Source organism: Gastrolobium bilobum, unplaced genomic scaffold (assembly GCF_033153095.1).
Source record: "Gastrolobium bilobum isolate Gb01-03AN ecotype WA unplaced genomic scaffold, APGP_CSIRO_Gbil_v1 utg19911, whole genome shotgun sequence".
Classification (NCBI taxonomy): Eukaryota; Viridiplantae; Streptophyta; class Magnoliopsida; order Fabales; family Fabaceae; genus Gastrolobium; species Gastrolobium bilobum.
The window spans coordinates 283,650-497,340 of record NW_026898798.1 but is presented as its reverse complement, the minus strand read 5'-3'; the positions used below and the strand labels follow the sequence as shown (position 1 = coordinate 497,340).

Sequence of the window (213,691 nt, the reverse complement as noted above, 5' to 3'; positions counted from 1 at the left end):
TTTGTATCTATTTCTGATACATAATTTTGTCATATTGTGCCCATTTGTGTTTTGATAATCTTTGAATATATCAGTTATTTTTGCCACGTTTTAAAATTTTGAATCTAAAAAAAACAATTATTTAATGAATGATTCTTTGAAAACATAAATCTTAACATAAAAATTATTCGGTTATCGTACTTAGGTAAGTTATTTGAGAGATTTCAAAACTCCTTTATATACTCTCCTTTCATATTTTTATAAAAGATAAATAGATCACGTGCATGTCAAAACATTTGTGTATAAAGTAGTAGTCTTTAGATTATACATTAGTCTTATTTAATTAAGTACTCAAAGTGAAATAAAAAACATAAAAAATGCTTAATATTTATTGTGATTATGTATAAGAGAAATGTTAAAAACATACTTTTTGACATTCGAAATTTTATGCGGGTCCAAATTAATTAATGTGGTCAGCATGAAATTTCACACAATAATAAAAAAGTATATCGAAAAAAATGTATTGTTAGCATTCCTTTTATATATTATACTGTGAATAGTGATTAGTTATTTAGTTAAAAGGATAATAAGGCATTAATTAATCAAGCAGTCAAATAATAATTCTCTATAAACTTTCTCTTATGTTTGTGACGCTTTTGTGTACTGCACTACTGTATACTTTATCCAAGCTAACCTCTTTGTATGACTATATACAAAATTTTTTAACGAAGTATAGATTACAGGAAATTGCTAAAACAGGTTTCTTTTCCTAAAAAGATTTTTATCAATTTAAGCCACTAGGGTTATGGTGACTGGTGAGGAATGTGGGTAGTGATGAAGTTGTGTGTTCAATTTCTCAATGTATCAAAATAAAAGCATTTCACAACTAGGGCCGAGCCAAAAAACAAACCAATGTAATTTTTATTTTTTTTAAGTTGATCAGGAAAGGAGTAAAGTTTATAACAGAATAATTAATAATATTTCAAGTCTATTTAGTGCCTGTTTGGTGTTATGGATAAGGCATGATAATATAAGTTTATATTATATGTTATGACATTTTAATCGTTTGTTGCAATCATTGTATAGTATAAATATATATGACAGAATTCCTTAATCGGCCTGGGGGTGGATTAGACCTGATAAGAGGTCGATATATAATATTAACCCCTTCCCATCTTTTGTTTTCTCATTCTAACCCTTTCCCATTGCACGACAGTCCCTAGCATTTTCCAAGCCTATCAACGGAATAAACTTCTCTCCCGTTTGGTTACTGAACAAATGAAGAAAAATATCCTACTATTAAAAAACATAAAAATAGAAGAAAAAAAAGACACGACCCAAATTCAAAAAAATTCTCTTTTTTTCATTTTCCCACTAAATAATGAATAAAAATTAGAATTGGGTCAAGTGGTGTGAGCCTTTAAATAGAGGATCAATAAGAGTGCACACGGGGATACTAATTTTCTCATAAACCAAACAACAATTCCTCATAAGAAGATGATCGCAGTGAGGTGATTATGACATTCTAAAGATGAAAGAAGCCGAGAAAAATAATTGAAAGAGTTCGATTAAAGAAAAAAGGGATCAAAGAACACAGTATGCTACAAGGAATGTGTAAAATGGAAGAGAAGAAGAGCGCATTTATAAGCTCATGTGTTTTCAAGAATTTATATATTTATATATATTTTATTTTTCAAATGATATAGTGTAATTAGTAATATTTAAAAAAATGATTAATAAACTGCATATTGTAAAGAGCAGGAAGTTTGAAATAAAACATTTTAGTGTGATAGTAACGGTGAACTTTTAAAAAAAAAAAAATATTGAAGATTTTTATTTCTAAGTAAATTAAAATATTTTTTGAATATATTGATCTATAAATTTTCATAAAAATTAATAATATATAATATATTTGGAAGGATTATATAAATTCTTCATTAAAGGATATTTTTATTAAAAATATTTGTTTTTATCCTATCTAAATCCAATAATAACAAAAATAATCGATCATTAGATTATAAGAAAAATTGATTGTAAATATAACTGCTGCACTCATAATAGTTCAAAACTTTTCTCTAGTGTGTGACCGCGTTGATTGAACTAACATGTTGGGTCGGCTAATAATACATAAAAATTAAAACATAATTAGATCCTTAACGTTTCTTATTTGTCTCTTCGAAACTAAAGAACACAATTAATTGTCAAATAGAAAGGAATATCCAGCTATTTAAAAACACTATTTAAGGATTGACCCAGGTTTTATTTTTACATAAGTAATATTTGATGTGAAAATAGAATTAAACAGAAATTAATTTAATGATTCAATTCAGTTCAGTTTTTTTTAAATTTCATCCTTTTAATAAATTTGAATATATCACTTTTTAATTTTATTTAGTTTAAAAATACAATAAATTTTAAGGGCATGTTATGTATCAAAAAAAAGAAAGACATGTTTGATGTACAAGATATAATAAGATCTATAATATAAGACCTGATTGTATAAGGTTTTATTAAATTTTAATATTATCCAGTGTTTGGCATAATATTATATAAGATAATGTATTATATAAGATAATACTATATAATATTTGATAATGCACTGTATAATATTATATCAAAATTAAATTAACTATTACAAAATAGCATTAAATGAAATCGTTGATTTAATTTTGATACAATAATAACAAAAATGGTTATAATAGGTTGTGTTTAATGTTTCTTATATTGTAGGAGATAAATTTAATTCTTGCACACGTAAAAGTGTGTAGAGCCCATGTGAGAAGAAGAGAGAGAAAAAAAAAATATGAATCTTACGTATTTTTTTATATGTGTAGAAGATAAATTTATCTCCTATAAAATGAGAACCATTAACCCCTAAGAGATTATAAGAGAAAAATGATTACAAATATAATAATCGTTTTTTTTTTTAAACTTGTGCACTTTCCTACAATTTTCGTATGATATACTACCAATAACTTCACATGACAATAATATGCTACAGAAGTCGACTGATTTATTATGTATCATGCATGCGCTTAGCTTAACAAAATAAAAATCCAAAACCCAAAGACAATGAACTGCAATGCTTTTTAGAGTTGATCATCCATTTAGAACCTCCTCTTTTGTCTAACGTTCTAACTTACATTGAAATTTTTTTTTTTTATTCCATTGCTTAGATAAGTCACATGTCAGTTTAGATATTCATTTAAGAATTCTTTTATATTATATTCATTTTGTTACAATTGCTAAGGACAAGATCTTGATGGAGCTGGTCTATAAAACAATAACTGAGGTTCCCTTGCTAAGTTTGAAGCACTTTAATCTTCAACGCTGATGTACATAAACAAGTTGTTATACTCATGGATTGAATTACATGCCAAATTAAATTAAGAAACCAAAGATAAGTGTGAGCGGCCAATTTGCCACTTGTGAAAAAAAAAAAAAAGATAACTTGAATTCTTCTATTTTATTGTCACAAACATTTTATGTGCAAAGTAGAAACATGAATGTTGAATGTATGTGGATAAGAGCTTTTGATGTGCTATATTTAATTGATTATGACGATCAAAATGTATTTTGCTATTAATTAAGATGACACTGATGTATGAATAACACTTAAAAAAGGATAGAACATGAGAGATAATTAAAGTGATGGTGATCATGACAATGAAGAACATAGTGTACATAAACCACCCTAATTGCGGTAAACATGATCATGATCATGCCATATCATGAGATTTTAATGCCTTTATGCACATAAAATGTATATTCTTTATCATGAAATTTTGATGTCCTATGCATATAAAAGAGACATTATGTATCTTGAATGATGGCAGTCTCTGTCCTTATGCACAATTGCTATTAGTATTGCACTAGTTAACAAAAGTAGTGAAATTTTATATAATTAACAAACAATTTTTAATTTTTTTTTATTAAATTTTTGTTATCTTTACTTTAAAAATAGTTTTTAGCTTAAAAAAAAATGTGTCAATTGAGTTCTAAGTAAAATAGCCTTAGATATCTTGTAGCTACTGTATGGTTCACCCGGGTAGACAATTGACCAGAAAACCAACAAGTACTAAAAGAATATTAGTACTCTACTTTCAATCTCATCTGCAGAAAAGTAATGCGGAGAACTAGCCAAAAGTGTGTCTGTCTTCTAATTCGGTGACGCATGGCGGGACTCCTCTGCCACTCTATAAATGGAGGCTAGATAAATGTCTTCATTTAATAAAATTCAAACAAAAGAAATTTTGTAATAGGATATATAAGTGTGGATGTTGCAAATAGGGTTCTGGTATTTTTTTCATCCTTGCATTGACCATTACTGCAATCCTTGGATGAAGTTGTATCAACTCCAACATCGCAATGTATTCCTTTCTCAGAAAGTGGAGGCAACTTGTCAGTCAGACTTCCATTACCACTGCAAGCCAGAGTCTTTTGAGAATTGACTTTGTCCAGTGTGTTGTTGCTTTTAGACACTCCTGCTTTATTGCTATGCCATTTTGACAGCTTTTGAAACGCATTTGGATGTCTCCAGGCATTTGAACTAGAATTTTGGCTTGTGTTCACACTGGAGTCACCAGATAGTTCAGAATTACGTTGAGTGTTGGCTACATTCCAATTCCAGACGGTTTACACACACTTCTCAACTCTGGAAAAGGATCGTTACTCTCATCCGCCATGATTCAATTTTCACCACTAAGCAATGTTCACTTCCAAGAAAAGATGGTGATGGTTAAATAGAAAATAAAACAAAAATCTAGCATAAGAAGATGTATAACTTGTTTCATAAACATCTGAAAAAAAAACTGATTTGAAGCAATGAAAAAGATTGTTGGCCTTATTCTAAATCAAGTTAATTCTGAAATTCATTAGTTCCATTCCAACAAATAACACATGTATTAACGGTTAGTACAAAGTAAATTAGGAATTGAATACAGTCAAAGGAAACAGTATAAAAATTCTATATTTATATCAATAAAACCTATTCATATAATTCATAAATAGAAAGCCAAAACATTATATCACTTCAAAGATAAAATAAAAACTTTGCAGCAACTCAGACGGGGTGAAAGTCCAGAGACCATCAGATGGAGCAACCAAGGAATTGATTTGCCTAAAAGAACCCAAATAAGAAACAGATTATACATTTTTCTATACTGGTAACTATACTATAGTAGGGAACAAGACAATTGCATTTGAAGAGTTTTACTCGTAATTGAAATGTAAAAAGATTTTAAAAAAAAATATATGTGAAATTTAAGAGAAAAAGTTGAAAGAAGAGATGCAATGCAGCAGCACCTGATGCCCTGTTCCACAAGCGAACTGAGAAGTTTTTTGAAAAGTTTGAGAAATAACAAAATACTAAATCCTTTTATAGTGAATAGAAAATTTTCAACAGGAAACAAATCATTAATAAAAAAAATAGAGAAATTAAAATTTAAAATATCATTAGATAATTTGTTTTGATAAGGGGCTGTTTGGTATCGAGTATTTTTGAAGATTACTAGTAAACATTAATTGCCATGTTTGGTTTAAGTTAACAAAATCATTTTCCCATTAACCTTCGTTTGCTAGTAATCTGATTTACAAAGAAAATGAGGATTTCAGATTACCACAAATAATATGGTATTTGTGAATCCAACATCAAGGGAAAGCAACAAAAGAAAATGTGAGACAAAAATACCCCAGCTCACATCAAAACCTAGGTTTACCATTAATATATTTGAAAAGTTAAGGTTACTTTTGTAAAATCATAATATATTATGTAATATTTTAAATAATAATAATAAATAAAATAGAAAATATCTTAGATATTTAGATAAAATATCTTAGATATTTATAAAAGTAATGATTAGATTCCTTAAATTTTTATAAACGTAATGATTAAAATTCCTTAGATATTTATAAAAGTAATGATTAGATTCCTCAGATTTTATAAACGTAATGATTAAGATTCTTTAGATTTTTATAAAAGTAATGATTAAATCTCATAGATATTTATAAACATAATGATTAAGATTCATTAGATATTTATAAAGGTAATAATTAAATTCTTTAAATTTTTCTAAAAAGTAATGATTACGTTCCTTTTTTGAAAAACTATATAAACCCCGAGACATAAGCGTAAGAAGAAGAAGAAGAGAGAGAGAAGGAAAGAAAGAAAGAGAGAGAAAGAGAAAGAGGAAGAGGAAGAGGAAAAGAAAGAAGGAAAAAGAAAAGAAAAGCTAACATTGGGAGTAAGCAACTCATTCTCTCTTTTATTTTTAAAGTTAATTTTTAGATATTTTACAAAGCTATGTTGGTTCTGTTTTTATCTGTCATGTTGAAAGTTGGTATTTTAAAGTTGTTTCTTTAAAAGTTGTGAATATGTCGTTACTCTACCAAAATTATTTTATGAATTCTTTCTACTCTTTTACTTTATTTTATATATTTGGCTTTGTGAATTTGATGAATTTACTTATATTAGATATGAGAATAATCTTGAATCAAGATTTTAGAAATTAAAGAATTTCTTTGGTACCAAATGAATACTAATAGAATATGTAATCTTTTACTGAATGATTCTGATGTGATTGATCCACAATGGGATCAGAATGGTTATAAGGTAAGGGACGTCTTATCATGGCTTGAGCTCTACCATATAGAACCTTTCACATACAGAACCCACAGAATTTGGGCGCTCACAGAATTGAGCATTAGTCATTTCAGTTAAAGATTACACGTTCCTATATATGTTTGTATACAAAAACCCACAAAGTTTGAGTAGAACCCACAAAGGTTTGGGTATGACTAAATGAAGAACCCACAAAGGTCTGGGCTTATATTTATTGTTTATGATATTATTTTCTTATTATAAATTTTATTCTGTGAGAATGGTATTTTTCACTAAAGTGGCTGGATCGGTTATAGTTCGAAAACTCCAATATTACTGAGATTTATTTCACGTGTGTTTGTTTTTATGCTAACCTTTCCAGAGTAAACAGGCTGGTATATATAGCTTTGGAGTAGGATAAAGCACTATGATTAAAGACTTTGAAGATTACATGGAGCCCAGTGGAGCAATTATTAGAAAATAAAAATATTTCTTTTCAGTTTAGATTATGATATAATTCTGATGTAATAATGAATTTGACTTTTGTATAATTATATTTTAAGGGTATTTTATCATATGCTTTAATTCATATCCGCTGCATTAGAATTTCAATTAAGAATTTATGTGATATTCTCTATGCTAGTGAGTTGTAGAGGATGTTACATATTACCAGTGACATTTTACTATCAACCAAATATATACTCAGTAAAATTATTAAATATTCACAATAATATTTAAGTCTATCAAATATCTTTTTTATACTATTCCCGGTAAACTGAATTTCTCATTATATTACTCAAAATCATGATTCTCAGACATAACAAAAATTTCTCTTATACCAAATACGCTTGTGTCTCGTTTGAGTATAATTAGGATTCCAGTTCTTTCAAATTTGAAATTATACTCATGTAATTATCTATAGAATTCGTTATTTTTTGTATCTCTCTCCTACAGGCAGACTCAAAAGACAGGACACGAGCAGCAGTAGTAGTTGATCATGATGGGCCCCGCAAGATAAGGTCCACAACAATTGCTTTAAATTCATTTTATATTTTCCTTTTTCTTTCCAAGAAATCAAGATGAATAGATGAAATTTTAAAGAGAAAAATATTTTTAAAAAATTTATGATAAAATTATTATTATTTGTGTATAATTTACTGAACTTATTCAGGTTGAGCGTCTGGTGATGTACCTTCTTTCATGTATGATTATCAAAACATGTGTCATAAAAATATCAATATATTTTTTTTATGAAGATAATTTATTCGAATAAAACTAAACCACTTTATTATTTTTAAACCTATTGTCATAAATTATTTAAATATTAATTTGAAATAAAGATGTGAACTAAACCGAAATATGGCGTACCGTTAGATATTCATCCTGCAATTATCTTGATTTGGATTCATTTTCTCTACCAAAAGAATGTAGTTTGATATAGGAAAAGAAAATTGGATTTTTTTAATGTTTCTAACTTTTTATGATGACCATGGACCTGACGTTTATAATGGCATATCTTTGTCATAAATGTAAAAACAAATTTGAAATTCAAATTTTGGTTTATACAGGTTGTTGTTAAAATTGAATTTGTACGTATAAACGAAATAGAGTAATAGAAATATGAATAGTAAAATAGCACAAAACGTGAAGTTTCTACTTCTTAAAATTAAGATACAGAATTATATATACATGCATATAAAACAAAAATCACATAAGCCACTACTCAAAATTTAATGAATAACTTCATATTTAAAATTTATAAGTCATATGATTATACAAGACATAAGTCTAAAATACAAAAAAAGAAAATTGAGTTTAGAAAAAATGAAAAATAGGCTTTTTTTTAAATAAAATAAAAATGAGTTTCTACCTTTTTTATGGTTCTACGTGGTGTTTCTATCCATTTTTACTAAAGATTATTTTTACTTACGTTTTTACACCGTGATTCTACCGTTTCTATATTTTTTTTTTGTTTTTAGATTAATTTTTGACAATAATATATGCGACATTCTCCATATTTTTTTTTTTAGAGTTACCCAAATCTAATTATCTTTTTGAGGCGAGTTGGCTTCCTCCGGTATCCCCACAAGCTTCGACTCTTTGAGTTGGCTACGAGACTAATCCGGAGTGCGGGGGTCAGTGATGGCTAAAGGTTCAGCCCCTTCTCCAAGAATGCATTCAGCGAAAATCAAACACATGTCCAACTCCACACGGGAATCGAATAAATGGGGTAGAATTGATCTATTTTATTCTGCGATGGATCATGGATCCACATAGTGAATGGGGAGGGCACAAACCAAAATTTGCACATAAATGGTCATTCCAAATCAAACACTCGGCTTATACCGTTTGTAATTAACTATTATTTTTAAGCATGAATCAAAGATTTGACTGTAGATGTCTGCGCTGCATGTGGGTTAAGGTGGGAATTTTTTTTTGATACTCCAGCTCTCATATTTGTCCTTTTATTCAAGATGAAATATTTAGACAAAAAAATATTTTTTATTTCTTCTCACTCATTTCTCCTCATGAATTGTAAGATTTTGATTGGTCCAGATCATTAAATGAAAGATTTTGATTGGTCCAGATCATTAAATGAATGGTGGTTCAAGCAGTGGCAGAGTCGGGCTTCAATCTGAGCCGGGTCAAAAAATTATATGTGTATTTATTTTTCTTAATTTTAATTAGTTAATATCATAATATATTTAAATTATATTAAATACATAGCACCTGAGCAGACAACACTAAGAAGAATTATAATTTTATTAAATATTTTTTAATTTTACTAAATATATATATATATATAGGTAGGATCCTTTGACACCGATGTCAAATTTCAATTTTGACACCTCATATGAGAGTCGTTAGATCAAAAAAGATCAATGGTGTCACGTGCTTGCAATCAGAGTCGTTGATCTTTTTTGATCTAACAGCTCTCAGATGAGGTGTCAAAATTGAAATTTAACACCGGTGTCAAAAGATCCTACCTCATATATATATATATATATATATATATATATATATATATATATAAAAAAGTGAAAATTGAACATATAAACTAATACAACCTACTCAAATTTTTTACTAAAAATATTTTAAGTTTTAGATAGGGTCAAACTACATATTGTAGCCCGAGCCAAATTACAATTTTAACCCGGCCAAATTATAATTAATTATATAATTATACATAATAAATATAATTTGTTAAAATTTAGCCCGAACCAAACCCACACACAAATAACACATGGGTTCGGGACCACTGAAATTCTACTTGTTAAGGTGAGGCTTCTTTAACTCAACATTTATTTATTATTTATTATTATTATTATTAGTTTGTAGAAAACTACATCTTTGGTCCTTGTTCTTTGTCTTGGTCCGGCACTAACAGCCAATAGGCGTGTCATTGTAAAATATAAATACTTGAAAGATAATTTTGTTTTGTTGTATTAGTTCAATATTATTAGAATCGATTTAAGTGTATGCGAATTTTATTTCAAATTCAAACATATGACACTGACAAGTTGTTACAATATTTCAATTTTAATGTTGCAAGCATCTTAGTAATTTAATATAACAAGTTGGTACAACTTTCAAAATAAAGAGAATGATGCATAAGAGTTATCAATTCAAAGCCAATGATGGGATTCATATTCAACCGTATACTCACTTTTCACACACACACACAAAAGCTACTCGTATCACGATTCTTTACAGTTTTTTTTTTTTTTAATTACAAAAGATTCTCATCTTTTATTATTATTTTTTTGTTGTATGACAAAAATATCAAACATAATCGTGAGTGTTCGAAATAAAACAGACTAAATTTAATCATTTAATTTTACATAAATAATTAAAATTGATTTTATTTGATTTATTTCAAAAAACGGAGAAATCAATCCAGTATTATTGTTAGATGACATTTGGACACCTTGATTGATCAAGTAAAAATCAAATAATCTGTATGACAATTAAAAAATATTAAAAAAAAACTATTTACAGTCTCATCTAGTGACGGAACTAGCATGACATGTTATCAAGTGCCAAAAAATTCAGTCAGTGTCCAAATAGCTAAGGTTCTTTGGCTATGACCAAAACGTGGTTAATTTTCAAAAAAATTAAAACAGAATTTTCTACGTTTCAAGTGTAGTTAAACGAACGTGGCTAAATAAGCCAGTGCCAAGCCAACTGCAAGCCACAACGTGGCTCCGCCACTGGTCTCATCAAATAATTGACATAACTAAAATTAAAATACAGATTACATGTTTATTTATCACTAAATAAATTCTTTAAATTTTTTACACATGTAATATGTATATATATATATATACACACAGTTACACACACACATTTACAAAACAATTATTTATAATTTTTATTATACATTAAAAATAACATATACACTACACATAAAAGGAAATTTACAAAAGTATCATCACGTAAAGAGAAGTGAGAATAAAAGTTTTCAAGTGGTGTTAGACATTTATAAATGAAATCTTTTCAGCCTGTTAATTATTCTTCTTCAACTCGGGTTAATATTTATGAAACAATTGTTAACAATAAATTTATGAAATTCTTTACGTACATATATCACTTTTCAAAAAAAGGAAATAAAAAATAGTTTGGGCATGACATTATTGAATCGTCTTGAATTCCGCGCCTTACGCCACGTGGCATGACGAGGTTTCTCCTCATCTTTGGTAGCATTATAGCATGAGTAGAATAAGTTGGTAACTATTAACATTAAATTATTAATTAGGAAAAAGTACACATACGTTGTATTGTGCCGTCTCTCTCTCTCTCTCTTTCTCTCTGTCTCTCTGTTTATGTGAAGAAGTTGTCAGAGCTTGGAAGAGGACATCAATGGAGGGTGATCGGAAGCGGTTGAAGCCACGCCTCGAGCGGCGGAACGCCATGAAGAAGATCGATTACGAACCGGACGATGAGATTGAAACAACTTTTTTGGAGAACCAAACCAGCTTCCGAATCGATGGTGAATTCGACCATATATTCAGAAGTTTAGGACTCTCTGGACCCGAAGACTTTGCAATCCCAACAGCAGCTTGGGAACAAGCACAAAAGGCTCGCTTTTTTTCTTCTTCTTCTTCTTCTTCTTCTCCTCCTCCTAAACTTGAAAGTGGTGATGCTGTTGTTGTGCTGAAAAAGCAAGAGAATGAGATTAATAGAGATGGGGGAATCAAAGGTGTCAGGCCTCCCCTTCTGGAACAGCCGCCACCGCCACTTGTTGACAAGGTCACCTCTGCTTGGCATTTGACCAAGTCTCTTCCTCTTCCTCCCCAACATGATGATGTTGTTGTTGTTGTTGGGGAAGAACATGGAATTAGTGATTCTACTTCATCTATGTCCCATGATGATGACGATGATGATGATGATGATAGTGATGTTGGTGATGAAACTGAAAAAGCTGACATGTCCATTCATAATGTCTCGCCAAATGGGTCATTTACACGAACTTTCAAGTCTTGGCAAAAGGGCGAGGTTTTAGGAAAGGGGTCATTCGGAACGGTCTATGAAGGCTTCACTGAGTCAGTATATATTCTCTTTCATTGTTTCTTTTTTATTGCTTTTTTTTTTAACAGAGGTAAGTGGTAACTGGTAACACATATATATCTATTTTTTCTTTTTCTTTTTTTCTGGCAGTGATGGGGACTTTTTTGCGGTAAAGGAGGTGTCTTTGCTGGATGAAGGAAGCCAGGGCAAACAGAGCATTTTCCAACTTCAGCAGGTGGGATGACTTTGTCTTCCTCTTCTTCTCATCAAACCTTATATATAACATATTTCTTTATATGTTTGTTCCATCTTATACGGCACCATTTGATTATGTGAATATTTGTTTGTGGCTTTTATTTCAGGAAATATCTCTTTTGAGTCAGTTTAAACACGAGAACATAGTTCGATATATTGGCACAGACAAGGTATGTTACTTCTGGTTGGCAAGTCCTTTTTATTAATATGGCGCTCTGGAATGAATAATTACATTTTCAGCAATGAGGCAATTTAAATAAGGATTTTTTTAAATCACAAAGCATTTGCATATGGATATGGGTGAAATTTCTTTGTTCATTATTGAGTATCTTTAACCTTGTACCAATCCTATTGAAGTGTACACTAATTGTTATTTATTGTGATGGATATGGGTGTGGAGCAATATGTCTTTATGTTATAAATAGGAGGGAGGGAATGAGATACCATAGGGCTGATGGAAAGAGATAGGTGCCTCCTTGTCAACCAGTTTCTTATTTGATGGGTCAAATATTTACTACTTATAATTCATGAACTGTGAAAGTCCATGATGATACAATAGCAAAACAATATCCCAAAATAAGGTTTAATGTGTATTTATCGAAATTTCGGCATAATTTTTCCTACAATATTAACATCTCAAAAATATAAACACCTACTACAATATATATGATCTAGATAAATAAAAAAGGTATAATAAATACATTGAGGGAGAAATCAAATATAACGCATGAATAATTTATTCTTATTTAGATATTAACTTATAAACATTCTAATGCAATGAAAGTAAATCATATAAATGAATTATATAACAATATTATAATAATAATAATAATAATAATAATAACATAATTATGTAATCATAATTAATCATCACTATTCACTTAATACTACAAGAGCCAATTACATTACTTTCTATGACTCGAGGCAGAGCAAGCGATGTTAGTATCAACCAATATGACAACTGAGGATATATCAAACGAATTAAAACTCAACCAGAAGGCCTCTGACAATCTTTTAGAAAATATCTTCCACTACTAATTTGTTGTCGTTCCCTCAAAATATTGGGTTACTCAACGAATATTAATAATTAAAATTACAAGTCCTATAAATCACTATACCTCAAATGAAAAATTTCAAAATTTATATCTTATACTTAAAACCTTCAAAAGTTATACTATAAATAATGGGATCTATTTATCTCATATTGTATGAGATAATTATCTCCAGTAACAGAGACAAAATAGTAGGGTCAACTACTTTTTAAAAAAAAAAGAAAATATAATGGATCTCACTATCTTATCTTTGCTGCATGAGATAATTATTTCTCATAAATAATAAGGAGGTAAGATAAAAATTATAAATTTATATCTTATACTTAAAACCTTCAAAATACACCCGCACAAAATGAAACTGCAATCAAAAATAATTTTTCAAATTTTTTGATTATGGGTATATTTCAAACAACCAAATACACAAGTAGCGTCCCCTATTGTCCTGAGATCTGCTTACAAGAAAAAAGGAACCGGTAAGACTTTATTTCATCAAAATTTAAAAAGGATACTTAAAGTTTTGACAAAATGAAGCAAATAAAGGACAAAAAAGAAAAACAAAAGAAAGAAACCAGAACGGGAAAGGGGAAACGAAGAACATGGATGAAGCCACAAAAAAAAAAAACCTGTTATTAATGGATTTCTCTCCTTTTCATTGTTATTTGTATTAATATCTTTTTATTTCTCAGGACAATGACAAGCTGTATATCTTCCTTGAGCTTGTGACAAAAGGATCATTGGCAAGTCTCTATCAAAAGTATAGTTTGAGGGACTCTCAAGTTTCTGCATACACAAGGCAGATTTTAAGTGGCTTGAAGTATCTTCATGATCGTAATGTGGTTCACAGGTAATTTTAGTGAACTTTCTATCCTGATGCAATGCAATGATTATACCTGTAATAACAGCAATTAATCTTATTTAGGTAAGGAAAGTAAATCTGGTTCGGTTAATGATGATATATTGTTTCATGCTAAAGGTTTAAGAAAAATATGTTTCATGCCTAATGTCTTACGGGAAAAAATGTTTGGCATCGAATCATTGCAAAAAGTACAGTTCATTTTGAATTTTGATTTCTTTTTTTGTGTTCTGAAGATTCTATATTCAGCCACTTTCTATGATTGTGGAAAACACTTGGTAATTAAAGTTGGATGCAGTGGTGGGAAGTTGATTGCTTAAATATCTTGAGTTTACATGGACTTGCCACATTCTAATTCTCTTTTTCATCGAAAATTTTAATTTTTAGGGACATCAAGTGTGCCAATATATTGGTTGATGCAGATGGGTTCGTCAAGCTTGCAGATTTTGGGTTGGCAAAGGTTCCTTTCTTCAGCTAAATGAATTTTCTAAAATCAGCATTTTATCATTGCAAATTCCAAATGCTAACTGCTTGAAATTGAAATTATACTGTTGGTTCTTTTCCCTTTACAGGCAACCAAATTGAATGATGTTAAATCAAGCAAAGGCTCTCCATACTGGATGGCCCCTGAGGTTTGTCTATGCTTGTAGCATATGTTTGATATAATTTCTTTAAATGGATGAACTAGAATGAGATGGATCATGTGGGACTGTCTAATTTAGTTTAGCACATATGCCAAATATTCTTACTTACTGTATGAACATAAATCTCAATTATGTAAATTATTCTATAGACTTATTTGCTTCCCTTGAGTTTTTATACCAGACTGCATATCACCATCTTTAAATTGTAGTTTGTTCGTTCATTTGTAATTTAAGCAAACTAAAAAAACTGAAAAATTCATTTTACATGAGCTTTCTTAAAGTGACTAGATTAACTTTGAATTGTTTGGATCATAGGTTGTTAACCTAAGGAATCGTGGTTATGGATTAGCAGCTGATATATGGAGCTTAGGATGTACAGTTCTAGAGATGTTGACACGGCAACCTCCTTACTCTCATTTGGAAGGAGTATGTCCAACATTTCTTAATATAATCTTCTCTTTACATTTCAATTAAGGATTTTAATTTACTCGGTTTCTTACTTCTCAGACATCAAGTAATACGGACTGTTATCATATTTGAAATTAGAAAACCGATGATTAATACAGTATTTTTCTTTGTTACAACAGATGCAAGCGTTATTTAGGATTGGAAGGGGTCAACCTCCACCTATTCCCGAATCTTTATCAGAAGATGCAGGAGATTTCATTCTTAAATGCTTACAAGTCAACCCAAATAAACGGCCAACTGCTGCTCAGTTATTGGATCATCCATTCGTAAAGAGACCACTTCTATCTCCCATAAGTCTTGTTTCTCCACGTACTAGTCTTTTACTGTCTTAAGAGTTCTCAATCACCTCTAGCATTGCCACAAGGAAGTCACATTCATCATCTATTTTTGAGTGTTTATCCTAGCAGAGTGATGCAGAACTCGGGTTTAGACTGGTGGATTATATAGGAAAAGGTCAATAGGTTTGCAGATGTCTACTGGAGTTGGACCTTAAAATCTAAAACTGGTTTCATTGTAATCACAATAGCCCACCATGCTGGTCCTTGGTGAGGGATTTCTTATGACTGCAGATGTGAAGTGGAGAATAACGATGGACCTCTGCATTTTCAACAGAGGTTCTTATGCTGTCAAGGAATAATATAAAATAATATATGTCTTCCGCCAATTTAAGATTTTGAGGAGAATTGATTTCTTGACATATGCAAGTGTACACCCACCAGGAAAGGCCTATGGTCATATAGTTGGCCATCTGGAGCTGTTGTTGGTTCTTCTGGTTACATTGCTTTTACTGCAGCCTTTGGAAGTTGTTCTTGTCAGGTAATGTGGTTAATGCATTATCGGCCTTTATGCTCACTGGATCATATAACAGCTCATGTTTTTGTAATTGTTTTTGCGTGGACATTCTGTAGTCTCAGGTGTGGCCTGGCTAGTAGTTGCTAGTTCTTATAGGCATGCCTCCTTGACATGTAAATACTAATAGCTATCCAAGAAAGGGAAGTAGGTATCTGACAAAGCAGCAATTTTTATTGTATTGATTTTTTTGGACTTTCTCTTCGATTAGAGCAACAGTGACCACTCACGCTTTGATTAATTGCAGCACTTCCGTTGTAGGAAGCCACGACAGTTTATCGATTTCTCAAGCATGACGTTTCTACCCGAAAATATGGACCTGTGGGGTCCTGAAAATTACTGGTGTAATCCTACTTTCACTCATGATATTGATGACCTTTAAATCATGCAAATTGCAGCCACGATTTTTAAGTTTCGCTCATAATATGTTATGGATCTCTTGCATGAATCGAAACTATTATGCTCGGTCTAAAACAAATCTTTGACATACTAAAATGCTATCTACGTAACACCTAACTGTCGTAGCCAAATGTCGACTCATGACAAGTGCACATATTAAGGTATTCAAGACATGCTTTAACCTGCAAGCCTATATGGAACAATAATTATATTAAGCAAAATAAAATTCCAAACAATTCCCCCCATATTTCGGCAGAATTACGCCTATATTTCTAACATCCCTAAATATCACAAACATTTATCATATAATATATACAGAAACACAAAATATATGTTTCAAACATTAGAAGATAATACAACACAAAATTAAGGAGGACTTCCAAACAAAGCTACGGGATGAACTGCAAGTTCTAGCAATCTTCTACTTAGCTGCCCAGTGATCTAGATAGAAAAATAAAAGAGCATAATAACTACAATGAATAAGAGGGGAACAATAGTATGAGCCATTTACTCTTTTAACAACAGAGCTATGAACATGCAAAGACCATGAAAGTAAATAATATAACAAAATCAATAAAATAGGTGAGCAGTCAAGAAATCAAGAAAAATAAAAATGGTTTGTCTATTTCTTACCTATCAGACTTCTGCCTGTCGTGGCCTAAATATAACACTGTATATTGCAGAATTTCATTTTACTTTGGCTGAAATCAAGGTATATTAATACAACAATTATTGTTGTCTTCTAAATTCATGCTTTAAGAAAAAATAGAAAAATCCTTACTACCCATTACTTTTACTCACAAATCCCTCGTATTTTTTATAATGGCAGAATTAGAGTATCAAGAAAACCAGATCGGTTGAGCAGTAATCAAGTGGTGAAAATTATATAAATGTAAAGAGAGGTGAGGTGATGTGTTTGTGTGTGGCGATCAGTGAAGTATGAAAAAGAAAAAGACGCTATAGAGATTGTACATACACAATGCTGCACTTAATTTGTTTTCTTGAATTGACGGGTTGCATTGAATATATTACCAAATTGAGATGGGAGAGAACCCCGGTATGCCTCGGAGACAGCAGTTGCAGTTTCCGATAGATCCCTCTTCATCTCTGAAATTTTGGACGCTACATGTACTTTGTACTTCGAGATTGAATCCACCGCCTTCAGGAGTTTGTGAGCATGCATTTGAATTTCTTCTTCACTTTGTTTAATCGTTTCCTGCAACTTCAATTCCGAGGCCTTGACAAAAACAAAGAGGTTCATTGGATACAAAATGATCCAGTAAATCAGGTTAGTTTTAACCAAAAGGTATCATCCCAGTTACTAAAAAAAAAAGGAAAAACTCTCATGACTTCATTCAAAACATATTTACTTTGTAATTATGCTGATTAAGCAGAGAAAAGGGTGGTATATGTTTCACGTTGAATTATTCCCTGTTACTAAGCTTGGCGATAGTTAGTTTGGCTTATGAAATTGATATAATTAACCTTTTGTGTGCTTTATTCCCAGTTTCCGTGTTTGATTACCAGATATGCCAAAGTTTATGCTGAAAAGGAATGGATTCAACACGGTGTGCAAGCTAAGAACATATCGGCCATTTTCCTCACAAGCACTTGCACAAAGACATGAACACGAATTAGGTAAAGGACAACACATAAGCAAAAAAAATAAAGGACTATAGCAACTACTTTTGTGCTTAAAATGCTCGCAAACAATTGCTCATCCGTGCACTGCATGCAATATGAACCCCAAAATATAAAAAATGATTGAAATATGAGAAACTAGCATGTTAGATAAGATTTAACTCAAAAAACTTAACGTGCAGAAAATAGGCTGATCAATGTGGAGTTTGCAGTGAATTTTATTCGCCTCTCCAAATTGATTCAAACACAACAGAGAGGACAGCAACAGACACACGTTCCACATCTTCAAGAATTCTTAGCATATCAAATTGATTATTGAAGAAATGAATAACAACCAAGGAATTACCTTTAGAACCTCAGCTGCCTCTCTTTCCCTAATGTCCAGGTCATGATCTGCCTGCCGGACATCCTCCAACATTTTCTCAGCTTCAGCAAAACATCTGCTTGTGTAGTCATCTGTTTCCTTCTTTATCATGTTCCTTTGAGCTTCAATCTGGTGGATAAATCAACAAGCAGCAGAAAAGAAAGTCAAACAACAGTCTTCAAAAGGCAATGATTTCTGTTTCCAATACCCATCTAACTCCAACAAAGAGTGTCACATAAATGCCAGAAAAAGGCATGAAAGTAGAAATGTGTTTTTTTTCTTTTTTTGTCACATACTATAATATTTTCCACTAGTGTAAAGATGGCAACTAAAAGATGTTTGTCATTTAAACCAAATTTTTGGACTCTACCATCGTCCTGTTAAATAGCAGCAGACATGGAGTCATACTCAGGTCAGAGTGCAAGTTTGATGAGTGATTTCAAAAAAAAAAAAAATAAGAATTAAGTCTGACAAGTAATTACTACCTAAAAAAAGTAAAACATATTGGCGTGTACACAAGTTACAACTTCGGGAACACAGCCATCAATGACACAATATTGCCCCTGTAGCAGCTTCCACAATCCAATTCTTGCAAGCCAGCACCACCTCTGGCCCACTCATAGGCCTATGTGCAAATATTTTTAACTTTCTAGTAGAAGAACAGTTCTCTCTCCCTCTTTCTGTACATCAAATTCATTATTATCATGGCCTGACCATTCATCTATCCAAACTAAAATTTTCATCACTATTCCACTTACAACAAAAAGTTGAAGTCAAGACTTGCACACTGTATAGTAGGCATCGCTACAGACTAAGCATTAACATCAGCGTATAAAGCACTAAACACGATGCACTTACTTCATCAATGCGTGATTGCACTGCTGCAAGCTGATTTCTTTTCCCCTCAAGCCTAACAGCATTTTCACTGGACTTTTGCTGATGGGAAATCAACTCTTCCAATTTTTCCATAGAACTCTTCTTGATGTCATCAGCAAAAGAGTTAAGTGCAGGCTTCAGTGTCAATTTGTGATCAATACCCATTATCTCAGCAGGCGTAGTTCCCTTGGAATTCAACTGATACTCAATACCATTACCAATCTTCAACCTAGAAGCACAGGAAAGGAAGGGTGAGTTGGTGAGATATACAGTACAATTAAATACTATATTAGTAGAATTGATTCAAGAGACACCAACATCTTAACATTAACAAGATTGTATAGTTGTTGCATATGATATGACAATGAGAAGAAGAAAAGAACCTTTTAAGGGCCTGGTTGCAATCCATTGCGAGTGCCTGAAGGTCCTTGAACTTGTGATCAAGATTAGTGTCAAGTTCCCAGCACTTGTCCTCCCAAGCATTCCTAGCAAGCTCAGCTTCCCCAATATCTCTCTCCACAGCCTGCAACTCCCTCTTCATCCTCTCCACATCCCTCGCATTGAAAGTCTGAAGCTCCACCCTCCTCTTCAGCTCCTCATTCTCCTCGCAAATCCTCGCATTCTCCTCCATCTTAACCTCCAACTGCTTCTCCTTCTCCACCAAAACCTTCTCGCCTTGCTGAATCCTTGACCCTAACTCCTCAATAATCATATGGAACTTGTTCACATCATCTTCTAGCAAACCATTTTCCTTCTCGAGAACCTCCTTCTGAGAAGGAGCAGACCTGAGCCTCTCGAGTTCCGCCTCCAAATTCGAAGTGGTTTCCTTAGCAGCCTTGAGCTTCACCTCAGCAAGAGCCTTCTCCTGTTGGATCTTCTCCCTGATCTTGCGGTCGAGTTCCTCGATGGCGTCATCGTCGCCTCTGATATAATGCATGTAGCTACTGAGTGTGTACTGATGGAGGACGTTGGAGTGAACGAGAGTGTTGGTGGAAGAAGAGAGGTGGTGATGGAACTTTGCAATCTGGACCATCCAGTGGATAAGGGCAAGGAATGTGGGCCATTGATGAGGGGCTGCGGGGGTTTTAAGGATCGATTTGTTGATTTTGAAAGGGTAACCTAATCGCTTTAGGAGGAGAGGGAGATCGTCTTCGAGCTTGGACGAGGGCATTGGCATTTCGATGAGTGAGAGAAGGAATTTCAGGGTTTCGTGGATGTCCTTCGCGGAAGGGAAAGTGGATTTGAAGGAGATTGGGAAGTTGTGAGAGGAAAGGAACGAGTTGATGCTTGAAACCGCCGATTGCTGGAACGAACGATCTTTGTAGAGGTCTAAGGTGGGGCGGCCGCCGATTCCGACGGAGGAAGGGCGGCTGCTGGCGTCGGAGTCGCGGGGGCGGTGCTGGAAGTCCATAGGAGTCGGCGACTCTTTCGGTTGCCGACGGCCGGTGGGTCTCATCTCCGCTCAGTATTTGGTTTGCTTTTGAGTTTTCACTATTTTCAGTTTCCCGCTCGCGCTGGTTCGGTTTATCAGAATCCTCATTGTCATTTCTCACTTTGCCACTGTTGCGGTCCGTTATGTAAAAATTATAAGGATTAATTCTTTCTACAATTTTATGTTATTTTTTAATGAAATTATATATCTTTGATATTTTTTTATATATTTTTTTATAAAATTAGGAAGAAGAAAAAATAGACGAGAGAGAATCTAATAACACACTAATTGGTTGTATGGTAATTGAGGGAAGAATGAGTCAAATATGATCAATTTGTATTGTAATTGAGAGTATAGGTCAAATAAAATCAACAAATTCAGAATATGGAATATTCAGATTCTTAAGTAAATATCCCTTACCATATTTAAAAACTGATATGTAAATATGTCCCTTTGATGATGGGTACATTACTAATTTAACTAATTTTTTTAAAATAATCAATGTGTATATTTGGAAAAGTCGGAATCGGAAACTTTCTAAATTGATTTTAACAGTATGACGTGGGCAAAACTCTAATGAGTTTTTTTTAAAAAATATTATTGGTTTAACGTGATTTTAATTCCATGCAATTAAATTCGTATGAGAGGCTTCGGTCTCGTCACCACCCCATGTGAGTTTAATAGAATAGTGTCATGGTATTTGTCTCAAATTTCATTACATCTTATATTTTTATAATCTCATTTTATGTAAATATTAATTAACTTAACAAATAGTTATGCTATTTATTACATAATATTATGTATGATGCTAATTGCTAATTAATATCTTTGTAAATTAAGGGTTAAACTTAAAAGTATGAGAAATGGTGAAATTCGGAACGAACGGTCAAATTGTGTCACATGGCATAGTCGCATGGAATAAACAGATTGATATCCGTAAAGAGAGATATAAGTTTGATGCTTTGTGCCATGTGGTGAACTTGTATCCCCATGTAACATCGATCTCGCGTGCCCCTCTGAATTTGATGATAACATAGACAATCTTAAGCGTTTTTAATGTTGAATTCCAAACGAATACCAGTTGGTCCTCCATAAGAATTTCTATGAAGAATAAGCACTACCATGCATGAGCACAAAAAATGTTGTCTGTGATTTAATTTAAAAAAAAAATTATTGACAGATTGTAGGGAGCAATTAATAATTCCAGCTGAGCTTTTCAAGTGATCACATATTACCTTCTTGGACTATATGCATATCCCAATGTGGGCGAGCATTACATTAACAACTGACTTCTATTATAGCTGTTTCTGAAGAATGAAATTAAGTTGCACAAGAAAAAATCAACTAAATGGACGGGTAAATTAATATTGTAGGGGTTAGAAAATAGTGTTGTAGGGTTCTTCTTTAGTGAGTTGACCAAGTGAATTAGGATTCTAGCTTTTATTTCTTCCAATTAGGAATAGAGCTGTCAAAACGAGCCACCTCATCCCATTAGGCCCTAGCCCACGCAGGCCAGAGCTAAAAAGCCCACAAGGCCAAATAGCCTGCATATTAAGCAGTCTGCACAGGCCAAAAAATCACATAACCCAACGGGTTAGGGCCAACCCGCGGGCCAAAAATAATATAATTTTTTTATTTTATAATTTTTTTTAGTTTTCTCAGAAACTAAAAATAAAAAAGTTTCTATAAAAAATATTAGAAAAAGTTATATCATAAATAAGTTTTTTTAAAAATTAAAAAAATGATTACAATAGAATCCACCATTATTTGTATAGAGCTTATTAAACTTGTTTTTATGTCTTTCTCTTTTCTCTTTGATAACATGAAATCAAACATGAACCAAATACAAATCCAAATTCACCCCTCCATACTTAGAATTAGAACCATTAACCACTGTCATTAAATTAGTCAAAATAAAAAAACTTAAACAGTGCAGAAACATTCAGTCTCTTCCTAGCACTGTCCAAATAATTTTAACAAAATACTGAGTCATCAATTCAATTTTCTTCTGTATATTATTGTAAAGATCCATCACTAACAAACAATTCACCGAGTAATATTTAATGCATTTTCCCTGCCTCTATGAAGGACACCAAAAATTCTCATCTACGAGGAAAATCTATAATGGTATAAAAAATAAACAATCATAAAAAAGGTAACATAGTAACTGCAAATTATGTCCTTCAAGAGTCAAGACAAGCTCAGCAGTTTTGTCAAGCCCCATCCAAGAAAATTGTTTCAAAGAATCAGCTTGTGTCTTTTTCCTATAGAATTTTATCCAGTTTCCTTTGGATTGTGGCACTTCGCAAAACCAAATGTTATGTGCAAGAGCGAAGGTGTGCCTCTGGATTGTTGATTTTCAAAGAATGATAATGAACATGAGATATTTTAAAATACAGTAGAATTAGAGAAAAGTAGCATCAATTTATCCAAGGTTTCAGGGTAAAACTTCCTGGCAAATAAATAACAAGGTCGTTTTGAACCATTCCACATGCAAGGTGTAATCAACACTGTTCTCTGCGAATTGAAAAGTGAAAACCCAATAATAATTCATTCCTTCAATAGAAACAGAAATAATGTCACAATATGGAGGACCCTTTGAAGTTTGAACCATTTATACCTGTGCATCACTTGTAATACGTGAACTTTCATCAATGGACTGCAGTTAATAAAATTGGCATAAAGTGAATCTACTGGTACTTTCCAAAAATAACTTGAATGAAGTTTTTATAGCACCAACAAACTTGGAATATTTCATGGTTTATTTTATAGGACCAACATGCATGACATAACATCAATAATGGTCAGCATCAGCAACAATGAACAATAATAGTCCAATGTAAATCAAAACAAAATAAATGGCAGAAGATTCCGAATTCATTTTGTCTAAAACAAATTGGCAATTTTTTTGCATGAAAACCAAGTACCTTGCAATTGATATATCAACTGCTATTCTAACTCTATCTAAGAATGGTGAACTTCAAAGGATCCATGAAAATTGGCTTTCAAAAAAGGCTTGTGATTTACATAGCACTGAGAATGAGCAGCTTCAATTAAATAGCTTTCGGGGCCTGTTTCTAATATGAGGGATAGCATGTTTCCTGGCCCTACTTATCTACTTTATTTCAATGGTACACCAATTTTGTCAAAACCAATAGTAAGAATCACTTCATAAGAAAGATAAAAAAAAAATATTTCAAAGGCTAAACACCAATTTCTATCCAAAGTTTGGATCAGACAGCTCTATGTTTGTTGACCACAAATCTCTTGGCCAGCATCAACTCCTTCCTTCATAGTTCACACTTAATTCCCACTTGCCCTCACGCCGCAATTAAAAGGTCTATATGGCACTAGGAGTAGTGCTGCCTTAACCGTAAGATCAAGTGGGGAAGTGAGCTTTTATGAGCTTTATCTCGAAAACAGCATGTGGAAGGAGCATGTTATCAATTTCCATATCCGAAAGTTGAAGAAAACATATAGGACTATACAGAGCTATCTCGGATGAAGTAGCCGAGGCAAAAGCAATAACAAATTGCTAGTTTTCCTATGCTTAGTTAATGTATTCCATGATTTATATGTGAGGAGGGATCAATATCAATTGATCCTTCTCTTCATATTTATATACTTGATAAGATATGCTATCTATGAGCACGACTCGATGAGTGCTCGTGTATGAAGATTTAATAAGGAAACAAACTTAATGATTAATAACATATAAAATTGTACCAGCCAAAATATCAGTGTACACAATCAATTATTCTTTCTATTAGTCTTTTGTTATTATTATTTTAACAGGGGATACTTTTAGCTGAAAACAGATCAATTGATCAGCCCGAAAATAAAAGACCAGACATTTAAGACGTATAATGCTAACAAGAAAACAAATATGACAAAGTAATTCTAAGTGTGAATATTTAACTGTAAAGCCTCATGTCGATTAGAAATGAAACAAGCGAGTATTATTTAACTGTAATAGACCACAACCAATGTGTAGCGATTGAACAAACTAAACGGATGTGCACGACTTCAAACTTTTCATATTATATCTTCACAATTTTGTAGGCTTAAGTTCCTATTCTTTTCGTTCTCCAGGATATTGTAACAAGGGTTCTAGCTAATGCATAATATTAGCTTCGTAAAAATGCCGTGATCCAACATTTTTTTTACACTATCCTGGCTGCTAAAGAAATCTTCTATAGCCCCAAACCTTTAAGAGCAGTAGGCTACGACGAGCCAAACCAGTAAATATTTAACTTTAAGAAATTAAGATACCTACTCTACCCTCTAATCACAATCCATGGTATTTCAGAACATGTATTCCTTAACTGGGAATGGGGTATAGCACCAAAGTAATATCCAATTAAATGTCTTGAAACACATAGAAGATGGTGAAGATGCAAAACTTCCGAAGAAGGTAGATGCATTGGAGAAGGATTTACAAGAAAAGGAACATACTAAATGGTAAGTATTGCATTTTTATGTTAATACATTATGTTCATGTAATGAAAATACTCATCACCCAGTACCATCGTTAAAATTTTTAGAACCAAGGCAACAAGAGCATATCAGTTTGAACAAAAAAAATACCAAATAGTTGATGAGAATACAAAAATCTCATTGGTCCTTCAAAACAACAAATACCTGTGCAAGATTCGATGATAGTGGCAGAAAACACACCCTTGCAAAGCTGGTATATCAACCTCTGCAAACAAATCCACAAAATCGGGAGGGCTGAAAATGAGGGCCCAAGGGGTGGCCCACGGGGTTAGGGCCTTTTTGACAGCTCTAGTTAGGAGCAACTCCCTAGTCAAAGATGAACACTATAATTCTTGGGATCGAGCCACTCAGCGTAGAACTTCTTGACTGCAATTTAACACCAACAGTGGTTGTGGAGACGACTTTTGTATGGTTTGCAAGTCTAAATATTCTTTCTCCTCAAAATTCCAGTAGGAACACCATAACATACTGGAGATGCCCCTGTCAAGAAAGGAAGGGTGCAGACTTCACGCGCCTGACCCATGAAAGCTCCAATTTTGCGTCTATGACCACAGTTGTTCTTAGGTAAATCACTTTCAGCCAACTCTCGTGATTTCTTCCTTGGAACTTTACTCTTTGCTCTACCCTTGCAGCCCTTCAAGTTCATGGCCTCAAATTCTTCTGATAATAAGTTGCATTGGAAGCATTCTCTTGTAAGATCTGATCTTTCTTTCAACCACGCATCAAGCATTGCCTTACCAAATCGATCTATGTCCTTGTCTGTCACTTCCCACAGATTGGCAATGATGGCTGGAGAACCAGCCAGCAGATATGACAGGGGAATACCTTGAGGCGCATAGTTCCCATGTAAGGTCAACGAACCACTACTGCATCCCATCAGAAGCGTAGCAGCACATTTCTCTAGTTTCTGAATCTCATGCCTTGGAATGTACTGTGCTCCTGTGAAGACACATTCAGACACCCTTATAAAAATAGGAGTGACAGGGAATGAAAATTATATTATATGTTTTATTTAAGATATTTCCTCAAGTTTTACCACTTCCATGCCCAAAATATATAAAAAGGTCATGACTCTCCAACGCTGAAGCCAATTCTTTGACGGTGGGTTTAGAACCTGCCTTTCCCTGTAAAGTAAGATATAATTATTCAGTAGGCGTATAGATAAAGCAATTAGCAGGAATACAAAAAATCTGCAACATTTCTTCCCCTGTTTATCCTTATCAAATTCAAACAACTTAAATACCTCCAGGCTTTGAACTCTAAAATAATTCTCAAACTCATTTTGAGTGCCACCGAGATCACCATCAGGATTTAATAAATAAAAAGCATCCAGTGGATCTATCGAAGGAAAGGGTGCTAAAGTCCTTCCCACTAGCTCTTGATGGTTGCCGACTTTATCAAGAACAGCAGAGATGCTACTAACTGAAGGCATGCGATAAACCTCCTGGTTCCTTAATATGGGCAAATTTTCCCAAGGAAGCATCTGTCATAGTATAGAGCTTGTTATTGAAGTCGGTATTACAACGGTTCAAAACACTTAAAACAAAAACACATAAATAAGCACGTTCTGAAAACATTGGCTAAAAGACATTTCCTTGCAGTCATCTTTTCCTTAAAAGTGAGAACCACAAATTTAGCTTAGCAGATGTGTTAAAGGATTACCAATCAAGGAATTATGGAAAATATACAGTCTTATTATATCTTTTGAAATTTGAAAATACTGCTGCTTTGAATGTCGGTTATAGATCACATATATCAAATCATAGAATCTGAAAGAAATAAAAACCAGAACTGATTTTTACATAGAAGGATGCAATGAATTTTAAAAAGTAGAAGCATTTTATTAATTTCCTTTACCATATTACTAAATGATGCATTCCAAGACATCCAAACAGTAGAACATTATGGTTAAAACCAATTCATAACTACATCAGAACCACTTCACTTACCTGCACCTCATTATCCAACACAAGAATTATTGCCTCTCTATTTATGGAGTCATCCACTTCCAGGGCATTTAATGCTTCATTTAATAGTTGAAAAGCAACATCAGATGACTTTCCAAATCCATTGGCCGCATTTAACAATATCCCATTCCTTGCTTCATTACAATAGCCTACTTTAGCAATGTAGCAGTCTTTCTTTAAACATAGCTGTGAAACCAATGTTTTTCCTTCACAAACATATTTGGAGCCTCCAAGAATAATTTTAAGAAGTCCCTCATTAACATCCAATTTGCATTTAGATCTTAGATCATTCACAAGACTATTCTGCACTGACTCAAAATTCTTGCAATTCAACAATTCTCCAAGAAGCAAGCATTTCCATGAACCAAACCATAAATCTTCAAGGTTCCTGGTAAGGTACGACAATTGTACAGGAGACATAATTATTAGCTTCTTAAAATTTAAAACTACTTCTACCCATGTCAATGATATCATTGTGCAAGCTCTATTTTAAAATTTGAGTCCCGTAAAAAAAAAATAGATAAAGTGAGTGTGATGTTGAGTACAAGTTGTTCAACTATGAAGAAAGGATGCAAATTATGCATGGTAGTGACAGAATCCATTCTTAAATCAAACTTTATGCAAATCAACTCATAAACTCATATAGAGGTAATGCACCTCAGCAATATGTCAAGACGGTGATCAAGGTTCTTTCTCCGCTTCCACCATAACATCCTATTCTGTGGTGTATCTTCAAAAGGAGATATTGTTGACAAGTAATTTTCTTCCAAAATTGTTTTGAATGCAGGAGCCACGTCATCAACTACAGTAAAACCCCATGGACAATGCCAATCTTCACTAGGTTTCTTACACTCAGGAAATGTGACTGAACCAATACTCTGATTGCCCTCATCTGAAACTGATGATGAAAAGTTACAAATTACCTTGTTAAACTACATAAGGCTAATACTGATATGAGATGCTGTATGTATGTACCGACAAGAGTTATATACCTTGTAAAATGGAATCCAGTGGCAGTAACATTACAATAGGTTCAGTCTTAAAACTCAGTCGTGACACCAGTAGCCATGCTTGAACACATGTACGATAAGGCAACAATTCCTGTAGTAAACTAGTATAATCACATCCAAGCAAACTTATACTGATTATTGTTGTAGATGGAAGACCAGCCAAAAACTTTTTCACATATTCTGCAAGATCTACAGCGGTATCAGGCACGAGCCTGCAACGGGAAGCATCAGACACCGAGAACATTGCCCTGTGTTGTACGCCAATTGATTATTTGCTTTACTATGGAATAAGAACAACTGTTACCTGAGTAAGTCGAACGCGCCTTCTCTGACGGAAGAAGATCCAGGAACATATGAACCCTGAAACTGAACTTAGGTCTATTTAACAAGAGTTCAACCTTGGTTGACCAATAGCAATCCCTCTTTGGGTTCACTAAATGCTTAGCTTTCCAAAAAACTGAGTTCTTGTGCTATTTATATGGGCTGGACCATTAATTAACCATCTAATGAAATGTGAAAAACGTAGATGCAAGCCCTACAATGCATTACTCATGCCAGCAAATTATACTAAGGAACATCCTATAACATCGAAGTCAAAAGCTACTTAGACGAGGAAATAACAAAAAACCAAAAAGGTACTAATTTACTGAAAAGTATGCATAATAATGAGTGCACAAATTCACAAGAGAAATTTCCCAATTGCCAAATCAACAATCAGTATTTATTTTCCAAAGTCAACGTTTATAATAGAAGCCATAGATGAAATTCCACATATTGATAAACATGTGGATATGCCTAAACATCAACAAGTAGTTGTACCTTGCATCTTCCAGTTAGATGTGATAGAAACTGGTAAGTAAGATGAGTTCCAATAGAAGCTTGGTGGAAATACGAAGACCAATAATTTTCACCCAAAGCTTTGCTAAAAGATGACAGAGAAAACTGCTCACTAGAGGCAGAAACCACATACATCACAGCAAGTAATTTAGACACCTGTTGCAGTATTATTAGAAAAATAAGGTCATAACCAGCTCAATTGATAAAAGAAGACTAAGAAAGGAAGAGATAAAAGAGCTAATAGTCAGGATTAAGCCGCTCTAGATGTCTTTGCACTCCACAAAACACTGCAAGTGCATTACAGATAATAACCTCAGTATATCAAAATCTGTTATATCAAATTTCTGCTGTTCTTTAGTTTATTCATCAGGACGAACATTCCTAGAAGATTGAAGACATTCTGAATTCAGAATTATATGATTCTTAAATTTTGTCTTTCTCTAAATTATGTAAACTGGGTATTGTGTACAACCCATGCGGGTTTCAATAATCAACATGAAAAAGGATTAGATAGTAGAATCTTGCATATATGGAACACGGATTTCAGCTACCAACAGTATAAAAGGCAGAGTATTCTAGAAGTCCAAGATATTCATATTCTTCAGATTCAATGTTGTTTAATGCTTTGAAAACAGTCAGGACAAATAATCTGCACTACTATATATCTACTGTCAAGAAAAGGCTTTCATAATTATGAAATTATACCCAATAAAAATATTAAACTACTTAATCAAAAATTGTCACAGAATAATAACAGGAAGATAGAGAAGTTTGACCTTTTGAAAAATTACAGGAACCTCACGAGAGAGTACAAAGGCTACCATCAGCCAAGAAGCCAGGCCCTCGAACTTGATGGAAGACAGATTACAGAAAATGTTACTGTAAGGCAAAACAAAAAGTTCGAAAATCTATGTTAGCCCCAAGGGAGACATTGTTGCAAGCGTACAAGCAAACAACAACAATCTAATAAAGAGTTCCATAAGAGCAGAAAGGATCTGGCTGATCAGAAAATTAAGTAAATTCTCTAAAATCAACATCTTTTATACAATATTCAGGTTCTTGCATTTTATCAAAATCAGGTCCATGGATTTTCTATCAACATTCAACAACTCTGCACTTTATAAAGTGCACACAATAAAATGTCAGAGGCAATCAACAGTGAATATGCATGAAAAGTGATAAAAATGAAGAACATTTCATAAATATCTCAGACCATATCATGGGAAGGAAGCTCTTGTTAGGCGGTCATGGGTAGCCCAAATAAGTGAAAAAACCCATAAGCTCATTGTTTTAGGGAATTGGGTCTTGATGTAGTGTCAAGCTCACTTTTGCTTGGCCCCTACTTTTGGGCCCTCATAAAGCACATCATAAAGTACTGTCATATACATTTCTAATCACAACTAAATTATTGCTTATCTGAGAGGTAAGTTAATACACGCACATTTTGGTGCCAATGTCTACCTATAAATTTGTTTTCTCGTTAAAAAGGGAAAGTAGGTCACAATGTATCAAACATACTAGTTAGTCCACGTACCTCATAAACTTGGAATGAAAGCTCTTCAAAGAAAACCAACATATGTCATAAACTATTTCTGCACGTTCGATAGCAAATACATCTCCCGGGATCTCCTTTGCAACCAAATGCTGAAAATAATCTTGAGGAATAGAAGTAAATGTGTGGCAGAATGGGTTTCTGCTGACCAGAACTGATATGCTTCTTAGAAGAATTTTACGTGTTTCTTCAATTTGACCAGGATATGCAAAGCATTTCACTGTGAATAAATAGTCATATTAGAAAAAGAAAGAAGCAAATAACTATATGCCATAAATAAATACATTACCCAAACCTCACACATATATATATATAGAGAGAGAGAGAGATTATAGAGAGGGAGAGAAATTTACTATATGTAATATAAAGCAAGTTACAAGCAAACTTGTGTGCGCTTTATCATTATTGTATGCCCAATTTTTGTGGCAAGCTAATTACTAAAGCAATCTGATATCTAGTATAGTTATGTTTTGTGCTTGGAAATTGTTCCTGTCTGTTGTCATTCAGCTCACAATGATTTCTAATCAATCTTACCTTCTTTTCAAAGAATCCTAACCCTGATAAGCACAATGACAGACTTGGTGATTAACCCAACACCCTGCTTTTCACAGTAACAATATATCTGATGAACAATGATGATAATGACCCCATGTTTTGCTTGAAACAAACAAGAAACCGTTATCAAGCTCTCAATAACTACTCTCTAACAAGCAACGCTAGATTCCACTCATATTGCAGACTTGTAGACAGAAGAACTTTCTATTATGAAACTTTTACTGCTAAATGCGCTCATACAATTAAAGAGCAAATATAAACTCCCCGGCTGACCAATGCATACAGACTAAATAAGAAAAGCTCATGGTATTATACACATTGATTTTTTTTTAACAATAAAATATGTCGCATGTATACAGAAGAAATTTATGCCTCTGGATATAAAACTCCAACAACATCACGAGCCTTTTAAAAACTTCCTTGCAGCTTTAGATTCTAACTACATGAGATGAAGATGTTACATGCTGTTTTTTTGGTATCCAGCACAATTGCTACAGCCATAAGCACCGCTATTGTCATGAAAAGTAATACTCCTCCCAACAAAATACAGATTAAAAAGTTGACTGCTAAGAGTCTAAGACCACTTAAGAATTCAATCTAGTAATAAAATTCCAAAGAGTGTTGGAACGAAGAAATAATACCAACAAGCTCGAATACACTATAAAAGCACATGTCCAGGCTTTGAAGGATGCAACGGCAATAAATAGTCAATAATTTAAGCAATTCTTTTGGGTGAACATTCCAAAACACATTTGGGGAACATTCCCAAACATAAATAAAATAGTCAATAATTCAATAATTTTTGAAGACCTTATCCAGATATTACTTTTGGGTGAACATTCCCAAACATAAAACCAATTCTTTCAAACTCAATTCTTCCAAAATACATTTTACTCATTTTAGTGGGTAGATTAGATTATACTTTAGCTTGTCTGATCGCTACTGTACTTCTGGTTGTATAAGAGTATATCTCTTTCTGTCACTATCTAGTCTGTTAGTTGTTAGTGGATCAGTTAGTTGTTGACTCAGATTTGAGTCAGGCCAATGTATCAGTTTACTTATCTCAGAAACAGAATAACAGAAATGACATTCTCTCACTTTTTCTCCTATTCTCTCTCTCTCTCTCCTCAACCTCTGATATGGTATCAGAGCTCTCTTCTTGAGGGCCTAATCCATTTCTTTTCCACTCATGTCTTCCGCTACAACTTCTTCGCAAGAAACTCGCATCAGCAACTAACAACTCAAAAGTAACTCTACACCAATCACTCAAACTTGCACACTCTCATTCCATGCATGAATCATATTATCCCTCTTGCCATAGCAGCTATTTAATGATTTTAGGGAGGACAAATAATAAAACCACTCCATGATTTATCAATGTAACATGGTTATAAGGTTATAAGCAGCAGTAGCCATTACCACAGTGCCTATAACAACCATAATTGTCCTCATCTTCAATAAATTATTATTATGTTAACAGCCAGTAATGGCCTTTCTGCACCAGCCACATCATCCTAATTTGATTTCGCTAACAATTTTGAATTCAATAATTATCACAACCATTAAAATTGTCTAGAGCTTCTAATCAGTTTCAGTTTCACTATTTGAAAATGTATAATTCTTATTTATCAACATCAACATGTAATCCAATATTAGTTCATGTGTCTTTAATCTTACATTAGTTAAAAGCTAGGACTGTTTGTCAAGCACAAAGGAAGATAAATTAATGTAACAGCCTTTGGTCTTAGATGCTTGACTGTGAGCAACATTGTCCATCAACTATATTGAAAAAAGTTCACAGATGCAATAGCAAATAAAACAAGCAATTAATATCATATTCATTTCCAAGGAATGCAATTATATATCTCTTAAATGGGTAACTTTAACATAGGAATGAGTACATCGTCAAAATTTGTTAAAACCAATCTCAAGACATTTACCTTACTCAAAAAACAATGCCATGTAAATGCAAAATATCTTGAAGAAAAAAATTGGCAATCACCAGCTGTAGAAGTCCATTAAACAATGCTTGCATTTACACAAGAGTAGAGTGAAAAACAAAAAATATGAAATGGCACTCATACCTACTCTAGTGAGTAGCTTCATTGAAAGTTTCCTCCGGACGAATTCCCATTTCAGATTAATAAAATCATTTAGTAACCCAGATTTCAAAACTTCGGATGGAAGACAGTGCCAACACCCCATTTTGGAGAAAGCACAAGTTATTGTGCTCCTTGAAGCATTGGTGCAACCTATCATGTTCAAATCTGACTCCTGACTGTGCATATCAGATGGATCAGAAACAGGATTCCCCTCCAGACTTTCACTGATTTCTGACTCGCACGAAATGCTTATATGTTGGTTCTGTAAAGATCGGTATCTAGAACGAGTTAACCTTGTTTTATTCTCAGCTACTAAATTTGGTTCCTTTGGTAAACCCTTTGCTGCTTTTTTATTCTTTCTATTTTGCTTTGCTCCAATCTTGGTTTCTGGCCCATCTATCATGGATTTCATTACATTTTCACCCGCTTCATTTATTATAAAGCAAGAACAAGTCTTACCAGCAGCATCAGTTGCAGATTCATCACCACTATCTCCAGGACAGCTGAGAGGATTTTTCCAATCAGAAAGATTTAATTTATTCAGAGCTGATGTATACCAATTCTTTGAAGTCTTTTCAGAAATTACCCCTTCACAAGTATCATATTTACTTTGACATAAATCTCCAAGATACTCATGCAGATTAACTTCGAGTATCAATTTACACTTTGAGCAACAAAATGTAGTGCTACTGTCTTTTAAAATACGCTCAGCACTTTGAAGTTCCTTTTCTGCTAAATCCCAAGCTCTTTTCTTAACATAAAGTTTTCCTAGTAAATCACACCACAAAAATGGCAAATCAATTTCATATCAATCAGAAATGAGAATTATCAATCCAAGGGGGAGAAAAGTTTACAAGTAACATTCATACCTAGGAGGGAAGAGAAAGCAACTATAAACAAAGGCAATTGTAGTGAACAGGATATGGCTTTCCCCTGCCGGAGATAGGCTTCAGCCTCATCTCCATCTCCAATCATTTCATGGATGACTCCTACCTGCATGCGTATATGAAATTGAAATCCGGTGTATAACATGCCTACCCCAAATACATTTAATTCTGTAAAAGAGAAGTATAACGAGATACAAGTCAAACCTGAAGAGTGCTCTCAAGATAACATTGCATAATTTTCCACGGACTAAGGTAACTGTCTTTTAAGTCCCTTGATATAGAATCAAATAGAAAAACTTCCCTAGCAACTGATGTGTTCACTCCAATTTTGTTAATACCATCCATAAGATTCTTTGAGAAGTCAGCCATTACACTGTGCTCTTCATTCTGCTGCTGAACATTATGTATAAATTTTCCTTGGAAGAGTCGGGCATGTAATCTAAGAGCTTTTTTTGCAAATGAAAGAGCCTAATAAGTAAAAAAGAAAAAGCTATTATAAATTGCGAAATGAAGTAAGGCCAAAGAAATATAGACCAAAAAAATAATACCAAAATATGTCTTTGATTAGCCAAATAGCTTTAGCCCTTGGCAGGGCTAGTGGCATGTCTTGACCTTAGAATGGGATCTCTCAACTCAATATTTTTCTTTACCAAAAATATGAAAAATAAAACAAGAACCCGGTAGCTTATAATGCAAGTAAATTTTTAGTCAAAGGACTCACTTACCTTTTTATTTTCAATTACTAGCTTAACATTCATTTAGTTGACAATTAATCCTATTACAAACAAAACAAACCAACAAATAAGGAATGAAATAAGCTTGACTTGTAGTGACAATAAAATTCCTTTCATGATGGAAAAGTCAATTTGAATGGAAACTGGAATGAAGCTATGACATATGCTCGCAGCCAATAGATAAATAATTTTGAAGTTTAAAAATTTTAAAACGTTGTTTTTAAAGAATTAAGGTCTTTTTGGTTAAATGGGTAGAAATCATGGAGGAAATTGAAAAAATAATTGTACATAATCAAGTCGAGATACATTATATTTTTACATTATTATTTTTCATGTAGACTTTATTGTTCCCAATTACATTTTCAACATTCACCTACTCAATCAAGTAGACCCTTACAAAAAAAGCACTCATAAGTTATCACAAAAGGAAAAAGCTTAAACCTTTTCTGATTAAACATTAATTATGCAATCTCTCACACAAACAGTAACCCTTAAGACAAATAGGAAACATGTTCAAATAGCACTAATCTTGAGTTTAAAAGTTAAGAGAGCTGAATATCAGTAATATAAGAATTTAAATTTAAACCAGTCCTATTTACCTCCAGTAACTGTCCATTTGCAACGAGTCTTGGGCACAAGTCATAGTAAAGACACCCAGCAAGAAAAACAGAATGACTCGGGACGGAGACCTAGGAGAAGATTAACACATAACATAGTGATGATTTTGGATAAAAAGAGAGTATGATGATTTCTGTCTCAAAAAGACCTTACATTTGAAATCAGTTCAAGTGCAGCATTTTGAACTTCATCAACTGTGATGTGTGTTTGAAAAGAGCTCCCACGACCGCAAGAATCCCTATGAGAGCTAGCAAACAAAAAAGAGAAATTCTGCTGAAACCCTATTAATGATGTTTGGTTTCCTTGAAGATAACATATCCAGAAATCAATATTCAAAAGTTCACTGAACTCGTCCGATGAATTCAGGATGAATGCCTCATTTACAGGCGAATCACAAAGGGCATGATTTAGCCTTCTATTTTGCCACAGTAAGGTCAACCACTTCTCAATTGAGACATTCTTCAATTTAAAAATTCTAATCACCAGCCGATATGCATCATTGGAGAGTACCATGAAACCCTGAAGATACACCATTGAAACTAAACAACTATTACTATAAATCTTAAGAATCTACAGAAACTAAAGTGATTAAAGGAGAAAAACAGACCTTCAATTGTAATAAATCAAATATGTTATAGAGTAGAATCATCATACTGTCAGACAATGCAGAACACTCTCCCTCTTCAAAGGGATCAAGATTAGAAATGCTCAACCATAGATCCAAAGCAGCCTTGACATCTTCAAAGATTTGCTGCTTAATGTACAAAAACCAAGATAAGCTTTTTTTTCCGATAGAAGAATAAATTTATTATGAAAAAAGAGAAGATGCTTACAAAGAGTTAGTAGGATAAGAGATCCTCCTTAAAATTGGGAAAAAATATAGAGAAAAGAGAAAAAAGAATGCATCAAAGCAAAGCTGGCCAATTAGTCAAACTATCTTTAGGGAAACCAAGCTAAGATTTAACAAGGAAACTGTTGATTTCCCCTTACAACTGAGCCACTGCACTGTTTTTTTCAAACTAACAAATCCCAATCTCGCTCTACCCTCTCTTACTATTTAAACTACTTCTCTTGCTCTAACAACTTTAACCGCCCAAACGTAGTTATTCTAACTAATTACTCCTCTCTGGCTCTATCAGATGATGACATTGTCAATGACAATCCCCCCCCCCCACACACGCAAAAAAAGAAAAAATATAAAGATAGAGAAACAACTGAAATCAGAATAGTTTACGAAATAGTGGAAATTATCAACATATGTTTCAGTACCTTCGAATTAGGTTCAGCTTCCTGGGTACATAGTGCACGCAGGCAATATGCCACACACAACTGATGATCAATGGGGTTCTTATTGGTACACATCTCACCAGAAATCTGCTTCTGTTAAAGAGGAATTACCTCATATTAATGGCACATACATCGTCGATATAAAATGTTTTACATACAATAGAGGTTGGATATTTGAGGGAGACACAAGAAGAACCAAACAGTTTACCATAATAGTTATTGCTTCTGACAGACACTGAATGCAGTCCCCCAGACCACCCATGCCACAAATCCTTAATGCCTTTCCCTTTCTCACAAGAGTTTGTGCCTTTTGAAAACAACTATATGGAGTGATATATATATCTTGCAGGAGGATACCTGTGATTTTCATTTGCATTTTCTGACATAATTCTGGGTATTTAAGACTCATTTCCTCATATGCTGTAAGTTCCTAAGCAGGCATCAAGAAAAAAGAAAAGATACACATTGACAAACAGGTCCAATATACATTAAATACATAGCAGTGTAAATGTGATGAAATTTCTATGCAAAGGAAATATCCACTACGAGGCACAACCTGCTCCAAGATCGTGCCGATGTTCCTCTTTGACAATTCTGTAGAAGATGGCAGCAGAGAGCACAGGGTAAGAGAATCAACTCTCCCATCCACATGTATAGCACGTTTACATTCTATCTGAAAACCATACCATATTACAAATTAACATCAGTGGGAAGAAGTAAACTTAAACAGAAATCTGCAAAATACTAAAACGAAAATGTTTTGAAATGTTACCTTTACCCACTGCTTCACTACAGGTATAGGAGGTGGAAGCTTCTCAAACAGATCGTTAGCAGTGGACCAGTTTTTAAGGACCTCGATCATTTTCTTTCTTATTTTATGAAGACTATTGATGTGATATTCATATAGAATATCTAAAAGTAGAGCATTTCTTGTGCAAGCCTCCATTACAAACTCTTTCAAAGCACCTTCCACCTGATTGCCACAATGGCATTGAATACGGAGCCATGACGCTTTACAACACATGTTTAGAACCTTTGAAGCCTGTTATGATGTCAGACAAAAACAAAAGTAAAGTACTTAAGCAAAAAATATGACTTCTTTAAGTTCTTATTATTTACTTTCAGATACAACTCTTTCACATTCTCAATGTTCATCAATGATATAAATATTTTCATTTCTTTACTTTTGCAGAGTCAAGAATATAGCAGTCTTACATGATTGGAGTTCCTTATGCTCTTAGTTTACGCATGTTTACTTGTAAGATAAAAAACTTTCAACCATGTAGTTATTTGATACAGTCCAAAGTTTGGTTGGTTAAGTGATCTAGAATTAGATTCTTACCACCCATTTTTTTATAAATGAAGTAACCCTAGTAGCCTTTCACTGGAGGCATGGTAGAGTTAAAATAATCCCATTTGTGGGCCCTTGCTAAATACCTGAAGGCTGAAGCTTTCAGGCTAAACATGTTCTTTAACAATATGTATCAAATAAGATTTATTGAAAGGATCTATCTAGATTCCACAGCATATTTCAGCTTTGGCATGAAATCCAATTTTCTTACTGACAGCTAATGGCTTCCATCAAGTGATACAGCTTCAAGTACTAAAACCAGAAGAATAATATTGGTTTTCCATGACCATGAGCTCATGAACTGCTGGTGGAAATATCTCAAGAAGAAAGTATATGATGTTTTTCCATGAGATATTATCATTACATTACAGATTTCAATTAAAAATTGGGAATGGAATACCTTCTTCAGTTGCTTGTTTCTGTACAAAAATACAGTAATATTGTAGAGACAATCAATAATGTATTTTAATCCATCTGTTTTTATCCATTCGCTAGCAATGATCTGCTTAATTAATTGTGTGCTCTCCTGAAATAAGGACAAAAACTTAGTTTTTCAAAACAAAAGATCTAATAACATTCCACTAAAAATTCAGAAATTCAAGAACGTACTTTTTTAGGGAAAAACATAATAGTAGAAATGATAACACTTAAGAGCATTCAATGATAACAAAGAGAACCTTGAGTTTAAGATTGGTTCTGATGGAAAGGGTGAAGGCTGCTAAAGTTACTTCGAGCACTGTACTACTCTTTTCAGAAAATCCATCTCTATTCTTATCAGATATAAAACTGCAGCCAGGACAAAGTGAAATTTAGAGATTTATCATCCCAAGTAGCACAAGATGAAATAGACAGAACAGAAGGTCTAACCTTTCAAACCGGTGAGATATCTTATATAAACAATATGGCAAAATATAAACTCTTAGAAACTACTCTTCTATATTAATGCGACAAGTGAAAATTCTAGTTTAAAAGAGAACAGATCCACATACAAGACAAGTGACACAAGAGGAACAAAAACCCTTTCTTCCATAAATTTGAATAGCTGACACTGAGCAAAATAAAAAGATATATACACCACGAATGCAGAACTTTACTCAACCTAAATAAATTTGGATATTCACAGGATGTACCTTGGACTAGATAGCATAAGATGACAAAGGATATGGAATGCATCTTGGACAGTGGACAGTATACTCCCAGCAGAAGCATTGTCCTCTTCAGTGACTAACCGTTTCCTTTCTGAATTAACTGATTTAGCAAGCAGTTGGCATAGAAATTTCAATGCCTCTAAGTAAAATGATAGGTAAGTCATAGAAGCTTCACAATCAGAACTTGACTTTCTGCATGAGTGACCATAAAAACGTTGGTTTTCAACATTGGATGACATACAATTACTTTTGCTGCAAATATGTACAGAAGTGAGCAAAGATGGTGAACTCTGTAGTATTTTCTCATTTTCAAGTAAAATTCCAAGCAAACATTCAAATTTTGCACTGCCAGAGGATGCATGATCTTCAGCTCTGGACCTCAAATTACAACTAAGAAGAAGCAACCCAGCTGCATAAATCCTCAGTATTGAATTAATGGGTGTCATAACCTGCCAAACTACTTCAATCAGAGTGGAATACAAAATGTTGACAATAGCTGCATAGAGGAAAAGTGCACACGAGAAAACCTTGGCAGAAAAATACCTGTTTAAAATGCTCTGCTTTTTCGTTCAGATATGCTGCAAATGTACTACAAAAACCTGAATTTGCAGTCTGACAATTATTGACACAATAATATACAAGTTCAAGATACTCTGTTACAGTATTTCCCTCTTCAACCTGAAAGGATAAATATATTTGTTGAATATAAGAATCAAGCACTCCAGCAAGAAAAATAACGACTTCAATATTAGATGGAAAACAAACTAAACTAGAAACTAAAAAACATGGTCTTACCCAAAAACTCATCAAATGAACAAAAAAAGCCTGTAGGTCTTCTAAATCTGTCTAATCTAGAAATGATAGAATCTGGGCAGCTTAAATGGTGATATGAACATAGGCCAAACTGGCCAGGCTAAGCAGCTTTGTAAGGTTACTTGTAGTTATGTTCTTACAACTTAATGAAATTCCGTCAAAGGAGGAATATGGGGTATAGCAACAAAAGTAAAAAATGGCATCATGTCAGATTCAAATTATGATCCAGAATCAGTGAATTCAAGCCATAGAATTTTGCAAAAATTACCTTGCACTCCCGAGCAATGCAATCCAGTGTATCCATGATATACAGGTATTTATTTCCCTGAAGCGTAAACATTAAGGAGCACATCCTGCGGGCAATCTTCATTTAAAATTTTATCAGGATGGCAAGTGAAAGATTTATTGATGCATATATTCAAGAGTTGAGAGCTGGTTTACCTTGAAGACCTGATCTTTAATTGGAGATTTCATACACTCTGACAATGTCATACAGCAGAACGTGATTACCAAATCTCCATCAAAAAATGTTGTTGTCCCCAATAAATTTGTAGCACATTTACCCAAATGAATCACTAACTTCCCATGAAACTTCTCATACGACTTGGCATCTAATCCCCTGAAACAATAAGTTGTATAAACAGGCGGTTTGATAGCTTACATCAATCCAGGGCATACCAAAAAAAAAAAAAAAAAGAGGAAAAAAAAGGCAATTGTGGACCAAAACAAACCTAATAACCAAATGAAGGTTCTCTTAAAAATCGTTCAAAATACAAATTAAGACAAGTGACAGATGAAACCAATGCTTAAAACAAGCAGTAGCTTCTTCAAGCAAGAGATTATACTCCCTTTGGTAATTGGGATCGTCTTTGGGCACTCTATGAAACTACTATTATTAACACTAGAACCAAGAAACAAAATATAAAAAACAGTGCCAGCAACAACTAACTTTGACCTACCTGAGCCATGGCCTTACTTCGTCAACCAAATGAAGCACCCTCCTAAAATGCCCATCCTCTTTACCAAGGCCCGTGGCTGCACACTTCACTAGGTTCACAACAATCTCTACTACCAACGAGCACAAATTTTTATCATCTACACTGCCCTTGTCTGTTTCGGGAAGAATCTTACCCTTCCCCTTCCTCTTCACCGTTCCAAGCTTCTGTAAAATACCAAATCCTTCGGCTTCGGCATCCTCGACCCGTCCACAAGACTCAAAGCAATGCATCAACTGAACTCTCTGAAATTCCACCATGAAGGGCTTGCAGTCCAACTGAGAAACCACGGTGTCCAAGCAATCCAAACAGAGCCTATAAATCTTGAACAACTCATCCACTAGAACGGCGTTGTTGGATTTGGAAACTTCCAGGACACGTTTTGGTAGAATGGAGAAGGAGGTGCTGAGAAATGGGAGAAAACGCTTAGCGAGTGATCGAATTAGGGTTTGGTCATTGTTGGTTTTCTTTGTTGGGTTCAGATCTGCGAAGGGACGGAGGTAATCGTAGACTAAGGCGTAAATGCCAGTGGAATCGGAGGATTGGAGCTTCGAGATGAGAGATGATGATTCGGTGGGGGAAGCCATAGCAACTAGCAAGAGAAACAGTGAGAGTGAGAAACCCTTCAATGCCTCAATGGATTAAGAAAAACAAAGCACTGTAAATGCGAATGCGATTCAAGTTCAACACTTCAACATCAACAACCAAAGTGGGAGCTTGATTTCGAAGGCGCCAAAACCCTTGGATTTTAATTTCAAACTTGCGGGAATGGAACAGGGGCTCGTGGTAATATTTACAATCAAATGGTTTATAAACTGACGAGACCAAATTTTGACAGTTAATTTTTATCAATCAAAATGGTTATAATTTATTTAAAATTAATAATTAATTTATAAATATCATTAATAAATTATAATTGTTAAATTGGTGGAAATTGTAATGCTTGGATGCTTTAAGAATTAATGACTGTACCCACAAACTGACTCGAGACTTTTTAGTATGCTTTGTCCTTAAAAACACATTTTCTCAGAAAACTTTCCAGGAGGTATCTCATAATTGCTCCAAGTTAAACACGTTTAACTAGTGGCGGACCTATAAAATTTAATTCATGTCTTCACATTTAATGGTGGAGTTGCACCTGAATTTTTTTTCAAAAAGTAAATTTAAATGCATATTAAAGACAATCAAGAAACATGAAATTGGAGTCATTTAACTTTAGGCTACGTAACACCCCCTACTAACACGATAACACATTAATAAGAGAAGGTATTTACAAAAAAAAAAAATAAGAGAAGGTATTTCTACTCAGTGAAGGTTGTCCCATTAAACATCTTTAAGGAAAAAAGGGAGAAAAGTGAGAAAAAATTGCATTTTAAAAAAGTAAGTCATATCTATTTCTAAGTTTATGCATCAGTTGCGTTTAAAGAAAACAAAAAAGGAATACATTAAACGATTTAAGCATTGAAAGAAAAGAGTGTGGCAAAAAATTAGATAGAAAACTCATTTGGTACATCGGTTTATTTTTTTGTTCCCGGAATAAACCGGTTTCATTTTTGTGCTGGGAATGGAAAAATAAATAAAAATATCTGTTTTTTTGTTCTCAAGCACAAGATTATATACACTTGTCTCTCTCAATCACTCTTCACCGCCACCAGGATCATCCCGACACGACCACTACTACCATCGTCGTCGTCGTCGTACCACCACTGTCGTCGTCCCCACCACTACCACGATGATGTCACCGCCACCATCATCACCACCTCTACCCATCACCATCATCAACACCATTGTTATCACCACCATCACTACCACCGCTACCACAACTATTATCACCACCATTGTCACAAACTACCACCATTATCATCGCAGCCACTGCCGTCACCACCAACACCATGTCACCACCACTATTATCATCACGCCACCACCACCACCACCATTATCATCACCACGCCACCACTGCCACCACTACCATCACCACACCACCATCGTCACCATTATCACCACGATGACGCCACCGTCACCAACCACCACTACCAATGATGCCACCGCCACCACTATCATGTCATCTCCACCGCCACCATTACCACCACTGACACCAACCACCACCACCATCGTCGTAGCCACTGCTGTCACCACCATCATGCCATCACCACGACCACTACCACTTCCATCACCACCACCGTCACCGCCGCTACTACCACCACACCATATGAAAGGAAAATGATGATTAGAAAAAAAAATTATGCTTAATAAGAATGATTTCTTATTATATTATTTGTTGTATTATCGAACGCAATTCTTATTCTCGAAAAAAAATGTAACATATTATCAAACACATTTTTCTTATAAATTGTTTCAAGGCACAGGAATATAAAAGAATTATTTCTTTTTAGAAACAGAGCTAAGAAATATAATGGTTGTCATACACACCCGAAATCTAAATAAACTAGATAATTTATAGAGTACAAAGGCCTAGAGATTGTCATACTTTATATTCAACCTAATCTAATCAGTAAAATAAAACAATATTGCGAACAAAAACACTTAACAACTATAGCACGAACTTATTTTGAAAAGTATAATCCTAAAACCTACAAAAGACTTATTTTAAATAATATGTGATTTCTCGAGATAAATTTATCTTTCATTATCATTGATAAATGTTTTGAATAAATTAATTGATAGTTGTAAGAGTTAATTTGTATTATAATTTATTAATCAACTCATTATTTATTTTTTACAATTAAAATTAGGAAAATATTCAAATACCCCTCTATGTTTTGCCTTTAAATCAATTACACTACTATGCCTTTTTTTTTAAAGAATAACTTAAAAAATTACATGTAAGTTTTCTCATAATCACTTGCACCCCTCCCCGAATATTTTAAGAATTTACACCATAACTTAAAGTTTCTTTATTACTTACCCCTAAACTTAATTTTTCATCAAAACTAAATTTAACAGTGTTAATTTTTTTAAAAAAATATATAAAATACACTTAAAACAAAAAGAAGAGAGAGAAAAACTAACTTTGTGGGTGTTTGTCTAAAAGATTTCCAACCTACACATGTAAAAGTGTCATAATTTATTTTCACTCAAAAATTTCATTCCATTAACTATTATCTAGTAGATAATATATCTACTATTATTCCAGGCATAAGGATCTTTTGCATCTCACAGTATTCGAAAAATTTCATTCCATCAACAAACTTCAATGAAAAACTTAAAATGTGTGTTATACATCATCAAATTAACCAAGAGATGGCATGTCTCTTGCTCCTATCAAAACTACTACATAAGCTTAAACTATCCCAATATGAAAAACAATTGTTGGACATTCCATGATGAGCAAAATAAAATCATTGTCTCCATTCTCGTGCCAAAAAAGTGTGTTTCCAAAAAATATAGACAACAATCTCAAAAAAAAAATGGACAACAACAACAAGCTTCTAATCAATAAACCTTCATCATGTGCTAAAGGGGCATCAATATGTTTTCCTTCGTCAATATGTTTTCATTTGTATTTTCATTCTTTTTGTCCTCAATCGATGCCTCATCATCAAATATATCATCTCCAAAGCCAGCCTTATCAACATCTGCACACAAATCCTTTCCACCATCTCCAAACTCAGCACCATCTTCATATCCAAATTCAGCTCCATCAATATCTCCAAAATGAACTCCATCATCATCCATGCCATCAAACTATGTATCGTCAAAGAAAAAGTAGTTTTAACCCAAAATATAATAACATGTAAGAAATGAATTAGATATAGGGGATGACGGGAGTTCAATACCATGGATAAAATCCCTTCATCCGTAAGAGGCGATGATGGAAGACCTACGTCATAGTCATCCATTGCAACCTGTGTAAAACTATTTGTGTCTCATGTGTAACGTGTGTCAATCGGTTTAATTAAATAATAAAAGAGGCTTTATGGTAATTGACGTTTCGCATTAATGGTAATTGACGTTTTGACGTTTTGCATTATGGCAACGTTTCACATTAATGATAATTAACGTTTTAACGTTTTGCATTATGGTAACGTTTCGCATTAATGGTAATTGACGTTTTGACGTTTCGCATTAATGGGAAGTTACACGGAGTTAATTGAAATTCTGTAACTGGTGACATGGTTCAGTTATATAAAGTGAAAAGTGGTGAGTCTCTGAGCATGATAATCTCTCAGAATTCTCTCCTTCATGGTCTGCCCATAAAAGTTGTATCAGATCCCTGTCATAGACGATACAAGGAAAGCAGAGGGTAAAGACTCTGAGAAACAATCTTCCATCATCAAAGTTCTTCATCAGAGTTCTTCCGCACTAATGGAGAAAGGTACGCTCTTATGTGAAAATCATGAATTCTAAAGATCCTGTATCATGTTCTTGAATGATCATTGTTGAACATGTATTAATGAATTACTGATTAAATTGCTTACATGTGGTATCAGAGCCTGGTTTAAGAGTTTGTGATTTTCCGTAAACAATTATGCATGATCTCTTGATTCATAAAAAGTTAGGGTTTTTTTTTTTTTTAGAAAATTGACGATCATCATTGAAAATAAAATAAAAGTCGATCGATATAAATTATTTGGTTTTCGCGATCATCATTTGAATTTTGCGTTCATATTACGGTTTGCATATTGATTTGAAATGCATATTTCAAATACTGCATTTTATGATGTCGTGATCGTGAGTTCTGAAGAAAACAATTTCGGATTGACTTTGTATTTCACAAAAGGACAAAAAAAAAACGAATGCATATTCAATATATTCTGAATGGATACTGTACGAAATGCATCGTCCAATTTATATAATGAATATAATATGAAATTGCCATTCTCGGTTTTCACATTCATTGATATTGCTTTTCCAATTCATTGATATTGTAAAAGCATGATAACCTTTATGTCACTGTCACGGTTTTCTTATTACAATTCATTGTATTTTATGGATTGATAGCTATATATATAAAGAACTTTCGTGTTACGATTGGATATTGATAGCTATTTTCAAGAGGTATACATAAAAGCCAGAAATCATTTTTTTTTTTTTTCAGTGTTAATTGCACTTGAATTTTGGGTATACCCTTACGGTTTTCATATTGATTTAAATGATTATGTGATGTGGTTGGATTAAAATTAAATGTGAAAATGTAATCCTATTATTGTTTATGAAATATTAAAGTTTTGAAATTAATTATGGTAGATTTGTTAGTCACCAAAGTGGCCAAATCTTGAAGAGTTATTTTAATTCCAAATATTATGAATTTTATTTCAATTACCATGACTGTGATGCTGTGAATAGTATGATATAATTATTCAAGTTGTGGTATATTGAAGTTCATTATTATAGAACAGTTAGGGATCAACCCAAAGGTTGATTATTTGTTTTATAAAATGAACATGGATGTTGGTATTGTTGACATATTTCCTCACATTTGGACATCCAAAGATGACAAATAATTATGATAGGGGTATGCATCATTGCCAAATTATATGAAATTTATATAGCATCATTATAGTTAATGTTGTATGTTAATGGATCCCCAAAGGCGAACATTAATATGCATTGAAGTTAGTATAGTTGAATCTATGCATTGAAGTTAGTATAGTTGAATCTGTGAAGTATGTCAGTATGTGACATGTATGACTCAAAGCATTAAGTCAGCTCTTCCACAAACTGAAAGTATCATCGAAATGATGAACTTGTGGAAGAGCGCTCCCAAACCGCTGATAAGTCTCTTGTTGGGACACTTATGAGTACACTGACCACCATGAAGTTTGATGGTTCGCGTACTATGCATGAGCATGTTATTGAAATGACAAGCATTGCGGCAAAATTAAAATCATTGAGCATGTTATTAAAATCATTCTGTCAATTATGTAAAGCATCAAGAAGCTGAAAAGTATAAAGGTAAGATGCATGAGAAGAAAGGAGGAGGAGGAGGACCCCTTAAAGTGAATGAGGCCTCTTCTTCTAAAATCCACAAGGCCAAATGAAAAGTTTGTCTTTATGGGCAATAGAGTGAAAGTTCCGGTGGAAGCTGTTGGGACGTATCTTTTAATTCTCGACAGTGGATATCATTTGGACTTATGTGAAACTTTGTATGTCCCTAGTATATCTAGGAATTGAGTTTCAATTTCAAACTTGATGTTGCTGGATACTCTTTTAAATTTGGTAGTGGTAGTTTCAGTTTGTACAAGCACAATCATTTGATTGGTAATGGTACTTTATGTGATGGATTATTTAAATTATGTCTTGATAATCTTTATGCTGAAACACTTATGGCTCTGCATCATAATGTTGGTACTAAACGTACCTTAATTAATGAGTGTTCCGCTTACTTGTGGCACAAACGTTTGGGACATATTTCCAAAGAAAGGATGAAAAGATTGGTAAATAATGAAATCCTTCCGGATTTAGACTTTACTGATTTAAATGTTTGTGTGGATTGTATTAAAGGAAAACAAACAAAACACACAAAGAAAGGAGCCACAAGGAGCACTCAGCTTCTTGAAATTATACACACTGATGTATGTGGTCCGTTTGATGTTAATGCCTTCAATAAAGAAAAATATTTTATCACTTTCATTGATGATTATTCACATTATGGTTATGTCTATTTGTTGCATGATAAGTCTCAAGCTGCAAATGCTTTGGAGATTTATATTAATCAAGTTGAAAGGCAATTAGACAGAAAGGTGAAGATTGTCAGGTCTGATAGGGGTGGTGAATATTATGGAAGGTATGATGAAAGTGGACAACATCCGGGCCCATTTGCTAAATTTCTGGAAAAGCGTGGTATTTGTGCTCAATACACAATGCCCGGTACACCGCAACAGAATGGTGTATCAGAAAGGCGTAATAGGACCTTACTGGATATGGTTAGGAGTATGTTAAGTAATTCTTCTTTACCTGTTTCATTGTGGACTTATGCTCTAAAAACTGCCATGTACGTATTGAATAGGGCTCCTAGTAAGTCAGTTCCAAAGACTCCTTTTGAACTTTGGACTGGAAGGAAACCTAGTATAAGACACCTGCATGTTTGGGGTTGTCAGGCAGAGATTAGATACTACAATCCGCAAGAAAAGAAACTGGATGCAAGGACAATCAGTGGTTATTTCATTGGTTATCCAGAAAAATCGAAAGGGTATAGATTTTACTGTCCTTATCATACCACAAGGATTATTGAATCTGGAAATGCAAGGTTCATTGAGAATGGTGAAGTTAGTGGGAGTGAAACACCACGTAAAGTGGATATTCATGAAGTGAGAGTACAAGTTCCATTACCTTGTAGCTCTAGTAAAGTTATTGTTCCTTATGCTATTGAACCAATCAATAATAATGAAGGACAAGTTAATGATCCCACTACTCATGAAGAGATATAGTTGATGAACCGAGTGAACCTATAGTAGAACCACAACAAATAGCATTAAGAAGATCTCAAAGAGAAAGAAGACTTGCTATTTCTAATGATTATGTGGTATATCTACAAGAATCTGATTTTGACATGGGTATTCAGGATGATCCAGTAACGTTTTCACAAGCCATGAATGGAGAAAATGGTGATAAATGGTTAGATGCTATGAAAGATGAGTTGAAATCTATGGAACAGAATAAGGTCTGGGATCTTGTTGAGTTACCAGAAGGGTGCAAGAGAGTTGGTTGTAAATGGGTCTTTAAGACCAAACGTGACTCTCATGGTAACTTGAAACGTTACAAGGCCAGACTAGTTGCAAAGGGATTCACTCAGAAAGATGGCATTGACTATAAAAAAAAAAAAAACTTTTTCACCAGATGGATGTGAAAACTGCCTTTCTAAATGGAAATTTAGATGAAGATGTGTACATGGACCAACCAATGGGGTTCATAGAAAAGGGTAAAGAGCACATGGTGTGCAAACTTAAGAAGTCAATATACGGACTTAAACAAGCTTCACGGCAATGGTACCTTAAGTTCAATGATACCGTTGTTTCCTTTGGATTTAAAGAAAACATCGTTGATCGATGTATATATCTGAAGATCAGTGGGAGCAAGTTCATCTTATTGGTTCTGTATGTTGATGATATTTTGCTTGCAACTAACGATCTTGGTCTTTTAACTGAGACTAAGAAGTTTCTCTCTAGTAACTTTGAAATGAAAGATATGGGTGAGGCAGGTTATGTGATAGGAATAGAAATATTCCGTGATAGATCACAAGGACTGTTAGGTTTGTCTCAGAAAGCATATATTAATAAAGTTCTAGAGAGATTCAGAATGGAAAACTGCTCATCATCTTCAGTCCCAATTCAGAAAGGAGATAATTTTAGTCTCATGCAATGTCCTAAAAGTGAATTGGAACAAAAAGAAATGGAAGGAACTAAAGGTCACATGCTTACTTATAGAAGGTCTAGCAACCTTGAAGTTATTGGATACACAGATTCGGATTTTGCAGGATGCGTAGACACAAGAAAGTCTACATGTGGTTACCTATATTTTTAGCTGAATGAGCTATATCATGGAAAAGTGCAAAGCAGACTGTAATAGCTGCGTCCACTATGAAAGCTGAATTTGTGGCATGCTTTGAAGCCGCGATTCAGGCTAAATGGCTACGGAACTTTATTTCAGGGCTTGGATTGGTCGACAATATTGAAAAGCCGCTGAAAATTTATTGTGATAATTCCACAGCAGTCTTCTTTTCTAAAAACGACAAGTATTCCAAAGGTGCTGAACATATGGAATTAAAGTACTTTGCCGTTAAAAAGGATGTTCAGAAACATAGAGTGTCAATAGAGCATATTAGCACCGATCTTATGTTAGCTGATCCCTTGACGAAGGGACTATCGCCCAAGACATTTACTACGTAAAATGGGCATTATGTCAGCTAGTGAATGATGAAAAATTATAGTTATGCATTAAGTGTTGACACTCTGAGCTCATTGATGAATATATGTTTCTGATATTGTCTTATTTTCAATTTATGAATGCATGCAAGTATATGTGATGATATTGAAAATAATTATGGTCCGTTATGAAGACATTATTGTTGGACATAATGTACATTTCCTATTAAAGTATCATGTTAGGAAGAAGAGTCAATATAGTAGTACATGGAAGGGACTATGCCGACTTGATAGCATACAACCGCTATGACTCATGTTGATTTTATTTCTAATAATGAATTATGATGACGTCAATGTATGGAACCTTTAGCCTAGTAAATGCGCATTAAAGTTAATGTTAATTAAATCATGAAGGGACACCTTATGACATGAGCCAAGTGGGAGAATGTAAAACTATTTGTGTCTCATGTGTAACGTGTGTCAATCGGTTTAATTAAATAATAAAAGAGGCTTTATGGTAATTGACGTTTCGCATTAATGGTAATTGACGTTTTGACGTTTTGCATTATGGCAACGTTTCACATTAATGATAATTAACGTTTTAACGTTTTGCATTATGGTAACGTTTCGCATTAATGGTAATTGACGTTTTGACGTTTCGCATTAATGGGAAGTTACACGGAGTTAATTGAAATTCTGTAACTGGTGACATGGTTCAGTTATATAAAGTGAAAAGTGGTGAGTCTCTGAGCATGATAATCTCTCAGAATTCTCTCCTTCATGGTCTGCCCATAAAAGTTGTATCAGATCCCTGTCATAGACGATACAAGGAAAGCAGAGGGTAAAGACTCTGAGAAACAATCTTCCATCATCAAAGTTCTTCATCAGAGTTCTTCCGCACTAATGGAGAAAGGTACGCTCTTATGTGAAAATCATGAATTCTAAAGATCCTGTATCATGTTCTTGAATGATCATTGTTGAACATGTATTAATGAATTACTGATTAAATTGCTTACAACCTGCATACAAAGTAATATGTATTTCTCAATTAACAGTTATCAACTTTATACTTCACTATCTAAATTGCATCGCGAACACCACAATATCCAAACCCTTCTTAGGTGTAACCATTTAGTAATTATGGTTGGAACCAACATCCAGCTACCAAAAATTTAGTCTTGAAACAACCAAACAATATCCAAACCCTTCTTAGGTGTAACCGTTCAATCCCCACCTTACTATTTTCTACTCAAACCACATATCCAACAATATGAAATATCCTCTTCTGATCACATGCCAGAGGAGCAACAAAAGAACCATAAAAAGGAGCCACACAAAAAAAACTAAAGGAAAGATAAATAAATATGCCATTCATATGAGTAAAACAGACTAAGATAAATGTAACATCCCCATCTCGAGCCGATTCAATTAACATACATATGATACTTAACATAAACAACGGAAGAAAAAAAGTTAGCTCGTATTTTCGTAAGTTAAGTCTTCTGTTGTTTCTGTTAAGTATCATATGTATGTTAATTGAACCGGCTCGAGATGAGGATGTTACAATAAAAAAATTTCAAATTGAGTTGTCATCTCCATCAAAGGGCACCAAGAAAAAATCACAAAAAATTGACAAATAAAATATATCAAAAGTAACCTTCAAAAATTCTAACTTAGAAATAACCATTGATTCAACACACAGACAAAAATACCCAAAATCCAAAACAAGCGTTGACCACGAAAAAGATCCAGTTCACCATAAAAGGGTGGGTTATGTTGTGCGAGAGTTGGAGTTTGGAGGGAAAGAAGGTAAGAGGGTCATAAAAAATATAAACACAAAGGACATAAATCACAGAACCACAAGCTTCAAACAAAAAGATATACGCACTCATATCTACAAAATACAACACAACAACGCTTACAAAATTTATCCTCCTCTTATTTTGGAGCTGTGTAGCGCATTACTTTGCATTCTCTCTCTTCCTCTACAAGTGATAAAGAAAAGGCTACGACGCACCATATGATGACAAGGCGACACAAATCGCAGTCACAGGACATCAAGGGTTCCTTTACGTTTTTTTTTCTGCTTTATTTTAAGGTTAATAAAGGTATTTTTCAAAAATATTAACTCCATTAACTTTATTTTTGGATGAAAAATTAAGTTCGGGGAAAAGTGATAAAGAAACTTTAAGTAAAGATGTAAATGATTCAAAATTTTGGGGAGTGGGTAAGTGATTCTAGAGGAAACTTATAGGATTTTTTTTGAAATTTTTATTTTTTATTATCATTTATACCCTTATGCTTTTTCCTATCCAATTTTGTCTTTAAGGGTGTGTTTGGTTGGAGGATTTTGATGAGATAGATAAGAAAATGGAGAAGTGGGATTGTATGATCACCTTGTTTGGTCGAAGGGTTTCATAAATTTGTCTACCTAAATGATTGTTCTAGCCAACCCATTTGCATATGATTCTGATCAATATAGCAGGCCAAATAATCCCAATTGATAGGTGGTATTACAGGTTATCTAGATAAATGATATTCCAAGATGACAAGCGTACCCTTCAAAAATCTGATATAATAACATATCCATCAGCTTGCACAACTGTGTACGAGAAAGCTAAAGTCAAGGACAAGAAACTCTGCATCTATAAATAAGGATGCGTTCCACACACTACTTGAGGGTGAACCTAATGAAACTATATTTCACGTGCTTGGTGATATTATATCTTGGCTTTACGAGCATAGCATCAGAAAACATAAATATTAAGCACCTTGTTATATGAGTTTGCTACAAAACAAATATTAATGTTCAATAAGACACTTAAGTTTACATGTTTTATCGGAGGAACTGGTATGGTATATGAAGTCAGGACAATCAATCAAATTTCCACTTTAATGTTCAATGCTTGAATAACAATTTAGAGGTGTATGACTGCCAGTATTTAAAAATACAAACTTAAGTTTACATGTTTTAAAACAGGGTTATTTTTGTAATATCAACTTTTTTTTCTATCTATATTTTATCTACAGCCAAACATAGACTTTATAAATGTTACCTAATTTTTCCGGTAAATTTTTTTCCAACCAAACATTTTTTTTTTACATTTTCCTACCAAACTCATTTTCTTCCTATTTCCGTACCAATAACATTTTCCTATCATTCATAAAATTTCTCCTCAACCAAACGCTCCCCGAGAGCGTTAGGAACTTAATCAATGTATTTAGTTTACCCTTCTTATAAAAAAGAGTCAAATGCGAAAGCTGTAAATTTACATGATGAATTTATTCCATATTTTTGTCCTAAAAATAGTCAAATGGTTAAGGCCAAAGGCCCAAAACTACAGATTTGCAAAAAAGAGCCAAATACAAAATGGTTATGGCATCAAATATTATTTTATAATAATTCTTAATAAATCCCTTTTTCTTAAGGAGAAAATAAGTTGGAAAATTACTCATCAAATAAGTATACACAGTTTTTTTTTTTTTCTTAACTCACCTATTTAATTATTAAGGTTGTTTTACCTTCTACAAAAAAAAGAGATTGTTTTACCATTCAGAATTATTAGATAAAAAAACTCGAGTTTGAGATTTTTCAAAATCTAACTACCATTGAGATGGTCAATGTCACCCTCATGCGGCACTGTTTTTTTTTTTTTTTTTTTTTTTTTTCTTTTTTGCGTTTTTCATGTACAAAAAAAAGCACAAGCCAATTGAATCGCGCAAATTTTTTATCTATAAAAAATAAAAAAAATTCATTATCCTTTTTATAAACATTCATATTCCCCTCTCACTTACTTTATATACCAAATAATTTAAAATATAAATTAATATATAATTACAATTATTAATTATTATATTAATACTGGTAATTTTTTGTTAATGGAAAATTTGTATAAAGTCATTAATTGATTCTGTTTATGTTTAAATGTGTATTCTTATAATCAATTAATGGGTAAATTTTTTGTGCAAATTAATAATAATCAATTAATAAATTTTAAAAAATTACCAAATTATCAATTAATTGATTATAATTCACAAATAAATTTGTTGATGACATATGCTATATGCCACTATTTGTTGTTGCATTTTTTTTAAAACATTATATAAAACTAATAAAAAGGAAAAATTCAATGTTGGGTTAAAAAATTAGTAAGAACTGTTTACCAAAAGAAGAAGAAGTAAGAATCCATAAACATTAAATATTTGTTTGGGTTAAATTATAAAACAATTATAAGAATATTCTTATAATCATTAAAATGACATTTGATGCCTTTATCATTTTGTATTTGGCACTTCTTTGTAAATCTATAGTTTTTGCCTTTCTTTGTAAATCTATAAATTTTGCCTTGGCCATTTGGCTCTTTTCGATACAAAAATGTGGGATAAATTCATCATGTAAATCTATAGCTTTGACCTTTGGTATTGGACTATTTTTTGTAAGAAGGATAAAAAAAATATACGCGTGCAAATGATAAAAAAATATAGAGGCGTAAATGATAAAAAAAAACACATGGATATAAATGATTCCAAGGAAAAACACATATTTGAACCTTTCCCTTAAAATTATTATAGACTTGATGGACTAATCTAAACATTTTTATTTTTAAAATATTCTCCATAAGTTAACAAGTCATATTGGACTTAAAATATTATACACAATTTTAATCCAACCCAATGTAACCTATTTATGGTATCACTAATTCAATGTGCTATTAACATATTTTTCGTGTGATTTGTTATCTTTATAAATTTTTATAATAAATAAATAGAATAAATTAAATATTTTCCTCATTTTCATAATTTTTTTTCAATATTTTAAATTGTATAATCATCTATTACTGGTGTTAGTAAATAGCTCAAAGAAATTTAATTATAACTCAACTCAACCGCGGTAACGATTATAAGCCAAAGGTTTATGTTTTCAGAATGATTAATTAGTAGAATAGTCATGATTTTGAATCTAAATATATATATTTTTGTAAAATGGTTATATGATTTTTTAATTGTACTCTTCTTCTTTTTTTTGGTGGGCTTAATTGTACTTTTTTTGTGTTGGTAAACTAATTGTACTCTTCTTAACTTGTGATAATAATGCTCAATTTGAATAAATTAAACATTTGGTATTTTTCTAATTATTCCTAAGAAATATAAAAAACAGGATTGGGTAAATCACTATTGTCATTCATGTATTATATATTATTTACTACATGTACTACATCTTATTACGATTTATGCAAAACTATATTGTACTTTAATTAAGAAAAATATACGAAACCCACTTATGAGAAAGCCCAATTTGAAGACGGATATGGGTACGCAAAGCCCATTGTTGAAAACGGAGTCCAACCCGAATAGCCGTGACAGACCCGAGTCTCTTATATAAACGGTTATGTAAAACCCTATTAAACAGAGAAGCTGCAATTCCAAAAGGGTTCAGAGACAGAGCAAGCGAAAGAGCATCAAAATGCCAAAGTCAAAGCGTAATAGACAAGGTTTGTGTTTCGTTGCTCTGTAATTTCCTTTTCTTTTTCTTTTTTGTGCATGTAATCAAAATTTTGAAGTGAAGAAGATGATGGTTTTGTTGACGTAACAAAAAAACGCAGTTACTCTGTCGAAGACAAAGAAAAAGGGAAGGAATCACAAAGAGGCGATAGTGAACGCAATAAAAGATGCAGCTGATAAGTACGGTTCTGTGTACGTGTTCTCTTTCGAGAACATGAGGAATCAGAAATTCAAGGAGTTTAGGGAACAACTCAAATCGAATAGCAGGTTCTTTCTTGGCTCAAACAAAGTAATGCAGATCTCACTAGGTCGTTCTGCTGCTGATGAAATCAGACCAGGCCTTCATAAAGTTTCGAAGGTTGCAATTATCCCTTTCTATCAACCAACAAATTTTTATTTATTTATTTATTTATCAATTTTCTTATTGTATTCCATTTGTTATGTTTCTTGTAGCTATTGCGTGGAGATGCTGGGATGTGTTTTACCAATTTGCCTAAAGAAGAAGTTGAAAGGTAATCTTGGCAAAAATAATGTTTTTTTAGTTTTACCGGGTATAAAGATTATGCCGTTAGTATTAACTTTTTAATATATCTTTTCCTTAAGACCTTAGTGATTTAATGAAGAATATTAAATATTCCTGTATTGGCAAAAAAAAAAAAAAACTGTGTAAAAGATTAAAAATTATGTTAAGTGATAGGATATGATTCCTTGCTTGTGCCATAACATAAATATGAAGCTATGTAGTCATATATATATATATATATATATATAATATTTTCATCAAGGTTTTTCTTCTTCTCATTAGAAATTGAGATTACATTATGTGAGTGTCTATTGAAGGATTGTAGAAAATGTTGATTCAAGACTAAACTGTTAGTTTCATGTTTTGTAATAGCTACTAATTCTATGAAGATTAGAAGTTTAGGTGTGAATAGTAACGAGCAAATTCATTATTGGTCCGTGCAGCATGTTCCTGTGTTCTTTGTCAATATTATCTCACTGTCTTAAAGATGATATTCAATTTGGTATTCAGAATATTTTTAATGTAACATTGTACGACCCAGTCATTCTAGATGCCTCATTTTCTTTTCTAGACTCTAACCTGATTTTTGTTTATGCCATTATTTGCAGGTTGTTTAATGAATTTGAGGAATATGACTTTGCAAGAACAGGAAGCATTGCCACTGAAAAGGTGTTCAGAGTCTTGTTTATTTTTAACATATAAACTTAATCATGCAAATACCTGGTAACGAAAGTCATAGGGTAATTTGGCGAAACAGCTACAGAAACTTTTGATTGCTAATTGCAAGATTTTCATTCTTATGGGTGAAATGTTGTGACTTATTTATGAGCACTGAATTATCTTCCAGATCAACAGAAACCATTTGCTTGTCATATCCTTTACGTTCTCAAGCATATTGCATGTATTATAATCTGTAATAAATCTCACTTTCATGATCTGATTGTCTCAGGTGGATCTCAAAGAGGGTCCTTTAGAGCAGTTCACACATGAGATGGAACCTTTTCTTCGGAAGCAAGGCATGCCTGTTCGGTTAACAAAAGGTGCACTAGTGCATTGTTTTGTGATTATGATTTGAATTCACCTGCCAACCGTGTACATGCATAGTTGATGTTTCCAAAATTTGCAGGTGTTGTGGAGCTCATTTCCGATTTTGTTGTTTGTGAGGAGGGGAAGCCCTTGTCACCTGAGGCAGCTCGTATACTGGTTAGTTATTTTGTATTATTGCCTAAACCATCCATGCCAAGTGTGGTTGCATATTCACTATTGGAGTAGGAAGACTTTTTCCTTCTCCGGTCATCATTTTTCTGTAGTGAATGACAATGCGATTGATTGATTTGTGCTTTTTTGGAAAGTGTTGCCTGTGGTTTTGTTTTCGCTTTGAATTTCCAATATTATCGATAACGTGGGTTAATAATACGCACACATGTCATCCACACTTATATCTTACGTGCCTGTGGCAATCTACTACTATATGGTCGAAGTGTTAGTAGTTGACACTACAATGATGGTATCTGCATTATTAATGTGTATAGTATAGCGAGACTGATATGCTGACTTAGTGAGTGCTCTTCTTGACAGCGTTTGCTTGGAATCAAGATGGCTACATTTCGACTTCATCTGATCTGCAGATGGACTCCTGATGATTTTGAACTTTACATTGATGGGCCTGATGATTCAGATGTTGAATGCTCATAGTACCTCGGTTTAAAGATGTTAAAGATACAAGATATCATAGGAGGAGGCTACCTTGGTCTACTCAATAGTCATACTCTGCTAAAGTATTGGCGTTTTTGGGATAATGTATTTTAGGAAGAGTTGATTTTTAGGAATGTGAGGTTTTTGTGAACTAGGCCTAGTGATTAACAGTGAAGTGGTTTTCAGCCATTGTCTGTAACTTTATGAAAAGATTCAAATCATTTGGATTACTGTTTTAATTGGTCTATATATTTGTTGACTGCTGATAAATTAATTTCTATTAAATTGGAAGACTTGCGTATAATATAAGCATCTCTTGCAATGATCTTTTTCGAAACTCAATTTTTCAGTCAATCAAGAAAGTTATTATGTTATCTGCGAACTCGAGATTCCCCACTTGCTTTTTTAGCCAAATTTTGGAGATGACACTCAGCAATTTCAGTCAATCCTTTAGTAAACGAGTAGAGATAGCCTTGATAATTCTTCTTCTGATGTCTTCACATCAGTAAGACTAGAACCTCATGTTTGATCTACGCTTTCCTTTATTGTTTATTTTCGGTACAAGGGCCTTGAATAATAAGCTCTGTAAAACAAACTTTCTGATGAATAGTCCTACAGAAAGGCATAAGTATTCAAAATTTTGAAGTAATCATAAAGCTCAGTTATCAACTTTTTCTTCAGTACAATAGGATATTTACTAAAATATTCCGACGAAATGCATGCAAAAATGAGATTATGAAAAGAAAATTTTCGGTAGATTTACTGGTTGAGTCCATATCCTGTCAACAAAGCATCATCAAGAACTAGACATTCTTATCATGCTAATTCTAAAGCTTTATTCATGCTGCCGGTGCTTCAGCCTTTTTATCCTCCAATAGTTTTAGCTCCTTACGCCAATCTTCCAGTTTTGCTAGCTTCTCTAACTGCTCTGGCTTCATATCTTGCCCTGCGGTTTTCTGCTGTAGGGCTTCTGTAAGTCGAATCTGCACCCAACAATCAAATGTTAAGTGAAAAGCAATATTTGAACCCTTGATAGTTCTTTAGCAATATGGAGAAAATTAAAATTTAAAAACATGTAGTGTGTCATAATAGTCATCCATCCAAATAATCTAGATTATCACCTAAACACAATATTTTCCAATAACAAAAACAAGGTTAAAAAAGACACCCTTGAAAATATGGGCAATCCTCTCCAACCAAATACTCCCTTGAAAACAACTCAGATTTTGGCCCAAGTTTAGAGCCACTTAACAAATTGAATCTGGACGACACATTTTTATTTGGACTTCTTGCTAAACATAGACACAGTTGTTCCCCACTTGCTATGGTATCCATGTATTCATACCAGCCTGAACTCTCATTTGTTAAGTTCTTGTGAAAATGGTGATGTTAAAAAGTAAACCAGCATAAATAAAGAAACAGAAGAAAGACAAAGAATGAACAAGGGATCCTTGTTGGCTCAATGAATGATTAATAGCCATATATTTTAATGAAGCCAAGAAGTTGATTAATCAGAAGTAAATCAATGAGATCAAGCTGAATTGACGAGAGATTAGAGTTAATACATGCTTAGACTGAAATATACATTTGGAAGTAAGAGTTTTCATTTTTTATTTTTTCTTTTGATTCCCGGGGGTGTTCCCACCCATTTGGACGAGACAAATCCCCTTCGTGGCATAGAGCGCAAAAGTGATCAATGGAATTGTTCATAAGATAACCTATACTAAAAGGAGCAAATTAAGTCCATGACCCACACTAGCAAAATTGCTAATCTCTAAATTTATTATTTTAAATATCACCAGAGAGTTTTGTTTAGTTCACTGGCCTTACTCTCCATTACCCACTATTAATCAGCACAATTCAATTTCAGGAATAAAAATGTATGCACACATTAGATCTTAGCAGCATTAGGGGTATAAAAAGTTGTATGAAGAACACAGAACATTCAAGGTATCCGAACATGCAGAACAAATGGCCTTTCTTATTTACTAGAAGTAACTTCAGCAGACACTATTATTGTTAGCTCAGAAATAATTGATGTTTATAGAAGCAATACTAGATGCGTGTTGGGAAAAAAGATTTCAGGCTAATCTCCACTAAAGCAGAAAGTCCGAAAACATAGTTGGCATACCTTCTTTTTCAGTGCTCGAATTCTTTTTTCTATATCTTGACCTGACCCAATTGGCTCTGAACCTTCGACAGAGTCGGCATCAGGAGTAACAATGGAGGAATTTCCAGAAACAGCCAGTTCATTCATTTGAGAGGCTAATGAATGGACAGATTCTGATGTGTGATCTGAACTCTCGACTATTTCTGCTTCTTGGCTTTGACTATCTTCAGCTACACTTGGTTCTGAGCTCTTTTCCTTTTCAAGAGAAGCCTATAAAATGCCATACAAGCTCGAATATATAAGCAACTCTGGTAACTAACTACCTCATTTCTTTATTCCCACAACAATGCAATGCAATCTACATAATATACACTTTATAATAACTTAAATCATATTTAACTTCAACCTCTTCTTTGAGTAAGATAGGCTTGGAGGCTATTTTAACTTTATAAGCTTAAGGAGTAACATAGAGAAACAATGAAACAAACCTGAAGCCGCTTCTCCTTCTTTCTTTCATTCCTCTTAACCGCTTTGGTTTTTGGTTTTGGATCCAATTCAGGGTCATAACCTGGAGGACCAGCGTGTGAAGCCAACTCCTTTCTCAACTGCATCATCCAAAACCAAAAAATAAAAAATAAAAAAATGAATGTATAAAAAGAAAACCCAAAGGGAAGTAATATGCATTATGCAACATTATATTATTTCTCCATTCCCAAGTTAATTAAATCAACCCAACACATTGTAAAAAGACCCATTTCATTGGGTGATCGAAAGATTGAATCTTTATAAAGTCAAAGGGGTTAGGAAGTAAAAGGGGTGCATAGAAAGAAAAAGAAAAGAAGAAAGAATGAAAGTAAAGAAGGGTACTAACGAGGGCAGGTTTGGGTTGATAAATAGCGACTTCTTCTTGAGGGACATAGCCGGCTCTGATGCGAATAGGCTTTCGGAGGGTCCCATCGGGTCGTCGGGTCGGGGCGAGAATCCTTTCTCCTTCTTTTAGGGTTTTGCTGAGATCTGCTACGTTCTGCTTCTCTTCATCTTCACTAGTCGCCATCACTCAGCTTCTTCGGACAAGACTACCAGAAAATCACCCTCTAATTCTAGGCTCTATTAGTGTTTTGGTTATTTATTGCATGCTTTTGCTTCCTCACATCTTTCATATTTCCAATAAATTATAACTCACGGAAATCAGTGATTAGATTTGGTGGTATATATAAATGAGCTCAATTCTAATTTGAAAATAAAAAAATAGAATTTGATTTTTATTTTAAAAAATAAATTACGAAGATATGTATACATAATAAATTTTAAAATTATCATGATTTATTTATTTAATTGTTTAATAAATGATTGTGATTTCATACTTTATTTAATTGTATATGAAGATATCTTATTATTAATGGAGCGCATTGGTAATAATTGTTTTGGATAGTATTGAGTCCAAGAATTTTTTCTCATTTTTTGATTTTTTTTTGGTAGGACAATTTATATTTCATCACTTTTGCTACTGTATACATTGCTGTATATGAAAATAATTAATTATAGAGTACATAACTATTTTTGATATGTATTATAATTGATGTTTTTTAATTGTAAAGTTTTGTTTATGGTGGATAGTTATAAAATTCTATGTGAGTGTGGTAACTCCCAAAATAACACAAAATATTGACACGGTTCTTTTTTTTAATAATTAACCAACAATAATTGCCAAAAAAAAATTTAATTTTTTTTCTTCCATGCATCGCATGGATAATGCATTAATTTTTTGTTAAACAAAAGACAGATCATATGTGTATTAAAAAAAAAAGACAAATCATATAAATTTATATGAACGCGAAACTGTGTGCAAACGAATGTATATCATAATTTGTTATATTTTATGCGCTGTGATAAATAAATTTCAACTTAATAACTATATTGTATTTAACAACAATTTACTTTCTTCTAATATTGTAATCCCACAGAGGACACCAAAACAACCCAACCGGATATATATTTTATGAGCTGGGATAAATAAATTTCAACTTAATAACTATATTGTATATTACCTTGTATTTAACAACAATTTATTTTCTTCTAATAATTTGTAATCCCACAAAGGACACCAAAACAACCCAACCGGATATATATATTTATATATATATATATATATATATATATATATATATATATATATTTTTAACGAATATGCTATTCATTAAAAAAATAAATTTAATATGTTCATATTTCAGTATGTTTTGATTAACATTAAAATAAAAAATTAATAGATTTCTGATTATAAAATATTTTAAATATAAAATAAACTAATCTAAACACTTACTTTTAGGTGGGAGAGTTTCACCTTAAGTTGAAGTGTGACAAAATATCACACTGCTCACATTGTATGCAAAAAATTATTGTTATATGCTAATTACTAAAAAGGTGCTTATAATGAGGGTTATGTTAATTTCCAGGAGGTTAAAGTTATAAACCTCTCTCTGTAGCCCTTGTGTCGAGTAAATTTTCGGTCATGTAGTATTTGCTCAAATTAGAAGATATGGATTCAGGTGATACTAAAAATGAAGCGAATGAAATAAATGCAATTAAGTGAATCAAGTGTTTCTAATTTGAGTGGGAGGAGTACGTACTACATTAGTAACTACTGAAAATTTTTCCCATTGTATCACTAAAAAACAGTGACTAGTAAAAAATAACCAAAAATAACAAATAAAAAATTTGACCATGATATTATCGTGACTCATGATACATTATAGCCTTATTTCTCTGTTCTTCTAATTATACGGACATACTTGATCCAAAAATCAAGGAGATTTTCAAGTCCAAAAGTGTTAGGGTAAGAAAGGCCAATTTTAATCATGAGCATGTGCAATACTTGTTATACACTAATTAAATACATGATAAAACATATAGTATTCTAAAACAAAGAATATGAAGCTGTGTATTCCGGTACAAATGAACAAAATTTTACAACACCTCTTGAGAAGGGTTGTGGCACAAGTCTAAGACTTCAAACCCAGTTGCGAAAACAGCATTAGTGTAGCAAAAGAAAACTGCTAAGAGCTTATTCCCTTTTATCCTCTTCTGACTCGTCTTCTTGATCAAAAGATGCATCAGTTCCGGTATTCTTCTCTTGCCTGACTAAACTTACTTCACCTTGACCTTCGTGCTTTCCCTTAGTTAAAGACATAGCTTCTTCATCATCAGATTCTTCTCCAACTTCCCCCGAATATGCATACCTGTGCATAGTTTGCAGAGGTAAATCAAAGACAAGAAGCGAGAATCTTTTCTAAGCTATTTGAATCAGACATTGCAACATGAAATGGCATGCTATTTTTTTTTCACTGTCTCACTACTACAATTAGTCACCCTACATTACAGCAACATTAGTATGGCATAAATATAAATAAATAGTTCTTAACAGATGAAGCTAGCAAAAAGTTCAACTGGTAGCCAGTTGCCAGACACGTCATATATTGCAACTAAACACCATAATATACCTAACCCATCCAACCCTAAAGAATAAACTCGAAATATTGCAAAGTTGATGCAATTTTTCTTTATAATAAAGGTTTCCTCACAGGACAAGACAATCCCATCAGAGGAATCGTAATTTTAAGCTCGTAGCCTACTTATCAACGAGATTCATTTCAAAATAGTAATATAACCAATGATAAATGTTCGGAAGGAAAAGTCATGTTAATATTTACTAAAATAGAGAGTCAAGTTAACGACTTAAAAAATATAATTCACCTTTGAGAGGTTTGGGATGGGGCCCAGAGATAGCATATAACGCAGAGTAATGCAAATGCAAGAATGTCCCAGAAAGCGGTGATGATCCAAGCACTCTGCCAGCGCTCATTGAAAGGATCTGTAGCTTTGAAGTATACCTGTAGATGCAGAATTAGCAGTCGTGATTGCAACCCAGATAACAAATTGAAAGATGAATGCTACGTGGCAGTAGATTTCCATAAAGAAAACAATTCACAACAATATATCGCTAAATAGAGATAAGAAAATTCTGTAACAAAAAATGGAAAACATATTAATAAATTGAAGCCAAACACAATTACAACCAAGGATAGATACACCCCTAGAATGTTCCTTTCAACTGTGTTCAAAAAGCGAAGAATGTCACCGCTGAATTTGTTAGACCATTAGATTGATTTTACTTCTAATGAATGTGCTCTTCTAGTGGTCAGTCTCCCTTCATCATGCATTTTTCTCTTGTTTAGTTGGTTGATTAGTGCAAATTTAGTTTGTGACGCGTTAGTGATCCTTAAATATTGATCTTTACACTGCTTCTTCTCTACTAAGGATTGGTTTTCTTGATATTTCAACGACAACAACAATAACAAGCCTCATTCCCTTAGGTGGGAGGTCAGCTACATGTATCAATGCCATTGGGCTCTATCAAACACCAAAATTTAGTAAAACCATTTATAGAAAGTTCTTGTTGATTATTTCTCCTAATGTTTTCTTAGATTTTTCTCTCCCTTTTATAATCAAACAAACTAATCTTCCACTGAATCCATTTTCCCATTGACTGTTTCTCACATGACCAAACCTCTATTGGTCTAGATAATTACCCAAAGAAAAAGTAATCGATGATAACAGTGCTATTTTATAAGGAGATTTCTTATTAAAAATTGGTTTAGTCCCAAATGCTAGCAGTTCTACAATGCAAGCAAAACATGTATAGATACGCATAAGCTCTAAAGAGATATTAATCTATTGAAAAGAAGTTTTTGTATATTGATATTGAATAAATTACATGAGTGAGTATTTATACAAGAAAGAATCGCTAAGAATGACTAAGCGATGACTAATCAATCCTATCACAATCCTAATCACAATCAATTCTAATCAATCACAATTAATCCTAATCAATCATAATCAATCCTAATCAATCATAATCAATCCTAATTAATAGGAAATAAAAACGGAAACATGTTTGAATTCTAATTTTCTACACTCCCCCTCAAGTTGGGAGGTAAATATTGATCATTCCCAACTTGCCAATCAAGTCTTCGAATGCTGGACGGTGTAGGCCCTTGGTAAGGACATCTGCCGTTTGCTCTTTGGTTGGAACATATATCAAATGCACACTTCCATCATCTAATTTTTCTTTGATGAAGTGACGATCAACTTCCACGTGCTTTGTTCGATCATGATGCACAGGATTTTGAGCAATGCTAACAGCTGCCTTGTTGTCACAATATAGTTTTATTGGTAGGGAATATGAAATCTTCAACTCTTGAAGAAGTCTTCTCAACCAGATTCCTTCACAAACTCCATGAGCTAAAGCTCGAAATTCTGCTTCAGCACTACTTCTTGCAACCACTGTTTGCTTTTTGCTTCTCCAAGTAACAAGATTTCCCCACACATAGGTGCAATAGCCTGAGGTAGATCTTCTGTCTACTGATGAGCCTGCCCAATCTGCATCAGTGTAGATTTCAATTGTCCTTTTATACCCCTTTTTAAAGAATAATCCTCTTCCTGGAGTATTCTTGAGGTATCTAAGCACCCTATAGACTGCACTAAGATGCTTCTCCTTGGGTGAGTGCATGAATTGACTAATCATACTCACCGCAAAGGCAATGTCAGGACGCGTATGAGATAAGTAGATTAGTTTACCAACCAATCGCTGATATTGTTCTTTATCCACCTCATTCCCATCTTCAATACCTAACTTGGTATTAGGTTCCACAGGTGTCTCAGCAGGTTTACACCCTAACATTCCTGTTTCCAACAAAAGATCTAGAACATATTTCTTTTGTGTTAGAGTGATGCCTGTTTTGCTCCTAGCAACTTCCATACCAAGGAAATATTTGAGAGTGCCAAGGTCTTTGAGTTCAAATTGAGCTGCTAGAAATTTCTTCAAGGTGTTCAATTCCTCAATATCATCACCTGTAAGAATTATATCATCTACATATACAATAAGAATAGCAATTTTACCATCCTTAGAGTGTTTGTGGAAGAGAGTATGATCAGTCTGTGCTTGAATGAAGCCTCTTCTTTTGACTGCTTGTGTGAATTTGTCGAACCATTCTCTGGGAGACTGTTTCAATCCATATAGAGACTTTTTTAGTTTACACACTGATTCATTTCCCCTTTCAAAACCAGGTGGAGGATCCATATAGACTTCTTCATGTAAGTCACCATTTAGGAATGCATTCTTCACATCTAACTGTTGCAGAGGCCAATCTAGATTGGCAGCAAGAGATAAGAGAACTCGGATGGTATTGACTTTAGCAACCGGAGCAAAAGTCTCATGATAATCTATCCCATGAGTCTGAGTGAAACCCTTTGCAACCAATCTTGCCTTGTATCTGTTGATGCTATTATCTGCATTGAATTTTATTGTAAACACCCATTTGCATCCTACTGCCTTTTTTCCTTTGGGTAGGGTCACTATCTCCCAAGTTCCATTTCTTTCTAAAGCATTCATTTCTTCAAAGACAGCATCCCTCCATTTTTTATCATTGAGAGCCTCATGTATATTTCTCGGTATCTTTGTACTATCCAACATAGTATTGAAAGCACGAAACCCTGGGGACAACTTTCCATATGAAATATGATTAGAAATAGGATGAGTAGTACAAGATCGAGTACCTTTTCTGAGAGCAATGGGCAAGTGTAGATCATTTTCACCATGACACTCAAGTATTGGGGTGCTGGAACTAGAACATGGTTCAGAATCCTGGCAGTGTAGAGGCTCTGGGTTATTCACACTTTGAGGAGGCTTTCGCCTGCTATAAACTTGTCCCCATTTTGAGGAGGCTCCTGATGGTGAGGATTCTGTAGCTCCCCCTGTTTCCAAAAGTAGAGGTAATACTGTGGCATTAATAGGTTCCCATGACTGATCTTCATCTACTCCTATAGACTCCCCCTGAAGAGAAGTCGAGGGGAAGAAAGGGTCATTCTCAGAAAAAGTGACATCCATAGAGACAAAGACCTTACGAAGAGAGGGTGAATAACACTTATAGCCACGTTGAGTAGGAGAATAACCAATAAAGACACACTGGAGAGACTTAGGATCAAGCTTAGACCGTTGATGGGAGGGAATATGGACAAATACAACACAACCAAATAACTTGAGAGGTAAGGAGGAGACACCTCGGAAGGAAGGGAAGATACGAACAAGACTAGAAAGAGGAGACTGAAATTTCAGAATGCGAGATGGCATTCGATTTATCAGATACGAGGCAGTGAGAACTGCCTCTCCCCAAAGATATTTAGGAACACTCGTGGTAAACATAAGAGCCCGAGCAACTTCAAGGAGATGTCGGTTTTTTCTTTCCGCAACTCCGTTTTGTTGGGGTGTGTCAGGACACGAGCTTTGGTGAAAGATGCCATGTTGGGAAAGATATTCTCCAAGAATAGAGTTAAAATACTCTTTGCCATTATCTGTACGAAGAATTTGTATAGCAACTTGGAATTGGGTTTGAACCATGGCATGAAATTTTTTAAACACGGATGCAGCATCGGACTTATCCTTTAGAAGATACACCCAACAAACTCGAGAATGGTCATCAATGAAAGTAATGAACCATCGAGTACCTGAAATATTTTTAACACGGGCTGGACCCCATATGTCGCTATGAATTAAGGAAAATGGGGAAGAGTCATGGTGAACTTTAGAAGGATAATGAGCACGAGTATGCTTGGCAAGTTGACAAATATCACAAGAAAACAAACTTGGACTTTTATTAATAAATAAGTTTGGCAACAACTTCTGAAGATAAATAAAATTTGGATGGCCTAGCCTACGATGCCACAGCATAACATCATTACATGAATCAAAAGGAAACATAGAGTTTTTTTCTACGAAAACAGCTTCATGAGTCACATCCTCCTCAAAGTAGTAAAGTCCACCATCCTCTCTAGCACTGCCAATCATCCTCTCCGAGTCCTGTTCCTGAAAAACACAACCATGTGGAAAGAATTTAGCAAAGCAATGCAACTCAGAGGTGAGCTTGCTAATGGAAATGAGATTACAAGTCAGAGAAGGAACATAAAGAACTGATGTCAAAGTAATCAGCTCAGAAAGTTTAATGGTTCCGTGTCCCGCAATCTGGGAAAAACTGCCATCGGCGATCTTGACCCGAGAAGGTTCAGAATATGGAGTGTATGAACAAAACAAGCCAAGATTACCTGTCATATGATCAGAGGCTCCAGAATCAAGGATCCAATGATTTTGACTATCAACATGGAAAGTTGTACCTTGCTGGACCACATGACTAGTGGCCTTAGGAGGTTGCTCGTGGTAATAAAAAGAGTGTTTTGAGGAAGCCATGAATAAAAAGAGAAGGGTTGACCGTTGATGAAAAATCAAGTTTTGTAAACTTTTGATCTGACCTCTGGAACAGGAAGGGGAGAAGCCGGCGAGAAGGTCTGTGCAAGTCGCGACGGAAAAAAAACGTCTGGAAGGCGGCGCGTGGTGGCGCGTGCAGCGGCTGACGGCGATGGGTCCAGCGGCGGTCGACTCGTCGGATCCTTCTGAGTCGAATGGTCACCTCACTTTTTTGATCGAAGGTCAGTAAACTAGGTTTCTGTGTTGGACAGATTCAAGGCGGTGTTTAGGAGGTGTTTGACGGTGATGGAAGTGTTTGGATGGTTATTTCAGATTTGAATTAGGGTAGGAACGAACCCGCTTTGATACCATATTGAAAAGAAGTTTTTGTATATTGATATTGAATAAATTACATGAGTGAGTATTTATACAAGAAAGAATCGCTAAGAATGACTAAGCGATGACTAATCAATCCTATCACAATCCTAATCACAATCAATTCTAATCAATCACAATTAATCCTAATCAATCATAATCAATCCTAATCAATCATAATCAATCCTAATTAATAGGAAATAAAAACGGAAACATGTTTGAATTCTAATTTTCTACATAATCAAAATGCTATACAGACAGGACACAAAACGTAAGAACCTATTTCTCTCTTGCAATTTGCAAATATATAGATGAAATGTATGCTATGGTCATCAAGAAAAGCACCGCAAAAATTCCTGTATACATAGGGATCAGCATTATCTAAAGCATTTCAGGCATCCACCAAGATGCTGAGTTGAGGCCTTGCATGCACCAAGGCGGAACGCCTTAATGATGCTTTACAAATGCTCCCACCTCTGGTTGATGTGGGATGAAGTACAGGCAGGATGAATTACCAGTCTCTTTGATTTTCAGATAAAAAGACAGCCACAACTGTTTGAACAAACTTACAACCAGTGGGAATGGAATTAAAAGGAATATTAAAATCTACCAAGCTTAATTTTAAACTTAGGAAACAGAAGAAACACACACACAAAGCCATTCCATCAAGTCTGTAGGAGTTTCCAATTGCCAAGCATGAGGGGAGCTAGGACAAAAGACATGCTGATTTCAGAGGATTAAGAGCTCTTAACTGGGACATACACGGCCAACAGAGTGTGTTTTGTGGTATTTCAGCTCCTTCGTGTAAGCTATTCTGAGTATTCTCCCTCGTTTCTCTCTTCTCCAGCTGAATCACACTACTACTTTCTTTTCCCGGTCACCTCATACCGGACCCAGACTCAGTACTTCACTACTTGTTAGGAATAGGAAATACAAATGGATAGGTCCAGTACCTAAATGCAAAGGCGAGGGATAGAAAATAAAGAAAGCTTGAAAAGGGCTTGTAAATTAAAGTCAGGATCAGACACTTTTTTTTGTTTTCTTCTCTTCATTTGCAACTATGCAATATCCAAACAATGAAACATGAAAACCATATTGGGCTTTGTGTGGATAAAACATTAATTTCAGTTATTAATTACTAGAAGTCCATGTTATTTTGTACACGATAAAATAAATTGATAATAAGCCTTACCTCATATCCTATCCAAGCAACTGATGCAATCACCGTTACTGCTAATGCATTTGAGAATTTCCTATATATATCCAGCTTAACAGAACTCCGTTTGGCCTGACAAGGAAGATCCAAAAAATAAATAAATAAAATCAAACATTTTGAAAAAACAAGATAGTAAGAAAGTCAAAACAGAGAAGTATAGAGGTAGGTTGCTGCAAAATAAACGGAACTTGAGGCAAGGATACCTGTAACTGTTCCAGGGTTCTTGAAAGAGATGTAAAAATCCATAATATCAAAAATGCATCCAAGAAAGCATCAGGAAGAACTAGAAGGAGCCTTGCCCTTCCTGATACATCATTGATGGTCCCCACATATTCAGTAATATTCAGCAACTCTGATGCTAGAAAGTAAGTTATTCCAAGCAAAAGAACCTTTGATGTAAGACCTCCAAGAGTGGGTCGCACAACACCATAACCCATTGAAACAGAGAGAATAAGAAGTCGTGATATCGTTTTTCTTATAGTCCCAACAGTGACAACCCATGTTGTGACCACAACGGGCCTCATACCAGTATCGTTGAAATTCACATACTCAAAATACCAGAGAATCATCTCAAACAATCCAAGGGCAATGACAGCTGTGATACAGTGCTGAAGTTGCAGTACATCATTCCAAAACCTCACATACTGAAGAAACCAAACGATGCTTAGGCAGACATAAGCCAGTGCCATAAATACATAGAACTTCTTCAACGGGGCCATCCTACCAGGTAAGTATCCATCGGGGTTTTTCCAGATCGTCTTCCCGCTCATTACCATTTCCTTGAGCTTGGGGTCACAAGCTACAAAAAACAAGTTATACATTCCAGTCTTTGAGATGGCAACATCCTTAGAATTTAGAGTTGTAGTTAGGTATTTCCCCTTGAAATATACATCTAAAATGACCGGCCAATTAATGTCTGTTGCAGAAGGTCTCCTAATAACCTCTCCTTGCTTACAACCTTCCATTTTGGCTAAATCAGGGGTGCAACAGATTGCCCGTTGTCCACCATAAGCAGAACCACCTATATCATTACGATCAGCAGCCTCAAAAATTATAATGTGTATTGGTGCGGTACTGCGTTCCTTGGCTGCAGCTTTGCTTCTCCAAAAGGTAATATTCTCAAATCTATCCCCCAAAAGAAAAAGTCAGTGTTTTCTGTTATTTTTGGCACATAACTCAGATGAGTTAAGAGATATAAACGATTAAAGAATACTAAAGACACACTTATTTTTCATGCTTCAATTTTGGATTTCCTCACCAATGCTTATCTTTCATGCTTTATTAGTCCCTTAACCTAACTACCAGCACAAATCTTATCTTGGCAGCGTCATTCATAAATGATGCATCTAAGATTCTAACTTCTCAGAGATTAATTAGCTAGTCCGGAAGCTAGAGGATGAAAAAATGAGTAAGACTATTTTGCCTTAGCCCTCAATTTAGCTATAGCCTCTAGTCCATCAATTTGCGTAGTTTCAAAAAGAGAAATTCATAGAAATTCACGAAATCAGGCATAAGTAAGCCACGGATTTACATTTACGGTACTAATCTCAATCAAAATAAAACAATTGCAAAGAATCTAACACTCGTTGTAGCTCGAATCTAACTTACATTACACTGTCAGTTCAACTTCAACCAAATCGCGAACATAGAGATAGAGAGATTACCTGATGTAAGAACGGCCAAGGCCGATGGAGTTAGGTTCGGGAGCGACAATGCCTTCGCTTCCACCGGAGAGCAGGTAAGCATTGCCGACTTCTTTGAAAGGTTCATGATCGTAGATGTGGACGGAAGCAGAGGTAGTAACTACGATGGAAGATAATATCAACAGGTACAGGTATACCACTGTAGATGCGAATAACATGGATCTTGCAAATGCTGAATCCATGCCGATACACACGCTCAGATCAGATCAGATTGGATCACCGAAAAAAACTGCGCAGAGAAAAAAGGCATGTTGGTGTGATATCGTTGCAACGTCACTCTCCGCGGGATGGGGATGAGTGTAGAGAGTAGCTTCACGCGCGGACCAAATACGTGATCCTATGCCTGCAAATCACTGAACACTATACATATATACGGTTAGTTATTTAAATTTTGAAATGTTTTAATTTGTTAATAGCTCCAATTCAATGACAATTAATAAGGTATTAAGACCGCTGGTCCTCTCCTACTGGTTTAGAAGGTGTGGATTTATGAGAAGAACTGAATAATTTTAAATGTCATTAAATTCTGATTTGAAAATAGTCTCCTAGCATGTTTAATAAGTTGAAATTTGTGAGATTATATTGGAGAGAGTGACTCATCTCAAAAAAATAATTAAGATTGATATATTAAAAAAAATAGTGTATTTTTCATATCGACACCCAGTAAATAGAATCATACATTCTTGTAAAATAATTAATTTGTGAATGATTAATTCTTTTATAAATAAAAAATATTTTAAAAATAAGGAAATAAATTACATTAATCAAAATTTATTATCAACTTTAGGCACAAATTACCGTAAGGCTAAGAAAACGTAGGAACCTTTCAAACGCTAGTTGTAAGGCAATATATTCATAATCATTATAAATCTTTATTACTCTTTACATGAGCATTCGATACCCACGTATTACAGTTATTGGTTCATATATGAGTACTGATTATACTCACACTTTACAGATCATAACAACACCAAAAGGACAGCTTGTGCAAGACCCATCCAAAGGCTCAAATTCAATAAGACCGATAAAATTATTAATAAAATTTTTATAGTTCTTATTTTTTTTATATTTATATGAACTATTATATTATTTAAATTTACGTATATAAATTTACATTTATTATATTATTTATGGGGGTTGTGAATTTCATGTTAGAAGATCAAATTCCTGCTGACACAATTTTAGGTGAGACCATGAATTTAAAGAGAAAAAATAGAGTTAAGAACAGGAAACACTCTTTCTCTTCCAATAACATTATAATTATATTTTCCATTATTATAATGTTATTTTTTTATATGATTTATATGTTATATATATATATATATATATATATATATATATATATATATGATATTTTACTTACTTTTTTTATGCCTACTTTATTTACTCATCCCTAATATCATTAGATTAGAATCTTGACTAATTTTCACTTTTTCTCTTGAGATTTTAATTCAATGGTGTTAGAGATGAGTAAGTATAAAAAAAGGTAGATATAATAACTTATCCTATATTTATATAATAGTATATGTTATACTTAATATTAATATATTATTATTGTTTAACACACTGTTTTATTCCAATAATATTAAAAAATTATTTATATTATATTTCTATTTTTTTTTTTTTTTGATAACAATATTTCTATTTCTGTTATACTAAAAAAAAAAAAAAAAAAAAAAATAGAAATATATTTTTTTGGTAGCCTCCAGATAAAGAATTTAATTGTGACAAGAGCATTTCATTTAGGGTTCATTTTTTCTGCAGCAAGCCTGTTATGACTTTGTTTTGAGGTGAAAATTATGGTATTTTTATAATTTTAATTTATTTTAGGATTATTATAGTCTTTATAATTATAATTTTTTAATATTTCAATCCCAAAATCACGTAATTTTGTGAATAAATACAAATAACTTATCTGCAGTAAATACAGAAAATATTTTTTTGTTTCATTTATCTAGAAGTAAGTAACAATATCAACTCATTCGAACAAAATTTGTGACAATAATTATTAATGACTCGTAATCATATTATTTTAGGAAATCATATTTATTGATAATTTTAATTAATCTCATTATGCCAAATCATTAATAATTTGATTTTGTATTAATTGATGTCTCTTTTTATTTTTGTTCTTCTTATAAATAGTTTATATTCCCTATATAATTTTTTTTCATTATGCCAGTAAAAGTGTAAAACGCCTTTATCAAAGGCACCAATTCATGTTGAGCGAATTCATAAATTTATTCTTTCGTGTTAATTTTATTATATCATTTTTAATAAATATAAATTTAATATCTTTAAGATAGAATGCAACAATATATTGAGCCAATTCACTTTATTTGATTAGTAAACTGACAATGTTTTGAAGCAAAAGTTATAAAATAAATCAAACCAAATTCCCAAAAAGCAAGAAGAAGAGAGGACTTACAATTAACTTCGCAAAGCAAACATAACATGGACCGTCCTTCACCATGGGTTACCAGTTCCGCAAATCCAGTAATTATCGAAATTTGAGTTATTAGAAGACCATCAATCATCATGACCCAAAAGTTGAAAGCAACAGCTAAAACTACAAAAAATTACCCGACAGAGCTGAATGCGAACGGCAAATAATGGGATGGAGAAAGGAAAAGTCCACACTTATAATTACATGAATACATAAATTCCAAAATTTTCATACCTCAGTGTGTTTGTCCTGGTGAACCTTCCTCTGTTTACTTACACAACTTCTCTTGCTCTTTTTCTTCTCTCTCTTTCTTCCCTATCTAGCTTTTTTTTTTTTTTTTAATACAACCCTATCTAGCTTCTCTACAAATGTTAATTAATTTGTATCCAACTTACTGCATGGCTATTTATGTTTTCGAAAATGACAATTTTCAAAAAGCTACCTTATTTGAATGGTATTTTCATCTCCTAGGGAAGTTTGGTGAGTAGCCTTACAAGCGTTACAATTTCGTACACATAAAAAAATGTTTTTCTTTATTAAGGTGGTTAAAAAAATATAATATAAAATTATTAATATGACATTTACACATCAACCTGAATTATTGGATTGAATTAATTCTTTACATAATAAAGTGTCTTTGTAACTAAGTTGTTAGCCCGTTATAAACTTAATTATCACTGTCCCTTCTTTTATTGATAATTAATTAAGAGAAAACACTTTTCATATTATATGAGAAATATTTTTTCATATAGTGACTCTTCGATTTGTGTACAAAATTTATTTTTTAAATAAGTTTTAGATCCACCATTAATTGAGTCAAAAAAATAATTCTCATGCAATATAAAAAAATCAAAATGCATTAATTAATATTGTAGAGTTTCTTAAAACTAAACATCACAATTCTTCTGTTATGAACTTAACTCTCACCGCCCCTCCTTTTATTGATGAATAATTAATATCATTTAAGTTGTATGAGGATACCATGCATAATTTATAATTGCTTAAATGGTAAAGTTATCTATGAAACATTACAATTCTTCCGTTATGATTCTGATTTTTTTTTTCTGTTAATCAATATATCTTTCTATGCTTTATTTTCAATATATTCAAAGAGAAAAAAATTCATTCAATTGTATTGTTTTATCAAATATTTTAATTTTTTGGACAATAGAAAAAAATTAAATTATTATTATTATTATTATTATTATTATTAAATATGATACTTTTAAATTTATAGGATTCCAAATGTGAGATAAACAAAAATTATTTATGGTGTTATTATTTAAATAAATAAATTCAATGTTAATAAAAATAGTAATTATCATCTTATTATGCTAATTAAATACTAATTATCATTTATTATGCTAATTATTAAATACCTCTATCGGTCACCAATACAATTACCACTTATTATCGCCAACGTTGTCGCCACTAGTCACCTTCACGTGTCACCACCGCACCAACCATCACCATTGCTGCCATTGCCATTGGCCACTACAACTAGCCATAGCCACCCTCAACCATCAGACACCAATCATCATTGCCACAATTAACCATCATCGCCACCATTAATCATCATTGTTGTCACCATCAGTCAGCTACCATAGTTGTCACCGGCCTTTTACCGGTGCCATCACCATCGAGCCCTACAACCACAACCACCATCATTTAACTGTCACCCCTACTTGTCACCTACCGTACCAACCGCCACCACTAACCATCAATATTAACAATTAATTTAAAACTTAATTTTTAAAAATTTATTTGGTGAGGATATAATTAATTTATTTTGAAAAAGTTTGGAAGTTATTTATATGCTGTAATATGTTTTATTTTAAATTATGACATCCAATTTTTTTTTTTTAATATTTTAAAATAAGAACTAATGTGTATATAATTAAAAAAAGTTTAAAAAATAAATTTTAAAAATTATATGAAATTATGTTTAAAATGACATTTTTGTTTATTTATATCATATATCAACACCATGTGATACGACTTAAATACCAAATATGATAATATTGTCATATTTACTGTAAATCAAACACAAAATATGATATAAGCTTATCATGTTCATATTTTTTTCTACTCTAATCCGGTTTTATCTCTTATTCATTCCTACTCTATCATGTTGATCAAAGTGATCTAAAGGAGAGAGGGAGTGAAATTCGAACAGGACAGCTAAAGTATTACTACTATATGGCACTACATGGTGATCACGCAAGGTCTAACATGATTGAGTGAGTCATGTGATCATAGTAATTGAGTCATGTGATCATAGTAATTAAAATCGAGATTAGATTACCAAAAATAAAAAATAAAAAAAATCGAGATTTTACCTAAAATCGAAAGGAGGATAAAAAATCATAAAATATAAAATTTTAACATAAAATAAATCATAAAAAATCGTAGAAACGTAAAAACGTTTTGAATTTTGATGAAATTATTTTGATTAAAAAAAATCATAAAATCATAAAATTATAGATTTAAATTGAAATTTTAACTAACATGCATATGATAATCCGATTATATTAAGCCATAATGTGGTACACTTTAATAAATGGATAAATAATTCCATTCCTCTAATATTCCAAAAAAATAAAATCATCCCTCTTAATTTTTTTAACAAAAAATATTTCTGCAGATAAATTATCTGTATTTACTCTCAAAATGACGTCGTTTTGATATTGAAATATTAAAAAATTATAATTATAAAAACTATAATAACCTTGAAATAAATTAAAATTACAAAAACACCATGATATCCGTCCTAAAACGACATCGTATTGGACTTCCTGCAGATAATTGTAAAAAAAAACGAACTTTTTTTTTAATTATTACTATTATTGTTATTATTATGGTCAAAAATCCTTTTAAATGTCATTAAATAACACATTTTCTAGACTCTTTCTTAGAGAAGAATGCTAACAAAGTTTCTATGATACATTCCACGTGTACGAGCTTCTGACAGTCAGAAGAAAAAGAGAGAACAAGTGCCCCGATAACTGATGCAAGCCTGTAAAATTTTATTTTTTATACATATATAAAAGTATATTGTATTTATTATTATCTTTTTTACTTTTTTTTATATAAATCTCGCTTATTTTATATATATAAAAAATAAAATTATTTCTTACAATATAAAAAACACTAATCAACATGGCTTCGCAGCATTTTGCACTGCCAAGTGGCATATCAATGACATATTTAAGTATTGAATTTCATTATATTTCTTATAAATTAAAATTGAATTTGTAATTAATTACAACCGTCTAAAGGAATTTAATTATTTTCATAATACCATTTAACTATGATGAATAACTTCTAATTATGTACACACCAAATTTTAATTTTTAAATTACAAATTCAACTTCCTAAAATAATTTTTAACTGTGGAGAATAATGTATAAACCAAAATTAATATTTCAAATTTCAAATTTGATTTTACATTTTGCACTGTCTTACCAGGTTGCATATTAAATGACATATTTAGGTATTGGATGGCATATCTTTATCATAAATATAAAATTGAATTTGTAATTACAACCGTGTAAAAGAACTTAATTATTTTCATAATAACTTTTAATTATGATGAATAACTCCTAATCATCTACACACCAAATTTTAAATTACAAATTCAACTTCCCAAAATAATTTTTTAATTATGGAGAATAATGTATAAACCAAAATTTGAAATTCAAATCACAAATTTAATTTCACATTTATGACAAAGATATGCCATTATAAAAATCTAGGTCCATGGTCATCATCATAAAAAAGAAACATTATAAAGAAGGAAAAAACACTTCTTATGTAACATGAAATATATTTTCTCAGGTCGTGACCCTTCGATTTATTTATAATTTTTTTAATAAGTATATAACCCATTACTAGTTGAGTTACAACATAAAAAAATAATTCTCATAATCAAAGCCCTAAAAAAAAATCCAAGTACATTCTTTTGGTACAGAAAATGAATCCAAACCAAGATAATTATAAGATGAATGTCTAACAGTATGCCACATTTCGGTTTAGTTCACATTTTTATTTGAAATTAATATTTAAATAATTCATCACAATAGGTTTAAAAATAATAAAATAGTTTAGTTTTATTCAAATAAATTATCTCCGTAAAAAATATATTGATGTTTCTAAATACATGTTTTGATAATCATATCTGAAATAAGCTGCATCACCACACCAGACGCTCAACCTGAAACAGGATGAATAAGTTTAGTAAATTATACACAAATAATAATAAATCAGATCATCATTTTTTTTTTCTATTTAAAATTTCATCAGTTTACTCGGATATTCATCTTGATTTCTTGGAAAGAAAAAAGAAAAATTAAAATGAATTTAAAGTATTTGTTGTGGACCTTATCTCGTGGGGCCCATTATGATCAACCACTGTAGCTGCTCATGGCCTGTGTTTCGAGTCTGCTGTAGGCGACAGAAACGGAAAATAAAATAACAAATTATATAGATAATGATACGATTATAATTTCAAATTTTAAAAAACTGGAATCCTAAATGTACTTAAATGGGATATCTAATGAAACAAACCATCTAATGATATTTTTAAATTTTAATTTCTCTATTTTTTTTATTAATGATTTGTTTCCTTATGTTAACACAATTTTCTATTCACTATAAAAAGGATTGAGTATTTTTGTTATTCTCATTGTCTTCTTCCTCAAACTTTTCAAGAAAAATTCCAGTTCCCTTGTGGAACAGGGCATCAAGTGCTCCTACTGCATTGCATGTCTTTTTTCAACTCTTTCTCGTTTAAATTACACGTAGATTTTTAAGTCTTTTTGCGTTTCAATTACAAGCAAAACTCTTCAAATGCAATTGTCTTGTTCTCTATTATAGTGTGGTTATAGTATAGATATTTATACAAATAAATGACTCTGTTTCTCATTTGGGTTCTTTCAGGCAAATCAATTCCTTGGTTGCGCCATCTGATTTCACCCCATCTGAGTTGCTTCAAAGGTTTTTATTTTATCACTGAATTGATATGATGTTTTTCCTTTCTATTTATGAATTATATGAATATAGAATTTTTATACTGTTTCCTATTACTGTTTTCAATTTTTATTTCAATTTATACTTCAAGAGTTAATATCTGTGTTACTGGTTGCAATGGAACTAATGAATTTCAGAATTAACTTGATTTAGAATAAGGCAGCCAACAATCTTTTTCATTGCTACAAATCAGTTTTTACCATCACCATCTTTTGTTGGAAGTAATTTTTCTGAACATTGCTTAGGTGTTGAAAATTAAATCATGTCGGATGAGAGTACCAATCCTTTTCCAGAGTTGAGAAGTGTGTGTAAACCCTCTGGTCCTAAGTTCAATCATTTGAACTGGAATTGGAATGTAGCCAACACCCAACAGAATTCTGAACTATCTGGTGGCCAAAATTCTAGTTCAAATGCCTGGAGACATCCAAATAAGCTGTCAAAATGGCATAGAGTGGGTAAAAGCAACAACACACTAGACAAAGTCAATTCTCAAAAGACTTTGGCTTGCAGTGGTAATGGAATTCCAACTGACAGCAAGTTGCCTACTCTGGCTAGAAGTGGTAATGAAATTCTGAATGAAACTCCGACTCTGGCTAGCCGTAGTGGAAAAGGAATTTTGAATGATAGCAAGTTGCCTCCACAAGAGCAAGGAATACATTCTTCTGTTGGAGTTCATATAACTTCATCCAATGATTACAAAAATGGTCAATGCAAGGATGAAAGAATCCCAGAACCCCATTGTGAAAACAATGATGTTAAAGTTGATATAACTTCTTCAGAGAACTGCAAAAATGACCAATGCAAGGATGAAAGAAACCCAGAGCCTCATTGTGAAAGCAATGGTGATGAAATTGGAGACAGCGAATCTAATATTGTGTTTGATAGTGAAGATGATTTTTCATTAGATGACACTGACTCAGATACTGGAGAGCAAAGCCATGAAGGGTGCAAGAAGAGCAAGTGGTTTAACCAATTCTTTGATAATTTAAATAAACTGACCATTGAGGAGATCAATTCACAAGAGAGGCAGTGGCATTGCCCAGCATGCCAAGGGGGTCCTGGTGCTATTGATTGGTACCAAGGGTTGCAGCCACTTTTGAATCATTCCAAGACAATAAAAGCAAGGAGGGTAAGGCTGCATCGACTGTTTGCTGAGACTTTGGGGGAAGAATGTTTCAGGAGAAGAGCTCCATTGACAATGGATGCTGAAGTCTATGGTAAATGGGAAGGTCTTGATAAGAAAGTCAAGGATCATGAAATAGTTTGGCCCCCAATGGTTGTCATCATGAATACAAGATATGAGCAGGATGAAAGCAATAAGGTACAAGAATATTATCTTTGTTTCTTAATTTGGAGAAATATAAATATATAGTCTTAGTCTATTTGTTTATAAAATCGCATCTGCAGCTACTTGCTGAGTTTTATTTATTTAGTTATTTTTCCAATTTTTATATGTCGTGGAAGAGTTGTTTTAAGTATTTTGTTATCTTCTTTTATTCTATATTCTTATGTAGTTTCACGTCACTGAATTGAATTGTAGTGGAATGGAATGGGCAATCAAGAGCTCCTTGATTGCTTCAGTGATTATGCTGCGTTGAAGGCTCGACACTCATATGGTCCTCAAGGGCACCGTGGGATGAGCGTTTTGATTTTCGAGGCATCCACAGCAGGTTATTTAGAATCCAAGCGGCTCCACGAGCAATTTGAAGAGCAGGGAAGAGGTAGGGAGGCTTGGAATCGTGCTTGGAATCGTTGTCGGCATCCATTTGTACCAGGAGTGAACCGCAAACTATATGGCTGCTTGGCTTCTAGAGAAGATTTGGATAATTTCAACAGGCACTCCGGAGGTTTTTTTTTTTTTCTCACTTAGCCTCTTTCTATATTCTATGTCCACCAGTTCATCTTTTGTGGAAAGATTGTGGATTGAAATAATTCATGATTAACTAAGATGACAATTCTAAATTTCTTTTCTAGCTGGGTAGTCTAATGATTCTAAGATGGCGTACTTTTCTTTCTCCTCTTTCTAACATAGGGATAAATTTAGCACCATTGAGTACTCAATGCTGCAACAACTAAAATTTAAAAAAATATGATTTATCTACGTGTATTTACTTTACACACTTGTTTATTTTTAATGTTATAAGTTCAGTTTTTTAACATTTTAGTAGGGTAGTATGCACTACATGAATACAAAAAATTTATTCCTAAAAGAGAGGGTACTGTGTTATTTTATTTTATTTTTTGCAATTGTTATTCTCCTTATAATTTTACTTAATATTTTGTATGGATGTTGCTGATACTTCTGTAATTTAGGAAAGTCGAACTTTTTGAAGTTTGAAATGAGATCATATCAAGAGACGGTTGAGAGCATGATAAAGGTCATCAATAATGACAGTAAACAGATTGAGTATCTTAAGAACAAAATAGCTAAGGAACAAATCAAATCCGAAGTCTTAGCGGACACCTTACGTATAAAATTGGTGAGCATGCTTTCTTTTTCAAGGGCAATCATTTATGCTTGTAAATAGTGGCTGTCTTTATGAGAAGTATGATAAGTACAATAGTTAATTCCAGTTCTTGAGTTATCTTCTGTTTGATATTGGTTGATTGTATCAATTTGCAACTCAGTTCAGTTGTCTTTCTTGATTCTGGTGATAGCTTTCTAAATCACGATGCATAAAATCCTTGTACGACTGACTGATCATTTATATATCTTGTTTTCTAGATGAATGCACTAGAGAAATTTGTCCAGGAACAGATCCAAAACATTCAACAAGCTATAGATGCTAAGGAAGATGAGTTTGAGAAATTGCAGCAGGCAGAGAAAGAAAAGTTGAAACACTTTTGTGGAGATTCTTCCGAGGAAGAGGAAGACAAGCATAGGTAATTAATATTTCCCTTACTTTGCATTATTTTAAGCATGTCTCAGAATTTGTTTCATATTATCATTCTCATGGCTTTCGGCATTCTCAAATATTTCTTTTATTTATCTTCGTAAGGTCCCGAGATGAGGACATGATGCAATTCGATGAAGAAAGATATGGTATCATGAAAGTTTATGGAGAGAAAAAGTTGGATCTGAAGAAGAAGCTGTGGAAGGAGCAGGTTGAACTTGAGAAGGAGTTAGAAAATGAACTGATGCAGCTCATGGATAAGTACACTTCAGCCAATCTTAAGAACAAAGCTGTATGAAATGAATGGTGACTATGTCATATTAACAAGGGAAAACATGCCTGATAAGTGGAAAAGTGAGAGTACATGTTCTTCATCCTGCCAAATTCTTCCTGATTTTGAAGTTTTGGTCTCATTTTACTGTTGATAGTACTTTTTTGCTCTCATTTTAATTGATCGTATACTTGCAAATAAATTAGAGTAAGTGTCTTTTAAAAATTCAAAGGTTTTCAACGGAGCTCAACCCAATAAAAATTGGAACGCAAGTCATTTTTAGCATGTTGATATCCTGATGAGTTATAATATTGAAATTTCCTGTATTCGTTACAACAGTAAATGGAGGAACCGAAACCACAAACCCTTGCTTTTTTTTTTTTTTTTTTTTTGAAATCCAAACCCTTGCTTTCTTAATTTCCAATATACTGTCAATGCACTAAGATTAGTAAGGTGGTGCAATTGAAAATCTAAAAGCTAATGAAGGATTTCTATTTGGCTTTTTGTATTCTACTCAACTAAAATATTAAAGAATTTCTAAATCAATTTATTTTCTGTTTTATAACTTTTAAAATTTATATTAGAATTAAATTATGGGATATGTTATTCTACGTACTATTTTTTTTGTCTATTTTGCCTACTATTTTCTAATATCGTTATATCAGAATCTACAGAGGAGAAGAGAAAGATAAATATTAATTAAGATTCTAATCTAATGGTCTTTAAGTACCCTCTGCTTTCCTTGCATCGTCTATGACAGGGATCTGATACAACTTTTATGGGCAGACTATGAAGGAGAGAATTCTGAGAGATTAGCGTTATCAGAGACTCACCATTTTTCTCTTTATATAACTGAACCATGTCACCAGTTTCAGAGTTTCAAATAACTCCCTATAACTTTTCATTAATGCGAAACGTCAAACCGTCAATTACCATTAATGCAAAACGTTACCATAATGCAAAACGTCAAAACGTCAATTACCATTAATGCGAAACGTCAATTACTATAAAGCCTCTTTTATATCAATTAAATCAATTGATACACATTACACATGAGATACAAATAATTTTACAGACAAAAGTAGACAGAAAAAATGGTAGATTATATTTAATATTTGTCATTTATGATCTTTAAAATATGTAATCCTCAATATATTCTTCATGATTTTCGATTATTAATATTTGTCTCTGATCTTTATATTGTTTTTTTTTTGAAAAACCAAAGCCCAATACTAACAAGGATTGTGTAGGAATGAATAAACCGACCTTTCCATTCCTTTGAAGGAAAAATAAAAAACCGCATTTGTTTTAAATTAAAAAAATAATATTATTGGAAGGCCAGCAATAGCAAAAAATTATTATTTTTTCTTTTTAAGAAAAAAAAGAAAGGAATGCTTAATGCTCATGCCATGCGCCTCTTTTCTCTCTTGGGCTCTGATTGATGTATTACGGATACTAATTAAACTTTTCTGTACATTTCCCAAAATATTAAATCTATAAAATTAAAAAATTTAACATCAAACCTTAACTATTTATTTTTGTCAATTTAACAATTATAATTTATTAAGAATTAAGAATTAGTTAATAAGTATGATCAATAGATTATAATTATTAGATTCACATAAATTAACGATTAAAATTTAGTGTCAATTTTTTTAATTTAATATCAATATCAAAAGATCTTATCTCAAATATAAATAAATAAAGTTATCAAAATTATTTATAATTAATAATGTATTTGAATTTATTGTGATACTTAAACCACATTCCGCTAATGTGTCATTTAATATAATAATATTAAAAACAAATCAAATCTTATTCTTTGGTAACCTTTTAGTCTAATAATTTTTTCCTCATCCCTATTCGCCATTCATCGCAGGCAGATGATCTGAGATAATTCATTTTTGAGGCCTCAATCCTTCTGATTTTTATTGTATATTTATTTTTTGGTTGAACAAGAGTAATGTTTTGTAAAACTTATTATAAATCATATTTTATAAGATGTAGGATATTGTTATATCAATTAATTTCATTATCAATGTCACTCAGTTTATTTTATCATTAAATCGATTATTTTGATCTAACGATTATATTTATTTTATCTTTGTATAATTAAGATTATCCATTTTAGATTAAATATAAAAAGAATTTTTTTTTAAAAAAGTTAAATCAAAATCGTTAGATCAACATAATCAATATAACTTTAATAACATTATTGATAATAACAATATCCTATCTTATTTTATAATAGGGAAAATTTCATTTTCTTCCATTGTGATTTTGTGATTTATCATTTGACCTCTTGTGGTTTTAAACTTATTACTTAGACTCATTATGCTTAAAAAATTTATCATTTAATCTCTCATGGTTTCAAATTTTCACTTAGATACTTTGTGGTTAGAAAGATTTTCACTTAAATTTCTTGTGGTTACGAAAATAAAAAATTTAAAAATAAAATTTAAAATAAATATTCTCTTTTTTTATTTTATTTTATATACTCACCTAATGTATTTAGGGTTTAAAAAATAGTTTTTTTTATTTAAAAAAATCACTTATTTTTATCAAAAAAATAAATTCAAATCAAATATTATTTTATTTTATCTATTTTTTATCCGACATCGCTATAAAATTATCTAAAGAAAGTAAATATCTTATTTTGATAATACATATTTAATTTGTCTTAAATAATATTTTTTAATTTCAAATATATTTTAAAAAATTAAGATAATTTATAAACTAATTTCAGAATAAATAACATGAAATATTTTTTAAACCATAAATGCATTCATTACATAAGGATATAAAATAAAAAAGAGAGAAAATTTATTTTAAATATTTATTTTTTAAACCACAAGGTATTTAAGTAAAATTTTTTGTAACGGATCTAAGCGAAAATTTGAAACCATAGAAAGTTGAATGACAAAATATCTTAACATAATGAGTCTAATTAATAAGTTTAAAATCACGTGTGCTCAAATGATAAATCACAAATGAGGTTTTCCCTTTATAATAAGAAGTTATTTATCCCGTAAAAAATAGAGAAGCTATTTATTATCAAATAAAAAATTGAAAAATTCAATAATGCTGCAACATAGAGAGGAAAATGGAGAGAAGGAAACCGAAAGCAGTGTTCATGGCCTTCGGCACTAAAGGCGATGTCTACCCTCTTGCTGTCAGTGCTTCTTCTTCTTCTTCTTATTCTTCGTTACTTCTCTCTGTGTTTTTGGTTGCCAAAAAGGGAATAAAATAAATAAACTCACTGCTTGCTGTTTTGTGATTTCTTGGGAATTATCAAGAGCAAAAATTTAAGGCCTTTTGTTCAACTATCTCCTCACCAAGTCAAAATTTGACATGGGTTGTTTACCAAAGTGGCTTCTGTTACGTTATAAGCAATCAAAAGTAGTAAAATTTTGTACTGCTTAATTTTAACTAAACTTTTTTTTTTAACTAATTATATATATTAAATGTATGCACTTTTTGATATCTGGTAAATTTTTGGACTAGTATTCCTCGATATATTTGTTTATGAAATTCACGAGTACATAAACAATCATGTTAACAGCTTGTATATACAATTAATGTGGTATGAGAATGCTGAATGCCCTTATTTTGTAGTTTAGTTTGGTTTGCATTATTGTTGATTGCAGGCCATTGCTGCAGCTTTTGCTTTTGACCAGAAACAATACGATGTGATTCTAATGACTCATTCCGCACACGAGGTTTGCATTAGAAACATTTACATCAAGTCAATAAGAGCATCATATTAGTTTTTTGTCACTATAGATACCCTTCATCGCCTTTAGTGTTATATCGAGCTTCGTTTGTCACAATACTTGAAAAGAGTAATGAATTCTTGTGGTTGTGAGAACTTATTCACCTATCATCATTCTCCTTTTACTTGGAAGACATGATGGTTTGCTTAACTGTTCTGCCAAAAGTTATACATAAGATTTCAAGTGACACAAAGAAATGACTTTATATTGGTATACAATCATTTTAAAATTCAATGTTTCTACTTTGTTTTGTTTAAATTTCTTGTTAATACTTCCTTGCAGAGCTTAAGTCCTCACTTGGCTGAAAAACATGTTGAGTATTGCCCAATTTCATCACCCCCAGTTCTTTCTGCTGATCAGAATAATGATATTGAAGGTTTAAAATATCTACTTGGTTCTACTTATAAAATGCGGAGTGCTATTATAAGGGGAGAAACTATAGTTCTGATCGATCTTCTATTTTATCAGGGAAAGCAGAGTCATCCTTTTTAATGCAGAAAAGGAAAATTGCCAGATATCATAGACGAGAATGCTATTCTTTAATTGAAAGGATATTTGGAGATGGCCCAAGCTTGGACAGTGATCTTATTTTGATAAATTTTTTTGCTTTGGTATTCGAGATGAACTTTTTTGACAAGTTTCTGACATGACTAGGGGATAGTAGTTTGATTCAAGCTAAGAATTGTTAAAGGCAATTGATTTATTAAAATTTTAAAATCACTGCATGGGGAATTGCAGAATAATTTGTATAAAACTTTGTATGTGTTCAAGGAGACAATGACACACCTAAAACCACTCGAATAGAAAGTAGAATCATCAGTCTTCTGAAAGCAAATATGATGTGGCAGAGTTTGCAGTAGACGTTCCGATAGAACACTAATGTAATATATTTCCAAGAAATAACTTAAAGTTGAGTAGTCTTGTGAACTTATGAAATTTCTGAACTACTATGCATATACGCGTTCCACTTGCTTCTGTACATACATAAACAATCCCAAATTCCTCCAAGTGGTTCATTGATCTGGCAACTGAGGAGCTTTTCATGATGGTTCAGGAAGGATGGAGCCTTGCAGAAAGTTTTTGTGTCCGTTGCATTGTAGCTGCACCTTATGTTGTTCCATACAGGTACTTAAGTTCATCCACGTGTATTATCAAACATTCTGGAATTTGGATACAGCTATGCTTATTTTTGTAGTGGGCAATTACACTCTTACAAGAGCATCAATTTTCATGAAAATCTCCTAAAACTCATATAGTTGAGTTTTCCTTGATAATGGAACATGTAAATTTTGAAAATTAGAAAATGTACCCAATAGCTGTCAGTTGGGAAAGTTATCTTGAATAATTTATTAGTTTCACTTGTGAACTTTTAGCTAGAGTGCTTGCGTAAGCACAAAATATACAATTCTAATTTGTCGGTAAAGACAACTGAATCCACATGTTCAAGAGAAAAGCACTTGCCGGTATGTAAGTTGCTTGCATTTGGCTGGCATATGAGCTGCTTTTTATGTCTTCCATTTTTCGCCTCTAAAATAAAGCATGTTTTCCATAAAAAAATGATTCTCTCAAGATATTTCAATGTAAAATGTAAAATCCAGTTGATGACTACAGCTGTCAAAGCTACGTTCTGAACATATTTTGATCATTGATTTACTGTGTAGCGCACCTGCAACATTTGAAAGCCAATTCCAAAGAGAACTTCCTCTTTTGTATAAATACCTCATTGAAGCTCCTTCTGGTAAGGTATTTCTTCATTTTTTATATTCTAATGTTTTCAGTTTGGAAAGATGCTGCTTCATGTGGTTCTGTATCTTTTCTTACTTAACATTTTTTATTTTCCTTTATAAAAGAGGAACCATGGTGATGGTGTAAAATAAAAATAAAAAAGTTCTATTCTCACCTGCTTCTGTCAAAGTAAGGTGGGAACTGTTGAAACTTTAGGGTTTAGAGTATTATGAGATTGATAATAAGATGCTAAACATAAATTCAACTACATAATGGACCTATTTATACTACTTTTTAGGTCAAGCACTATTACTATCGTACAAGCTCAAGCTCACTATTAACAACCCTAATATCTTCTAGTACTATTGTACAAGCTCAAGCACTAGTACTATCTTCTAACAGGAACTAGAGCTTGTATATAAATTTTCATTTTCTCATCTTGATTCCCTGTAGGTCTGCTGGAAGGATGTGATTCATTGGATGTGGCCTCTTTTCACAGAAAAATGGGGATCATGGAGAAATGATGACTTGCATCTGAGTCCATGTCCATTTACTGTTAATGTTTCCTATACTTGTCACTGCATTTAATAAAACTAATTTATATGGCTATAAGTCTGTGCTACCTGAGTTAGGTTGCTGTAGACATATATACCCTCGCACAGAAGTATAGGGCACCTTCATTCTTTTAAACTCACAGAGGCACTTTTTTTTTGTGATTTTAGGATCCAGTAACAGGCATTCCTACTTGGCATGATAGGCCACAATCTCCTCTTGTGATGTAAGTAGTGAATTCTGAATGCAAAAGTTGTTTTCAATGAAATTAGTTTCAATGAAGATCTCTTACATTACTTACCAGATCAGCTTCATATTAATATTTTTGTGGCCTTGTTACTTAAATATTCCATGTCTTTTATTTGCTAAGCTAGATTCAAGTTGTGTGGAATTTCGAAATGATGTATTTTAAGGCCTACAAGTTACTGAGGCTCCAAGGCTTTATTTGTTTATTTAAAAATAAAAACTTGTGTTTCTTGTTGTATGTGACTTGTAAAATTTGTGTAAAGCCAACAAAATTGCTACTGAACAATTTTTCTGTTAATATCATACACATTAAAGTTCCTGATAAAGAATTCTTTCCTTTTGATACAACTTGATGATAGAACCTTTTGATTCCAACATTTGCGTGATAGATAAATTTACATAATCTTTTCAATTATGCAATATTATTTCTGATTTTTATCACTGATTATGTGCATTGTTGAACAGGTATGGTTTTAGTAAAGAAGTTGTTGAATGGCCTGGTATGTTTTTTATCTTTGATAAAAACTTTTCTTTCACCTCGTGCCATAAATATCTATCTCCACGATGTTGCCTGTTTGGGGTCGGAATTACTTGCGTTGTCTTAATCTCTTTTGTTTCATCTATGCCCTTTTCTTTTATTTCTCCATTGGAGAAACTGTCCTGATATCAAACCATGAATTTGAGTGTCATATGATTGCCGCTGTAACATGCTAAGAGAGGGAAGAGTAGTGCTCCAATTAAATGCTTCTCAAATTATGTATGTTATCCCATTCAAGTGTCTCTTGGCACCAAATTTGTTCCACACTGAGCAATGGCTTTCTGTAATCTTTGTATCTGGTATCTCTTTGGGTTTGCTAGATTGGTGTCAAATTGATGAAAATGAGGGATGTGTCAAGAATCAAGACATGTACTGTGTCTAAATAAACAATATACTGTCAATTTATGTTCTAACCAAGCATTCATTTGGTAAAATATTAAGCAGAAATTTCTTCGAAATCAAATTCTGTGACCTGTCTTTTTGATAGGAAAAGTATTGTGATTAATTAGTCATGTTAAATTTCCATTGCTTTCAATTTTATAATTGAGAAAATTTTCAAATTCATGATTAGTGGGGATGTACCAAAGTCTGTTTCCCTATCGGGAATGATGACATAGATGTTATGTTGCCATGTTTTTAGTAAAATTTGATTTCTTGGTGCATGATTCCTCTGGTACACTTGTTTTTAGATTTTCAGTTTCATCACCTGATTAATTTTAGTGCATTGACAGCATATTGGCCATCAAAAGTGCGGGTCTGTGGTTTTTGGTTCCTCCCTACTGAATGGCAGTTTACATGTAAGAAATGCAGAGAAATTTCAGTATATAATTTATCAGAACATCAATATGCTAATGATGAGTTATGTCCCAGTCATTTAGAGTTGCAAAACTTTATAAAGACTACACCAATTTTTATTGGGTTGAGTTCTATTGGAAGGTATAACTTTCTTCAATTTTGTCTTCAACCTTGTAACACAGTATAGTTGTTGATTTCGTCATTGAAGACTCGTAGTTATATATATATATATTTTCTTACCTTATTTTTCTCTTGCAGCATGGGTTTTTTAAAAGACCCTCATGCATTTATTTGTGTTCTTCAGACTGTCCTGAACACCACAAATTACAGATTTATTCTCTTTACATCTGGATATGAACCTTTAGAATCAGTGGTTCGTATGATTGCTGCTGAAGAAGCATCATTTGACTGGAAAAATTGGGGCGAAGATTGTGTTCCGCTATTCAATGGGCGACTCTTGTGCTTTTCTGGGTGAGTTTTCTTTAGCTACTTTACTACAACAAACTTAAAGCTAGGCTGGAAAGGGCGTTCCTTTTAATAGAATAACTGGGATTTCCACAAAACCCAGCTTTTAGGGTTTAAATAATTTGAGTTTCAATTAAATTTGAATTTCTGATATAGTTTAGTGTTACTTACGGTTGAAGTTATGGTTTCTTATGATCTTATCTCCTCTTATATAGAAGAAAAGTCAACATTCTTTTCTGAAATTCTATGAAACGAAAGAAAATGCTAATTAACCACCCATTTCTTTTAATCTTAAAGAATAACATGTTTTTATGCAATGTGAATAGTTCCATACCGTATGGTTGGCTTTTCCCAAAATGTGCTGCTGTGATTCACCATGGAGGCAGGTAGGAGAATTTGTATTCTGATCCCCTGGCTGTTTTTTGATATTATCATTGAATTGAAGCTTTCAAGAGGGATGCTTACTAATGGATATTTTTGCATGGAATGTCTATCTGTAATTAGTGGAACTACTGCTGCTGCATTACAGGCAGGCACACCACAGGTTAGTAGTGAATCAAATCCATGCTACAACTATACATGCATTATTAGATACAGGATTCTCAGTTGCATGATTTTTAACATCCTTGGGACAATGAACTAGACAGAGCAGAAGACGTGCTTTGTACTAAAATTTGTCTTATACTTGAATATTTTATAGTGAAGGATGGCATCGTGTTGAATTAGCTGCATGAATATTCTCTAAGGTTGTGGATTTGGCATTTTTACGGTAATATACTCCTTCATGAATGGTAGTGGAGTTGTACACTTAGACACCCAGTAATCAGTGGCGGAGCGAGGCTCAAATTTGAGCCTGGGTCAAAAAATTATATGTGTATTTATTTTTCTTAATTTTATTTAGTTCATATCATAATACATTTAAATTATATTAAATATAGAACACCTGAGCAAGCATCATTAAGAAAAGTAATAATTTTACTAAAAATAATTTATTTATTTTTATACAAATAAAAATTAGACACGTAACCTAATACAACTTATCCAAATCTTTCACCAAAAATATTTTAAGTTTTACATAGGGCTAAATTATAGCCCGGGCCAAATTACAATTTTAATCCGGGCCAAATTATAATTAATTATATAATTATATATAATAAATACAATTTGTTAAAATTTAACTCGAGCCGAGGCCACACCCAGACTATACGTGGCTCCGCCACTGTCAGTAATTGATCAATTTATGTACACTTGGATATCTAGTAACTGATCAATTATTTAGGAGGGTGATATGAAATTTGCAGCATTCTTGATTGGTGTCTATTGACTTATGATTGTAATGTATTTTTAGTGAAAGGTTAAAGAGTTGAAGATTGATTCTTCATCGCCATGATTCCTATTACACAAAATTACTCTTATATCGTGTATGGGTAAAACAATTGGTTGGGGCTTAATGGTACATGTCTTCTGAGTGTATCTCAGGTGTTGCCAGCATAAGATTGTTAGATTAAACTAAGTTTTCCAACTCAACAAAATTGTCTTTGAAGCCTTCTATCATTTATTGCCAGATATACTTGACTTAGTTGAACCAACTTGCAGGTAGTGTGCCCTTTTATACTAGATCAGTTTTATTGGGCTGAGAGAATGTATTGGCTTGGTGTTTCGCCTGAACCGCTCAGTAGAAACCATTTGCTTCCTGATAAAAATGATGACGGTAGTGTCCAGGAAGCTGCACGTGTACTATCACCGGCAATACATGATGCATTATCATCAAGAGTCAAAGCACATGCTGCAGAAATTGCTGAAAGAATATTACTTGAGGTAATAACTATTCTTAAAGTAGGTGATTTTATTTATGCTTTTATTTTAATTGTCTTGATCACTATTAAGAGCTAAATTGCTATATGAATAATGAAATGTTTATTTTTATTGCTGCTGTGCTGTGACTTTTTCTTTTTTGAGCAATAGAGTTATTAATTTAATAATGTACAGTGTATAATTTACTATTTAAAACGTTTTATATAGTTTGCCTCATATTTGATCTGAAAAATTTATGCCTAAAGGTGCTATAGCTATAGTTAAATTTTGTCATTCATACTTGGTTCTTCAACTTCCAGGACGGTGTATCTGAGGCAATTAAGTACCTCAAGGAAGAGCTGGGTTTAAATTGAGATATTGGGGACAATTTAAATGTTCCAAGAATTCTCTCGTGCTTTTCTTCGCCATTAATTAAAATTCATGGTGTTATGTTGCCAACTCAGCTCAGGAGCTGACAGCATTGGAGACGTTGGGATATTTTGATAGACAGAGAGTTTGGTCGGCCAAATTTAATTATCTCTTTGAGACTTTCTCGATATTTTCACAAACTGTAACAAAAAGTCAAATTCTGATCAGAATCAGTACAAGTAAACGTACTTTTGTCAAATTCTAGGTCCACATAAGGAGTTACTTACTTTTGTCAATTGGTTCGTTACATTCTCAGAACTTTTTTTTTTTTAATATACTTTCTCAGAACTTTGTTCTCATACGAAGAATCAGTACCAAAAAAAAAAATATATATATATTGACAATTTTTTTTATAGTATGTACTATTTTTAATATATAATATAGTTTGTAAAAATTTATAAATAAAAAATTTGTAAATATAATAAGCAGTACAAATTTTTAGAAACTTTAATTTATAAATGTAACTGGTAATAAAAAATAAAAAAGAACAACATTATTTTACCAAATAAAAATAAGATATGGAGAAGAGTCGTTTAAAATAAAAAGATAGGTGGACCCAACAAGGATTCAAACATCCATTAAAAGTGACAGCTTCCTCGGTTATAAAACCCTTCGCCAACTCTCTCTTTCAATCATTCTGAATCTGTGTTAGAGCAAATAAAGGATATGGCTCAGGAAAGAGACGGTGCAATGTTTGCTCTAGTATTAATATTCTGCGTGTTGGTGCTTCACTCTGAGATGGTTCATGCAGACACCCATATAGTTGGAGATGGAGGTGGTTGGTCCTTTAATGTTGGTATCTGGCCTAAAGGAAAGAGTTTCAAGGCTGGTGATATCCTTGGTTAGTGTTATCATATTTTGTGATAAATGATTTTACTTTGATTAGACACCGTTTCAGATGACCACTTATATTTCTAACAAATATATATATATATATATATATATATATATATATATATATATATATATATATATATATATATATGGGATATGATCCGTTTACAAACTTTTTTTTGCAAATTACACTAAGTACAACCGGTCGTACACTGCATGATTAAAGTATGACCAGTCGTACTTAGTGTAGTTTGTAAGAATTTATAAACAAAAAAGTTTGTAAATATAACCTATCCCTATATATGTATAAGGTTAGGATCATTTTACACCAGTGTAAGTTACACTCTTAATCTTGTCCGTTAATACTACTTATATCTAAGGGCTCAAATTTTTTAATAATGTGAGCCATAGGATACAAGTGGATCAATGGTCAAGATTGAGTGTAAGACTTCTAATTCTTACACCGGTGTAAGAATATCCTGCCCCGTATATATATATATATATATATATATATATATATATATATAGACATGATCCTTTGACACCTCATCTGAGAGCCATTAGATCAAAAAAGATCAATGACTCTGATTTGTAAGCATGTGACACCGTTGATTTTTCTTGATCTAATGACTCTTAGATGAGGTGTCAAATTTCAAATTTGACACCGATGTCAAAGGATCCTACCTCATATATATATATATATATATATATATATATATATATAAAGAATCGATTCAATCCAAATTAAGTTATTGGATGAGGTTACATTAATGATTTTATATATTTTTAACACGTCCCATGACAAGAGAGTTCGTTGGGTTTGAAAAGTGGATGATGCATCAGGTTTAGTCTACTTATATTAATAAATTCCACAAAGAAAATGGAGGCGACGATGAGTGAACTCGGGACACCGAAGCTTTGATGCGCTTTGAATTGGTTCTTTACAGGATATCAGAGCTTCAGTGACCACAAGGTCACGTGTTCGATCCTTACAGCCTCCCCCTTGTGGAATTAAATATGCATAAAGTAAAAAAAAAATTGGCCTATGTAATATCCACACTTTAAGCCCAAAGAGCTCTTGCGTGAGAGAGGGTGCGTTAGAAAATAATACAAACTATTAAAAAAGTCATTATCCAACGTCTTAAGATTTTGGGTTTAGTTGTCATGTTCTAAATTCACTTAATATCGTTGCTACTTGGCCTATGATTGGCAGTCTCTCCCATTAAAAAGGTTATCATTGAACAACGATATTAAGTGGGCTTGAAACACCATAATCAAGTCTAAAACCTCAAGGCGTTGAGTAATGACATTTTTAATGGTTTATATTATTCTCTAAAAAAAATTATAATTGATTACTACCTCTATACCATCTATTAGTCTACAGTTTGATTCTTTTGTTAAATTGAAATGCCTTATTTTTATGGGAAAAATGTTTATCTTTTTAAATGACATAACTTATATCTTTTCACTCTCACAAAGAAGTGGGGCCCACACCTTTATTTTTTTATCAACTCTCTTTCCTCCTTTATCTATCACTTTCTCTCTCTTAAAATGACACAACTTTACATCCTTTAAAATGACACACACTTTACCCTATTTTTATTTATTCTTGTTTTATATGTGCAGTTTTCAAATATAATCCTTTTGCTCACGACGTGCTGGTAGTGAACGAGGCTGGTTACAATACATGCGATCCTTTTTTTGGAGAAAGATTGTTTTTTTCAGGAAATGATCAAATACAGCTTGCCCGGGGAATGAACTACTTCATCTGCGGTTTTCCTGGTCATTGCCTGCGTGGGATGAAATTTGCAATCAATGCTGCATGACTTTCGCAATTGATTTTGGGTTTAATAAAAGCTTAGTTAATTATCTATGTACTTTGTTAATTTTAATGTATTTGCACACCTTTTTTCATGGTATGTAAAAGATATCATCCATTTTGGATGCAAAGAGAAATGGGTGCCAAAAAAGAGTGTGCCAAGATATCATTAAGGACAAATTAAGGGAGAATGGACATATATGTATGAAAGGCAGCTAAATCAAAATTAAGGTCAAATTTTATTCTCATCACCTATTTCTTCCTTTCCCATTTTTTTTATTATAAAAACTTTTCGTAAATTTTATTTTAAATGATAAGGAGTTAGATTTTTATTAAGGTCTTAGATTCGGTTCTAGTGAATTAAAAAAAAAAAAAGGGTGCTATAATAGTTTTGTCTCCCAAGTGGGTTCATCTCACTACCGTTGAATTAGTGAGGACTGAAAACGACTTTTGGATAAGTAATAGAACAAGAGAAATGGTATATGTATATGCTAACTCTTGTGATTGATTGATCATTTACTAAATGAGTTTGACTAAGTTATACGTTTGTCATTCTCATAATTAATGTATTATATTAACATTGAATATAAATTACTCAATGGAAATGTTTTAAACTAATAAGAAAAAATATTATAATATTTATTTATCATTTATTTATGTACGTAGTTTGACTCTTAATATCGGCTCATTAATACCATAACTCATCGAGATAATTATAATTGATTTAGGTTTTAAAATATTTTCCTAGGCCATAAAATGTAAATAATAAAAAGTATTAAGAAATGTGGGCTTTAATGTGAAAATATTTTAAATTAATAAGAAATACTTATCATTTATCAATTATTAATTTATGTAGCTTGATTTATAACTCATTGAACTAAGTATAGTTTACCTTTAAAACATTGTCCTAGCTAGGCCATAAAATGTAATGAATAAAAAAATGATTACGATTAACTAAGTTTTTATCTTCAAAAAAAAAAAAAAAAAATCTTAAGTTTTAAAGCGTTAGGTTTATGATTTTTATTTTATTTTACTTCACAAGATCATCATTTTATTTATTCATTTTCAAATTTATTTATGCACGTCACAATTCATATTTAAAATTTTAACCTTATTTATTTTTTCTCTGTAAATCTTAATAAAGACATGACTATTCAATATATACTTGAAATTCACTTATTAATCTATTTCTTCCTTCACAAAAAAAGAGTGATGGTAGAATCTCATTTACTCCAGCAAACAAAAATGGGGGAGGGAAGCAGCCTTGAAGGTTGCTAATTTGGTTATTATATATAGGTCACACTATACATGAGGATTAGAAGGGGAAGATGCATTCAATCATGAATTGATCACCATGTGGAGGGAGAAGGTGTATTCAAATTCAAAACAACGTAACAAAAATAAAAAACCAGAAGTTAAAAAAAAAAAAAAGATTCAGTTTCCAAATTATTGAGATGAGATTGCACTTGCCATTTTCCACATAATTAGTCCGAATTCTTTATACTCAAACTGATATGCCTTAATAGTGTAAATAAAAACAAAAAACTATTAATATGCTTATTGAATTGTAATAAATTAGCTTCCATCTCAACTCCTTTAAAATTATTTTCTTATGACACATGATCGTACTGTGCAGTCTTATCTTCTTAATTTCTTCAAGCTTGGGTGTAGTGAATATTGAATAGTTATAAAAGATATTCAACCTATGTAAGGAGTACATGTTAATTAATTACAAAATAGAATGAAAAAAAGATAATATAAAATCATTAGATTCATTCTTTTTCCTTCAGCCACGTCCTTCATTACGTAGGTAATTGTCTTCTTTTTCTATTTGCTTTTAGACGAGTTTGGTACGAGAGATATTTTTTTTTACTAGAAAAAAAGTTTCAGAGAATATGGCAAGATCTTTTTTATCTCGGGTAAGTTATAAAAAAATGTTTGGTAGGCCAAATTTTTTGTCAGGAATGTTGAGTTATTTTTATAAGAGGAGGAATATTCTAACTATTAAAATTTTCTACTACCAACTTACTACCTATCTAATCATCATTAGATTAATATTTTCTCTCTCTTCAAAAACTTTTTACCATTCTCTCTCTTTGATCCAATGGTGATGTGGTGAAACTGGGCCGGGCCGGCCTACAGAGGCCTATGGCTCGACCTACATCAGGCCAGACCTGACCTAGTATATTTTGTATAATAGGTCGGGAATGGGCCTTAAAAAAGTCTGTTTAATAAAAAGGTCGTGAGCCCACTTTCAAAAGGCCGGGCCTATAAGCCTACAGGCCGACCTATATTATACTATTTATTTTAAATAAAATAAAATAGAGTAAGTATGCCTTGAATGAAAAACAAAAGATATAAATTTAATCAATTACAATTATTTATAACTTAATTATTTTTGATTATATTTTAATAGAAATCTTACTTTATTTCTTATATAGGAGGAACCAACATCTCAACATGTTAGATTGTGTATATGAATATATTAAAAGATTTTTTGGAAAGGTTATACTTACTACAAGCATCATGATGTGTTTGTTGGATTCATGTAGTTATTTTAATTTACATAGTATGAATTTGTTTGTTGGATCTAATAAAATATATGTTATTTAGTTTGAGCATTTTGCTTTTGAAAATGATTTAAATGCATATTGTATAAGTTTTGTTATGATTCATGATTCTGTTTGGACGTTGAAATTATGACTTTTGGTGTAGCAACAGAATTTGAGTACTTCGTAAAGTTGATTCATGGTTATGCTTGGAAGTTAAAAATTAACAGGCTAACGGGCCAAGCCAGACCATTTGTTTTTTTATAAACGGGCCAAGTCAGGCTAACAGTTAGACTCATAATAGGCTTGAGCCAGGTCAAGTTGAAATTTTTTGGCGTAAGCTTAGGCTTTTCGGGGCAAAGCTTGGCCCAGCCCAGCCCATTTTCACCCCTAGTAGTAAGTTAGTAGTGAGAGATTTTGGTAGTTAGAATATCCTCACTCTTTTTATAATGCTATGTTTGGTTGGTAGTGAAATATATGTGGGAATGTAGAATGAAATTACAAAATTACCCACCGTGTTTGAAAATTTGTTTTAAACATTCTTTTTATAATAGGGTGTCTCTGTTTTATTAAATAAGAATTTTTATTAAACAAGATAACACATCTATTCAGGATATTTCTGCCACAAATTTTAAAAACAAGATTCTCGGTTGATAGGATCATAGGATAAAAAAAATACCATAGTTTGAATGGTATTTTTTTTTGCCAATGTCCAGTTGAAAAAATAATTCTTGGAAAATATTTTATACCAGTATTTTTTAACTTATCTCATACTAAATATTGTAAACATTTTTTCTCTACCCATTTTTCCAAAGATTGTATTAAAATCTTCGTACCAAACGCACCTTAGTTTTATCTTTTTTGCTTTCGATTTAAGTTTGGAGCCTTCTCAAAGAATGCAAATTTAATGAGTATAGATTATTTTATTCTCAAGTATTTAAGAGTCATTTAATAATTCAATTGAATGAATAGAAACTGCTTTTTGACTTTGAGGCTTTGAGCGGTGGAACTTAATAAGCAAAATTGTTTTATTCACATTAAGAATCAATAAATATTTCAATTGCATACGTAGATATATTATTATTTTATAAATATTTTAATTGAATGAATAATGACAAGCAATTCTCAAGTATTCAAACAACCATTGAGACCAGCAAATTTTTCTCCGTTATAAATTCTTCTCCAGCTCTCGCTTTCAACCATTCTAAATCTGTGTTGGAGCAAAACAAAAGAAAAAAAGAAATGGCTCAGGGAAGAGGCACTAGTGCAATGATCACTCTAATGCTACTATTTTGTATGCTGATGCTTCATTCTAAGATGGCTCATGCAAACACCTATAAGGTTGGAGATACAGGTGGTTGGTCCTTAGACGCTTTTTACTGGCCTAAAGGAAAGAGTTTTAGAGCCGGTGATATCCTCGGTTAGTATTATCATATAATTTTGTGATGAAGATTTTTGCTTGTAATATATATTAGACATAATTAAATATCATCTATGATATATATCCACTTAAAATTTTAAACATAAGAAGTTATAATTCATTCCTTAATTACTACCTATATATATACGGTCTATTACTCCAGAGTTTGAATCTTTTTATTATGTTTCAAATAAATCAATTTAATTTCTACATATATAAAAGAGTTCTCTTTAATTTTTTTATACAAGAGAACATATTTCAAATAAAATTTAATTATTTAATTTTCTCACGCATATGTCTCATTTTTATTTTATTATTGTTTTATACGTGCAGTATTCCAGTATAATTCTGCTCTTCACAACGTGGTGGTAGTGGACGAGGCTGGTTACAATGCATGCAGTACCCCAAAAGGAGGAAATGTGTATCATTCGGGAAATGATCAAATCCAGCTTGTTAAGGGAATGAATTACTTCATATGTAATTTTCCTGGTCATTGCGAGGGTGGGATGAAAATTGCAGTCAATGCTGCTTGATTCATGTACTTGAATTTGAGTTTAATAAAAACTTAGTTTTAGTTAATTATATATATGCTTTGATAATTTTATGGTATTTGCACACCTTAATCTCTTGAGATATATAGTCCCACATTAGTTGTATGTGCAACTAATGTGGAGTTTATAAGACCTTAAGCACTCCCACCCTTTGAGCTAGCTTTTGAGGTGATGTATCCCAAGGTTCTTTACATGGTATCAGAGCCTCACTGTCCTCCACTTTAAAGTGGAATTAAAATAAAAAACACAAAAAGATAAACCAAAAATTGGGCATGTGCAATTTCACGCTTCTAGCCCAAAGGGCTCTTGCGTGAGGGGGCGTGTGTGGGCAATTGATGTGGCCTTTATAAGGCCTTGGACACTCCCACCCTTTGAGCTAGCTTTTGGGGTGGTGTATCCCAAGGTTCTTTACATGGTATCAGAGTCTCGCCGCCCCCCACTTTCTCTTATGGCGTTTCTTAGCACAGGTAGGCTGGGCCTGTTGCATTGTCCACTCTTCAAGCCCAATGGGCTCTCGTGTAAGGGGGCGTGTTGAGATATATAGTCACACATTGGTTGCATGTGCAACTAATGTGGATTTTATAAGACCTTGGACACTCTCACCCTTTGAGCTAGCTTTTGGAGTGATGTATCCCAAGGTTCTTTACATAACCTGTTTAGATAAACTTTTAAAGAAAAGGAATTTTTTCGTCTTATTTATTTAAGAAGGACTTTTTTTAAAAGTAAAAAGTTATTTTACATTTAAATGTAGTACATAAAAAATACTTTTATATTTATAAGACCACAAGAGAGACGTATAAGTGATATATTTTATAATCACAATGAGTATAAGTGAAAAATTGAAATCATAGGGGGTTAAATAATAAATTATTTAAGCACAACGAGACTAAATGACAAAGTTTATAACCACAGGGTCAACCGATAAATCATAAAATTACAGTGGGTGAAAATGAAATTTTTCTAACATTTTAACAATGATAAGAAGGAATGGAATGTTGTGTGTATCTCTTTCTTATTAATTAAATTCTACCTTTTTTTTACCAAATGGTGGTAGCTCAGTTGGTGCATGAGAGCTAAGCAGGTGGGGGTGAGAGCATGTGTTCGAATCTCCCCAGTACCACCTTTGGGAGGGGTTTAAAGCCTTAATCCTGGACTCGTTCCGAATCAGATTAGTTGCGCAGCAATGAACCGATTGAAATATTTCCAAAAAAAAAAAATACTTTTAAATAAATATGAAGAAGGTTATACTTACAAACCTTTTTTTTTAACAACCTCTTACAACCATATCTTAACACTGTTGATTTCCGCCAATAAACGGTTATCATTTATTGTGAATTAATATATTATATATTGAGGCAAGATCTTTTAATTTTAGTGTAAGATTAAGAAGTCTTACTCTCTATCTCAACCATTGATTTCTGTTCATATAATAGTTATAATTTATTGAGTTATATATTTATTAATTAAGTATAAAATAATAGTAAGTATAAAATTTCCTATTGATTAATTATTAATTTTAAATAAATTACAATAATTATATAAACAAAAATCAACAGCTGAAACTGGAGTAAAAAAATTATCTCTTTTATTTAAGGAAATTATATCCCTCATGTTGTAGGAATCAATTGTATTGTCATTTTAAGAAAAAGACAATGTATATATAATATTAAAAAAAGTAATGGAACACTTTATTCAATGAATTGGTTGTCTTTTTCTTCACACTAGTTTATTACCCGTGCCGATTCACGGGGAAAAAAATCGATTTGTTTGTCTTGTAAAAATTTCTGTAAATTTAAAATAAATATTATGAATAATATTTTTTGTTAAAATATAAGAGCATGATCTAGGAATAAACAAAAAAGATATATCTTTCTTCAGTCTCAAATTAAATAACGACGTTGAGCTGCACTATAAAACATATTGGCATATGTAGGTAACAAAACATGTATTATTAACACGACGATGATAAAATAAAAAAGATTAATTAATAAAGACTTAATAAAATTCAAAATATCCAAGTGATTTGCAACTTAATATAATGTATTTGTAATAAAAAAAAATTCAAACGTTGTGCTTGACATTAAGGTAATAAGAAAGATGCGTAACAGTTTACCGAAAAAAGAAGAAGATGCGTAACGTATACTTGCAAAAGTGATAAAATCCATTCCGCGATTCACTCTTGATGCTTCCTCCTGTTAGAAATGAATGATAAATATTCTATAAATAAAAGTGTGGAAAAATAAACATGACTTTGAGAGTAAAAAACAATAGCATTATGTCTACCAAAAAAACAAAAAAACAATAGCATTATAGAAATACATGCATTTCATGATTAAGGGTACTATTTGTAACACGACCATTGTTATCAAGTATCCATATCATCAATCAAGCAAAATTAAAATAGAAAGTAGCAATCAACAAAGGCTTAATTAAAATATAGAATAAGGAAGGGATTTGCAACCTAATATTATATGTCTGTAATAGAGTCCAAGCATAATAAACATAAACACGCAACATGCGATCAAAAAATATCTAAATGTTGTGCTTGACATGAAGGTAAATTGAAAGATGCCGAACCTATACTTGCAAAAGTTATAAAACCCATTCTGTGATGCACTTGTGATGCTTCCCCCTTTTTGAAATGAATCATAAATAATCTATGAATGAAAAATATCAAAAAAGAAACATGAATTTGTGAGTACAAATCAAAATTGTTATAACAATACACCAATTTATTGTGCATGAAATAATCTAAATGTTTGTGCAAAAATAGTAGCTAACAACGTACCTATTGTGCATGAAATACTAATCCTGCTCCGTCATAACAAATTAGCAGTGATGAATTAATATTGATGCATGACAATAAAAAAAATACCGAACGCCGAACCAAATGGCAACAAAGATAAGTAAAAAAGGACTCGCGTAATAATTTTTTTTTGTCTTTACCTGTACCAAACAACGATGTTATCTCTTTGAAGACAGAACCAAATATACTACAGTAGTCTTTGAAATACTTCCTAGTAAACTATATTAAGGGTACTATTTGTAACGCAACCATTTTCATCAAGTATCAATATCTTCAATCCATGCTTGCTCTTTACTCTAGACAATGCCACATATAATTGCCCATGAGTGAAGACAGGCTTAGGAAAATAAATTGTAACATGTGAAAGTGATTGTCCTCGACTCTTATTAATAGTCATGGCAAACGAAACAATCAGGGGGAATTCAATAAGCAATCTCGTGCCATTGCGTAAACCTCTCGACTGATCAATATTTCTTAATAGCATTACTGGAACTTTAACCTTCAAGGTTAATTTATGATTAGGAATCTCCGAACATGATAATGTATTTAAGATCTCAGGGGTGATTTCATCATCCTCAACGGAGGAAGTCACATCTTGCTTAAGAATTTTATCTGAACTCAAAAAAGTCCTTTCTTCACCAGGAATCATAGACATTAGGTGCTCGTTCAACATAGCAACATCGGACAATTTAGGAGTTAGAATAGCACGTTCTTTAAAGAACGTCTGATCTAAAATATTATCCAAGAGATCCGGGTAAACAAAATTAACCATATCCGACAGCGGATCTTCCGATTCTCTAATCAACAATTTATCTGGAATTGTTATAATAGATTCTCCGTCAACATCATCTCCAAGATCACCATCCCCAACTTTAAGTAGCCACTTAGAAAATTCTTTTATTTCCTTCAAATTGTGAGTGCTACTTCCAGAATTAAGACTCATGTTCTTGGTCAAAGTTAATAAATGACAATCGGACCGTAGATGAGAAGAATTTATGGTTGCATGAACTATCTCTTGTCTGCTGCCATGAGGAATGACAGGTAATATCAACACAACTTGTATCAGAAATTCTAAGAACATCTCTGAGTGTTCTATCCAGAGCCTCAAAGAAAAATCTATGTATCATTGGTGCTTCATCCCAAATGATTAACTTTATTTTTGACAACAACTCAGCTATAGTAGAATTCGGCTTTATATTACACATGGAATCTTCATTGATTTGAATAGGAATACGAAATCTAGAACCCGTTGTTCGTCCTCCAGGAAGTAGAAGGGAAGCAATTCCACTAGAAGCAACATTAAGTACGATTCCAACTTTTGATCTAATAGATGCTGAAAGAGTATTCCAAATAAATGTTTTTCCTGTACCACCGAACCCGTATAGGAAAAATAACCCTCCTTTACCTGCCGTAACCGCTGAAATAATTTTGTCATAAACAACTCTTTGTTCATCGGTGAGATAATTAATTAGTCTTTTATGCTCTTCTTCCAAAGAAAATCTGTCATACATTAATTCATCCATCACTAATCGATTCTGCATATCAAGCAAAGATTCACTGGTGATGTGTGGCATTGACGGGTAATCAGAGAGGCATTTTCCATTGCTCTGCAATACCTTATCAATTTCTGCAAGGGTTATGTTTTTTATAGACTCTTCTGTAAGAAGCGCATTTGAAAAACCATAACATACAAAGGAAAAAAAATTAAAAAATTAACAAAGAGAAAGCTATAAAAGAAAGAAAAAAAGCAAAATAAATACTAAAGCAACATATGCTGAATTTGGTTAAACAAAAAAAAAATAATTGCATGATATATATATATATATATATATATATATATATATATATATATATATATATATATATTGTGTTTTTCCATATAGAAATAAATGCATGAAATATTATCATAACATGTAACTTGACGTCCTATTATTTTCTTATGCCGATAAACAACGTCATCGGATAAAAATTTACAACACTCTTCCCAAACTTTTTCAAGTCTGTTAATTGAGTTGGCAAATAACAACAGAGCAAATAGACATCTAAGATAAGCAGCAGATCCCCAGAAACTTGCCTCCTTAATTGCATCAATGTACTCATTATCATCATCCAGAAGTCTTAAAGAATAGCAGGCATCCTTAAATGTAGGAAAAACCACGCCATTGATCGTTCTAAGATCTTCATAACTGGTGCAACCCCTTTGAAAAGTAAGCAACGTGCGAAGATATGAATCTTCTCCATTATTGGCAGAAAAATGATTTATTCTATTCATACGATAGTTATAATTTATTGAGTTATATATTTATTAATTAAGTCTAAAATAATAGTAAGTATAACATTCCCTATTGATTAATTATTAATTTCAAATAATTAAAATAATTATATAAACAAAAATCAACAGCTGAAACTAGAGTAAAAAATTTATCTCTTTTATTTAAGGGGATTATATCTCTCATGTTGTAAGAATCAATTATGTTGTCATTTTAAGAAAAAGACAAAGCATATATAATATTAAAAAAATTAATGGGACACTTTATTCAATGAATTGGTTGTCTTTTTCTTCACATGATAAAATATTTGGTTCCTAATTTCCCACAACATGATGGATGCATTTCCCTTTATTTAAATATTAAAATTAAAAAACATTTTTTGTTTTTATCATTATGCAGCGTTCAACCACGAATGTTTAAGCACATTTATTGTAAACCTTTAGGGCTCGTTTGATGGACATGATAGGATAAATGTAGGATATGATATGGGGCTGATAAGGGTAGGATATGATATGAGACTGATAAGTTGATATCATGTCCTATGTTTGATGAGCACCTGATTAGCAATCTGATAAGATTATGTAGAAGGAGAAAGGAGAAAGAAAAATAAAATATAATACAATAAATACAAATATATTGAGTAGTGTGGGGATATATTGGGTATCCAATATTGGTATCCTATCCTGTTGAATCCTAACATAGCTCCCCCATAGGATAAGAAATCATGTATTGGATAGGATAAAATGAGAGAATAGGATAAGCTAATCATATCCTATTAACCCACCAAAAAGAGATAAAAGTAGAATATGATAAGTTATCATATCCTATCTTCTTTATCAGGTGCTCCAAACAGACCCTTATTTAAAATTTGGCAAACATTTAAAATAGTTGATATACTTGTTGCACAATTTCGCATGTAGCAAAACCACGAGCTCATCTCCCTCCATTTATGATCTAAAATCAGATAAACCATTTTCACTCAGTCCATCTATTTAGTGCACTAGCAAAGCTATAACCGATTGTGTTAACGCCTCAAGTTCATCGTCTTTCTTTTTGGATTTTCCTTTTTCCTCTTTCTTCGCCAACCATCTCTAGGGTTTTGCTTCGTCGCGCACAGGTTCACATCTCTCCACGATATGTGACTTTTCTTCTTTCAAGTTCCGATCGAAGGCAGTGCAACATTGTTTATTAGTTGCAGGATTGTCTGAGTAGTAGCAAATTTAGAATTGGGATGTTGGAGATTGAGTTGTTGCGATCGACAAATTGGATTGCGAAAATTGGGGAATAATTTCAATTTCTCCTTTGATAGTTTCATGTTTTGATTAGCTTATGTAATATTGACTCGTGGGTGTAATTGGTTGAATTATGCTAAGTATATTTTAAATATTTGATAATTGGTAGTTTTATTTTTTTTGAATTTTTTATATAAGATATATATTTATATTTTTTTTACTGTATAAAACCGTATCAGCAAAGTGACCCTATGACCCTCCGGATGAACCTATGACCCCGAATCTCGGCCGTGTCAATGTCGAGACGAGTTTTTAACATTGCATCAAAGTCGGAATCTGGCCAACTCAAAAGAGTCCAGGAATGCGAAGCCGGACATAAATTGAACAGAGAGCCACAACTACCAAGTTAAGAACCATGCAAGTCAAAAAATTAAAAGATCGGGAACAAACTCGACAATAGCTGTTACAAATTCAAAAGACTCTCAGAAGTTCCCAAATCAGCAAAAAACAAAGTACAAAATAAAGTCAACATTGTAATATATAACTACTTGTCCCAAATTTCGGACGTAGACCGATTTAGAGCTCGAATTAAGGAAAAAGGCTAGAAGGCCAGTACCCCGGTCAGTCCAAACAAGGCAGAGCAGAGATACAAGAAAATGAACAAATAAAGTCTTCAAATAAAAAGGATCCGTGCATAATCGAAGCACAAAAATATTATAGTCCGACAGCCTAGACTTCCTGACTGCAGGACTGGGGGGGCAAGTGTAGGAACACAACTATCAAAATAGAACGATGAAAGACGACAAAGTTGAGATCTCGGTAAGGCGGTCAAATAGCAAGATCAGCCAATCCCGAGTTGGACCTCGACCAAAAAGATCGAGGGAGGAATACCGAAGCAGCATATTAAGTACTCGACTCACTAAGCCTGACACAAAAAAGAGCGAAATAGAAAAAATGAAATTCGGAACACGGATCAACAAGAATCCTTGGATTCTAGCTAAAACATCACAGCTCAGAAAGATCGAGATAAGGCCTCGACAAAGAGGTCAAAAGGAAAACTCTTCCACTTCTAATAGAGACATCATTCACAAAAGTTTGACCAACAATATTATAATTCAGCATGCTACACTTCGGACACCCAAGCTACCGCGTAGGGAAGCAAATGGGGATGTCCGAGGTAAGAATTCAACACAACAAGATGGCTGAATCCATATGCCACAAATTAAAGGCTAAAAAGGCTCGGACTAAGAACATGGTCGACCTATAGGTATCAATATATATAATAGTGAACGCGACTAGAAGCGGTGCACAGCGACCCAACCATACCTGTCAAATAAAACTAAAGCATGACATAATATACACCCGACAGCCTGGACTTTCAGACTGCCAGGCTAGAGGGTAACCGTTATGGATATTAGAAAGGCCCACATTCTAGAAGGTCCAAAAAGGGCTAACGACTAAGAGAGAATTAAGAAAAGATTTCTCAATTATACTAATTCGACTACGGCAGCAATAGATCATGAACCAGACCCCGATATTTCTAAGAGGCCTAGAAGTCCACTCCTGTCAGATAACCCATCTATAAATAAAGGGTTAAGCCAATAAGGTACACATTCTAAATCCTCTCTCTCTTAGATGTCATTGTGCGCACACCCCACCATTTAGCTATGTCGTGGTTATTATCATATACAGTGATCCGCAATTCTCTAAGGTACCTCCCCCAGAGGTACTTGAGAAAGGGCACATAGATTCGATATTAACATACTAATCTATAATTGGACATATCTATCACACGATAGAACAACAATAATAATGGCATATAGCTGAAGGCGTGTGGTGTGTGCATAATGATAACTAAGAGAGTATGGAGTTTAGAGAATGTAACTGATTGACTTAACTTCTTATTGATAAATGAGTTACCTAATAATAAAATTGTGTACCTCTTGAGAATATTGGGGGCCCAATATTCGATCCACTAATGATATGATAAGATAGATATCTTATTTGAAAGTATTGCTTTCTTATTTCTCTCTTGGGTAATTGTCTGTCATGTGCTGTTAAGATATGGGCGCATAAGATAGGTCAATAACATACCCTAATCACCATCGTTGTCTTATATAAAATGATGTAAAAGCTTTACGAAATTTAATTACAAGTTTGATGAAGAATTTTGAAAAACTTTATGAAAATAAAGGTAATAGCTTAAGTGGTTATATCCCATAACCCTTCTCCATAGAAAAAAAGAAAGATGAACCTCGCAGATATTCAAACAATCATCAAAATTGAAAACTTCTATAGTTATAAATCTCTTCGTGAGTTTCCTTTTTCAAATATTTTGAATCAGGTAAAAAACACTAGTGCAATGATTGTTCTAATGTTATAATTTTGTAAGTTAGTGCTTTATTGCGAGATTGTTTATGTAAACACCTATACGGTTGGCTGGTTGGGGATGAAGCTGGTTGGGCCTTAATTAATGTTGTTAACTGATGTGTGTTCGAATTGATTTTTTTTAATCAAAAGGGGTAGAGCCCCAACAAGGAAAAGAAACACAAAACAAATAGTGCAAATGAAATCAACAGACAACACAGGGAAAATGGGTGTCTGTAGCTCTAATTCGATCATCAACAATGAAGGATCTGATTTCTTCTGGCATAAGGTGGAAAGTTTGTGATCCCTGTTTCCTACGAACTGTTGCACTTGCTAACCAATCTGCACAATAGTTATTTTCCCTGACAATGTGTGCAAATCGAATTGACCAATTGCAATTGAGAATAACTCGAATCTTAGCAAGCAAAGCTTGCTCACGAGCAGCATCACCCCCCGAGGCAAGCAAGGCAAGAGCTTGTTTTGAATCATTGTCCACTATCACATTCCTCCAACTAAGCTGCCATACATATTTCAATCATTTTAGAATAGCCCAAAATTGTGCTCGTAGGGGATTACAAATGCCAATGAAGTGGAAAAAAACTCCTTGCCAATCACCAGCACAATCAAATTGATATTTTTTTAGAGAATTTTTTTTTAAAAAAAAAAAACTTTTTTTTGAAGAATTTTATGTGTAAATAGAAACTTTTAAAAAGACAGATTTTTTTTTTAAAAAAAAGGTTAAAATAATATTTTTTTAGAAGTCAATATGTATTTCTGACTCTCTAAGAAAAGGTGAACTTCTAAAAAAAAATATTAACATCCAAATTTCTTATCACTTTTTTTTTTTTTGATAAACAATTTCTTATCACTTAGTTTGGATGTTATTTTACAAATAAATATTAATGAAAAGAGTTTTTAAAGTGTAAATTTACACGCTGAAAAAAACTTTAAAAATAAATATTATTAGAGGTAAAATATTAACCCCATTCCAATCACTCCACCTCATTACTACCAGTATTATCACATATCCAGTAAGTTTATAATTAAAAAGTGCTTATTAATTTTAATATCCAAATAATTTTTTTTTAAAAAATACTTTTACGTGGTTTTCCAAATGGTACTTTAACTTTAAAAAAATTCATCTAAAAAAAGAGAGTTTTAGGGCTGGTGATATCTTTAAATAATGTAATCATATTTTATGATAAAGGATTTTGCTTATTGATTAGACTTGTTTAAATACCGTTTAAAAAAACATGTTTAAATACCATTTCAAATTTACACTTAATATTTTAAATCAAAGATCAAATGATGGTAGCTCAGTTGATGCATGAAAGTTGAATAAGTGGTGGAAGAATTTGGATTTGATCCCCACCAATACCATATTTGGGAGAGACATAAAATCTTAATCTCTTACCAGCTCCGAACTCGGGATTAGTCTCATAGTCGGCTCAAAGAGTTGAAGCTTGTAGGGATACTTAGGGATCCTACTCGTCTCAAAGAGATAATTATAGCTGGTATAAAAAATGTATAATTGATTCTTTAACATTGTATCATTGCCTCAATTTCATCTATTAGTCTAGACTTTGGATCTTTTTATTATGTTTCAACAAATCAATTTAATTTCAACATTAAAGATGTTCGGTTTGGGTAGATTGTGAATATTCACCGCTTAGGTGATAGATATATGCGCTCAGAGATATTTATAAGAGAAATATCGTACAGGCATATAGCCAATGTACCAATCACTGCGCACTAATAACATACATATAGCCAAAGCGTGGGTGATGTACCAATCACTGCGAACTAATAACGAGCATATAATCAAAGCGTGAGTGTGTGTGCTCAGTGATGGCAACAATAGAGAATTTAGAGTATGTACCCGAGAGGCTGGACTCTTTATTTATAAAAGAGGTTACCTATAAGTGTAGAATCCTGATAAGATTGTGATTGTTGGGAGATAAGATAAGTTATTTTATCCATATATATCCCTTGGAATTATCCTTATCTCTTTAGTCTATCACGTTATATTGTTTACCTATGTGTTACGTTGTTGAGATAGACAACTAATATGCTGGTCCATAAGAATTGCCCTTCAATTCCAGTTTCAATTTTCGAGCCATCTTTTAATGAGCACATGCAGACTAATTTACTCTCAAATTAACAGTCCATGAATAGTTCAATTGAATGAAGAGAAACTCCTTTTTGACTTTGAGTGATGTAATTTAATGAGTCTAAATTATTATATTCTCAAATCAAAAATCAATATACATTTGAATTTCATGAAGAGAAACTGTTGTACATTTATAAAGATTTTAATTAAATGAATAAAAACTGTTTTATTATCACTTCAACTATTTTGCATAAGCATTGAGTTGTTTTCCTTTGTTTTTCCTCCAACATGCACCGCCATTCATAAGTTCCTAGGTAATTGTCTTCTTTTTCTATTTGCTTTTAGTTTGGTCTTTTTATGCTTTCAATTTAAATTTGGAGCATACGTAGATTATTTTATTCTCAAATTAAGAGTCATTCAATAATTCAATTGAATGAATAGAAACTGCTGTTTGACTTTTGAGCTATGCAGTTTAATGAGAAAATTTGTTTTATTCTCAAATTAAGAATCAATAAATATTTCAATATTTCAAATGAATGAATAATAATAAAAAAGATATGTGGACCTGCAAGTATTCAAACAAGCATTGAGATTAGCAACTTTTTCTCAGTTATAAATTCTTCTTCAGCTCTCTCTCTTTCAACCATTCTAAATCTGCGTTAGAGAGTAACAAAAAAGATGGCCCAGGGAAGAGGCACTGCTGCAATGATTGCTCTAATGCTACTGTTTTGTATGTTGACGCTTCACTCTAGGATGGCTCATGCAAACACCTATAATGTTGGGGATACAAGTGGTTGGTCCTTTGATGCTATTAACTGGGCTAAGGGAAAGGATTTTATGGCTACTGATATCCTCGGTTAGTATTATCATATTTTGTGATTAAGGATTTTACTTGTTGATTAGACATAATTAAATATCATTTATGATATCCACTTAATATTTTAAACATAAAACATATAGATATACCATCTATTAGCTAGGCTAGAGTTTGAATCTTTTTATTATGTTTCTACTAAATCAATTTAATTTCTACATAAAAGAGTTATTTTTATATAATTTTTTTTTTTTTTTTTTTTTTTGGAGTTATCCAACCCTAATTATCTCTTTGAGACGAGTTGGCTCCCTCCGGTATCCCCACGAGCTTCGACTCTTTGAGCCGGCTATGAGACTAATCCGGAGTGCGGGGGAACAGTGATGGCTAAAGGTTCAGCCCCCTCCCCAAGAATGCATTCAGCGGGAATCGAACACATATCCAACCCCACTAACTCAGCGCCAAGTTACCAACTGAGCTGCACCCATTGGGTTTTAATATAATTTTTGTGTGTGCAAGAGAACATATTGCAAATAAAGTTTAATTGTTTTCTCAACATGTCACATTTTTTATTTTGTTATTATTATTGTTTTATATATATGTGCAGAATTCCATTATGATCCTGCTCTTCACAATGTGGTGGTAGTGGACGAGGATGGTTACAATGCATGTAATATTCCAGAAGGAGCAAAAGTTTATCAGTCAGGAGACGATCAAATCTCGCTTGCCCAGGGAATGAATTACTTCATATGTGGTATTCCTGGTCACTGCCAGGGTGGGATGAAAATTGCAGTAAATGCTTCTTGATTTATATATATGTACTTGAATTTGGGTTTAATATAAACTTAGGTTATTAATTATCTATATGCTTTGATAATTTTAAGGTATTTGCACACCTTAACGCCTTAACCTTTTGCATCTTTATTCAAATGTGATGATGCTAAGTTGGTGGCATATTAATTTCATCAAAAAAAGTTGTTTCTCTAATTAATATTTTCTTTTTTTGTGATATAATAACTTAATGTTGATTCATGGGCCATCCCACTTTTACATATTAACAATGGGTAAAACAGTTGACAAGAAATTCGAACGGACTAAATAATAATTACAGTTTAACACATGAACACGAGTGTCAGTCAAAATTAATTTTCCCTGTCAATTAATTTTCTTTGCTTAATTAATTATCATCGTCTATATATTTTCAAATTTCTTTGTTTATCTTCGCTATTAACAGGTGAAGAGTTGGACACGATAATAAAATAAATCTTAAAAGTTTGTGCGACTTGAATCATTAATTAAAAAAATAAAAAGACTTGTTCCGAATCGGATTAGTTGCGAAATAATGAATCCATTGAAATATTTTCAAAAAAAAATAAAAAAAATCCTTCAATTTCTTAATTTTCTTTGAACATCATTCATAAGTTTGCCGGTAATTAATTATCTTCTTTTTTTTTTTTTTTTATAACAATTATCTTCTTTTTCTATTTGCTTTTGTTTTGTTCTTTTATGCTCTCAATTTCAATCTCGAGTTTAGAGCCGTCATCTAATGATTTAATTACTCTCAAATTAAGAGTCATTGAATGTTTCAATTGAATGAAGAGAAACTGTTTTGACTTTGAGTGATGTAAATTAATGGGTATAAATTATTATAGGAGAGGGATATATTGACAAATATTTTTTTTTACAAGTTTATAAACTATATTATATTATCGGTAAGACTCTTTTGAGTGAAATGAAATCTTATCAATAAGACATAATATAGTTTGTAAGAATTTATAAATAATTTTTTTTTGTAAATATAACTTTTCCCTTAAAAATTTGTAAATAAAAGAATTTAATGCATTCTAAATCAAGAATCAATAAATATTTGAATTATATGAATAGAAACTGTTGTATTTTATAAATATTTTAATTAAAAGCATAAAAAGTGTTTTATTTTCACTTCAACTATTTTGTAACGCCACATCAGTTTTTTTTTTAAGATATTTCAATTCGTTTATTGCTTTGCAACTAGTTCGATTCGAGACGAGTCCCGAAATTAAGGTTTTAAATCCCTGGAGAAGATCGAAAATATGCTCTCTCCCTGTCTGCTCAATTTCCTGACGCCAACTAAACTATCATCATTTAATAATATCGGCACATTAGTTATGATAAACTTTATTAAACTATTGTGTCAATTATTTTTATTTTCATTAGCTTGATGCGATGCGGCGATGGTGGCAAATTAAACTTGGAAACATATTAAACAGGAATTGATGCAATAGCAAACACAAAATAATTTTTAAAGGAATACAAATGAGAGATTGAAATTTAGCACATTAATGAATCATAATCTTTGTCATGTATGCTTTGAAAATTGCTATTGTAGTCATATACATTAATACGCATGCGAGTATGAAATTAACTAAAGCAATTTTAATTTACATTATAATGTTTCTTCAAATGAATTTCTTAAAAACTCATATTGCTAAATCCAAAGCTATAATTAGCTATTGTTGTGTGGATTAGTTAGATCTGCGTACTTACTACTTCGTAGCACTTTTCTTACAATTAAACCTACACTTAGTATGAGTGTAGTTTTCGCTAGTATTTTCGTTTTTTCTCTTTCTTTTTGTTTCCTTATCAAGTGTATATATTTATTTTAAGAATTAATTCATTTTTAAATATAATATGCTACCAAAATTTTTCGGATTAAGATCAGATGAAACCAAATAATCAATATGTTGATTTTTTGATCTCATAAGCGTAGGAAATGAATTACTTTTGTTTTCCGTTTTAGTAAAAAAGAGTTTATTTCCTTAATTTCTTTTACAACGATTTGTCCTCAGGTTCCCAATTCGGAAATTATCCAATATATAGTCATGTACAACAAATAAAAATTGTTCCAAAAAATATACATTTGAACCTTTTATTTATGGAGAGATTCTTACTTAAAGTGGAATAAACTCAATTGGTCCAACAAGACTTGGGGCCATAACATATGTCCACAAGAACTTGAATTCTCTATAATCTACAATCTCAACTTAGTAGTAAACAAATTTAAGAATGTGTCATGTTAAGAATGCCCCAATCTTAATCTTGTGCCATTATATTTGTTTACTTGTTAAATGAATTATCTGTGTACCTAAGAATTTCTCTAGCTCTAGGCTCTAGAGGAATCCTATGCTAGCTGCTACAACCGCAGCCCTCAAAACCAATGGTCATAAAACATGTAGTAGAGGCACATGCAATCATCCATATTCCTTTTAAGTTTGAACATGTATAAAAGGTGCAACTTCGCCATCATAACAAGCCATGACAAAAGTTTAGGACACAAACAAAAAAGAGAAAAGTGAAAATAATCAGTTTTCAAGTTCAAGTTTAGTGGTTGACTCAAAGCAACCAAAAAAAAAAAAAAAACACAAAGAAACCAAAAGGGAACTAGGACATAATCAATAAAATTATTTATGACAGTTTATGAAAGAAAAATCTTGACTTCCATCCTAGCTCGCTCTTTACTTGAATAAAAAACGAAAATTAAGTACCTTCAAATCATATCCTGTCTACCGGGCAAAAAAAAATGGCGCTTGCTTCAATCAAGTTACTTATAAGCATCATGTTTCTGATTAGTAGGAACCTGCAAAAGTTCAAAAAGAAGACACATTAGATTCAGATAACAAAGAAATTGCCTCCTGATCCAAAAAAGTGGCATTCTGATATCTTTGATAACTCAAGTACATGGAAGAAGACAAGAATATTAAGATAAAAAAAAAATGAAAGATTATATAGTTTATAACCATAATGCCCTCAAGGAGGTTTCTCAGAGACAGATACACAGAGCCAGTTTGGCATACTGGCCACCTCCAATTTGTGTCAGCATCTGGGGTGGTCCTTAATAACCCACTAATAATGGAGGTGGACAGAATGCCAAAATGTCTATGGAACAAGACCCCTGAGAAACCCTATAGAGCAAAAAGAAAGCATAAGGAAATGGAGAATTCTAGCTAAAGTTTACTGAAGATGAGATAGGTTATAATAAAGATATGAAGGAAGAAACTAAAAAGTTTTCTATAATTAATTTAAGAGATGCTTTTTGTAGAAAGAAGGTGCATCAGCGTGCATGGACTTGTACCATATGTGGGGATATGGTGGGCGCTTTTGTTGTTGTAATTATAGTAAAGACTTTCAATTCAACCTTAATTAATATCTACTTATATGTTGTTTTGTATCCTTTAAGTAAAACTATATATCGAGACTTGGCTTTACAATGGATCATCTTGTACCTGCTTGCATATATGCAATGTGGTTTTTTTTTTTTCTTTCCCTTTGACCAAGAGGGACATGCACTTTCACTATGCTTTTTGACTTGCTGCAAAAGGAGGATGCAAAATGTGCTGTCCATGTCTCCCACTCAGTTTTTGGTTACTTTGTCAACGCTTTGTCAATTCAAACTTCATGTTTGAATACTAATAAACTATATGTACATCATTTATAATTATTAAAGATCGTTTTTGGTTGATGCGTAGGAAGTGGAAACATAAAATAGTATTATTTTCTGGACATAATAAACCAAGTTTTGCCAAAGTTGATGGCATTGGTATTTAAAATAACCAATTAACCATAAGAAGAAATACTAGAACAGAGTTACTTTTGCAATACGGCTAGCTGTACATATAAGGGCTTATCACTTCTTTGCGCTTTACGCAGGGCCACATTTTATTACTATCCACACTGTATTAAACATATTTAGTATCACCTAAAAGAAAAATAATTTACAAATAAAATGAAATATAATTAACAGTTTCACTCTTAATTAAACATAAAAATTTCAAAGTTGAAAGAGCTAGGGAATTAGGAGTGGCAGAAACCAAAGAGGTAGAAGAATTAATGACATCATCTTCATGAAGGGCAATATCATAACGTTTAACATTGGATAAGTTTTTTCAAACTGCAGAGGATCTCAGCTGTTCAAAATAATTTATTTAATGAAAAATTATTAAAACTAAATTTAATTAAATGAATATCAACCTTTAGATTTTCAACTTCAGGAGCTGTAGTTCATTTTAGGACTGTAGAGGACCCGGATTACATATAACATTTTCATATTTCATTCAATCCATCAAGGCCCTCCTCTTCAATAGAAAATCTAGTGTTTCTCGTTAGCCTATGTAGCTTTCTTTGCTTTGTGAAACCTCAGGTTCAAAACGCCTTCGTAGTTATAAGCATTTTACTGCCTTCTTCACTATGCAAGAAGAATTACGGAACACCAAATCGATTCAACGAACCACACATGGACTATTAATATATTATGTTAGCACTGGTTGCTTTTAACTATTTCCTGACCAACATGTACATCATTTGAATCACTAGCTATAAAGCCTATTTGTATTTCACAATAAATCAGGAGGAGGATCAGGATTTCAAAATACATGAACCTTTAGACTAAAATTTTAAATATATTACCTCTCTATTTTTTTTCTTTCTTTTTATTTCTCCTCTTCTCGTAGAGGGTTAAGTATTCTATTGCAATCTACAATTAATATGAAGAAATGAGATTTATATTGGTACTTGTGAACTTCTACCAATGAATTTTTGCTCCATTTCTAGGTAACATACTTGACTTCAATACTCTGGTTTCCTCAAGCATCTTCAATCTACATAATGAGCTATGCAGCAATGCTACTTCCAAACACAGGGCTATCATCTTGCACTAATTCTTTAACTGGGTTTTCCTTTGCCCAGACAGCAGCATCGAGATATCCAAGCTCAAAGAGGCGGTCAAGAATAGCATCTTCTGCTGGCTCAAGTGCCCATTTAAAAAGCTGAAATGATTCCATGCAGAATACTCATCTACATATCCTTGGGAAAATTATTATATTAATTCACAAAAATGCAGGGTTACCTGTCGGGGGCTCCACACGTTTTCAGGATTGCAGTCTGGACTAATCCCTATCCCCTGTAATCCCAATCGACTTGCTGGGAAAGCACAAACACGAACCTGTAAAGAGGTAAATGCTTATTCAGGTTAAAATGTGACAAAAACTTGATAAATCATAAATCTGATGAATGAATCACATCAGAATTGAAACAAAAAAATCATAGTGCATGAATATTTTCAATTATGTCAGATAGTCAGAGTAGCCAAGGTACACTATAATTCACTTATCCAGAACACTAAGCTTCCTTTCGCTCAATATCAATTTCTTTATTGATACTTCCCCCCCCCCCCCCCCCCCCCCATCCCCCGAAATAGAGAAATACATTTCATCTCTTTTCAGATGTTCCAAGAAAGTCAGAATTATTTTCTTAGCCATCATTTTATATGAGTACCTCAAATTAGTTTTTGAATAGAAACCATGGGGCTTCCATTTTTTTAAACTGAAAAGTACCTTAAAACATGAATTGCCCAAAAGGAAATTGTTAATGGAGAGAGTAAAAAATGAATAGCCTAAAACAACATTTCCGACACCAAAGTTTACTCTCTGATCAATCATTGGTAGATTATCTAAATATTGTACGAGAAAATTATTCAATAACCATCCCAATCTTTGTATAACACCAAATCCTCCATATGACTCCACATAACAAATGAAGCGAGTAGTGGATGCAATCATCTTTTACTTGCAAACCAGAATGATTGAGTTTCTGAACTTGGCCTCAGAAAATGTCTTCTGAGGAAAGAATTCCCTCTTAGATAATAGATATCACATAGAAGTAAATTAAAGCAAAAATTAAAAAAAAAATTGCAAGGCTTCCCAATACATTTAAACAGAGATTTCACGAAATAATCAATCAACAGAATCAATAGCACAACTAATAAATAAATTAATAAAAATACTGTTTGTGCTGCAGATGTCGGAGGCATAAACAACGTTAAACCCCCATCAATGCATAGTCGATTTCGAAACATCGTTGCTGGCCTTGGTGCAAGATATCTGGAGCAAGTATAATTTTTAATAAATTACTTAATCATTTATAATGAGTAAAAAACATTAGATGCAACCAAGGAAAAATAGTACACTAACAAATCACCCTGGAATAAAGGAAGAAGTAAAAACTGCATTGATGAGATCTTCCTTGGAATCAAACTTATCCACCAACAAACCCCTAGGTCTCCAAAGAAGCTGTGTCACAGCAACTGTGACAGAAGGTACATATTAGGGCACAGAAAGACCTAAAAAAATCTCTACTAGTAATAAAGAGAACTCTTGGCAGTTTTCATCTTCACTTTATGGCCCAAAAGTTCCAAAAAAGTCCTTATTTTCTTCTTCTTTTTTTATTAATAAACTAATAAACCATGAATCTACAAATGTAATTTAATAATTAAAATAATAAACATAAATTGTTGTAATCATAACAATTCCTTCTAGTCCTATATTTTCTCATGTTTAGGGTGTGTTACTTCTAGTCCTAGAGAGAGAGAAAAAAAGGAGAAGAATTTCCAGTTTTGTTCTTTGCACAAGACAATTTTCCATAACAAAAATAGCTGAAGTGCTGAACATCCAGTAGTACCTCGAACTCTCCCATTGGATCTTATATGAGCATCATCTGGCAAAAACTTGTCAAGAACGCCACGTAGAACAGCCTATGCAGAGAAAAAATTGTACCAGAAAAGGTGAGATTTGAACTAATAAAAAGTTCCATAAGCATTATATTACAATAAAAGAAAATCTCAGCCTTACATCATGGATAATAATTTAGTTACATTTTCACAGTCCTCTGCACATCACACAGGCTCTCATTTCGATTAAACTCATATCAATTAACAAAAATATCTTATCAACATTTATATCCCAAAAACAAGAGAGGTTATTTATAACTGACACTTATGTTCCAGACAAGTTCTTCCTTTCCAGTTCCAAAGTTCCATTAGAATCCAAGGAAAGTGGCATGGCTCTAAAGGGGTAAATAATTGAGATTATCACTAATCACACAATTTAGCAGGATTTTTTTGGGACTCCAAATTCACAGAAATCTTAATTCACTTGTCACTTATTTGTCTCTATGGTTCTTGTACCTTCACCTAATAACTTAAACTTTTGGGCATAGTTGGTTCATGATAGTTCTAATCCTTACCCACATTTCACTGTAATGATTCAGACTTTTTCCACAAGTGAAACTACACATGTCTACATCAGACCAAGCCAACAACTGATTACCAAATTTTTGTTTTTGCAACCTATAACTGCAATATTATCAGTTAAATGTAATCTGCATCCTAGAATACTTTGAGGGATGATGCTAAGAGAATTTATATTTATTTTTAACTTTTTATAGAAAAAGAAATTGAGTGCAAGCCTTGGAACAGCAATAAGGTTGCTCCTTGGTGATTAGAAGGTCACGACATCGATTCTAGGAAATATTCTCTTTGTAAAAATGTAAGGGTAAAACAGTATACAATCGGTCTTATCCCTACCGTTAAAGTCGGGAAGGTTTATGCACCGACAAACTCTTTATAGAAAAAGAATAATTATTATAAGGAGAATAGGGAAAGTACACAATAAAATAGGATAAGGAATCCTCCTAGGAAAGAAAAAGAAAGTACAAGATGACAAATGCAGCAAAGCTGCCCAACTCATCACAAGTCAGAAAAGGATACCCCCTAGAAATAGTTATTAGTTGCTGAACACGCACAAGAGGAGGGGAAATAAAGACACCCTTGAATCTCCAACCAAATGCACCAAAGGATTGCATAGATTGAACATTGTCACAGATCTTATCTTCCCTTTTGGAAAAACCTTTAAACCTAGCCAGAAGAAATTGTTATTAAGTAGATGGACACACCTACTGCTAGCCAAGCATCTCAAACAATCTATTCCATAAAAAGTAGTCGCCTTACAGTGCAAGAATAAGTGCCCCGTTGTTTCTGAACTAGGGAAGCACATAATTCACATATCCAGAGAAAGAGTGTAAGGCTTGCAAACTTGCAACAAATAATTCAAACAAATCCTATAAAGTACTGCTGTCCAGAAAAAGACTTTACTTTAGAGGGAGTTTTGGATTTCCAAATCAGATGGTCAAGAAGGAATATCTAAACAGGAGTAGAGTGAGTTAGAAAATGAAAAGAAAAGAAAGCTCGCCAGAAGAGTCCATAGTCCAAGCACAGCAGAAGGAATTCTAGCTTGCTAACTCCCCTATCTAAGTCTTTGTGAAAGTGTAAATCCAAAGATAAAAGAATTTTGACAATAAATAAGATATATCGTGCAAGGTACAGAGATAGTTGAGGTGGAGAAAAGCCTCTACATTATGTCATTTCCAACCCAAACATTGGGTGTGGGAATTTGATTATCAGCATTCAAGCCCACCAGATCACTCTATGTACTGTTATTTGCAAGATCATCGTTAATCTATAAAATACTACATATAAAGTACTTTCAGAACAGAGGCATACCCCCAGCCGAAATGCGGTCCCCCCATTCCGACAATCTTCAGCCAATATTTTAGTAGCATTCAAGGCTTCTTCCATACTAGCTCCAGAAGCAATCACGGCACAGACTATAGCTCCAGCAGAGGAACCAGCTAAAGGTGTGGTTTCCTGCGAGTGCATCATAAAATTCTCACCATAAACTCAAGACTTGACCATAAAATTAAGACATAAAAAAGTGTTTCCAAAATGATAGATTAAATAACTTGTAGCACAAGCATAATATGCCAACAAGGACATATAAAGAAACATGAAGTTACGAGTGAGCAGAAGCCAGCGCCTAGCAAGGCACATTCCAGTTTAAAACATTGAGCATTTAAAAAGGAACTCCCAGAGCAGCAAGGTCTAATCTAATTTAATAAGTATCCAATTTGAATACTTGTTCCTATAAAACTCAATTAACAAAAAAAGAAATTACATATATAAACAGAATGAGAAACAGTGAAAATTCAATATACGATTATAAACACAATAAATATATAAATTAACCTTAATGTAACCATTCTCAATGAGAAACTGAGCAACTCCAAGATGGTAAGGGAAGAGAAGTCCAGCAGCAGAAAAGCTAAAACCAGGTGTTGTAACCACTCGCCTATTGCGCTCCGCTTCAACGTCCTTAACCCTTTGTTCCCAAACGACGTCGGGTTCAATCTCATCCTCCACCACCGCACCAATTCTCTCCTCGTAAAACTCCCCTGAATTCTCGAACATGGCCACGGAAGCCGAATCGCCCACGAGGCTTCCTGTATTGCTGCGGCGTTTGATCAGACGCGACGCAATCCCCAAGAAGAGCTCACCGGTGGCGACGGCGAACGATTTCTTCTCGGAGGGTTCAGGAGGAGGAGTGGTGGAGTCATGGACATTGCGCTGGTTTGAAGAATTGGAGACGAAGCTGAGGAATTGGGTTCGTCTATGGAAAAATGAGGAATTAGGGTTACAATTTGGAGAGGGGAAACGAAGAGAGCGGGAAGGTGAGGCGAGGGAAGAGATGGTAGGAGCCATGGCCGTGCCCATCAACCACCGCCAACCAAAAACACTCACTGTTGTTGTGATTCGCGAGGGAGCCACGACCATTTTTTACGTGTTTTTTTTTTTTTTTTTTTAATTATTTCGATTTCCACGGTGGATAGTCTCGCTCGTTTCGATTATTATTATGTGTGTAAACGGGGGTATATCATTTTACATCGACTTATGATTTAGCTTATATTAGTTTATATTAAGTTAAATTTGGCCTATTACAAATGGGATAGGATATTGTGACATCCAAGTTATGTTACACCCATGTGACACCCAGTCAATCTCACCGTTAGATCGCTTATGTTGATCCAACGGTTATATTTATTTCCATCTTTGTATGGTCATGATTTCCCAAAATTAATATTTTATATTATTTCTACCTTTGTATGGTTATGATTTCCCATATTTAATGCTTTCACTTTAAATTTGGGAAATCATGACCATACAAAGATGGAAATAAATATAACCGTTGGATCAACATAAGCGATCTAACGATGAGATTGACTGGGTGTCACATGGGTGTAACATAACTTGGGTGTCACAACATCCTATCCCATTACAAATAGTAAACTAGAACAAATCTAGATTTTTAAAAAATCTTATTTAGAAAATATATCACAGACTTTTTTGTATATGTTAAGCCTATAAATCTACAGGTCGACTTATATCATATTATTTATTTTAAATAAAATAAATAAAATTATTATTTTAACAATTTTAAATAATAAAATATTATTATTTTAGTTATTCTTTTAATTGTTGAATGTTTAATAGGCTTAAACAAGCTAACAGCCCTAAGGCAAAATTTTTATTTTTTAAATATAGATCAGATCAGACTTATAATTTAGGACATACACAGGCTAATAAGTCAGACCAGACCTAATATAATTTATATATGTCTGATTTATTTAAATCAAAGCCTAGTCTGGTCTAGTCTAACCTATTTACATTATCACCATCACTTGGACTTGAAGCCCACCTTTCTTCTCTTAATGGGTTGGGTTCGGAAGGATATCGTACAATGGGCTACAAGCCCAAACATTTTCGCAAACCCTTTTGTATGAGCTTCCGTATCATTATTTTAAGAACGTGTATCATACCGAGATTGATACACAAGATTACGATAAAATCTTTTCCGTAAAAAAACTGCGATCAAGTGTGTTGGATACTATCTAATGAGTTAAATACTCTCACTTCAACTTGTATATTGCTTAATTGACTTGAGTCATGACTCATACGTCGTAAAGTTAAAGAAGTTCATGGGCAAATTTCTATATAAGTGAGTATTTATGCATTAAGAAAGCACTTAATCTAAGAAATTCTTGCCTTATATAAGTTATTAGATATTTTTAATCTATGAATTTGATGATAATTGTGTTATTTAGAATATTGATATATCTTTCTTTATTTTTTACGATTTTACTATAATACAATTAAAGAAAAAGTATATTTTATTAATATTATGTATCCAAATAAGATTTATTTATAATCTTTATTTATCTCTGGGTTATAAATTCCCTTTACGTGCCTTATGTAATTTAGACTTATTAATATTTTGTTTCTTTCAGAAAGTATTTGAAACTTGAGTCGGAATGAAACTCTACCTTACAGAAGTAGTCTAGGTTTGTTTACCCTGCTAAGAAAAATACTCTTGTTTACCAAATACCCTGCTAATAAGAATACATAAGTTGCGTGTTGTTTTAAGTTATGCCAATGTTTTAAATATTGAACTGAAAATTATAAATAAAATATAACAGAAAGAAAGCATACACGGGCAGAAATCCCAGGCACAAAAACTGGACCACTTCTTGACTTGAATGTTGGTTCAGTGGCAGCATTAATTCATGCCAACAATTGAAGGCACTACTACCAATTCTGGGGGCTCCCACATCAAAGAGGGACTCTATAAGATGGATCCACCATTTTCAAGATGAACAAGTTACCTCTATCACCTCTTGATATTCTGTCAGGTTTAGGTAGAAGAAAGAAATTCAAATTTAAAGTCAGCATGGAAATCTATACCCTGCCTTATATATGCATGATTGACATGTATTGTTTTGATTTTGTGTATGCGCGTACAAGTGGTTAACTAACCTAGTAGTTCATCATGTCCTATAAAATTAAAAGTACAATTAACGTTGAATTCCACAAATAAAAAAGATGTGAGCATGTGAGACAGGGCTAGAAAATTCTGTTAGTCACACTTACCGTAAATTATCATCCAGATAAGTAATTTCCAACTGACCACGACCACTCCCAGGTGATTTAATAGGTATCTGTACTTAGTATTGTAGACTCATTTGTCAGGAACATATTAGTGAATTGCAAAAAACAAGAAGAAGAAATAAAGATTCTTTAGAACACAAACTATGGAACTCTTTAAAGTGGCCATTAACATGGTAGAGCTTCATGTGATGAAAAGGTATGCAAAGAAGTTAAATCCAAGATCTACTTTTTTTTAATCTGGTTAGAATAACTGGAGTTTTTGCCTGAATTATCACTGTTATTCTAAGCTTCAGAATAACTGGCTGGGAACTGGGATAAACACTTATTGTTACATATTTTCAGGTATAACAAGTGATTCGAGACTACAACTATGCTCGTATCTAAGTTTTAAATGCATTTCACCGGGAGTAAGAAATTGGTTCTGAGTTTCAATAATTTATTATTCCTTAAGATATTTTCTTAATACATGACAAATAGACTAAATATTAAAAGTAATTACGAGAAGTAATTCACCTACCAGACTAGCAATTTTGAAGAAGTCAAACTTGACAGCCACCCTTCTTGAGTTAAGAGGCACTAAATTGGCAGTGGCCTGCAGCAATAGTGGCAATTTGTAGGCTCCGAAGTAATTGTGAATTTAATGAAGTTGATCAGAAAAAATTACTGGCAACCAATTATTTAGCCCCTATAACTTACACAGTTACTTAACACCTAGGATTTTGTTTATCCAAGAGATTGAAAATGGTCTTTAAAACTTCATCTTAAAACAAGCCACTGTTACAGATATGACATACATACTTGAAAGAATCCAATTAGAAAGTGGAAGCTTTAAACTGAATGGATTAGACCAGTATCTAAAACCATTTTGATTATACTTTATTGAGATTTAAAATCATCACTTAACTTTAAGCTCAATAGAAAAGGTAGTATTTAGATCCACCGGCTAGCATGTGGTGTCTCTGGACAAGTGAAACTGGAACTGCCACTTATAACAGAATTCCAGAGTGGTAAAAATGCATCTGTGTGCTCAGGACAAGTATGCCTTACCAATTTATCTCAAACACCAAGACGATATCTCTAGAATTGTCTTCCAATTACTTTTGCATACTCGTGTTCATCTCAAACAGAATCATATTAGAATATGTTGCACCATCAAATGCACCAAGCTTTTTATATGAATTCTTATAGTGAACAGCTTATATCTAGGTCATATTTTTATTCCCATTTCAACTACATGGATTTACTGCAAGAAACCACTGAACTGGGCTTATATTTGGAATGTTCAAAGTCCTGTTCCATATTATGTTTCTCTTCAACAAGAGTGACCAGTTGAAATACTTCACAAACCTAGTTGTATGAATAATAGCTGAAGTACAGCACAGAATTTGCTTTGTCTATGTTTTCAAACACTATAAATAGATATTAAACTAGATGTTAAAACAGTAATACCTGGTTGTAGAACGGCCAAGTTTCCATATTTTGAGCTCTCAAGGTATCCACATTAATTGCCTGATAGATCTTTCCATTCGGCCGCAAGAATTTTGGTCTCTAGGATAATAATACAACAACAATTCATTCTCACTTTACTAAGGCAAATGAATAAATTTGAGAACGATACTGCAAAATCAATCATATTGTAATAAGTATAAAAAAAAAGGAAGAAAGACTGCTACATAATTCCTCTTTGAAGTGAGATCAGCCAAGGAACGATGACCAAGTAATACAAGTCAAGCAAAATTGACTCACTCATAATTGATATGATTCGATCTTTGTCCCAACTCCCAACTATGAAAATTTTCCCCAGGTGCGTTGATAAGTCATCAAAATAAACAATTTCACCCCTTTAGACCACAACAAGGAGTGGTCTATATTCACATTTTCCAGTAAAAAAATAAATAAGGAGTGGTCTAAATTCAATTTGGGAAATGCAACTAATTACTAAATTGCAAATTCAACCCAAAAGCTTAAACTTAAACTTTTTTAACACATCCCCTCCCTCACGTAAGAGCTCTTGCGTTTAAAGTATGAATATTGTACAAACCCAATTTTATTTTATTTTTTGTCTATTTTATGCTGTCTTAATTCAACTAGAAAGTGAAGGGCGGTGAGGATCGAACCGACCATGTTAAGCAACCATTTCACCTAATAGCTTAAGGTTGTAAATGAAGCCATCAATAGTTTTATATTATATTTCTCTAAAACATCCCTCACGCAAAAGTCTTTGAGCTTAAAGCGTGGATATTGCACATGTCGATTTTTTTGTTTTTTACATTATATTTCTCTAAGAGGTGTTCATTGTAATAAAATTGCCTTTATCATCTGTCTCATGTTGCCATCAAATCTAGACCACATACACAGGTCATGAAATCTTCATTTGGATCACAGAAAGAGCAGAATGGAAATGTAAAGGAATCTGAATTTGTAAACCCCTAGAAGTAACATAGACAAACCTTTGTTTGAAGAACTGATTGAGATGTTGTATATAAAAGCTCCCATTTTCCATTGAGCAAATCAGACTTGAGAGGCTCCTTAACAGAATTCACAGCCTCAAGTTTACGAGCAATCTAGATAAGACACAGTTAAAGTCACAAACAAGGAAACCAAGAAAGACAGTGAAACAAAGCCACTTAAGTTATGCATGTAACATGTAACATGTTAATGTTTGTTTCACTTTAACCTGGTCCACACGCTGTTGATCCTCAGGAGTAGCCTCGGCGCCTCGGTCAAGGGGTGCAATTGTTTCATAGAGCTCTACCTTGAGGCTCTGAACATCTTTACCTCCAGTAAGAAAACCTGGGAAAAATGAAACCATGTTCCTCCATTTCCCAGAATCAGCAAAAGGTAATATGATGTGGGTGGTCTTGAATTTTGGTCGTGGGAATGATAAAAGAGGATTTGGTTGTGAAGGATGGGAATCAATTACACATTTGAATGGCAGAGTAGCAGTGGAAGTGTAGAGAGCCATTGAGAGTATGGGTTATGCTTATGCACTGCCAACCATTAAAATTGAGTGTAAAGTATGATTAGGATTAGAATTGTAACTATAATAAGAATTAAGCGTTACTGAACAAAATTTATGCTCAAAACGTGAAAACAAGCTCAACATGAGTGTGTAATCTGCAGTTTTCCTTAAAATATTTCACCATAGAATAGAACATGGAGTTACAACCTATTTTCTTTTACAATCTCTTACAACTAATATTTTAATCGTTGATTTCCGTCCATCAACGGTTAAGATTTATTGTGAATTGATAATTATTTAATAAACTTTATTTGCAAAAATCTTAACAGTTGATTGACGGAAATCAACAGTTAAGATATTAGTTGTAAAAGGTTGTAAGTATAACTTTCCCTAATAAAATATTATGAACCTAGTAATTAAACTTTTACTTAATAATAATACCCTTGTGGAACTGTAATGGCCCAAATCATTTGTACATCTAGGAATCTAACCCACAGAAACTGTTGGACCAAATCATTTACACCTCTCGGAATCTAACATTCAGAAACTGATGGGCCAAATCATTCGCCTTACGTTTCTTTGCTCCCAATTTTCTTTTCCGTAAGTCTCAAATTTCTGTCTTTCCAAACAATATAATCCAATACCATGATTGATTTGAAATTTCTAGCAAAATAATGTGTATTAGAATCCAGAGAATTTTTTTTAAAACAGTATATATGACATGTAAACTTTAAGGGATTGATATTTTTCATGTTATAGGAAATAATTTTATCTCCTACATATACATAAAAATGTATGAAACTCATTTTTTTTTTGTCTCTTTTTCTCCTATGGCCCCACATACTTTTATGGACATATATATGTGATAAAATTATCTCGTATAATATGAGAAATATTAATCCCAAACTTTAAAGTATCAAATTAATTTTTTTTGTCGTCCCGTACGAATTTTTTCGAATTCACAAATATTATTAGTTATCGGTTCTGAGTAAAATCGTAATTCACCTGAAATTTGAAGAAGACCCTCATTAATCCCTCAAAAGGACTTATTTTAAATTTCAAGAGATCATGAGTTAACTTTTTTTCCCTAAAGGATTAAGGGCCGGTTTAGATGAGCAACTCCTATCTGTAGGGCGGGCTTTCAAGACAGAGATGCACTAGGTTGTGTTGTCCTCCCTCCGGTCGCCTTGATGAAGTTATAGCATTTATTACAGGAATTTTGGGTTATACCCGGTATTCCCCCCTAAAGGATGCTGCTTAATTACGAAGGAAATTCTTTCTGAATCTAGAGAAAGAGATTCTATTAGTTAGGTTAGCTCGTTAACAACGTCTATAGGTTAGTCGATCTAAGTGCCAAACTTTCTGAATCTAGCTGAGAGCTTTACCCGATGACTTTTATGCATTGCTTTTTTAAAAATAAATTTTTTTAAAAGGTAAAGTTATTTTACGTTTGGATGTATGATCTGAAAATCACTTTTACATAAAAAATTTGTTTAGATGTTAAAATAAAAAAAAAACACTTTTATATATAAAATTACAGTAAATGAGAAATAAAATAGCATGATCGTGAGATAAGGAGAGATAAAATAAGTATGATAAGATAAGGTTAAAATTGTATTTTAAAAATTTATATTATCTTTTTTTCTCGAAAAAATTTTTATTTTATTTTTAATTTCTGCTTTTTTCCAAAAGCAACCAACTACTGGCTATAAAAAAAAGCAGCATTTTAACTTTTATTTTAATTTTTTTTTTTAAAAAGTTGTTATTCAAACATCTAAAAATTCTCAAAATGACTTTCATTTTAAAAAAAAATAACTTTTTTAGGAATAAAAGCCCATCCAAACGGGTACTAAATTGGGTCTCATAATATTTGTTAAGGATCCAAAAAATATTTTACTCTAATTAATATATTGTACGACAATTGTTTGAGTTTTAGTGTATATGAATATGAACGCCTTCATATAGAAACCGTAACTAGAGAGAAAAAGAATGAAGCAGAAAAATGTTATGCAAAACAGATATAGAATTGTGATTGAGTGTATGTCTTGCTATATATTTAGGCATAGAAAGTTCAGAAATTTAGTAAAAGAATGTGATCGTATAAAATTAGCAACCCCAAATGCATATGTATGAATTATCAGCCCATGTTGTTATTTTGTTAGGAGAGGACAATCATATGTCAACAATCCAACCACCATGAGAGTTGCTACGTACTATCAAATTCTTGGTGGTTGGGTGCTTCTTAATTTTTATTTATTTATTTTTTTTCTCTCATGGTGTTGCAACAAACGCGGGTTTCTTGTGCTCACTCTTTACAAAAGCCACACGTTTCAAAGTTCGAACACCCTTTCCTCACTTTTTATTGGCCTTATATTATTAAGGGGAATACTTTTCTCCTTTTAACAGGAGAGAAGAATTATCTCTCGCTGAAACAAAAAAGTGGAACCAGCAATTTAAAAATTGACATGAAAGTCAATGTATGTGTAGGAATAAAATCTTATCTCATGTGAAAGGAGAAAAACATTTCTCTATTATTAATAGCAAATATAAATATGAAAATGCTAATGTCCAAACAAATATTATTATAGTAATTTTGATAAATTTATAGTCACGATGGATCTCAGCTCTTAATAGAATAGATGATGCCTGCATTTATTTCTGTTTTTTCTTAATTTTAAGTTAGGTCAAAAAATGAAAGAATATTTAAATGGAGAGCCTGTACGATCTTGATTGATTTTTTACTTCGTTAAAAAAATCATTCAAATATCATTAAATTAAATCAACATTTTTCTAAGGAGACTCTCTTCATATTTCATTATAATTCGCTCCATATCTATTTTTCTTTCTTATTTTTCTGATCGACAATGTGGCCCTCTGGTTTTGTCAAAAAAATTATTATATTATTTATGATTTATTCAATACAACTGGCCAAATTGGTATATCCGTTGTTCTGTACCTAATATTTGATTCGGTTGTTGTCTCTTTTTCATCTTAAAATTCCTTTTTTTTTTTTTTATACTTTCTTTATCTCACTAATTTCCTTTTGAAAACGAGGTTTGGCAGAAAATTATCTTTTATTTTATGAAGATTTCTAAAATATTACCTCCTAATTAAATTCAGAAGTTCTCTGTTTTTTTTTTATCAAAGTTCCATTTAAAGGCATGCAAATTTTCTATCCGGTTTATTTCTTGGCTTAAAAGATAAGTTAATCAATCATCCAAAAAAGAAGAAGATAAGTTAACATTTTTATTATGAAATGAAACCAACTTAATTTATTTAAACAGTAAGCAAATCACCTTAGAGTTATTGGACTAGTCACAATCCAAATTGTTTTTTTTTTTTTTTGATTGTATCGATTTAGTTAAACAGCCATTTACAAATTCTTTTATTCAAATCCCAAAGAAATTTTCAACCTATAATTTTCTAACAATTAATTATCCAAATCTTTTATTAGTGTTTTTTCCTCGTTGACCGTTATCTAATAAAATATATTTTTATTAAAATATAGTGGGTGGAAACTATTTATTAAGGCTAGTGTTATGTGATAAATTTTGGTAGTTTGTTCAAATTTCACTTTCTCTTTGGCACTTATTTTGTCACTCCACAAAAATAATAGTTAGTGTTAAAAATAATAATTAAATATTTTAATTTCTCAATCACCTGTATGTTCTCACTTCATACAGATATTAATTAGCATGATAAATAATAATTAATATACCATAATTAAAATAATATATAATATAAATATTATTATTTTGAAAATAAATACTAAATTCGTTGAATTAAATAATAAACTAACATTGTAAATAATTCTCATTTATTGGATGTGATACTTCCAAATCACTACAAATTTAAACAAGTCAAAAAATTTATCTATAATTTATTATTCAATTTTATCTTTCTTTTTTTATTTATCGAAAAATTTATATTTAAATTATTTATAATATATTTAATTTTTTAAAATTTGCAAAAATTGCATTAGACAATTTAAAAATAGTTATAATCTTAATTATTATATATCAATTATTATTTATCAAACAAATTAATATTTATATGAAAACAGTAAATAAGAGTAAAAGAAATAATAAAATTTGGAACGACTGTTATAACGCTGCCACGTGCCATCATGGTATTGTTTGTTAGAAATGTGACTTCCTTATTCAAGGGGAAGGTGAATTGAGAATTATAATTTTTTTACGAAAGCCCTCTTCTATTTTCTAAATTTACCATTTCAAGCAAACTTTTGATATATGAAAAACTAATAAATACATTTAAACAATTCATAACATATAATATATCACAATCATAGAACCTATACTAGCACATACAATATATCAAAGAGGCAATTAAAGTGCTAGCATTCTAGAAATAAAGATTTTAGAGTTTAGAGAATTGCAAACACAATATATCTTGGTTAGGTCACCACCTATAATGCATCGACACTTCAAAAAATCTGACGTGCCGTATCTGAAACTCCTCGACACTCCTACATGCATTGCAGAGACTCAAAAAAGGATTCAAAGATTGCTTTGCATTTTTAGTTACAACTATTAGATTCATTGGATTATGATTACCATTTTATTGAGTTTAATATAAATATTTGTGATATCTTATGTTTCTTTGCAAAATTGATAGGTATTATAAGTTTAGCTTCATTTTTTTTTAAAATTATTGAATATTAAATATAGTGTACACTACATAAATTAAAAAATTATTTAATATCAAAACGTGTTCTAACGTGTCAAAATCTAACATTTTTAAAATTAACGTGTCAGAGTATCGTGTCGGTGCAACATAGGTCACCACCACTTGTGACTTACATCTAGACTAAAGTTGATCGATCAATTATTTCACTTTAGTGTCAAGCTTCACAGGTGCTTGACAAACCTTTACAAACTCCAAGCCTCCGAGTTCTTGGAAACCTTACAATGCACTAAACTTTACGGGTGCTTAGTAACCTTATAACCACTAAGCTTCGTAGGTTTTTAGAAACCTTTCAACAGGCAAGCTTATTGGGTGCTTGGTAAACTTACAATATGATTTTATAGTAGGAGAATGATGATCAATTGATAACTCTCTCAAAGAGCAAGTATACAAATTGAAACTCTAAGGGGGTATGATGAATTTGCAAGAATGAGCTCAAGATTGATTGGTTTGTGTATATGATCTCAATGAATGTTTATAGAGCTCTTTCTACTCTCAAAAGCCTTTTGTAATGTCTACAAATGAAGTCCCAAACATTTTAAAGTTGTTAAGAATGCATATATAGTGTTTTCATTGAAAACTAGTCGTTTATAACCGTTATATATATTCTAGAAAGTAAGGATTTAAATCCTTTTCGTAAAGGATTCGAATCCTTGTTTCGGGGAACAAGGGATTCGAATTCTCCCTTGACAGCAAGTGGAAAATGGTCAAAAATAATTTTTTTTGCATTCTGTTTCACTCTCAAATGGTTCCTAACATTATAGGAACATATAATTGGCTCTTGGAAAGATGCTTATAAGATTAAAACATGGTATAAACATGTTGAAATAATTTTCCAAACCTTGTCGGCTCTTATGCATGAATTTCACAAATGGAAAGTAATATGATTTAAAAAATCGTTTCATTCACATTCTTGGCTCTTGTAAAGAGGACTCTCACATTTAGCATACATAGCTTATTTTCCTTTGTTTGAAAAGCATGCAAGATTATTTGTATAAGAGTCATGCAATTTTGCGAGATTATGCAATATTGAGATCATGCAATATAATTCATCATATACCCTTACGATCATATCTAAGTTCTAAAAGTGTATTCTAATAGGGAATTGGACTTAGCTTGTTGCTTTCAATCTTGGATTTTAATTCTTCACTTGAGCTTGATGCTTTAACTTGTTGGATATGACAATGCTTGTCATTTTATTGGTTTTGCTCCTTTTTCATCATGGTTGTATATTTGAGTTTCTCTTAGATGTTGTCTATAGTTTGCTCTTAGTTTTGCTATTCTTCTTTATTACACTTGATTGAATTGCTCTTGACTCCTTGTTATTCTCAAAGCTCATCCACGTTAATGTCATTAATTTTCTTGTGTGGCTCCAACATGTATTTCCGTTCCCACACATGATTAATACTTTTTGCTTTTGATCAAGGTTATTTTCTTTTTATTGATGTCACTTTGTTATCATCAAAATATATCCTGTATCTCCAGTGTTAGCCCTTTGGTGTCACCCAATTGTTGTACATTCATAAATAATTCCCACCCACCCATTTATATTTTAACAAATTTTTTCTTATTTTATCTTATAACGTTTAAAAATTGATTTTTAAACTAGCATTTCCTTTATCCCTAATTTATTTCTGGTGACTTATTTTAGATTTTTTAACAATTGATTCAAACTGTAAAAAGCGTATACATATAATTACACATTTAACTCCATCCAAGTTTAATAAAAAAAAAATGTGCATGATCCCAATCAAGTTCAAAAAAGAGTCAGTTTTTGCATGTTTTATTTAAAAATAATTATGCTTTTAAAAGTGAGGTGAAGCTAGCATTTTGTCATTGTTTATTGATGTGTGTGCCTTTAAGATTATAAAAACAAACGACTTTATTCTGTAACTGGATTGCCCTACTCCTTTGGCAAGAAAAAAGTTTATCATTGTACAAAAAAGGATGAGTTTGTAACCTATTTTCTATTTCTCAAATAGTCATAGTGACTTTAGTTTAAGAAAAAAAGGGTACCAACCATATCCTAATGGAATGTGAGATATGCCACACTTTATGTGGTTATCTTTCTGCTTGTTAATTCCATGATTCCAGATTATCACGAGAGCCTTGTTCGTTTGGATGTGTTCTTATCTCTAAATTAGTGGACAGAAGATTTTTATTACTTTTAAACTTAGTGAGTTATCTTTTTTATTTACCAAAAGCCATATGTGGTAAAACGAAAAGGAAAAGGAGCTCTTGTTGGTTCGGGGAAGACAGCACTAGTTAATGCACTATGGTATGGTTCGAGTTCTTCAAGAGGTGGAAGAATTATCTAAGAAAAATAATGTAAAACAGTAAAAGTCCAAGACTACTGGTAAATAAAATATCATAGTAACAAAGAAAATAAAAAATTTTGAAACAAAAAATACTGAAAACTGTCAATAATATTTATACTAAATTATTTTAAAAGACTTTAAAAGGAAAAAATTGAATCGTTAAACATAATATTTTTATTGGTAAAATAATAAGTTATGTCTTCAATAAAAATAAAATAAAAAATATATAACCTTAAGAAAAAATTCATAAAACAAGACCCAACATGGCTATTTGGTCAAAAATAGAAGAAAGGAATCTTATTAAAACCGGTCCGGTCATTGACCCGGTTGAGGTACTGAGTCATTGGTTCAACTAGTAGGTCACTAGTTCAACCGCATGAACCGATAATTACATGCAATTTTTATAATTTACATTAAAAAATTTTAAACATACTCAGATATCTAAAAAAATGATAAAAATTTCAAGTATTTTAATATAAAAAATAATGAATCACATATTATTATCCAATAAAAGATCAAACAAAAATATAATGATCGTGATACGGGGCTTTAGGTTCAGAAAACTATATCTCTAACAATAAATCAAATCAAATTTTTTTGCATAGTGCATAATTGAGATAATATTAGTGTTGTAGGTTCATAACTTATCTAAGTCAATAAGCAAAAAAATATTCAAATATGTCCATTATGATTTTTTTTTTATAAAAAAATTGGATTTTTTTTTGGGGACCGAGTCGGGTCACCGGTTAACCAACCGGGTAACCGGTTTTCATGAAAACTGGCCGGGATGGACCGGGTCGCACCGGTTCTGATGCATGATCGATCTGTTGCTTCAACCGGACCGATTATATGACCAGTTTACCGATTTTCGGATCGACCCGGCCGAGTCGGTCTAGGAGATTCCGTTAATACTTTTTGTTGTTGTTGAAGTTATCATATCTTTAATAACTCGTTACTAATATTAATTATGTGTTGTCATTTTATATTTTAAGCAATTAAATATATTTTTTTTAAGAAACTGATAATTTAGTAATTGGAACTAATATTTTAATTATGTATTGCAATTTTTCTATTATAAGTAAATGAACATCCCGTCAAAAGAAATAATACCCAAACAAAATTGTAAAGTAAAGTACAAATTTGTTTTACTATATGCGCTCTCAGCAAATTTATATTATTATTATTTTTTATTTTTTTTTAAACATCAACCTGTATGTGTTTGAAACCCTAATAACCTTACTAATTTGATTTTGGATTTGAACCTTTTTACCTTCTTTAAGAATTGTCATTTTCAGGAATCCAACAATCTACCATTAATATGTTTCTTTTATTCCTTTTAAACTATGAATATTGAAATATCTTATTTTTCCGTAAGAGAAATTTGTTAATCTAATTATTAGTCTTTCTCGGTGTGGAAACAAATCGAAATCAAAATCTCCATTTAATTATGCAGCTTATTTAATAACTTATACTAATTCAAAACAATATTTAACTTTGTTTTGATTTGTTTGGGATTCATGAAATTTGAATATATGACTAAAATTGTAAAACCTTATTTTCTTTTGGTATCCGTAAAACCTTATTAAATCGTGAGACTATTCTCTACCAAAAAAATAAATAAAAATTGTGACACTATTTTGGCTTGGGAATTATTCTACATAAACCACTTTTTTTTTGTATTTCTTCCTTGTGCTAAATGATAATTTAAAGTTTCTAATTATGATTATTATTTCAGCTTTGTTATCAAGCTAAAAGTAATATAGACTTAAATGGCATTATAATTTATAAGTAATATTTATGGGAAAACATTTATATCTAGTACACACAATTATGTATGTATAAATAAAAGCGCGTATATGGTTAGCCGATAAAAAATAGCTTAATCAGTGAGATTAAACAATATTAATAAAAAATATTTTGTGTTAGATATTATGGATTTTGGAATAAATAAACCTTCCATCCGGAAACTTCTAACCACCAATAAACATGCATCATAGCGTCGAAGTGTCCAAATAATAGTTGGTGTCTAATTGCTGTGCAATCTTTGGCTCTGACAATCACAACGCGCATATATCATTAAACTCATTGGTTACAAAAGAAAAAAAATAATAATTCCCCACTTCTCAATGGACCACGTGCTTCGTGTTCATTTGTCTATTTCTTAGCTTCTTCCTCACAAAAGCATCCCAAAAAAAAGATCGATTATGCAATCAAATTTGATTATTAACGAAGGGAAAAGTATTTGTTTTGTATTTTAATTTATATTTTATAGTAATTATATTTTGGATTGAGATTTTGATACGACGATGTTCGAAAGTAATAGGTAAAATAATTTATCTTATAAAAATATTAAAATTAAAAAAGCTAGATTATTGTCATTATTATAATTATTTTCAAAATTTTCCATGACGATAAGCCGATAATATGCTGGTAACCTATTCCCTTGGCTTTATGCTCTTATTATACTCTCTTTCTTTCTTTTTCACCTTTGCTTCTTCTCAACGTTCGGTAGCCTAAAAGTTAATCTCAATAAAATAAAATAAAATTTATTTATTTATTTATTTACTTGCAAGTTAATGTAGATAAATTATTTGTATTTATTTCTAAAACGACATTATTATTTTGAGATTGAAAGATTAAAAAATTATAATTAAAATTAAAATTATAATTATAAAGACTACAATAATCCTGAAATAATTTTTTTTTTTTTTGGAAATATTTCAATCGGTTCATTGTTTTGCAACTAATCCGATCAGGGAGGGTCCATGATTAAGGCTTTAAACCCCTCTCAAAGGTGATACTGGTTATATTCGAATACATGTTCTCACCCTCATCTGCTTAGCTCCCATGCGCTAACTGAGCTACCACAATTTGATAAAATAAATTAAAATTATAAAAATACTATAATTTTTATCTCAAAACGATGTCCTATTAAATTTATTACAGATAATTTATCTGCAACCTATAAAAAACGACCCTTTTATTTATCTAAAAAAAGTAAAAAAAAAAAAAAAGAGAGTTTAGAATTAGAACTTAGAAGTTAGAACATTGTCATATCAAAATCTCAATCCAAAATATAATTACTATAAAATATAAATTAAAATACATTCCAGTAGAGCCTGCAGTTAAGAGAGAGAGAACACAGAAAAGTGGGTTTATTAGTTAATTGTAGAGAGAGAAAGAGAGAGAGGGGCATGGCCACCAGTAGCTTGAACACTGGTTTAACCTCTTCTTCTTCTTCTTCCTCCTCTTTTTTCTGTTGAGATATTCAGAAACTGCGTGTTGTGTTGTGTTGTTTCATTCATCACCTAGAGAGAGAGAGAGAGAGAGAGAGAGAGAGAGTTTGTGGTGTGGTGATTCCAGATGCTTTGGAAATGGGGAAAAATGAGCAGCAATATCTGCAACAAGAAGAGCAAAGTGATTCTCATGCGAGTGAGGCTTCACGCTGTTTGGTGGTTGTGGGAGCATTCAGTTTCAAGTGTCTCTTCGTTCTCATCCTAAGTTTGTCGGCTCTCGTTTCTGGCCTTTTCTGGGTTTTTCCTAGACACTCCGTCACATTTAGTTTTGATGCAAAAGATGTAATTAAGCAAAGTGGTGAGTCTCCTCCTTCCTTTCCTTTCTCTGATTACCCTTTTTTCAACAATTTAGCATGTTTTTCCTAGGTTTTTTTTTTTCTTCCTTATTTTCTCTTGTGGGTGGTTTGGCTAGCGAATTGGGAATTTTGTTTTTTTAATTTTACATTTTGATTATTTAATTTTTTTTTTTTTTTTTTTGTATTCCAATTATAATTGCTATTGTCTTCTTGAAAATTTTCGTCTTTGTTAATGGTGTATTTGATAGGTATGATACTGATTGGTTATCTCGAATTTGGGTTGTGAAGAAATCGCTTTTTGGTTCTGATGTTGTTTCTCAAAATTAAAATTTGTGATGTTTTGAGTGAATTGCTTTATTGTTTCTTCTTCTTCTTCTTTATTTGTTTAATTGAGGAATTCTATTTCATCTGCTTCGGCCAGGTAGGTGTGCAGTTGTTAGTCTGACTCTGATGTTTGTGATCTGTTTTGTCTGATGTTTGGTAAATACAAATTGAGGGATTCAAAAAAAAAAAAAAAAAAAATTGTGAGGATTTTGGGCATGAGTTCTGTTTACAAAATTCATTTTGATGGAACATGCTAAGATGAGCCGCAAGAATACTTGTCAATCTGTGATTAATGCTCACTCTAAACATTGATTTTCAAGGTGCGATAATTTGATAGCTCCTGATATGCATAACCAGTGTTGTCTTTTTGATTGTGTGTGTCACTGCTGTCATGGATTTGAATTTCATAGTATGTTAATGTTATATGTATGAGCAATGAATTGTGGTGGAAATTTGTATATGTATCGCTTGTATTGGCTCAAGAACTAAAACTGCTGCTTGCTATATCAGTAACTGTATGTAAAAAATATGTTTTTGAACAAATGTCTGTAAAAGATATATATATGGAATTACACATTAATTTTGTGCAGAACTGGAAAAATATTATCTTAATAAAGCTTTAAATTATCAGTAGATCGTTAAGTTACTGTTGCGCCTTAGCAAGTGCTGGTAGACTCATTAGCAAGACCCCATGCTTAGAGAATGTTATACTTGGTAAATATCAGCAGTTTGCCCTTCTTCCCTTCAGGTAATCATATCAGCAATTTGCGATACTTTTTTTTAATCCTATTATACAAAAAAACTTGTTAATAGTTACTAATGTGAATTATTTCAATAGATAATTAAATTTATTGAACTTGAATTAGTTGTAGTCAGCTGCTGTAAAATAGCCTAGTAATGCTTCATCACCAGGCATTACTTTTAGTTACCTGATTTTTTTTTTTATGTCCTTGACCAATGTATTCATGGCTTAGCATTGTGTGACTACCTCCAACCTGAGTAAATTATTTTCAGTTCCAATCTTGTACTGGTGAAAATGAAAGTCCTTTTGCTGTTCATATCCTTTATTCTGTGCAACTGTCACTCATAAGTTTGTGTCTCACTTTCCTTTTCTAATATTTTTTAATGATTAATCTTATATCCATTTGAATTCTTGTCTATGTGACATTACTCAATTTATTGATGATTTTTTTTTTCTTGGAAATATTTTCAGCTACTGTTCAGACATCCTTCAGACTGGAGAAACCTGTTTCACAGCTTATTCCATACATTGAAAGACTAGAATATGAAATATATAGCGAAATAGCTCTGCCAAATACAAAGGTTTCACCCAATCTTCTGGTCTTATATTTTTTCCTAAGTCTCTGTTTAGGCATAAAAAGTGGCTTATAAGCTATTTACTCTTACAGGTGGCTATCCTATCCATGCACCAAAGTGTTGCACCTAACTGGACTGACGTGGTGTTTGGTGTTCTCTCTGATCCAATGAATGCTTCAATAAATCCAGTGTCCTTGAGTGTGCTGAGGTCAACATTTGTTGAACTATTCCTCCAGCAATCCAACCTGACTTTGACAACATCAATATTTGGGAATGTGTCTATATTTGAGATCTTAAAGTTTACTGGGGGGGTAACTGTAATACCACCAGTGCAGTCTGCTTCTATTTGGCAGATACCTCAGGTTCTGTTTAATTTTACTCTTAACAATTCAATATCCGAAGTTCTGGATAATTTTGATGATTTCAAGGATGAATTGAAGTTTGGATTGGGTTTGAAGTCTGACGAGGTATAGTCTCATAACCTGTTTCACTTATTATTTGGGGCATTACAATTTTGTCTTATAAACACCTCTTCACTTAAAACCCTAAAGTTGTTATGTATTTCTGCTTTATATCAGACTCAACTTGAATTTAATCACAACAAAATTTTCTTGTTAGTTTTTATTTTTTTTTATTTCTTTTTTTCTTGTACACAATATACTGAAATTTTCATGGAACTTTTATTTTTTAATTTAGAAAACAAAGGCTGCAGAAATTTAGTCAATAACAAATATCCATTATTTATTTATTTATTTTCATTTTGGGGTCAAAGATAATGGATGTTCTATAGTTTGTATGGTGGGTCTCTATGACCTTGCTGGTAATAAATAAAATTTTAAGGGTGTACCTGTTTGAGTAGGTGGAAAACAATGTCTTTTTGGATACAGCAAAGTCCAGATACATTGCCCTTTTTTACTTTTTTATTTTTCATCTAGACTTTATTAATGTCCAATTTTATACCTTTATTCTTTGCCTAATCAAACAAGCATAGCCTAAATCATGAGTCGAATAAGAATGAAAGTTTGCGTTGTTTAATATCTTGAGAAATTGAAATTTCACTAATGATATACAAAACTTATTCCATTGGATCTACTTTATCCTAAAACCCACTTGCTACAGAAAAATATTAGAAGTTGGATTTGATTCCATTCACAGATTGCTATAATAGATTCTACCAATCTTTGTGCAAATAAGAATGACTGTGTTACTCTTTGTGCAGCATGTATATGTGCAAATAACAAATGCAAATGGCTCAACGGTAGCTCATCCTGTAATAGTGCAGGCTTCAGTCATGCAAGGCTTTGGGAGCCTCTTGCCTCAAAGATTGAAACAATTAGCTCAAACAATAACGGGCTCTGCTGTAGGAAATCTTGGCCTTGATAACTCAGTTTTTGGCAAAGTCAAAGAAATCAGGTTATCTTCATTTTTGAAGGATACGCTACATGCTTCATCTCCTTCTCCTGCTCCATCCCCACAGTTAATTGATCACTCTGAATCGTCAATTTCACCATATCGTGCTCCTTCTTACCCTCCAGTTTCCCCATCAACGGCTGAGCCACCTCCTTGTTTTGACTGTGAAGTATCCTCACCTGCACCTTCTACTATGATCGAGCATCCTCCAGATCCCTGTCCAGACAGCAGCTTCATATATCGTCCAATCCCTTCACCAAAATCTTATTCTAAACCTGCTGTTGCTCCTTCCTCAGATTCTGCCAGCCACACCACTGTGAAAGCTCCAGATCTGTCACGTGTAGCTGAGGTGTCTCGTGTATCCAAGCTTCACCAGGGTGAAGGGAGATCTAAAAAATTGGTGTATCAGTTACTTGCTCCATCCTCTTTATGTAAGTTTATCTAGCCTAATAGACACTTCTTTCATTCCTCATGCTTGGCTATAGTTGAAATGATGATGAGATTTCCATATGCTGCTGAACATTCTATTTAAGCGTCCTCTTAAAGTCTTTGTTCAATTTTTTCGTAGCTTCTAATCCTTAATGTAGAATGGTTACTCATAGTTTTTTTATACATTTCATCAGTAAGATTTTTTTATTTGCACAATGTTTAATACGGGAACATTTTGGGATTTTTTTTTTGGTTTTGATTATTATAAACTTTCTGGTTTCAAATAGGCGATTATTATCCAGATTAGCTACCTGAATATGAAAATCTAATAAGAATATCTAGATACTAATTGATTTTGAATGATGTTGACAAGGGAAGTGAGGTTTAATTGGTAAGCTTTAAACATAATTTGAAATGGGATCCAAGAGGCCTCTGTTTGAGACTAAATATTCTTGCATCGAACATGTGTCTGTGGAGGACAACTGTTGCAAAGGTGTGGCACCTAACATGTATGTCAATTACTTTCAAAGAAGTTGTTGAAGGCAGGAATAATTGCACATTACCTTTAAAAGCTTTAGTTGCTGTATTAGATGATTCAGATTCTTTTATTATCATAATAAATTCATTGATTTTTGGTCACCTGACTTGCTTTCTTGTTTTTTCTTTTTCCTTTTTCTTTCTCTCTTGCAGCTTCAGCAGGTGGTGATCTCGGTAGGGGAATCATGCTAATGGGATTTTGTATGCTAATTTCTTTTGTTTTTCTCAATGATATCATGTTTTGATAATATGGAGATGTTGCCTAATGAAGGATCCTCAAGCCAGGCAAGGGGGGCTACAGCTTAATGATGCTTTGAAAGTTTTGCTCAGAGAAACCGTCAAATTTAATGTCTTAATTTTACTTCAGGCACGCAACCACCATGTAAAGCTCCGTGGGTAAAGGGTCAAAGCCAAAAAGTTGGCAGGCCTCTCATCTAGAATTATATATTTTATGAAGCATCAAATTGATCCCAAAGGGGGTATACTAACAAACAGCATGATCCAGAGCAAAATTGGCTTTAAGATGTCAAAAGAACCATCCCTTGTATTCGATCAAGTGTATGATATGCAAAGAATAATGAGTTCTTTGAGCATCTGAATCTGTAAAAAATCTACAGTAATATTCAGCAAAGGCATAAGTTAGTCACACTTGTATATCTCTATGCTCTCCCTACCCTTCTTTCTCCCTGCTTCTAAAAGAAAATAATAATTCAAATTTATCCATGGGAGAAACTCTGAGAATGGAGAAGACGGACAAAGTAAAATGTATGGTCACAAGTCTATACTCCGAAAATTGGGGTTTGAGTTTAACACACAGAAAGTTAAAATCTTGAAGTGACATAAAAAAAAAGTGAGTTTGGAATGAGTGTTTTGTACGGATTTCAGCTTGAAGTGACTACACTAATTAAAAGGAGGCAGGCTAAGGTTTTACGGGATCACTCAATCACCAGGGTTGATATAAGCATCATAGTCCTTATTATAATTTTATTATTGATCAGTAGCAAAAAATACTTTCTTTATAAGTCATATACGTATTGAAGTAATTTATTCATGATATAATTTTCAAACAAAAGGCATGCACCATGGGTATGAAATATGAAAGTCTGACTTTTCCCCCCACACTCGAAAGGCCTTTTTAAACCTCCCAGCAAAGCATGCTTTTACTTAGCTGGTTGTGACTTGTGATTGAGTCAAATAACACTGCCTTATGAATTTTCAAAATTTATGCGGATAACACCATTTTCAATGCAAATTAAATGTAATTCGAAAATAAAGTCAAAAGCCTGTGCAATCAAAGCATGTTCTGTATTGTCTAGCTAGAGCCTTAAAAAAAAGGGAAATGATATTTTTCTCATTAGTTGTGTGTAAATGTGAAAGATTTGGACGGCAAAATGGGAGTTCAATAATTGTGAATAAATTCAAAAATTGTCGTGCGTAAACATGTAAAAAGTCATACATGTGTGTGATGGAATAAAATGAGTCTATAGACGAAATAGGCTAGCCTATTTAAGAGAGATGTTATCTTATATACCAAAAAAGAGATGCTATAATCAAATGGTGGTAGCTCAGTTGGTGCATAAGAGCTAAACAGGTGGAGGTGAGAGCATGTGTTCGAATCTCTCCAGTACCACCTTTGAGAGGAGTTTAAAGCCTTAATCCTGGACCCGTCCCGAATCGGATTAGTTGCGAAGCAATAAACTAATTGGAATATTTCCAAAAAAAAAAAAAAAATGCTATTCACCAACTCCGATGCCGGTAACACGTAACACATGCATAATTTTAATTAATAAAATCAACGCTTTCCCGCATACAGATGTAAATAGATCATTCTATTCCCTTCATATGTACAAGAACAAAATTAGTCCATAATCAATTCAGAGGACAGAAATAACATTGGAAGCAATCTGGCTTCCGACAAAAAAATATCAGAAATCTGGTTCTCCTCTTTGGGAACTTCAGAAAAGCGAGATACCCAACTCTTACACGATAACTATTGCTTGACTACAACTCCTTCAAAAATGCCATCAGGCCTGAAGTTAGGTGCAAAAAGTCTTGGATCAACAGGTCCTGGAAGACTGAATGAAAGCGTGAATGGTCCAGGAGAGCATAACTGTCTGATTTTCATCTGGAAAACACGTGATTGTTTCGTTATAGTTCTTCCACCAGTTAACAACCCTCTGATGTGAACCCTCCCATCAGATTCTATATCACAACTGAACTGGCCTGCTACAAAATGTGATGAGAATTCATTTTAAAAAACAATTATGAAAGAATCTTTCAGAGAAGCATGCATACATGTTATGACAGTTATTGATTTATCATTAGATGAAGATAGCTGGTGTGTCTAAAACCGGGACCGGTGAGACAGGATGGCCTAAGGCAGATCCTCATTTTCGGATCCTGGAGTAACATGCATTCAGAAAACTTGCACCGCTATCTTTTCTTTTACACTTCTCACAACCCCTTTTTTTCCTTTCCAAAAACACTAGGTAAAATGAACTAAAAGTCACAGCATTGAACTTTATATTTTTACTAAAGAAGGTCCTCCTACACCACAAGCAAGCGATATATAGTTGTTCTCAGTAATACTTAAAACTTACATGATATACCAGCTCATATGGACTTCACTCCCTAGGCTTATACTCTTCGTTGAAGGTGCTAAGCATTCTTTACTGTGCTCAACACCGCTCATAAAATCGCCCGAAGAAATGAGTTCATTACAGGTTGAACAACTATGCTCAAAGAGGCCAATAACAAAATGCAGGCTACAGGAAATCTTTGATATTCATGATTTAATAGCAATATACCAGAGAGAGAGAGAAGAAAAAAGAAAAAACCCTCTGTGTTATAATACATGTAAGGTTCATTTCCATTTCTGATCAATTCAAAAAAGAATACTTCCAGCAGATAATCAAAGATAATAATAAGAAACTTGAGTAACAAAAGGAGAGATTAAACAGAGGAGAAACATACTGTAATCTCTCTTGACCCCTGGTAAGGAAACTCGGAATAGATATGCCACTTTACTAATACCAATATCCACAACACCAACAGATGGACCGAATAGCCCTCTTCTGGCTGTCCCTGTTAAAATAACAGAAGAATCTCGGTCACAATCATCAATGTCGGGAATAGAGAGAAGGGGCATCATGGTAGGACTATCAGATTTGCACATCTTCTTGGAAGGATCTCCATTAGCATTATGTCTTGCAGGGAAGACGCGCGGAAACTCTGGTATTGGCGGAGTATCATCAACATACTTTCTCTTGTGCTCTTGTTGAAACTTTCTTGACTGGCATCCCCAATTAGGAATAGTCTCTGGGACTTTGTTCATACAATTACTCTCACTTTCCTTGCTCAATCCACGACCAAGTTGAAAACGTAGACATTCACTCATATTTAACTTGAAAGTGTTAACACCAGTTAAAGACATGAATCTACTTAAATCATCCTCATTGATGCAAGATGTAGAAGGATCATCAATTAAAACAACCCCTTTAACAATCCTAAAGCTATCAGGGTACCATATCTGTTGATGAAGATCCAAAGGGAAAAAACCAGTGAACTGCTCACTATCCTCGGTGAAGTCAGAGCTAGGCAAAAATAACTTTCCCTTTAGATACAAATGCAACATATTGATATCTAAGATAAGGTCAGGTAAAGAATCTTTGAGGAGATAGTAATACAACCTCTCTAAGAGAGGAATGCTAACATAGGAATGCCCCAAATCATTCAACATATATGGTGGCGAACCAGCCATTGATCTTTGAATAACAGAACATCTTGGATTATCAGAGTGGACATCAGGTCCCAAGTAAGTAGTCACAATGAAGTCAATTAAAAATTTCCTATCACTGATTAGGGTTTTTGCAGGGACAACGATAGACCTTCTCTTATAATAAAGATTTGCTTTCAAATCCATGAATGGCGTGAATTCACCTGTACGAGAGGAATTACAATTTAGGAATATATATATATATATTTTTAAATTTCTGATATAGGAACAAAGTAATGAAAATTGAGAATGTGGCAAATTTTCCCAAAAACAAAACCTAGGTACATATACAATTGAGAATTACGATGCACCAGAGAATGAGAGATAATCGCAAATCTAATGTGACCCTGACAAATAACAAATGCGTACAAAGAAAAAGAGAAAACTCACAGACTACAACAATGGCCGCGTGAGAATGGTGAGGCAGGCAGCTTCACCCTTAGGAGGGCTTAGGAGTGAGTGAGTGAAGAGAAATCAGAAATGGTGAGGTTTTGTTTTAAAAATATGTTCTTAGAATAAATGCACAGAGTTTTTTTTTTTTTTTTTTTTTAATTCTTTACAAAACAAGTTTACCAAATAGTTTTTTTTTTCTTCTTTTATTCTGAAAACCAATTCTTAAAATTTATTTTACAAAACAGTTCTAAACAAATTAGTGCAGTACTCGTGCAATGTACGAAGAAAAAAGATATAAATTTTTGTCAACGTCTGTCATTAGTTAATCGTTAAAAAAAACTCGTAATTTTTGTTATTTTGGGAGGTGAAAGAGTTACAACATTGACATAAAAATTTGTTATTATCTATCACAAACAAAACTCTACAATTAAGAAATATCAACTATTATGTAAATAAAAAATAGTTACTTACTCTATATTTGATTATTTTAATATTCAGCAATTCATACAACGTTTAATTGACAAATATGTTGTAGGATAAAATTGGCAAATAAGTCAGGTGGGAAACAATTTTGACTTACTTTTTAAATGAATTCAAATGGGCCTTTTTACATTTTTGTTTTGTTAAATGTTTATTTGTTTGAATTATTTTTAAAAAAGAACAATTTTTGCATTAGAACTATGTTTAACAATTCTTATAAAAATATTTTTTAACACAATTCATCTACATATATTTTAAATGCCTTGTGAGTTATTATGAAAACAAATTTATATAGTTATATATTTGAAACCAATTTTTTCTTATATTATCAAAGGTGTGAACACTACATAATGAGAAATTGATATTTATTATAATTTTATAGTATTTAACTTGTAACTTTTTTTAAATTATAATAAAATAAAAAATTATAAAATATAAGCTAATATTATGTGTCTAACTATTTGATATAAACTACACATCTGTATCAGACATATTGAAATATATTTATTTTTGAATCATAAAAGTTCAAGAAAAATAACAATTCTTAAATAAAACAATTCGACTTTAAAAAATTTCATTTATAAATATTCTAAATATTTTATGGGTATTGTAAATATTTAGATATTATTAAATTTACTCTAACGGCACTTAATTACCATGTTATTAATTTCATAACTTATGTGAACTAATTTATTTATGATAATTTTTTTGATAACTTGAATTTTGTTTTAAAAATATTTAAAATAGAAAAAGTAAAATGAGGAGAGAAAATAGAAAAAGATCAAAATATAAATTCTCGGGAAAATATGAGAAAATCACCAAATTATAATTGTCTATTTTTCATAAAAATTATGCCCTTATATAGACTCTAAATATTAAGAAAAAAATAATTGTACTTTATCACACCTTTAGTGTGGTGATTATATGACACATCAAAAGTCATAAGAAATCAAAAAGACATCCACATATTATGAGGTATATGAAAAGTCATTCAAGTAAATATTTTATAATATTCTCCCTTGATAACTATACAATATGAATATGTCTTGTTAATAAGAAAAACTTAGTGGAATAAAAACTTAACAAAAGAAAAAATAAATATATAATGAACATATTTCTCCTCACATTAATATATATAAAATAATGACACATTCCATTACATATTCATAATTTATTATATAATAATTTAGACTTCCTCGTTAATAAAATGAAAAAAAAAAAACTTAGAGCCGCAAAAACTTAGGAGTCAAGCTCAATAAAATCAAAAGTTTTCATTTAAACCTGGCAAAACATTATAATTGAAGTGAGGTAATATGGGAAATGTGATTTAAAAAAAAAAAAATTCATTGTTACAAGTAACGAATATATAAAAGTAATTGAATTATCCTTTCTGTAATATAAAAGTATACAAGATAATTTAATGGAGTCAGGGACCAAGAGTCCACAATCCACTGTCTAAAATATTTTATGAAGGGAAGCTTACAAGGGTACAAAATAACCAACGGCAAAAAATTTGTTCCTTTAATTATATTTTCCAACCAATACGCCAATGAAATGTTTCTATTTCCATTGCTTAGGCACTCTTCTAAACTTGAAGAGGTTATACATTGGTGCACTGTCAGTGAAAAGTTTTCTTCCGTCCCTAGCTGTAGATTCATATTTCCATGCCGGTCCAATAAGCCATGATGCAGCAACCCCACCAATCAAGCCTCCTAACTGAAACACTATTATGTTAAAGGAAGCTCTAGCAATAGATAAGAAACTATACACAGGTTAGAATGGTTTAATTATTCAATTGAACATTAAGATCACCAGTGCCTCCATAGTAGATACAAAACAAGATGGCTAGTCTTATGCACGGAATTTAAAACTGGTAGACTATTTTTTGATACTATATCTATATGCACATAGTTTTAGTAAGGGTTAGTGTATTAAGTTATTTTTAGAGCCGTTTCTGGTCATGCCAAATTTTAAAAAGTTAATATAGTATCAAGCATGAAATAGGCTACGTTTGTTTAGCCAACAACTGTTACCAAACAAAGGAACTAAGAAATTGAAATCTGAAGAAAGAGAATCTGAAGGCATTTAAAAAAAATTCATTGCTGATATACTCATTAACTTGCAAACTATTGCCTCTTAATTGAAGAAAGAATCAGAAAATGTGAGATAAAAAGCCATGTTACACTTACATGTCCCCAATTGTCAATGCCATTAGACAATAGCCCAATAACCTGCATGAGAAATGCTTGTCACCATTAGAACACAAAGATGAGGAAAGTAAGCCACAGCAACAGTAGCCCTCTCTATAAGTCATAGTCATAGGGTGGTGAATAAGTTAAAAGCAGAAAAAATCCCCAACATAACACTGCATGAAACAACACTACTTCTCCCAGAGACACATTTCCTATCGAAGCATATAACACATTAATATACAAACAGATTCATACAAAGATCTTCCAAAAACTCTGTTCCCTCCTGGCTAATCAGGAGCATGTATTCATCAGCAATTTAGCAGAATCGAAAGTGAGCAGAGCACCTTAACTAAGGGAATGAGAAAACAAACCCTAAATGATTAGTGACAAGTCGAGTCAATGGGCTTAGAAGAAATGACACCATTCAACTTAGAACTGTCTAATTCTCCTAGCTTGAACACTAGAAAAGTTTCAGTTCTACTAACACAGGGAATGAAGACACTTACCATATTGAGAGCAATTATACGTGCTATTTGCTGCAAATCTTCTTTACCACCTCCTACAAGGTCCTTGTGCCGCAAGACAAACACTGCAACTGACCCAACCTGAATCATTATAGCTCGTTAGAAACAAAAGATAACAAAGAAAAAAGATTAACATGTCAGTTTTGTACCGTCCCCATATGGAAAGTTTCCGTAGAAAATCAGAATTCAAATTCAAATATTTTTCCGTTTTTATTTCCTATTAATTAGGAATAATTAAGATTAATTAAGATTGATTGTTTTTTATTTCCTATTGATTAGGATTAATTGTAATTGATTAGAATTAATTGTGATTAGGTTTAGTGAGTCATAGCTAAGTCATTCTTATGATTGTGATTAGGTTTGGTGAGTCATAGCTGAGTCATGCTTAGCTATTTTTTCTTGTATAAATACTCCTCATTCCTCATGTAATTATTCAAATAAATATACTGAAAACCTTTTTCAATATGGTATCAAAGCAGGTTGGTCCTGAGAAAACTCAGCCACCACAACCACCGTCAAACAGGCGGCACAACGCCGGAAAACTCAACCTCCAACCATTATTAAGGTTATTTTCCCTTCCTACAAAGTCCCGAGAGCAAAGTAAGGCTACCAATCACTGTAGAAGGCAAAATCCCAGCTTTCCACCGCCGTCAGCAGCCGTCGGGAAATTTTTCCGGTGACATTTCCGGCCAAGATCCGCACCATTCGAAACAGAAGGAGCCGATCTACAAGTTTCAAGAAAGACCATCGGATTCTGCTGAGCCACGCGCCCCCACGCGCTAGAGAAAGGACGGAGCGTCCACCCTACGCGTTACCACACGCAGCCATGTTGATTAAAAGTAAATTTCCATCCAGCAATGTTGCTCAACAAGGTATAGCGTTCCATGTTGATAATAGTAGTCGATGGATTCTTGATTCAGGGGCTTCAGATCATATGACAGGTAATGCAACCTTATTTTGTTCTTATACCCCTTACTATCAACAATCATGAATAAGAACAGCAGATGGCAGCTTCTCTACTATTGCTGGAAAAGGATCCATTAAACTTTCTGAACACATTACTTTGAACTCAGTCCTTCATGTTCCCTCTCTTACTTGTAACCTTATCTCTATTAGCAAACTTACGTCTGAGTTACATTGTGTTGCCAAGTTTTCTGTCAATGCTTGTGTTTTCCAGGAACAGGACTCGGGGCTGATGATTGGCGGTGCTAGAGAGGAAGAAGGACTTTATTATTTAGAAAAAGATTCTTGTGAAGGAAAAAATTTTGTGAACCACTCGGTATGTTTGTCTGATGATTGTAATGATGTTTTGTTGTGGCATCGTCGGTTAGGACACCCAAATTTCATTTATCTTCAGAAGTTGTTCCCAAGCTTATTTATCAATAAAAATCCCAGTTCTTTTTCTTGTGATATTTGTCAGCTTGCAAAACATTCTCGTGTTTCTTATCCTCCTAGAGTCCATCATGATTCTTCTCCATTTACCTTGATTCATAGTGATATATATGGGTTCCAGCCCGTGAAAAAAATATCTCTGGTGCTCGTTGGTTTATAACTTTCATAGATGATCACTCTAGGGTATGTTGGGTATACCTTCTAAAGGATAAGTCTGACGCTGCATCCATTTTTAAAAACTTTCATACTATGGTTCAAACCCAGTTCCAGACCTCTATCCAAATTCTTCGAACTAACAATGGTACTGAATATTTTAATTCTGTTCTTGGAAACTATCTCAGCCAGCATGGTATTCTTCATCAAAGTTCTTGTCCTAAAACCCCTCAACAACATGGGATGGCTGAAAGAAAAAATAGACATCTCCTTGAAGTTGCTCGAGCTCTTATGTTTACCATGCATGTCCCTAAATATTTGTGGGGGGAAGTTGTCTTGACTGCAGCATACCTCATCAATCGGATGCCTTCTCGTGTCCTAAATTTTCAATCTCCTTTATCTTGTCTTACCCACACCTTTCCTTCTTTTCGGGCTCATTCTTCCCTTCCTCCCAAGTTGTTTGGCTGTGTGGCTTTTGTACATGTTCCTTCCCATCAAAGGTCCAAGCTCGATCCTAAGTCCATTAAATGTGTCTTCATAGGATATCCTCCTAACCAAAAGGGCTACAAGTGTTACTCATCTTCACTTCGTAAGGTCTTTGTTTCTATGGATGTCACATTTGATGAGAGACAATCTTTTTTTCCTTCGACTTCTCTTCAGGGGGAGTCTATTGGGGTTGATGAAGATAAGTCTTGGAAACCAAATGATTCTGTTGTTTTGCCTTTGCCGTTGGAGACAGGGGGAGTCATTATGAAAAAGACAGGGGGAGTTAATGTGTCAGATAATGGAGATCCTCCCGGGAAATGGGAAAAGTTTTACAGCAGGCGAGAATCACCTCAGGAGCCTCTAGACTGCCAGGATTCTGACTCGAGTCTTAGTTCCAGCAACACTGATACAGCCAACCTAGATGTGCCTATTGCTCTCCGAAAAGGTACTAGATCTTGTACTGCTCATCCTATTTCTCATCATATCACATATGAAAAGTTGTCCCCAGGTTTTCGTGCTTTCAACACTATGTTAGACAGTACAAAAATACCAAAAAATATCCAAGAAGCACTTGATGATCCAAAATGGAGGAATGCAGTCTTTGAAGAAATGGATGCACTCAACAAAAATGGAACTTGGGAGTCTGTAGCATTACCCAGAGGAAAGAAAACAGTAGGTTGCAAGTGGGTGTTCACAATAAAGTTTAATGCAGATAACAGCATCAACAAGTATAAGGCCAGACTGGTTGCTAAGGGATTCACTCAAACTCATGGGATAGACTATCAAGAGACATTTGCCCCTGTTGCCAAGCTTAACACTATCCGAGTTCTTTTATCACTTGCTGCAAATCTTGGTTGGCCCTTGCAACAATTAGATGTAAAGAATGCTTTCTTGAATGGTGATCTACATGAAGAAGTTTATATGGATCCACCACCTGGTTTTGAAAAAGGAGACGATTCAGTATGCAAGTTGAAAAAGTCTCTCTATGGTCTTAAACAATCTCCTAGAGAGTGGTTTGAGAAGTTTACTCAAGCTGTTAAGGGAAGAGGATTCCTCCAAGCTCAGACTGATCACACTTTATTTTTAAAACACTCTAATGGTGGTAAAATTGCTATTCTCATTGTTTATGTTGATGACATAATTGTCACAGGTAATGATTGTGAGGAGATAAGCTCTTTGAAGAAATGTTTAGCTAATCAGTTTGAACTGAAGGATCTTGGATCTCTCAAATATTTCCTAGGCATGGAAGTTGCTCGAAGTAAGGCAGGAATTTCTTTAACTCAGAAGAAATATATTCTAGACCTGTTACAAGAAACAGGAATGCTTGGGTGCAAGCCAGCAGAGACTCCAGTTGAACCCAATATTAAATTGGGAATCGAAGATGGGAAAGAAGTTGACAAAGAGCAGTATCAGAGATTGGTGGGGAAGTTGATCTACTTATCTCACACTCGGCCTGATATTGCATTTGCAGTTAGCATGGTTAGTCAATTCATGCATTCTCCTAAGGAAAAACACCTGAGTGCAGTTTATAGAATTCTGAAGTACCTCAAAAACACCCCTGGACGAGGATTGTTCTTTAAAAGGGGACACAAGAGGATGATTGAAATATATACAGATGCAGATTGGGCTGGCTCTGCATTGGACCGAAGATCCACTTCAGGATATTGCACCTATATTTGCGGAAATCTTGTGACCTGGAGAAGTAAGAAACAAACAGTTGTTGCCCGGAGCAGTGCAGAAGCAGAATTTCGGGCTCTAGCCCATGGTATTTGTGAAGGAATTTGGTTAAGAAGACTCCTTGAGGAATTGAAGATCTCTTTTTCCCTACCTGTCAGAGTGTATTGTGATAATAAGGCTGCTGTCAGTATTGCTCAAAATCCAGTTCACCATGACAGAACAAAACATGTGGAGGTTGATCGCCACTTTATCAAAGAAAAAATAGATGATGGAAGTGTATGTATGGTGTATATTCCTACCAAGAGCAGATTGCAGATATTCTCACTAAGGGCCTACACCGGCCAGCCTTTGAAGACTTGATTGGCAAGTTGGGAATGATCAACATTTACCTCCCAACTTGAGGGGGAGTGTAGAAAATCAGAATTCAAATTCAAATATTTTTCCGTTTTTATTTCCTATTAATTAGGAATAATTAAGATTAATTAGGATTGATTGTTTTTTATTTCCTATTAATTAGGATTAATTGTAATTGATTAGAATTAATTGTGATTAGGTTTAGTGAGTCATAGCTAAGTCATTCTTATGATTGTGATTAGGTTTGGTGAGTCATAGCTGAGTTATGCTTAGCTATTTTTTCTTGTATAAATACTCCTCATTCCTCATGTAATTATTCAAATCAATATACTGAAATTTTCTACAATTTCAAACCAATATAGGCATTCGGGAGAGATAAGTAGTCATAAAACAAAAAAGAAAGTGGGTTCAGAGGAAGGAGAATGAAATGGGTGGGAAGGAGTTTCCTCAGCTTCTTCAATAACCATCCCGTTATGTCAAGTTGTCAACTACATTATTTTACCCAAGCTTTTTCAGTTGGAGGGTGAAAATTTCTTGGAAACAAAGATAGAGATATTGTGAAAGTGAAATCAAATTCTGAACAAAGAAGCATTTAACTTCAGTCAAAACTACAAAACTACAATTTGGATCATGCACTTTCTGAAGTCTGAACAATTAGGTAAAATGGGGAAAATAAACATCAAATACTAAGTATATATTCTTGCATTTAAAATTATAGCTTCAATTTAAATCATCTATATATATAACAATAAACATGTCCAAGGCTGATGATAGATCAAATTTGTGTCAAATAAAATATTGAAAGAACTTACCAGTCCAAAAATTGCTCCTGATGCACCTACTGCAGGCATTCTGCAGAACCAATAACTCATAGCTGAACCTGATTTTCTAGAAACTATGGCATTAGAATACTTGGGGGTAATCAATTTCATCAGCTATTTTAGAGAGAATATGAGCGGTTACTTGCAATTGCAGAGACAGAGTAAATTGCAAGATATCTCCGAGGACCACTGAGGCTCTCCACAGTGGGACCAATTGAATTTAAGGAATAACAATTTACCTGCAGAGAATTCTTAGTAATTTTAAGATCTACACAAACCAGGCATGACAAAATAATCAAACAAATAAATTCAAACCAGACCATAAGGTGTCCAATGTTTGCATGCAAAAAGGAAGACGTGGCAAGTCTCCAAAGTTGTCCTTTGTCAATGAGACTGTTTATCTAGTAAACATGCACAACTCAAATGTAAATACTCCACAAAATTTAGGGGAATGTATTCAGAGAATCAGATTCTTAATTGCAACCTTACCTTTGCTCCCCACAATAAAAGCTTGCCTTGGGTTGCAAGTTGTGCAAGATAAAATCTGTGCAAACAATTAGTAAATAATAAGCCATCTTACCAAGTTACATGAAAATTTGCAAAAACAGTAACATCAGCTAGTAAAATTACAGGCTTACAGCAATATGCACACAATGACACAACAAAGTCAAAAACTTAATACACAATTCCAGGAAATATGCTAATGGCCTAATACTCACAGGACATTAGCAGCGAGGAGAATATTTGTCCATTTCCTTCCATTAAATGGATTTTTGTTGGACATCTTGGAGTTAGACATCCCAGCATTTCCAAAGCGATCTCCATGTCCTCCTCCTCCCCCATTAAAGAAAGAGAAACTAGTTGAACATGTGGAAGTCAAATCATCATTTGATAGTTGAAGATAATTCATTCCTTTGAGTTGAAGGCATTTTTTACACCATTTATCCTTCAATCTAAACACGTGATTTAAAGGAGCTAGTTTCTGTTCAATAAGAGAGACATGGGAGTCAGGAAATGCTACCACAAAATCAAAAGAAGAGACCCGATGGCCAAATTCATATACACCAAAAATATAAAAAAGAAGATTGAGAAGGCACAAGAGAAAGCTTCTTCTAGCATCCTGAAAGCAGCCACCAGAATGGTTAATTATTTTCTAGAGCAAGTTCACTTTCATGAAGATACCAGACAGAAAAACAACTCCCATTTAAGCCCAACTAGTGAGTGTGGGGTGGAGACAATATTTGTAAACAGCCTTATCCTTGCATAATTGCATGCAAAGAGACTGTTTTATGCATTTGAATCCATGGCCTTTCGGTCATCAAGATACTAGACAACTGATCAAAAATCAAATACACATCTCAACAACCATAGCCTATTTCGCAATCCCATAATCAGCATTGAAAGTAGCATGAATCCAGTAACAGATTGATCAACTAGGACCCCATGATTATTATAACCGAAATTCTACATAAACAACTTTTTTAAGCGATATATACTCATGACTTTCATTTCAATTGGTTCCCATAATCTAAATGATGAAAAGAGAAATAATTTGAAATTTTGAATCAAACCCAACTCCAAAATTTTTGTAATTTGTAGCAAAATTAAGTAATTGAATAAATGAGAAGAGACCTTGAAACAGGAGTGAAGAAGAACCCCAAGGCGGAGATGGTGGATGGCGCGGTGGCGGAGAAGGTGGCCGAAGTGGAGGGACGCGGCGGTGGCAATAAGATCAAGTGGGTAAGGACCCACCTTACAAATTGGTGACAAAAATGGCTGAGCCATATTCAATCCTGGGATTCTCTTCCCAGCTCCGAACACAAAATGTTTTCAGCAAACAAAGTCACCACTTCTTGCATATATTACTTGTGGAACATGTTTCCCTTCATCACCTCTTTTTTATTTATTTTTCATTTTTATTTTTTTATTTTTTCTTTTGAATTTAAGGTAACAACAAAAAGTTTTGCTTATATTTGTTGTGAGAAGTTTTCTTATAAAAGAAATAAAAAAATAAATTTTATAAGCACATCCACAAAATATACACATATAGATAAAATTATTTCCTACACACACATAAAAGTGTATGGAGTTTACATGAAGAGAAGAGAACAAAAAAAAACATGAGCTCGTGTGGATAGAAAATAATTTTATGTTCCACAAGACACATTAAACCCTATTATTATGAATTTTTATCTCAATAAATTTATAATTTAATGGCTTTCTTTTTTGTGGTCTCTAATTTTATCTGCTTAATTTTAATGGAACTATAATTTGCACTTTACAATGCACGAAAGCCAGACTAAAGAAAAAATAGAGTAACTGCTGCAAACAGATGAGCATCAAACAACATGATATGAGAATGCTCAAGACCCCTCAATAACAAAGCAAAGGAATTACCACAAACATTCACATTAGAGATTTACGTGCACAGATAAAGTAAAAGCCATATAGATATATACAGTAAAGAACAAAAATAAAAAATAAAAAATAAAAATCAGGACCAAGTGAAGTTCTCATTTGGAAATGTAATTCTTCACCAAGAAATAAGGTTCCACCCATGTTCTTGAATTGAGGTGCTTGCACCTTTTACCTGCTTATTAGTAACCAAATGTAATAATTCTAATATGACAAACCAGGTTTCAGTATGAAATCTCATAGATGAAGAAGCTATAAAAGGAGCAATTCTCGCCACCAAGAGATACCTGCAGGTTTGTAATAGCTTTATTAGGCCTTAAACTACCATTAGTCTATGGTAATATCCATTTATTGCATAAGAAATTTCGCAGTATTCTCCCGCCTAATAACTAGTATTATTGACTGCTAGATGATTATTAAATTAATTTCAATAATCATATGGTAAAAAAAATAAGATTATATGTTTTAAAAAAAAATATGAATTACCTCTTCGATCACGAGCATGATTATCTTGGAAATTAAAGTAGGACTGTGTCCAATCTATGACTGCACGGATAGGCCTTAACGATGCCAATTGGCTCCAAAACCAGTTCAAGGTGCTTGTAACTTCCTCAAACCCAAAACTCTGCTCATTCTCGTTTTGGAAATGGTAATTAGCACTAGCAACACCTTGTATCTCATAGCGGCACACAGGGCAAGTGTTGTGGATGCGCAGCCAAGGGACAATACAATCAGAATGATAGAAATGTTTGCAGGGCAACTCTCTCACTTCCATATCAAGCTGAAACTCATCTTTGCAAATTGGACAATTGGGGTCACTAGCCAAATGATCTTGTGTTAGTTTCACCATTGGCAATGCTGCAATGGCTGAAGATTGTGCTGGAGGTGGCCCCGGTCGATTGTTCTGAATCACCCCATCAATGAACTCATCTAATGTATTCTCAAATGGGGTGGCATTGTTTGTGTCATAGGCTTGTTGGACCAAGTTTTCTGGTGGGGCAATAAGCCTTGGTGGACTAGTTGGTCTAACAAATCTGAGGGTAATCCAAGCCTGTGGATTTGGACTATCTTCATTTTCTGTTTCCCATTGTGTTGTTGTGTTCAAATGGTTGTGTTGTCTCCTCAGAGTTGGATCAAGAATGAGAGCCAAGCTATGGATAAGTTGAGTAGCAGGTGAAGGCTCCAAGTTATTAGGCACATTCATGAGAAACCTTGGCCTTGAGATATCAAGCTCATAAAACAATTGATGGAAGCAATAGGGACACAATGAGCCATTTGTATTCATAAAGGGTATCCTCACAGTACGTTGGCAAATTAGGCACCAGAAATAGTGGTACGTTCTCGTTCTTCGAACACCATTCACAACAACACGAGGACGACCTGGAAGAGACATTCTGAGTATGTTGTCTGTGTTGGGATGAAAAGGTTGGAGTGTGTGTTAAGGAAGAAGCAAGAACGTGGAACTATTTATATGTGGTTTTCATGAAGTTAAAAAAAGAAGAAGGAGAAAAGGGGTGAAAGGGATGGCTTTAGATTGGGGGCACAAGAAAGGGATTCCTTTTCCTTTGTAACTATTGATTTCTGCTTTGGTTCATCTAATGTCCTGCCTGCTTTTCTTCACAAAATGTGTCTTCTTTTGATAAGGCAAATGATGCTTGAATGATGATAGGAAGTTATACAGTGTTTTTGGTTTTCTTGAGGAATTGTATGTGATACAATACCATATTAATGGATAATACCCAGCTTTTCTTGATGGATGTAGTAATAGCAACCGTGAATGAAAAGTAATGGTGTAAGACAAACTTTCAGGGTTGGGTTACTAATGGGAGACCACTTTGCTGGGTTTCCCAGGAAGAGTGTATTGTGTAAACCAGCTTTTAAATATGGTTGACTTGATTATTTTTTTTTGGTCTATGACTCATAACCATTGCCACAACTTGATAGCATCAAAGTATTTTTTATTTATTTTAAAAGACATAATTTTATATTATTTTTAATCAAATTACGTTATTTTTTCTATGTAGCTAGTATTTTTTTATATTTTCTCTCTCTTTCTGATTTTATGAAAAAAAAATATAAAATATAAAAAAATACTAAATGCATATCAAAACGATGTAATTTTATAAAAAGTGACACAAAATTATGTCTTTTAAAATGATAAATAATTTTTCCTTATTTATTATTATTTTCTTTTAAGAAAAGGAAGCATTTTCTATAGTTTTAAGTCTCTACACTTAATTTGTATTGAATTCGATAGAACTTTGTTATGATTTTAATTTTTAAGGAAAATGCAATACGTATTTTGGACACTATAATATAAGAATAAAAAGTCTTACACTTAACACTAACAAAATAATCATTAATCCCCTTCATCAAACAATTCAATTAATCAATAAATTAAAATAATTAGATACAAGAGAAATCAACAACTAAAATTAAATATGATAGTTATACCAATATAAATCGAATATATATATATATATATATATATATATATATATATATATATATATATAGGGACGGTTATACTTATCACCAGGTAAGTTTATTATCCTTACAATCAATCTCATCATTGTTAGATTAAAATTAAATCTAACGGTTCATAATTACCCCTTATAATCCTAATTTTTACTCTCTCATTCTTTCTCTAGGTTTGTGATCTGCACATCTCTCTCTAAATTCTTTGAAGGTGAGTTCTCATTTGTTATATGTTTATCAAATGAATTGCTAAAAAGTAATAGAAGAATTCCCATTCACCGTACATATAGCAATTCGTCATATATATGTTTACCGAATGAAAGCAAATACAAATTTTTTTACGAATTTCACATCCGAAAACACAAATTCAACCCGTGCGCGTGGTGGATGTTGCGGACAACAAAACAAGAACTCGAATAACATATGAGCAATCAGATCTGTATCTTTTAGCCACCATTGCAGACATACATGTAATTTGAAGAAAATACCACTTCGCCACAAGTCAAATACTCAGAGACTCAGAAATCAGTAATATGAAAGCATATTGTTTCAAAAGAATTGCGATTTCATAAATTTATTCAGTGACAATGGAAATAATTAACTGGTGTGTCCGATTATTTGTCTTGGTGAGATATTTTTGTCGGAATTGAAGTTAAAAAAACTATAACAATAAAGAGAGGACGAGAGAGTTGATCTTCAAATCTAGATAGAGAGAGGTGTGCAGATCACAAACTTAGAGAGAGAGAGAGGGAATGAGAGAGTAAAAATTAGGATTATAAGGGATAATTATGAACCGTTAGTTAATTTTAATCAAACGATAATGAGATTGGTTGTAAGAGTGGTAAACTTACGGTAAGTATAACCGTCCCCTATATATATATGGGGTTTACATTTCTGCAACTGTTGTACGTGCAGCAACCAAATACTTGCCATATATATAGGTGAAAGCATTAAATGCGGAGAATCATAACCATACAAAAGATGAAAGCATTAAATGTGGAGAATCATAACCATGCGTCTGTCATTGATGTATGTAAAACGGTTGCAGAAATGATTTTACTATATATATATATATATATATAATGTATAATATATATGTTCCAACCATCACCACTATTGTCATAGTTCGTCAATTATCTTTATCGCCATCACTAGCCATAAGCCCACCATTATCATTGTCATTAGCTATCACTACGAGTTATTAGTCATCAGTCATCACCAACCACTACCACCCTAAATCACTAGGAATCAACCACATCCTTCACCATTGTCATCAATCAGTCTCACAATTGTCATTGGTTACTGTTGGTGCCACCAACAACTACCCCGTTGCCACCACCAACGTCAGCCAGCCACTACTATTATTGTCTTCACCGTTGGCCCGATCATCCTTTTGGGCCACTACCACCCTCAACCACCGGGCACTAGACACTAATTATCATTGTCACAACTAGCTACCATAATTATCACCCATCATCGATGGCGTTATTACCATCACACTTCTTCTTCAGTCCTTACAATCACCACCGCCGCCACCACTTCAATTGGCCACCTCAACTTGCCATTACTAGCAACTATCACTAGCCATTGAATTAACAATCAATTTAAAATTTAATTTTAAAAAAATTTATTTGATGAGAATATAATTTTCTCTGTTTTAAAAAATATTATAATTTATTATGTATTTTAATATACTTATTTAAAATTATGACTTTTAAAATTTTTTAATAATTTAAATTTAAAACTAATATATAAATAATAATTTTAAAAAATTATATAAAATTGTATTAAAAAAATAATTTTATCTATTTATATCATACAAAGATAAATTATCAAATCCATATTGTATGATATACTTACCTAATCCTCTTAAACTTTATTCAAGAGGTTAGGATTGGAATTTTGCAGTTGCAGTTGCAGTACTTTAACTTAAGCACCATTAAAAAAAAAGCCGGCCGAGTCGAGCCGAGTGAAGTGGTTCGGTTCTATCCAATACAGTAGTCAGTCTCTCCTCTCGGCTTTGTGATTTGGTTGTTGCGTTCTGGGCTGCTTCTGCTGCCTCCCATTCTCTTCAGCCCTCCGATCGTACCTCCTCCTCCTCCTCCTCCTCTCTCTCTCTCTCTCTCTCTCTCTCTCTCTCTCTCTCTCTCTCTCTTTACTTTTAGAGAGATAATTCATTTCCCTCTCGTGGTGTCTTCGCTCTTTATAATAAAATCAATCAATTATCTTTATTTTGTTGTTTCCATCTAAACCCCCCAACCCCAACCCCACAAGAATGGCTCACGCGTTTTTCCAGACGGCTCAAATCATGCCCATGAACTCCTACGTCGCCCCAAAGCCCATCCCCAAACTCCACCACAGGCGCCGAGGTTCCGTTATGATGACATCATCATCATCGTCCCCCGCCGAGGTAGACAGTGACGCTGCTGCCTCTCTTTTGCAGCGATGTTTTGCAGCTCCACCGGCTCCTTCCTCTTCTACCTTCGCTCCCTCTATGAAGGGCCAATACGGTTCGCTTTCCTCCGTTACATTGGAGAAATCGAAGCTTGATTTAACGCAAAAGCAAACTATGTCTAGCCCTGAGGTTTGTTCTCTTTCTTTTTTGACCTAATTCATCTTGTGTTTACCCTTCAATTAAGGCACAATAGAAAGTGAACGAGTTAATACTTCTTCACTGTACAATTAGCAGAACATGTATTTGAGTTATCGGGTGGACAATTAATTTGAAACCAATAACGGCTTCAGAAAATAACCTAGAGTGGAAAGAGCTTCTGGGGGAACATAGTGATAGTGATAGTGAACAATGAAAATGAGAATTGATATGGAAATTTCAGTCTTACTTTCACCGAATTGCTTGTTACCAATACTTGTTTTGGGGTTAATGAAAAATTGAACTAGGTACAATTATATTTATTTTGTCTTTCTCTTTCACGTGCTTCATCTTCCTAATAGGGTTTCATATCATTCTCATTGCTGCTGATGAAAAAAGTGTGCTTGAAGAACTCAGTTATGGTAGCTTGCTGAGTGAGTCTGAAATGAGATTGGATTGAATATTTTTAATTCAATACTTCTACTTCAGTTGTTTGTATGAAGGGTTACATAGGAGAAATATCAAGACCGGATCGATCGGTCTCCACTTGTACTTTTGCTTTCCTTTTTTGCAATGTATTCATTTTTTAGGGTGGGCCTTGGAACAGCGGTAAGGTTGCTCCTTGTGATTGGAAGGTCACGGGTTCGAGTATGGGAAACAACCTCTTTGGAAAAGTGAAAAGATAAGACTGTATACAATTGACCATTACCCTTATCCTAGTAAGTCGGGGAGCCTTGTGCATCGAGGCTTGCCTTTTCCCCTTTATGTTGCTGCTAGAATTACATGGTATGGCTTAGCAACTATCCTAATTAATTATTTACTCCCATTCATTATAAATGGAATCAATTATTCTTCTAGCAAGAATTATATTGGAGGAGGTTGGGCTTGGCTTGCCAAAAATAAAAGGTTTGTAGTTTGCATGAAACGTATGTATGTCTTGGGTGGCTTTGATTTCGTGAATTCAGTTTTTTTGTTTTTGTTAGCAAGTTAGTATCTGCAAAATTCATTTATACTCTTTTATTGGCAGCTAGACGTTGGGGGAGGTGGTGGAGGTATTGGAAAGAAAATCAATCATGGTGGTGGTGATGGAGGCGATGATGATGGCGATGATGATGATTACTTTGATGACTTTGATGACGGTGATGAGGGAGATGAGGGTGGCTTGTTTAGGAGACGGATACTTCTTGAAGAGGTTAGAAATCTCATTTATTTCATTTATGAGTAGGTTTTTTCCCCTTTGTAAAACATTTACAACCTTTTATTGCTTTCATTTGACATCTCCTAAAGGAATGACATTCATTTGTCATTGTTGCAGCTATTTGACCGCAAATTTGTGGATGCTGTGTTAAATGAATGGCAAAGGACTATGATGGATTTGCCTGCTGGGTTTCGGCAAGCTTGTGAAATGGTGCAGTGCTTTTCAGATTATGTTTATGTGTTTAGGCTGTGAAGCATAGAGCCATATACTAACTAAAATTTTCTTTTAGGGGTTGGTTAGCTCAGCTCAAATGGTAAAATTCCTGGCAATCAATGCCAGGCCAACCACTAGCAGATTTATTTCTAGAGCACTACCACAAGCAGTATCAAGGGCTTTCATTGGCAGGTAATTTCAATTATGGCCTGGTTGACTTCAAATATTTTATTGAAATATCAGAAAGTGTGCACTCTACATTATTATGTTATTTTAATATCTCAAAATTTAAGCCCATATTCTTGCTTCTGAATTGTTAATTTCCATTTTTGGTTTGAATACCTTTATTTTCAAGAAGCTACAAAATAGAGGAGCATGGTCCTCTCAGGAAAAAATCCTCAAGGGTAGGAACCAAAGCTCCTTATGTTCTTTGCTCTCCCTGAGAGTATATGAGGGCTATATCTTTTGCTTACATGGATGAGTACACATGATCTGTTGGACATCTAATTGTTTTAGTCAGGTGTCTTAAACACTTGAGAACATGGAATAGATGTCCCCCCATGTTTGATAAGACTTGTAAATTAGTTTGTCTTCAAATCTTCAATATATTGAAATTTATGGAATGGAAATAAATTATATTTTCTAATCTGTTGATCTTTCTTTTTGGAGTGTATGATTGTATAAACTATTATCTCATGTATAAATCTTTTATTGCACAGGTTGCTTGCAGATCCTGCATTCATGTATAGGTTTCTATTAGAGGAGGTTGCTACCATAGGTTGCTCAGTGTGGTGGGAGATTAAAAATCGGAAGGATAGGTGTGTTGTGTATTTTGAAATGATTTGAATGTTTGTCTGGTGTTCTCATTGATGAATTGAAGTAATAATTTTTAACTTTGATTTGAATCCAGGATAAAGCAGGAGTGGGACCTTGCACTTATCAATGTGCTCACAGCAGCAGCATGCAATGCAGTAGTTGTTTGGTCCCTTGCTCCTTGTCGATCATATGGAAACACATTTCAATTTGATTTACAAAATACATTGCAGAAGCTTCCAAACAACATATTTGAAAAGAGCTATCCGCTAAGGGAATTTGACTTGCAAAAGAGAATCCAATGCTTTTTGTTCAAGGCTGCTGAGTTGTGCATGGTTGGTTTAAGTGCTGGTGCGGTGCAGGGTGCATTGTCAAACTCTTTGGCTAGGAAAAAGGAGGGACGGTATGCAGGGTTAAAACCCAACTTATGTTCAATAGCTTTCAATTTATTTAATTCTTAATGCCTAGAGTTTTACGGGTGATTGGTGAAATTATGAGTACTAAATACTAATTTTGTTCGTTACCTTTGTCATGCCCGAATTGTCTGCAGATTATCTGTGACAGTCCCAAGTGTTAGCAGCAACGCACTTGGTTATGGTGCTTTTCTTGGAATGTATGCTAACCTGAGATATCAACTGTTATGTGGATTTGATAGAGCAATGATTAGCTATTTTGATGTCATTGGAGTCGCGTTGTTCTTCAGCACAGCATTCAGGTCTGCCTTTTCCCCCTACCAAATGAGCTTATCAAACTGAAACCAGCCTAGGAGTTATGTGGTTGTGTTTTTGCCAGTTATTCATGACTCTGACTTTTCCTCCTTTGTTTAATTATTGAATTTGGCATATGGTGTCACGGCAATCTCACATTCTTAGCATTTATGATTATATTATTATTTGCTCAATTATATTCTCTTTTTTATAACGTGTGGCTTTCATCATTTTGAAAGGAAACAATGCTATTAGAAAAAAAATTCTTGTGATGTTTTAGCGTCATTTCTGACTTTTTTCAAACACTAGTGTTGAATCCTTTTCACCACTTCATTTTAGCAAATATTACCAATGATTTTATATGATAGAGGAAGAAAGTATTCTGGAATTGATGTGCTATTTTTTGAGCTTTCATTCTGAATTTTATACAGGGTCTTGAACGTTCAATTAGGAGAAACTTCCAAGCGTACCTGGCTTGGAGTTGAGGCAGATCCATTGGCTAACTCAGATGACCTCTTGAGAGTTTACAACAGGACTTCTGAGAATGTAGAAAAGCCATCCTCAAAATGGTTTATATCAAAGAATGCAATTGTTTCCGGGCTTGGGCTACTGGGCATCAAACAAGGGAATGCAGACTCTGTGGCTGGTTCAGAATCTTCAGCTCCTAAAGCTCGCCGAAAAAGGATTGTTCGGAAGAAGGTTGCTGCAGGTTCAGTGTAGTTTCTTCTCATGTAAACGTAGTCCTTGTCCAATTTTGCTGTTTGCTACTGCTGGAGTGTCCTTGGTGGTTTCTGGCTGCTCCACTTAATCCTCGGGGGTAACTAGTGGCCCATGATTTTTTACCACATCAACCAAGTTTGAGGAGGGTTTTATTGTTTTTAAATTTTTTCAGGGATTCTTCAATCGAATTACCATATTTTGCTATCTGAATCTGTACTAAATTTTAATCTTTTAAATGAAGTAGAGCAAGTTTTGCCCCCCGTGGTCGAAACACACTGATCCATGTAACTTCAATCGATACTCGAAAATATAGTTCCTAAGCTCTTGTCTGAAGTCCAATGATCTTCTGTCAACGAGACTTCATGATTCAGACTGTGTTAGATCATGTAGTTTCACGAACTTTTGTTCTCAAGTCTCTTCCTAATCTTATTCGATTAAAAAATTTGTGAATCTTTTTACTCCAAAAAAAAAAAAAAAAATTGTGAATCTTGTCTATTTTTTTTTTTTTTTGCAGTGAAAACTGAAGTTGATACAGCAAGTAAACAGTTGATAAATGCATAAAAAAAGTTGATAAATTTATAAATATTTTTATCATGCTTGGTAATCCTAATTTTAATTGTAATGCGGGTTGTAGCAGTAGAAATTTAATGAAATGAAATTACATCAAAATAATAATAAAAACCATAAATGAAAGGGTCAGAGAAAGGTGAGAGAAGGTCATGGTTTGTACTTTGTTTTGTTGGTCCACTCAGGTTGAATCAAATTATCTTTCCCAATCCATCACCTCATTTGTGAAGTCTGAACTCTCTCTCTCTCTCTCTCTCTCTCTCTCACAGTCATCCTGATAGATAGAATGAATTTGACGGCTAACCCCATGATCTCCGGCCTCCAATACTGGCTAGTGTATCACCCAACCATCCTCAACTTCTCATGGAACCCTCCTCATACACCTGCTTCATCCCCACTCTTTCTCTCTCTCTCCATCCTCTCTTACCTCTCTCTCACTCTCCTCCTCTACCTCCTCCCTCTCCCACCCTTCTCTCCTCACTTCCTCAAACCCATCACCGCCTTCCACAACCTCACCCTCCTCATCCTCTCCCTCATCATGGCCCTCGGCTGCACCCTCACCTTCCTCACCCATACGCCTCACCTACACTGGATCATATGTTTCCCTACCCAAACCCCTCCCACTGGGCCTCTCTTCTTTTGGGTTTACATCTTCTACCTCTCCAAAATCCTTGAATTCCTCGACACCCTCTTCATCATCCTTTCCCGCTCCATCCAACGGCTCTCCTTCCTCCACGTGTACCACCACGCCACCGTTCTCCTCATGTGCTACCTCTGGCTCCATACCTCACAGTCCCTCTTCCCCATAGCGCTCGTCACCAACGCCTCCGTCCACGTCCTCATGTACGGTTACTACTTCCTCAGTGGACTGGGGATCCGACCCAGGTGGAAGCGGGTCGTCACCGATTGCCAGATTGTGCAGTTCCTGTTTAGCTTCGCGGTGTCGGGTCTCATGCTCTTCTACCACTTCTCCGGATCCGGGTCTGGATGCTCCGGCATACGGGGTTGGTGTTTCAATGCGGTTTTTAATGCATCTCTTTTGGCTCTCTTTGTTGATTTTCATCTCAAGAGTTATGCCAATAGGAAGAAGAAACACACTGTTAAGACAGATAAAGAGTCCTAACTGTTGTTATTTTTTTTTATTGCTATATCATATTTTTTAATAAGATGGAAGAAAATGATTTATTGAGATTGAATGACAAAGTGATAAAATTTAAGACAATATGATATGCTTAGCAATATCTTCCTTCTCTTATTATATCGATTGAGATTGCTATTTTTTTTCCCCTACTTTTGTTGTTGAACAATTATGTGACGATCAAACAAAACTTGATTACATGTTTGATACATTGTTTTTCTTTCTTTTTTCCTTACAATTCAAGCGAAGCAATTTTTATTTCTGAATCGACCTTTGAGTGTGTTACATCACTTCTACCATTTGAGAATCTAAATGCCACTTGATTCTCTTTTAACAGTTAACGAGGGTAGGTTTGTTTAGTAATTAATACTTGATTTTACTGCGATGCATACTTACAATCAAATTTAAACTTTTTATTCCCCTTACACATCATCTCTTTTCCATTTGAGATGATTTTATTTGAAGTGATAGAAGAAACATTTATATATATATATATATATATATATATGAGGCAGGATCCTTTGACACCGGTGTCAAAGGAAAAGTTTGACACCTCATCTGAGAGCTGTTAGATTAAAAAAAATCAATGGTGTCACATGCTTACAAATCAGAATTGTTGATTTTTTTTAATCTAACGGTTCTCAGATGAGGTGTCAAACTTTTTCTTTGACACCGGTGTCAAAAAAAAAGTTTGACACCTCATCTGAGAACCGTTAGATTAAAAAAAATCAATGGTGTCACATGTTTACAAATCAGAATCGTTGATTTTTTTTAATCTAACGGTTCTCAGATGAGGTGTCAAACTTTTTTTTTGACACCGGTGTCAAAGGATCCTGCCTCTATATATATATATATATATATATATATATATATATATTGTTTATGACTTTTATAATTTTCATTTAACATGAGAATTATAATTTTTCTACACACCTTTCGATTTTCGTGCTGACATGGGTCCTACATATAATTTTTTCTAACACATGAGTCCTATATGCTTTTTATCTCTGCAACATGAGATTTCAATTGTCCTTCAACATGAGAATTATAAAACTCATATTTTATATCAGTGTAAGTTACAATCTTAATTTTAGCCTTTTATTTCTCTTGTATATAATGACTCGAATTTATTAGTTATATGAAATATTATTAGATACAAGAGAATTAATGGTCAAGAATAAATATAAGAAGATTTCTTATTTTTATATGGTGTAAGTAGGGGTGACAAAACGTGTCAGCGTATTGCGTTTGTGTCATGCCAAGGTCTGACATGTGGGTTAAAATATCCAACTCGAACACGACCCATTTTTGTTCACGAGTCAAAAAGTGAAATCTTTGACACAACCAATCACAGGTTACATGGGTTGACCTGCAAAAAATTAAAAATAAAAGAGAAAAATTAAATAAAAATATGCAGGTTGACCTGTGACCCATAATGGGTTGTGTCACAATTTCAAAAAAAAATTATTTTTTTGGGCGGGTTGACACGTAGGTCATACAGGTCAACCCTAGACACACCACGACACTAATTCCTATCATTTATCCAAACACGTACATGATCCTTTTTTTTTTTTTTTTATAACAGTACATGATCCATTTTATCCCATGAGTCGACACAACTCTCATTTTGACGTGTTGAGTAACAGGTTGACTCGCGGATCATGACACATTTTGTCACCCTACGAGATAAGTTAAACTTTTAACTATAATCGCTGATTTTATTTATATCTAGAAGTTTTAATTTATTAATTATTTGAATAATAGGATATAAGTGAACCAAATGATTATGAGTTATGATGGTAAGATTTATTATTCTCACAATAATGTGAGCTGATGTTACACTATGTAGATAAAACCCAATTAGGGGTAAGAATCGCGCGTCGAACTCGTTGGTTAGGAAGGTTTTGGTTATAAATGTTATGATGAATTATTGTTAGTGTGAAAAAGTCAAGCTAGCCTAATTTAGACCAATGTTATTAAACTAGGATTGATTATCGACTTGGTTCGCATACTGAATCAACGAGTCATTAGTTCAATCAATGGGTCATTTATTGATTCGGTTAAATTAAATTCATGTAAAGATATTATGTAAAAATATGCAATAAATATATAAATAGAAGCAATGTAACAATCAAAAGTGATGCAGTTTATAAAGGGACATTTGATAGAGGAAAAAAAAAAAAGAGAGACAGAGAGCAAAGCTGGAATCCAAGGACGTTTCAGGTGATTATTTTGTTCTTCCTGTAAATGTCTTCCTCTACTTGGTTTGATGCTCTAACTTTAGAAATGAATGTCTTTGGCTCTGCACACTTATGATATATGTTTTATAACTTTTTATATAAAAACTAAAAATAATCTTTAAAATGATAAAAAAAATTCATAAATCAAAATTTTCATCGACAATGATAGATAAACCTGCAACATCCGAGATGATAATTAAATGGTACAGCAAAGATATTTAATAAGCAAGCATACCGACTATCTCTTACTGGGCGCGAGTCCTTTGGAGAGACGTGAACAACTAAAACACCATCAACGGTATCTATGTGGATCGATACGTACATTTCAATATCATTACTCATTAATACATAATTCTTGCTATTCTTATTTGGATGGTTTTTTTTGTAAAAAAAAAAAAATATATTGAAAAATATTTTTTAAAAAAATTAAAATTATTTTATATTTGGATATAATACCTAAAAAACACTTTTAGTAAAAAAAACTATTTAGATGTTAAAATTAAAAAGTTCTTAGATAAATATTATTTTCTATACTTTATACTTCCTTAGGCCCATTTGGATTACTTTTGAAAAATAATTTCTTATGACTTTTTTTTTAAAAGGGTTTTTTTTTTTTTTTTTAAATGAAATTATTTTGTATTTGGATGTAGCATAGACCCAGCTTCTTGTTGTTGCTTCACCAAAAAAAAAAAGGAGCTTGTTGCCTCTGCTACATATTGAGGAGAGTAAATGGACTTGAGAGAAAATAATTAAGATAAGTGAGGGGGCACATTACAACTTTATTTATCTCGTCACATTAATGAATATCTCTATAAAGAAAAAACATATCAAGTAGTGAAGGGAGCTTGTTGCCTCTGGTATTGGTACATTTATTGAGCAACTCTCCCTGGGTGAATTAATTGAAGCTCCATCCATATTCAGTGAAGGGAAGCCATATTGCCTCTGCTTTTGGTACATTTATTGAGCAACTTAAATAGAGTGTATGGACACTCTAGATGTTCTGAATTTCATGATACAGCTAGACTTGATGGGAGCTTAATGATTACTGTCTCATAGATACATACCTTCTGCTATTTTAATTTTTAAAATGCCACCATTCAGAAACAAATTGTTAAAGTGACGTTTTTCAAGACTCTTATCAGTACCCCGCGGGTCTTAGTTTGATATGGGAATGTATCATCTCATGTGTTATTTAACACGATCATATCACGTAAGAGAATCTTAATTATACAAAATTGAATCAACGATGATAAGGGAAGAGAAAAATATATATTAAAATAGGTAATTATAAAATCATTATCATTGATTCACCTTTGTATAGTTAGAATTCTTTCACATAACATGGTCATATATTAAATAATATATGAGAGGATTCACTCTCAGTTTTATAAGGACCCACTGTTTTTTATGGCAAGTCTCTATCCGCATGCATGTGGCAAATAGATAGTGTCTTTTTATGCAGTTAGGTTACTGTTTTGTCATGTATAATCTATACAAGGACCTTGTTGTCAAAAATAATGGGTATGAGCAAGTGACAAATGCAGACGATGTTCTTTTATGTAGTTGAGTTACTATTTTGTTACGTGTTGCCTGGATAAGGATCCAGGGAGACCCGTTGTTTTTGTTAACAAAGTCCTTATCCAGGCAAGACATGACAAACTGAATCTGCTGAAACTAATAACGAATCTGGCGGATATGACATTTTGATATTTTATTTCAAAATTGTGGCATTTTGACAATTAAAATACCAAAATATGACATTTTTAGTGGTTGTTTCCAAATACGAAAGTAGTTAGCAATACCATCAATGCTGGTCTAGCACTACTACTACTTGAAGCCCCAATGCCTTTTGAGATTTCCATTACAATTCATAAGTCAAAACTTAAAAAGCCCTTTTCTCATCCAATTACTTTGCACTGAAGATCCTCTCTCTCTCTTTCTCTGTTCACCTTCACTTGCACCACACTACTACAGTGGTGTTTGAGTTTCATAAAAAAAAATGAGTCTCATTTTCTCAACCTTGGAGTACTGGTTAGTGAACCATCCTACCATCCAAAACTTCTCATGGACACCAGGCAAAACCCTAGGCTCCTCTCCCCACTTTCTATGCATCACAATAATCTCCTACCTTTTCTCCACCTTCACTCTCCCCCACATGATATCTTTCCCATACAAAGCCCCAACCATCCTCAAACCAATCTCAGCCGTCCATAACATCTCCCTCTTGCTCCTATCCTTCATCATGGCCCTTGGTTGCCTCCTCTCCACCATCTCTCATGCACCTCACCTGCAGTGGGTCATGTGCTTCCCTCCCCATACCCAACCCACTGGGCCCCTCTTCTTCTGGGCTTACATCTTCTATCTCTCCAAGATCCTTGAATTCATTGACACCCTCCTCATCATATTCAGCAACTCCATCCAACGCCTCACGTTCCTCCACGTGTACCACCACTCCACCGTCGTGATCATGTGCTACATATGGTTACAGACCTCGCAGACGATGTTTCCGGTGATGCTTGTTTCCAACTCCTCCGTGCATGTGCTAATGTACGCCTACTACTTATCGTGCGCACTCGGGGTACGTCCCAAGTGGAAGAAGCTGGTGACGAACCTTCAGCTGACGCAGTTCTATTCGAGCTTCGTGTTTTTGGGTGTGATGTTGTATTACCACTTCGCAGGTTCGGGGTGCTCAGGGGTTTGGGGTTGGAGCTTCAATGTCGTTTTCTTCACTTCTCTTCTGTTTTTGTTCGTTGACTTTCACAAGAAGACTTATGATTCGTCGTCGTCAACTTCAAAGAAGACCGGTGTCGTCAACAACGTTAAAACTAAAACTTACAAGGGGTGAACTTCTCTTGTTCTAGTCGCATAGTTTGGGCATGAGCCAAATGCTTTTTAATTATTATTTCTTTTCTCTTTATTTTGATTTTCGAAAAACTTTATTTATGTTGTTTTCAAGTTAGCATGCTGCATGGCAATAAGTCAAACATTGGAATCAAGGTAATGTGACGTGGTAATTGAGCACGTATTATTAGGGATATGGTCAAGTTTTTTTTAGGTTAACTATGTCTCATAAATTGTACGTTGCATTTTATTTAAATCAATTTTATAAGATACCTAACTCTAGCATTTTGTATATGTAGAGTCAGAAAATATTTGAGTTAGTATATTTAATATTCTAGCAAACACTTCAAATTTGAAGTTAAATATAATAATTTAAAAGATCATTCATTAGCATAATTGTATAAGTATAAATAATAATTCATAAAAATAACATATATAAACATATATATTTAATGTATCATATTTAATCTCAATAATAGTTCAACTTTACTAACAATAATTTGGGGAAGAATATAAAAAGTCAACTACTTAGTGGGTTGGAAAAAACTAATTATAAATAGCTTTAAAATAAGGAAAAAAAATATCTAATGTTACTTTAGTAAATTTTGTCTAATGTTAACCGAAATGATGTTGCTTTAGCTAGAGTTGAAAAATTAAAAAATTAGAATGATTAAGATTATTATAATCCTGAAATAAATTAAAATTACAAATATATCATGACTTCTGTTCCAAAATGATGTCGTTTTGGTGAACATTAGACAAAATTGTCTAAAGTAATTTTAAAAAAAATAAACGCTTAAAATAATAATATACTACAAAATATTAAATAATCATTCCTTTTAATTGAATGGTCATTCAACTAGTGATCAGCCTCACACTTATTAAAAAAAAAAAATTTGTATACAAATCAAAAGGTCACGAAAAGTGTTTTTCCCGTAATTTAAATATATTTATAACATGAGTAATCTCATGTCTCAAATATGAAGGCATAAGTATTTAACTACGTTGATGATTTTTGTGTGGATAAAACTACGTTGATGATTAATGATAATTTAAGATGCATGGACTAAGTACATGTGGCTTGATTACCTGATCAGGTTAGAGGAGACATGTCGTAGAGCGTATTTTCAATACATCAGCAGTAGATATTCCTTATAAAAAGAAAAAAAAATGAAATATAAAAGAAAATAATCATAAAAATAAGGATAATATATATATAAATATGTTACTTTTTCTTTCTATATTTGATAAAAAAATATATTAAATAATTGATACATTCTTAGCACTAAAAACATTTTCGTGGTTTAAATGTAGAACATGTGCTAGTTAACTACCCACCGCCAAAATAATAAATATATTCGGCACTTCTGTTGCATCCTGCAATTGCTTTCCTTTTCCTATCTTCTGCCATCTCTGCAAGCATAGAATTCAAGTAGAATGATGGTCTACTTTGTACTAAATGAAAAATATAATACATAAATTAATGGTTATATATATATGGATTTTATGTTTATCATTTAACATAATATAACTTCACTTTCCTACACACACATTAAAGAGGCGGGGTTAACATGTTGTTCTTTCTCTTTCATCATTCCACTTTCTCTCTCTTTTGATGTGAGAGTTGGAAACAACACTTACATTATGTTACATAACACTAATAAAACCCTATATATATATATATATATATATATATATATATATATATATATGAGTTTTATTAATCTCCTTTTACATAAGATAGGTATCTTATGTTGTAGAGAGAAACTAGGTGGGTCCCACCATTACAAGAAAAAGAAAAAAAAAGTGAGGTGCGAAAATCGAAGTGAGAGAAAATGAGATAAGCTACCAGACTAATATTTCCCTATATATATATATGGGCTTAACATTTCTGCAGCAGCCGTAGATAGTGTTATCTACAGCTGACACAGAAAAGTGGGCCCCACGACTTATTTTAAAAAAAAAAAAAAAAACTCAGGATCCGTTGCCGTATCCTAGGATTCGGACGTGTATCCTTGCTTGCTGTAGGTACAGCAGCTGCAGGCAAAATGATTTCTGCAGCTGCTGTACCTACAGCAAGCAAGGATACACGTCCGAATCCTAGGATACGGCAACGGATCCTGAGTTTTTTTTTTTTTTTTTTTTAAAAAGCCGTGGGGCCCACTTTTCTATGTCAGCTGTAGATAACACTATCTACGGCTGCTGCAGAAATGTTAAGCCCATATATATATATATATGTATTGTGGATTTAAGAAAAATAAAAACAAGATGAAGAGCATGTGAATTTTAAGAATTAATTAGGGTCCTCTGTAATTTTATTATAATTACAGGAAATTTAACCTTTGAAAAAGTTTATTACATGACAAAATGTTGACAAAAAATATATGGTTTAATAGATATGTATGGTTGGGATGAAGAATTAATCCTACAATTATTTTAAAACTGGATAGGATGTTTGATTCAAGTTTGGTGTTCACTTCGTCCTTCTATTTTTTTATTTTATTTTTGAGAAATGCTTTTCTCCTTTCACATGAGACAAGATTTTATTCCTACACATACATCGACTTTCGTGCCAAGCTTTTGTTTTTGTTTTTACTTTTTTTTAAATTGCTGGTCCCACTTTTTTGTCTCAGTAGGAGACAACTCTTCTCTCCTGTTAAAGGAGAAAAGTATTCCCCTTTATTTTTATAAAAAAAGGATACTTTATTTTTAAAAATTATAATTTAAACAACAAAAATTGCTTATTAAGTAATAAAGTTTATAATTTTTGTAAATATATAACTTATATTATTTAATTTATAATCGTTATAAGTATGTTATTTCGTTAATGCGTAACACATGATATAAAATATGTAATTTAGAAAAACTATTTTAAAAGAAATAAGGAAGTAATCCCTCAAATTTTAATCATTCCTCATTTGTTTTCCTGTACAGAGCATAACATGATTTCTTTTCGTGGCACGTAACAAATAAGGGAACACTAATCAAAATGTCACTATTCACCAATTTTTTTACATAAATATCATGCGAATAGTGCTATTTCTCAATATGTCATGTGAGCAAGTTTGCTGGGTACTATAGCAAACTCAGTTAGCTGACATGTCACGTTTCTAGTGGACACCAGTACCAAGTTCGCTACCTCAGGCAGCGAACTTGGTTGCATTGCATAATTTTTATGTATTGCAACCAAGTTCGCTACCTCAGGTAGTGAATTTGGTGTCCACTAGAAAACGTGACACGTCATCAAATTGAGTTCGCAACAGTGCCTAACAAACTTGCTCACGTGTCATATTGGGAAATAACACTATTCGTTCGTGTGGCATTTGGATAAAAAACTTGGTGAACAGTGGCATTTTAGTCACTGTTCCAACAAACCAGCACGACAAATTAGATTATAACTCAGTGGACAAATTATAGCTTTCAGTGCAAATCTGATGCCTTCAAAACAAGACAATAAAAAAAACTTTGAAAGATCAGTGAAAAGTAGAAATAGAAAAGTGGATAACAAATGAATCTAAGGATATGACATATAAATGAGCAAGGCATCGTTTGATTCATCGCCTTAGGAAGCAAGGAAGCCTTTTTGTGCTGTCACTGCTCATAGATTCACTCTCTTCCTCACGTATTCTTCCACTCTTCTCTTCAACAACTATACTCATAAATAACGCACAACCTCTCACGTCAAATGTCACACAATTGGAGACACTCTGTGAAAGTATCACCACAGGATGGCTAATCCTAACAGTGAAGTTCTTAAATTCACCTTAGTCTTCGCTGTCATTGCATTCGGTAATTTCTTCACTTTTTAACCTTTCTGCATGAGAGTGATGTTGGTTCTATATTTATACATAGAGGAGAGTTTCCTCTATCTCAACTATATCAATCTTCCTGTTTGGTTTCATACATGACTTGGTTCATTTACTAATATGGATGGTAGATAAACATTACCCCAATACACTGAATTCTCACCATAGAGAGATTTTAACCAAATTTTGAAACTTTGTCCCAAATCATTCTCTCAAGAGAGATTATTTGTTTATGGGCATTACTTTTCTGCAGTGGCAGAAAAATAACATCTGCCACAAAGATATTACTTTTAAAAAAGAATGAGATTCACTAATTTAAAAAGAAAAAAAGAAAAAACAATTACACAGTGTATTTCCAAGATTATATTGTGTGTGACAGAAAACTAATAGTTTTCTGTTTATTTATGCTTAACACAAAATGTTTATTTTTTAAAGACAATAATGTGGTTTTCTCAGGAGGGAATTTTTTTCAATGATTACTTAATTATTTGATGTGTTGGGTTGGGTGGCAGCACCTGAAATCTGTGGAAGCAGTAAAACTTTAACAATGGTAAATTACTGCAACGAGACAATATGGCCTGGGATAACAGGAATTCAGAACTTCAGTGGCGATGCATTGAAACCTGGCCAATCAGCAATACACAGTGCTCCTGCTGCATGGAGTGGAAGGATATGGGCTAGAACAGGCTGCAACTTTGACAATAATGGCAATGGTAGTTGCCAGACAGGTGGTTGTGGAAACAGCATAAACTGTACAGGCCCAGGAACCCCACCTGCCACAATTGCTGAATTTACTCTTGGTGAACCTGATTATTATGATGTTAGTCTTGTTGATGGGTTCAACTTGCCCATGACAGTGAAAGCAGTTAATGGCAGTGGGAATTGTAGCACTGCTGGTTGTGATGGAGATTTGAGGAATAATTGCCCATCTCAGCTAGCTGCAAAGCAAGGTGATAAAGTTATTGCTTGCAGGAGCGCCTGTAATGTCTTTTAACACTGATGAGTATTGCTGCAGAGGGACTTATGAAAACCCTGCCACATGTATGTCTTCAAACTATTCAACAATTTTTAAAAAAGTGTGTCCAGCAGCATATAGTTTTGCACACGATGACCCAACAAGTGTAATGACATGCTCCGGAGCAGACTTCATTGTGACATTCTGTGGATTGAGGTGAGTTTATTCTTGACAAAAACAGTTTTTTCAGGCAATGGAAGCATTACATGATAGATTTATACTGGTGCATTACATGATAGATTTATACGACATATTCTCATTAGGATAATTCTATATCATCCTAATAAATCCTCATCTTCTTGACTATCTTGCTAAAATTGTTTTTGAATGCAGGAATCAAACACTCTGCTTTAATCATGGCCAGCAAGTTGCATGTAATAATAAATCAAAAGCTTATAAAGCCATATCTCAGAGATGGTGGGTCTTGATGCTCCCATTAGCATACACGTTCAGTTAATGGATCAAGTATTAGCAAATTATGCATGTTGAAGGTCTTCTCAATGATACACTTAACAGTTTTTTTTATCCTTTGGTTTTGGTTTTGTTGCTTCAATTACTTTAATTAACCACTAACAAAAATTTGCAGTAGGATGCCTTAAAAGCCTTCAAGAGCAGGCATATAAATTAGAAATTCTTTGCTGTAATTAATCATATATTTTCTTCAATCCTCGCTTGGGTTATGACATGACATTGAGTGATATAATAAGAACCAACAGAGAGAAAAGTTATAACTGAAAACTACCCAACAAGAGCATTCCATAAGACAAATCCAAAGAGAGAAAAGCTAGTACACGAGCTTCCTATGTTCTTTACAACAAATTGAAACAAAATTTACATCTTTACATATTCTATAAGCAACACTGAAAATGGTAACACTATCTGGACTTACGACTGCTCTGATTTCCTTGTGATTTTGATTGGTCCTCAATTTCCTTTAAGTAAATATCTGGTCTAGATTCTTCATTTTCAAATGGTAAAACTGCTACTGGGGCAGCGGGCACTGAGTGCCACCGCTCTCTTATAAGCTTCCTGAATTTGTTAACCATTTCCCTTCTAAACTCAAGCTCCCGTGTGAACATATCAAAGAGAAGAAAGGAAAGAATGTACTTGAATGGGATAATGAGAAGAATGGTTGCAGAGGATAACAGCAGCAATGCAACCTCAGTAGTTATCTGACAAAGGACCAGATTAAATTAATCATCCAATAAAACAGAACAAGAGAATTTGAGCTACACCTAAAGAACATGTTTGAATGCATATCATTGCCCATAATATCATACCTGTGGATGGCCAGAAAGTAAAATAGCACGTAGTTTGAGAAGTGAGACATTCATTTGCTGCAGAAAATTCTCAACATCACGCACGGCATCTTTCACAGCAATGATCTTTTGTATAGTATTTGATGGTGGCTGATCACGTATCGTGACTTTACCAAAAGACCGTCCAAGGCGGCCTTGCTCCTTAAGGCCCCTGATTGTCAGCATTCCAACTGCCAAAATCATCAGCATCATGGGAAATATATATGACAGCAAGTTTCTGGAAAGGCAAATTAAAACATCAGCTCAAAAAGAAAAGAAAAAAATGTAAAATGATCATCACGCTGACTTGTGACTGCGCACAAATCTCAATGAAAAGAGAACAATCATCAGTAGCACAATGAGAAAAATGAGGTGTGGATGTACCTAAATATTATTGTGTAGGCAAGTCCAAGAAACACGACAGTCAAGTGTGGCTCCTCCCAGCGCCTAAGCTTTTCAATGTTTTTGACAGTTAAGGTGAAAGGAAACATTAGCTCCTGCACAGAAACAAAAGACCTTATGATTTTTGGGACCCAATTATAAGAAAACAACAAAAAGAACCAATAGAATATAAAGACCAAGTCAAGGCAACATTGTTATGCATAAAGACTAATGCCATGCACAGAAGACTAGATCTACAGTAAATTAAAATGTGATTCATAATTTAAGAATTAATTAAGACTGGTAGTATCAACAACGCAAAATATTAAGTCCGACACAATGCATGTAAAAGAAAAAAGACTTTGTACCAAAAAAAAAAAAAAACATCTTTTAGCAACCACTATGCCAATCATGAAATTCTAAAACAAGCACAAATTAAATCTCTGTGACTCTACTTCACTATAAATAGCAATAGATGGGTCATACATGGTAACATTTTTTTTTTCTTTTGTTCCTATGGAAGGATGAGAATTGTGCGTACCATGTAAGTTGAGAATGATTAAATCATTTATCTGCACACTGACAATCCCAACATACTGTAGAGCCGCAAATTATGTACAATTATATCAGCCATAGCAAAACTTTCAGGCATCATAATTTATTATTGCATATTATATTGCAATATTCAAACATTAGACAACTCAAGCCATTGCAAAAAAGTAAATGCCCCATTGCCATGATCCAGGAGAAAGTACAAATTTTTTTTCCTATTACTCGTATATCTTTATGAAATTAACAAAAAAAAAAAAAAAGAGATTAGAAATTGATTTGATAAAGGTTTTCTCATAAGTTGAAGAAAATTTCATGAAAGACCACACCACTAATAGTGTGATCAAATGAAAAAATTTCAATACTGAATTTTTACAGCAAAAATCCAGAGGGATGAAAGGAAATACCAATAAGAAATCAATGCCTTTCATACAGTTTCCAGTTATTCCTAAATCCTAATGTAGTTAAGCATGGCACAATTATATTGAATATTTAGCAGAAAAACTAATAGAAACTCCAAATTACAAGAAATTGTGAACAATACCAAAAAGCATGCTTACACTAGTCATTCAGATTGAGTGTAATGGTGCTTTAATCATAATATAGCAGTTACTCAAAATCATCAAATAAGATAAGAAACCAAGGTAAGCATCCCAACCTTGAAAAGATCAATGTTGCTGGGTATGCCTTTTAGAGTTGCAGCATCAATGGTAGCTTGAGTCTTCTCTACAACCTGGTACTTTTGTTTGCTTATTTCTGCAGCTCTTTCTGTGAGTGATGCATCAGCCACAACAAGATTCTTACTTAATATTAAACCTTTTATTGAAATGTTCTTCCAAAAATTAATGGAAGTACTAGACCCCCAAGATGGAGATTTCATCCATTGCTGCAAGTAGACACTTCCATCTATGTCAAAAACATGGTTGCGGGTATTCACTATTTCATCGGATGATCGACTTTCTGGCTGATTTTGGGTATTTACAAATCCTGTAACTAGTTGACCTCCCCAATAATTAACAGCTAAAGTTTGGAGGACAACATCACCATGAGGTGCATTTTGTAAATATGAGAACTGAACAAGCTTGGTGGGATCATCAAGCAACTTCCTCAGATATTGAAGGGCCTGGAGTCTAGCTATGCTGTTAATGGTACTGGTTGTTGCTCTTTCCTTTCCTTTGTGAGCTCCATATACATGAAACAATGACTCATCAGAATCATCAGGCCCATACTCGCGAATGAACTTGTGTAAAGCAATGACTTCACTTATCAATGCATGCCAAACATCCCTTCTCATCTCACCTCCCAAGTCAATGAATTCCAGCACCCACCAATTCAGCCTTAGTATGAATATAAGTGGAAACAGAAACATATAAGATTTTAAGATGATGATAATAAAATGCAGCAAAGCGTTATGGATAAAAGTGGAGGCAAAAATTGTGGGCTTCTAATAAGCTATGTTATTCATACATCAAATCTCCTACATCTCCTTTTACACCTTACTTTTGTAGGGAAAAGGGAGAGAGAGAACGGGAGGTGAGTTTGATCTTTTTTAGAATTTTTTATCACATGAATATCTAGAATATTAATCGGTCCTTTAATCTTTTCTTCCAGATAGGTTTTCATAAGAAAGATGAGGTCTAGGAGTTGAACAAGAGAGTTTAATTTTTAGGGGCCAACATAGTTTCAATGATCACGCAAGTAGAAACCAGGACTTTCAAAATCTAGCAGAAACTCTGTTAATTCTCCTTCCTTGAGTCAACAAAAGATGTGTAAGGTTTGAGAAACTCATTATATTATGATATTAGTTAAACTTTCCATATATTAATCTGCAAATTTTATATCAAACCATGATGTTAATTGGAAAACTTTCTGTCAAGAATTGAAACGAAAATTTAGGTACCATTACCATAGGAGAGGCAAACAATAGGAAGACGAAAGAAAACTTTGGGCCAAAGGGCAGCTGGCAAGAATCCACCACAAGATTTAAGTAGCCATTGTAAAGAATTTTGGGATACACCACCCCAAAAGCTAGCTCAAAGGGTGGGAGTGCCCAAGGCCTTATAAACTCCACATTAGTTGCACATACAACCAATGTGGGACTATATATTTCAACACGCCTCCTCACACGAGAGCCCATTGGGCTTGAAGAGTGGACAATGCAACAGGCCCAGCCTACCTGTGCTACGAAACGCCACAAGAGAAAGTAGGGGGCGGCGAAGCTCTGATACCATGTAAAGAACCTTGGGATACACCACCCCAAAAGCTAGCTCAAAGGGTGGGAGTGCCCAAGACCTTATAAACTCCACATTAGTTGCACATACAACCAATGTGGGACTATATATCTCAACAAGGGACACCAAAAACCATGAAGGTACTCTGCCATTCCTTAGAAACAGGAGAGCTATTTTTGTTTTAAATGGGCATGGAAGTGAATTTATATTTACTAAAGAGCACTAATGAAATGAAAATATGCATTATAGGTTAATTAAATGAATTCCACATATTAGAACTAAGGATCTCAGAATATTTCGTTTAGTAATTATAACCTGTAGTCTTACTCTTCTTGATCTATGTTAATATGGTAAGAAGATACATGATGAGCAGTAGTTTATTAATTATAAACCCTAATCATATTCGAACCACAAATCCAAAACTCAGTAAAACTAACAAAGAATGCTTGAAGAAACTTACTCACTTTGAGCCAGAAGAAATAGAAACAGCAGAGTCAAAAAGTGCAGACCCAAAAGGTCCAACCTTTGCCTTCTCTACCTGTACTCCATCATATGTAAGATCCAATCTCATGGCTCTCTTCTCTCCCATTAAGCCAACTGCCTGGAACATAGATTTGAAAAGGTCAATAGAACAAGATGGTGATTTTTTTTCTTTTTATAGAAACTCTTTTAATCTGTGATCTATTATCAGTTCATTTTTACCCACTTTCGTGAGCAAGCCAATCTGTACCACGCACGGTCAATCCTATTTTTTTATTTACAGGTGAATAATCTGTATGGTTAATTATCTTAATGAATTCTCAAAGATGAATTACTAACAACAGCTAAATGGCATCTTCTCAAAGTTAAAATCCTTTGTCCACATTGTCTCCTTCAGTTGAAAGGAGTTCCATGGGACCAATCTCTTGTAGCAATCTGCTTGATCTAGTAAATCAGGGTATCCCCGAGACTGAGTAACATTTAGTTAATTTAATTAAACTCTGCAGCACACATAATCCTTCTAGGTTAAGATGGTGTCAACCTTTGACTGCTGCAACACACAGCCATTAGACAAGTGTAAGCGTTCTTCACTGTATTAGATAATCTTCAGAACCTCATTTGATTCTGGTCAATGTGTATATATGACTTGGCATTGACCTGGAAGCAGTGGCGGAGCCATGTTGAGACCAGCTGAGGCCTTGGCACTGGTTTTCAAAAATGGTAAAAGTTTTCTTTAAATATTATGGTACATGAAAGGTTTTCAAAAATGGTACAGCCTTGACAGTGGCTGGGTTTTTTGGCACGGGCTAAAATTATTTTCTTGCTCCGCCACTGCCTGGAAGCCAGCTTTATTGAAACTGAACACATTGGTTACGTCTTGGTTCCTACTCCCAGTCTGAAACTAACAGGATCATGGAATTTTTGAAGCACTAATCATCAATATTCAAATCTTCCTATGCACAAGTAGAAACTCATTCTACTTGAATTTGATTCTTTTGGCAATGCATAAGGAGAATATCAATAATTTTTTTCTTAAAAAAAAATAAAATTAGATGTGTGATGTGCCTCTGGCATATGTGGTTTTCCAAGCTAAAAATAATAAGGATTAAGTCATAAAAGAGCAGTTTTTGTACATATTTGCTTTTTTATATTGACTTTTCCATTTCAGTCGTATTTTTCACTTATTTGTAATTTTTATATAGGAAAAAGAAGGAAAATATGAAACTGAGAAAAGAAGATTACCGCACGAGTCCGCGCGGATGGTGGCGCGAGGCCGCGCCAGTTGTTCCCTGCCATTTTCCAGAGTTTTGGCGCGATTCGGTGCCCTGGTGGCGCGATTCCGCGCCAGTTTGCGGGAACCTGACCTCGTGTTTTGAAGGTTGGCGCGATTCTGCTCCGTGGTGGCGCGATTCCGCGCCAGGTTGCGGAAAGACCTGACCGCGTGTTTTGAAGGGCAATTTTGGAACAACGCGTGAGAGGAATATAAAAAGGATGCTGAACAGAGAGAATAGGAGGAACTTTTGGACGACGGAAGGAACAAGGATTCCAGTTGGAGGAGTACATCAAGGGAACAATTCATCGTTCTTGGAGGATCATCGTAATTTTAATTTCTTTTCTCTTTTATAATTGTATATCAGCTATGTCTATGGCTGGCTAATTTCTTTATTGTAGTTTTTTTTACGATGGATTGATTATTTTCGCTCGTTTATTTTAATAGATTTTATTTTTACCCTGTGCGTATTGTTTATTATTTCTGTTAGACTTGATCAACCTAATATGAGATAATAATTTGGGAATTAGGGCTCGTAATAGGAATATTGGGGTTTTTGATTCTGAAAGGGGGTAAAGTAACAATTTATGCATGCTCTAGGGATAGACTTGTGTGAATTGCAGTCGTTTCAATTATCGTGATTAATGCTTAATTTCATGCGGGATTGCTAAGGAATTAGGGTTCCAATTGGATTAAAGGGTTAGATTGTCAAGGGATTGAGATTTAACTAATTATTTTAGATGATAATTTGTCTAAGTTATTAAATTGAATGAACATTGTCAGTCAATCCAAAGTTTAAAGCGGGGATCATATGGTGCGTGTACCTTAGCTGCAATGCCTTTTTATTATTCTCTCAAAAATCCAAATTTTTACCATTGCTTATTAAATTGAAAATTATATATTTTATATATTTGTCTTTATTTTACCATCAATTCACTATTTTCCAAAACAACCAAATTTTCCAACTTAAGGGGACTGGTTATTGTGGTACTTGGTTTGCAATCCCTGTGGAAATGATACTCTACTTTCTCATTATATTACTTGTGCGATCGGTACACTTGCCGGTGAGCATCAATGTGATAAGTCAAGGAGATCTTGTAACAAGCAACTACATTCTAAGACAGATATAAGGAATTATGGGCCTCCAGCTGCAACAAGTTAAATGTATTTTTTGGTAGTTATAGGCTTATAGCATTCAATTCTGTTCCAGAAGTATTAGAAAATTTAATTTTATGTGCTATAACACCTGTGTAGTGTACTATCTACCCTCACCCCTACTCTCACAAGTTGGGAAGCCTTGTGCATTAGGGTTTGCCCTTTTAACACCAACAGACAAACAAAACAATCAGATCTACTAATTTTTTAATCACATCCTCAATCATATAACATACTTGCACATACTATTGACAATAAGCAAGATAAATAAAGTGGTAATTGTGCTTTGGATAGAGATTGTAAAGAACCAATTCAACCCAAAAGCTTAAGCTGTTGGGTGAGGCTATATTAATGGTTTTATATATCTCAACACGAGAGCCCACTGGGCTTGAAGGGTGGACAATGCACAGATCCACCTACCTGTGCGAACAAAGAAATTCCACTTGAAAGAAAGTAAGAGGCGGTGAGGATCGAACCCGGGACACGAGGCTCTGATACCATGTAAAGAACCAATTCAACCCAAAAGCTTAAGCTGTTGGGTGAAGCTATATTAATGGTTTTATATATCTCAACAGAGATATCCATGGACTTTCTTGCATTTCTATAGGGAAAATCCCAAAGCCTATGAGAGAGTGCAAACATCTCATAGAATCATAAAATACCTCAAAATAGATTGCTCTATCAGTAAGAGTGAGTTTGCCGGGCCATGCCAAATTATTCTCCCATTTCAGAACAGGCCGTTTACTGTTGGAACCAATGCATAAAATTCTCTCCTCAGAAAGTTCAGGAAATTCTGGAATCTGATATGACCTCTGTCCTTCACGCACTCTACAGTAATACCAACACATGTTCAGCACAAAAGTTAGGTAATACCAGAAGCTGTTTAGAAGTTCTGAGAGCATTCCTGTACTATCAAGGGATGAGCATGTGCATAGAACAAACCAAAAAAGGAAAAATGAAACTATCAAATTATACCATCTTTTTATGCTACAAAACTCCAGCAGAACTCAGGCAGCTGTACAATGTGGAAAGTCTATAAACTACACAGATCTTGGAAATATGAGAACTAAAAGTGAAGAAAATGAAATAAAGGTCCTCCAGGTTTCTGCAATAGCTTGCATGAACCCTCAACGTAGCATATCAGAAAATTGAAGAGCACACAGGAGAGGAGTCTGAAACAGCATTATGAACAGAAAGTTCAGAAGAAATGAACAAAAGAATAAGATGGAAGAGCTAAGCATCCATCTACTCTTATGGATGCTTAGCTCTTTCATCTTATTCTTATCATGCAAAAAGAAATTCCATTCTTTCTGTCATATTCTTTCACAAACAAACTATCCAGATAAAGTGAGAACACCCAGTGCACGAGAAGCATTTGAAATTGGAAAATCATTGTAAACCATTCATATTTCTTCAACTTGGGGTCAGAAACACATGTTGCTTGGATATCTTCTCCTAAGATCATCATATCACTGACAAGAAGATGAACATTAAAAACTCACTTGACAAATTCATTCATGTACGTCAGCCACAAGCTCACAGAAATGCCGTCTTGATCACCAGCAAGAGCCTTAAAAAGATTGTGCACTGTGGGACGGTCAACCACACCAGATACTGCAGGAGCAATACGAACAAAAGCCTCCTCAGTGACAAGTTTAGTCTGCAAAGCCCACGAAAATTTCATGTATAATTATGCTGAAAAAAACAATTGGAAATCCTTGCCCCAAAATATCTCCCACCTTCAATGTTCCATCAGGAGTCAAGGACATCATCGATTCAATTCACAAAATGAAATAACTATTCATAGACTATCATTAACGCGAGGGAGGATAACTTTTTTCTGGGTACAATAGGGAGGATATTTTAAAGTTACGAGTGACATACTCTCCAATTAGTCATGTCTATTACCCTTAAAATTTCAATCATCGTGTTACAGTTTAATAGACAAACTAGAGGGTGAATTCCTAAGAAAAATGTTATCTCTTCACACATATCTCCCTTATCCAATTAGCAGGGTATTCACAAGCTTGTAGGGTGGTTGAAGTAAATTAAATAAAGAAAAGAAGTGAACCTGTAAAGATGCCTTCTCTGCATTGCTGGAAAGGTCATCAGTGTAAGGATTTTCCCAGGCAAGCATGGTTATGAATATCAGCCTCTGAAATGCAGGGTCCTATAAACATGTCCGAAAGCAATAAGGATTGTATTTCCTTTTTTGGGATAAAAGAATAAATTGTATCCAGTATTACAGCATTTTAACAACTAATAGGAAAAGTAAAAAAAAAAAAAAAAAATCCCGTAAGTTAGGCTTCATTTGCCACTGCTCCTTTTTTGCCTTTTCAAATTTTCCAAAAACCATTTATTATTTTTGATAAATTTATTTCGTAGTATGTCTGCTCTTCCCTTTTTTGTGGTAGGTGGGGGGTGGGGGGGAGTTGCATAATTCTTTACCAATAGATCGGTGTGAGAAAGTGCAGAATCGACATTGGTGAAATCAAAGATCCATGACTCCAAAACAACACCATTTGTGAACTATCAGAATGAAATTGAAGACTTAATCAAAAGATCTGAGGAAGAGCTCATAAAAAAAGACTAGGGCTCGGCTATGGACAACTATTGGACAGACTGCGGGTTCACATTCAGAGTTTTTAGGTGGAAAGGGATTGGATGGCACAAACATAGTGAGGCTTGGCATTATTGAGGCAGACGTCTGACCAGCTTAGACCATCTTCATCAATGGTACGCTGTCATTTGTTGAAAAACTTGACCATCTTAGTCATGCTAACCAAGGAGGATTCAATGATCCTCAAATTGCTGGCAAAGATTAGAGCAGGAAGGCAGCAAAAGAAGAGGGGAAGGTGTAGTGTCAATCAGATGAAAAGAAAAATATGCAGACAGGAAAAATCAAAACATTTTTTTTTCTTTTGAAAAGTGTGTTTAGAAACTAAACCTTCCAAGCATATATAAACCACTCTACATGAAACTCCGATTTGCGAGGGTAGGGGTGAGAGAAATTTTTGCATGTAGCCTTACCCTTACATATTTGCAAAGATATTGTTTCTTGGATTTAAACCCATGACCTTCTTTAAATGTTTGAAACATACATAATGTGGGAAGAAAGGTTTGCCCCTTAGTTTAAATGAAAAAGATAGAATGGAAAACTAAAAAATACCAAATGCACGTTGATGGGACCATATGATGAACATGTATTATTAAACAAAACAGAAAACGAACAGAGTTTCCAATATATCATCCAAAGAACAATATTCTATACCTGGAGGGAGGGATGAATATCAGAACCATCCCTTGACAAAAATCTAAAGCAGCAATATTCAACCAAATTACGCGCATCACTATATACAGATTCAGTAACAAGTGCTTTAAAAATCTTCTGCATTTTCTTCCCAGTCAATCCATTCATCCTGCATATCTTATTTTCAAAAAGTCAAATAATAATTTCTGTATCAGTCTGATAGGCATGAATTAAGCAAGCAATACAAAAAGACAAGACCCTCATTAAGGAAGCTCATCAGGATTCAATTTTCCATTGATATTAAATTAACAAAGCAATACATGCCAACTGGATGATAGCTCAAGTGGCAATAGCCCTGACCATTAAGACAAGGGGGTGCTTGATGCTGTGGTTCAATAGTTCAATCCCTTCCCCCTTCTCAGGCCCTTGGGGCCTTCTATGTAACTAGAAAAAAAGAGTAATTTATGTCTTACTAGGAAAGCTGCTTCCCTGCACATCTAATAAAAATGATAACTTGACAATTACATTCTCGTCTATCTCAGTCATAACTCAACTCCAAGCTAGCACAAGAACCACACATCATATTTTTGGATTGAATAAAACAATTTAAGAAAAGAAACTGATGAAATTATCGGAAGCAATATACAAACATTTTAAGGCAAAAGAAGAAACAGAAAAGTAGAAAATATACATTTAGGTCTTCTTTTATTACATTGTTTCTGCTGTAATTTTGGGAATAAATCATTTTATTGCACATTCCAAGGGCAAAAGTAAACAAACATATATCATACTGCGCTTCAATTATATATTTTAGTCTCGAATTTGTTAATTTATAATCCATTTGATGAATGATTGGCCCAAGGACCAATACAGAAAAGTTTCACCCAACATAAAATGATGCACATGGATTCACCTGCTGAATTGCTCAATACATATAACAGCAGCTATAGAAAGAATTCCATATGGTGTTCTGCGGTCAATTGTCTGCTCCACCATAAACATGTCTTCCATAACTTGAAATCCGAAATCATTTTCAGGATCAGGCTTCCTACTTTGACCAGGTTTTGCAAGAGGAGAAGTCACTTCATTCAAAAAATTTTGGGTCCTCGATAGAAATACATTCAATCTTTCTTGGATAGAACCTTTAAAAATGAAATTAAAATTTAAAAACTATATAAAAAAAGGCCACAATGAGAGACATGAAAAGTAAAATACACAATATAAAATAGAGAAATGCTATATTACCTAAGCCTCTTCCTAATAACTAAAAAAATAAAAAAGTATTATAAAAAAAAAAAGTAAAAGCATTTGATATTTTGAGAATCGAAAAGGCATCTAATACTTTCTTCTTTAAATAACTAGGTAATTAGGAGGACATAAAGGTGACTCATCAGGAGAATTCAGAATTTTTAACTGAATAGGTGTGCTATCATTGTTTAACTAATGGTAGCTTTTCTAATATGACCATGAATGATGGAAATTTTATTATTCAAAATAATTGTAATTTCGAAATCATTGGGAGGGAGGTGACCTTTGAGCACAAATTGGAAACACACACACACACACATCAAATCTAACTGAAACAAAAACCAGATAGTCAGTTAAAAAAAAATATGCTCCCCCTCCCAGCATAAGAAGCATACATCTAACTGAATCAAAGTTGTAATAATGAGAAATATACTTGAAAAGAGAACATGAAAACAGAACATACTAGCACTTATGTCATTCAGCTTCCATCTATCCCCCAAAGACTGCGGCACGAACTTGAACGGAAATTTTTGCTCTGATAATATTCTTCTAGAATACTTGTATCCTGAAAAATCTCTGTGGGAAGAAATCACATAACTGGGTGTTGCAGCCGATGTCCTCAACTGGGTCATGGGAAACATTGGCACCCTTTCTTCAAATATCTTTTGTTGGGGTATAATCAAAATTCAAGCTTTCAGCTCATCGAAGAAGCTCAATCAAAAAAAAGAAGGGAAAAGAGAGAGAAAGAGAGAGAGATGACCAGGTAGACTTTTGTGCTTCGGGTTTTGGGTGAGAGCCACCGAGTCGTTGAAGCATAAGCTTAAGCTTAAGGTGGCATTGCACGTGCTAAAACTCTATTATTAATAAAACCTATATTTATTAAGGTTTTTGTATATTAAGGAATAGATATTTCCACGCGGTCTTGGTTAAAAACCAAAACTTTGGACGTTTGTGTAGTTTTTCTCTCCATTTTATCAGAACCCACAAGTCAAAAAGAAAACTTTTTTTATCAGTGTGGCTAAGGAAAGCCATAACCCATGGCCTTATCCTCTACCTCACTACTTTCAGCTCTTAACACAACTGATTCAGTTCCCAAAGTGCTTCACTTTCATTCACCACCTTCTTCTTCTTCTTCTTCTCACTTCCCAGTTAGACCCACCATCTATCACACCAGTCATTCCCTTAGTATCTCTGAGAAATGGAGAGCAAAAGTTTCATTTTTTCCTGCTTTCTTGAAGAGAGGAAAAGATGCTAAGATCATCAAGGAAGAACTTCTTGAGGCCATTGCACCACTTGATCGAGGGGCTGATGCCACTCCCGAAGACCAGCAAAGAGTTGATCAGGTTGACTTCACTTTTTCTCTCTCTTTTTTGGGTTCTTAATTTGAGTTGTATGTTTTGTTTGCTCAATCAACGTTGTCTTAAATGAAAGCTAGGAAGATTGATAAAAAAAAAAATTACTATTGCTAATCTATGTGATTCGTGAAGGATGTGAATATGTGATGCGTGTTTATATCAATTATTTTCTCTCCATAGAATTGTGACCAAGTTTTCAAGTTCACATGCATCTTTATTCTTGATTGGTGGAATTTATTTCTAAATAGATTGCACGCAAACTTGAAGCAGTTAATCCAACAAAGGAGCCCCTAAAATCTAATCTACTGGATGGAAAATGGGAGCTTATGTACACTACCTCGCAGTCAATCTTGCAAACCCAGGTTAATTTTGCTCCCCCTTATAGTTATATATCTATAATCGGGTGATAAATCATCCAAGATATGTTTTTAAGCATTTTAGGTTGTTCCTTTCTATATGTGTTTACATATCAGTGCTCCTTTGGTATAATTTTAGATTTGAGTTAATATAATGAATGTGAGCAGCTACTACATTTATATGCATGAAGTAAAGTTCTAAAGCTTTACTGTTTTACTTGGAGAGTGCATAAGAGTAGATCATAATTCATAAATGGTTGTATGTATCCATTGAAGTGATCCATAGATTTGATTGCAGTGAAACAAATATACCACCACCTAAAAAATAGAAAGAGATTTTTCTTATTTTTGGTTTAGGATTCCCCTCTATAGCCCATAGTATTGAACTGTGTACTCAATAGTTTTTCAGTAATTAAGATTATAATAGGTTATCTGTCTTATTGTTTACTGTTTATCAAACATGATATAAACCTATTAATGTCCCCATTCATTTTGCAAAATTAGATGATTCTCTAATAGATTTTAAAAAAAAAAAAATCAAAAACCAGAAAAAAATTACTAAAGTTAATTAAACCTCACTAATTATATTAGTTTATACATGTTTTACACAATATACATACTCAAAACCATAACAAAATAAACTATAAAAATATAATAGATTGAACCTTTTTTGTTTTCTTTTGGTTTTTGTGAGCTAACCTGCCATCGAGTTTGCAGGCTAGCCTGTTTAGGACTTCATTTAAATTATGAACAGACCTACTAAACTCCAATCTGGCCTAGCCTGTTTTGACAGTGTTACTTGCAAAATGCTCTTTTCTTTTAAATAGCGAAGTTAAGAGGTTTATCTTTTACCACCTTTGCCTGCATATATTGTAGTAACATTTTCAATAATGTAACGACAGAGACCAAAGTTGTTGAGATCAGTCACCAATTACCAAGCAATCAATGTCGATATTCTCAGGGCACAAAATATGGAATCTTGGCCATTCTTCAATCAGGTGACACATGGTGAAATTGAGATTAAGTTTTCACAATTTATAAATTATGTCTCTCTCTGACATTTGCGTATGTAAATGAAATCATTATTGTGTAGGTGACAGCGGATTTAACACCTCTAAATGCAAAGAAAGTGGCTGTGAAATTCGATACTTTCAAAATTGCAGGCTTCGTAAGTATTAAGTTTCAATAGTTATGATTGAAATTATATTCTGTAATGTTCTAGATGATGTTGGCTTAAGAAACTATAAAAAACCACTCCCCGTTAAACCCGACTAGCGAGTGTGGGTGGAGGTAATCCTTATACGTAGTCTTACCCTTGCATAATTGCAAAGAAGCTGTTTCCTGGATTCGAACCCATGACCTTTCAGTCATGAAAGAACAACTTTACCAATGAAACTATACGAGTGAAAAATGAAATTCTGTTGAGGTACTTTGCAAATGATAATTATAACAAGCTCGAACAAAGTCCATATACATTACATTAGTTATAATTAATATCCTACATCTGCAATTTTGTATGGATTAAGTACCCTAATAAGTAATGTACACTTCTGTTGAGTAATAGCTTCTGACCATGATCTGTTTCTTCATAATGTAAACGTGCAGATACCTATTAAGGCGCCTGGAAGAGCTCGTGGTGAACTTGAAATAACATATTTGGATGAAGAACTGCGGTGAGTTACCAGATTACATGTAAACAATTTACTGGGATTCACATTTATTCTTTTTGGAGAAAGATGTTTATGAACCCCATTGGACCATATCTCCATTGTAAATTGCTTTACTATCATGTGCTGTATATATCATCAAATAATCGTTGTCATACTTTCTCATTATAATTTAACAGGGTATCAAGAGGTGACAAAGGAAACTTGTTCATCCTTAAAATGGTTGATCCATCTTACCGGGTTCCTGCATGATATGCACAATCCTTGCAATTGTTTTTCCTTCCTGAAAATATGTTGGAAATTATATACTAGCATTGTAAGACTATTCAGACTGACTTGAAGCATGTTGGGACTGTTCTTTCTGTACAAAAATTCAGATAAACTGAAATAGTATGGACAAAATCTGTAATGGGTATTCCTTCTTATTTTTTCTTTTTCCCCTTGAATTTTGTAATATGTGGAAAACTCTGATTCAAAAGAGGTGGTTGCCAAATCTTAATATATTGATATTAATATATACTATCAGGTATTCAGCTTTGCTCTGAAGACAAGAAAGCTTGAAAATGTAACCATGATACTGTAACGACTTTCTAACTTGGTTGTCTATGTTATGTAGAACTGAAAGTAAAGAAAATTGGAAATCAGCACAAACAATCCTAATTTATTCTGCATGATTCTATGAAAACGAAAAGGATTTCATTGCAGGTGACGGCAATGGCTGATTACAAGAACCATAATTCACGTAAGCAATGACTGATAGATTAATTTTATTTAATTCACATTTCAAGTCGTTATTTAGTTTTTTTTCATGTTATATAAAATAAATTTTTTTCTTATACATATATAATATATGAAACTCATGTGATGTTATATGAAGAGAAAAAATATATATAATTCTCACAAAAAAAAATGAACTCACGTATTTTTACGTATATTAGGAGATAACCATTTCCTGTATATTATGAAGGGGAAGGATATTGTAACCTATGTTGCACCGACACGGGACACGGAATACGATACGACACGATACTCCGACACGTTAATTCTAAAAAATGTTAAATTTTGACACGTTAGGACACGTTTTGATATTATATAATATTTTTAATTTATGCAGTGTATATTATATTTAGTATTCAATAATTTAACAAAAAAATAAAACTAAACTTATAATACCCATCAATTTTGCAAAGAGACATAATATATCCCAAATATTTATATTAAACACAATAAAATTGTAATTGTAATCTAACGAATCTAATAATTGGAACCCAAAATGCAATGCAACGTAACATTTGAACTTTTTTTTAGTGTTTGCAACGAGTATTGGAGTGTCGGGAAGTGTCGGTGAGTGTCGGAAAGTGTCGAACACGACACGTCAGGATTTTTGAAGTGTCGGTGTTTCATAGATTGTAACAACTAATTAGTGTTACTATTAATGTTATTATCAATTAATTTCACCGTTAGATCGATTATGTTGATCCAATGGTTATATTTATTTCCATCTTTGTATGGTTATGATTCCCCATATTTAATGTAAAAGCATTAAATATGGAAAATCATAATCATACAAAGGTGAAAATAAATATAAAGTATTAAATATGGAAAATCATAATTATACAAAGATAAAAATAAATATAACTGTTGGATCAATATAATTGATCTAATGGTGAAATTGATTGGTAATAAGACTATTATGAAATGACAATGCCCGGAAATTCTACATATCAAATCATATGCATAATGCATTCGCTATCTAATTGAACGGTCAAGAAATTTAAAACAACCAGAGGGAAAACAGGCTTTCTTGAATAAAAACCCCAACAAATCTTCTCTCTTACTTCAACGCTTTCTTGAATCATTCATATTCAAGAAAATTACTACTATTAGAGATATTCGGCAACGAAGCCCCAAATCCACATCTTCATTCTCGGTGAATCGCCCAATCTCTGTTCAGATTTCATAATGTGTAAGCTGCCTCCGTGACCCTTCTTGCTAATGGAAAAAAAAAATTTACAAATAAATTTCGTATTTTTCTGGATATTCTCTTTTGCATCCCAAATTTTGGAAATTTTTTTTTTTTTTGTGATCTTGCTTTGCTAACAATGCTAAGCAAACATTTTAACGGGTATTTACTTGGATTAGATTTGATTGCAATGCTTGTGCTTGATAGCAACAGTTTTGTTTATAGCCTTCATAATTTCCAAGTGTGGTCTTTGTTCATATTGCTAATTTGGAAAGATTTTCTTGAATCTGTCTATCCATTAACAATTATCTGTTTTGATTCTTGTAATCAGCAATGGAATCCCTCCCTGATCACATTCTTCAATCCATCTTGTCCAATATCAACAATGCCCGTGATGTGGCAGCTTGCAATTGTGTTTCCAAGGGATGGAAGGACTCAATGGCTTATATCAGATCTCTCTACTTTCCTCGCAACTCATTTGTTAACCTTGCTGGCAATGAAAGTTCTGACAACATTATTAAAAGAATGGTATCAACAGTTGTGAGATTACAAGAGCTAGTTGTATATAGTCCTTTCTCTTCTTTTGGCCTTGCTTCATGGCTATCCCATGTAGGTCTATCTCTTTCTCAACTCGAGCTTCGAATCCAAAACTTTGGTTACAACCGGGAATTCTTTGAAATCGGATCAAAATTGGATTGCATTGGTGCAGCAAGGAATTTGAAATCTCTAAAACTGTGGCGTGTCGTAATGATAAATTATTTACCACAATGGGATGTTTTCCAAAATCTTAGGACCCTTGAAATAATTGGTTCAGCATTGAAGGATCATGTATTGACTGCGGTGCTTCTGTCATGTCCAAATCTGACAAGATTGTCACTGCTTGGATGTGGTGGGGCTAGAGCATTCTCAATCGACCTGCAGTATTTAGAGCAGTGTAAGCTGATCTTCAGAGGTTATGGGAACTTTTCACTTTCACTAACCTCCCCGAAAATTGAATCCCTTGAGGTACACGGCTGTAGTTCGATTAGGGTCCCTGAAACCAAGAATTTGAGGACTATTTCAATATCCAATAATTCAGGTAATTGACTATGCTAGAAATGATATAAACAATTAAAGAGACTTTCACTTAGAAACTTAAGCTTTTGGATTGAATTAGTTCTTTACGTGGCATCAAAGCTTTATGTCTTGGATTCGATTATCACCGCCCTTCGCCCCACTTTCTTTTAAGGAATTTTCTTAGCACATGTAGGTGGATCAGTATATTGTCCACCTTCAAGAACAACGACCTCTCATGTGAAGAGACGTGTTAGAGAATAATATAAACCATTAAAGAGTCTTCGTTTAAAAGTTTAAGATTTTGGATTGAATTGGTTTTTCAGTCTCTTTGAATTTATTCATGTACTTACATATTTCTTAGTGGCTGTATTCTTTTCTTGTTCCCAAGTAATTGTCTTGTTGACTTTGTCAGCTTAATTTTGTTTCCTTTCATGTTTATTGTTTCCAGGGAGAGTAGACATGGTTGATTTCGGAAACCTTGCAGCTCTGGAATTCCTATCTATGAGGGGGGTCTATTGGCGCTGGGAATCAATATGCAAAATGCTGGAATTGGCAAGTGAGGTGAAGCATCTGTATATGAAGATTGAATTCGCTGCGGACTATGTGACCTTTTTTTCCTTTCCGGAGATTGATTTTGTTGATTTTTTCAACAACCATCCCAAGCTGCGCAAGTTTGATATCCATGGAGGCATGTTTGCAGCACTATGCCAGAAGAACAGTCTGAAACATGTAAACTCGTAATAATTTTTATGCTATAAATCTGATTGAGACTGTTCTGTAACATCTTATCTAATGAAGAAACTCATTCATTTTACAGGTGGATCCAGGATTTGTGATTCCATGTTTGGAGGAGGTTGTGATCACAGTGAAAAAAACACGAAATGCTGAACAAAAAATTAGTACTCTAGAATCCTTGTTGAAGTATGGGAAAAATCTAAGGACCATGGTAATCAAGATTTTTCAGATGACCGACTACTACTCTAATATCAGTGTTGATGATTTTCTTGCTCAGATTTGCTGGTTGAGATACTTGAACCACGAGATAGTTCGAATAGAATAAAGCTTAGAACAGGCTATAATTTCTTGATACATTCTAACACAAGATTTCATGTTGATTTCCAGTTTCAACTGGACTGCTGAATTGATTATGACTCAATATACCAGATATCATTTTAAATTGAGTTTAACTTTGATGCAAGCCATTTATTTTATATCTTAATTTAATGATATGTCGTTACATTACTCGAAGATCTTGATATAGTTATGATAATTAAATTCGTAATAATTTTTTTTTGTATAAAAATTCTTAATAATTTAGTAGAAGGTAATTGAATGATAGTATAAATAAATTAAAATGGATAAATCAATTAGAAAGGCCGTAAATGGATGCAGCTCAGTTGGTTCCTTGGCGCTGAGTTAGTGGGGTTGGACATGTGTTTGATTTTCGCTGAATGCATTCTTGGGGAGGGGGCTGAACCTTTAGCCATCACTGACCCCCGCACTCCGGATTAGTCTCATAACCGGCTCAAAGAGTCGAAGCTTGTGGGGATACCAGAGAGAGCTAATTCGCCTCAAAGAGGTAATTAGGATTGGATAACTCCAAAAAAAAAAATCATGACTGTGGGTACTTATAGAATCCAATATATTTTATTAAAGTTTAATTATAATAGTTTTAAAAGTATATTTTCATGTAGATTACAATTTAATAATCTGTCTCTTATGATCACTGATCATCATACCCCGTTGTTCCCTACCAAGGGAGAGTAAATAATGCATTATAATAAAATTCTGCTGATAAGAAAAGTTGGAAACTCTGCTAGTGGTATAAAAGAATTTCGCTACACGTGTAAAGAAGTAAAGCTCAAAGAAATGCCTAAGATTTTCAAGGGCCTGTTTGGTAGCTACGTTATGACATTTTCAATTGTTTGGTGTAACCATCGTATAGTATAAGCTTATACAGCATAATCCCTTAATACATCAAAATGATGTATAACTTAATCTGGCCTAAGGGTGAGGGATAAGGCCTGATAAGAGATTGATGTATTAACACAATGTAATTCTAAAAAATTAATATATTATTTTAATATTAATCTATTAAAATAAAAATTAATGTTTCAATATATTAATTTTTAAAATATTGAATATTTTTATTTTTATAAAAATTAATTTATATTTTGGACACACTGATCAATAAATTTTTATAAAAATTAATATATGACATTTTTTGAAGAATTATATAAATTCTTTATTAAAGGATATTTTTATTAAAAATTTATTTTTATCATATATAGTATTATACAGTGCATTACCAAATACTAGATGATATTATCTTATACAATATATTATTTTATACAATACCGTGTCAAACGCTGGATAGTATTAAAATTCAATCAGGTCTTATACAATCAGGCCTTATACTATCAGGTCTTATACTATCAGGCCTTATCCTATACTATGCACCAAACATGCACTCAGTAATTAAGATTATAATAGGTAATCTGTCTTATTGTTTACTGTTTGTCAAACATGATATAAACCTATTAATGTCCCCATTCGTTTTGCAAAATTAGATTATTCTCTATTAGATTTTAAGAAAAAATTCAAAAACCAGAAAAAAAAATTACTAAAATTAATTAAACCTCACTAATTATATTAGTTTATACATGTGATATGGATAAAATATGAAAGCCCATCAAGGGCCCAAATATATAGAACAAAAGCCCAAAACCACAAGGCCAAGTGTGGGGTGCGATGGCTCCTATCGCGCATGATAAGGTGTGATATCATCATCGCGCATGAAACCACCCTATGACATAACTTCAATGATAAGGAAGTAATCACAGGAACTAATAAAGGTCCACATGCTATTGTATAAATAAACAGAAGACAGCACCAGCTTGCCACCACTCTATCAAGATAGCCTAATATATCAAGAGATAAGGATATTGAAGCACTAGCAGAACCTGCAACCCTTGAACAGCCAATCAGAGGTCATACCGTCTTCCCAATGCGGCATCAGAACCACTATATAAACAGAGGGTACATGCCCAGGTATTATGATCTAATTCAGTAAGAATACACATACACCTGCTATTGATACTGACTTGAGCGTCGGAGTGTCATTGCAGGTAGGGGTGTAAATGGGTCAGGCTGACCTGGCCTAGCCTACAGACCGGCCAACGTTGAAAAGTAGAGTAGGCTTAGACTTATAAGAAAGCCTTTTAACAAGTAGGTCATAGGTCAATTTTGTCAAGTCTGGCCTGAAGCCTCGTAGGCCGCCCTATTTAATTTTTTTAAAAAAAATTTATTTTAGGGTATATGATATACATTATAGAGCTGGGGTATTATGTTGACTCTTTCTTGTTTGTTATTTTTTATGAATTATAAGAAATACTAGTGCATGCATGAATGAAACTTTGCTCAGTATATTTTTATAGTTATTTTTTTTTTACTATTGTAAAATTTTTAATGCTCACTAGTGAAATTTATATCTCGTGTAAAAAAATGCAGCAATTTATGAACACGTTAATGACTTGTAATGTCAAGCGAATATTTTAAAAATTGTTACAAATATTTTAAAAAAAATTTAAAAATATTTCACTAGGGAGGCCTACAAGGCCTGTAGGCCATATAAGGCTCTTTAATTTTTAAAAATAAGTCAGGCTTGGCCAATAAATAAAGCCTTTAGTAGGGCAATAGGCCAGATAGGCTGAATATCTTTTTACGTAGGCTTAGGCCAGGAAGGCCAAAGGCCAGCCTAACCTGACTCATTTACACCCATAATTGCAAGTATCCCCAGTCGGACTCAATACGCACCCAAGTCCTCTCCTAATCATCAACCACTTCAAGCCAAGAAAACAGATCACCCCAAAGGCCTTCTCACTTCAGCCGTGTGTGATTTGATCTGATACACTTTGTCCAGCTCATATTGTATTTGGTCTGAAAAACATGTATTAGACAATATACATGCTCAAACCATAACAAAATAAACTAAAAAATATATAATAGATTGAACTTTTTTCTTTTCTTTTGGTTTTTGTGAGCTAACCTGCCATCGAGTTTACAGGCTAGCCTGTTTAGGACTTTTTTGTGTGGAAAGGATTTAAAATTACAGTTGTGAGATTTCGGTTCCCAACCCAAATTTTAAAAAAATTTAGAGAAGAAATTGATTTCAAAGCCATATAAATCTTTTTAAGAATTATTTACATGTTCAAAACTTGAATACAATAGAAGTTGCATGTGTACAAACTACAAAGTATAGCAAAGCCACGCTACAAAATCCGAAGCAATTAATGTGAAATATTATAGACGTCACGTGATGTACCCACAAATTTTACCAAAAAATCTCTTGAAAAATATTGATAAATTTCACACACAAAAGGACACTATATAATATGAAAAAAGTGTTTGACATAACTTATATCCTTTCACTTTTACTTTCACAAAGAGGTGGGACCCGCATCTTTATATTTTTCTGTCCACTCTCTTCTCTTTTATCTATCTCTTTCTCTTACTTAAAATGACAATTTTACTTCATTTAAAATGATACACATTTTTCTCATATAATATAGAGATAAATATTTTTCATATTATATAAAATAATTTTATTTTTTATACATACGAATACGAAGCTTGTGATGTTATATGAAGAGAAGAAAAAATATATATAATTATCACACACAAAAAATGAACTCACCTATTTTTACGTATATTATTAGGAGATAACTATTCCCTGTATATTATGATATGACAATGCGCGGAAATTCTACATATCAAATCATATGCATTCGCTATCTAATTGAACGGTCAAGAAATTTAAAACACCCCAAAGGGAAAATAGGCTTTCTTGAATAAAAACCTCCTAAGTCTTAAGTCTCAAATCTCTTGTCTTACTTCAATGCTTTCTTGAATCATTCATATTCAAGAAAATTACTACTACTAGAGATATTCGGCAACGAAGCCCCAAATCCACATCTTCATTCTCGGTGAATCGCCCAATCTCTGTTCAGATTTCATAATGTGTAAGCTGCCTCTCTGACCCTTCTTGATAAGGGGGAAAAAAAATTACAAATAAATTTCGTATTTTTCTGGATATTCTCTTTTTGCATCCCAAATTTTGAATTTTTTTGTGATCTTGCTTTGCTTACAATGCTAGGCAAACAGTTTAAAGGTAATTTTTCGTTTTTCCTCTACAAAAACTTGGTCTTTAAAGGATACTGTATGATTTGGATTAGATTAGATTGCAATGCTTGTGCTTGATAGTACCAGTTTTGTTTATAGCCATCATAATTTCCAAGTGTAGTCTTTGTTCATATTGCTAATTTGGAAAGATGTTCTTGAATCTGTCTATCCATTAACAATTATCTGTTTTGATTCTTGCACTCAGCAATGGAATCCCTCCCTGATCACATTCTTCAATACATCTTGTCCAATATCAATAATGCCCGTGATGTGGCAGCTTGCAATTGTGTTTCCAAGGGATGGAAGGACTCAATGGCTTATATCAGATCTCTCTACTTTCCTCGCAACTCATTTGATAACCTTGCTGGCAATGAAAGTTCTGACAACATTATTAAAAGAATGGTATCAACAGTTGTGAGATTACAAGAGCTAGTTGTATATAGCCCTTTCTCTTGTTTTGGCCTTGCTTCATGGCTATCACATGTAGGTCTATCTCTTTCTCGACTCGAGCTTCGAATCGAAAACTTTGGTAACAGCCGGGAATTCTTTATAAGCGGACCAAAATTGGATTGCATTGGTGCAGCAAGGAATTTGAAATCTCTAAAACTGTGGCGTGTCGTAATGATAAATTATTTACCACAATGGGATGTCTTCCAAAACCTTAGGACCCTTGAAATAATTGGTTCAGCATTGGAGGCTCATGTATTGACTGCGGTGCTTCTGTCATGTCCATATCTGACAAGATTGTCACTGCTTGGATGTGATGGGGCTAGAGCATTCTCAATCAACCTGCAGTATTTAGAGCAGTGTAAGCTGATCTTTAGAGGTTATGGGAACTTTTCACTTTCACTAACCTCCCCGAAAATTGAATCCCTTGAGGTACACGGCTGTAATTGGATTAGGGTCCCTGAAACCAAGAATTTGAGGACTCTTTCAATATCCAACACTTCAGGTAATTGACTCTCTAGAGAGAATGATATAAATCATTAAAAAAGGCATTTACTTAAAACTTAACCTTTGGTTCTTTTACGTGGTATCAGAGCTTCGTGTCTCGGGTTCGATCCTCGCCGCCCTTCTCCCCACTTTCTCTTAAAGAAAGTTCTTAGGTGGGTCTGTACATTGTCCACCTTCAGAGAATAATATAAATTATTAAAGAGCCTTTGCTTAAAAGTATTGAATTGGTTCTTTTACGTGGTATCAGAGCCTCGCGTCTCGGGTTCGATCATCGCCGCCCTTCTCCTCACTTTCTCTTAAGGAATTTTCTTAAGTGGATCGGTACATTGTCCACCTTCAGAGAATAATATAAATCATTAAAGAGCCTTCGCTTAAAAGTTTAAGTTTTTTTGGTTGAATTGAATTTTTTCCGTCTCTTTGAATTTATTTATGTACCTACAAATTTCTTATTGGCTGTATTTTTTTCCTGTTCCCAAGTAATTGTCTTGTTGACTTTATCAGCTTAATTTTGTTTCCTTTCATGCTTATTGTTTCCAGGGAAAGTATACATAGTTGATTTCGGACACCTTACAGCTCTGGAATTCCTATCTATGAGGGGGGTCCAGTGGCGCTGGGAATCAATATGCAAAATGCTGAAATTGGCAAGTGAGGTGAAGCATCTTTATATGAAGATTGAATCCGTTGCGGACTATGTGGGTTTTTATCCCTTTCCGGAGATTGATTTTGTTGATTTTTTCAACAACCATCCCAAGCTGCGCAAGTTTGATATCCATGGAGGCATGTTTGCAGCACTATGCCAGAGGAACAGTCTGAAACATGTAAATTCATAATAATTTTTATGCTATAAATCTGATTGAGACTGATCTTTAACAACGTATCTAATGAAGAAACTCATTCATTTTACAGGTGGATCCAGGATTTGTGATTCCATGTTTGGAGGAGGTTGTGATCACAGTGAAAACATCACTAAATGGTGGGGAAAAAATTAGTACTCTAGAATCCTTGTTGAAATATGGGAAAAATCTAAGGACCATGGTAATCAGGATTCTTCAGATGAACTACTCTCAGTCTTATGTCAGTGCTGATGATTTTTTTAATAAGATTTGCCGGTTGAGATACTTGAACCACGAGATAGTTCGAATAGAATAAAGCTTACAATAGGCTATGATTTCTTGATACATTCTAACACAAGATTTCATGTTGATTTCCAGTTTCAACTGGACTGCTGAATTGATTATGACTCAATATACCAGACATCATTTTAAATTGAGTTTAACTTTGATGCAAGCCATTTATTTTATATTATAATTTAATGATATGTCGTTACAGTACTCGAAGATTTTGATATAGTTATGATAATTAAATTCGTAATAATTTTTTTTGTATAAAAATTCTTAATAATTTAGTAGCAGGTAATTGAATGATAGCATAAATAAATTAAAATGGATAAATCAATTAGAAAGGCCATCATGACTGTGGGTACTTATAGAATCCAATATATTTTATTAAAGTTTAATTATAATATTTTTAATAGTATATTTTCATGTAGATTACAATTTAATAATCTGTCTCTTATGATCACTGATCATCATACCCAGTTGTTCCCTACCAAGGGAAAGTAAATAATGCATTATAATAAAATTCTGCGGATAAGAAAAGTTGGAAACTCTGCTAGTGGTATAAAAGAATTTCGCTACACGTGTAAAAAAGTAAAGCTCAAAGAAATGCCTAAGTTACAAAATTCCATCTTTAAAATTAAATTAACACTATCATCACCATCTAAATAAGCTTCTTTTTCTGGAAGTATCGCTTCAAATGCCACAACTGCAAAGCTGAAACTGCAATGCATATCCCCAATGACATAATACTAAACCATGCCACTCTGCCATTTGTTGTTTCACTCACCGTCCTCATCTCTGCTTCCCTGAGTAAATACCCCCCACAAAAATATGATGCAACAAAAAAGTTTAAAATTATTTTCAATAAATTTTATTTTGGAGAAGAGGGTGTTCACATAATAAAAATTACCTGCCCTTCAGATAGATCAAATTCTCGTGGATAGCCTCCACTGCTCCTTCTAGTTTTCTCAACTCAAGCTCTACTCCCTAGGGATCAATTACAATTACATGTTGAGACTAATGTGAGCAAAAACAACCATTGTAAAGCAAATAGAACAAGAGAGGTAGACTTCAATTTGCTTGCAATTACTACAGGGTAGTTTTTGTGTTTATAGTGCAAAAAACAAAAATAATCCAAGGTAAGTACAAATTAGGGGTGTTCGCGGTCTGGATTGGATCGATTTTAGAAGCAAAAATCATCCGATCCAATTCCTTCGATTTGATCATATAATCATCTATTCGGTTTTTATTTTTTTCAAATCCGATCCGATCCAATCCAATTTTTTTCGGTTTGGATTGGGTTGGTTTTCGGTTTTTTGAAAATTCTAAAATTTATTTCATAATTGTTGTGCAAATAACATATTTTGTATATATTGGCTTTGTAATTTTTTTTTTTTGAAATACAAAAGCATTAGTAAACTATAATATAGTTTTTTTATTTTTGGCAATGAGATATGAAGCTCTACAAAGATAAAATTTTGTTAATGAGATGTGACTAGATTTTTTTTTGGATTTAGTTGATGGGTTAATGGGTCTTGGGTTTAGAAATTTTTAGACTATGATTAGTGAAAGAACCAAGTAAGTAGAGAGAAATTAATATATTGGATCGGTTTGGATTGGATCGGTTTTCATCAACCCATCAAAAAACCGATCCAATCCAATTAAAATTTGCGATTTTTAATCGATTTTTGATTTTTAGGTTTTCGGTTTACTCGGTTATCGGTTTTTCGGTTCGGTCACCGTGGTTTGAATCGGTTTGGATCGGTTGATTAACACCCTAGTACAAATATTGAAATTCTTAAAACCTTAGAGAAACAGCACTTAAACTCTTTCTTTGATAGGACTTTGAGTAAATGTCAGGAATTTAGAAGTTCGATATGAAATTTATAGGTATATTAATAAATCATAGATATCACTGAAATATTTACCTCAATCTGCTCTTTTCTAGCAACTGAATCCCAATCCTTGGCTGCAATTCCAGTTTTCCAATCAAGGTTCACATTAACGTCTCCACCTCCATGATTATGACTCACCCAGAAGCATGCTAGGTAGGTCCCACTCTCTTGGGAAGTAAATGCGAAATTACCAATTGTTATGTTCTCCCTAAAATGAAGATTCTTTCCATATGGTGATGTCACCTAAACAAAACATGTTACTATTAAAAATTGACACAGCAACTTACAAGAAATTGACACATTTAATTTAACAATCGAATGTGACGCTAAGTCCCAATGAAAGTTATATCTTGATGACACAAGATGTCTATACAGAAATTAAACTAATACTATTGGATATTAGTTAATGATATTGTCTCGAAGAATTGCACGCATTTCACAATTATTCAAGCCACGTTTCTCTGTAAGCATCTCAAACCCAAGTTGAAGACTTTTTTAGCAAAGCAAATTACTTCATCAAAATTAGATATACAGATCATACATTTCAGAAGCAAAACATCTATTTTAATATTCAAAAGGGATAGGTTTACTGATCATGGGCATGACCCTTTTAACTAATCAAATGTCAATTACTCACTCCTTTAATATAAGATGATAAATATCTAATCTTTCAATTTATTGAAGAAAGCACATAACCATTATACATCGGTCGATACAAAGAAACCATACAAATAACAAAAAAGACGACCGTATGTCCATAACGTAATTGATCGACACGACAATTGAAGAACGACCCACGAAAGAATTCGGAAAAGGGTTACGGAATGAAAGCGAAAAATGGTACCTTGACGGAAATGGTGGAGGTGTGGGTGTAATCAGTCCCGCCGGAGATGACAACGTAATCAGCCAAAACGACGACGTGGTTTTGGATTTCTTCAGAAACGCACTTGGTACCCGACGAAGGCAAGGTGAGCCAGATTGCATGAGAGGTTGAGAAGAAGGAAAGGAAGAAGAGTACCAACAACATTGACATAGCTATGTTTCTCTTTTCTGCTTCACTTTCTCTCTTTAATCTCAATGCACACACCATGTTAAATCAATGTTTCTCTCTCTCCCTTTCGATCTGATTTTGTTTTGAGAATTCCGAGGAAGTTCTTCCCATATAACCAACAACGTAGTAACACTTGACATCTGTAACTATCTCTGCTACCTCCTCTAATTTCTGTTTTTTTTTCCCTGTCTTCTATCTTCTGTTTTTTTTTTTTTGAATGATTATCATTATTTTTCCTTCGTTTTTTTTTCCTCATTTCGTTTTCCCCTATTTTTCATTTTTAAAATAATATTACACGAGAAAGGTTAGTGTCTTTTTTTCTTATTACTTTTTACTATCAAATCTTAATCGTTGATTTTCGTCAATCTAACAGTTATAATTTATTAAAATTAATAATTAATTAATAAGTGTGACCTAATAAATAATAACCGTTAGATTGAATAAAATCAACGGTTAAAATTTGGTAATAAGAAAAAATAATAATAACTATGAGAGAGGTTATACTTACTACTTTTTTTTTTACTACTAAATCTTAACATTTGATTTCCGTTTTCATTTTTAAAATAATATTACAGGAGAAAGGTTATAGTTAGTGTCTTTTTTTCTTATTACTTGTTACTATCAAATCTTAATCATTGATTTTCGTCAATCTAACAGTTATAATTTATTAAAATTAATAATTAATTAATAAGTGTAACCTAATAAATAATAACAGTTAGATTGAATAAAATCAACAGTTAAAATTTGGTAATAAGAAATAATAATAATAACTATGAGAGAAGTTATACTTACTACTTTTTTTTTTTACTACCAAATCTTAACATTTGATTTCCGTCAATCTAACGATTATAATTTATTGGATCACATTTATTAATTAATTTTTAATAAATTATAATTGTTAGATTGACAGAAATCAACAGTTAAGATTTAATAATAAAAAATAATAAGAAAAAGAGGTAATAAATATAACATTTCCCAATAACTATAACCTCTCTTATATTATACTTAGTTTTTTCCTTAGAAATAAAGATATATTTACCCTGACGATCGTTGATCTAAATTTCAAACATACGTGAACTCAGTAAATCGGAGAGCCAATCGAGGTTGTTTCAACTAACAAATTCATGTTGTTGTTTTTTATTAAAGGATAAATATTTGTTTTTAGTCATTTAGTTAAAATAATTATTTTTATTTAATATTTAAGTTAGAAAAATCATTTTTTTTTTTGTAAATATTCCAATCGATTCATTGTTTCACAAAAGTTGTACTGGAGAGATTCGAACACATGCTCTCACCCCGTCTGCTTAGCTCGCATGCACCAACTGAGCTACCACAATTTGATAAAAAAAAAAGGTAGAATTTAATTAATAAGAAAGAGATACACACAACATATCCATTCCTTCTTATCATTGTTAAAATGTTAGGAAAATTTTATTTTCACCCACCGGAATTTTATGATTTATCGGTTGACCCTGTAGTTATAAACTTTGTTATTTAGTCTTATTGTGCTTAAATAATTTATTATAAACTTTTTCATTTAATCTTATTGTGCTTAAATAATTTATTATAAACTTTTTCATTTAGTCTCATTGTGCTTAAATAATTTATTATTTAACCCTGTGATTTCAATTTTTCATTTATACTCATTGTGATTATAAAATATATCACTTATACGTCTCTCTTGTGGTCTTATAAATATAAAAATATTTACTTTTTCTATATTTTATTTTATATAATTATGATATTATCAAATAAAATTATAATAAAATTAAATTATTAAATAATAAAAAATTCAAGTTATTTATTTTGAAATTAATTTATAAATTGTTATTTTTTATTTATTTAAAAAATATATTTAAAAATTAAAAAATATTATTTAAGATTAATTAAATGTGCATTATCAAAATAAGATATTTACTTTCTTTAAATAATTTTATAATGATATCGGGTAAAAAATAGATAAAATAAAATAATATTTGATTTGAAATTATTTTCATGATAAAAATAAGTCTTTTTATTATTTTTATTTATTTATTTTTCTTAAATGCATTAGACGAGGATATAAAATAAAAAAGAGGGAGAATAAAAAAAATTACATGTATAAAATTATAAGGATATAATTGATATTATTATTTAAATTAATTTAAATTAATAATTTGTATTTTTTGGTACATGGTTTTAATTTGTAATATGATAATAATATAGGATAAAAATTGAGAAAAATAAATGAATTTATGTATATACAAGACTACAAGGGGTCTAAGTGAAATACTATAGTCACAATAAATGTAAGTAAAAATTTAAAACTACGGAGGATTAAATGATAAATTGTTTAAGCACAATTAACCTATATAACAAGTTTTAAACCATATAAGTCAAATGATAAATCATAAAATCACCGAGTGAAAATAACATTTTCTCTAAAATTTTAAATCCCATCACACTAATGCTATCACGTGACGACTCTCTCCCAATTTGGCATAATTTAGTTTTAGCTGAAAAACTATCTAAAAATTTAAAACAACATTTTAAAAATTAAAATTAAAATTATTTAAAGATTGTATGGTTTTCTTAACTTAGCACCCATATCAAAATTCAAGCTGTTTGGTAACCAGGATGAGAAAATACATAGAACATATTTATAGAAAGCTAACAAAAAAGAGGACAAGATGTTCATAGAATAAAAATAAAATGAGAAGAGGAATACCAATAATTGAGCATGGCAAGTATCTATTTGGGAGTTCTTTCTTTTAGCTTTTTTTTTCTTCATATAAACATAAGTTTGACCATTTTTATAAAAGCTCTCATAATAAAAAAAAAGTTTCTTTTTATACTAAAAAAAAAGTCAAAAGCTCATAAAAATAACTTTTTTTTAAAATTATATCAACTTATTTTTAATTTGAGCTTTTAAGTTAAAAAATTTATATAATAATTAAATTACTTTTAGCTTTATTTTTAAACTTCTTTTTTATCTTTGAAAAAAGAGGTGTCAAAAGTCTCTAACTACATATCCTGCATTTGCTCATTTGAATAGTCCAAAAATTTATGTTGCTAAGTGATAACCTTTAGCAGTTTTATATCATCTCTGTGATACACTATTGAGCTATTTGAAATTGAAAAGTGGATATTGGACCGTTTTATTTGTACTGCTGACTTTAATTTTATTAAAAAAAATAAGACGGTGATATTCGAATCCGTGATTTCATACAAAATTATTTTGACCCAAAAATTTAATTTGATAAGTAATGAATTTTTAATAATTTTATATTATATCTCTTTAACTGTATAAAGAGATATTTTTACTTTTTATTTTTTTTCTACATTAAAAAAAAAATCAATAGGTAAAGCAAAAAGCAGCTAAGTTAAACGAGTACTTAATTCATTTAAAAACAAAACTCACATTCTCTAAATTTACAATTGACAATTTTAATTATAATAATTGACGCACATCGCAAGAAATTGTGTTAATTAGTGAATTGTAGCAAGAGAAATTAAAAATAACTCACATTTCAAGAAGAAACCAGCAATTATTTATGACAGTTTATATGACCCGCAAAAAAGGTGCAAATTGTGAGAATCCAGAACTTCAATCGGATAAATATCGTCAAAGCCATGGAACCATTCCTCCTATTGGATTATTACCTGTTGCTGTTAAATTCCACGGCCTAAAGCTCAATTCCCTAATACATCCAAAATTCCTAATATCGCACAACATGTTTTGATCTCCATAATATGTCCAGTGAACTCATTATGGGATTTATTGAAATCCGTAAGATTTTTCGTTTCAAGGATGTCCAATGGGTTCAAACTTCAAACCGTTAAATATATTTGAGAATGCATCCTCTTGTTAATGTTTCACCAGAGATTTGTTTTTTTACATTTATTAAATAAATAGAGAAATTTTACATGACCCTTTCATATAAAATTTTGAGAATGAATTCTCGTGTAAAAAAGTGATAACGTGGTCGTGTTATTAGATCACAACCATTTATAAGATAAGAGAAAAAAATATATATAATTTTTAAATAAGTGATTGTGATTCAATATCATGATTACTTTTTCACTTGAGATATTGCATTCCCTAAAATTTTAGATCCATTCCCAAATATATTAGCTACCGTCGTCGTTATTAATTAACACCATTTATGAGGCTATGCGTTATTAATTATAATTCACAGTCAATTACTTAAATGTGAACCCCATTTTCTATGCATCAATGCGGTGGTGGCATTTTTCCCATGTGACTTGCGTTTGCATTGCATAAACTGTAAAACTGTTTTATTTTATTTTTAAAAAAAAATATTTATTCAGTTACGGCAGATAAGTTATCTGCATTTATTTTCAAAACGACGTTGTTTTGATATTAAAATTTAAAAAATTATAAATGTAAAGACTATTATAATCCTGAAATAAATTAAAATTACAAAAATACCATAAACTTCGCTCAAAATAACGTCGTATTAAACTTACTGCAGATTACTTATCTGCAATAGCCGCGGAAAAAACAAACTTATAATCAAATTATGTTTTGTCTTGTCGTATTGCCCTAGGAAAATGATAAAAATAAATGCGATGCTTCAGCAAATTTTGAAATGCAAAAATCACAGCATTCAATGATAAATTAACAATAGGCTTTTATTAATATTAATGAACAAGGGCTGGGAAATTACAAGACAAATGCAAAAATCAAATTAATCACTTGTTCTTGTGAGCCAAATAATCATAGCCTCGTCCTCATAACTACTTGCTTTGAACTTCAATGTTCAAATGAAATTGGGGAGGTGGGCCAGGAGAAGGACCGGATGGAGGAACTGGTCCTCTTGGCAACATCCCAAAATGAACTTTGGGAAGTTGGGGAGGTGGGTCAGGAGAAGGACCAGATGGAGGAACTGGTCCTCTCGGCAACATCCCAAAATAAAATTTGGACTCAAATGAACCTTCCAAATCATAAGATTCCACTGGCTGCTGTAGATCATGTAAAATTCTGGCCTCTCCAGAAAATAACATGAAACTGAAAGTTATTAGTAGAGACACAAGGATCAAACGTTGAATGTAATTCCCCATATTCTATTACTGCTTCTCTTTCAGGATGCTTCTCACTAATAATTGTTATCTTGTGTGTCTTAAATAAGGGTTTTGAAACAGCTCTTCTTCTCCAATAAATGTTAGTGTTTTTTTTTTTTTTGATGATTCTCTCCCATAATTAACATTTGACTATATAATGTATTGGGATAAATGTTAGTGCTTTTTTGGACGATTCCCTCCCATAGTTAACATTTGACCATAATGTATTGGGATAAATAATAGTGCTTTTTTTGAATGATTTTCTCTCATAATTAACATTTGACTATAATGTATGAGTTTGCTTTTTCCACGGTCAGTGGAAATAAATTGTGGAGATAAATTATCTGTATTGAATTTAAAATGACGTCATTTTAGGACAGAAATTAAGGTATTTTTATAATTAAATTTATTTCAAGATTATAATAGTCTTTTTAATTTTAATTTTTTAATTTTTCAACTCAAAACGATGTCGTGAACATAGATAACTTATCCACATTTATTATAGAAACATTAAAGCCATAATGTATTGGGATAAATTTTAGTGCTTTATTGGATGATTCTCTTCCATAATTAACATTTGACTATACCGTATTGGTAAGGAGCTATTTTACGCTTATAATTGATGAAAGGATGCATGAACTTTGAAAATTTTGAATGAAAAAAAAAGAAAAATAAGTATGCATGATAATCTCGTGATTTGAGATCTTGAAACATTTAATATAATACATGGGTTTTCTTTTAGAGTAATGGAATAAATATTTTGGAAAAAAGAAAAAAGAATGTGAAAAATGTGCTTTCTAGGAGTCAATGTATTTGTGAGAATTATAACAAATTCAAGTTGTTTTTTTTATGAATGATCAACAGATGCAGCCAACCTCTTGAATTAGTTGAACAGTTTCTTAAAAACTTGAAAAAATATTTATTAGTTACATATTTTTTAGGATAAACCCGAAAAGCATTTTTCTTATAAAAAATTCAAAAAGATTTCAATTTTGAAGGCCACCTCATTTCACAGTAAATTAACATATATTTTTTTGTGTCCATGTATGTTATGCTTATTTTTGCATGATTGTAAATGGATCATTTTCAATATATATTAAGGTTTATGATCATTTTCCATGAATGTAAATACACTATGAATTTTAATCATTTATTTTATTTATAATGATTCCATTTTTAAAATTATATGAGTCATCAAACATAATTAGATCAATGATTAATAATGAGGGTAAGAGATATTATTTTTAATCAATAAAGATGTACACTAATTGAGCATGGTAATTAGTCGCATTGGACTGGACAAAATGCTCATGTGAATAGTATGCGAATTTTTATTTTTTTTAAAAAAATAGAAGCTAAAAGCTCTTATAGAGAGATTTTTATAAAAAGTTTTTTATTTCAATTTTTTTCCTACGATATCCCTGTTGTATAAATGGTTATGAATAAAAAATTAGAAAAATCACGTCTCTTTATTTGCAAACAGTGGCGCTCGCGCCTCTTCTTTTGAGAATAATCATGTCTTTTCATTTCTGAATAGTTATGCCTCCTATGACCGTTGATCTCTTTTGTATACTAGTGTTGATTAAATTAAATAACAAATTTTTCCTGACTCTTACCGAAACTTTGTCGAAATTAATCCTCATTTATTGCCTTTGCCAAAATTGCGAGGAAGTTCTCCCTGTTGTAACACTTGACATCTGTAACTATCTCTGCTGCCCCTCACGCAAGAGTTTTTTTAGGCTAGAAGCGTGGAATTGCACAGACTTAATTTTTGGTTTACTTTTTGTGCTTTTTTATTTTATTTTAATTACACTTTAAAGCGGGGGACGGTGAGGTTCTGATACAATGTAAAGAACCTTGGGATACACCACCCCAAAAGCTAGCTCAAAGAGTGGGAGTGGCCAAGGCCTTATAAAGGCCATATTAGTTGCTTATCTAATCAATGTGGGACTATATATCTCAACACGCCCCCTCACGCAAGAGCCCTTTATTTTAACTTCTGTTTTTTTTTCTTTTTTTTGAATGATTATCATTATATTTTCCCTCTCTTCTTTCCTCATTTTATTTTCTCCTATTTTTTATTTTTAAAATAGGGGAAGATTATATTTACTACTTCTTACTACTAAATCTTAATCGTTAACGGTCGTAATTTTTTGGGTCATACTTATTAATTAATTGTTAATTTCCAATAAATTATAACCTTTAGATTGACAGAAATCAACAATTAAAATTTAGTAATAATAGATAATAAAAAAAAGAGATAGTTAGTATAACCTGTCCCTTTAAAATAATATTATACTTTGTATTTTCGTTAGATATAAAGATATATTTACCCTCCTGATCTTTGATCTAAATTTCAAATATACGTGAACTCAGTAAGTTGAGGAGCCAATCGAGGTTGTTACAAGTTTCAAGTTTCAAGTTTCAACTAACAAATTCATGTTGCTTTTTATTAATGATCAACATATGCAGCCAACCTCTTGAATTAGCGTGAACGCTTAAAAACTTGAGCGAATATTTATTAGTTTCATATTTTTTAGGATGAACCCATGAAGCATTTTTCTTATAAATTTTTTGAGAAGATTTGAATTATGATCAAGGTCACCTCATTTCAAAGTAAATTAACATATTTATTTAGTGTCAATGTATGTTATGCTTATTTTTTATGCTGTAACTATAATATTTATATAATTTAATGTAAACATATACTTTTATTTTAAAAATATAAATTTAGGGTTTGCTTTTTCTGTCGTCTGGAGATAAGTTATTTGCAGTAAGCCCAATACGACGTAGTTTTGAGGCAGAAATCATGATATTTTTGTAATTTTAATTTATTTTAGGGTTATTCTAGTTTTTATAATTATAATTTTTTAATATTTCAATCCCAAAACAACGTCGTTTTGAGAGTAAATACAGATAGCTTATCTGCAGTTGCACAAATATTTTTCTGATAAATTTATTCATGGAGATCTGAATTTGTTTCATACAACTATAAAAAAGAAAAAAAAAAGAATTGAATTAGTATTTGAATAATAGAACACTTCCACTTTAAGATTAAAAAAAATGTTATAGAGCTTGTAAAATATGATCTAAATTAAAACCGTTAAAATGATTTGTAACTTATTATTCCTGCAAAAAAAATCGCTCATATATTAAATATATTTTATAAAAAAAATTAAAGAAGTCGGATTAAAGTGGTATTTGAATAAACTGTTTGATAAATAATTATAAGAAAATTTATATAAATAACTCTTAGGCTATGCTAAGAGCTATTTTTTAATGTAAATTTATATAAATATTATTTAAATAATAAGTGGCATTTGATTTTAGTTAATTTAGTTTTTATTAGCCCTTTATTAATTAACTATTTATTGATTAAAATTCGCTTCAGTTTGACCCTTCGGTAAACTAGCCTTTAGTGGAAAAAATAAAATGCTTCACTACCACTACTGTGGGACTTGGGAAGTGTATCCTTTCCTGTTAAAAATTTATATAATTTTGTTATAAAAAAAAATATATATAATTTGGTCATGTAAATTTTCATTACTTTTATATAATGATGGCACTGAGTTTTGAATTTATGACCTCAGGTAATTTATCCCCATCCTTTGCCGTTAGATCAATTCTAATCATTTGGTCATGTAGAATTTTTATATCTATCTTTCTCTTTTTACATGCATTAAACAAGTATACTTTTTTTTTAG

At 32.9% G+C, this 213,691-nt stretch overlaps 24 protein-coding genes and 1 pseudogene across 28 annotated transcripts; 14 read left to right on the top strand and 11 right to left on the bottom strand.

The window, feature by feature from the left end:
- The first annotated feature begins 11,344 nt into the window (after positions 1 to 11,344).
- Positions 11,345 to 16,543, top strand: LOC133284218 (mitogen-activated protein kinase kinase kinase 1-like). Its single transcript, XM_061481215.1, has 8 exons — positions 11,345 to 12,120; positions 12,236 to 12,320; positions 12,448 to 12,510; positions 14,079 to 14,236; positions 14,633 to 14,705; positions 14,818 to 14,877; positions 15,205 to 15,315; positions 15,477 to 16,543. The coding sequence occupies exons 1-8, from the start codon at positions 11,438 to 11,440 to the stop codon at positions 15,687 to 15,689; spliced, it is 1,446 nt and encodes a 481-aa protein (XP_061337199.1). The 5' UTR covers positions 11,345 to 11,437; the 3' UTR covers positions 15,690 to 16,543.
- A 328-nt stretch (positions 16,544 to 16,871) lies between these two features.
- Positions 16,872 to 20,942, bottom strand: LOC133284193 (kinetochore protein NDC80 homolog). Its single transcript, XM_061481183.1, has 5 exons — positions 19,870 to 20,942; positions 19,469 to 19,715; positions 18,593 to 18,739; positions 17,638 to 17,842; positions 16,872 to 17,046 (listed from the first exon to the last, which is right to left on the bottom strand). The coding sequence occupies exons 1-5, from the start codon at positions 20,940 to 20,942 to the stop codon at positions 17,027 to 17,029; spliced, it is 1,692 nt and encodes a 563-aa protein (XP_061337167.1). The 3' UTR covers positions 16,872 to 17,026.
- A 4,894-nt stretch (positions 20,943 to 25,836) lies between these two features.
- LOC133284192 (separase) lies at positions 25,837 to 41,858 on the bottom strand. Its single transcript, XM_061481182.1, has 27 exons — positions 41,236 to 41,858; positions 40,718 to 40,895; positions 40,545 to 40,640; positions 40,007 to 40,141; positions 39,446 to 39,912; positions 38,993 to 39,101; positions 38,716 to 38,841; positions 37,737 to 38,006; positions 37,521 to 37,637; positions 37,173 to 37,394; positions 36,933 to 37,057; positions 36,285 to 36,456; positions 35,831 to 36,196; positions 35,659 to 35,748; positions 34,530 to 34,793; positions 34,308 to 34,431; positions 33,421 to 34,206; positions 30,764 to 31,001; positions 30,006 to 30,108; positions 29,194 to 29,385; positions 28,697 to 28,758; positions 28,375 to 28,604; positions 28,040 to 28,274; positions 27,365 to 27,770; positions 26,659 to 26,898; positions 26,452 to 26,539; positions 25,837 to 26,354 (listed from the first exon to the last, which is right to left on the bottom strand). The coding sequence occupies exons 1-27, from the start codon at positions 41,856 to 41,858 to the stop codon at positions 25,837 to 25,839; spliced, it is 6,582 nt and encodes a 2,193-aa protein (XP_061337166.1).
- Positions 41,859 to 55,515: 13,657 nt separating this feature from the next.
- LOC133284226 (uncharacterized) lies at positions 55,516 to 58,111 on the top strand. Its single transcript, XM_061481222.1, has 7 exons — positions 55,516 to 55,588; positions 55,700 to 55,956; positions 56,052 to 56,110; positions 56,730 to 56,790; positions 57,071 to 57,161; positions 57,248 to 57,324; positions 57,700 to 58,111. Exons 1-7 carry the CDS (start codon positions 55,561 to 55,563, stop codon positions 57,814 to 57,816), a joined length of 690 nt encoding a protein of 229 aa, XP_061337206.1. The 5' UTR covers positions 55,516 to 55,560; the 3' UTR covers positions 57,817 to 58,111.
- A 330-nt stretch (positions 58,112 to 58,441) lies between these two features.
- On the bottom strand, positions 58,442 to 61,078 carry LOC133284232 (partner of Y14 and mago). Of its 2 annotated transcripts, XM_061481228.1 has the most exons (5): positions 60,798 to 61,078; positions 60,415 to 60,531; positions 60,161 to 60,196; positions 59,948 to 60,118; positions 58,442 to 58,799 (listed from the first exon to the last, which is right to left on the bottom strand). In XM_061481228.1, exons 1-5 carry the CDS (start codon positions 60,978 to 60,980, stop codon positions 58,656 to 58,658), a joined length of 651 nt encoding a protein of 216 aa, XP_061337212.1. In that variant the 5' UTR covers positions 60,981 to 61,078; the 3' UTR covers positions 58,442 to 58,655. The 2 variants fall into 2 exon arrangements, with proteins under 2 accessions (XP_061337212.1, XP_061337211.1); XM_061481227.1 differs by having other exon boundaries at positions 59,948 to 60,196.
- Positions 61,079 to 62,812: 1,734 nt separating this feature from the next.
- Positions 62,813 to 71,671, bottom strand: LOC133284231 (uncharacterized). The gene is made up of 5 exons (XM_061481226.1): positions 71,475 to 71,671; positions 70,014 to 70,935; positions 69,787 to 69,882; positions 63,677 to 63,813; positions 62,813 to 63,162 (listed from the first exon to the last, which is right to left on the bottom strand). The coding sequence occupies exons 1-5, from the start codon at positions 71,669 to 71,671 to the stop codon at positions 62,988 to 62,990; spliced, it is 1,527 nt and encodes a 508-aa protein (XP_061337210.1). The 3' UTR covers positions 62,813 to 62,987.
- A 7,578-nt stretch (positions 71,672 to 79,249) lies between these two features.
- LOC133284191 (protein SUPPRESSOR OF GENE SILENCING 3-like) lies at positions 79,250 to 82,179 on the top strand. The gene is made up of 5 exons (XM_061481181.1): positions 79,250 to 80,308; positions 80,528 to 80,834; positions 81,301 to 81,467; positions 81,713 to 81,870; positions 81,987 to 82,179. The coding sequence occupies exons 1-5, from the start codon at positions 79,250 to 79,252 to the stop codon at positions 82,177 to 82,179; spliced, it is 1,884 nt and encodes a 627-aa protein (XP_061337165.1).
- A 3,077-nt stretch (positions 82,180 to 85,256) lies between these two features.
- Positions 85,257 to 92,748, top strand: LOC133284216 (sterol 3-beta-glucosyltransferase UGT80B1). 2 transcript variants are annotated; one of them, XM_061481212.1, is made up of 15 exons: positions 85,257 to 85,324; positions 85,800 to 85,871; positions 86,208 to 86,301; positions 86,394 to 86,536; positions 86,980 to 87,050; positions 87,587 to 87,668; positions 88,104 to 88,205; positions 88,373 to 88,428; positions 88,914 to 88,948; positions 89,718 to 89,922; positions 90,040 to 90,252; positions 90,573 to 90,632; positions 90,751 to 90,790; positions 91,843 to 92,064; positions 92,361 to 92,748. In XM_061481212.1, exons 1-15 carry the CDS (start codon positions 85,286 to 85,288, stop codon positions 92,412 to 92,414), a joined length of 1,488 nt encoding a protein of 495 aa, XP_061337196.1. In that variant the 5' UTR covers positions 85,257 to 85,285; the 3' UTR covers positions 92,415 to 92,748. The 2 variants fall into 2 exon arrangements, with proteins under 2 accessions (XP_061337196.1, XP_061337197.1); XM_061481213.1 differs by lacking the exons at positions 86,208 to 86,301; positions 86,394 to 86,536.
- A 387-nt stretch (positions 92,749 to 93,135) lies between these two features.
- LOC133284190 (basic blue protein-like) lies at positions 93,136 to 95,129 on the top strand. Its single transcript, XM_061481180.1, has 2 exons — positions 93,136 to 93,310; positions 94,930 to 95,129. The coding sequence occupies exons 1-2, from the start codon at positions 93,136 to 93,138 to the stop codon at positions 95,127 to 95,129; spliced, it is 375 nt and encodes a 124-aa protein (XP_061337164.1).
- Positions 95,130 to 98,913: 3,784 nt separating this feature from the next.
- On the top strand, positions 98,914 to 99,624 carry LOC133284236 (basic blue protein-like). The gene is made up of 2 exons (XM_061481233.1): positions 98,914 to 99,091; positions 99,425 to 99,624. Exons 1-2 carry the CDS (start codon positions 98,914 to 98,916, stop codon positions 99,622 to 99,624), a joined length of 378 nt encoding a protein of 125 aa, XP_061337217.1.
- An 11,481-nt stretch (positions 99,625 to 111,105) lies between these two features.
- On the top strand, positions 111,106 to 112,045 carry LOC133284238 (basic blue protein-like). Its single transcript, XM_061481235.1, has 2 exons — positions 111,106 to 111,283; positions 111,846 to 112,045. Exons 1-2 carry the CDS (start codon positions 111,106 to 111,108, stop codon positions 112,043 to 112,045), a joined length of 378 nt encoding a protein of 125 aa, XP_061337219.1.
- Positions 112,046 to 116,563: 4,518 nt separating this feature from the next.
- LOC133284220 (uncharacterized) lies at positions 116,564 to 121,707 on the bottom strand. Its single transcript, XM_061481217.1, has 7 exons — positions 121,131 to 121,707; positions 120,609 to 120,752; positions 118,730 to 118,802; positions 118,250 to 118,355; positions 118,056 to 118,152; positions 117,120 to 117,215; positions 116,564 to 117,039 (listed from the first exon to the last, which is right to left on the bottom strand). The coding sequence occupies exons 1-7, from the start codon at positions 121,653 to 121,655 to the stop codon at positions 116,884 to 116,886; spliced, it is 1,197 nt and encodes a 398-aa protein (XP_061337201.1). The 5' UTR covers positions 121,656 to 121,707; the 3' UTR covers positions 116,564 to 116,883.
- Positions 121,708 to 123,294: 1,587 nt separating this feature from the next.
- LOC133284228 (probable plastid-lipid-associated protein 4, chloroplastic) lies at positions 123,295 to 126,953 on the bottom strand. The gene is made up of 6 exons (XM_061481224.1): positions 126,562 to 126,953; positions 126,335 to 126,448; positions 125,334 to 125,432; positions 124,402 to 124,476; positions 123,867 to 123,934; positions 123,295 to 123,621 (listed from the first exon to the last, which is right to left on the bottom strand). The coding sequence occupies exons 1-6, from the start codon at positions 126,847 to 126,849 to the stop codon at positions 123,549 to 123,551; spliced, it is 717 nt and encodes a 238-aa protein (XP_061337208.1). The 5' UTR covers positions 126,850 to 126,953; the 3' UTR covers positions 123,295 to 123,548.
- A 10,045-nt stretch (positions 126,954 to 136,998) lies between these two features.
- LOC133284173 (uncharacterized) lies at positions 136,999 to 142,138 on the top strand. The gene is made up of 5 exons (XM_061481160.1): positions 136,999 to 137,462; positions 138,998 to 139,107; positions 139,194 to 139,568; positions 140,321 to 140,942; positions 141,631 to 142,138. Exons 1-5 carry the CDS (start codon positions 137,243 to 137,245, stop codon positions 141,720 to 141,722), a joined length of 1,419 nt encoding a protein of 472 aa, XP_061337144.1. The 5' UTR covers positions 136,999 to 137,242; the 3' UTR covers positions 141,723 to 142,138.
- A 1,137-nt stretch (positions 142,139 to 143,275) lies between these two features.
- Positions 143,276 to 145,726, bottom strand: LOC133284174 (increased DNA methylation 3). Its single transcript, XM_061481161.1, has 3 exons — positions 145,643 to 145,726; positions 144,451 to 145,416; positions 143,276 to 143,703 (listed from the first exon to the last, which is right to left on the bottom strand). The coding sequence occupies exons 2-3, from the start codon at positions 145,397 to 145,399 to the stop codon at positions 143,468 to 143,470; spliced, it is 1,185 nt and encodes a 394-aa protein (XP_061337145.1). The 5' UTR covers positions 145,400 to 145,416; positions 145,643 to 145,726; the 3' UTR covers positions 143,276 to 143,467.
- Positions 145,727 to 147,508: 1,782 nt separating this feature from the next.
- On the bottom strand, positions 147,509 to 155,568 carry LOC133284224 (RHOMBOID-like protein 10, chloroplastic). Its single transcript, XM_061481220.1, has 9 exons — positions 155,357 to 155,568; positions 154,444 to 154,706; positions 154,214 to 154,268; positions 154,045 to 154,125; positions 153,867 to 153,963; positions 153,716 to 153,783; positions 148,824 to 148,922; positions 148,315 to 148,356; positions 147,509 to 147,841 (listed from the first exon to the last, which is right to left on the bottom strand). The coding sequence occupies exons 1-9, from the start codon at positions 155,507 to 155,509 to the stop codon at positions 147,686 to 147,688; spliced, it is 1,014 nt and encodes a 337-aa protein (XP_061337204.1). The 5' UTR covers positions 155,510 to 155,568; the 3' UTR covers positions 147,509 to 147,685.
- Positions 155,569 to 156,237: 669 nt separating this feature from the next.
- On the bottom strand, positions 156,238 to 157,532 carry LOC133284189 (E3 ubiquitin-protein ligase RZF1). Its single transcript, XM_061481179.1, has 2 exons — positions 156,626 to 157,532; positions 156,238 to 156,314 (listed from the first exon to the last, which is right to left on the bottom strand). Exons 1-2 carry the CDS (start codon positions 157,530 to 157,532, stop codon positions 156,238 to 156,240), a joined length of 984 nt encoding a protein of 327 aa, XP_061337163.1.
- Positions 157,533 to 160,594: 3,062 nt separating this feature from the next.
- LOC133284209 (protein RETICULATA-RELATED 1, chloroplastic) lies at positions 160,595 to 165,287 on the top strand. 2 transcript variants are annotated; one of them, XM_061481196.1, is made up of 8 exons: positions 160,595 to 161,205; positions 162,239 to 162,399; positions 162,523 to 162,615; positions 162,695 to 162,810; positions 163,338 to 163,436; positions 163,529 to 163,834; positions 163,982 to 164,146; positions 164,570 to 165,287. In XM_061481196.1, exons 1-8 carry the CDS (start codon positions 160,893 to 160,895, stop codon positions 164,856 to 164,858), a joined length of 1,542 nt encoding a protein of 513 aa, XP_061337180.1. In that variant the 5' UTR covers positions 160,595 to 160,892; the 3' UTR covers positions 164,859 to 165,287. The 2 variants fall into 2 exon arrangements, with proteins under 2 accessions (XP_061337180.1, XP_061337179.1); XM_061481195.1 differs by having other exon boundaries at positions 160,595 to 161,201; positions 162,235 to 162,399; positions 164,570 to 165,285.
- A 378-nt stretch (positions 165,288 to 165,665) lies between these two features.
- On the top strand, positions 165,666 to 166,623 carry LOC133284235 (uncharacterized). Its single transcript, XM_061481232.1, has one exon. It carries the CDS (start codon positions 165,712 to 165,714, stop codon positions 166,546 to 166,548), a length of 837 nt encoding a protein of 278 aa, XP_061337216.1. The 5' UTR covers positions 165,666 to 165,711; the 3' UTR covers positions 166,549 to 166,623.
- An 8,749-nt stretch (positions 166,624 to 175,372) lies between these two features.
- Positions 175,373 to 176,922, top strand: LOC133284188 (pathogenesis-related thaumatin-like protein 3.5; annotated as a pseudogene).
- A 192-nt stretch (positions 176,923 to 177,114) lies between these two features.
- Positions 177,115 to 189,122, bottom strand: LOC133284177 (uncharacterized). 2 transcript variants are annotated; one of them, XM_061481166.1, is made up of 11 exons: positions 188,791 to 189,122; positions 187,993 to 188,221; positions 187,101 to 187,248; positions 185,901 to 185,999; positions 185,332 to 185,489; positions 184,492 to 184,657; positions 181,389 to 181,525; positions 179,352 to 180,030; positions 178,148 to 178,260; positions 177,746 to 178,001; positions 177,115 to 177,637 (listed from the first exon to the last, which is right to left on the bottom strand). In XM_061481166.1, exons 1-11 carry the CDS (start codon positions 188,966 to 188,968, stop codon positions 177,341 to 177,343), a joined length of 2,460 nt encoding a protein of 819 aa, XP_061337150.1. In that variant the 5' UTR covers positions 188,969 to 189,122; the 3' UTR covers positions 177,115 to 177,340. The 2 variants fall into 2 exon arrangements, with proteins under 2 accessions (XP_061337150.1, XP_061337151.1); XM_061481167.1 differs by lacking the exon at positions 188,791 to 189,122 and having other exon boundaries at positions 177,116 to 177,637; positions 187,101 to 187,256; positions 187,993 to 188,126.
- Positions 189,123 to 189,301: 179 nt separating this feature from the next.
- LOC133284221 (probable plastid-lipid-associated protein 4, chloroplastic) lies at positions 189,302 to 192,159 on the top strand. The gene is made up of 6 exons (XM_061481218.1): positions 189,302 to 189,670; positions 189,931 to 190,044; positions 190,941 to 191,036; positions 191,132 to 191,206; positions 191,644 to 191,711; positions 191,885 to 192,159. The coding sequence occupies exons 1-6, from the start codon at positions 189,365 to 189,367 to the stop codon at positions 191,955 to 191,957; spliced, it is 732 nt and encodes a 243-aa protein (XP_061337202.1). The 5' UTR covers positions 189,302 to 189,364; the 3' UTR covers positions 191,958 to 192,159.
- Positions 192,160 to 194,001: 1,842 nt separating this feature from the next.
- On the top strand, positions 194,002 to 195,784 carry LOC133284241 (F-box protein At1g10780-like). Its single transcript, XM_061481236.1, has 3 exons — positions 194,002 to 194,746; positions 195,173 to 195,453; positions 195,542 to 195,784. The coding sequence occupies exons 1-3, from the start codon at positions 194,002 to 194,004 to the stop codon at positions 195,782 to 195,784; spliced, it is 1,269 nt and encodes a 422-aa protein (XP_061337220.1).
- Positions 195,785 to 200,112: 4,328 nt separating this feature from the next.
- LOC133284242 (F-box protein At1g10780-like) lies at positions 200,113 to 202,008 on the top strand. The gene is made up of 3 exons (XM_061481237.1): positions 200,113 to 200,857; positions 201,397 to 201,677; positions 201,766 to 202,008. Exons 1-3 carry the CDS (start codon positions 200,113 to 200,115, stop codon positions 202,006 to 202,008), a joined length of 1,269 nt encoding a protein of 422 aa, XP_061337221.1.
- A 630-nt stretch (positions 202,009 to 202,638) lies between these two features.
- On the bottom strand, positions 202,639 to 204,962 carry LOC133284187 (transmembrane emp24 domain-containing protein p24delta4-like). Its single transcript, XM_061481177.1, has 4 exons — positions 204,717 to 204,962; positions 203,906 to 204,115; positions 202,888 to 202,964; positions 202,639 to 202,783 (listed from the first exon to the last, which is right to left on the bottom strand). The coding sequence occupies exons 1-4, from the start codon at positions 204,960 to 204,962 to the stop codon at positions 202,639 to 202,641; spliced, it is 678 nt and encodes a 225-aa protein (XP_061337161.1).
- Between the last annotated feature and the right edge of the window lie 8,729 nt (positions 204,963 to 213,691).

Bases quoted from the DNA above. Each gene is read 5' to 3' on its own strand.
- LOC133284238 (XM_061481235.1), top strand. From the start codon at position 111,106: ATGGCCCAGGGAAGAGGCACTGCTGCAATGATTGCTCTAATGCTACTG. The intron at 111,284-111,845 runs GTTAGTATTATC...ATATATGTGCAG, and splicing joins TATGGCTACTGATATCCTCG to AATTCCATTATGATCCTGCT.
- LOC133284221 (XM_061481218.1), top strand. From the start codon at position 189,365: ATGGCCTTATCCTCTACCTCACTACTTTCAGCTCTTAACACAACTGAT. The intron at 189,671-189,930 runs GTTGACTTCACT...ATTTCTAAATAG, and splicing joins ACCAGCAAAGAGTTGATCAG to ATTGCACGCAAACTTGAAGC. The intron at 190,045-190,940 runs GTTAATTTTGCT...ATGTAACGACAG, and splicing joins AGTCAATCTTGCAAACCCAG to AGACCAAAGTTGTTGAGATC.
- LOC133284177 (XM_061481166.1), bottom strand. From the start codon at position 188,968: ATGTTTCCCATGACCCAGTTGAGGACATCGGCTGCAACACCCAGTTAT. The intron at 186,000-187,100 runs GTATAGAATATT...ACATGTTTATAG, and splicing joins ATATTCATCCCTCCCTCCAG to GACCCTGCATTTCAGAGGCT. The intron at 178,002-178,147 runs GTACATCCACAC...TTGCCTTTCCAG, and splicing joins GCCTACACAATAATATTTAG to AAACTTGCTGTCATATATAT.
- LOC133284226 (XM_061481222.1), top strand. From the start codon at position 55,561: ATGCCAAAGTCAAAGCGTAATAGACAAG. The intron at 55,589-55,699 runs GTTTGTGTTTCG...AAAAAAACGCAG, and splicing joins GTCAAAGCGTAATAGACAAG to TTACTCTGTCGAAGACAAAG. The intron at 56,791-57,070 runs GTGTTCAGAGTC...TGATTGTCTCAG, and splicing joins GAAGCATTGCCACTGAAAAG to GTGGATCTCAAAGAGGGTCC.
- LOC133284242 (XM_061481237.1), top strand. From the start codon at position 200,113: ATGGAATCCCTCCCTGATCACATTCTTCAATACATCTTGTCCAATATC. The intron at 200,858-201,396 runs GTAATTGACTCT...TATTGTTTCCAG, and splicing joins TTCAATATCCAACACTTCAG to GGAAAGTATACATAGTTGAT. The intron at 201,678-201,765 runs GTAAATTCATAA...TTCATTTTACAG, and splicing joins AGAGGAACAGTCTGAAACAT to GTGGATCCAGGATTTGTGAT.
- LOC133284236 (XM_061481233.1), top strand. From the start codon at position 98,914: ATGGCTCAGGGAAGAGGCACTAGTGCAATGATCACTCTAATGCTACTA. The intron at 99,092-99,424 runs GTTAGTATTATC...TTATACGTGCAG, and splicing joins TAGAGCCGGTGATATCCTCG to TATTCCAGTATAATTCTGCT.
- LOC133284218 (XM_061481215.1), top strand. From the start codon at position 11,438: ATGGAGGGTGATCGGAAGCGGTTGAAGCCACGCCTCGAGCGGCGGAAC. The intron at 12,321-12,447 runs GTGGGATGACTT...CTTTTATTTCAG, and splicing joins GCATTTTCCAACTTCAGCAG to GAAATATCTCTTTTGAGTCA. The intron at 14,237-14,632 runs GTAATTTTAGTG...TTTAATTTTTAG, and splicing joins GATCGTAATGTGGTTCACAG to GGACATCAAGTGTGCCAATA.
- LOC133284173 (XM_061481160.1), top strand. From the start codon at position 137,243: ATGGGGAAAAATGAGCAGCAATATCTGCAACAAGAAGAGCAAAGTGAT. The intron at 137,463-138,997 runs GTGAGTCTCCTC...AAATATTTTCAG, and splicing joins AGATGTAATTAAGCAAAGTG to CTACTGTTCAGACATCCTTC. The intron at 139,569-140,320 runs GTATAGTCTCAT...CTCTTTGTGCAG, and splicing joins TGGGTTTGAAGTCTGACGAG to CATGTATATGTGCAAATAAC.
- LOC133284228 (XM_061481224.1), bottom strand. From the start codon at position 126,849: ATGGCTCTCTACACTTCCACTGCTACTCTGCCATTCAAATGTGTAATT. The intron at 123,935-124,401 runs GTAGGTGAATTA...TACTAAGTACAG, and splicing joins TCTTCAAAATTGCTAGTCTG to ATACCTATTAAATCACCTGG. The intron at 123,622-123,866 runs GTAAGTGTGACT...TAAACCTGACAG, and splicing joins TATCTGGATGATAATTTACG to AATATCAAGAGGTGATAGAG.
- LOC133284192 (XM_061481182.1), bottom strand. From the start codon at position 41,858: ATGGCTTCCCCCACCGAATCATCATCTCTCATCTCGAAGCTCCAATCC. The intron at 28,605-28,696 runs GTAACAGTTGTT...TTCCCGTTGCAG, and splicing joins GGCGCGTTCGACTTACTCAG to GCTCGTGCCTGATACCGCTG. The intron at 26,540-26,658 runs GTATTTAAGTTG...CTTACTTTACAG, and splicing joins TTAGAGTTCAAAGCCTGGAG to GGAAAGGCAGGTTCTAAACC.
- LOC133284232 (XM_061481227.1), bottom strand. From the start codon at position 60,980: ATGGCGACTAGTGAAGATGAAGAGAAGCAGAACGTAGCAGATCTCAGC. The intron at 60,532-60,797 runs GTTAGTACCCTT...TGGATGATGCAG, and splicing joins ATCAACCCAAACCTGCCCTC to TTGAGAAAGGAGTTGGCTTC. The intron at 60,197-60,414 runs GTTTGTTTCATT...GGCATTTTATAG, and splicing joins AGAAGGAGAAGCGGCTTCAG to GCTTCTCTTGAAAAGGAAAA.
- LOC133284187 (XM_061481177.1), bottom strand. From the start codon at position 204,962: ATGGTGTGTGCATTGAGATTAAAGAGAGAAAGTGAAGCAGAAAAGAGA. The intron at 202,965-203,905 runs GTAAATATTTCA...ATTGATCCCTAG, and splicing joins CTAGAAAAGAGCAGATTGAG to GGAGTAGAGCTTGAGTTGAG. The intron at 202,784-202,887 runs GTAATTTTTATT...GTATTTACTCAG, and splicing joins TTGATCTATCTGAAGGGCAG to GGAAGCAGAGATGAGGACGG.
- LOC133284235 (XM_061481232.1), top strand. From the start codon at position 165,712: ATGAATTTGACGGCTAACCCCATGATCTCCGGCCTCCAATACTGGCTA.
- LOC133284193 (XM_061481183.1), bottom strand. From the start codon at position 20,942: ATGAGACCCACCGGCCGTCGGCAACCGAAAGAGTCGCCGACTCCTATG. The intron at 19,716-19,869 runs GTTCTTTTCTTC...CTGTGCTTCTAG, and splicing joins TGCAACCAGGCCCTTAAAAG to GTTGAAGATTGGTAATGGTA. The intron at 17,843-18,592 runs GTAATTCCTTGG...GTTTTTGTCAAG, and splicing joins AGGCAGCTGAGGTTCTAAAG to GCCTCGGAATTGAAGTTGCA.
- LOC133284191 (XM_061481181.1), top strand. From the start codon at position 79,250: ATGTCGGATGAGAGTACCAATCCTTTTCCAGAGTTGAGAAGTGTGTGT. The intron at 80,309-80,527 runs GTACAAGAATAT...ATTGAATTGTAG, and splicing joins AGCAGGATGAAAGCAATAAG to TGGAATGGAATGGGCAATCA. The intron at 81,468-81,712 runs GTGAGCATGCTT...CTTGTTTTCTAG, and splicing joins ACACCTTACGTATAAAATTG to ATGAATGCACTAGAGAAATT.
- LOC133284216 (XM_061481212.1), top strand. From the start codon at position 85,286: ATGGCCTTCGGCACTAAAGGCGATGTCTACCCTCTTGCT. The intron at 88,206-88,372 runs GTTAATGTTTCC...TTGTGATTTTAG, and splicing joins TGAGTCCATGTCCATTTACT to GATCCAGTAACAGGCATTCC. The intron at 88,429-88,913 runs GTAAGTAGTGAA...ATTGTTGAACAG, and splicing joins CCACAATCTCCTCTTGTGAT to GTATGGTTTTAGTAAAGAAG.
- LOC133284189 (XM_061481179.1), bottom strand. From the start codon at position 157,532: ATGTCTCTTCCAGGTCGTCCTCGTGTTGTTGTGAATGGTGTTCGAAGA. The intron at 156,315-156,625 runs GTAATTCATATT...ACTAATAAGCAG, and splicing joins TCATGCTCGTGATCGAAGAG to GTAAAAGGTGCAAGCACCTC.
- LOC133284174 (XM_061481161.1), bottom strand. From the start codon at position 145,399: ATGGATTTGAAAGCAAATCTTTATTATAAGAGAAGGTCTATCGTTGTC. The intron at 143,704-144,450 runs GTATGTTTCTCC...CACATTTTGTAG, and splicing joins AGGGGTCAAGAGAGATTACA to CAGGCCAGTTCAGTTGTGAT.
- LOC133284224 (XM_061481220.1), bottom strand. From the start codon at position 155,509: ATGGCTCAGCCATTTTTGTCACCAATTTGTAAGGTGGGTCCTTACCCA. The intron at 148,923-153,715 runs GTAAGTTCTTTC...ATAATGATTCAG, and splicing joins CAGGAGCAATTTTTGGACTG to GTTGGGTCAGTTGCAGTGTT. The intron at 148,357-148,823 runs GTAAGTGTCTTC...TTTCTCATGCAG, and splicing joins GTATAATTGCTCTCAATATG to GTTATTGGGCTATTGTCTAA.
- LOC133284241 (XM_061481236.1), top strand. From the start codon at position 194,002: ATGGAATCCCTCCCTGATCACATTCTTCAATCCATCTTGTCCAATATC. The intron at 194,747-195,172 runs GTAATTGACTAT...TATTGTTTCCAG, and splicing joins TTCAATATCCAATAATTCAG to GGAGAGTAGACATGGTTGAT. The intron at 195,454-195,541 runs GTAAACTCGTAA...TTCATTTTACAG, and splicing joins AGAAGAACAGTCTGAAACAT to GTGGATCCAGGATTTGTGAT.
- LOC133284231 (XM_061481226.1), bottom strand. From the start codon at position 71,671: ATGTTATTCGCATCTACAGTGGTATACCTGTACCTGTTGATATTATCT. The intron at 63,814-69,786 runs GTAAGGCTTATT...CTGCATCTACAG, and splicing joins TTGCTTGGATAGGATATGAG to GTATACTTCAAAGCTACAGA. The intron at 63,163-63,676 runs GTGAATTATATT...AACTATGCACAG, and splicing joins CCATCCCAAACCTCTCAAAG to GTATGCATATTCGGGGGAAG.
- LOC133284209 (XM_061481196.1), top strand. From the start codon at position 160,893: ATGGCTCACGCGTTTTTCCAGACGGCTCAAATCATGCCCATGAACTCC. The intron at 161,206-162,238 runs GTTCTCTTTCTT...ATTGGCAGCTAG, and splicing joins TATGTCTAGCCCTGAGGTTT to ACGTTGGGGGAGGTGGTGGA. The intron at 162,811-163,337 runs GTAATTTCAATT...TTTATTGCACAG, and splicing joins TCAAGGGCTTTCATTGGCAG to GTTGCTTGCAGATCCTGCAT.
- LOC133284190 (XM_061481180.1), top strand. From the start codon at position 93,136: ATGGCTCAGGAAAGAGACGGTGCAATGTTTGCTCTAGTATTAATATTC. The intron at 93,311-94,929 runs GTTAGTGTTATC...TTATATGTGCAG, and splicing joins CAAGGCTGGTGATATCCTTG to TTTTCAAATATAATCCTTTT.
- LOC133284220 (XM_061481217.1), bottom strand. From the start codon at position 121,655: ATGGGCACGGCCATGGCTCCTACCATCTCTTCCCTCGCCTCACCTTCC. The intron at 120,753-121,130 runs GTTAATTTATAT...ATGCACTCGCAG, and splicing joins TTGAGAATGGTTACATTAAG to GAAACCACACCTTTAGCTGG. The intron at 117,040-117,119 runs GTAACCCTGCAT...GAATCATTTCAG, and splicing joins ACGTGTGGAGCCCCCGACAG to CTTTTTAAATGGGCACTTGA.